Here is a 288,358-nt window from a genome sequence, read left to right on the forward strand (position 1 = left end):
ACCTTATATTGCACGGTGAGTGTGGATGTGACTTGAAATGAAATACTTCTGCACCTTGTTGTTTCAGTAAATGCATATGACCATTGGTCGGAGCATTAATAAATTGATTGATTGATACTTCTGCACCTTTCAGGATGATAAACAATATTTTCTGTATGCCTAAAGTGCATTCGGAAGTACTTATTTCAATGTCCTTCTTATGCAGTTATGATGTTATCCCAATCTAATATTATTAATGACAATATTATAAACTACACTCATCACTCCACATTTGTGGTTTTGCAGATTTTATTATTCATGGATTTGTTTTAAAATGTTCTCTCTAGGAGTTTCTAAGTTCACCAATGTGATTCTATGATCAACTTTTGGCTGGAGACCTAGACATTCCTAGAGAGTTATTTCAGGTAAAAAAAAATCAATTTGCAGTTTTTAACTGGAACCCTGTGCCCCTAACCCTAGCAAATGTGGAGGGCTGACTGTGTTTGGCAAAATGTTACAGTGATTTATGATCTCAGTTTGTAAATGGATCATTCCAGTGTTATATATTGCTAAATATAACATTTCTGTGTTGGAAGATATAATTACAATATGGCATTAAGTATCTCTACTGCCTCCTCTGTAATGTTTGTACGAGCAACTGAATAAATGGGAATATAATAGAGTATGATGCTTAAGTTGCCATGCCATGGGCTTTATGAGCAGCTAACAGGAAAAACAAAAAATAAAGAAAATTTAAAAACAGAGTGAATATAGGGTGGGTAGCCACTCTTATTTAGGACAGACACTTCAATTAAAATCCCATTTTTAGTTTCCTGCTCATTGGTAGTCCTGGAAGCCCATTCCATTTCCCCATCTATAAATGGACATTAAATTTAAATTCAAAGCCACAGGGCTGTAATTATAATCAAATTATAGACTAACAGTGCAATCCTGTGGATCTCTACCCTGTTATAAGTCTCAGTGAATGTGATGAAACACATTCCTGCATCCAGTAGAACCCCTACTAAAGAGTGCCCCAACCTAAGAGCATTTTGAATTAAGAGTTGTTGCTCAGCCTTGGATTTGCTTTGCCATAAGAGCAGCATTTTGAGTTAAGAGCTAGCACCAGAGAGAATGCTAGCACAAGAGTGTAGGGCTTCGGGGCTTCAAGGGAACAGCCTCGGTGCCTCATGGTCTTGTCTGTTTTGGGACATTACTGTCCGCTTTGCTCTTGTCCACTTTGAGGAACTTTGGGCTAGTTCGTTTTGTGTGGTTTTCATTTCTGGTATGTTTGGCTTATGAAGAGAGAGAGGAAGAGATAGTAAGAGAGGGAGGGAGGCTGAAATGAACACAGCAGAAAGAAAAAGATGCTTCTGCCTCTTCACTTTTTGCTTTGTGCTTCCTCGCCACAACTTTGTGCGTCTACCATCTTAAAGCTGATCTTTCCTTTTTATTGTTCCATATGAATGTGCATCTGTACATTATTATTTATTTATAAAGTACATTTTCTTATTTTAAAACACATACAAAAATGGGGGTTGGGGACTGGAACAGATTAATAGCATTTCAGTGCATTCAAGGGGAAATTTGCTTTGAGATAAGAGTGTTTTGAGTTAAGCACTCAGTCATGGAAGAAAATCTCATAAGTCAAGGTATCACTTTACGTGCATACAGGGTTTGATCTATAAAGCCTTATACAGTTTAGGTCCAGGTTTGTTTGTTTTTTCGTGTCAGGAACGACTTGAGAAACTGCAAGTCGCTTCTGGTGTGAGAGAATTGGCCATCTGCAAGGACGTTGCCCAGGGGATGCCCGGATGTTTTGATGTTTTACCATCCTTGTGGGAGGCTTCTCTCATGTCCCCGCATGGAGCTGGAGCTGATAGAGTGTGATGACTCATGGGCCATGTAGTCCCGTTCCTAGCGCTGTTGTGACAGATGAAGAGGAAAACTTAGGTTTCCCACCGTTTCAGCCAGAATTGGAGCTTTCTCAGCCAGAAATGGAGCCCTTGCACCTGCAGGAGATTTGTCTTCCAGAAGTTTGTCAAACAAGCCCTGAGCCGAAATCTCCCCCATTTTCTCGCCATGATTATTGTAAACAACAGAGGGGCGCTCAGGAGGCGTCTCGCAGGAGCGCTAGGATCGCTGCAAAGCATTCAGCTGATTAAGCCTGCTTCCCATGGGAAACTTTAAGGAGTCATGCATCTGGACACAGAGAATAGCTTTCGTTTCTGGTTCTCCAGAGAACTGCTCTTTGGCGGGAAAACGAGACCCTACTTAGGTGTTTTGCCCACGAAGGAATCTTGCGGAGTCAATTCGTCAGCTTCGGGAGTAGGTTGTGTGTGGACTACGCTACTCCCGCATCCAAGTCCTTTGCTCTCGTTTCCAGCCCTGCCTTGCTTCCCAGGACCCTGCCTTGCTTCACGGACCTTGCCTTGCTTCCCGGACCTCGCCACGTAATTACCACGGATCCTGGTTTTGCTCCTCGTTCTTGTTGCCTTGAATCAAGCCTAGTGTTCCAAGAATCAAGTTACTTCCTAGCCTTGCTTAAGTTTCACGGACTAAAGGACCTTGTCATCTCCCCTCACTTTGCTTGGCAAAGTGAGTGTTTCGGTTACTGGATTACAACTTTGGACCTTAATATTTCATATTGGACATTGTTTTCCTGGACTATAATTGACCTTTCCCGAAAGGTCTTCTTCTGAACTTTATTCTGCTCTTATTTTTATTGACCTTACATATTTCCTTAATAAAGATATTAGATAGATTCTGGCCTCTGTGTATGGTTATTGGTGCTCTGCAGCCTGGGTCGTGACATAGAGGGAGCTCATCTGTGCTCTCCCCGGGTGGGATTTGAACATGGCAGCTTTCAGATCAGCAACCCAACCTTCAAGTCACAAGGCTATAATCCACTACGCCACCGGGGCTCCAGGTCCAGCTTATTCGAATGGTCTATGTCAGATATGAGCAAACCTTTTTGCTTTGGGGCCTCATTGCAGGCCCGGTCAGAAGGGCTGGGCTGGGAGAGAGGACAGCTGGGCACACACTTCTCGTAGCCATCCTTATGCCAAGAGAAAGGAGAGACATGCGGCGATTGCCCCGATCTGCCCCCTATCCTCCTCCCCATATCCTCAGGCTGTCCTCTTGACTTTATGCTGGGAGGAAGGCATGACAGGTGGCAGCTGGGATTGCTCCAGAGGGCATTTAACCACTGTGTGCCTTCTTCAAGCCGTCCTCCCAGCATAAGGACAGAGCCACTTGCACCGTCCTTATGCCAGTAGGAAGGTGAGACATGCAATGGTTGAGAGTGCTCTAGAAGGCTCTCAGCTTCTGCACGCATTACTCTTTTTGGCATAAGGACATGTCAGGCCAAAAGGACAGGAAAAATGAGAAGGGCTTGAGGTAAGTGCCCAGGCGACCACATCTGGCCCCCGGGCCTTAGTTTGCCCATGCCTGATCTATGTGATGCAGTGCGTTGAGAGTGGGGACTACAGTTCAAATCTCCACTTGGTCATAAAAACTGGGTATGGTTGCCATATGTCAGAAATGAGTTGAAGGCATAAAACAACAAATTCTCCCTTATGAACTATCCAATACTTGGAGATTTGCCAGGGAGGTCCTTCTCTCTGACCCACCACCTTCCGGGATGCAGCTGATGCAAACTCTGGAGACAACCTTCTCTGTGGCTGCTCCCAGCCTTTGGAAGTCCCTTCCACAGAAGTTAGACTGGAACTCTCCCTGTTTTCTTTCCTCAGACAAGTGAAGACATTTCTGTTTAGACAGGCATTTGATGAGTGACTCTGCAAAGCCAGTCTCATTTAAACATTGACTTAGATCTTGCTAATTTATGTATGTGTACATGCGTGGATGTTTAATGACATATGTTTTAACCTCGTTTTAATTTTGATTGTTTAATTTCAAGTTATATCTTGGGAATTTTCAGCACTGTCTTTTTCTTAATTTTTTCAAGCTACTTTGTGTTCCAAATTGGGAGAAGAAAGACAGAATATAACCTTTCTATGAATTAAGTCCCAAGAGACTTGGCTGCAAATACCCTGCTAACACATAATTTCCAATGAATTTAGTGAAACCTCTTTCTTAGCAGACATCTGGAAATGTCACTGTAACCACTTTAGTACATTTAAAATGTCATAGGTATGATTCATGCTGACAAAATCAGATATTCTTCATTCTACTGTGGCACACTGGGTGCAGGAAGTTAAAATGCAGCTTTTCTTCATTCCCCCAAGTATTTACTGTGTTTCATTTAATATTTTATTAATTACATGTTGATAGTATTGTTTTCTCCAGAGTTAAAAGCAGTACTTTATCCTCACAACAACCTTGAAAGACAGGCTAGACCTAGAGATACATGCTGACCCGGGGGCAGGTGTCTTGTGTTAAGATTAGTCCATATAAAGATGAGAATAGTGAACAAAATCCAACTTCAGTTAATAGTTCCAACTTCAGTTTATTGGGACTAAAATTTATTGGGACTAAATTCCCATTTATTCCAGTTAGTCTACTCTAAGTAGGATTAATGATGGATTATTTCTTTAGTATATTAGTATTCCTGAAGGCCGTGGGCATGGCTCTTTTCTCCCTACTTTATTTTCAAAACAACCCTATAAGGTGGAGCATACTGAGCAAAATTGACAGACATAAGCTCACAGAAAGAGACCATCCACATAGCAGAATTATAGTGGGTTGACACTACTTTAACTGTCATAGCTCCATCCTATAAAATCCTGGAGTTCTGTGGCACTAGAACTCTCATCAAGTACAAATCCCAGAATTACATAGTATTGAGCCATTGCAGTTAATGTGGTGCTAAACTGCTACAATTTTGCAGTGTGGATATAGCCAAAATTTGGTAGTTCAAAGGAAGGCTGAACCCAAATTTCCCAACTCCCAAACACTCCAATCAATATGAAACATTCACAGAACTAAAAACATGTGGACAATTTCAACAGAAAGGAGGAAACCATGAAAATGAATGAAATATGGCTACCAGTATTAAAAAAACAACTCTAAAATCAGAACAGTAATTAAAAAACAACACTCAGAAGACAAAGGGATTCCTGACATGAAACAATCAGGGCCAGCTAACACCTCCCAACTAAGGATTCCCCCAGGCAGGAATGAAGCTTGCAAGGCCATTAATGCTAATATGGGTGATTAATTACAGCATTCATATTTGCCTCCAACAAACAAGAGTTCTTTCTCCCACCCTGGACCTTCCACAGATATATAAACTGCACTTGACTAGTTTCCAACAGACCTCACAACTTCTGAGGATGCCTGCTATATATGGGGGTGAGACGTCAGGAGAAAATGCTTCTGGAACATGGCCATACAACCCAGAAAATGCACAACAACCCACTTTAACAGAACCATTAGAATGACACACACCTTGGAACGGATACTTGTTCAGAATACACTTCCGAATATCCCCCAGTTAGTATTGCCAGTGCCACACATCCAAAAAATAACTCTTCCAAGCTTTGGATTAATAAATGGGTGCAGGAAGTCTCTGGAATTCAAAGCCTATCATGTTTTAGATCAAGGTTTTTTTTCAATCAGGGTGCATACATGTGTATATATGGCCATTAGGCGGCGCTCTCACATAACCAATCCTTATTTACTTTTGTACTACTATGCAGCACAAAAGAAACAGAGAGCAAATAGGAAAGGTTTAATAAACACTTCTGCCACTAACAGTATTACTATTGAAAAATTACTTTGAGTGATTCCCAAGGCCATTTCAAGCATTGTCCGTTTGGCACAACATAGGCAATTTGGAAAGCGCAAGATGTTCCTGGAAAAGGCCGGTGCTTTTTGCTTCTTGGGAAATCCCCACCCTCCAAGTGCAAGTGGGAAGCCAGATGCAATGGTCTGAAGGAGATACTGGTCTGAAGCAAACTTTGTGGAGAGATGCCCTGCTGCCTTAGTTCCCTGAATGTCCTCTGTGCATACTGAAACAACCAGTCTTATACCTCACGTCACCCCTCCACAGTTAATAGTCACCAAAGAGCAGTCCAGGTGAAGGATACAGAGACAACCAGTGTATTTTAAAACTGGACTACATCATACGACAATTACACTTGTGCAAATGCAGCATATCCCTCTAACCAACAGTCCAGGTTGAGCAAGGAGAGTCCCAAATATATCCTCTGTTATCCCACTTTTTAGCTGCTTTACCAGTTTTTCTCTCCTCCTTCCACTTTCTCTCCTTGTCTTCAACCTACTTCAGTTGCTACAAAGTCATTTGCACTCAATTCATTTAACAAGGTGGGAAGGAGGAAGGGCAAAATCTCTCCCTTCCCAGTAGACTCGGGGGGAGGGGGGGGGAGCGAACTGCCACATCCAGTCCATGCTTGCATTTTCTTCCTCATCAATAATGTTTGCCATCTTGACCACATTCTGATATTGGTTGGCCAGACATATTTTCATCTATGAAATGTTGGAGGGTGTGGATACACTATTAAATGAACTGTCCTGATACAGGACCTCACCCTTGCTAAACTTTTCTGAACCTTTTTGTGCCTGTGTGTGAGTGAAACTAAGCTGTGGCATGTATACACAAAGGAAGGCTATTGAGACATGGCTGACAGCTCATTAATAACCCTTCCCATTGTGCCTGGCTCCTTCTTTGCTTACTGCTCCATCAAGCATGTTTTTTCCTATTTCCTAAGACGGTAGTCATGGGACTCTCTTTGAAGACTGTGGGAGTCATGGAGTAAATGCTCCACCCATTCCTTTGAAAATAACTGCATTCCATTCCACTGCTTCTCATAAACATGAAGGTTTTGTCCCTGAATGTTTGCCATGGGCTGAGCCCTAAAGAGCCTTAATCTAATGTTTTCCTCCCCTTAAAAATTACATTTCTAACTGCATTAAAATGGATTCTCACCTTAGGGCCAGAGTTCAGATCCCATCAGCCTGGGTCTGGCTAGAGAATCTCCAAGGACCCATCCTGCCAAAACTGCGCATGACAGAAGAGCAGTGAACAAGCCCATGTAAGTCCGTGGGCTAACAGCACGTGCTGGGGCCACCAGGGCTGCCACTGGATCCCTTTGGCTAAGAATCAAAGACATCTGGCTAGGTGCATGCATTGGTTATGGACATTCCTTCTGTTTTTCTGCTAAATATATTTTTCCCTTGTCTACAACAACTTTGTGCGTGCTCTCCAGGGAAGCATAAACCAACTATCTTTAGTCATGAGCGTGTAACCTGCACAGACAATTCTTTGGGTTTTTTTTAATCAAGATTGATAAACAGCTTTGGGGATTTGTTTATGTTTTTTGCTATCATATATTAGGAAATATCAGAGCAGCTGTAAAGCACAGAAAGCCAGTGGGGTAGTTGGCAGGAGAGAGAGAAAAGTTAGTTGTGTGTTTCACAGATGGAAGTAATACACAGGGATGTCTAAAGCTGCCTTTTCTCCAGGGTATAGCAAATAAGACTTCTGCCTCCCAACAAAATTTTCTTTCAGACTCTTAAAACATTAGTTGATAATTTAAGAAACATGTTTTAAGCATCTAAAAAGGGATAGGCAAGATTCCCAAAGGAATGTGAATACATCAGATATAAGCATATAGGTGGTATGTCTGATTTCCACTGTCTCTCTCTCTCTGCAAGGCTAGAAATTTGGGGGTGAAGAAACATTTCATTAAGGTGGGTAGAGTTCTTATAGTGACAGTGGGCTATATTTCATAGAAAGGCCATATCAAACTACCTCTGAATATTCTTTGCCTTTAAAAAGTTTGGTGAAATTCATGGGTCACCATAAGTCAACAAGGCCCTCATTTTGCCTCCTTCAGTGAATGTACCCCTGCCCTTCTCCTAAAGACATTTAAATGTAGTATCTTGAATTGTCCAGCTGTACCACTAGATATAAAAACCTAGGCTACATGGTTCAAAGCACACTTGTCTAGAAATTTTATTTCCTGAATGTGAACACTGAAAGTATGTGATTCAGTATTCTGAAAAAAAAAACCCCATGGACATTTGGGATCTCTTCCCACAGCCCACATGGGCCATGCTGTTGCGCCAGCAGTCACCGGCAAAAGGGAAGGCACTCGTGTGACTGCACGCACCCTCCCTCCTCCCTCCATCTCATGGTGGGGATGGAACAGGCGTGTTGGGACCCTGTCACTATCAGATGGGAGAAAACGAGCATTGCCCTGCCACCCGTTCCCCCATCATGTGGGGGAAAGGGGAGGGGATGCAGGTAGCTCCATTGGAGCTGCCCAAGAAACACTTTTGTCCCCATGATGGAGGAGAAAGCTCCTTCTGGCACTTCCCCTCCACTTTGGGAGGAATGTGGGCAGGACCTGCCATACGTCCTCTGATGCAAGCCCCATCTAAGCCGCAGATAAAAGCGGCAAAACGGGGCTATTTTGCCCCATATGAAGAGGTCCTTGGTCTCATTCAGCAATGCTACATCTCCATTTTTGTACTCTTCCCACTTCTAGTTTCACTAAAATATATGAACTGCTCTCTTGGACCATAATACAGGCAATAGATATGAAAAGGAGTGAATGTTGTCCTTCTATCTGCATACTACTTATTACTCAAGTAACATTTGGCATGGAAGGGTAATAGTCCCTTCTTACCAGAGAACAGTTCAAGCCACACACTGTTAATATTGTCAGGTGGGATGCTACATGCTTTACGAACTGTCTCTTTTAGCCTGAAAATGGTTCTCCTCAGTTAGCAAATGACCAATGGCGGAACCAAAACTGCAAATATGTTCTTCATCGGCTTTAAACGTCTCATTAGTTTCTTTTGTTGTATTTTTCGGCTCTTGCATGCCATAGCTTTTGTCACAATAACTAGACAGTACCACGTCAGGGAGGGAAATCACCATGAGATGCTTTCCCAAATTCCTGCCCATAGAAACTAGCATGTTGTACCAAAGACCCAGTTTGAACTCTTTCCTTCAGCTGCTAGTATTAAAACTGTGGAGAATCTCAACAGGGCGAGGGGGAGAGGAAAGAAAGAAAGCAAGCCTTCCAGTTAGAATAAGCAGCTTTGCCTCTGTGTGTTGCTTTTGTTCCTGAGGAGACTACTTTACAGCAAGAAGGTATTTGCCTCCCTAACAGGAGTGAAGAGTCCCTTTTGCTATACACAGGGAATTTCAAGCAGATTTGAACCCCTGACAGTTGATAAAGACCTTGAGGGTTTCAACTAAATTAACATTTAGGAAAGCCTTTTCTTTTGCACTATAAATTCTCACAATGGAACTTTCTGCCAGTTCTTCAAAAAACACCTCTTGATTACATTTTGTTTATTATTTATCATTTTAATTATTATTTATCAATTTCTAGGGCATCCTGTATTATGGAATGACTTAATCTAGGGGTATAACAAATGAAATCTGGGCTTCAAAAGCTAGTGTGATCAATTTTATGCCTTTTGGATGGCCAAATAAGTATTATTATGGTAGCCATTGTAGATTTTGAGTTTTGATTTATCAACAATACCAATACTCCTGCATTTAAAAAATAAAATAAAATAATTTATATATTTTCTTCACATGGTATATAAGAACCCAGACTGGCATAGCAAAGGTAAGCATACCTTCTTATGTAATGATTCTCCCTTTAAAATGATTTTTATTATATTTGTATCCAACCTTTCCTTCCAAAAAACTCACAAACACACATGATTGACACATCAGGTTAAATTCACAGGTAAGTGACAAGCCCAGGGTATCATACACAGATTCACTGCTGAATGAGATGTAGTCTGGCCATCTAATCATTATGGCAAACAGAGGTATCACACAGATTAAGAATCACATCTGGGGAAGCCATAGCACAAGACTGGGAATCATGTAGCCCTCCAAATATTTTTGGATTCAACTCCCAGCAGTCCTCACAATTAGGAGTGTTGACTAGGGCTATTGGGAGTTCCAGCTAAACAACATTTGGAGGTCCTCAAAGATCCCACCATGCCCTAAAATGATACTGTGCACAAAAAACACCCTTTTTGTTTTTGCTTTTATCAAGTAGCTATTATGCATTCTGTTTTTGGGGAAAGGCAGACAAGAAATACTATAAAAAGACCAAATAAATTGAATGTAACAGTCCATCTAGTAAATTGAAGGGCATCAATAATTATGCAGACTACATGCCAAAGACATGCCAGAAGTTGATGAGAGGAGCAATTTATATTAAAAGGTCAGAATGAATTAAGTGAAAGAAGCAAGTGATGGAAACAGTAATTACTCATTCAGATTTAACATGATTTAACTACTGTACTCTGTTTTCCAAGATCTCAGTTTGCCATGCGGTCTGCAGAGGATGTTATCCTTCTTCACTATAACCCTTTAATATTTTTGGTGAGGAATAACGGTTCCCACAGCAACAGACATGGGGCCCATTATTGTTTGTTTCCATCTGCTCATGTAATTTCCATTCTGCTTCAGGATGGAAACCTATGTCACCCTGTCTGTCAAGAGACAACTGCGCCTGTGTCTCTGCATCTCAAATGCTGGAGTATAAAAAAAAAAATTCTAGGATGCTAACCTTCTGGGGGTCCTTACCCAGGACAAATGACTGGCAGGACTTAGCTGAAAGCCCAAATATGAATTTGAATTCATTTCATATGAAATGGGAATAAAACTGAAATCAAAGATGCTAAAGCTTATATATACTAAATTTGGAGTGGTAATCAGGTAGTCCTTTGGAGTCCAGAGATTGTTGGAGTGCAGTTCCCAAAATTCTTCCCTATGGGCTGTCGTTGCTGGGAATTAGAGTCCAGCAACATCTGAAGGGCTACACTTTGTCTCCCTCAACTTAGTCCCTCTACCTCATCATATGTCATTGACTTGATGTTTCATTCTTCCCTTAAAGGTAAAGGTTTCCCCTGACGTTAAATCCAGTCATGTCAGACTCTGGGGTTTGGTGCTCATCTCCATTTCTAAGCTGAAGAGCTGGCTTAGTCCGTAGACACCTCCAAGGTCATGTGGTCGGCATGACTGCATGGAGCACCGTTACCTTCCTGCCAGAGCAGTACCTATTGATCTACTCACATTGGCATGTTTTCAAACTGCTAGGTTGGCAGAAGCTGGAGTTAACAGCGGGCGCTCACTCCGCTCCTGGGATTTGAACCTGGGACCTTTCGGTCTGCAAGTTCAGCAGCTCAGTGCTTTAACACACTTTGCCACCGGGGCTCCCTGACTTACCTATGCTTAACAGTAACAGTTGTCTAACAGTGAATTAGATTGCCTTAGAGAGTGGTGGTCTTTCCTTCTTTGGAGGTTGGATGAGCATCTTTCCAGAGTGTTTTAGCTGTGTCTACTGCATAACAGCTGATTATATTAGTTGTCCCTTTTGTACATATCCAATTCTAACATTCAATTATTTTAGGTGTCTATATAAACGGGAGCATACTGAGCCCCTTCATGAAGCCCACTTTAAGAAGTGCTTGGCTAGAGGAAAGAAATCAAAAAGGCATGTATCAGTATATTACCTGCTATTATTCATTATTATACTTCACTTTCAATGGCCAGCACCAGACATGACCTTTTTTAGGCTATACATGATGCAGTCACCTCAAAGTGATGGTACCTTGCTTAATAGTGACATGAAATTATGTATAATTCATGTTTTCCCCATAAAGAAAGGTCATCATTTAAAGTCATGTCTCTAGGAGTTTAGGTGCATTTACAATTCTCTGTTTTTACCAAGTTCCTAATCAGGCATTTGTACATTCTGAGTAATAGTTTTCTCTGGTTCTTGCTATTAATTTTCATTATCCTACTGAAATTGACGATATAATTCCTTGGTTGCAAGTTTGGTTATAGATTCAGTTGTGCATCCATTTACACTGTCAGTTGTACAACATTATCATTCAGTGCAACAGTCATGTGTAGAGTCCCTGTGTAGGATATGATGCCATGTAATGCAGAGCACGGGGATGCTGCTTTTGGGAGGCTATTATCAGAATCCCCCAGATACCACGAGTACTTTTGCTGGCTTTGGGATTCTAGGAATCATTGCTCCAAAAAGGAACGCCCTTAAACATATTAACATAATGTAGATCTTGGAAGATCTGACTCGTCAGGTGAGATTAAACCCAGTGGAGGGCTTTTCTACCTCTTGCTTCCCAGCTTAAATAGCTTCAGGGATAGCTGTTGGATACATCATGCCATGGCATTCCAGGCCATATACCAGGAAAATGTTCCTTGTATTCCAGGGGGAGTTTTCAGAGAGTAATGTTGAAATCTGAGTGGAACCAATGGCAACTGAGGTGGCCCTAGACCATTGCAATCCTATCATCAAGCATGATTATTGAGCACAGCAAAGACATTTAATATGGAAAGTGGCTGGCAGCCAAACAGAAACCATGATCTGTCATAAATGAACTTTCTAGTCCAACAGCATGTTCACATTTTGGGATCTGGGGGATTTCACAAGCTCTGAATCCCTCTGCATTGAAGTCTGCATCTATTCATATAGCTGTCTTCTTGGAGCTGAAGTAATTCAAAACATAATATAACATACACAATCATTGTAAAGTTGACAACTAGAGTCAGGAAATAACAGTCCTTCAGAATGCATGTGCTTCAGTACTTTTCCAATTATGGTTTTGTTGTGAAAAATATGCTGAGGTTAAAAGGTCAGGGTTTGGATGATCTTTTAATGGAGGTGTTATTTTGCTTTTTACTGATATTTTTTTTTACATACAGACAGCTTTTAGACAACTGTGGTAGAGGACGTTCTCCTGAGTCCTCATGACAATATGCCAGATAGCTCAGAGCAGCTGAAATCATATTTTGTGTCTTCATCCCCACACCAAATGAACCAGACTGCCAAAACTGCTAGCAGCAGGCATGTAAGCAGTGTTCCGTCCCCCAGGACGATGGTTTGCCTTACCTATTGGTCGTTTGTTTGTTTTCCCTCCTTTGCATCTTGTTTCAGCCTCTGGCTGCAAAGCCCAGGAAAAGTGGCTTGGAATCTGCAAAAGCTGGCTGCAGTTTTCTTTGCAGTGATTGGTCAAAGAGTGCAACATCTTAGGACCGCCCTTTTTACCAGGGTCTAGTCTCCATTTTGGAGCTTCATTCTAGCTATAGTTTTCCAACGTGCTGGAGCTGTGCAAGGCTAACTGGGACAAATCATCCTCAAAACCAGGCCAATCTAAGCCTATCCAAATTAGATAAGTATTGAATTATATTGATCTGGAATAGGAAATCTAGTTAGAGGAGCAAAGTTATTCCATCGCTTCTAGAACTAATCTTTGCTGTAAAGATAGGGAAGGAAAGAGTTTCTCCTTCTAATATAGACAGCGTGATTAGGGTATAGTGGTTTTATAATCACCTTTGCCTTCTGGAACCAGGGATAATTCTGCAACTAAAACCTATGGAAATTTGTTTCATTTTCTGCAACTTTAAGATCTGTGCCAGGTTTACAACCTTGTATGAATAAACATCCCTTTTTGAAGTTATCCAGACTCAGTCGTTCAATATCTATAGGACAGCTTATAGGGATTTGCAGTTCGCCCGGATAAAGGACAGCACGTTTCAGTTTTATAGCTTTTTATTGTCCGGCGGACGGCACAGTTTTGAGGTAGATCAGCGGTTTTTCCGCTTGAGCTAGCTTGCACAGCCTATAGTTTTTTATAGTTTAGGAAGTTTAGTTTAGGCCGCGGCTTTTCTGCCTGAGCTCAGTCTGCATACCTAAAGACTCTACCAGCGTCTGAGGCAGTGGAGCCCGCTCTCAGACCTGAAGGAGTCAAATAGTGGGGCTCTATTTCCTTGCTATTTGGCTCGCGTGTGCGCACGTGGCCCAGTGGCTTTCTGGGTTTGCACAGGCTGTGCAGTTCCCAGCAACGTCCAGGGCTCCCTCGGCGGTAGACCTCGAGCCGCGGAGCACCAGCGACAGTTCTTTGGCTGGCTCTGAGGCGTGAAGCCCACCAGAACCAGGCTAGAACCTGGACAGGCCTGGCAACGCTGCTGCGAGTTCGGCCGGAGCACTCGGCCGGCTTCGACCTACCTCATCGTCCTGCGGTGGTGACCTGCCTCATCGTCCTGCGGTGGTGACCTGCTTCATCGTCCTGCGGTGGTGACCTCCCTTCACAGCGGGGAGGAGGCGTCTTTTCTCTCCTCCTTTCCAAAGCCAGCCTCGGTGCTCCTTCGGCGGCAGGCCTCGAGCCGCAGAGCACGAGGTGCTTGAAAATTTGGCGAAGTCGCCATTTTGGCAGTTTACGTCACTCGGGCAAGGGAGGTATCAAGTGGCAAGTTGCTGTCAGTTGGCATTTTGCAGCTTGCCCACTAAAATCTGGCGCCAAAGGTCACAATCTTTGTAAAGTATAGTTACTTAGTGATATATATTGCTATGGTTAAGTGTTGTGCATTGTATTATATATTGCATTTGCTTTTATTGTAAATTTACTTGCTGGTATGTTGTATTTGCTTTTGTTGTAAATTTACTTGCTATTAAGAATACATAATGTCTATGCAATTTCAAGATGATACAGATGGTATACCTCCTTCTGAGGCTGAAAGTAGGAATGAAAGGCCCCAAAGGATAAAGCACCCTTCAGCCAAGATGCTAGCCCATCTAATAGATGAAAAGGAGCTCCTCCATGTGAGGTTAGGTTCGGCATGGGAGCGAATTGTAACATTGATGGACAGAATTGAGAGCTTGGGTATTACAAGGGTGCCATCCATATTACAGACAGACCTTGAAGAGACCTTCGGTCTCTGGAGGGGTTTGGTGTCTAAGATAGTCCAGGTCCTCGAGCGCATTAACGCCAAGGATTCAGAGTTAGAAATAGTGAGTGTCTTAGCTGACACTAATGAGAAAGAAAATAAGGTGAGGGCAATTCTAGATGCCTTGGAATTTAGTTCTCCACCTGTTAATCTAAGGTCTGAGCCAAAAGGAAATCAGTCTTCCTTATGCAGCCATGAGACCAATCTTTTGAAATCACCTGCTGTGGCACTTAGTCTTAAGTCCAACCGCTCTAGCCAGGTATCTAAACTAAGGGAGCGTGCATCGTCTAAACACAGCCACTCTAGCAAGTCTTCTGCTGCTGGGAGTGCCATCTCTTCCCTAGCTGCCTTGCACATTAAGGAGGCTGCACGTCTGGAGCTAAAGAGCAAGGTAGCGGGGGCGGAGGCTGATGCTAAGGCAGCTGATCTCACCCTTCCCTTTAAAGAAGAAGAGCAACGACTGCAAATAGAACAGGCCCGTAGACAAAGCGAAATGCAAATGGAACAGGCCCGTAGACAAAGCGAAATGCAAATGGAACAGGCCCAAAGACAAAGCGAAATGCAAATAGAACAGGCCCGTAGACAAAGCGAAATGCAAATAGAACAGGCTCGTATAGAGATGCTTAGAATAAAGATGGATGCCGCAGCCAAAAGGGTAAGGGCTGAGACTTTGGCCAAGGCCCTAATTGAGCCACTCACAGAAGAAAATGTAAGCCAGTTACCAATACAGGACCCTTCTGCCAAAGTGTTTGCGCACCTTGGCAGCATGTACAGCCAGTTTTCGGATGAGGAACAGGGAGACTTCTCTCCTTACCCAGAGCAGGGCCCCAAAGTCACTTTTGAGTTTCCTGCAGAGCAGAGCGTCATAGCGGGGAGCTCACCCTTGCTCGAGCTACCTGTGCCTCCTGCTAAAACCCTAGGTCAGTCAATCAGGGCCTCAAGGCCGAGCGCTAGTTGGCCCCTACAGACAGCTGCACAGGGAACCATCGATTCGTCAGTGGTCGATGTCATCCCTCCAAGAGGCCAAAGGTTGACGCAAGGTACACGGTGGGAGTCCACTCCACAACAGCAAACTCCTCAATTGTTCCCTTCGACGCCGGAGTCCCAGCTTGTCTCCATCATCAGAAGCCCCAGAAGAGATCTTAAGGACAAGGGTGTCGAAAAGTTTTCGGACAAGCCTGAGGAATTTCTTCTCTGGAAGGCCACCTTCCAGAGAGCAATCAGAGACTTAAAGTTATTGCCTGAGGAAGAACTGACTCTTCTGGCTGCATGGTTGGGCCCAGCCTCATCCTCACAAGTTAAGAAGATCTACGCAGCCCACGTAGCCGATCCCGACAAAGCCCTGGAAAAGGCCTGGGCCAGGTTGCAGCAGAGGTATGGGGCCAGCACAGAGATTGAAGCATCTCTTATGGACAAGCTCCAAAGGTTCCCAGCTTTGAAACTCAAAGACTTCAAACTCTTGTGGGACCTCAGCGATCTCCTTACGGAATTAGAGTCGGCCAAGGAGAATCCAGAACTGCCCGGTTTGAAGTGCCTCGATCAGCACCTGTCCCAGAGGCAGATCTTGACCAAGCTGCCCTTCACTTTGCAAGAACGCTGGGGACAGGAGGTCTTCAACTACAAGGAGGCCCACTCCCAGGCATACCCTCCATTTTCTCATTTGGTCCAGTTCATCACCAGGGCGGCCAGAGAAAGGAATGATCCGCAGACGGGCCTCCCCACCTTATACCAAGGGACCCAGCCAGAGAAGGCATCTAAAGTGGAGAAAAAACCATCCAGAGAGGCCAAAAGACCGGTTAGTGTTAAGGCTGTTGAAACTCAGCACAGGGCCAACGAATCCAAGTCAGAGGTGAAGGAGGTGCTCTGCCCCATTCACCAAAAGCCTCACAGTTTGGCCAACTGCCGGGAATTTGGCAAGAAGCCTTATAAAGAAAGACAACAGATTGTACAGAAGCTGGGCATATGTTTTAGGTGCTGTGGAGCAACTCTTCACTTTGCATCCAACTGCAAAGAGGACGTCAAATGCGCAAGGTGTAACAGCCTTAAGCATTGCACCGCGATGCACAACTCTGACGCTGTCTCCCGTGCCAAAGGGGACACGTCTTCCAAAGAAGGGTCATCTACTGAAGCCACCAACATGCAGGCCGCGTCACGGATGCAGGAGGATGCTCCATCGGTCGCCTGTACTGAACTATGCTCTGACGTGCACCAGTTCAGAGTCTGCCATCCCATCTGCCTAGCAGATGTATATCCAGCCAGAAGACCTTGGCTTAAAAAGAGACTTTACGTGGCTTTGGATTCACAAAGCGACGCCTCCCTGGCGACTCCAGAGTTTTTCCAACTGTTTGACATAAAAACCCAGACGGTCGACTACACCATGTCCACCTGTGTAGGGAAGAAGAAGTTGCAGGGTCGCATAGCATCCGGCTTTGTTGTTTCCTCTTGTGACCAGAAGAGACAGTTCAAGTTGCCAGACCTGATTGAGTGTTCCTCCATCCCTCGGAACAAAAAACAAATTGTAACTAGAGAAGTTGTGGAGGCTCATCCACATTTGCGACGATTAAAGAATGCCATACCTGCTTTCCGTCCAGATGTGGACATTGCCCTTCTGCTTGGTGCGGACTGTCCGAACTTGTTCTATGTGAACGACCAAGTTAAGGGACCTCCAGGGGCGCCCATTGCTCAGCTGCTACCACTAGGCTGGACAGTTACAGGCCCAGTGTGCATAAACAAGATGCACCCACCATCGTCGTTGGACTCCAATCAAGCACAGGTGCTTAAAGGTGGACGTCCTACACTTGTGCGCAGTTGCCTAAGTCATATCTCGGTCTACTGCCAAGCAATAACTCCAGAGTATTCCTCCATCTTCAAAGTCTCTGAGAGAGACGAAGCCACAGCGCTCTCGAAAGATAAGCAAAGGTTTTCGGACATTATGAATGCTCAAGTCTTACGAAGTGCAGAGGTGAAAGTTTGCAAGACAACCACAGAAATCAAGATGGGCCAAAGATCTTGTCTGGAACGACACCATTTTGAACGTTTTCCGGAATGGCACAGTCTTCTTAGAGCAGTTGCTAGGCTTATACATCGCTTAGTCTGCAAAGATAGTCAGCCTTTGCAAGTTCAGGACATGTTGAAGGCTAAGGGAGTAATATTCAGGTCAGTTCAGAGGCATGAGTTTAGTCTAGAAATAGCCAGGTTAGAACAAGGGCTTGACACCCCCAGTCGGAGTTTCTTGCGTGAGTTAAACCCATTTCTAGGCAAGGAGGGTATTTTGAGAGTTGGAGGAAGGTTAGCCAAAGCTAAACTCAAGGCGTGCATAAAAAACCCCATCATCATACCCCCTAATAGTCACACTGCATTGCTGCTCGTTCGGCATCACCATGAAAGGATCCATCATCAGGGTAGAACTCTGACTGAGGCGACCCTTAGAAATGAAGGCCTGTGGGTGGTAAATGCTAAAAGTTTGGTCAGCAGTGTTATTTTTAAGTGTGTCAAATGTCGGCGACTCAGACGTAACTGTCAAAGTCAGTTAATGGCAGAACTACCTCAGGATAGGACTTTGACAGACCCACCCCTTTCCCATGTGGGAATCGATGTGTTTGGTCCTTGGGAGGTTGTCACTAGGAAAACCAGGGGTGGTGTTGTAAATAACAAAAGATGTGCGGTTTTGTTTACTTGTTTGTCAGTACGAGCTGTCCATATAGAGGTTGCAGAGGGAATGGACACTTCATCATTCATAAACGCATTGAAAAGGTTCATAGCCCTCAGTGGGCCAATTAAGTCAATTCGATCGGACTGTGGCACCAATTTTGCATGTGCAGACCTTAGCCAACCACTTCTGGAAGAGGTGGAAGGCCGAATACTTAAGCCAGCTTCCAACCAGAAGACTCTGGCAAACCCCAGAGGACAATTTCAAGGTGGGAAACCTTGTGTTGCTAAAGGACAAAGACTTGCCCCGCTATGCCTGGCCTATGGGCATTATACTAAAGACCTTTCCTTGCCCTGACGGTAAGGTTAGAAAAGTTCAGGTAAAGACTCATAGTAAGGACAAAATGTCTGTCCTGGACAGACCAACCAGCAATTTCGTGTTGCCTGTCCAAAGTGTGTAAGTTTTATACTGTTTTATTGTTGTGTATACAAAGGTGTTTGTATGTTTTTGATTGGTAAATTCCCACATCCTGGGAATTTAGCGGGGAGTGTTCCGTCCCCCAGGACGATGGTTTGCCTTACCTATTGGTCGTTTGTTTGTTTTCCCTCCTTTGCATCTTGTTTCAGCCTCTGGCTGCAAAGCCCAGGAAAAGTGGCTTGGAATCTGCAAAAGCTGGCTGCAGTTTTCTTTGCAGTGATTGGTCAAAGAGTGCAACATCTTAGGACCGCCCTTTTTACCAGGGTCTAGTCTCCATTTTGGAGCTTCATTCTAGCTATAGTTTTCCAACGTGCTGGAGCTGTGCAAGGCTAACTGGGACAAATCATCCTCAAAACCAGGCCAATCTAAGCCTATCCAAATTAGATAAGTATTGAATTATATTGATCTGGAATAGGAAATCTAGTTAGAGGAGCAAAGTTATTCCATCGCTTCTAGAACTAATCTTTGCTGTAAAGATAGGGAAGGAAAGAGTTTCTCCTTCTAATATAGACAGCGTGATTAGGGTATAGTGGTTTTATAATCACCTTTGCCTTCTGGAACCAGGGATAATTCTGCAACTAAAACCTATGGAAATTTGTTTCATTTTCTGCAACTTTAAGATCTGTGCCAGGTTTACAACCTTGTATGAATAAACATCCCTTTTTGAAGTTATCCAGACTCAGTCGTTCAATATCTATAGGACAGCTTATAGGGATTTGCAGTTCGCCCGGATAAAGGACAGCACGTTTCAGTTTTATAGCTTTTTATTGTCCGGCGGACGGCACAAGCAGTGCTGTGGTTGTTTCACACAATAATCAGATTTGATCCATGCTAACATCTATTTCTTTCAGACAGCATGTGTTCTAGCATTGTGGCAAGTCAGATGGTTCACATCAGCAAAAATAAACAAGGTAACTTTGCCATTCCCAACCTCATTCCCACGCTTTGCATGTTGGTTCTTCTGCTCTGGCCTTCATTGTGCTGGATACCTGCCATATACATTAGTAACATACGTATATTGTCTGACTCTACAGAATGTATCTTCAGATGGCGGAGCCTTTGTGATGTGCTCACAATCTGTGCTACTAAATTGTTTTAAACAATAAAAAATATCCTAGAACAGTTTACATTTTAAAAAACCCACAAGAACATTTTTTTAAAATGCATCTGGAGAATACAGCCCAGATCCTTTTATTTCTCGGGACAGACACTGAGAGATTGTAACCCCTTCCCCTTGGAAAAGCATTGCTCAAAGGGGGCCATCAACCTGCTCGTAAGTATTGGCCTGCATCTGCAGCAAGGTAAATGCACACAAAATGTACCTACAAGAATTTTGTCACTAGTTCCTGGGTCTACTCCCTCCCCCCTTTCTTTCAATTGCTTTTCTTGTTGTGGTATGTTTTTCAGATGGTCTGCCAGTAGACAGGGACTATCTCATCTATCTAGTCACAAGTGGCCAAAGTGTGATTCTGGGAGGAGGTACACAAAACTCCCTTGCAGTTTGCCTTCTCTAATTCTCTCCAATACCCTAAAATTATTCACCTCATTCATTTCTGAGAGTGCAATTTAATATGTAAATATAACTATCAGTCTGATCACTCCTTTCTAAAAATGTTCTTTCTGCTTTAAACCATGGTGTGTGGGGTCATTACACATCAATGTTCCTAAGTTGTAAATGGTTTTAAAAATCAAAAACAACAGTTTGACTACTGGCAGTTAGTGCAACCAGTACACCTCTGGGCAATTAGGAAGATAATGCTTAATCCCAATTAGCAATCTAGTCACCATATGCAGATCTGTTTTGAAAATATCTTCAAGGCTATAGCAGCCTAACATCAAGGTTACTATAGCATGTTGCATTCAGGGCAGTCTATCTCTGTCTCGATACTAGGGTCTCACAGCTGGTTCATCAACCTAAACTGTACAAATGCATTCTGTGCTGCAGAAATAAACCACACTTTTAATAATTAAGATAAATCAAGAAGCATTCCCAGTTTGTAAACACATTTCTTCAGAGAAAGGGAAAACATTTCTAATAGTCATCCTTACTAGCTCCCAGCTTGAAATAATCAATCAAACTTTCATCTACATTGGATTCTCTTATCCATTAGCTTGTGAGGACATGTTATCTTCATGTCTTTGCATGCTTCGAGAAACCTTTTATGATAATCTGGCCTATCTATTCCATTTATTTGTGTCTTCTTTTTTATTTGCTGGCTCTATTGTCCCTTTTATCTTCCATTCTTATTTTAGCTCATGCTTTGGTCTTGTTATATTTTATGGTCTTAATGCTTTTATTGTTAAGTCACTTTGCTGCTACCCTATGAAAAGCAGCATAACATATGGGATTCACTTGTAAATAAAATACATTTAATTTAAAAAACATGAGGTAATTAAAATTGGTCTCAGTCTTTCATCCCTCACCAAACAGAGGTGTGGGGTATATTTGCATAAAACAGGAATATTCTAATTTTTATAAATAGAAGTACAGTACACTGAGAAAGAAAAATACTGTACTAATATTTCCGTAGAACTACAATACTTCTCACCAGAATAGTAAAGACTCATCTGATGCAGTACATGAAAATAGATTTCTGTGGTTGTTTTAGTAGGATTGTATGTTTTTTGTTTTATGATGTTTAATTCTGTTGCATGGTTTTCCTTTTTGGCAATTGAATGTTTTTCCTTATGTTGGAAACTACCCTGAGTCCTCTTGGGGAGATAGGGCAGTATATAAATAAAGTTTTATTATTATCATCATTATAACCCAAATACCGGTACTTCCTCAGTCAAGGTATTAACTGTGAATGAGACTGTGAATGAGCTAATAATAATAATAATAATAATAATAATAATAATAATAGTAATAGTAATAATAATAATAACTTTATTTTTATACCCCGCCCCATCTCCCCGAAGGGACTCGGGGCGGCTTACATGGGGCCTTGCCCGATAAAACAATCAAATATCAAAACACAGCAATAAAACAGTTATCCAATAAAAACATCAATTACAGTAAAAACAATCGTTAAAATCAACATAAAACATTCAATATTAACACTGGAGACTAATTCATAGAACCCAGGCAAAGTGCAACATGTGCCGAAATGGGCCGAAATGGAGAAGGTAATTTCACAGTTTTTGAGGTCCATCTGCCTCTATTCAGTTGAAAGTCTTTGATATCAAATGCCAGTTGTTCCACTTGAAACGGATGGTCATAATGGCATCCTGCAGACCAGAGGGGAAAGTCCATCCCCAACGAAGTGTTCATTATCTGCTTTGGTGCTCCCGTTTCAAAATCCATACTCTCATCTTTTCCCTGTCCATGTTGTTCACCAGACAGATCTCCTCCTATCTTTTTTCTTACAGTTTCTTATTAAGAGAGAAATCCTTCAAATAGGATTCTTAGAAAGCCCTTCACATAGAAGGTTGTCTTCTAAAAAGTAGAATTCATAGTTACCTTACACCCTTTTACGAAGCAGCCGGATTATTCTTTTCTATTGTGTATGCGTAACATGGGGTGTTGATGTCTTTACATTGTCTCCATTTTCCAGTTGGAACATTCCTGTCATTCTACGTAATTCCCGGATCATGTTTTCCATTAATATAAATTAACACAGCTACACGCTGGCTTCCAAAGTGGCTTGCCCCAGCTGAACATCTGTTTCCTTATGCATGTCTCATTTCATCTCCAGGAACCTGGTAACAGACATGCCACACAGTTATAATCTTAAACAAATCTAAGCAACAGTATATTGAAGCCTTCTAAAACTACACTTTATTTCAGCCCTCTCAACAGTATTGTAAGCATACTCAAGACGTTTCTTTCAGGTTTATTACCTCAGGTTGTATTTAACATTATCTCAGTCCCACCCCCATCTCAAGCCTGGTTGGTGGGAACGAGAGAGAGGGCCTTCTCAGTGGCTGCCCCTCGACTCTGGAATTCCCTTTTTTCCCAGGGAAGTCAGACTGGCTCTCTCCCTGCTATCCTTCTAGCAGTAGGCTAAAACCTTTCTATTCAGGCAGGCTTTTAAAGATGGAGGTGTTTAAGGTCTAGTCAGGGGGGTGCTCTGGTTTTTAGCTTTGAATTTGTTTTGATGGATTTTAACTATTAATGTTTTGCTTCTGTTTGTGTGTTGTTTTGTTTTAATGATAGCATATTTGTATATTTTAAATTGTATACTAATGTTTTTTTTTTATTAAGCCACTTTGAGTCCCCTTTGGGGAGATAAAGTGGAGAATAAATAAATATAATAATAATCATAATCTTAACAACAACAACAACAACAACAAAAACAACAACAACAACATGTGAATCTACAAAGATTGCTTCTTTGCAACAATTGTTTGTGGCTAAAGAGCATCTTTGGTGAATGAAAAGGTGGGGCCACCTTTGACTTTCTTTCTTTTGACTATTGCTGTGCCTTGCCATCTTTTGTCAATGTTTTCAGCTTTGGCCCCACTGCCCTATAATGCAGTTTGAAAATGAAGCCTTCCATACTACACAGGCATGGCACCAAGACACCACTTTAATGGCCATGGCTGAATCCCATAAGTTTATAATTTGGTCAGCAGCATCAGAAGAGCTCTCTGGTGGAGGATTTTAAAGGTCTAATCCCATAAGGTACAAGTTGCATGCAGTAAAGTGGAATGATAGCCCTCTAATTGTGTAGTGTAATAGGGAACCTTGACATTAATGGATTGCTACATAATAACTGAAAAGGCTAGGGAGTTGAAGAGAAGGAAGCCAGACAGGGCCAAAATGCATATTTTAAAACTAAGGCAAAAAATCCTGACACCTAGCAGCAGATCCACATACAGACCTGTCAGTCCTGGAAAATTGTCCTCACTGTAGTCACAAACTTCCTTTGTAGTGAATCAAGATGGGGGGTGGACAGGGGACATCTGGCAGAATTTTTTAAAAAAAAAAATATGCTGTGGAACTCATATGCGCACATGCAAATATCTTAACGTGTACACACAAGCAGATTTCTGATCTCTCTCTTCGCCCAACTCTAAATTCAACCTCTGTTTAATATTATAAGGTTTAAAAGAAAGAGTTTCAGAGAGTTCCAATTGCTTTCCACTTGTGCTTCCCTTGAGCCACCTGTGTGCCTGTGGCTCCATATTTTGACAGCCCAATCAGTTGATCAGCTGTTTTGAACCTTTAAAAAAGTGGAGCAGTCCACACAGGGGGGAGGGAAGGAAAGCATGTGTTTTGCATGACTGCAGAGATATGCAGTCATCTGAAGGTGCACATTTTTCAGCCAGAATCTGGTTTTAAGTGTACCTTTTTAACATGTGCATTTCAGCTGTTAACCCGATTCTGCATGCACTTTGGCTAAATGTCATTTACCCCCCCCCCCTTTTCACTTGGTTACTTCTGCAATTTTAGTCATGTGTAGAAGGATCCTAAGCCAAAGGGAAGTTAGTTTCCTGTACTTTCACTCAGGGTGTATCTACACTATAGAATGAATACAGTATGAAATCACTTTAGCTGCCAATTCAATGCTATAGAATTCTGGGATTTGTCATATCATAAGGTACCAGCACTCATTGACAGAGAAGACAAAAAGCCTTGTACAACTACAACCCCCAGGGTTCTATAGCATTTAGCCACTGTAGTTAAATGGGTGTAAACTGCATTCATTCTCTTGACTTTGCCTAATTATTGTCTTACACCAAATATTTCTTCATTGTAAAATCTTGTTCTCTCTTTGAGACATCTAGCAGATGAGTATCCTAATGTTTGGAACTATGTGTTGAACTAAGGAATAAAATGGATGAAAAGATCTGGGTTGAGAAAAAAAATGAGAGAATAAATATTTTTATTGAATTGTCTGAGGATGTTTAACTTCCCAGTTATAGTTAAACAATAAAATGTTTACACTGAAAAGAAGGGTTCATACAAAATTTGTATTGAGTCTGGAGCCCATTAAGGTAATACTTCATTATCATCTGAGGAGCAGAATCCTAATGACCCATTCCCAAGTGAAGTTCTTGTCCTCCAAGTGCAGAAAAATCCCATTAGCATTCCTGGGAACTTTGCCAGGGCACGGGTATGTGCATGCATGGAATAAACAGTGCTGTTTCCACTTGAAAACAGTGTTGCTTAGAGAGTGCTCTGTAAGCCTTTCAAACAGCTGGAGCACGTGTGCAAATTCAGTTTCCCAAGCACCACAACACCCTTTGTTTATGCAGAACATCAGGGTCTTCTTCTCATGCTGCCAGGATGGGGTTAGACCTCTAACAAACAGATCTTAAATCAGAGTTCGCAAAATTACTTCTTGGACTATATCTCCCAGAATCCCTCAACCAACACCAATTAGCCATGCTGGAGGGGGGAAGTTGGGAGGAATAAAAGTAATGTTTCCAGTCTTCTAAGTGTGGGAGAAATAATGACAAAATACATTTAAATTTCCCCCTTAAAATGTATTTACTCAGAGCAGAGTTAAGGAGAGATACACATTTCATCCAAAACCCAATAGACCTCTTTCAATTGATAAACATAACAAAGCATTTGACCACTATTATTCACTACATTTGTACTTCAAGGTACATCTAAATTTTCCATGCTTTTATTTGTACACTGAAACAAACAGACTAATCTGATAGTCTCTCCTTCAAAGATTTACCAGTGCCTGTTCTAATGAGGATGCACAGTGTAATTTCCACACTGTTAGGTAGAGATGAAAAGACTCATTTCATGGCATGTTCCTGAGACGATATAGTAAATCCAAATATTAAACAAGCACCTTGCTCTCTCTAGTATATTCCTTTCAAGACCAATTTTACCTAGGGTTCATGCTCTACTGCCTTCGAAAGATCTATAAACCATGTAGTAGCCATTGCATTAGCAGTGACAATCTATCTATCTCCCAGAAGGTCCTTTAGCCAGATATTTGCTTGGCACTAATTTTTCTGTAATTCCATCAAATTAATGTTTCTGTGCTTGGTACCTTTGGATTTGACCTAGGAAGCTTTTTATCCTGTTAGAATACTGATAAAGCAAAGATACTGTAGCTGCTTATAATGGGGAGAGGCAAAACTGGCTGTGAAGTACTTTTTAATGGAACAAACATATGCAAGTTTCAAGCCTCAAGGTCATCAACTGTAAAAGCAGTGGGGTGGGGAAGGAATGGCAGCGCATTCAGGCTGTGACCAGGAGTAAAACTCACTGAATACCTTGGAGCGTACTTCTGTGAAGATAAGCACAGAATTTCACTGTCATGAAGGTGCAGACCAATGACTTAATTGATGGATCTGAGTCCAAGCTGTCTAAATACAAAGGAAATGAGCAACTTCTAAAATTATTGGCCCATAGTCTAAACTGCCTACCTAGTTACACTTGCAAAACTAAGTAACTTCTGCCAGCTCGATTCCCCAAACTTACATTACCAGAAAGCAACTGCACTGAGAGTTTATCTCTTCAGCGGGCAATTAGAGCAGAGAAGGGCTGTGGCCCTTCTACAATGCCATATAAAATCCAGATTATCTGCTTTGATAATGGCAGTGTAGACTCATATAATCCAGTTCAAAGCAGATAATGTGGACTATCTGCTTTGATAAACTGGATTATATGGTAGTGTAGAAGGGGCCTGTGAGTACTTCCAACAGTGAGCTAGGCTGTCATGGGGAATTGTATACGGGGTCCTGCTTCTGATTTCCCTAGGGTGCATTTACACTGTAGAATTAATGCAGCTGACACCACTTTAGCTGCCATGGAATCATAAGAGTTGTAGCTTGATGAAGCCTCAACCCTCTGGCAGAGAAGGCTAAGGACCTTGTGAAACTACGACTCCCACAATTTCATAGCCTTGAGCCATGCCAGTAACAATGTTGTCAAACAGCATTAATTCTACAGACTTACGTGCTGTTGGGAAGAGGTGGAAATATCATTATCCCTTACTCTGGCTGCCAGTTGAACAGACCTCCAGTTCCCAGTGCAGCTGCTGACTGGAAAAAAGTCCTGGAGTGCATTTATTATCTCGGCAAGATTGCAACTACATAGTGTTAGTGTATGTGGAGCAGCTTCGAATCCACAACTTTAGTTTATGAATCCACAACAGGACTACAGAACACCAGGCGTTTTTCTTTGTGAATTAAAACTAAAATGGAACTTGTAAAGCAGATCACAAACTATGGGCATAAGATGGGACCCAAATTCAATCCACACAACATTGTTGCAGGAGACATGAATGCTGAGGAAAATGGGAAGATACAGGAAAGATGGTTACTGCATCTGGAACCAAGTTTTGCTTTTTAAGTTTTGTAGTGTTTCATGTTACATATTGAAACAAGTTATTTAGAAAAGCCTTATTCAGGCTAATTGCAAGAATGCCGTATGGAGCACCCTATTCCATCCCTGAGCCTTGAAAATATATTGAACTTTTTGTTATTAATCATTCATTTTGTGTAGCACAACGATGAGTCAGTGGGGAAATTCCTGGACAAGTTTAAATAGGTTTCTGGGGCGCCTCCCACACCAATGTTCTCATTCCCTGAGATCAGAAGCAGAGATCTTGTTCCCATTCCCTAAGAACTTTTCTTGGAAACCCACACACCCACCACAACCACCCATCTTGAGTGGAACACAATCGAGAGCCACAAGACAAAAGCTCTGCCAATATTGCAGAACCCCAACCACCATGTAGGTTGTCCCCTCCCTGGCTGCCTTTTGCTAGCTAGTAAAGATGCTTTCTTTAAGAGCCAACAGTGGTTTGAGCATTGGATTATGAAACTGGAGACCATGGTTCAAATTCCCACCTGACTACTGAGATAGAGTTATGGAGTTCTAGAATCAGATTTGGAAGGGGCCTCGTGGGCTGTTGGGTCAAAAACCCTGCAAAATGCTTGAGGAGGTCTGCATAACCCGTGATCCTTCAGGTGTTCTGGACTTCAGCTCCCAGAATTCCTGACCAGTGGACAAGTTGGCTAGGGCTTCTGGAAGTTGGAGTCCCAAACACCTGGAGAGCCACAGGCTGTGCAGGTCTGAGCTAGATCATCCCCAACAGGAAGCTGTCCCGCCTTTGTTTGAAAAATTTCAGAGAAGTAAACTCCTGAACTCATTATTTGGTCTCAAGTTCCAAACCACTCTTACTGTCAAGGAGTTCTTTCCAGTATTCAATCAAAATCTACTTACTGTAACTTCAAACAATTAGATCTGATTTTACCCTCAAGCTTGCTGCCCTCTCTCTCTGACAGCACTTGCAGTATTTAGAGTGCCGTCATGTCACGCCGCAGTCTTCTCTTCATCAAGTTGAACATGTTCAGCTCCTGCAACCTTTCTTCATACGTTTTGTTCTCCATGCTTCTTATTATCCTTGTTCCCCTTATTCTCTGAATCTACTACAACGTGTTTGTATCCTTCTGAAAATGAAACCCCCAGGACTCAACATGAAAACTGCGGTTGGGCCATAATGCTTAACGACATCCCCAAGGATCATCCATTGGTTTCAGGGGTTATTCTTTCTTACTTGCATTAGGAGGTGGGTTAACTTATTCAAGTTCAAGCATAGGCAAGCTTCAACTCTCCAGGTGTTTTCAACTTCAACTCTCATAATTCCTAACAGCCGGTAAACTAGCTAGGATTTCTGGGAGTTGGAGTCCAAAACACCTGGAGGGCTGAAATTTGCCCATGCCTGCTCTAGCTTGCATCTCACAATTTGCTTTGAGCCAGAAGGTAAATGCAAAGCAAAGCAGAAGGTAAGTTCTGGCACTATGACATAATTTACACAGATCCTAGCCTTTGATGAATATGGGCAGGATTTATATAAATTTTATATATATATATATATATGTATACACACACACACACACACACACACACAGAGGGGCCCCTGGTGGCACAGTGCGTTAAAGTGCTGAGCTGCTGAATTTGTGGACCAAAAGGTGCCAGGTTCAAATCCTGGGAGCGGAATGAGCGCCCGCTGTTAGCCCCAGCTCCTGCCAACCTAGCAGTTCGAAAACAGGCCAATGTGAGTAGATCAATAGGTACCGTTCCAGTGGGAAGGTAACGGCGCTCCATGCAGTCATGCCGGCCACATAACCTTGGAGGTGTCTATGGACAACGTCGGTTCTTCAGCTTAGAAATGGAGATGAGCACCAAACCACAGAGTCGGTCACAACTGGACTTAACATCAGGGGAAAACCTTTACCTTTTATACATACACAAACACACACACACACACACACACATATATTCCTTTCAGGACAAGTTGAAGATGAGTTACTACACTATAAATTGGGTAGGCAATGGTAATAGGCTGGTAGTAACTGACCCCGTAGGAGATCATGGACGCTCACATCATCCTCTAGAGGACATGTCTTCCCCTTGCTCCTTTTCAGGACAAAGAGAGGGCTTTCTTTTTTGTGTGACAATTTATTTAGAAGAAATGCATTCTTCTTTACACAGCCCAGTTAAAATGTCCCTAAAATGCTTCAGAAAAGCTGTGAATGAGAAAAACCAAATGGCAACAACTGAGGAGCACAAGGATATAGAGTATAAAGGCTTTTTTTTTAGTTGAAAAGCTTTGTCCTCAGACTCCAGCCAGACCCAGACCTTTCAAGAATTCAGCATAACACAGGATTCTGTGTGATCATGTGCATCTGAAGAGGGAGAGCCATGGCTATTAACATCCTTGCCAGGTTTCTCGCCCCTATTTTTGCAGTATGATGTTGCATTGAGCCAAAGCTAGTGTTTTGCAATATGATGCCCTCCAGATGTATTGGGCTGCACATCCCATCAGTCAAATCCAGCACAGGAGAGGAAGTTCAGCAGTTCATTTTTATCTGATGAATCAACAGAAGTCTTCTTCTTCTTTTTTTTTTAAAGGAGCAAATCATGTTTTGCTATGAATGAGTGATTGTTACTTTCTAAATGTCAATCATAACTTCTAAGTCAGTGCACTTTAATTTTACCTTTGGAGATGGATAGTTTGGGTATGACAAAAGTAATCATTATCAAACTCTGAAGGCACCCAATTCTGTCTGATCTTGGGAGCAGGGTCAGTCTTACTACTTAAATTGGAGAGTGTTAACAAATGTCTAGTGCTGTAGGCTATATTACAGAGAAACTATTATTCCTTGCCTAAGAAAACCCTATGAAATTCATGGCCTTAGAAAAGCCATAGAAAAGGAGCACTTGTTAGTTTATGGTCAAGGAGGCAGAAGCCAGTTTAGATGACAGCTCCCAAATGTCTTAAAGGTAAAAAAAAAAAACCAGCTTATTTTTGGGAAACATTTGAGAAAGTACAGTGCCAAACCTCCCAGCTGCAGTAACCAGGGAAAAACAGGCTGGGCCAAATGGTCTTCTCTTTGAGCGTTGAGTGGACATGTTTTCTTTAATGCTAGGCTGAAGCAAAACAAATCCAGAAGCCATGTGGGCAGCCCAGGAAAATCTGGAAGAAGGCTTCAGATTTACCTCTGAAAACAAAGAGCAATTTTTTTCTGTGTGACCCTAAATCAACAACAAGGTTTTATAAAATAATTGTACTGAATTGAATTGCATTGTATTGCTTTATTTATACCTCAATGGAGCTTATAAAAAAGATAAAGTATGCACACAAATATTTTCAGGCTTCTTGGCCAAGTCAAACCAGGTGGACCTGACAAAGTCTAGACTAATATGACCATGACTGCTTAATTCTCACAATTATGCAGAGAATATTATGAGAAGAACAGTTCAACAATCTTGTAGTTTTGTTTTAGTTCTTGAAAGTGATAAGCAGCATCATTCCTTTGTCTCTTGGTTTTGCATCCTCAGATCACAAAAGAAAATGACACTAACTCCATGTGTAGCCCATTCTTCGCTTTCCATAATGGTTAGCTAATGGTATTTTTATATGATATAATAATGCCACATGATTTTATATCGCCAGTAGTAGTCAATAATGTGGGTTTTTAGTCAGGTCCCCATTGACCAAAATTCGGGCACTTTGCTCATTATAAATGTGTTTAACCCAACCTTGACCACCCATAAAAATGACCAAGATACATTATCAAAAGCCTTTTATCATCTAAGAAAATTAGAGCCACCTGTTTTTAGGCTTCATAATATTTCAAAATGCCCAGAACACATCTAACATTATCATTTAGATGTCTCTTTGGTAAAAACCATACTTGATATTCAAAAGTCAAGGCTTGTAAAACTCTCTTCAAACTCTTTGCAAAATCACAGCATTAATCTTGTAGTCATTATTTAGCAGAGATATGGGTCTATATCAGTGATTCTCAGCCTGAGGTTCCCAGATGTTTTTTGTCCTCCAACTCCCAGAAATCTTAACAGCTGGTAAACTGGCTGGAATTTCTGGGAATTGTAGGCCAAAAACATCTGGGGACCCCAGGTTGAGAACCACTGGCCTATATCTTTTGGGTCTTCCATATTGTGATTTTCTTTAAGAATTTGAGTTATCGTAGTTTGATGCCAGGAATCAGGGATACTATTATCCAAAACATTGTTCATTGTTTGGAGTAATGGTATGCCGAATTGATCTTGCAGAGTCTTGTAATATAACTCTGGCAGTCCGTCTGGACCTGAGACCTTTCCCATCTTTATCTTGGAAATTGCCTCAGCAAACTCCATCATTGAAATTGGGTCTTCAAGGCATTTTCTTCGTTGTTCATTAAGTGTAAAGAGGATTTTGTTTTTCAGATATTTTCCCAAGGTGACTTTAAACGAATCTGTAGTTTCATAGAGAGAACAGTTGTAGTTGTGGAAAATTGATTTAAGCTTGTCCTATTGGTAACTTCCTCTTTTCTAACTCTAATCTTTAATATTTGTTTCTTTTCTCTTTCTTTCTGTAACCAACAAGCAAGCCATCATGCCAGCTTATTGGCTGAATCAAAATGCTCCTGTCTAATATATTTAAGTTTCTTTTCAATCTCTGAAACTGTAGTCATTGAGAATTGTTTTTGTAGCTGTTTAATCTCATAATTCAAGTTTTTATTGGATTCTTTTGTAACATTTTCTCTTTATCCTTAATTTCATCCTCAACCAGTTTTAATTTCCCTCTCTTTTTCTCTTCATGGTTGCATTTTATTGTATTAAAAAACACTCATGAAGTTTTTATATTATTCCAGACCATTCTAATATCAGTTCCTTTATTCAAATGTTCTTCAAAAATGGTTTTAGCTGTGTCTTAGCTTTCACAGGCACTTTCTCATTATGTGGTAATGCCTCATTAAGCCTCCCATATCTCTTCCTAAAACTAACAAATATTTCAGTTTGAAATGACAAAACAAAATGTGCTTGTATTTTTCAATTAATTTTGGAAGCAGTCAGAAGTAAGTCTCATGGAACTTACTCTTCATTCTCCTCCATTAGAAGACGCTCTTTGGCCTTTCTATCTGAAATGACACCTCTAGTTAGACTGAGAAATCTGAAGAGGTCAGCTAAACCCCCCCAAGCTTTCAAGCAGAATGAGAACGAAGAAAGACAGGCCCAGAGAAGTAGATGACTCAACCATAAAGTAATAATGGCAGTGAGACATGATACTCTGTTGTAATTGCTACAAAGTATTTTAGGAAGCTCATGCAGCATTTACACAGAGCTGAAAGTTCAAAGGTCCACACGCATGAGAGTGCGCCCTACCTCCCACCGGACTAACACATTGCTATAATGTAAACCATTCCAGATGTACAGAAGAACCTATGGCAAACATTCAATAGCGTCTGGGATACATATGGCTGAATGCCCTGATAACTTCAGCCCAATGGTAGTCTAGGAAGACTATTTGCTTTCAAAATAAAGGAAAAAGGGGGCTGGACCTCTGTAGGTCATTTTAAGGCTTTCTTTAGTGGTTTGCATAAGGTTTGCTAGGAAAATAAAGACATTGCACTCCATTGTTTGTACCAGGATGATTTTGATTTAATAAGACCTAAAAATACCACCGTGGTGTAGCAGTGATATGGACATTGGTCTACAACTCTGGAGACCAGGATTTAAATCCCTGCTCAGCCAGGGAAACCCCCTGGGTGACCTTGCATGGGCCACATACTCTCAAGCCCAAGAAAATGTCATGACAGGGTCACCAGATGTCAGAAACAAGTTTTATTTATAGGAAAATAAATAATTATTATTTATAGGAAAATTTCATAATGCAAACACATGAGTGTTCTCTCTTGAATTTGAAACTGGAGAAAAATAAATTCAATAGATAAACTTAAGCAACAAAGGAGTTGAACCAAGGAATTATGTCCATGGTTTCATCTCATCTCTGTATCCTGGCTCTCTTCTGTTTGCTTATCTGTGGTAACAGGTGAAAGAAAATGCCTGCTTTTCATCACCTGAGATGCTTCTCTTAGTAGTAGAGCATCTCAGAAGATAGAGCACTCACCATTTTCCCCCCCCCACTGATACAGCCAGTATTCAAAGCAGTGAACTCAATATTTTCTACAGTTTGATATCTTTTTATTTCATCAATAACTGAGGCTCCCCACCCAGGGAACCCAAATATGTACTGCTGTACTTGAATGGAAATGCTTTCACCATTTGTTTCACTCTTCTAATATTGTTTAAGGACTTCATCAGATTATGCTGGGAAGTGTTCAGAAGAAGAGCATTCAGTCTAACTCCATTTCGTCATGAAATGGAGTTTTCCCTACCTTTTAATCACACTGTTTTATTTCATCAGTTAACTCAGTTGTCTTGCATATTCTTTCAATGAAGAGGTTTCCGCACTGCAGACATTTGGCCCCGTCCACCATCCCTCTCAGTGCTTTTTGGTACTCCCATAATTCCCAACAGCAGGGAGGGAGGGAGGGAAACCCTTTGGAAAAGCAACAGCAGGGGCTCTGGTGGTGTTTTGGACTGCCACTCCCACAATTTCCAGCAGCAGGGGAAGAGAGAGAGAAGGGATGGAGGGAGGGAAACCCTCTGGAAAGGCAACAGCACTGGCCCTCTCAACACAGGACAGAGACAAATCATGGAAGGAAGGAAAAAAGGGTACCCTAAAAGGCTTTTTTTTTTTTTTGCAAAGTAGAAGCGTTATGAGGTAGCTTACCACCAAACCTTCCTACTTGGGAAGCAAAAGTAAATGACGGAAATTGCCCCAAAAGGTTTATTTTGACTCCTCCCCCAATTTCTCCTCCCATAAATTGGGTGATCTTAACCTGAGAGCAACAAGTGCTACTTCATTAGAAAACATCCAGAGTTGTCAAAACTAATGAGGTGAACCCAGTGGATTACCAGATTTTAAGTGTAGAACTCAGTGGAATTTAAGTTATGTAATGAAGTGGTAAGGCATGGGAATGCTACTGCAACATTCCCGATTGGTCTCCTTGGTGGGATCTTACCTGCATTTGGAGTTTGTGGCCAATTAAGGTTCTTGTTGCTACTGTGGGAGATTTCTTTACAGGATCCCAAAGATCCAGCCAGGTGAAGTGGTCTGAATGTTAGACTAGATCTATGGGGGATCAAGGACAGAATGCCAACTTATCAGTGGAAGCTCATTGGAGATCTTGGGGAAGTCACACTTCTTCAGTATCAGAGAAAGTCAATGTCAAACTCCCTTTGAATAAATTTTGCCAAGTAAACCCCTGTGATAGATTCGTCTTAGGATGCACATACATTTGAAATGACTTGAAGGCACATAACAACAAAGGAGTTCCATGTGATTTGGTCATAGGTCACTGCTGCTGAAGTTGGAGAATGTATGAAATACTATACCTGGGTTTGAATGGGAGAAGTGGGAATCCTTAATACTACCATGATTCATATGTGGGCAACCTTTGTCCTCTAAAGGCTGTGTGAAGGATTTACATGCTGGTGGCCATGGTCAAAATCAGTAATGTTTCAGAACAGGGCTAGCAGTGGGCATGCCTAGCCCTGGCAAACTATACTGTGCAGTTGCCACATAGAAAATGGTATTCATACTATGGATCAATACAATTATATGCCCCTGGCCCACCAAATAGTTGTTTTTCAGACTGTGGAAAGCACAAATCAGTGGAACAACAAGGTACATGTGGGTTAACCTTCCTTGACATCATTCTTCCCATGTGTATCACACTTTCCATAGCCCAGTTGGAAAAACATTATTGTGGTGAGGAATAGGAATCCATTGAGAATAAAGAAATGTTTCCTTGCAAATTCCCATCCATTGGCTGCCTCCAGTATCATTTCCTATGCTGTTCTTTAGGATGAAATTTTGTAGAGGGGAATACTGCTTTGGGGGATGGTGGTGTAAGGGAGGAGGATAAGTGGCATCAATCTTCTGTTTTCTCAAGAGTGCACATTTCCACTCTGAGGCATCCTCTGGTTCTGCCTTTTATGTAGCAGGGAAACCAAACTATAGCTATTTCTATAACCACAATTGTTTAAAATGCAAAAGCTCACACTGAACAGTTACAGTTTCAGTGTATCCAGCAAAGTTACTCTAATTTGACAAATAATCTGATCCTTTAAGTAGTTTCCCAGCTGGAAAACTGTATAAAGAGAGAAACAATAAATCCAGCACTTAGAAATTATTAGGGTTTGAAATGGACATTATAACTTGATTGGATCATCATAAATATTTCCTCTCATCTATAACAGTCAGAAAGTAATGCAATATCCATCTTGAAAGAAACAAACTCCTTAAATGGATATATTAAGAAGAGTTAAATTCAAACTCTAACCAGGCCTGTGGTATTGCATGGGCTTCTGTGCCTTGAATATATCACATTCCAGCTGTGATTTAAAACTAGAATGCTATTTACAATTACCAGTAATTTTAGAATCTCAGATTTCTCACCCAGATGCTGCTGAAAATATGTCTTGTGATGGTTAATAATGTCATTAATCACAGCTAGTTATTGGCGGTTTTTGTGTGCACTGTTTACCAGACCACTGCTTCTTAAGCTGTCTGATAAAGAGAAGGCTTAATTTTCCCCCAGTATCTGGGGAATCTGCACATTTTGTGTCCATTGACTAGAATCATAGAATCATAGAGTTGGAAGAGATCTCACAGGCCATCCAGTCCAACCTGTCAAGAAGCAGGAAAATCACATTCAAAGCACCCCCGACAGATGGTCATCCAGCCTCTGCTTAAAAGCCTCCAAAGAAGGAGCCTCCACCACACTCCAGCCGAACAGCTCTCACAGTGAGGAAGTTCTTCCTGATGTTCAGGTGGAATCTCCTTTCCTGTAGTTTGAAGCCATTGTTTTGCGTCCTAGTCTCCAGTTCAGCAGAAAATATGCTTGCTCCCTCCTCCCCATGACTTCCCCTTCGCTATTACTGTTTTGCTTGGAAACATTCCAGAGATCAGCAGCCAGTGCTGTGGTTCAGGGACCATCACTTCAAGTAGCATTGTCCTAGACACCTGTGAGACCTGAGACTGTGAACTGAATGAGGATTTAGGTCAGGAAAAATGCATTTTGGTGGAGCGAGAAAGGAGTAAAAGATAAGACTTGGCAAAAGGGGAAACATGTCCATATCAGAGATCAAAAATCGCTCCACAACAGAGGAGGACAAGACAACAGAAATATCAGCATCTCCAAAACTCCAAGTCAGAGTGAAGCCATAGCAGAGCAATACAACATCGAAACATTTGATAAGAAATGTCATTTGGATACAATGCTATCTCAGGGAGGTGTTGTGAGGGATGGGAATACAAGGACTGAAGCTCTGCTGGGTGCTGCTAAGGAATACATTTCTTTAGAAGAATTTAGGGACTTTCAGTGATATATCAGAGTAGCCCACTTCAGCACAAAGGCTTACACTCAAATACAAAGATCCATCCATGCATGCGCAATCTCCATAGGCATCATGCAATCTCCATAGACATCCATTAGAAAAGAAGTAAAGGAGAATATTAAGGGAGCAGAGGTGAAGAAGCTTCTAGAATTCATCCATTCCTCCAATTTCATGGTAAAGGACGGTAAAACCAGATAATCTGATAGCTGTTAGTACAGCAAAAACAGAATATCACTTGCTGGAGGTGATGACCTTTCATTTAGAGCATGTCTTGTGGATTCTTTCTTTCTTGGGACTAACGTGTGTTATGCTTATGGATTTCATGTAATATAAGCAATATATTAGAGTCCAGTTCATGCTCTGAAAATAGCCTCATTCCATGTTATAATAAAAAACTACCCTTAGAAAAATACCTTGGGATGAATAAACTCAGCAATATCATTACTTTCAAATAATAAAAAAGGAACATTATTCACTCATATTATATATTTGTATTTTCCTCTCTTTTTGTAAGCAGCAAAATTGATTACTGCCAAAGTTATACAATGAAGCTAAGTGTCATTAAGAAATATGATGCTAGTTTATTGGAATGGCCTTTGGATATTCCAGGAGGAGTGCAAGACCCCTTGCAAAAATGGAAAATTGCCAGGTTGTTTGATGTTGCAGCATTTGGATGCCAGTAATGACGAAATAGGTTGCAAACTTTTGATTCTACCAAGAAACATTAAGGCCGATGATTTATTGACATAAGCATTCCTGAAAAGCAGGGGGGTGGGGAATAAAGAATCTTTAGACGAACATTAAAGCTATGTTGAAATATTAATCTTCAAAGCCGGCAAGATGAATTAAATAGCTAACTCATTCGAGCTTGCCATTTTATGAGACACAAAATTACTAGTGTTTGTTTGATCTCTGTAACACCTTTCTTTCTTACCATTTGTAAACCATTATAACTCACAAAGTTTCTTAGTAACTATATGCTGTATTCTATATTTTAATGATTAAAAAATATATTATCCTTTGCTTTGAGCTGCATTAAAATGTCAGTGTAAATGGGACCTTGGTTGCACAACCAAGGTTCATAACTAAGTAGAGATTGTAGTAATCAGGCAGATAACTATAAGCAGCTCTCTGCCCTGCAAAACAAAAATAATTATATAAGCCTCAAACCCAGGTTCTTTCTCAGTGGAGATGATCTGGGCTTCAATTTCCATTTTTGATAACACTTTTAAAAAGTGTTTCAATAGGAACTGCTAAGCACTTCCCCCGTGTGGCAAGCTGTGTCACTACAGTTTCTCCATGCACAATCTTTTTTATGGATTTCTAGATTGTTTTCTAGTTCTTTCTGAGTAGGCAGAATTTGCAAAATAAAATAAAATAAAATATCCTAGGGGAATTCTTCTTGAGAAGCAAAGTCTACCTGAGTCCAAATGTGCCCCTTTGTTTCTGATGACCCTTTGGTCCTGACTCGTGGTTTGCTATGGGTTTCTCCGCATTATTTAATCTTGCTGAGTTGATTTAAATTGTTTTAAAATCTTTCTTGCCTGCACACCATACTGAAATCTCTAGAAATAGGATGGGATATTAAAAAAAACAAAAATAAACAGGCAAATGGTTGCTGAAACAAAAAGCCACTTTGAGTCTCAACTAAGAGAGGAAAGCAGGATTTAAATATTAATAATAATAATAATAATAATAATAATAATAATAATAATAATAATAATAATAATAAATTATTTACTGTACATTCTCATATATACGTAAGTCTAGAAATTTTATTCACAAAATCAGCCCCAAAAATCTGGGTCGACTTGTTCATGGGTAAATGTAAGTTTTGTAAGTTATCCTAAAAAGGAACCAACCCTGTCTCTGAGAAGAGTGATGAAAGGAGAGCTTCAACCATCCTGGGAGAAGCTAAAAGAAGTACCAACCCTCTACTCCCTCTGTCATGTTGCAACTTCTGGCCTTTTTGAAGATCTGGAGGGGGAAATGGCAGCAGTGGTGGCCAGAGACATCTGGCCCCTGGAAGGTGATGCAGGCACTTTCCTCTATGGAATGGTAATCAGTTTATCCATGGGTCATATCAAATTTCATAATTTTCTTCTCCAAACCTGCCCTCAACCTATACACGAGGTTGACTTACAAAGGAGAATACACCTTTTAAAATGTAAGATCTCTCTCTCCTAGCATATCCTCCAATTTGCTAAGGAGAGTCCTTTTTTTAAAAAAAAAAATTATTGGTTTTGGTGAAAGAAATAACATTTAAGGATAACAAACGAGTGGGGGGGGGAACGACATAAAACGAAAATGCAGAGAGTAAAAGCATGAGGGGTGGGGGCAGAGGAACAAAAATTGGGTTATGGGAAATATATCATGTGGACTGTAGGTCTGAGGGTGGGGGAAGAGAAAAACAAACAAACAAAAAACCCAAAAAAAAAACCCAAAAGCATTTAAATATTGTACCCCATGGGGCATTTCCCCAACACCCACAGCTGAACATAAAACATAATACAAGAAACATAATCAAAGAAGAAGAATATGTAGCTATCCACAGAATATACAGAAAAAAAACACACACACAAAAGAGAGAATGAAAAATAAATAAATAAAGAAAAATAAACAAAATGGAATAAAATGACTTCCATCTATTGTAAGGTGTTATAGTAAATATTCTCTAGTTGCATTTCAATCTCCAGTCTTCATCTTTAATATTGTTTCTGTATCTTCTTCCGAGGCAAGAGTCTAGATGTTCTTTCCTAACTTTTATGTTTATCATATCATTCTTTTACAGTTCTCTTTTTTTAAGATAATTTTTAATTTCTTCCCAGTCTGTTTGATTTTTTGGCCTACCTTGGTTTTGTGATAATAGGTATGTTAATTTATCCATATTCATGATCTCTAAGATTTTGCTGTGCCACCTGTTTATTTCTGGTCTGATTTTTCCCCTCCAGCTTTTTGCGTATACCATTCTTGCCGCTGTTATTAAATAATAGAATAGAACTTCTTTGTTTTTGTCTTTTTCTATATCAAATAGTCCTAGCAAGAAGAATTTGGGATCTAGATCAATTTTAATTTGAAGCATCTTTTGGGGTTTTTGCTGTATTTCTTTCCAAACGTTCCTCGCTTTCTCACACGTCCACCAACAGTGGTAGAACGTGCCTTCCTGACCTTCGCACTTCCAGCACTTATTTGATGTTTTTTTGTAATACTTTGATAATTTTTGGGGTGTCAAGTACCATCTGTAAAAAATTTTAATCCAGCTTTCCTTAAGGTCTGCCGAATAAGTAAATTTAAGTCTATAATTCCTTATTATTCATAATTTTTTTAGATGCTTTAAAAGTGTTTCAGTTTTTTCTCTTTTTCCCACCTTCAGCCTTTGCTTGCAGCTTCAATTGCTGCAAGTTGAATTTAGAATACAAAAGCATCTTTCTGTCAGTTTACTTAGCAGGGAGGAGAGGAGAGGAGAGGAGAGGAGAGGAGAGGAGAGGAGAGGAGAGGAGAGGAGAGGAAGGGGGCAAAGTCGTGCCTTTCCCAGTCGGCGCAGGCAAAAGCAAACTGCTGCCGCCTTTCCTCACTTGTGTATCATTCCACATCAGCAACATTTGCCATGTTGGCCAGACACTGGTACCATTTGGCCACATGTCCCATTTACATCTCTGAAATATTAAACATTATGCAACCATCTTATTTTAGTGAAATGATTCTACAGTGCCACAAATGAAATTAACATTTTTCTTGCTTCAGGGATCTAACACATGATTGTATGAAGCCAAAACCAGGCCTGCGCTACAATTAGGCCACCTCAGGCAGCACTTTTTTGTTTTTTGTTTTACTGTAATGAAAAGACAGCAAATTGCTAGTTCAATGTTATTATTGCCTTTTTAATACTGCCAGGGAGACTAAGTATTTATGGGGTTTTGTTTTGTGCCTCAGGTGCCAACATAACTTGGTTAGCCTTGGTATTGCGCATTTTGTCAGAGAAGATGTAATGCTATTTGTTGATCCACCTCAGGCAGCAAATTGTCTAGCCTGGCCTCACTCATTGAGTGGTACCTTAGGAGCCTTTGGAATCCTGGGATTTGTAGTTTGGTCAGAGGTACCAGAAGACCTCCCTGTCTGAAGAGTCTGAGGTCCCTCCTTCTAAATTGCCAGGATTGCAGAGGATGGAACTACAGCTGTTAAACTGGATTAATAAAAATGTAGCCATGTAGGGTAAAAGGGCCGTAGATACGGGAAAACTCATATCTGAAGCAATCATGTATTTATTTATTAAATAGCATATCGACCTCATCCCATGAGTGGGGGGAAAGTGGAGGGAACCATCTTTCTTCATTCCTTGCCATCAAGCCCATCTTCTGAGATGGTCAGTCATCCCACATCCTTTCCCCATCTTTCCCTGTCTTTCAACATTTGGAGTCAGGTAGTTAAATCCATAAATAATACAATTTTAAAGATATATAAACCAATGCATCTATAAATAAAAAAATAAGCTCAATGAATCTATAAACCTATATTCTCACAACATTGAATAAATGTTTAAACTTATTCAAGTCTGCAGGTTTTCAGTCACATAATCGAATCCCCCAAAATGAACCAACCAACAAACAAAATTCATGTTTCCAGGGGGGAAAAATATGGTAGGAAATATGGGAAAAGATTCCCCTCAAACCAGTGGTGGTTTGAGCAGTGGTTCCCAACCTTTTTTGACCAGGGACCACTTTGACTAGAGACCACTTGACCAGGGACCACTCTGATCAGTGGCCACTCTCCAACATTAGTACCAAAAGGGTTATGAACCAGTTTTTGGCCAACTTTAGATTTGGTTTGGTTATTTGGGGTGCTGATTCAGAAAACTGCATTGGCTAGACCACATCAGCTCTAGTTTCTGATACAGAACATATGCCATCCATTAGTCGCCATCTGCTCACCCACAGAAAACCATTTTTAATAATCTAGAGCTGGTGTGGTCTATCCAATGCAATTTTCTGAATCAGCACACAAAATAAGCCCAGAAACAGGCCTAAAAATGAAGACACTTAGAAAAAAATTTTTTTGTTGGTCTGTAGTAATAACAGTGAAGCCATGGACCGTATTTTAGTTCTTTTGGACCACAGGTTGGGAACTACTGAATTACATTATATATTCATGTATATTTCTAGCATTTTAAGTCAAAAAATCCATCCCAAAAATCTGGGTTGACTAGGGAGTTTTCTTATAGATAAATATTTTGTTGCTTAAGTTCTCTCATCTGGAGACTGAAGTGACACACTCAAGACACAGGTTTACCACCTCATTTACCATTTGTGAGAATGAGGCCCAAGTGTTGGTTATTTATGCATTAAAAGAAATTACTTACCTATTGGGGTCCCTGAACATACAGTGCAATGCTGAAACATTATATTTTAACAGTCTCATTTTAGAAAATCTCTATGAACAAAAGCCAAATATAAAATACTTAAAATATTAGATTTATATCAGGCTCCAGGGAATGACATTACAGCTCGATAAACCTAAGACTTTCCTCTTCTGTCTCAACTGAGAAATGATAGAAACCTTGAGAATTCTCCAAGGCATAAGTTGCTGGTTTAATGACAGACAGAACACTTTCTATTCTAGCAGATCTTCTGAAGTATGAACAATTCTCACCTTAAAATATTAAACATGCTGTCATTTTCAGGATTGGCATATGTCTCAAAAGCCCATAATCTGACTTCAAACACAGGAAGGGTAAAAGGGAATGTATACACAAGGAAATGAATGTGTTACAAATTAGATTTCTTTAAATCCATGCCAAAATGGAAAATAGCACTTAATTATACTTTTCCACCCTCTTATTTCATTACTATGAAAGGCTTCCAGACTGAAATCAATGGTAATGATTCAGTCCAAATGCTCATGAACATCAAGTTATCCTACTATCCATTCTGCTTTTTTCACATATCCCGTCTTCCCAAAACCTCAGAACAAAGCACTCAGTGACCACAAAAAACAATTCCCCAAATCCATTTCAATAGGATTTACTTCTGGCGTATTCTTCATGTGGGTGTATTAAGATGCCCATTGAACAGCTATGTCCTACTGGTAACACTAACTACATTAAAGTCATTGAAGCAACAATTAAATCTAATACATAAGTACATCCCATAGAAGCCCCCGGTAGCACAATGGGTTAAAGCCCTAAATGGTTCTGGCCCAATCTACTTGTCCGAACGTATCTCCTCCTATGAGCCAGGAAGATCCCTAAGGTCATCTTGTGAGGCCCTGCTCTCGGTCCCACCTGCCTCGCAAGCGCGGCTGGCGGGAACAAGGGACAGGGCCTTTTTGGTGGTGGCTGTGGAACACCCTCCCCAGAGATGTAGGACAAACACCTACCTTTTGAGCTTTAGAAGAACGCTAAAAACATGGCTGTGTGCTCAGGCCTTCAATGAATAAACGACAAAGATGACCCGGACTGATTTATGGATAAAGCATGAGGATCCTGGATGAACGGATTTAACCATATGTCTTATATTTTATATTGTATTTAATTGTTCTGAATGGATTTTATATATTGTTATGATTTTAACTATGCTGTCGGCATCAAATTGTTGCCAATTGTGTAAGCTGCCCTGAGTCCCTCCGGATGAGAAGGGCGGGATATAAATGCTGGAAATAAATAAATAAACCCTTGTGCCAGCAGGACTGCTAATCAAAAGGTTGGTGGTTTGAATCCAGTGAATGAGGTGAGCTCCCGTCTGTCAGCTCCAGATTCCCATGCGGGGACATGAGAGAAACCTCCCACAGGGATGGTAAAACATCAAACAATCAGAAGTCCCCTGGGAAACATCCTTGCAGACAGCCAATTCTCTCACACCAGAAGCAACATGCAGTTTCTCAAGTTGCTCCTGACATGAAGAAAAAAAAGTATATCCCATTTATTCAATGAGTCTACTCTAGTTGAAATTACCAATATGATACAGACTGAAGCTATAAGGCAGACATGAAAGTGGGATAGTTAGCTTGTACTGGTGGCAGTTTGAAATCTCAAAGCAGGAAAATGCCCTTTGAACTGCTTGGATTAGAAAAGTAGTGAATAGAGAATGATAAAGTGCCAAGGGTGGGAGTGGGAGGGGTCCATTAAACAACTGTCACCGGTGGAATAGAGGGGGCGATGCTTTCCCTTCTTCCCTGCAGGCCCCATGTACCCTGAATGTCTGCTTCAGGACCATGGAAGACACTTCAGAGCAGATCTGGGAAGAGGCATGGGGTGCTTCCACAGAAAAGAGAAGAAATTTCATCCTGCAAATGGAAGACAGCGCTTGATTTTGCCTATTGGCTGTATTCTAATATCCACTTTTCTAGGAGTAAATCTCACTGAATTCAATGGGACTCACATCTGGCCAAACAATGTATTGACTTCTACTGTTGCTGGTCACAACCAATGAATGCATGAATGAGACCCAAAATATATGTATGAGCACACATGTGCATGCATATATGCATGTGTGTTCATGTGTATAGTTCTATGTTTCTTTAATCATAAGGCACAGAAGGACCTTGAAAACATACCTGAAATTGTAAAACAGTGAAATGTCCTAGAGTGGTGTAATTAACCATTGCTTGCATAATATAATTGCATAATAATTATAATAATAATAACTTTATTTTTATATCCTACCACCATCTTCCCAAAGGGACTTGGGGCGGCTTACATGGGGATCAAGCCCAGCATAAACAAAGTTTACAAATGAATACACGATTAAAAACAGAATAACATACAATATAATGTAAAAAATCCAATTAAAACAATTAAAACCAGGAGAATATAAAAACATCATAAAAATGTATCAAACCAACTCAGCAACCAGTAACCAGGAATATAGTGGGTATATCTCTTTCAGCAGGCCTACCCAGACAGTCTTTAAGCATGAATTTTCAATGTGTGTCCTTTGTTTAATCTTTGTTTTGTATATTTTAATATGTATTTAATAGAAATATGTTTTAATATGTATATTTAATAAAATACATTTTAATATTTGTTTTTGTGGTATTTTTACAATGTGTATGTATTGCAATTATTCTGTAACCCACCTCGAGAATTGTTGTTGTTGTTGTTATGATGTCTAGGATGTTGAATTTATTCACCCAACTACTGTTTCTCACAGAACTCAGATCAGTCAAATACCATAATAAGAGTAATTGTTACCAGAAAATCCAGTCACTTGCACAATTACACAATCATCTTTGAAAGAAGACATTTGTTTGGTGGAGGGGAATATTCTTTAGTAGCTGCATAATTTCTTCAAGCAGTGCTCATGCTGTTGTGTGTCTTAAAGTAATTTCTGATTTTTCTGGCAACTCTAAAACAAATGTGTTGCAGAGTTTTCTTGATAGTATTAGTTTACAGAGAGTTTGCTTTTGCCCTCCTTTGCAGCATTCCTGTTTGTCCCAAATGGACTTTCCCATGGTGATTCTTCATCCTGCAATTACATCCATTCGGACTTGTTCAAATCTCTACCAGATTTGTCAATAAAGTATTCTAGGTTGCTGCAACTTGGAGGACGGTGAGTCTGTAAATGGGGGCGAACCATTGGTTCAAAGTCCTTTGCAAAAGATCGTTACACAAACAAAGCAATCACATCCATCATCTTACTGATCTGTTACACATTGAAAAACTGGGGAGAAATATTGTAATTAAGCAGAAGTAAGAGTGGGAATTCTGGCATGGGACCACATCAATTAACCAAGCTTCTTCTAAATTTGTATAGATGTATCACAGAAGTATATTTAAAGTAATGTGAGCTTTCAACAACCTCTTAATATTTTGAAGAGCTATTCAGTTTCTCAGTTCAGCATGAGAAAACAATAAGATCCCTACACAATTGCCTGGGGAATGTGATGGCAGATGTAGTAATACTTATTCTGTTTGTGGGCTTTCTATTGGCGATGAAGTGAAGAGAAAGCTGGACTAGAGAAGTGCTCTTGTATTCTTAAAGTGAAAACATCTGCAAGTTCTGGATCCCTTGCCTTGCCTGGGGCTTCCAGCTGTACCTGTGACATAAAAGGCATGAAAAGTGATGGAAGGGAATATAGAAAGGCAATTTGAACTTCTGTGTTACTGCCATTGACTTCCCTAACTTTAATTGCTAATTTCCTTGCTATGGATTGAGATCATCCCCTGGGAAATAGGTCTGGGAAGCCATTATAACTGCATCTGTGATGAATCTGAGCACTATGGGATGAAACCTTTGCCACTCCCATCAACATTAATACTGAATGAGGACTACAATGTTCATGTTGGTCAGGAACCAAGCTACCCGATTTCTAGAACCTTTCATTGTGCCCTATCAATTTCTATCATTGGCAAGCATTATTACAATTTATAACTCAGTCTAACTTATGAAGCAATTACTGTTTCCAAATCTTCGTCCTCTCTTCCCCTCCCACATACCCTAATGACATAAATAGTCCATCCTGGGGGTTTCATACATCATACTTCTAGCACTACCGTGTTTCCCCGAAAATAAGACAGTGTCTTATATTAATTTTTGCTCCCAAAGATGCTCTAGGTCTTATTTTCAGGGGAAGTCTTATTTTTCCATGAAGAAGAATTCACATTTATTGTTGAACAAAAAAAATGAACATTTATTATATACTGTACAGTAGTTGTCATCATAAACCAGCATAACCAGACAAACTGTGAATCCTATCAAGAATTTCCTGTTACTACCAATATTTCCATATATAACACTTTATGGTACGTACATTTACCGATCCTGCATGCTCTGGTGCTCTGTTTGGCGGTCATGCTTCCAAGCAAAAACTTTGCTAGGTCTTACTTTTGGGGGAGGCCTTATATTTAGCAATTCAGCAAAACCTCTACTAGGTCTTATTTTCTGAGGATGTCTTATTTTAGGGGAAACAGGGTATAATTGTCCTCTGTTCTAGTCAGCAAGTGAACCAGAAATTAGGGTTCTACTGTGTAAGAACTTTCTAGTAGTTAACTCAGTCTGGGTCAGTCACAAGTTATCCAACATGACGAACTAAACTAAAGATGTCATTAGCCAGTCCTGGAGTCATTACAACAAATCAACAATCCAGATAAGAGAAGCATTACAGAGAGTAAAACCTAGGAGTTAATTGTAGCCAGTCCAAAAATTAGGAAAGCATGGATTCTAAAAATTACTCCCGGTTACTAGGAAAGGTTGGTTGCAAGCAACAAAGACACTGAGAAGCTGCTGGGAGATTTATCAGCAGCGGTGTCAAAACACCAATTGTCCAATTGATCAAGGTCTTCTGTTTAACAGCCACTGGGATTGGTATAATCTTTCCCTTTCTCTTCATCATTCAGCAAAGGACAGGAGTGTGTCTTCAGTGTCTGTTATCTTATGTTAGGGAGTAGGGGACCTCATTGCTTCAGTCTCCAACTCCCTGGACTCAGAGAGATTGCTATCATCAGGGACTGGATGTATGACTTCTCCATGTGTGAAACACCTGACTCTAAAGCATGTGTTGTGATGATGATCCCACTTTAACTGTCATCACAACATCTTATATTCTGGGCTTTGTAGTTTGGGGAGGCACCTCTGCATTCTGGACAATAGTTTTAATTGCCCCTTCAACTATCCCAGGCATCCATGGCATATGGTCATGATCATAGAATAAAGTGAATGTGCCTCTTCTCCTTACCTAAACTTCATTCAGTTCAATGTTCTTACCCATCATAAACCATGGAAAAATGGGACTGACCCAGAATCCCCAACCAGGATGAATACTGGCCAATTAAAACCACCATTGTTAGAAAGGTATTATATACAGCATATTTAAAAATAAAGTAAATCAATTCACTTCTGTATAAGTGGTCTCAGTTTAGGGATATTTCGAAAGAACACAAGCTTATACTGAGAATAAGCTTTATTAAAGACAGGGCACTGTAAACTGTTTGAGGTCTCCCCTGACTTTCTACAATTTCTACAGCTAGAGCAGTTGAGGTAGCTGCTGTGCCAAAATCTTGCCTGCTGAGAGGAAGAAGCCCCAACTTGGCCTCTCTGTTACAAAATTTTGGAACTCCATGGATGCCTCTTCCCTGGGGTCGATTATTCATGCACACTCCTTCTTTGAAGACTCTTGGCAATTCTTAATCCCAACTGATGACCACATATTCAAAAGCTTATCTTTTGTAAAGTGTGTCATCTTAATTTCTTTTTGGTCTGTGGAGACCATGGTTTGAATCCCAACTCAGCTATGGGAACTTACTGGGTGACCTTGAAACGTCACATCTCAGTCTTAGAGGAAGGCAGTGGCCAAACTTGGAATAAATCTTGCCAAGAAAATCCTAGGAGAAGCTTGAAGGCCCATAACTGCAAGTAAATATGTGTTCAGTTGCTTCATAAGATTTCATTTGCCAGCCTTGTTGACCTGCCATACTGTTCCTAATTCTGCAATACTGTCAGGGGAATTGTGCTCACAATGAAACCCGCAACTATGTAAAACCTTTACATGCACTCAGGTGACCCTGGTCTTGGATCACAACCAAGGATTAAGGAAAGCATTTAGAGAGGATTTGTTTTTGTCTAATGATATTCAATGGAATTTGCAAAATTTTAAAAGAATTCTTAAGTCTTAAGGGAGATGTTGACAAGCTGGAAAGCGTCCAGAGGAGGGCAACTAAAATGATCAAGGGTCTGGAGAACAAGCCCTATGAGTAGTGGCTTAAAGAACTGGGCATATTTAGCCTGCAGAAGAGAAGGCTGCGAGGAGACATGATAGCCATGTACAAATGCGTGAAGGGAAGTCATAGGGAGGAGGGAGCAAGCTTGTTTTCTGCTGCCCTACAGACTAGGACGCAGAACAATGGCTTCAAACTACAGGAAAGGAGATTCCACCTGAACATCAGGAAGAACTTCCTCACTGTGAGGGCTGTTTGGCAGTGGAACTCTCTGCCCCAGACTTTGAATGCAATTTCCTGCTTCTTGGGAGGGGGTTGGACTGGATGGCCCATGAGGTCTCTTCCAACTCTACTATTCTATGATTCTATGATTTTCTCTACTGCAAGGTGAAAAACGCTGACAACTATATCAGATGTTGAAGCAATTTGTCAGATAATCCCTTAGCAACAACTGTCAAGTGAAGCATATTTACTAGTGTACCACTCTACTTTTTTATTAAAAAGATTAAAATTTTCCAAACAGTTTCACACTTCCCAGGTATTTTATTATTTTTTCAAAGTGGGTGTATAATTCAGTTCAAATATATTTGATCACCTGTGCTATGTTTGTGTTCATTATATTTTGTTTATTTTCAGTTGACTTATGGGTGCACTGTTTAAATGCCTGAGAGCAAAGGCATTTCATAAATTCAAAAACATAAATTATTGCTGTTTGTCAAGTCAAGGCTAGATAGGACCACATATTTTTTCCCTTGAGTTAATTCATTCCCTAATATTTCATTTTCTTGAGGTCTTCAGATGTCAAAGATGGAAAGAAAAATATCTCTTCCTTTATCAAATTTGTGTCCAATATGTTTCTTACAGAACTTGGAAATCATTTGTTAAGGTTACGGGCTGTTACCTGCAACAAATTACTTTGTGGGGCTCTGGAACCTTTTTGATTAAATGTACAACAGAGGGGAGCAGCAGAATGCTTCGTGTTTGTGGTTAATTTTTCAAGCTGGGTTGGAAGCGTTGTGTGCTGTTTTCATGATTCCCAGGGTGGCCTAGAATGTTACTTGCCTTTACTGACAAACAGGATTTTATCACATGAGGCAGGCAAATTGACATTGCAGCTGGGCTGAATAGCTATCACACAATGCCATGGACCAGTTTTTCTTCCCTTCCACCCTGTGATTCTCCTGCTCCGATCTATTATTGGACAAAATACACTAATAGGCCCCATTCCTGTAACAATCCTGTCACCTACCTTGGTACAATGAGTTCCTTCTGTTTCTGGGTCAGTATGTTGGAAAAAGTGATGTCATGGGGCAAGATTCTCCTCCTCTTCCTCTCTTCCCTTTCCCCATCACTATTCCCAAGGTGGCTGTTTTACTTTTATTTCATTCATATATCTACCTTTTTTGGTTTTTAATGTTTAAATTTCACAATTGTACTAACAATAGAAATGATAACAAAATTAAGAAACTGTAGTAGTGCAGGAACATAGAAACATAGAATAGTAGAGTTGGAAGAGACCTCATGGGCCATCCAGTCCAACCCCCCGCTAAGAAGCAGAAAATCGCATTCAAAGCACCCCCGACAGTGTTGTTGGGACCTTCTACACTGATTCAAATGTGAAGAAAACTGACATTTAAAATGCCACTTTTATTCATATTTCTTAGCCACATGGTGGGCCAAATCTCATCCTTTTTATCTGGGGGCAGGGGAAGAGCTATCCTAGTTATGTAACCATTCTGCAAAATCATGTTTCATGTGAAATTACCTGAAGCATTATAAGTTTGGGGTTCTGTTTTGTTTTTTTGTCACAGGAGCAACTTGAGAAACTGCAAGTCGCTTCTGGTGTAAGAGAATTGGCTGTTTGCAAGGATGTTGCCCAGGGGGAAGACTGGATGTTTGATGTTTTTACCATCCTTGTGGGAGGCTTCTCTCATGTCTCCACATGGAGCTGGAGCTGATAGAGGGAGCTCATCTGCACTCTCCCTGGGTTGGATTCGAACTAGCAACCTTCAGGTCAGCAACCCAACCTTCAAGTCTTCAATCCTGCCAGCACAAGGTTTTAACCCCCCGTGCCACCAAGAGCTCCAGCATTATAGGCCACAAAATATTTTTTTCAGGCCCTGTATGTGTCAACCTGTTCTGTTCTGCCATTGCAACCTGTGCTAACACCTGCAAGTGATTATTTACAACATAAAAATTCTTAAGTGGCAGAAAATTGCTTAAAGATATAAAATGTTTTACATTACTGTTTGGCATTTGCTTAATATAAATCTTACATAAATTATGACATTTTAAAAATGCGTTGCTTTGAAAACACAAATCTATATGGTTTGGAATCGTGACTCCCCTCATGTGGGATTGTTCCAAGAACCTTTCAAAAGACAAAATATCTTGAAACTTCTGCAAAAACCAAGTCTATAAATTAAGTGATCTTTTTCATATCCAAAATACATCTTGCCTTAGGATTCAATCTTGCTTGGAAATTGGCCAAACAAGGAGGGTTTTTGCAAACAAAACTATTCCACAAACCCTTTTACAAATGTGCCACAATTTAAAAGAATTATTTTCAGGTTATGGTATTCCTTCAGAATGAATTATTGTCAAGCTGCTATCTTTGGGACTCGATCACTGGTATTTAAGGACAATAGCAAGAAGATTTGGGCAGTAACAGCTGAAGCAATCAAAAGTTATTGTAAGTGCAGGAAACATAATTGGGGAGTAGAATCATAACTGACAAATAAATGAAATGAGAAGGATAGTCCATCTTCCATTCAAAATCAAACTAAGCCAAACTAAAATCCTGGACTTTTGAATAATTGAATACTATCTGCTGATCTGTTCATTAACTTTTGAAAAATGGACTAAAACAGAGTGAATCTTCTTGTCCTCCACATTTCAATTCTCATCAACCATGAGATAAGCAATCATGAAGACTGCTGGGAATTGCCGTCCTCATATGATTGGTTATCCTATGGTTGATTAGAATTGTAGCCGAATAAAATTGGGAGAACTGAACATCCAGTGAAATTGTCACCTAGAAGAGACCCATTGATATCAATCAGGTTTTAATTAGCTGTAACTAAACAGTTCCATTCATCTGATTAGGTGTACTCTGATAAGGACCACTGTTGGATTTAGCACAGTCAGTCTTTCATTGCCCTGGAAGTCCCTGTCTGAGATTGTGCTGCACTATTCTAACTGGGTTTTTTTGTAAACTTGTTATGATGTGCCTTACAAGTCATTTCCTTGTTATGGTGGTCCTAAGGAAACTTATAATGAGGTTTTCTGAGGCTGAAAGTTTGTGACTTACCCAAGGTCACACAGTGGGTTTCTATGGCAAAACAGGGAATCAAATCCTGGTCTTCAGAGTTGTCATCCAATGTTCAAATCATTACACTATCTGCCTAAGGCAGTGGTTCACAACCTGTGGGTCCCCAGATGTTTTGGTCTACAGCTCCCAGAAATCCCAGCCAGTTTATCAGCTGTTAGGATTTCTGGGAAATGATCTATGTTGGGTGAAACAACTTTGGCAGTTTTATGTTCCCATATACAAACTAAGAGGATCTGATACAATTATTACACTAGAGCTGAAAGAGTAGGCAGAGAGTATGCATCCCATCCAAAATACTGTGACTGCGTCCTACAGAATTCTGGGGCTTGTAGATTAATGAGACCTGGGACCTCTCTGGCTGAGCAGTTTAAGGCCCTGCACTAAACTACAAGCCCCAGAATTCTGCAGGAGGCAGCCACAGGATTTCGGATTGGGTGCATACTCTTTGCCTTTCTGTTAAGCTCTAGTGTGATATCGGCCATAGATACATGGTGGCAATTTTCCTGTCCCTTGTGGGCAAGGAGCTGTACTTATTGTGTGTTCATTGTGGAGAGAAAGCTATCTTACTAAAAGAAACCTTCCAGATAAGAATGTTGTCTCACATGAACTTGGCTAGCCATTGTCTTGGAAATTCCCCATCTTTGTGATAAACAGAAGGAGTTCTGTCATGGGTGATATGATGTGGGAGCAACAAACGTAATCACAAAATAGCATTAAAAAGCAAGAGACATGGGGTAAACAGAGAAAAGGTGCATAGAGGAAGAAAATGGGTCATTTTGCTCATCATAATTTTATGGATCTTTACTCCACAGCACAAGCGAGCCTATCCATGGTTGAAAGAAACCCTGGAGAACAGCTGCAGAGAAGAAAGCTGTGAAGAAGAGGAGAAGCTCAAATTAAGGACAATTTGGCAACATCCATGACGTGTTTGTTTTGCATGGCTCATTTAGCAACTTGTTCTGTCACAAATCTGCTTTAACCTATGGTTTTTAAAACAAACACACAAAACACTTTGAAGTGTAGATATAAACATTTCTGAACTATTTTGTCTCAAAATGTACATTATTAACATATGTTTCCCTTTGAAAACATATTTTAAAATGTATTTGGATATACTTCTTGAGGCAAGAATAGCATTGTAACATTTGGATAAATGGGAAATCTTATGGATTGGTGCATTTCAATCACAACATTATTCTGAGATGCATGGATCAGGTTAATTCACAAACTAACTAGTAAGGCACTCTTCAGATCCATTCATCCACACAGTCATTTCAAATATCTGCCTAAAAATTGAAAGAAATGGCCTAAAATAGAGTTGATATGCTCTTTAAAATGTCATGCCCCCCAAAAAAAGAATAATGAGAAAAGTGACAAATCTTAATTTATTACATAAGAGAAGTAGGGATATTATCCTTAACTAGCTGTGCCTGGTGTGGCGAAGTGTGTTAAAGCACTGAGCTGCTGAACTTGCAGACCAAAGGTCCCAGGTTCAAACCCCGGGAGCGGAGTGAGCGCCCACTGTTAGCTCCAGCTTTTGCCAACCTAGCAGTTAGAAAACATGCCAATGTGAGTAGATCAATAGGTACCGCTCTGGTGGGAAGGTAACGGCGCTCCATGCAGTCATGCCGGCCACATGACCTTGGAGGTGTCTATGGACAATGCCGGCTCTTCGGCTTAGAAATGGAGATGAGCACCAACCCCCAGAGTCAGACATGACTGGACTTAATGTCAGGGGAAACCTTTACTACTTAGCTGTGCCTGGCCATGCGTTGCTGTGGCTTATGGGAATCATTTGTTGGCCAGGTGGAATAGCAGTGAATAGCCTTGCAGCCTCAAAGCCTGGCTGTTTTCTTTTTATGGGAATCTTTGTTTGGTGAGCTGGAATACAATAGAATAGGCTTGCTGCTTGGAAGGCTGGGTACTTGCATTCTAGAGGAATGGTTTTTTGGGCTGCTAGAATTGCAACGAATAGCCTCACTACTTCAGAGCCTGACTGCTTTCTACCCAGGGGAATCTTTGGTTAGTCAGCCTCAATAGTACAGAGTGGTATTGCTGCTTCAATGCCTGGCCACCTTCTACCAAGGTTAATCCTTTGTTGGCCTGGTTGAATCATACTGAATCGCCATGCAGCTTCAATGCCTGGCTGTGTTATACCTAGGGGAATCCTTGTTTGGCAAGCTGGAGTAGCACCCTCAGACAGCCACTTTGAAGCCTGGCTACTTGCTTTGTAGGAGAATCATTGTTTGGCCAACTTGAATTTCACTGAACAGTCTTGCTGCTTGCAAGTCTGACCGCTTTCTACCTTGTGGAATCCTTGGTTGACCAGGTTGAATAGCAAGTATGAATGCTGCAGTTAGTCACCTTAATTAGCATTTAATAGCCTTGCAACTTCAAAGCCTGGATACTTCCTGCCTGGGGGAATCCTTTGTTGGGAGGTGTTAGCTGGCCCTGGTTTTTTCCTGTCTGGAATTTCCCTGTTTTCAGAGTGTTGTTCTTTATTTACTGTCCTGATTTTAGAGATTATATTGTTCTGTATTATTATACCACAGTAATTATTATATATTATATTTATAATCTTCTATTATCTGCTTAGAACTGGATTATATGAGGCCCCTTCTACACAGCTGTATAAAATCCACACTGAACTGGGTTATATGGCAGTGTGGACTCAAGATAATCCAGTTCAAAGCAGACACTGTGGATTATGTGCCTTGGCATTCTGGGTTATATAGCTGTGTGGGAGGAACTTGAGTCTACACTGCCATATAATCCAGTTCAAATCAGATAATCTCTATTTTATAAGCAGTGTAGATGAGGCCTAAGTGCACTCTGCCTGTGCCCTGGGCACCATTTTTGCTGAGGGAATTGCTAGGATATGAAGTGGGCAGGACCTAAATGTGGTGGGGCCTACAATTCTGAGCCATTTCTAAAGGGGGAAAACAGTTCTTTCTTGTCCGGTAATTTGGGCTTTATTATTCTAGGTTTTTTTGTTTGAAAGACATAGACTGGATGACTATGTCTTTTGTGGCCAAATTTGGTGTGATTTGGTTCAGTGGTTTTGTTGTTTACTCCATAGTAAAATGGCACATTACATTTATATATAGATAGATAAATTACCTCCAAGTTCTAGTCTTTAAAAAGAATTGTAAAAACATATGACTACATGATCAACATTGGATGGATCCATGCCATACTATCTTACTCTCCAGCAGATATGCAACACAGAAAGAATAAAAAGCAGTAGGGAGAAGAAGCAAATACATTTGCATACTAAAGACTTGGTTGTTAAGTGCCTTTGAGTTGACTTCAGTGTGTGGTGTTCGTATTTTAAGATTTACTCAAAGATTTTCCATGATCTTTCTCTTGAGCTGATGGAATATGACTTTCCCAGCTCACCCATAGTCAAAGCTGAGCACAGATTTGAACATTAGTCTCCCAGTGTCCAAATATTGAGCCATCCCAACCCACCCACCCATTTTCTATTGAAGACTACAAGATGAAACCTATTATGGCAGCTAGTAATTTCCATGACAGTGGAGCAATGAATCTCTTCAGTGTTTTAGGCAACATCTCAAAGGAACCTTATAGTGTGCTGACGTGTAAACAGTACACACAATAAGTCTAGCACCTTGGACAGCTCATTTAACATGCAGAAGGGAATCCATTGTTATGGTAGCCCCTACTTCATCCTGTCCAGGTAAAATAGGTTTTCTTGAAGACTCTTTGCAGAAAGGGGATGGCAAGTAGTAATACTTTACAATCAAGAAGACATAACCCCTGTGTTTCACCTCTTTCTTTTGAGTCAGGTTGAATATACAGTTATGCCTGGCCTTTCAATCATGTGGTCTTTCAGACATCATTGGACTTAATTTCCAGTAAACCTCATGATTGGCCCTGATCTGAAGACTGCATAATTCCTAGCACTGAGCTATACTGTAATGCAGGGTTGGGGAACTGTGGAAGACTAAGGAACACATGAACTTATTGGATTGTATCTGTTTCCACAAAAAGAAATTAGATACAGAAGGAGCCCCCAGTATTGCAATGGGTTAAACCCTTGTGCCAGCAAGACTGCTGACTGGTAGCTCAGCAGTTCAAATCTTGAGAGAACAGGTGAGCTCCCTCTGTCAGCTCCAGCTCCCCATGCGGGGACATGAGAGAAGACTTCCACAAGGGTAGTAAAACATCAGATATCTGGGCATCCCTTGGGCAATATCCTTGCAGACAGCCAATTCTCTCACACCAGAAGCAACTTGCAGTTTCTCAAGGAGCCTCTGACATGAAAAAAAAACGCAAAAATAATGGAGGACATTAAAAATCAACAAGGTTATTGTTTTAATTAGAGCCCAAGTGACAAGGTGTTGTGTTTTAGCTTGCAAATGGTAAGAAACCAGATTTGTTTTTCAAAAAATCCATTCTGTAATATATTGATAATATGCTCAGAAGTAAAATATCAAGCCATTGTTTCATTTTAAGCAGAGATAAGAATGCAAGGGTTTGAAAGCAGGGTTTGAAAGGACTTGTTTTTGATAACACGAATTTCTCTATTAATGTATTTCTATCTTTTGGACAATCTTTCATATATGTATCAGATTCAGTAACTAATGTGTAAATGTATTACTCCTGAATAAAGTCATATTCACAATTTAAGATATCAAATAAATGTCCATGTTTCAGGTTTAATTCTTTTGGTTATTTTTTCACTGAAATCTTTTCAGCTATGAAAATTATACTCTTATTTAAATAATCATTTCTGATTATGTTTGCCACAATAACTGCCAATACTCAAAAGCTACAGTTGTAGTGGAGGAAGAAAAATCACTCTGCTGTGCCAATAGCCCAGCCTAAGGCAGGGGGCTATAAAAACATCTCCCCATTCCCTGTTTCCCTTTGGCTCACGAGCAGAGTGTTTTAACTCTCGAGAGATAAAATTAAATGGTGTTTGGTGTTTAATGTTTGCCACATTACATCTGAGTGCAATAAGAGCTCTTTCAGAAAACTCATTCAGCTGGAACCTCTGAGTAAAACAACTATAGCAAATGCTGGTATACCTCAGAGAGTAAGGTATCACTTTACAAGGAAATGTATGAAATACTAAAGAGAGAGGGGCATATACAACAAAAGTGGGGGAGAAACAATATCTAATAAGCTGATACTAGCCATGTCTATTTTGCCTGTTATTGGCTTGAACTGGATTTGCAACTTCATTGTACAGGGAATCTAATGTGTCTAACATGTGAAATTAGGCCCCAAATTGCAAGTATCCATGAAGTCTCATGTTGCTCATTCATGCCTTTTAGTATACCTCTTACCTTGTAGTATACTTTATTATAAGGCAACCTATCATAAATAAATAATTCCACCAGCCTTGGCTGCTCTGATTTCTGCTTCTTTAAAAATCCTCTAACTTTTCAAAACACAGAAATCTACTTGAGCAATAGCTTTGGTGGAAGAACCAGCAATATCCAGCAAGCTTTGCAAGGTGAGAAGGAAGTTTCCTTTGCTTACCTCTGACCTAATACTCCATAGTTGGGTAGGGACAGATTTATATGATCAAGACTAATGGTACCTGCAAGAGTTGTTTTAATTCCTCATACCACTGGGCTACACTTATGTGTACCAAATGATATAGCAACCATTTCCAAAACATTACAAAATCAGTTAATCTTGATTAATCTCAGAGCTTAGTCTGTTGCCTCACACTTTGTGGCTAACTTCCAAACCTATAAGTCTGATGAATGAACATTGTGAATATATGGAAGTGCCACTGGCAAGGCAATTGGACCTTGTTTTAAGACAACAGCTGTCAGTTTGGAAAAGAAAAAGAAAACCTTTACTTCAACATCTGGGAGGCAAATAGAAACAGTGTGTCTTAAAAATAGACATTGGAGTTTGTTTTGTATTAAACACAAGCCTCAGATGAGCAAAGAAAAGACAATTGTGCTTAAATGAAGGGTGGAATAGCCCATTTAGATAAATAGGTAGAAGTGTTTTAGAAGAAAGCAAAGCAGTCCAGAAAACAAAAAGAAATCAAGGTACTAGTGAAAGTATTGATGAAATACTCCAGGGGTCCCCAAACTTTTTAAGCAGAGGGCCGGTCCACAATCCTTCAGACTGTTGAGGGGCCGAATTATCATTTGAAAAAAAATACAAACGAACTCCTAAGCATACTGCACATGTCTTATTTGTAGTGCAACAACAACAACAACGAAAGAATACAATATTTAAAAATGAAAACAATTTTAACCAACATAAACCTATTAGGATTTCAATGGAAAGTGTGGGCCTGCTACTGGCCAATGATAGTCAAGTTAATTAGAATTGTTGTTATTGTTGTTGTGTGCCTTTAAGTCATGTCAGACTTTGGCCGAGCCTAAGTCTAAAATTAATTATTTATTTACTGCATTTATTTACTATATTTATATCCCACCCTTCTCACCCCGAAGGGGACTCAGAGCAGCTGTATGTACATACAGTATATTGTATTATTAGCATAACACAATATTAGCATTATATTTTACTATATTGAACTATACCACTATACTATTATATAATATGTAATATATAACATATAATTAATATTATTATATGGTATTACTATTAGTATTATATTGTATAACATAAGATTATTATCAATATTATATGTATATGCAATATATTATATTATTAAAACTGATATAAAAATATTATATTATAAAACTGAAGGCGGGGGCCAGGTAAATGACCTTGGAGGGCCGCATCCGGCCCCCGGGCCTTAGTTTGGGGATCCCTGAAATACTCAAATATGAAATGCAAGATAGACAATATTTTACTCACTTTTTATTTTTCCCCTTTAGTGACTAATAAAAACATGTGGTTAAGAAGAAATGTTGTTTGAGGTTTTTACACCCAAACTAATGGGATTAAATTGAAAGCATGCTAATTGCATTTATGTAAAAGAAATCTTTGAAAGCCTGTAATTTCAAATGCTGTGGCCTGTTTCTCAAGAAAGACAAGCATTGTTTTTCAAAGGAGACTCAAGCTTTTTTTATTACTTTTGCATCCTTTTAATGGATTGCATGCCCTTCATAAAGGCTGTTCTGGAGGAGGAAATACTATAATTAAGGAAATGATTCCACCAAACAGACCAGACTAAATGGGAACTGGTTCATCTCCCTGTAACTGCGCCTTTTCTGCTCAATGTTCTCTTGCTGATAATTTACAACATGTGTGCAATATAGAATTACACTAATACATCCCTGTGTTTTATGGTACTGTACCTCTTTCTCCGTGTGTGCCATCACTTGAGGAATTTTTATTGGATCCTCAGAGATATTCCCAAGTACTTCTCTTGGTGTTGCTAAAGGGATCCGCTCTAATATCATGAGGTTAGGTTAGGTGGTACTTGCTGACCTCTATATGTCAAGGACAGAACGCCACAAGATTCAAAGTAACAGAGTTTATTAGATTACAGAACTCAAAAATGCCCGTAAAACACAAGGGCCAGGCAATTTTTGCCTTTAGGAGCAAAAAGGGGCAAAAGTAAATGTTCAAAAGATAAACCGGATTAAACCGGAGTTTAATCCGGGTAAAAACAAACTGCTTTCTTCAGCCTGGGTATAAACAAAACGAAAGCCAAGGAACAAAAGATACAAAGAATGCAACTAATTGGCAGCAGATTCCTCTCTGCTGTCAACACTGTTTTTAGAGTAACTTGCGTCGCTCCCACACACACAGCAGACAGGATTCCAACACGAACAAATCAGCCAGGGGTTTTAGCAGTAGAGTAGACCAGTTCCGTTCCGTAGATCAAAGCCAGAAGCAGACGTTTGTAGTTTTTCCAAGTCCAAGAAGGGGGGAAGACAAGCCGTGGTCAGTTCAGTCCGAGTTCTCAAAGCAGGAGATGGCGTCCGTCAAGAAGACGACGGAAGGTCAAGCTAATAAGAGTAAGCACAGGTTTGCACAAACAAATGCCCACACAATCCCTCCCGCCGTCTGACCCTGGATTCCAATCAACTTACGTCTCAGCACAGGAAAGCACACAAGTCTTCAGGGAAGCGTCCCACACACACACACGAATCCCAAGCGTTTGCCCAGATTACCTTGCCCGACGCAATTTGCAATTGCTCCCAAGCCCCATTTTATGCCAGTTACAAATCCTCATCACTGTCAGCTGTCCTCCTTAACCCGGGCGTTTCCTCATCACTTTCCTCGTCAGAGCTGGAACACCTCTGACTACGCCCAACAGCATCTCCAGCTGTGGATCCCGTCCCATCCCTCCAGCTAAGCCATGGGTCTAATCCTGAAGGTCCCCATTCATCTTCTGTCCCATCATGGCCAGTGGCACCCAATTCCTCCCTTACCCGAGTCCAATCCATCTCATCCTCCTCTGAGCTAACCAGCCCCTCCTCCATTCTTTCCGTAAACCCTTCGAAAGACTCTTCGTCAGATGGTGCTGCAAATATGTCTCGTAGTCTTTTTCTCTCTCGCTCCTCGAGAGTATCTGACTCTCGAGGAGTCTTACGCCCACGTTTGTCAGAAACAGAGCCATGAGGCTCAATCATAACACTATCCCCTCTCACAAAGGCCTCCTCCCCCGATGGCGGAGAAGTGGCAGTGATACCCTCCGCTATAGCACCACGACGACTAGAGGTATCAAGTTTCAACAGCGAACGATGAAAGACTGGATGGACCTTTAAACTAGACGGTAAACGCAAACGAAACGCAACAGAAGAAATCTTTTTAACGATAGGAAAGGGACCCAAATACCGAGGCGCAAACTTTCCCCCAGCCTGTTTAATATGTTTGGAAGATAACCACACCAAATCCCCTTCTTCCAACTCCTCCCCTGCCTGCCTGTGGCGGTCAGCCTGAGTCTTCTGCGTTGCCTTAGCTTCCAGCAGTAAGCGACGGGCAACATCATGCAATGCAGCCATTTCCGTAGAGCGATACACAGGGTCCGAAGAGACCACATTGGTCGACGGCGCCACACCTCCCCGTGGGTGAAAGCCATAAGTTAGCTCAAACGGCGTATGCTGACTAGACGTGTGCACCGCATTGTTGTAAGCAAACTCCGCCACCGGTAGCCACTTCACCCAAGCCGTGGGTTGATCTAAACAAAAACAACGCAGATACTGCTCTAAGAGCCCATTAACCCGTTCCGACTGTCCATCCGTTTGCGGATGGAAGGCGGACGACACGTTTAACTTAGTCCCCAAGCACTCATGGAAATGTTTCCAAAAGCGTGACACAAATTGCGGAGCCCTATCTGAAATAATCACCTCGGGTGCTCCGTGCAAACGATAGATGTGCTTAGTAAATAGTAAGGCCAACGTAGGGGCCGCCGGAATGGTTGAACAAGGAATAAAATGAGCCAGTTTACTAAATAAATCCACCACCACCCAAATACAAGTATAACCCCCAGACTTAGGCAAATCTGAAATAAAATCCATGGAAATGATTTGCCATGGCCTCTCCGGAACAGGTAGAGACGACAACAACCCTCTAGGGCGCCCAACAGGCGTCTTACTCTGCTGGCAAACGGCGCAGCTGTCACAAAAGCGCAGAATGTCTTGCCGCATCTTTGGCCACCAGTAGCTCCTGGTGATAAGCTGTACGGTCTTGAACCTGCCAAAGTGCCCAGCCATGGGCTCGTCATGGTGGGCTCTAATCACCTCCAACCTGAGGGCCCCCACTGGTACGTAAACCTGCCCCCTACGCACCAATACCCCGTCTTGATCTTGGAGATGCGGCAGTATGGTACGGTTACCTGCTGAGAGCAGCATCAGTTGCTCCTGTGTCCACACATCATCTTTCTGAGCCTCAAGGATCTGGTCATGTAACCCGAGCTCATTATCTACAACACACAGCGAGGCAGTAGGCAAGATGGTCTGACATACTACCTGCTCATTGGTCTTAAATTCTGGCTTGCGGGATAAAGCATCGGCCCGCAAGTTTGCCTTCCCCTCCACGAACTGCACCTTGAAATTAAACCTGGAGAAAAACAAAGCCCAGCGGATTTGACGCTGGTTTAACTTCTTTGCTGTTTGCAAGTGCTCTAAGTTCTTATGATCAGACCTGACCACGATCTGGTGCCGTGCCCCTTCAAGCCAGTGCCGCCACACCTCAAACGCCACCTTAATCGCCAACAACTCCTTCTCCCATATGGTATAGTTCTGCTCGAAGGGTGTTAGTTGCCGCGAGTAAAATCCACAGGGACGCAAGGTCCCTGAGGAATTCTTCTGAGACAATACAGCCCCCAACGCGTAGCTAGAAGCGTCCGCTTCTACCACGAACGGTTTGTCAACATCAGGATGGGTTAGTATGTTGTCCGATTGAAAACTAGACTTAAGTTGTAGAAACGCCTCGTGAGCTTCCCGCCCCCACACAAATGGCTGTTTCTTGCGCAGAAGCTGCGTCAAAGGTACCGTGAGCTTTGCAAAATTCGGAATAAACTCCCGGTAGTAATTAGCGAAACCTAAGAACCTTTGTACATCCTTCTTAGTCCTCAGCTCCTGCCATGAGTTGACGGCGTCAACCTTATGTGGGTCCATTTTAAGTTCCCTACCTGACACTACATGACCTAGGAACTCCACTTCAGGCACATGAAAGACGCACTTGGAAGCCTTGGCGAAAAGCCCATTAGCCCGCAGTCGGTGCAGAACCTGCTTGACATGTTGACGATGTTCTTTCTCGTCCTTAGAAAAAATCAAGATATCATCCAAATAAATCACTAAAAATTGGTCAATTAGGTCCCTGAACACATCGTTCATGAACCTCTGGAAGACCGCAGGAGCATTACAAAGCCCAAAAGGCATGACTCGGAACTCGTGGCATCCGAAACACGTGTTAAATGCCGTCTTCCATTCATCCCCTTCCCGTATACGGATTAAGTTATAGGCCCCCCGCAGGTCAAGCTTGGTAAAGACCTTAGCCCCTTGCACCCTTGATAACAGTTCCGAGATTAAAGGGAGCGGGTACCTATCCCGAATGGTGTATTTGTTTAGGATCCGATAGTCGCAGACCAGCCTAAGTTCCCCAGTCTTTTTGGCTACAAAGAATACTGGTGCCGCAGTTGGAGAACTAGAGGGGCGAATAAACCCCTTGGCTAAATTTTCATCTAAAAACTCCCGCAAAGCTTGCCTTTCCGGTACAGTCAAGGCATACAGCCTCCCTGCTGGCAGTTTCGCACCTTCTGCCAACTTGATGGCGCAATCATATGGCCTGTGCGGTGGTAATTTGTCCGCTTCTCTTTTACAAAATACATCAGAGAACTCCCCATACTCAGCAGGCACTCCCTCCATATCAGAATGAGTAACATTTAAAGTGCAACAATCCTGCCTCTTTAAGATCACTTTACGTGTTGCCCAATCTACTTGTGGGTTTACTACAGCTAGCCAATCCATCCCCAGGATCACATCATATCTAGGCAAGCTCGTAATATCCCACACAAACGTTCCCGTTACTCCCTGCACCTCCCACGTTACTGCTGAGGTTTCCTGGTTAACCACCCCAGTCTCCAGCAGTCTCCCATCTGCTCCTTCCACCCACACGTCGCATGCCTTGCGCACTCTAGGAATGCCATGCTTCTTAGCAAACTCCATATCTATATAGGAGACCGTGGCTCCTGAGTCCAGCAGTGCCAAAGTAGAAACAAGTTCCTTTCCCCCAACAGATAATGTAATGGGTACGAAAACATGCTTCCTCCCCTCAGTTGACTGCTTGAGGAGCCCTAGTGCGTTGGACTCACGTCGCACTAGGGCTGGCCTTTTCCCGAAAGCTGGGAAGGTTTCACATTACAATTTTTGGCAAAATGCCCAGCATTCCCACAGTACAAACACAAGCCCAGCTGCCTCCTACGGCTCTTTTCCTCTGTAGACAGCTTTTTAAAGACCCCAAGCTCCATGGGCTCTTCCCCCATCACCACAGGTGCCCTGGTTACATGCATGGGTGGCGCACACATTGCTTTTGAATGTTTACGAGCCTCGAACCTTGCGTCTAAACGCAGCACCTTAGCTACTAAGGCGTCCCAGCTTCCAGCCGGCTCCAAGCGTGCTAATTCATCCTGGAGCATATCACTTAACCCGGCAGTAAATAAAAGCATGAATGCATTTTCCCCCCAATCCAGCTGGTGGCGATACAGGTTAAACTTATTTAAGTAATCCAAAACAGTCCCCTTTCCCTGTTTCAACCGATACAGAGCCCACCCAGCGTTCTCCGTGCGGAGAGGATCCCCAAAAGTATCAGTTAACAACCTTTTGAAATTATTCAAATTGTCCTTGACTGGGTCATTCCCCAAAATTAAATTAGTGGCCCATTGTCCTGCGGGACCGGTCAACAAACTCAAAATAAAGGCCACCTTGCTAGTGTCTGTAGGATAAGCATGAGCACTGAGCTGAGAAAAATAAAGCTCCACTTGTGCCAAAAAGATTGGCAACTTGCACCTGGTTCCGTCAAAGCGTTCAGGAGTCAAAACATGTCCTTTCACGGCATGAGCTGTTTGGCTAACGGTAAAAGCCGTTTGCAATTGGTCTAATTTGACCCTTAACTCATCCATCGTCTTCCTGACGGGTTTATTGCTGCAATAAACCTTTTATGGGCGTCGGGCAATCTGTCAAGGACAGAACGCCACAAGATTCAAAGTAACAGAGTTTATTAGATTACAGAACTCAAAAATGCCCGTAAAACACAAGGGCCAGGCAATTTTTGCCTTTAGGAGCAAAAAGGGGCAAAAGTAAATGTTCAAAAGATAAACCGGATTAAACCGGAGTTTAATCCGGGTAAAAACAAACTGCTTTCTTCAGCCTGGGTATAAACAAAACGAAAGCCAAGGAACAAAAGATACAAAGAATGCAACTAATTGGCAGCAGATTCCTCTCTGCTGTCAACACTGTTTTTAGAGTAACTTGCGTCGCTCCCACACACACAGCAGACAGGATTCCAACACGAACAAATCAGCCAGGGGTTTTAGCAGTAGAGTAGACCAGTTCCGTTCCGTAGATCAAAGCCAGAAGCAGACGTTTGTAGTTTTTCCAAGTCCAAGAAGGGGGGAAGACAAGCCGTGGTCAGTTCAGTCCGAGTTCTCAAAGCAGGAGATGGCGTCCGTCAAGAAGACGACGGAAGGTCAAGCTAATAAGAGTAAGCACAGGTTTGCACAAACAAATGCCCACACAATCCCTCCCGCCGTCTGACCCTGGATTCCAATCAACTTACGTCTCAGCACAGGAAAGCACACAAGTCTTCAGGGAAGCGTCCCACACACACACACGAATCCCAAGCGTTTGCCCAGATTACCTTGCCCGACGCAATTTGCAATTGCTCCCAAGCCCCATTTTATGCCAGTTACAAATCCTCATCACTGTCAGCTGTCCTCCTTAACCCGGGCGTTTCCTCATCACTTTCCTCGTCAGAGCTGGAACACCTCTGACTACGCCCAACAGCATCTCCAGCTGTGGATCCCGTCCCATCCCTCCAGCTAAGCCATGGGTCTAATCCTGAAGGTCCCCATTCATCTTCTGTCCCATCATGGCCAGTGGCACCCAATTCCTCCCTTACCCGAGTCCAATCCATCTCATCCTCCTCTGAGCTAACCAGCCCCTCCTCCATTCTTTCCGTAAACCCTTCGAAAGACTCTTCGTCAGATGGTGCTGCAAATATGTCTCGTAGTCTTTTTCTCTCTCGCTCCTCGAGAGTATCTGACTCTCGAGGAGTCTTACGCCCACGTTTGTCAGAAACAGAGCCATGAGGCTCAATCATAACACTATATGTGTGGGTGACTGAATCCATTCCAGATTTTAACCTACACTTTATAAGAGCTGTCTAAGCAAAACAAAAAACAAAAAAACAAAAAAACGTTTGTAGCACTTTGGATAACTTATTCAAGCTTCAGACTAAAACTCAGAACACCATCTCACTAGCAGAACTCCATGGCTGCCACACAAATTTCATTTTCCTTGAAAGCAAAAGCGAACGTTTATTATCCTCCTGGATTCAAGCAAATAAACAGACTTTTGCCTGTGATAGTAATTACGGTCTCAAAGAAGTCAGTTGGGGAATTGATTATAATTCCACCAAATCCTTCAGATCATAATAACAGCTGAAAGAGATCTTTAATTAAACTGCCTCTTAGCCCAATCTTCACGATCTCGGTTTTGTGTATGGGAGACTTCTAAATTCTTCTTTGCTGTTTTATTCTGAACAGTCTGACAGTTTGCTATATGGTACCCCACGTCAGCAAGTGAGCTACTTTCAAAACCACAGTAATGAAAGGCAGAACGTCTGCCAGTGGAAATAACTGACTCAAAAAAAGCTTCAGACGCTGCACATTTTATATAGCACCATACTCCAAAAACCACAAAACATAGTCACTTCTTTACAAAACTGGCATCTTCCTCCAAACAGGAAAAAATGGATAGAACTGGAAAGTGCAACTGAAACACCACTTTACTAACAAGCTGAAAATATCAAAAGAGGATCTGCTTTTCTTCCATTTCAGTGAAAGGTAAAGGACTACAGCTATCTGAGGTAACTGTCTGCTTATTAATGTTTAAAATAGCTACAGATTGGATCTAGGGATGGAAAAAAATTAGACTCATTTGCTTTCACAGTCATTCAAGAATTATTAGTCTCAAGGTTTTTACATCGAATTCAAGAAGAATGTTTTCCTCTTAGGTGAGTTCTTACTGAAAATAAACAGAACATAGTTCCCAGCCTTTTGCATTGGCCCAATTCAACCGAGAGAGCCATTTCCAATGTGGACAGTACCTGCTTGTCATGCCAATGTTTTAGATGAAATGCCTTTCGGAAAAAAAGATGGTAAGACTAATTCAGTGCCACAATTATGACTGAATGCGGGCATCAAAAAACAAATGTTTAATAATAAAACTCGCACTTAAGCAGCCCTTTCACAGCACACCGTTGTAGTGCTATGATCCCACTTTTAACTGCCATGGCAACATCCTATGGAGGTCCGAGATTGGTGGTTTTAAGGGGAGAGCCTTTTTGGATCCTCAGCCAGAGAGCTCTAGTAGACCCCCAACTACAAACACCAGGATTCTATAGGCTGTGGCCATGGCAATTAGAATGGAACATTGTGCTAAAATGTGCAATGTGAAAGGACCCTGCTTGTCTAGGTTTTTTTTTTCATGCCAGGAGCGACTTGAGAAACTGCAAGTCACTTCTGGTATGAGAGAATTGGCCATCTGCAAGGATGTTGCCTAACGACACCAGGATGTTTGATATTTTACCAACCTTTCCTATCAGCCCTCCTTACCCAAAGGGGTTGAGTGATTTCGAATTGGATGAAATGTGATAGGCCCGTTCCTGATTTAAATACAATTATTTTCAGCTAGGGATTCGTTTTCAGAATCCAGGCCCTTGTGCTTAGTGGACTTTTGCCCATTTCAAGTAACAAGACCATGTTAGGAACGCAGTTCGGCACATTTAGCAGGTCTCTTATAAACCTTGCTTGGACTCTGTCTAAGTTTATGTCCATTTTTTTTCCACCAAATGGCTGCATTGAAGAGTTTTGAAGCAATTTTGGCATTGTCTAGGTGAATATATCAGTTTTGCTTTCTCTCACATTCACATTTTTTAAAATCTCATTTTTTTCAATTTTACGAAGAAATTTGCATGTTTTGGAAAGTTCTTATCAAACATTGAATTATCAATTATCAAGCAAAAAAGTTCACCCACCCCAACCTAAATTAAGGTAGTTGTATTGGAATGAATGGGGGAAATTAATCTTGATTTTAAATCCCTGAGTGCGTTCAGGTGGGGCTTAATTGTGCAGTTGCTTTGCCTTGTCTGTGGAATTTAACACAGTCTTCAAAACTGTGTTTTCTTATCAGTTCCTCCACACGCACATCCTCACTGAAATAAATCCTTTGAGGAGGGAAAGGCTGGATAGCTGCACATGGTTTTGACAGGCAACTGTAGGTAACCTCTGCCTGGAACCATCCCCGCTGACTTCAGAGGAAACTAAGCTTGACTAATGTCTTTTATCTGTGGGATGAAAATGTGAGGAAGTTCAGCTGACATTTCAAAATCGCATGAGTTCCTAAAATGATTCTGAGGCTTCCCAGTGCTTTTGCTGTGTATATTTGGACATTGTCTTACAACTTTATCTGCCAGTTCACATACTACCAAGCTGAAAATATTCAGATGCTATGATAAAAAAAGAACTGGGCAGATAAGAAAACAGACCAGTATTGCTCACCTGTTTTAAACAAGTTTTCAGTGGCAGATTTTTGGTAAATTGATTTCCTTCCTCTCCAACTCTGTTTAAAACAAAGTCTGTTCAGTTTAGACTTCCTTCAAGGGCAACTTTCCTGTCTCTGCCTTTACTGGAAAATGAGGGATTTTCCACCGCACAGGAATGCTAATGGATTTCCTTTTCACCATTTTCAGTGCAGGATACTTCCATGATTGCTGTTAATTACAGCTCAAAGTGCGAGGAGATTGGATGTCTGTATAACGCAGCAGAGCAGTTCAGCAGAAGGCCATCGTGGTCTTTATTTTGAGGTTGGGAATGGTTTCTTACACACATAAATGTACATGACTTTACGATTGTATAACCTCTTTGAACTGCAAAACAGACATGGGAAAGTGCATGCTGCTCACATAAATAGTCTTATGAGCATGTATAAAAGCATATAAAGCACAGCTTGTCAACTGTTGGGCTCATTTCTTCTATTCCCCAGACTTTGACAGGATGTACCATCCCATTGTCACCTGGAAAAATAATCCCTATATTTGTAAATCATACATTGCAGTTTCAGGGATGTATACTTCCCTGTTTAAATACAACTCTCCTCTAACCAATTGTTCAAAACCTCACATCGTACCATGTTATATACAATTTATCTGGTCTAGAAAAGCCAATCTATGAACCAATCAATCCATGTAATTTGACTAAACAACTATTTGTGGAGTATTAATTTACAGCTAAAACTATGAATTTATTGATCTGAACATGAAATTGTTTGTAACATCGTCAGTCTGGTCATTTCATGAAGCAACATGACTTTCTTGGTTCAAGTGGCAGATTTTGGTAAAACTAGGACTCCTTTTTGAGCTACATTATGTCATCCACTACCTGTTCTCCTCCTGGCACTTCTGTTCAAAGCCAGTGTTGGTAACCTCTCCAAAGTGGACTATGCAAGCAGCTAACTGGGAGCTACATAGACTTCAAAAAACTTAATCTGGGTTCCTCTGTCACTATCATTTTATGTATGTAGAGTATTTGTATTCCACTTTCAGGGCCCCTGGTGGCACAGCGGGTTAAACTGCTGAGCTGCTGAACCTGCTGACCAAAAGGTTGGCAGTTCAAACCTGGTGAGCGGAGTAAGCTCCTGCTGTTAGCCCCAGCTTCTGCCAACGTAGCAGTTCGAAAACATGAAATTTGTGAGTAGATCAATAGGTACTGCTCGATGGGAAGGTATCAGTTATCCATGCAGTCAAACCAGCCATATGACCTTGGAGGCATCTACGGACAATGCCGGCTCTTCGGCTTAGAAGTGGAGATGAGCACCACCCTTCAGAGTTGGATGGACACAACTAAACTTAATGTCAGGGGGAAACCTTTACCTATCCCATTTTCTCTTTCTCAGTGAGACTTATATTTTTGCTTACTTGAATAAGCTCCATCTGTGAGTTCATAGCAGTTCAGCTGTACAATTAGACAGAGATGAGATAAAAAGCTGGAGTGGAAGCAAGGGGAGAAAATAGACTTCCCCATGAAGTATCCTACCTTGAGTAAGGGTGCATAGTGCCCAGACAAAAACCTATTGCTCCAGTTGCACCAGCGGTGATGAAAATGAATGAGAGAGAATAAGCAAAAGGTGGGGCATGGGAGCTGTTGCAGTTGGATGTTTATAATACTATTCAGCGGATTCACCATAGATGTGCAGCCACAGTCAAACGAGAGACAAATTCACCAGCATGTGTTGCTGCTTGCACATGAAGCTACACATTCCAGCTCTCATGCCTGTCACAAGAACAGTCTTCATTAATGTGTAACACTGTGCACACAGGCTGATAGAAGAGGAGAGTGAAATAATGATTCTTGATATCAGCATTGAAAGGTTACAACTTACATGTTTATGTTTTCCTCTCCTAAATGTTGGAGAATATGGCTTAGAAATCCAGACAAATTGCAGGCAATGACTAGCATTGCTACCTTTGACTTCTGGATTTAAGTAAACTGTCTATTTTGCCTTTGTTGGAAAGTGATCTAATCTGGAGGGCGCTGGTGTTTCTTGGCCAAATTTATTCAGAGGGGGGTTGCCTTTTTTCTTTTTCTGATGCTGTGAGAGTGTGACTTGCCTATGGTCACTCAATGGGTCTCCATGGCTGAGAAAGGATTAAACCCTGGTTTCCAGAGTCATACTCCAATGCTTTAACTGCTACGCCATGGTGCCTCTATGTGCACCCAATTAATCATGGGAACAAATTACATGGAGAGAAAGAGAGGAGGGGAACCACAATAGAAGGAACAAAGATTTTATATAAATGAACTCAGGAGAAACATTGGAATTCAGAAACACTTTATAGTCAATTATCACAAATAAAACAATACTAGCTAACATCATGATTATCCAAAACAACTAAGAAATAATGGCAAGAGCAAACTGTGTACATAGAAACCAAGTCACCCCCCAAAAAAGAACAAAACAGTACATAGAAATCTATACATTTCACAGAGTGTGCATCCAGAGTTTTAAAGAAGTGCTGCTATGTTAATCCAGTGTTTTGTTTCTCAAAACAAAAGTGTTGAGGTTCAAACATGCCAGTTAGGCCTTATGTTCTAAAATATTTGTGTGCAGGCATGGACTGATAGGAGTTTGAGCAAATGAAAATACAGTCACAAATATTCAAGGATTACTTTCTGATTATTGTTACTTTGGATGAACCCTTGGTATAGAAAACAAATTCACCAGGCAATTAGACAAGAGTAGAGAAAGAGAGCTGATGTTGTGGTTTGAGTGCAGGTTTATGGCTCTAGAGATCAGGATTCAATTCCCTGCTGAACCATTGAAACCAGTTAGGTGACCTTGAGCAAATCACACACTATGATCTGCAGAAAACACTGCAATACTTCAGGGTTGCTATAAATCAGAAATGACTTGGAAGGCACACAATTACAACAGGGAACAATTACCAAGGGCAGGAGGAATAAAATTCTCTTCCTGTTGCCTTTCATGGGCCAAATAAAGGCAGAGATGATGTTCATGTCCGCAGCTAAGTCTGTAGTGGAACATTTCTGTGCAGGGCTTTTTAGCTAGGACCCAACTTTTAACCCCCTCCCCCCCTTCTCCTTGTAGGAAAACACTGATAACATTTCCACAAGTAGCTTCATTCTTCTTTCCTTTCTTCCAAGACCTGAAGGAAAAATCCCTACTATCTCTCATAAATGATCCAAGATAACCAGAATTTCCTTTTGGCTACTTAGAAGAAGATAATTATTGGTATCTCAGTGGGATGAATGGGGAACCTTTAGCAACTGGATTAACCCAGGGGGGCATGTGTGAATTCTGTTGAATAAACAACCACGGTCCTGTTCTGCTATTTTCACATTACCCTGTTGATGATGTGTCCTCATGACCCCTCCCCTTCAATGCACACACATAATTGAGAAGGGGAACTAGTCCTTCATACAGCCCACAAGCCCCTTTTGAAGGTAACAATTTGGGCTAAGAATGGGAAGTGAGTCTGGAGAAGGATACTTGTGGGTTTCATCCAACTACCCATCGCTTTCCCCTTGCAGTCAGAGCATTGCTATGGTGTGGAAAATAGAAAGCTCAGTCGGGACTTCAGTAAACATGTGTCAATACTGCAGGTAATAGGAAAGTGATTACCTATATATCAAGGCTATCAATACATTGGTCTGTAACACTGAGAGTCATTTTTTAAAAAATGCTGTTGTTGTTAACTGCCTTCAGGTTGACTTAAACTTATGCCCACCTTATCAGTATGAGACCTCCAAGTCCCCCGTCACCAAACGCCCTGCTCAGCTCTTGCAGAACCAGAGCCCTGGCTTCCTTGACTGTGCTTCTCAACCTATAGAATATAATAGAATAGAATAAGTTTATTGTCATTGTACATTGTACAATGAAATTAAATGCTTTCCACAGCACACATCACAAAAACAACACACCCATCCCTCCGCACTCCAACCACCACCACACAGCTCCCATTGCCAGATCAATGTGAAACCATGGAGTTTAATATAGTTACAGCTCTAGGATAAAAGCAAAGCTCTTTCTCAGTTTGTTTGCCCTTGTCTTTGTCACCTTGAAGGTAATAATTCAAAAAAAAATGCTGGGTGAGATGGATCCTTAAGAATACTCTGAGCTTTCTTAAGGCTACAGGACTTACAAAGTTCTTCTAAAGAGGGGAGGGGAAAACCAATGACTCTCTGTGCAGAAGTGGTGACCCTTTGGAGCGTCTTCATATCTGACAATGTGCAGTTACCAAACCATGCACAGATGCAGGAGGTTAGGACACTCTCTATAGCACAGTGGTAGAAAGTCACTAGCAGTTTTTCATGCAGTTGTTGTATCCCTAAGAATCTCAGAAATTACAATATCTGTTGGGCTCTCTTAGCCAATGTTGCCATATGAGTGCCCCAGGTCAGATCCTCCTTAGCAGTGACACCCACCTGCTCCACTTGGTTTCCCTTTATGACCAAGGGCTGGATTTATTGGTCTATTTTTTCTGTAGTCCACTATGAACTCCTTGGTCTTATTGTCCCTGCACCACAAGAGCAGCCGATCCACCTCATCTAAACAGGCAGATAAGTCCCACCACTGTTGTGTCATCTGCGAATTTGGTAATGATATTGCTATGGTGGATGGAGATGCAATCATATATGTACAAAGTATAAAGCAGAAGAGAAGGCTGCAAGGAGACACGATGGCTTCCCAGTATTGAGAGTGAGGGCTGAAGAGGTATGATTACCTAATCTAACCCTCTGGGAACAACCAGACAAGAAGTCCATAATCCAGGAACAGATGAATATGGTAATCCCAAATACATAATTTTAGACACCAGTCTATGTGGGAGGATTGTGTTGAACGTGGAACTAAAGTCTGCAAAAAACATCCTGACATAGTTCCCTTGTGGTTCCAGGGGTCTATAATTGGGTCTACTTCTTTTTCTGCTGCTTTATGCTTTACCAAGCATTATTGTCTTTTCTACTGAGTCATGTGTTCTCAAGCCATGTCCAAAGTAAGGTGGTCTCAATGAAGTCACTTTGTCTTTTAGGGAAAGCCCAGGTCTCCTTTGCTCTAGATTGGTCTTAAAAGATTAGAGAGATGGGCCAAAACTAGCAAAATGAAGTTCAACAGGGACAAATGCAAGATACTCCACTCAGGCAGAAAAAAATGGAATGCAACTGGGGGACGCCTGGCTCGACAGCAGTACATGTGAAAAAAATATTGGAATGGACAACAAGTTAAATATGAGCCAACAACGTGATGCAGCAACTAAAAAAGCCAATGGGATTTTGACCTGCATAAATAGGAGTATAGTGTCTCAACCAGTGGTTCTCTACCTGTTGTCCCTCAGGTGTTTTTGCCTACAACTCCCAGAAATCCCAGCTGGTTTACCAGCTGTTAAGGTTTCTGGGAGTTGAAGGCCAAAACATCTGGGGACAACAGGTAGAGAACCACTGGTCTAGATCCAGGGAAGTCATACTACCCCTCTATTCTGCCTTGGTCAGACCACTCTTCGGCTTAGAAATGGAGATGAGCACCAACCCCCAGAGTCGGTCATGACTGGACTTAAGGTCAGGGGAAAACCTTTACCTTTATACATATATATATGTGTATATGTATATACATAAATACCTACACACACACACACACACACACACACATATACACAAAAGAAAAACAACAACAACAAATAGATAAAAAATAATAAAAAATTAAAATAAATAAATAAATATTGTTTAAAAATGGTAGTGACTTCCTTCCAATCCTTTGCGGTTTGGTTCTTTTCTAATTCTGCAAATTCTCCCTCAAATGGGGATATTGTTGTATTACTGTACCTCTCCCAGTAGTTATTTCTTCTAGTTTCCAATACTTTGCAAAGATGATCATGGCTGCTGAAGTCATATAAGTGAATAAAATATTCTCATTTTGCGACATAATAAGATCCTTATCTGTTAATCCTAATAAATAGTATTCTGGGTTTTTTTTAGGGAATTTCCTTTGAAATTTTGAATTTTTTCATGAATTTTAACCCAATAACTCGTGGCCTTACTACATGTCCACCACATATGGAAAAAGCTTCCATCTTGGTCATGACATTTCCAACAATTATTTGGAACATTTTTGTACATCCTAGATAGTTTTGTAGGGGTCATGTACCACCAATGAAACCTCTTCAGCCAGTTTTCCTTAAGATTGGTCAAATATGTATATTTTAGCTTTTTATTCCATATTAGTTCCCATTCATTTAGATTTATAGGTCTTTGTATGCTTTGAGCCCATTTAATCATGCATGCTTTTATACTTTCCTTCTCCGTAGCCCAGTCTAGCAATTTATTATAAATTTTTGTAATCAATTTCTTATCCATTTGGTGCTCATCTCCATTTCTAAGCCGTAGAGCCAGCGTTGTTTGTAGACACTTCCAAGGTCATGCGGCTGGCATGGCTGCATGGTCACCTGGACGACTGAGTCCAATTCTGGGCACCACAATTGAAGGGAGAGGTTGACAAGCTGGAATGTGTCCAGAGGAGGGCAACTAAAATGATCAAGGGTCTGGAGAACAAGCCCTATGAAGATCGGCTTAAAAAGCTGGGCATGTTTAGCCTGCAGAAGAGAAGGCTGCGAGGAGACACGATGGCCATGTATAAATATGTGAGGGAAATCATAGGGAGGAGGGAGCAAGCTTATTTTCTGCTGCCCTGGAGACTCAGTTGCGGAACAATGGGTTTAAACTACAGGAAAGGAGCTTCCACCTGAACATCAGGAAGAACTTCCTCATTGTGAGAGCTGTTCGGCAGTGGAACTCTCTGCCCCGGAGTGTGGTGGAGGCTCCTCCTTTGGAGGCCTTTAAGCAGAGGCTGGATGGCCATCTGTCAGGGGTGCTTTGAATGCAATTGTCCAACTTCTTAGTAGGGGGTTAGACTGGATGGCCAACAAGGTCTCTTCCAACTCTAGGATTCTATGGTCTGTGTCCTCAGTCCAGCATCGACCTCGGATTCAGTCAATCCCATACTTGAGTTGACTTTGTGTGTATGTTGTAAATTGTGCCTGGAAGAAATTAGTGTTGAAATAAGTAATAAGGGCATTCGTGGAAGCACTGTGTGTGGCATTAGAGTTTTATTGCCTTTTCAGCACCCCGAAATATATTAAGAAAAGCTACAGAATTGAAAAGAATGCCTCTCCCCTCCTCCTCCCCCAGTGTAGTTCCTTATGTGCCTTTAAAACCAACCTCCTTCCCGGCCAGGAGGGCCACAGAGGAGTTGCCCGCCCTCCTCCCCTCTTTTCCTCCCGGCTCTGAAGCCCGCCTTTCCCTCCTCCTCCTCTCTCTGCCTCTGAGGGGGAACAGAGAGAGAGAGAGAGAGAGAAAGAGAGAGAGAGAGAGAGAGACGTCAGGCCGGACTGGAGATTAGCAGGCGCTTTAAGTGGATTAGAAAGCGGCAGAGTTGGGGAGACGCGAGCGGAGCGGCGGCCAAGCGAGGAGGAGGCGGCGGAGGAGGCGCAGAGCCCGGCGGCGAAGCCCCTTGGCGACCCCGCTCCAGCCCCTGCCATGCCGCAGACCGTGGCCCTGCGCGGCCCCTCGCCCTGGGGGTTCCGCCTGGTCGGGGGAAAGGACTTCAGCGCCCCGCTCACCATCTCCAGGGTAAGGGCAGCGCGCCCGCCTATCACGCCGCCGCGCCGTGGGCTCCTCTCTGCGGGAGGGAAGGGCGGATGGAGGGGCCGAGGGGGGCCTTGGGGGGCGCCAGGCGAGCCACCCCCTCCCCTTCACCCTCTCGGGATCCCTTTCGCCCTCCTGGGCAGCCTGGGGTCCCTTTGCCCAGCAGCCGAGGAGGAAGAGACTTGTTGCGCGCCTCACGTTCCGTCGCCTGGGCTGCACACTTTGGGAGTTGCTGCAGAGGGAGGGAGGGATGGATGGATGAAAGGCGGGAGGGCTGCTGGCTGAACTGCCTGCCATCCTCAAAGGACAGGGGTCTGGCCAGGGTGGCGGATCTCCTCTCCCTCGCTTTCGCTCTCTCTCAAACACACACAGTCCCAGGAGAGTTCAAACTATAGTTCTGCCTCTCCCTCTCCCTCACTCCCTTCTCGGCTTGGCAGGCACAATGGGAGAAGCACCGGCCCGCTGCTGCCCACAGGGATTGGCCTGAGTTTAACCGGGTGGTTACTGATTTGTTTGGAGCCCGGCCTGGAAACGAGTCTCTTTCAAAAACCGAAGGACGCGTTGCTGCGTGACTGGGAAAGCGCGGGTGATAATTTAACCACGCGCTGGGTTCTTTTATGGGCCCAATGAAATCCGCCCAGGGAGCTGGTGGAGCTGAACAGTTTGCTTCAAAACCCGCAGGAAAACTCGAAGCTGTTTCTCATGAATGCCCTTCCCAGCATCTTTCAGATCTTTCTTAAATTCATGCCAGAGTTTAGGGCCCCTTCCACACGGCTGATCCCACATTTTTTGCTTTGTACTGGAATAGATGTCAGTGTGGACTCAGATAACCCAGTTCAAAGCAGGTATCGTGGATTTTCTGCCTTGATATTCTGGGACATAGAGCTGTGTGGAAGGGCCCTGGGTTTTGGTATTTTGGAGAACTCTGGGAATGAGGCATTTTATGGTCTGCGGTTCTCTCAGGAATGTCTCTCAAGGAACTAATGGGATTATAAAGGGACCACGTTGTACTCTAATAGGTGGATAGGTGTGTCTGTTTATTTGGAAGCAATTTTGATCTATAATGTGATAGATGTGATTGTGGTAAGCATTTGCCAGGAACTGCTGACCACAATGGCAATGAGGCAGCCCCAGTGCTTGTATGACGGGCTGCTATGTTTAAGCCAGGGGTCCCCAAACTAAGGCCCGGGGGCCGGATGCGGCCCTCCAAGGTCATTTACCTGCCCCCGCCCGCATTTATAATATAATATTTTTATATCCGTTCTAATAATATAATATATTGTATATACATATGATATTGATAATAATATTATCATTTTATACAATATAATACTACTAATAATAATACCATATATTAATTAATATAATATAATATTACAATATACTATTACAATATAATACAATATAATATTAATACCATATAATATTAATTATATGTTATATATTACATATAATATTACAGTATAGTGGTATAGTTCAATATAGTAATATATAATGCTAATATTGTGCTATGCTAATAATATAATATACTGTATGTACATACAGCTGCTCTGAGTTCCCTTCAGGGTGAGAAGGGTGGGATATAAATGTAGTAAATAACTATAGTAAATGAATGCATAAATAATTTTGGACTTAAGCTCGCCCAAAGTCTGAAATGACTTGAAGACTCACAACAACAACAATCCTAATTAACCTGACTATCTCATTGGCCAGAAGCAGGCCCACACTTCCTATTGAAATCCTGATAGGTTTATGTTAAAATTATTTTCATTTTTAAATATTGTATTGTTCTTTCATTGTTATTGTTGTTGTTTTGCACTACAAATAAGATATGTGCAGTGTGCATAGGAATTTGTTCATTTTCCCCCCCAAATGATAATTCGGCCCCTCAACAGTCTGAAGGATTGCGGACCAGCCCTCTGCTTTAAAAGTTTGAGGACCCCTGGTTTAAGCAGACCCAACACTGGAGGACTGCTGAGAAATACATTTACAGTCCCACTGGACAGTTATTAATAAAACATATGGCTATATTAATATCAATAACAGGTTAAATGAAATGTCTGTAATGAATGAATAAGTAATGTGTAAATGTCTCGGTGGTGCAGCAGGTTAAACCACTGAACTTGCTGATCGAAAGGTCAGCGATTCGAATCCAGGGAGCGGGGTGAGCTCCCACTGTTGGCCCCAGCTTCTGCCAATCTAGCATTTCAAAAACATGCAAATATGAGTAGATCAATAGGTACTGCTCCAGCAGGAAGGTAATTGCACTCCATGCAGTCATGCCGGCCACATGACCTTGGAGGCGTCTACAGACAATGCCGGCTCATCAGCTTAGAAATTGAGATGAGCACCAACTACCAGAGTCTGACATGACTAAACTTAATGTCAATGGGAAACCTTTATCTTTTTAAATACCCTAAAGGCACCAGATCTGGGATGATCTTAGCAGCTAAGCAGGGTCAGCCCTGGTTAGTGCTTGAATGAGAGACCATCAATGAATACCAGGTGTCATAGGCAATGATTCAAAGGAAGGAACTGGCAAAACCAACTCTGAATATTCTTTGAAATTTATGAGATCATCATAAGAAATTCCACTTAAACATTGGGAAGAACTTCATGATGGTAAGAGCTGGTTGTCAGTGGAACATGCTACCTCATAGTGTGGTGGAGCCTCCTTCTCTGGAGGTTTTTAAGCAGAGACTGGATGGCCATCTGTCGGGAGTGCATTGATTGGGTGTTCCTGCATGACAAAATGAGCTTGGACTGAATGACCCTTGTGGTTTCTTCCTACTCTATGATTCTATAAATCTGCAAGTGTCTTGAAAGCAGATACACTAATGACCGTAATGTTTTATTTCCTGAAAGGTTACAGTGAAAGCATGATTCTGTTGTGGTGAAAGTGAAAATGAATGCAAGTGATAACCTATTTTAATATTAACCATAGCTGATGAAAACTTACCTTCCTCTGTACACTTGACACTAAACAGCCTCTTAGTGAGGCTGATACAGTTGTTGCATACATCTTTCGTATTGTGATGTGCTTTAAAGTTTCTGCTCTGGAAACCTTCTCTATATTTGATAACTAAAGTTTGCTAGGCATGAGAGCTCTGGATTTACTCAGTGAAAATGGTACTAAATTACAGGGAAATCTTCCGTGTATGGCATGCACTCTCTCTCTCTCCAGTTCCTCAGATGTGGATACAGATACACTTGTGTTTCATTAAACAAGCAAGCATGCCATAGGACCATACTTAGCAAAAGAACTGAGCCAGCTGCTTCCAGGAGGAGTCTGACAACTGGCAATATGTCTTTCTCTCGGGGAATTTTTGAAATGCTTACTTCAAAAGATGGAGTTTCCTGTAATGGAGAGCACATATTAGATACTAGAGAACATCTGCGAATGTTTTCATGAAATCACACCATGACCACAGCTTTATACACACTTGAAAGTAGATCCTATTGAGCATTGTTAGACTTACCTCTAAGTAAACATGCTTAGTGTATAAATATAAATGTCAAATCAAAACACTGCAAATATTTTCAAGGTTTCAAATGTAATATGTACAAATAGAGCTGCCTGTAAAAGTGTAGTTTCCCCTTTTCACTTCCAACTTCTCATTCCCATGCATTCTACGCACACACCATCCATTTACCACTTTCTTATATACACAAGATAAGGGTCTAACTAGACTCAATGGGAGCAGCTGTGTTTACTCACCTGCATCACCCTTTGAACTATAAAGCAGGAAACAAATACCATGTCAGGTCTGTATTTTGCATGGAAAGAAAACGATGGATAAGATTAGCAAAAGTCCATTTTATTTTGCAGCAATGCTGCTTAATATTATTCCCCCCTTCTTTTCCTGGCTCTCTGTAGAAGCCGGTTTTGGATGGCATCCTTGGCTCTGCCTGCATGAAAGGGGCAGCCAGTTGAAGCAGAACTTACAGATTTTGATGGGAAATAATTTTTCATGGGAAAAGGGACAAAAGCTGCAGCTATAACCACCAGAAACATCTGACTGCAAATCTCATAAAAGTGTTATATAAATAACAGCAACACCATTTGTGTTGCCAGATCAAAGCATGAGTTCACTATTCTGTTTCCAACAAAGACCAACCAGACACCACTTGAAATTCAATAGCTGATGTAAAGACAATAACTGTCCCCTATTGGTTGGCCTGAGCTCCAGCCTATGAACATAGAATTTCAGTTAAGCTTTCCATTAAGCTGTCACAGTCTTTGGTAGCTGTTTATATCTTGAGCTGGGATATTGCAGGAGCACAGTGACCACCAAGCATAGTTTCATGTATCACAACAACCATGTGTATATTCCTAAACATGCCTGCTTGAGAGAAGCAAGACCAGTGCTGAAATGAAGGAAGAAAAGAGCACAGCACACCATTTTTCTGGATTTACAGTGCTAGGAAGAAATTTATGCAGGAGCCTGTTCAATTAAAAGCATAAAGTACAAGCCAACTCCTGAAAGTATGAAATAAATCCCATTAGCCACCTTTATCACCAAGTTTCTAGATGGTGAGGCGGGGGGGGGGGGGGGGTCCACAGTGCTAGAAGAAAGTCAGTGACACACTAAAAAAACAGCAAAAGCTGATGCCAGTACATTTGGAACAAAGAAGTACAAAGATCAGAAGACGAGTTACATTCCAGGTCACCGTAGTTTAAAAATGGGTGACCTGCTCTATTAATCAGCTGATCATCAAGACCTGGCAGGCCTGTTAATCTCAAATCTTCCATCCTAAATATCTTCTAGCGTGGAGGAAATACTCCTTTGGGAGTTTAGGAAGGTTGCAGCCCTGCATTACTGAGCAGCTAAATAAGCCCCCCGTCCTCCGCTTATAGTGTATGGGCAATATGGACAGACCTTGACATCTGCTGTTAACACTTAATAGTCTAGTTTTATCCATTGCACCCTCAAAACTAATTTTGTTATTTTTATTGGTTTCAATTTGCACGATTCAAAGTAAACTTTATTAGCAAATAATGTTTCAGAGTGCAAAAAAGTATGTTTTAAAGATGAAAGATGAGAAAGAAAATAAGTCAAGATTTCTAACATAACAGAAAAGGGTGTTACCATTTTATTATTCTGGAAACACAAAGAAAGTGACATGTGATAACCTGGATGACAACATTTCAGTGTGAGACTAGATTCTGCCTGTAGCAATACTTTTGAAATCCTTTTTTGTTTTGTCTGTAACTGAAGTTTTAGCGATAGGAACGAGAACAGATCTGAGCACACTGTGTGCTTACACACTTCTTAATACAATACTTGTATCATGGTGTAGTAATTTAACTCCACCACGAAACTACCCTGTGGCTGTAGATATGGGCACACTTTCATGGAAGCAGTATCATTAAAGCCCAAGAGGTTTATGTCTGAGTAGACATATATGTATGAGGACAGTACATGCCTAAAGTTATTATTTTTCTTCTAGGAGGTATTACGAGAGTTGCCCTGTTTGATTTGAAGTTCATGAATAATGATGTTCAACAGGGACAAATGAAAGCTACTCCAGAATGGGGGATGCCTGGCTCAACAGCAGTATGTGTGAAAAAGATCTTGGAGTCCTCATGGACAAGTTAAACATGAGCCAACAATGTGATGCAGTGGCAAAAAAAGCCAATGGGATTTTGGCCTGCATAAATTGGAGTATAGTATTTAGATCCAGGGAAGTCATGCTACCCCTCTATTTTGCCTTGATCAAACCACACCTGGAATACTGTGTCCAATTCTGGGCACCACAATTGAAGGGAGATGTTGAGAGACTGGAATGTGTCCAGAGGAGGGCAACTAAAATGAACAACTGTCTAGAGAACAAGCCCTAAGAGCAGCGGCTTAAAGAGCTGGGCATCTTTAGCCTGCAGAAGAGAAGGCTGAGAGGAGACATGATAGCCATGGATAAATAAATGAGTGGAAGTCATAGGAGCAGGGAGCAAGCTTGTTTTCTGCTGCCCTGGAGACTAGGACATGGAACAATGGCTTCAAGGTACAGGAAAGGAGATTCCACCTGAACATGAGGAAGAACTTCCTCATTGTGAGAGCTGTTCAGCAGTGGAACTCTCTGCCTGAGAGTGTGGTGGAGGCTCCTTCCCTGGAGGCTTTTAAGCAGAGGCTGGATGGCTATCTGTTGGGGGTGCTTTGAATGTGATTTTCCTGCTTCTTGGCAGGAGGTTGGACTGGATGGCCCGTGAGGTCTCTTCCAATTCTATGATTCTATGATTTTTCTTTCAGTATTAAAGTAATAATTTAGAAAGGGCGTTTAAAAACAAAATGTTGTTTATTTTGGCATAAAAATACCAAACTTTGTACACTTAAGGAGCTGTTAATAATGATCCTGTTATACTTAAATAGTTCCATTTTGTTTTGTATTATGAATTCATTTTATTATTTGATGTGTAAGAGAACTGATCTGCTTTGTCTTTTTGATAAGAAAAGTTTGTGAACTTTGGGTAGTTCAATATCTTAAAGACCTGAGCCCCTTTTTCTTCCCCTTTGAAGTTAAATGGACAACATGCTTTGTTTATATTACTTTCATAGCCATTTGTGCTTGAGATAGATATGTTAATGGTTCATAAAGCTGTCACAGGGTTTGCAAGGAGAAACAGCTGTTAAAAGGTGTTTTCTCATATGCAGCCTTACTCTGTAAGTGTGCAGAACAATCCACTGTAGTAAATGGGAACTACAGCTGAAATCATAAAAGAAAATGATAAAAACAGGCAAACTTGCAATTTCTTTGTGGTATTAACATTTAGTGTGAATATATTTAGCTATAAAGCTATTTAATGTAGAGGTTTTTTAAAGTCTTATTGTTTTATGAGGTGGTGAATAATTCAGATACTATGGTAGCATGTAACAAATACAGTAGAGTCTCACTTATCCAACATTCGCTTATCCAACATTCTGGATTATCCAACGCATTTTTGGAGTCAATGTTTTCAATATATCGTGATATTTTGGTGCTAAATTCATAAATACAGTAATTACTACATAGCATTACTGCGTATAGAACTACTTTTTCTGCCAAATTTGTTGTCTAACATGATGTTTTGGTGCTTAATTTGTAACATCATAACCTAATTTGATGTTTAATAGGCTTTTCCTTAATGCCTCCTTATTATCCAACCTATTCGCTTATCCAACATTCTGCCGGCCCGTTTATGTTGGATAAGTGAGACTCTACTGTATGTGGCAATGCACCTAAATATATTAAAGGCACCAGATCCCATCTGATCTTGGAAGCTAAGCAAGGTCAGCCCTGGCTAGTACTTGGACTGGAGACCATCAACAAATGCCAGGTGCTTTCGGCTGAATTTCAAAGGAAGGAACTGACAAAAACTACCTCTGAATATTCCTTACCTTAGAAAACCCTATTAAATTCATAGGGTTTCCATAAGTCAGTACACACACATATACACACAGACTGATGAGGAGTGAGTAAAATAATAAAGACATTGTTAAGTAAGCATATAATAGATGACCCAGTGGAAAGCAACTGGTGTTTGACATCAATGCATTCTGTTTATTTTAGATCCCTTACTCCCCTTGCCACCTTTTGATCTTGGGGGAATTCCTTTGCTCCAGAGAAATATCAGATAGGCTCTTAAATCAGTTCTCTAGCATCTTTCAGTTCAGTCCTGCGAAGAACTTAATCTTGCAATGTACAGTGATCCTTGTTTTCAGGTAGACCTTCATAAGGAGACCTCCCAAGTTTGTGTCATGTTGGTGGAGATTATGAGTCTTCAGCATTCATTTTGCCTTTTCACAGAATTATAGCTGTCTGTGTAATATTCTGATTAATGAAATGTAAAAGTAAAGAGATGAAATGTTTTATTATAATTCAGACTTAGGTTTCAGTTTATATAGACTTGAAAAGTTATACTTCCTTCCATCAACAAATTATGTTTACAGTGTTAGAGGTGTAAAGCTGTGTATGCTATCAAGTCACCTGTCCACCTATAGGTTTTACAGCTTGAAAATAATCAAATTTGTAAAGCAATGTGATTATAAATAATTTACACACAAATCAACCTAACACAGAAAGAAAGAAAGAAAGAAAGAAAGAAAGAAAGAAAGACACAGACACAGACACACATGCCTGTAACTATAGAAACTATAACTGAACAATAACTCTATCACATATGTAGCACTTAAAAAATATGGGAACATGTGCCAAAAGCTTTTAGTATCATACGATGTTACAGTCATATATTCCCATATCAATCTAGTTTGTGAGTGTAAATTAAAACCAGAGAAGGAGATGGTCAAAAATATGAACCTGTGGAAAACAATATGCTTTGAAGGTTGACACAGCATGAAAAATTTCAAATATCAGTATTATACAGATGCATTAACCAATTCATTGCTACAATCTGCATTACAAGAATAACACAGCTGAAAGATATTCTGTATGTGTTATTTAGGGGTATTCATTTATGGTCATGTATTTTAATCATGGTAGAAACCATTTATTTTCACATATTGGGCATTGTCTATTTAAATTCATTTTAAACGTGTTAGCCTTAAATGTGTGCCATTGTGCCTTACAGTGTCTGTGGAAGCAAAATGCTTTTTATTTAGAAATAAAACTATCATATTCCAACCAGAAAGTATTATAAATTAAACATTAAGAAAAAAATAATAGTGTACAATAGCCATCCAGATCCATTGATTGAAAGAGCAATTGAATCTGCTATTTTGATTGGCTGTGGATGGTTAGGTTCTATATCATCACATGGCAGTGACATGAATGCAGATATACTGAAGGCACCACCATTTAATAATGTGGGGCATGTCCATCCTTGCTTTGTCATATTTGAAAGACACAGCAAGACCACTGTATATTCTAGTTCACACATGACACTAAACCATGATTACCAACGACTGTGTGTGTGTGGCCCTTTAATTTGTGTGTTTCTCCCTTCTTGTCTCCCCAGGATGGTCACAAGGATGAGGTCAAAAGTATCAATGTCTGTTTTTAACTAACCACAGTTGATTATGTCAGAATCCTGAATTGTAGTTAGTGTTGTTGGAATTTGGCTCTTATCAATCAAACTGTTGTTAGCACTAAACACAGAGTAACATAATTCAAACATAATGGCATACCATTTATTGTTGAAAACAGAAGCCAATGCTTCCAGTCTCCTCTTTCTGGAGACACAGAGGAGAAGGGAAAGGGATAGGCTTTGCATAAATCTAAGGTTTTTTTTTTACTAGTGCTAGCTCACTCATGTTTAATTATGTGATGCAGCATGAATGGGGTTTCTAACCAAAGAATGTGTATTGGAGGTTGTTGTTTTCTCTGCCTAGCAATCATTGGCTCCTGCTTTTTGGTGAAATACCTCTTATGTGTGAAAAGAAATGACTTCAATGAATTGGATGCCCTGACCATCCAGGGCAGGAAATCAGGTAGAAGAAATTATTTGTGGTGCCCCCTCCATTCAAGATCTGACCTTGATACTTGACAAAGTAAACTCTCACACCCTAAACATTTTCAGTCTTTCTTAGGGTAGATAAACAAACACAAAATCCATCCTAATGGAGGGGATTTACAGCACTTTCACAATGTTGATGTAATGACATCAGTGTTCTTGAAACAATGTTGGAGCTATTGTTCTCCTGACACAGGTGCTCATAGTTACTGTGGAAATACATGTAAACAGCAAGGTGCATACTCTGAACCAGTCTCCTATTAAAAAGCAGACTGTCACTTTACAGAATAAATGAAAACATTTTAGAATAGAAAGCCTGATGAGGCTAATATAATTTCTCTGGAATAAATGAAATGGCAACAGAATCAGGTTGTCAGTTCATAATAGTAGGCTAGAGCAAATTTTTCGTTATTTCGTTAAATTCGTTAAAAATTCGTTTCGTAAGCAATTTTAAATTAATATTGAACCATCTGCTCACTGCCCTTACAAATATTACGAATTTGAATAATAAAAGTACCTTTTTTCGTTTGTTTCTGATGTCTTCGGATGAAGCTGTAGCCCCTCTGAGAGGAGAAGCCATGTTGGCATGCCTCTCAGTCAATCAGAGTGGAAGAGGGAGGGAGGGAGAGGCATGGACATCGATCTGCTAGCATTTTAAAAAAAATGTTGCTTTAAAAATCCCAAAAAATCAGTGGATGGGTCAAACATTATGAAACTTGATAGGCAAAGAGTACTTAATTTTTGCTTCCATTCTGGCAAATTTCATCATAATAGCTTTCATAATGCAGGAGAACGAAGCCTCTGAATATTGACCATTAATGAAGCAATTCGCCATAACGAGAGAAAAAACTCCATTTCCCAGAAGCCTTAGCAAGCCAATCAAAGTGGAAGGAAGAAGGACAAGGAGGCGTGGCTATCGATCTGCTAACATTTTAAAAAAATGTTGCTTCAGAAATCCCCAAAAATCAGTGGATGGGTCAAACATTATGAAACTTGATAGGCAAAGAGTACTTAATTTTTGCTTCCATTCTGGCAAATTTCATCATAATAGCTTTCATAATGCAGGAGAACGAAGCCTCTGAATATTGACCATTAATGAAGCAATTCGCCATAACGAGAGAAAAAACTCCATTTCCCAGAAGCCTTAGCAAGCCAATCAAAGTGGAAGGAAGAAGGACAGGGAGGCGTGGCTATCGATCTGCTAACATTTTAAAAAAATGTTGCTTCAGAAATCCCCAAAAATCAGTGGATGGGTCAAACATTATGAAACTAGATAGGCTAAGAGTACTTAATTTTTGCTTCCATTCTGGCAAATTTCATCATAATAGCTTTCAAAAGGCAGGAGAAGGAAGCCTCTGAATATTGACCATTTATAAAAGCATTGGGCTGAAGCAAACGTTTCTCCAATAGTACAATGCCCACTTGCAAACTACAATTCCCAGGTGTTCCAGGCCCTCTCTCCTCTTAACATTCCCCACCCCCTTTTGTCCTCACTTAGAATCATAGCGTCATTGAACAGTAGAGTTGGAAGAGACCTCGTGGGCCATCCAGCCCAACCCCTTCTGCCAGGCAGGAAGACACCATCCAATCCCTCCCAACAGATGGCCATCCAGCCTCTGCTTAAAAGCCTCCAAAGAAGAAACCTCCACCACAGCCCGGGGAGAGAGTTCCACAGCTGAACAGCTCACAGTGAGGAAGTTCTTCCTAATGTTCAGGTGAAATCTCCTTTCCTGTAGTTTAAAGCCATTGTTCAGTGTCCTAGTCTGCAGGGCAGCAGAAAACAAGCTTGCTCCCTCCTCTCTATGACTTCCCCTCACATATTATACATCATGTCTCCTCTCAGCCTTCTTTTCTGCAGGCTAAACATGCCCAGTTCTTCAAGCCACTCCTTATAGGGCTTGTTCTCCAGACCCTAGATCATTTTAGTTGCCCTCCTCTGACCATCTTGACCAAACTTTCATACAGTATGTGAATTCTTGGAAGGTATGAGAAGTTTAGAGAGAAGGAGGGAGGAAGAGGTTTGAATTTTGGACTCCAATTGTGGCATGATTCCCCACTCTGCCACCCACTTGGGCAAGTCACACACTCTCAGCCCAGAAAAGCCAATGGAACAGGAAATAGCACTTTCAAACCAGGAACTAATTTCCTTATTCAGAGGCTGATGGCCATCTGTCAGGAAGGATTTGATGGTGTACTATGATTTCTGTTCCTGGGTGATAAATGTCATTTCCTAATTGGTTCTGTCATAGAAACATGGCAAAATCTATGACACTGCCTGAACTTTGTGCAAGCGACATGGATGGAACATATTATGGTTTGGTCCACCAATTTAACAAAGTTTCAGCCACAAAAACAAAGTTTCTGAAGTAGAACAATGACTTTCACAGTAAAGACAACCCAATGAAACAGGAAATAAGACTTTCAAACCAGGAACAGATTTCTGCAATTATTAAAAAATTGTTTATTATAAAAGCTATGAAAATTCGCCAAAAATCAGAGGATAAGGGAAACGTTCCAAATTTTGGTGAGCTATCAGTGTTAAATGTGTTCTACCACTGTACCAAGTTTGAAGAAGATCACTCAAAAAATGAGGGCGGGAGAGTCCTGTAAAATCTCCCCTCGTGCTGTTTTTTTTTTTGGCCACTGCGCATGCGCGTCCGCCATTAACGAATTAATTTAGAAAATAACGAATTTTTGTTAATTTCGAATTTTTGGGGGGGCAAAATTTGGAAATGACATCAGAAACGAAACGCTGGCGCCCCCTACTTTTGAAACGAGTTTAGAATCAATTTTTTCATGGATCGCTCAAGCCTACATAATAGCCATATTTGGTAAGACAGAGTTGTGTTTAGAAAAAGTAAATGTAATAACCTGGTAATCAAATCAGTTCAGCTGTTATGCATATAGCTACTTAAAACAAACAATGGTTGAAAAATGGATCACTGCCTGTATTAATTTTTTTGTTGTGCAAGAGAAGTTAATTGTGGAGACTGCACTAATACTAGATTAGCATGACACCTAACTGCCTGATGTAAAATACCTAAGGAATGTCAATATGCTTATTTTGTTCAATGTGTGTGAGAGAGAGATGAAAGTTTCTAGTAATGTAAGGGTTATTTTGTTGATTAAGAAATGAGGTAGAAGATTTATTTAATTAAATTAGGCATAGACATCAGCTTTATTTATTGGACTAGAATGCATATTTTCAGTCTTTTCACATTTAAATGCTATCATTGAATCCAGCAGGATGAAATACAATTAGCAAAAAAAATTAACTCAGTGACATCTAACACTTCACATAGTCATGGCACCTGACTTTGGTTCCTTCTGAAAAATAGCATCAAAGCAGCACTTCAATCAGCATAATTTCCTCACAGAGTGATGTTGCAGTAGGGCTATTGTGAAGCATGACAATGGTGGCTCTAGGCCACCCTGTGCCAAACAAAGTGATGCTGCCACATCCTCAGTCGCCAGGTAAGATCAATGAGATTCACTCATATAGGAGGCAACATGTTGGATTCAGCAATATAGGAAGTGGCTCACTATTAGCAAAGAAGCCACTTTGCTAGTGATTCCTCAACCCAGGGCTGGGCCTCAATCCTGGAAAAGGTTGGTGAGAGATTGGGACTTTTGCTTCTTTGGAGTATAACTCTCAGGATTGCCCAGCCAATGATTACTTTTTCATACTCTCTGCTGGCATTATGAAAATTGTGTAGATGCCATGAACTTGTGTACTTCCTTTCCTCTCTGCCTCCTAATCCCCAACCCCAATTTTGGGCACAAAATGTACATCTTAATTTACTATGATGAGAGTGTCTCAGTCAGTCCATGTTTGATGAGTTTCAAGAGCCTGAAAAACTCACCACAATGTCCCATCACATGCTTTGTACTATTAGGCATTGCTAGAGGAGAAAAGATAAAGGATGTTGCTACTCTTGGAACAGCCTCATAATTCCTATGGTCATCACAAGACTAAGGAACTACCAGTTCCAACTCAGGAAAAGCTCTTTCTTCTGCCAGTCCAAAACTAAAGTGAGCTCACTGACAGGCAGAGAAGCCAAATGAGCTGTTGGAGGAGACACAGTTGGATCATTAGGTGATGATGGGCCTAGCATGATTCACTGGAAATGTTCTTTGCTAGTTCTTGTGTGTTTTATAAATAATATAAAAATATGACAAAATATGATTCTAGGTTACATTCTGGATTTTACAGGGAAACAGTAGAATTCATTTTTTTAAAAACAAAAACAAAAACAAATGAATTAGTATGGAAGCCGGTACCATGGCTAATGAGATTGTATCTGACTCATTTAAGGCTAGTTCCTGGAGAAAGAAGAAAATAAAGTTAGTAAATAAGATGGAATGTTGGAAGGATGCCTCTGTGTGGAAATAGCATTGTATAGGCAAGAAAGAAAAAGGTCCTACGACCTCACCAGATGGGGTGAATTTAGCATTTTAGGTCACTTTCACCCCATCTAATGGACGGAGCCCCATGCTGGACTTCACTCAATGTCATGTGACTTCCAGCAGAGGCTCCATCCCCAACCGGAGGAAAGTATTTCTGGACACTCCCCCCCCCCTCTCCGCCCAACGTGGAGCCAGTACAGGGCCTTGCCAGGAGGGTGACGCTTTCCCCATGTGATGGGGAAAGCATTTCCGAGAGAGGGCTGCACACAAAGTGATAGATTCGCCCAACTGCCCCTATCTTTTCTCCTAGATGTCTTTATGATGAGGCCTCTAGTTGCTGCTGCTGCACAATTAAGTAATTAACATTCTTATATGAACTCACCTTTGTTGGTTGCCAATATTGGTCTATGTGCCACACAATTTGCTTGTCACATGACACTAAGCTTTGTGGTAAATTATCATAAAGATAACTGGATGTGGTAAGTATCCAGATTTCTCTTTCAGTCCCTTACCCCATTGGCCCATTTATAGGCTATTCCATGTCCATTCAGATTACACCTATTTTATCCATTTAAATAGGAGTGGGTGTAGTTGGGTTTGTTTGTTTGCTTGTTTTTGTAATGCTAACAATTCCTGCTACAGTGTGCACTTTGGATAAGTCAGTCGTTCACCATCAGTATTTACTCTCCTTAGAAAACCACATTTTGGAGCATGGTTGAGATGGGGATTAATCATGCCCTTTCTTATTAGCATTGGATCCCTTGTTTTAGTCCCAAGATGGTTTACAAGATCATCACTCTTAAGTCTGTCTAGTGGAAACATAAATCATTAAAGTCACCATTGCTTACCAGACATGCTAGTATTATAAGGCAAAAGCCTTCTGGATTCCCAAACAACCAAAATATTGGGGTTGTGCACTTTGCATATAAAGCAAAAATTCTTTGAATATGTGAAGATAGTGACCACTTAGGCAGCACAGTTGGACAACATACCTTAGAACAGTGGTTCTCAACCTGTGGGACCCTAGATGTTTTGACCTTTTAGTACCAGAAATCCTAACAACTGCTAAACTGGTTGGGATTTCTGGGAGTTGTAGACCAAAACACAGGTTGAGAATCACTCTCTTAAATATTTCTAAATGCAATATGGGGTGAATGGGGGAGCATAAACATAGTAAGTTGATGTCAGATAAGATTACAAGGCACAAGCAACATGCCAGACAAACCCTGGGAGATTTTCAGGGAAACACACAAGGAGGTTTCTGTACTTTAGGTGATGCAATCAACACTGAAAGTCAAGGCCTTTCTGAAGTACAAGAAAAGGATTTAACAGAATGTAGATGCTGGAGTTGGAACTAAACAGACAAAGTGTGGGGACTGGACAGAAGGCTTTGTCCGGCCTGAGTCCTTTGTGGCAGCAACTTATAAGTAACAAACAACTAGTTAGAATACTGAGATACTATATTGAAAGTGAGAGCATCATTGTGTCTTAAACACTGCTGCTTTACTCAGTTCTCTGCAAAAACATAATAGACAGCTTTGAAGTTTGGAAAGTTTTTTAGTCTAGACATAATAAACAACAGGTTGGAGCATCCAAATTGTCCTGTGCTGAGTCACTTCATCCATTTTTGTGTGTGAAGGCCAGCTGAAGTCCTCTGAAAGATTTAGTTTCTCTTTGTTCCCTAAGGGAGTTAACTCGCATGATTGCCAAAGCAGCTCATCTGGTTTTTTCCCCAAAATAACTAGCAATAGGTGGTTGTGGTCAATTTATTAGCCATGAAGCAATTCAGTCCTGTATTGTTTTAATAAAACCCAATTGCTGAATCTTGCTTAAAGGCAATCTTATTTTGATACAATACCTCCACTCTAACAAACTATGGGAGAAATTTTTAACTTAAAACTTTTTATTGAACCATTTGGGATTTATATAGTAGTTTTCTCCAAGTGTTTCTTTACACAACAAGTATATAATTGTGTTAAGCAACACTGAACAGAAGCATACTACATAGCAGTGTTTTGTTGAGGGTCTCTGTTTTCTATTCATATTTCACATCTTCCTCATATGACATCCATCAGGACTATTTTTGTCTTCCTTGAAATCATTTCTGACTTATGGTGAACCTTCCTTGGCAGAATTTGTTCAGAACAAGTTTATTCTTGCTTGCCTTTGAGACTAAGAGAGTATGACTTGTCCAAGGTCACCCAGCGGATTTCCATGACCAAGCAGGCATCTGAACTCTCCCAGTGATCCATTACTGGTATATGAAGTAATCCTATTAGTGTTCCATGGTTTGGAGGACAGAACTGTGATATCCCACCCTCATTTATGAATTTTAGTCAGATTGTTTACTAATCTACTGAACATGGGAAGAGGGAGTTCACTGCATATTTTGTTTTAACATATGATCATCCAGTTTGTTTTTTCTTTAAAAAAAATCAAAGGCCTCAGCCAAGAGCCATGAATGGAAGAAGGCAGTGAAATCCCAACCTCGGTGTGCATAGCAATACATAGTGAGAGCTGTTGGGGCTCCCTTAACACTTTACACAGAAAATATCCTAGGATGCAACTGCGCTTATGACATGTTTCATATACTTGCTGAAGGAATCTAAGATCTCCTGCTAAATTGCTGGCTGAAACAGATGTGAAACAGGAGCTTATCTGCTTGCCCTTAGCAATAGCAGCAGCTATATTAGTTTATATACATCTATGATACTACATTTTACTTAGGGAAGGCAGAGAAATAAGCTGCCCCCCCCCCCCAAAAGGGAAGTATCATGTGAGCTACTTTAGAGCCCCTTCTCAGACAATTCTTTATTATTTAAAATTGTCTAATAATTTCTGTGTATTTACAGAAAGGCAATACATAGATATCATATGGTGATAATAAACACATAGAATGTTGAAAGTTCTGTCATTTCTGATTCATATTAATCAATATGCCCTTATCTGCATGCAAAGAAATATCAGCGGACATAGTGGTTCTTTTAACAAAGCTGCTTGTCCCTTGAGAAATGGAATCATGGTCATTGCAACAAAAAAAATCTCTTAAAGCAACAGATATCACTAACCAAAACATCAGAGAACCCTCTCATTAGATAACTCCATCCTCTTCTGACAGTGAGTGGAAACAAGAACAGATGCTCTCAATAGGTGTTGACAAAACTAGTCAGTAACATTTGGATTAAATTCTGTACACATTTATTGGTCCTTGATCTCCTTCTATTACATCATTATAAACAGACCAGGGGGTGGAAGGGAGGCTGTGATTATAAGGAAACAATTGTTTCATTTTGAAAAGTAACATCTCTCTCTCTCTTTTTTTCTCTTTTAAGTCAAATTACAGATGTTACCAGGATGTGTCATTAGCTTTCCACAAAGGGAGTTACAAGTTTTGCAAGATTTTTGGCATTAATACAAAAGCAGTGGTGGGAGAGTGGAAGCTCCAGGGATTTAATGAACAGTGCGATATTTCATGCATGACTGGGAAGTGACAGGTAATTTGAACATCAGTCAGGGAAAGCTGCTGGGAAAGATAACACCTCTGCAGGAAGCTATTAGAACAGTTGCTACAGTGTTGACTGCTCCTTTTAATTCTATGTAGAAATAATTTCTCATTTGCTTCTTGATTTCAAGGAACTGATCCCAACCTTGTTATGAAACAGTGAAACCTGGAAATCAAACTTGAGGCTTTCCAAGGTCAAAGTGCCTTTACAGCTGAACTTTGATCTAAAACAGTGACTCTCAAACTTTGGTCCTCCAGGTTTTTTTTATTTCAGTTCCCCAAACTGGTCTCTAGCAGCTGAAGTGTAAAATCCTCAATTCCCAAAGTTTGAGAACAACTGAGCTAAAGGACTAGGATTTATTTGATTTTGGAATGAATCTCAGCAGTCATCTGATGTTTCGAATTAACACTACTTTGCAATGACTCAGTGCTATGGAATCGTGGGATTTGTAGTTTGAGGAAGCACCAGGACTCTTTGGCAGAGAAGGTTAAGTTCTCACAGAACTGCAACTCCGGTGATGCCATAGCATTACCAATTAAAGTTGTATCAAACTGCTTTAATTCAACAGTGGAGTTATCAAAGATATCACTGCTAGTCAACAGCCTGCAAACTAATCAGGAAATATAAAAATAATTCTGAACATTTGTACAATCTCCATCTGAATGCTGGGCACACAGGATTTAGGAGGTCAGTTTCTCATCTCCCTGGTAGCACATCCCTGACCCAGTCTAAAGCAATTGGTTGGTTATCAGAATTCTGTGGTGGCTCTTCAGCCAGCCCTGGATTTGTGTGTGGGCAAAAGAGTTCAAATGCTATGCTGTCGGTAGTTTGTCTGCCAAGCACCAGAGACCATAGCCACTGAGGTTTGAGGATGCATTGTATAAATCTTAATCCTTTCAACTCCACTGATGAATAAAGAGAGACACTCACTCCCCACAGTGTTGGGAAGTTTTCTTGTGCATCTGACAGGAAGGGAGAAAAAACTAATGAAAAACATGATAAGCCACTCTGGAAAAAAAGAAATACTTGCATTATCCTACTTGCTTTCTTCTTTCTCCCTCCCATAAACGCATCTCAGATTTATTGAAAGATTGTGAAATGATTATACCATATTTCTTATTATTTCAATAGGCAAGTTCTAAAGCTTAAAATCAAGATTTATGTGGAAACATTGGCCACATAATTGGCCTTATACAGTCAGCCCTCCACATTTACTGGGGTTAGGGCAAAGTGAAACACCATGAATAAAAATGGCTATTTTTGTGTCCCTTGTCTATTGGAATTACAGTAGAGTCTCACTTATCCAACACTTGCTTATCCAACGTTCTGGATTATCCAACACATTTTTGTAGTCAATGTTTTCAATATATCATGATATTTTGGTGCGAAATTCATAAATACAGTAATTACTACATAGCATTACTGCGTATTGAACTACTTTTTCTGCCAGATTTGTTGTATAACATGATGTTTTGGTGCTTAATTTGTAAAATCATAACCTAATTTGATGTTTAATAGGCTTCTCCTTAATCTCTCCTTATTATCCAACATATTCACTTATCCAACGTTCTGCCGGCCTGTTTATGTTGGATAAGTGAGACTCTACTGTACGTAAATCTCAATAAAATATTTTGATTAATTTTTTAAAAAAACTTGAGACAACACATTTCCAACTTTCTACCTTCCAACCTCCACTGTAAGTTGGCCACAGAATCTAATCAAATATATGAATAATCAAATCCACAAATTTAAAAACAGCAAATGCAGAAGGACAACTGTTCTTTACTCCTCCCTTGATCAAGGGCAAACCCTCGCAGTTCCATCCTGCAGTTTTCTGAGTTTCTGGCATCCCTTGCTTTACTCTACTGAAACTTCTACAGGATACTTAGGTTTTGACATCCAGAATGGGTTTGGGGCATCTCCTTAAAATTGGGAAGAGGATAAAAAGAAAACAGAAATAAAATATTTTTATACATGCCAGTTTGGGTTTTTTTTTTTTGGTTTTTTTTTTTACTTGCCCAAGAGCATTATTTCACTAGGGTGAATTTCAGAAAGGGTGCCTTTGGATAATGAGAGTCCTTGCTCTTACTGAACTTTGATGCATGTATTGCAAATATAAAGGGGAAAAAATCACCTCATTTGTCTTATGAAATTCTAAACCTATACCTCCAGAACAATAGTAGTCTGACCTTTTCAATTCTGCTCTGATAAACATGTCCAGTGCAGTGACACCACCAAATACAGCAAAGCATGTTAGTACTTAACTATTTTACACTGAATGTGTCACATTGAGAATCTAGCTTCCAAATAGTTTTATGTAGGACTGTGTACCAAGTTTCAAACCCACAGCTAGGTTTTTAAACCCCCAAAATGAATTGTTTAAAGCCAATACAGTTATGAGAGATGTTCATATTATTGGCTGCACTTTTCAAAGAAAGAGATAAGCCCATGTACCTGAACTCTTACGAACTGGAGAGCAACCTAAATGCGCCAACTGTTTTCTTGGTAAAACATAAATGCTGACCATCTCAATTCCAAGGTCTTGGCTCATAGGATCTTTACTTCATTGTCTCCCACAAACCTGAAAAATATAATAGTCAAGCCACTTCTCCCTGTTGTATTTTTTCCACAAACAGTTCTTGTGAGGAGAAAAAAAAATCCAAGTCTCTCACTGGTAAAATATTATCCAGTTACTTACTTTCTTCTCTCTCTTTCATGCAGATTAATCCTGGAAGTAAAGCTGCTTTTGCCAACCTTTGCGCAGGTGATGTCATTCTGTCAATTAACGGAGAGAGCACAGAAAATATGACACATTTAGAAGCACAAAACAAGATCAAGGCTTGTCTGGATCAGTTAACACTTTCTGTAAACAGGTAACTAATTTATGCTGATAAACTAGATCTGTGCAGAGAACTATGTATATTGAACATGTGCTTGGATACATAATGTATTGGCCATAAGCATGTTTTTCCACACAGGTTACGGACATAAAAACGTAAGAAAAGAGCAGAATCAAACTAGAGGCCTAATTAATCAAGCATTGTGTTTGCATCATGACCAATCATTTGCCCATGGGATGTTCACTGGCAAGACACAAGTGAAACTGCACGTTATGTCACATTCATCAAAAGATAATATATAGAGGCCAGTCTGTCTTTGATCCTGAATTACATACTGGCCTTAATTAACAGCCTTTGGTGGCCTCAGCCACCATTTATTCATGCTGTCCCATTTTAAAGTCAGCCAAGCTTTGTGGCAGTGAATTTTGCAATTTAACATGTACTGTCTAAAAATGTGTACAGTGTTCCCCCACTTATCGCGGGGGTTATGTTCCAGAACTACCCGCAATAAGTGAAAATCTGTGAAGTAGGGACACTATATTTATTTTAATATTTATACATTATTTTAATAATACACTATTTTAAGTCTTTATCAACCAATCGTGTGTTGATAAATCACCTCCTTCTCCTGTTGCCGCTTGGGCTCTTTTTCTCTCCCATGGGCTTCTCCTTCCTCCCTTCCTTAGGCTGTAAATTGTAATTTTTTATGATTTATAGTAGTCTTTTAGAGTTTACTAGCTGTGCCCGGCCACGCGTTGCTGTGGCTTTTTGGATTTGTTAGTTGGCCAGGTGGCTTAGCAGTGAATAGCCTTGCAGCCGCAAAGTATGGCCGTTTTCTTCCTATTGTAATCCTAGTTTGGTGAGCTGGAATACACTGAATATTCTTGGTGTGGCAGGTATACATGCTGTTATTAGTCACCTTGATTAGCATGTAATGGCCTTGCAGCTTCAAAGCCTGGCTGCCTCCTCCCTGGGAGAATCCTTTGTTTGGAGGTGCTAGCTGGCCTGATTGAACCCCCTCCCTTCCTGTCCAGGGAGTTGAAGAAGGACCAGCAGAAGACAGGGCTCAGTGGAAGGCACCTCCCCCAAGCTGCTGTAATCAATAGCAATGATATTTAGTAATAATATGAAGGATGTGGGTGGACTACAATTTCCCAAAAATTTTGGGTTATTTCCCCAAAAACTTCCCCAATATTCACAGTTGGCCGTGTTGGGTCTGTGTGCCAAGTTTGGTCAAGATCCATCACTTGCTGGGTTCAGTGTTCTCTGAATACAGGTGAACTATAATTCCCAGACCCCAAAATCGTGCCAGTATTCACAGTTGGGCATGTTGAGTCTGTGTGCCAAGTTTGGTCCAGATGTAACGTTGGTTATCTTCAGTGCTCTCTGGATACGGGTGAAGTACAACTCCTAGATAGCAAATTCAATGACCTCCAAACACCGCTACTATACCAAGTTGGCCGTGTTGGCTCTTGCACTGCAATTCATTGGGTTGTGTTATATAGGTCTACACTGCCTTATTATTATTGTTATTATTATTATTATTATTATTATTATTATTATTATTATTATTATTATATAGTGCAGTTTGAACGGCCTTGGACTGGTTTACATGGGTCTATGTTGACCATATAATTCAGTTTGAACTGCATTGGTCTTATATTTGCTTTCAATGGCTGCATTTCAGTATTAATGTCTAGTCCATACAGGGTTATGTGATGGCATACTATGGGGCATAGCATTAATACAAACTCTCAAGCAATCAGAGACGACTCTCAGCTATCTGGCATTGACCACTCCCCAAGGGTACCGGTTAAATGAGAGTCAACTGTCATAGCATTAATACAAACTCTCAAGCAACCAGAGACGACTCTCAGTTATCTGGCATCGACCACTCCCCACAGGTGCCGGTTAAATGAGAGTCAACTGTCATAACATTAATACAAACTCTCAAGCAACCAGAGATGACTCTCAGTTATCCAACATCGACCGCTCCCCACAGGTGCCGGTTAAATGAGAGTCGACTGTCATAGCATTAATACAAACTCTCAAGCAACCAGAGATGACTCTGCGTTATCCGACATGGCCCACTCCCCACGGGTGCCGGTTAAATGAGAGTTGACTATCATAGTATTAATACATACTCTCAAGCAATCAGAGATGACTCTGCGTTATCCGGCATCGACCACTCCCCTCAGGTGCCGGTTAAATGAGAGTCGACTGTCATAGCATTAATACAAACTCTCACGCAACCAGAGATGAGTCTATAATGTTCTGACCATTTCTAATTTAAAGTAAACAGCGAAACTGAGGCCCTGGGCTGAGTGGGTTGCTAGGAGACAAGTGGGCGGAGCTTAGCCCTCTAACTGGCAGCTATTGGATAAAAACAATTATTCCTTTCCCTCTAATTAGGACTTTATTTTTCTTTTCTTTTTGTTGTATCAACCTAGAGCCGTGGATGATGGGTTGTGTTGTCAAATTTCGAAGTTGCGGGGCCTGTAGTTTTGCTGTTTTGTCCGGTGCCCTGATTCCATCACTCTTTTATATATATATAGAAGATTGAAAAACCGTGAAACAGCAAATCCGCAAAAAGTGAACTGCGAAGTAGTGAGGGAACACAAGGAAGACAAGACTCTGGAACTCCCTTCTCCCCAGGGAAGCCAGAACAGCCCCCTCTCTGCTGTTCTTCTGGTAGCAGGCTAAAACCTTTTTATTCAGTCTGGCTTTTAAAGATGAAGGTTTTTAAGATCAATTCAGGTGGTGCAGTGGATTTTAACTTTGAATTTGTTTTAATGGTTTTTGACTGGGAATTTTAAAAGATGGTTTATATTTAATCCTGTTTTAATGTTCACATATTTGTATATTTTAAACTGTTATGCTGATGCTTTTATCTTAAGCTGCTTTGAGTCCCCTTCAGGGGAGATAAAGTGGGGTATAAATTATTATTAATATTAATAACAACAACAACAACAAGCCATACTACAGTCACTTCACATATCAGTGAAAAACAAAGTAATTCTTTAGAAATTGCAGCAGAGGAAGGCCTGTAAATAAATCTTAATGACATTTGGTAAATAATGTATAATGCACATATGTCACAATACAGTAATGTGTTTGGAGACCTTAGGGCCAAAGTAAATTTTAAATCTAAGTGAGGTTGACATTGATAGCATTATTAATGTACCAAAATTACTGAATATTCTGGTGGGAATGAGATTTGCAACTTACATCTGTTGTTAACAAAATCATGATGATGTCTTTGTTTCATTTTTTTCAAGAAGATTCCAAATAAAGTAAAATATTCATGTGCTGTAGCTGGTCTTTGCTTGTTCCTTTCTCCTTTGAGAGAACTAATCCTGTTTCAAATTATTTTTATAATCCTGCAAAAATGAGCTATTTTCTTAAGACTAATTTTATCTTTAACAGTTCCAAACCTGCCTATTAAGACTTCCAGTCTAAGCTAAAACTGTGTTTTAATATACAAATAACTACTGATTAATTGCATATTCTCATCTTACAAAAATTTTAGACTTTAAGAAATATTTGATTCAGTGTATTGCTTTAGTTTATTAAAGACTTTGTAATCATGCTCCAGTATATTAAGTCATGCATAGAGAAAATAAAATACAGTAAATTCCAAGATAGGAAATGGCCTGTGCTGATTCAAAGAAACTGTGAGTACTTTAAAGAATATCTTCAGAAGTTGACCTGTAACTTGACATTTCCCAGGTTGCATTATAAAAGGATTTTTGACCAGAGAGTGAAATTCTGGCATAATCCCATTCTGCATATTTAGAGCTATAAAAATTCCACAGAAGTACATCAAATCAAGTGAGAGCGTTTAGTCTTCCATACATGGAGGAGTAACTTACGTGAAATCCAAAAGGGGCCTCACTATATCCATTTATGTCAATCAGAAGCTTTCCATCCACTTTCATGGGAGCTGACCATATACAGACTGTAATAGAAGACTTTGCACAAAAAGATTCTATAATTAGCATTCCAGGCAAAGTTGCTTAATTGGCATAGAAGTGTTTATAAGAATCTGTCTTGGCCTAAATAACAGTTCATAAATCCATAGCAGAAAACACATATCAAATGAAATTTTGTTGCTAAAGCATTTGCAATTATTTATTAGGTAATAGAGTAGCCCCCTCCCCTTATCTGTGGGTAATATATTTCAAGATCTCCCATGGATGATTGAAACCGCGGATAATGCTGAACACTAAACCAGTAATATTTTGGAGCACAACTGGCCACAGGTAACTGAAACTGGAGAAAGTGAACCCATGGAATGGGTACTATTGTATTTCATAGCTTCCCCCAGTAGTTCAGAACAGTTTCTGAAAACAAGTTTGGATCTGTTCCTTGCCACTGTTCTCTGACCTTCATAACCAGCCCCATTGTGCCTGCTGCTCATTTTTGCTTATTTTTGTGTTATCTGAGGCAACTGCCAACATTGTGGTGGTGAAGAAATTCCAGGAAAGGCATCGAAGGCAGGGACAGGGCAAGGGAAGGACAGCAGATACAGTTTACAGTATAGTGCTTGCGTTTGGGCACTAAGGTAGTTGGAATATAGATACGGCCCCTGTTCCCAACACTAGAAACACAATGCATTCAGTTCTTATCTCCTTTAGGACCAAACAGCTCTATGACTCAAGCAGACTATGCTAGAAAAAGGCACCCATTTAATTTTGTGGAACCATTCAGCATATATTTTCCTGAAATATGTACATAATGGAAGAGGGCAGGGGATAAGGGATTCTCTCTGTACTGTGCAGAGTAAGATCAAGGATTTTGGTTCCCACTAATATATATCACTCCCATTTGCCTTTAGGCTTGTTGATGGGGTGGAGGGAATTGTTTGTTCAGAGGGGGAGCCCTCTCAAACAAGAACAAAACCAATCTCTATTGGATTTTAAATATTTTGAGCTTTTTCAGCCCCAAATGAGGGCAAGTGAAAACAGAAGAGCTGTGGGCTCAGAGTGTCAACAGAGACCCAAAGGCCACACTTGAACCTCTCAAAGGACCACATGTGCCCCATAAGTGCACAGACCCATCCCTGAAAATTTATATGTTTTTAATTTACTATTTAATTTTCTATTTGCTGTACTCAGTTTTATATATATATTATTTTAATGTGTTTTATCAGGGTTTTGTGTTTTATGATGTTTTAATTTATTTTTTATTTATTTTTCACTTTAGTCTTATTCTGTTGGTCATTGTTTTGTTTATTAAGTTACAGTTAGTTTGTTTATATTGTCTAATGTGCTTTGTCTTGATGTAAACTGTTTTGTATGGTTTTCTTTGAGCATTGAATGGTCGCCATATGTTTGGAAACGTCCCTGAGTCCCTTCGGGGAGATAGTAAAGGTAAAGGTTTTCCCCTGACATTAAATCTAGTCAAGTCCGACTCTGGGGTGGTGGTGCTTATCTCCATTTCTAAGCCAAAGAGCCAGCGTTGTCCATAGGGGCCTCCAAGGTCATGTGGCTGGCAAACTATTAGGTTGGCAGAAGCTGGGGCTAGCAGCAGGAGCTCACCTCACTCCCCGGATTCGAACTGCTGACCATTCAGTCAGCAGGTTCAGCAGCTCAGTGGTTTAACCTGCTGCACCACCAGGGGCCACCCTCAGGGAGATAGGGTGGTCTATAAATAAAGATTATTATTATTATTATTATTATTATTATTATTATTATTATTATTATTATTTCCTTTTAAGCTGCTAGGAGAAATTTTGTCATGGGAAACCTGTTGGTCATTACATAAATAAGAAAATCAAATGAACCGTTTGCAACCGCAGCCAAATATGAAAGTTTCACAGAAAAAACCTAAATGTATGTAGCATATGGGTCCAGGGGAACCTGTGACAAATGCTGGAGCCAAATGTTCATTTGCCTTAGGGAAAACTTAGTAGACATGTGGCAAAGGCCTAGAGAACAATAGGCTATGAATAGTACAATGAACTTTCTGAGCAATAGAATATAATGTTTTAAAATCATAATTTCTACATCACTGGATTCTAAGATTGCAGTGCTAGGTAGACTGCCCTTGAGGTTCCCTCTCTAACTGTATCATTCTCATGTTCTGAGGCAACCGAGTATGCAGTGCTATTTACACAGAAGTTTTCAGATAGCTGAAATTTGACAGGATCATTTTCTTCAGAGACAACACAATGTCATGCTTTCAACACCACATATGTTTTCATATATCTTTCATGAGCGCATTTCTCCGCCAGAATAAACTATACTGTGGCCAAAGAAGAGTTCTACTCTTTTGATCAGCATTACACTGACCTGAGGGAAGGAGTCAAATATGCCTCCCATTATTTGGGAAGTAATGAATAGCAACTGGGCTCTAGATGGAAAAATGACCCACATATGTGCTTGTATTTCAGAATGTGTATCTCAGTGTAGGTGTCCTCTAGGTGCTCTTTAGACAAATGATATCCACATCACATTATTCTGAGTGGCATCCATAATAAGGATTCACAATGTGAGCTGGATTGAACTATCAGAGTAATAATAATGTACCTTAATGTCACTGTATAACCATATTTGAATAGCTCTTTTGTCTTTAGTATTGATGTGACGATATTTGATTATCTGATCCAGGCATATTGCAGGAGGAAAAATATGGCACAGGATTAGAGGGAAGAGTGCCTGTGAACAGTTTCTCCAAACCTTAAAAGCATTTTAAACTATGTGATGATAAATTTGGTTTGAACTCAGATGTTTTATTCTCTAAAGCTCTAAACATATCTGGAGGAAAGGGACAACAATTGGCCCACTGTCCCCTGCACAGAAGCTGAGCAGATTGGCATCGTTCACTGTAATGTTCACATTTGTTAACGGGAATGTGTTCTTCATTGTATCTGAGAGCAGTGGGGAAGCCTAAGAGGCAAAAAACAGTATCCAGGATACACGGTGCTTTGCTACAGTCTTTCCCTACATTCCCGGATCCCTTGAGGCAACTGCCTCGCTCTGCCTGAGAGTAAAATCAGTCATGCTAATGAACTGGACTATATATCTCCTTGGAATTTTGACTGCTCTCCAGCAACTTCTAACCTAACTAGAAGACACGTGGTATTTTGGCCCATTTAGGTTTCAGTATAAATTTATCAATGCTTACTTTATTAAAATAAACAGTTCTGCACTATTTAAATCTGAAACGTATCAGACTCCAAAATTTAACAACTACCTTAAAAAAAAACCCAAATTGTTTATTTTACTCAGTAAGCAAAGCAACTACAATAATAGTTCTGTTTTTAGCCTGGACCATATTAAACATCTGTGTGACATGGTTTTTTATATCCTCAGCCCTGCCCTAAGCAATCGGTTGAGTTCCAAGTCATTCTGTCTGGCCAAAAAAAATTAGTCACTGCTCAAGCCAGATCCAGACCTATTTTGTGACTGAAAATGAGTCATCTTTCACAGCATTAATTTCTGAAAGAAATGTGAAGCCAATTTAATCAAGAAGTTACTCTTGTGATAATGAATCTAGACCTCCCATATCCAAACCCTTGTATAAACTCAGCATGCTTTACACCATTTCCTTATATAAATTACCCTATTTACTCAAATTATTGCTCACCTTTTTTGGCTAAATTAACTTGTCAAAATTAGGGTGCTCATCAGAGTCACGTAATAGGGTAATTTTAGTGCTGAGCCAAAGCGAAAGGGGAAGCTGCTTCATCAGCTTCTGGAGCTTCTATCTGAGGGACCTCATCTCTAATTTAATAGTCATGGCTCAATGCTTATGATGTCCTAGGATTTGTAGTTTGGTGAGGCATCAGCATTCTTTGGCAGAGAAGGCTCAAGATCTTGTAAAACTATAGCCCCCATGATGCCCATAGCATTGAATCAAGGCAATTAAAGTGGATTCGTTCCACAGCATAGATGCATCCCAAGGTTTTCTTTTCCATTGCTGGGAGGGTTGGTGTTCTAACACTTTTATTTTTAAAGAAATAATTCTAAGCAGACAACAACTGTAATGGACATATTACAAAGAGTGCGCCTTTTGTTGCTGCACATTACATTCGCCAACAAATACCTTTTTTGGTTTTAGGGTTTTAAAAATTGAGGTGCACATTAGATTCAATTGTTCATTAGACTCAAGTAAATGTGGTACTTGTTTAAGTGCTTTAAATTTCAAAAAATGTTGTATGGTGGTATACAACAATCAAATAATTAGGATGCATTAAGTTTAATTGACTGGATTCTTTAAGTATTTGTTCATTATATGTATAACACTGCGATTTTGCATTTTGACTTAGTTGTTATTCAATTGCTATAATTTTATGTGGTATAAGGGTGATATAAGGACCTGCTGTGACTGTTACAATTCAGTAACATTGTTTAAAGTTCTTTAAGGCCCATAGCCATAAACACTGACCAGTTTCAAATGAAAAGTAAAAGTCAGGATCTAGTACTGTCTAATCTGCAAACTTTGAGGATTGGATAAATACATATCCCATGGCCTTTAATGCTCTCTTGTAAGTATTAACTGTCATTTAAATTAAGGCCAATTGGTTATTTTTTTTCCTGTGCTACAGCTTTATAGAACCTAATGGATGTCCTTGATAGATAGTACAAGCACTTACTGTCTCTTAATTTTGAGCATTCTCTTATTTTGTTGGGTGGTTTTTGGAGGCTTTCAGTTAGATTTGAGATATTAAGGACTAGTAAAAGTTGGGAGTATGAGAACACTTCCTTTATCTATTTATAAGTTTACTGACACTTTTAATTTTAATTTTAATGAGTTTCTAGTATTACAGTGTTTAAAATCAAAGGATACAATACAATCAAGAAAAATGCAATGGTAATGCAAAATACTAGTTTGGGTGCCATCTTGATCTCTGTATGGAGATCACTCCACACTGATGAACAGGAAAGCTGAGGAAGGCTTCCTCTGCAGCTCAGCTGAACAAACGTCACAAGGTCACAGTGTGATAAGTAGGGCCTTCCCATTCAAAGTGCTGAAACACTCTATAATATGGAAGAAAATCACCTCTCATATTACTTGGCCATGAACTGTTTAGGGCTCTGTCAACAACTAGTAGCATCTTTATGATGTTTCAAGTTTTTTTATCTTCAGTTCATGCATGCTTTTTAAAGACCAATTCTGTAAATCAGATTCGCAGCTGGCATAGGGCAGGATAGTTTAGTTCATTCTTGGATTTTTATTGTTTACGTACCAAACAGTTTAGTTTGAATAAAAGTAATACTCCTAAAATCTTGCATAGTTGTGAGGAGGGAAATGACAAGTCATTATTCACAGTGGGGACAAGTAGTTCCCGTAATTTTGAGACACTCTGTTTTCACACACATGCATTCCTTTTTTTTCCTATCAACAAATATTGTGTCTGCTTTCCTGTTTGTGTCCTTGACATTTTGTTTTCCCTATGTATTTTCCACCAGTAAGAAGAGGGGGGAAGGAGGTGTGTAACAAAAACCCTTGCATTTAAATAAAGCAGTCCACTTTTACTATTTTCCATTTACTTGGGGTTAAGAAGAAACAAGAGGGGAGGAATATCTTCTGAAGGTCGATTGAAATAGTCAAGTTGTTTATAGTTTTGTTTCTCTGTATGTCTGATGAGTGAATTCCCATGGAATTTTGTGCTGCTCGTTCTTTGCCAAATAAGGTTCTAGGGATGCCCAGCTATGGTAATGTGATTAATGGTCATGACAAAAGAAAAGACACTTCTCAATGAACATCCTTCTTCTTCTGGCAATTGTTTTCCCATCTAATGCTCTTCGTTCAATTAATTATTCACGTTCCATTATGTAAAGTAAGTTTTAGGTTGTGTTTAGCCCATGCCTTTTTTCCCTTGGAAAGTTCAGTTGGAATCATCACAGACTGACAACATTTTTCCATGTCACCATTAAAAGAAGGATTTGGGCATGAAAGGGTTGGATTTGATACTAGAGTGTTATAATTTAAAAAGTTAATATTTTCATAGAGTTCCATGAAATATTGTTTGATTTTATTTATTCATATGTTCTGCTCTTCAACAAAAAATTTCAAAGACTCACTAAAATAAGTTTAAAATATTTAAATTTGACCAATGAAATGATAGAGAACAAAACTATCAATAGTAGCACATGAAACAGAGTGCCAATATAAAATAGCATTAAGAATGACAAATATGAAATGACTGGAGAAATAAAAGGCTCTGGCAGCAAAACATACAGCAGTTATCTCAAAGCAGTATTGTAGGGGGTGGGAAAGTGGGAGAGAGGACCACTTACCTGGGACATAATTTTAAACAGCTCTCTTTCTCATAACAATTTGACTCATATCTAATATGGGTCAGGATGAATGAGAATCTAGAGAATGGTTTCTAAGGACATTTGTAGTATGCAGGCAGCTTTAAGTGGGAAATGGTAACTCAAGCTTCTTGAGCTTCGGGTGGCATATGTCTTGGACATGCTGTTAACTCATGCATGGAATGGGAAACAGATTTAAAAGATACTGCAAAGGTCCAGATCCTACAGAAAAATCCAGACTTTTGCAGGTATGGAGGCAGTAGTAATTATCTCTTGGGATCACCATTTGCGATATCAAGAGGTGGTCCCCACATACTTCCCTCCCGGTCCTATGTTTAGCTCTTAAAAACAAAGGAAAAACCTCTGTAGGAGCCATGAAGCTTGCTACACTTTCCTGGGGCTAGATAATGAAACTACAGAGCTTTGGAGAGTGAAAGGGATCATTCCCCTTCCAAAGCTCTTTAGTTTCATTTTCCAGTCCCAAGGAAGGCAGGACAAGCTTCCTGGTTTTTCCTTTGTTTTAAAGGCTAGTTGGGAGGGAAGGGGAGAGACCTCCATGTTCACCCCTGCCAATTTTCAATGCTGGTTTTCTTTGCATTTGGACCAGTGTAGAAGGTCCTTCAGGTGCATTGGATTTTGGAAGGCAGCACCCCATGAACACCACTCCAAAACCGTATTTACCTTCCAATGACTTCTAGAGTCTCTATGGAGCAATTTCACCCTGTTTTTCAACCTATGAAGGCCATTTCACATTTGGGAGATTGCATTCACTATTTTCAATTTTGATCATTTCCTTTTTGAGGAAAAAGATCTCTCCTGTGCCTAACATTGCAAGCACAAATGCAGATAGACATAAATCCATAATTACCAGCTTCAAAGACTTCAGCCATCTAACCATAAAACAGTTCTGGCGTTCATTGATGTAGTTAACTTAAAATACTTGAGCTGCACACCTCTATTTCTGAAATATGTAAAGTGGTCAAGAACAAAACACCAACTGTCTACAAGGAAGTAAAATTAGCCCACATGAGACACTTCACCAAGTGTGTTTAATGGGAAGAATAAGACAGTTGCCTGTTTGTTCAGATATGAGGTAGTGGAAAATCCTTGGCATCTTCAAATGCAGCCAATTTATGGGAATGAATCATCTGTGGTTATGAGGAATTACTAAGAAGTTCCCCTAAAAAGTAGAAAATGTTAGTTCTTCAGGGCCTTCAGGATCAAGAAAGAACATCAAGGTGGTTCAGTGTACTATACAAAGAGCACATCATTCACATGGGGGACTTTCACAGTACCTATGTTGCCTTAAACTAGGAGCTACAGCAATGAGTGTATAACTCTAGATTACACATGTTCATAACTGCCATAGAGATTTTGCCCAACTTGATTTGAAAAAAATGATGATGTTGGGAAAAATAAAAGGCAGAAGGAAAAAAAAAAAGGAAGATTGCACTACAGAGGATTTAATCAAAGAAGCCACAGCCTTGAGTTTGCAAGATTTGAGCAGAACAATGATGACCTAGGATGTTTGAAGTCTCTCATTCACACTATTGCCATAAGCTAAAGGATACTTGATAGTAAACAACATCAATAACGTATTTTTTAGGACTGCTTCTAATAAAAGTGGTATTGCACTCTTGTCCTGCAAGCGGGCTTCCCAGGGGCAATATGTTGACTGCTATGTAAACTATTGGACTAGAGCAGGGTTTCTCAAACTGTGTTCCTCCAGGTGTTTTGGACTTCAGCTCCCAGAAATCCCAGACAGCTGTTAGGAATTGTGAGAACTGAAGTCCAAAACATCCGGAGGAGCACAGTTTAGGAAACTCTGAAGCAGAGCCTTGGCCTCATCCAGCAAGGAGATTCTTGTGTTCTTGCTACAAAAAAGAAAATGCATTTCCCATTGTGTTAAAGGAGGGAATGATCCCAGCTGCATTACTTTCATTCTTACTTTAACATTAAAGGAACACAACAGACCTAAGAGAAGATAACAATTTGTATAGAAGCTCACATTTTATTGAACAGCTTTGAACTCATCTGAAAAATTTTGCCCACCCTTAAATACTACGTGAAATTGAAAAGTTGGAAACTTAATATGTTGATCATTAAGCTTGCAAGAGTCTGTAGAAGTGTAGAGGATTTCTGATTTTTTTTTTTTACATGCAACACAAATAAAGTGAACAAAGTTTTCCGAACACTGAAACAGAGGTTCCCTTTCAGGCATATTCCAGCTTGATATTCTGATACAGGGAAGCAATCCGGGAAGACAACGGACAAATTTCTATGTGGGGATGCTAACGGGAGTGGAGGCGGGGGGGGGGGGGCAAAGCCTGTTGTCTGTCAGTCCTATTGGACGTAAGAGCTGGTTTTATTCTTCACAACTTCATATGACTGTCTTTCATACTATTTTGTACTGGTCCAATTGGGGCTGCATAGGTTAAAGTCCTTAAATGTGAACAAATAGGATTTCATATTTGCCCATTGTTTTCTTAGACTACTGAAGTGGGCAGAAGCTATTTCTTCCTTTTTTCATTAATTTCATTTCATTCTGCCTTTTTCATTAACAACCAGCAGACCTGGAAGAGTTGATCTGCACTGTAGAATAGAATTCAGCTTAAGTCATGCATTTCTCTAGTGATTCAGATGAGTCTAATTGGAAGAATTGTCATGGTTGTTCTCCAGAGAGTGCTTCTTTGTGTATTTTTTCCATGCTGTTGTGAATTGGGAATAATTTACCCAGAGCTGAACAGTCAAACTGAGATCAGGATTTGGCTCACTGCTGCCTATTCCAGACAGCTGTATAGTAATCCCTCTCGGAAACACTGCACTCTTTCCCTATTGTACCTTTCTTTGTCCCTGCTGAATAGTTTGTTTTTTTTAATGTCTCCAAGCAGAAAGGTTAATAGGGAGAAAGCAAGTCATCTAAATTCCAACAATACCTAAGTTCTCCTGGCTCTAAAACCAAAAGCCTTTGTTTGAACTTTTTCTTGCTCAAAAGTAGAACTGCTTCCAAGCACAGAAAAACCAGGATTGTGGATGACTAAACAGAATAGCGTTTTTCATGCAGCTGTGGAAGGATTTATTAGTTTGTATTATGGCAACCTTTAGAACAAAATTATTTTCCTTTTCTTCGTATTGGCAATTTTTAAAAATATATATTTTTAAAAATCCAAGTATATAGAATAGTGCAGTAACAGTACATAGAATGTAGAAAGAAGAATTATAAATACAAACAGGGGAAAGAAAAGGAGAAAAAGAAAGATAAAAGATAGCTTCCAATCTCACTGGTGATAATTAAACTAGAACAGACTATAAAATCCATTGATACCTTTCATATAATTGCATCCTCACCTCCTTTTCATAAAATACAATAATGGTAATAAAAAACAAATCTTATACCCTTTTAATAAATTGTTGCCGCCTCCACGTGCTTTGCAAAATTCTTGGGCCCTTGTGGACTAGCTTCTTGGTCTCTCCTTATCCAGAGAGATAAATCACCAGTGAGAACTGCCTCCAGAGCAACAGAAGTGCAAGGATTTGTTGGTAATACTTCCAAAGGTGGAATGTGGCCAACTGATATCTCTGTGAAAAAAAACGTGTCAGTTGGCCATATTCCACCCCTGGAAGTCTTACTGGCAAATTTTTGAAAAATTGCTGTTTCTTGGAAGCATTCCTACCCCCATTTCTCTATCTCGTAGTAATAAGCACTTTGCACTGTTTTAAACTTTGTATATTGTATATTATAACTGTTTTAACTGTTAATGTTCAATTTTATTGTATTATGGTGTATTGGCATTAATTGCCAGTTTTGTAAGCCACCCTGAGTCCCCTCGGGTGAGAAGGTCGGAGTAGAAATGATGGAAATAAATAAATAAATAAATAAATAAATTTGATTGCTTTATCTATATCCAATTGCACATTACCATTGTAGTAGACCATTGAATCAAAGGGTTTAACGTAAATGTTAACATTCAGCAAATAATTCAGTAGATGTACTCAGAGACTATAAAATTGATTTCAGCCATTGTCTTTATAATACATGTCAAACTAACATTTTCATACAACACTGAACTATAGTTTAGCATTGCATACATGAGTTTTGGGTTTCTTTGACTTTCCCTCTTCCTCCTCTAGTGCTTGAGGAGATCCAAGCACTTGCTTCCATTTTAAATAAACTTAGTGTGTTGTCACCTGGACGAAATGTGGTTAATCTTACTTGTGGTTGATACATTGGGGGAAGTCCAGTTCAAAGGCTAAATACAGCTCCAGGACCATGCAAAAAGAGTTTGTCTCCCAAATGCTATGGGCTGTGGAGAACAATTTTAATTTCCTGGACTATAAGGCCCAGAAAAGACTATTTTCAAACCAGAAAGGATGTGTGCAACCCCTTATCTCCTGATAGTCACCAATTGTCAGGACCCAGGCTGCAGAGCACCAATAACCATGCGCAGAGACCAGAATCTATCTAATATCTTTATTAAGGAATATATATAAAGTCAATAAAACAAGTGTAGAATATAGTTCAGAAGTAGACCTTTCAGGAAAGGTCAAATATAGTCCAGGAAAATAATGTCCAATATGTGATATTAGAGTCCAAAGTTATAATCCAATAACCGAAACACACACTTTGCCAAGCAAAGTGTGGGGAGAAGACAAGGTCCTTAAGTCCATAGAAACTTGGCAATTAGGCTGGAAGGCAAACTTGATACTTGGCTAGAACAAGACTTGAAACAAGGCAACAAGAGCAAAAACAAGATCCGTGGCAAACGCGGGACAAGGCAAGGCTGGAAACTTGATCTGGGAAACAGGGAACTGGAGTACGAAGTCTACACACGATCTCACTCCTCCAGCTGACGAATTGACTCCGCAAGGTTTCCCTTGTGGCAAACACCTAAATAGGGTCTCGTTTCCCGCCAGAAGAACACTTTCCCTGGAGAACTAGAAGTGAAACTCAACTTAGTCCAGATGCAAGACTCCTTAGAATTTCCCAAGGGAAGCAGACTTAATCAGCTAATTGTTTGGCTGCGATTCTGGCGCTCCGGCGATTCGCCTCCCTATTTCCTCTATCTCTATTATAATTGTCTCTTTGAGAAAACGGGGGAGAATTCTGCCCAAGGCTTGTTTGGCTGACTTCTTGAGGGCAAACATCCTCCAGGTGCAAGGGCTCCGTTTCTGACTGAATCGGTGGGAAACCCAAGTTTTCCTCTTCGTCTGTCACCATAGTACTAGGAATGGGACTACATGGCCCATGAGACATCACACTATCCCCCTCCTCAAGGCCCCTCTCCAAAATGGGCCCTCTTCCCGAGGTGCGGGGCCGTGGCTTGGCAGGGTAGGCCTGATGGAAGCGGCGGACTAAATCGGGGGCATGGACTGTGGAAGCGTCTTCCCAAGAGCGTTCTTCGGGCCCAAAACCCACCCAGTCAATGAGATACTGAAGGCGGCGGCGATGAAAGCGAGAATCCAAAATGTCCTGAACCTCGAATTCCTCCTCCCCGTCCACCAAAACAGGGGTGGGGGCCGGCTGGTCCACATCGGGGCGTACCCCATCCGCCGGAAGGAGCAGGGAACGATGAAACACCGGATGAATGCGCATGGAGCGCGGAAGTTGGAGTTTGAAAGTCACGGGGTTAAGTTGCGCCACCACTGGGTAGGGACCAATGAAACGGGCATCTAACTTCCGGCAAGGACGGCGGGAGGGCAAAAAGCGAGTGGACAATAGAACCCGGTCTCCTACCTTGATCTCGGGGCCCGGCTGGCGATAGCCGTCAGCGTGGCGTTTATAGTCCTCCTTGGCTTGATCCAGTTGTTGGTGCAAGAGTTGTTGCACCGCTGTAAGTTCTTGTAACCAGTCCTCCGCTGCAGGGACTTCTGAGGTTTCAATGACAGAAGGGAAGAAACGTGGGTGGAAGCCGTAGTTTGCAAAGAACGGGGTTTCTTTAGTTGAAGCCTGGACACCATTGTTGTAAGCAAACTCCGATAGAAGTAACAGGGAAGCCCAATTGTCCTGCTGGTAGTTTACATAACAGCGAAGGTATTGTTCCAAAGTGGCATTGGTGCGCTCAGTTTGCCCATCCGTTTGGGGATGGTGAGCTGAAGATAAACGAGAGTCTATGCTCAATAGTTTTTGTAGTGCCTTCCAGAAACGAGAGGTGAATTGAGATCCACGGTCCGTGACTAAACTCTTGGGCAATCCATGTAGTCTGAAAACATGCTGAAGGAATAAATCTGCAGTCTCTTTGGCCGTGGGGAGGCCATCGCAGGGAATGAAATGGGCCAACTTGGTAAAAAGGTCCACCACCACTAGGATCGTGGTGAATCCAAGGGAAGGTGGTAGGTCAGTGATAAAATCCGCGGAAATTATCTCCCATGGGCGAGAAGGAGTGGGGAGAGGATGTAATAGCCCCGAGGGCTTCTCCCTTCGTGTCTTGGAGCGCTGACATACAGGACAGGTATTGACATATTTCTCCACATCCTTGCGGATCTTGGGCCACCAGAAATCTCGTAGAATCAAGTGCATGGTTTTAAAGAGTCCAAAATGCCCTGCTGGCTTACTGTCATGACACAGACGAAGTGCCTTTTCTCTGCCGGGGCCTGGAGGGATGTAAACATGATTCCTGTAGCACAGTAGCCCATCCTTAAGTGAGAAAGGGAAACGTAGTCCTTGGCGAATCTGTTCTTGAGCCCAGGCATCTGCCTACTGGCTGGCTCTAATTTCTTGAGCGCAAAGGGGTTCTGGGTTGGAAGGAGTTAGTTCAATTGGAGTGGATTTGGTGTTTCCCACTGTGAGCGTGGCAAAGTTCTTGGGCTGTAGCAATCGAGATTCGAAGGTCTCTCTGCGCCCTGCAGCATACTCGGGTTTCCGTGATAAAGCATCTGCCTGCTTGGTCTGAGCCGGGGTCACATAATGGATCTGGAAGTCAAAACGTTCAAAGAATAAAGCCCAGCGCTGTTGCCTTTGATTTAGCTTTCTTGCGGTCCTTAGGTGTTCCAAATTTCGATGATCAGTATGAACCTCAATGGGAAATTTGGCACCTTCTAACCAATGTCTCCAATTTTCAAAGGCTGCCTTTATGGCCAAAAGTTCTTTCTCCCAAATAGTGTAATTTCTCTCTGGGGCTGTTAGTTGACGGGAGTAATAGGCACAAGGATGAAGATGCTCTCCCACTGGTTGCATGAGTATAGCCCCAATTGCCACATCAGAGGCGTCAGCCTGCACAACAAAAGGGGTTTTAGGATCAGGGTGCTGAAGAATTGGCTGGGTCGTGAATAGCTTCTTTAGCTGCTGGAACCCTTTCTCTGCTTGCTCCGTCCAGCGGAAAGGCTGTTTCCCACGGATGCAGCTGGTGATTGGGTCAGACCAGCGAGCGAAGTCTGTGATGAATTTGCGGTAGTAGTTTGCGAACCCCAAGAAGCGTTGCACTTCCTTCTTGTTGGTTGGCGCCCGCCATTCCAATACTGCTGAGACCTTTGCCGGGTCCATGGAGAGCCCTAGAGGCGAGACGCGGTACCCCAGGAAGTCTACTTCTTGCAGATCAAAGGCGCATTTTTCTAACTTGGCATATAGTCCATGATCCCGCAATCGTTGTAGCACCATTCTGACGTGTTTCTCGTGCTCCGATTGTGATCTAGAAAACACCAAAAAATCGTCCAAGTATATGATCAAGAACCGATCTAGATAATCCTGGAAGATATCGTTGACAAAATGCTGGAATGTTGCGGGAGCTCCGGATAATCCGTAATTCATGACTAGGGACTCGAATAATCCGAATTTGGTCTGGAAGGCGGTTTTCCATTCATCCCCCTCCCTGATGCGAACTAGATTGTAAGCCCCCCGGAGATCCAGCTTGGTGTAAACCTTGGCCCCTCGAAGCTGGTCTAATAGGTCCGAGATCAAAGGCAGGGGGTAGCGGTTCCGCTTCGTGATATTATTCAATGCTCTATAGTCCACAACCAAGCGTAGGTCCCCTGACTTCTTTTTCACAAACATCACCGGGGAAGCAGCTGGGGATTGAGAGGGTCTGATGAATCCCTTGCGAAGATTTGACTCTATGAACTCCCTGAGAGCTTCTTGCTCTGGCTCCGTCAGGGAGTAGAGGTGTCCTCGCGGGATCGGGGCCCCCTCCACCAAGTCAATGGCACAGTCGTAGGGTCTATGTGGGGGTAGTTTCTCGGCTTCCTTTTCATTGAAAACGTCCCAGAAGTCTGAATATTTCTTGGGCAAGGTAATGATGGGTTCAGCGTCTGTGGCATGGCAGACCTTGGCTACTAGACAATGGTTTTGGCAATACTTTGAAGCAAACTGTAGTTCTCTGTTGGTCCAGGAGATGTTTGGGTCGTGGAGTGTCAGCCATGGAATTCCCAGAATCACAGGGAAGTGGGGCACCTCGGTAACGAAGAAGGAAATCTCTTCCATGTGTTCCCTTATCCACATTCTGGTGGGTTCAGTCCATTGGCTTACTGGACCCGTCTTTAGGGGACGACCATCTATAGCCTGCACCACCCGGGCATTCTTGAAATCATGATATTGTAATCCCAGAGAGTCAGCATACTCTCTATCGATGAAATTGTTTGTTGCTCCTGAGTCTATCATGGCATGGATCATGACGGGTCCTTTTTTCGCTGACCACAACGTGACCACTAGGAGAAATAGGACCCCGGTCTGCGGCTCTTGAGTGGGGTTTTTGACCGGGTTGGCGAGCCTTTCTACGCCCGGTCGCTGGCTTCCCCCGCCGGCTTGGCTCCAGCCGCCTCGGCCGTCTCCGGCTCCACGGAGGACGCCGCTGCCAGGCGGGCGGCGGGCTTCCTTTTGGCTGGACATTCTCTGGCGAGGTGGCCCCCATTCCCGCAGTACCAACACAAATTCAAACGTTGGCGGCGGGCCTTTTCGGCAACATCCAGTCTGGGGCGCACATTGCCCAACTGCATCGGTTCTTCCTCGCTTCCCATGGGGTTTGGGGCTGGCGGTGGGGATTTCCATACTGGTCGTGGCTGGATACTGGTAGAAGCGGGGGGTCTCACCCCGGCTCTTCCACTCTGACCTCGGAGCCACTGTTTTTTGTTGGCAAGCAGGACTTCGGCTCGTAGACAATGATTAATGAGTCTCTCAAGAGTCTCTGGAGGATCCACCTTAGAGATTTCTTCCTGCATCTCGAAGTTAAGGCCCTCACGAAACTGTCCTCTGAGGGCGATATCGTTCCAACCAGTGTTCTGAGCCAGCACCCGGAACTCGGCTATGTACCGGGACAACGGCCTGTCCCCTTGAAGGAGTTGCCGGAGTTTATGGCTGGCCGCCTCCTCGTTGTCCTCGATCCCCCAGGTCTTCCTAAGGTGGTTCAAGAAACTTTGCGCGGAGCTTAGGTGCGTGGAACCCGCATCAAACAGCGCCGTCGCCCAATTGGCCGCAGGCCCATCTAGGAGACTGTAAATCCACACCACTTTGACATCCTCGTGGGGAAATTCGGCTTGGCGGGCTTCTATGTACGCCTGGCACTGGCGACGGAAAACATGAACCTTGGAGGCTTCTCCAGTAAACTTGGTTGGAAGCGCTAGGGCAGGGAGGCGTGCTCCGCGTTCCTTCAAGCCCAGAATTTCACCCTCCTGTGTTCGGAGAGTATCTCGGATCCTGTCGAATGCTTCCTTGGATATGGTGTAGCTGAGTGGTTGGGCTTCCGCCCTGTAGAATGTTCCTGTAGACATTCTGGCCTTAGGTTAATTGGTGCTTAGGGTGGCGGAGTCAAACAGTCAGGACCCAGGCTGCAGAGCACCAATAACCATGCGCAGAGACCAGAATCTATCTAATATCTTTATTAAGGAATATATATAAAGTCAATAAAACAAGTGTAGAATATAGTTCAGAAGTAGACCTTTCAGGAAAGGTCAAATATAGTCCAGGAAAATAATGTCCAATATGTGATATTAGAGTCCAAAGTTATAATCCAATAACCGAAACACACACTTTGCCAAGCAAAGTGTGGGGAGAAGACAAGGTCCTTAAGTCCATAGAAACTTGGCAATTAGGCTGGAAGGCAAACTTGATACTTGGCTAGAACAAGACTTGAAACAAGGCAACAAGAGCAAAAACAAGATCCGTGGCAAACGCGGGACAAGGCAAGGTTGGAAACTTGATCTGGGAAACAGGGAACTGGAGTACGAAGTCTACACACGATCTCACTCCTCCAGCTGACGAATTGACTCCGCAAGGTTTCCCTTGCGGCAAACACCTAAATAGGGTCTCGTTTCCCGCCAGAAGAACACTTTCCCTGGAGAACTAGAAGTGAAACTCAACTTAGTCCAGATGCAAGACTCCTTAGAATTTCCCAAGGGAAGCAGACTTAATCAGCTAATTGTTTGGCTGCGATTCTGGCGCTCCGGCGATTCGCCTCCCTATTTCCTCTATCTCTATTATAATTGTCTCTTTGAGAAAACGGGGGAGAATTCTGCCCAAGGCTTGTTTGGCTGACTTCTTGAGGGCAAACATCCTCCAGGTGCAAGGGCTCCGTTTCTGACTGAATCGGTGGGAAACCCAAGTTTTCCTCTTCGTCTGTCACCATAGTACTAGGAATGGGACTACATGGCCCATGAGACATCACACCAATCTCATGTTTTGGAGAATTTGGAACTCTGGTTTATAATCCTGGTGTGTTTCCTTAACCCACAATTAATATCAATCTTAGCTTCGGGGGGTTATAACTTGATTCAAATGAACACAAGTTTTTTTTTCTAAAAGGAAATATAAACACATATACCATATTTATTTGAATCTAATGCTCATATTTTTTGGCTGAATTACATTTAATGAATTACATTAAAATTGAGATGCACATTAAATTCGATAGTGTGTTAGACTCATGCACCTAAACCCTGCTGTGCTGTTGGGGAAGAGATCTCATAGCATTGAGTCAGGGCAGTTAAAGTAGTGTGTCCAACTATAGTCATTCTTCAGTGTAGATACACCCTCAGACGGTCCAGTGAAAACCAGGAGTTTTTTTGTCTAGACCCAACATTTGACATTTTTACTCATAGGTCATATGCTCACATACTTTCTCTTCCTCCCTCCTCCAGCATGAATTTCTCCTTATCTTTTACCTGTTAGAATAAAAGGTTTGGTATTAGATTTAGAGTTATATTAACTATGGTTAAACAAATGAGCTTCTTTAGTCATGGTTTTCAAACCTATTTCAGACTATCAGTCTAGCACTTGGGAATGTGGACAGAGCCCCACATTCTCATCTCCCCATTAGCCTAGACAGACTCATCATCCTCAGTTTCTGGGCATGGATAGCTCTAGATGAGATGTGCCTGCTCAGGCCCTCCTGGTTTTCAGATGTGCACACATGTAAACACACCTCTCTTCCTCCTTCTTTTAGCAGCAGGTTTATAGGTAGTGTACCCTGAAAAATGTTTTTCCTGGTTGTCCAACTTGGTTGTGTTCCCTCTACTCAAGCAATTAGAAGGCACAATGATTGTAATGATGAAAACAGAGTATATAAAAACAATCATCCCCCCCATGCCAGAATATTGGTGTTGTGGATGCACAGAAGCTCTGCATCTGACCTTTATTTTTTGTACTAGAACTCAATAAATGGAAGGGAGAGTGTAATAAAATGTGCATTTCCATCTTTCTCTAGTTTGTTCTACTGACTCACTTTCCCGTTCTCTGTGCAATGTGGGTTATTAGTGGAACAGAAAAAATGTGGCTCCCAGTGTGATTTGTGTCACTGTGCAGATCTTTTACTGAAAACACAAACTCTGCTTTGCAGACATTTAATTTTCCAATTTCTCATTTTGCAGTGGGCTGCTGCAGTGGAGTGTTTCCCTTTTTTTTTCTTTTTTTCTTTTTGCAACCAAAAAAAAAAAACCAGACCCACTACAACTCTTTTGGGTTACAGGGCAGAAGGCTTTTGAAACTGAGAAAGATGTGTAGAAAACTAGACTTTAGCTGTCTGTGGTGATCTTTTGCCTCTGCCTGCAACAAGTGTGTGGTTTTGCCTACCATGACCCTGACCTCAGCCCCAACAGTAAGCACCAGCTATTCTTGCATGCAGTGATGGAAAAGCAAGGGGAAATAAGCTTATTGTTATTATTTAAAAGATTACCAGCCATGGAACATTCTGTAAGACTTTCAACAACTAAGGAAATGCCAGAGCGTCCATACCTGTATTAGTGTATCAAGTATGGCAGTGTCATACTTGAGAGAGGACAATTGTTACAGAAGTATGAGCACAATTAGTATTATGTAAGTATATAGCCCGACACAAAAGCCTGCTTTGTAAGGCAAACAGATCCCCCCCCCTTCTTTCTCCAGAAAGGAAAGGCTGAAGGTTGTAATTATCTTGTTTGCTGGTTCCTAGTTTTCTGCATTCTGTCCTTAAAATTATTAGAGAAATGTTTTAAGATGCACTTTAGAAAATGAAATCAATTGAAAATAAAGACATATCTCATTGTCATATTACTATACAGTATGAATGTGTTCTGAAATAAATAGTATTTCACTGGTACCCTCATCCCCCCCAACACACACAGACACAGACACACACTTTTTAAAATCATCTTAAATTTGTTTTTATGTGTATATATCCCTCCCAGTGTCAGATTCAAAATTAACTGAGGGCAAGAAACAAGCTCTATTGTTGTATTATTTATATTTACAGCCTTGCATTTCTCATTGCAGGTCTGAAAACAAAGTTTGGTCCCCTAATATTTTAGAAGATGGAAAGGCACAAGCATATCGGGTCAATGTAGAACCAGAATCCCAGGTATGTATCCTTCCTGTATCATACCTTTTTTTGCTATTTTATAAGATTACAAAAGAAAGTCACTTCATTTCACAATATAAAAATATATGATACATAATGCCAGATTTTGAAAAACAGCTACTTTTTACTGTATTTTGAAGTACTTTTCAATGTTCAATGTATATGACATCAATCCATTTGTTAGTTCCATTTAGAGTAAACCAGTTGAATCAATGGGACTTAGATAAGGCTTGACTTAGCAAATTTCCACTGATTTAGTGGCCTACTTTAGCTGAAACTAACAGCTGGGTTTGGGCCTTTATTTTTGCTGTATCTTTGACTTAATGTAGTTTCCAGAAAGTTTCATGCCCAAGAGAAGATTTTCAGAATTCTATATACACTGTTCTAATTTGGTGCTTGCTATTTAATTGGGCTTTTTAATATCTCCATACCATACACATGGACCCTGAGTCCTCTGTTACGTATCTATAGGAATATTTTTAGAATTCTGAAGAAACCAAGCGAAATTGTAGACTTTGAACAACATATTGACCCTCTTGTTTCTCGCACAATGTATATTATTTGGTTTGACAGCTGTGCTTTATTGATGTGCCAAAGGGCTGGTGTAAACATTTCATGGTTGTTGACATCTGAAGGAGCTTCATGTGGATGATTACAAACTCTCCACACAGTGGCAGGAATTTCACAACACAACCCCTTTGAGACATTCTAGGTGCTAGATTACAGGTGTGGCACAATGCACTTGCCATTCAGAGTTAGTTTCATTTGTTTTTGTGCCAAATTCCTGTGACTTAGTTGTATATTTTGGTAGATCAGGAAAAGCAGCACAGCATAAATGCTTCCGCAATGTCAGGAGAATAGCAGGTGAGAGTACTCTAAACCTATCCCCTTGCCTTTTGTTAGGCTGGATCTACACTGCCCTATATCCCAGGATCTGATCCCATATTATCTGCTTTGAACTGGATTATGTGAGGGTCATTCCATAAAGCCATAATAACCCTGAATATCAAGGCAAAAAAAATCCCACAATATCTTCTTTGAATTGGGTTATCTGAGTCCACACTGCCATATATTCCAGTTCAAAGCAGATAATGTGGAATTTTATCCAGATGTGTAGAAGGGGCCTGAGTCTACACTATAAGATAATCTGAGATAAGAAGATAACCTAGCATCAGACCCTGGGTTATAGGGCAGGTTAAATCCAGCCTTAGTTCATACATTGGGAGAATGGGGAGTTTCTTGCAGTTCATCTGCTATGTTCCTCGGGTTGAGGTAACAGTCTTGTTGGGAAAACATGAGAAGCGGTGGACCCAGAAAGGTGAACTGGCTAATATGGAATTGGTGAGCACAGCTATTCTGGATCAGGCTGCACTTCCTCTGAAGGAACAGATTCAGACTTTTGGCTTTGTTTCTGAACTAAACAGTGCTCCTGGATACTCAGGCAGCTGGCTGTTGTGTCCAGGAGTGGCCTGTTTTGACCACTTTGAGTGGCACCACATTATTGGGAAGTGGACATAGCTACAGTGATCCCTGTCTCAATAACCCCTAATTTAGTTTGGGTCAATTCACTCTACATACAAACCTGTCTTTGAGGAGCATTTGGCAATTTCAGTCATTACATTTTTTCCCCAGAAAGCCTGGTTTGTTCTTATAAATAAATTTTCTGGCATCAAACCCTGGGTGGTTTGATGCCAGAATATCTAAATACTTCCTCGTCCAATATTAACCTGCTTGCAATTTATGATCATGTTACATAACCCAGAACTAAGGGAAGTCACGTTGGTAGAAATGTAGAACAGGCTTTTTTCCCTGGCAGCATCCTGATTACACTGTGTAACAAAATGTGAAAAAAATGATGTTCCTGGTTATGTTATTCCTACTTAATTGTGTGATGCTTACTTTGAAAGGGGTTGTTATAGTCCAGAAACTTCATTTTTGTGGCTGCCACAAATTATACTGAAATGGTTGAGGATTGATGAGATATTCATAGAAAAACTATAGCAAAAAGTGCTACAAGATGTCCTGGAAGAAAATAAAGTTTTTGCAGTTTAATCAACTTTTTCCATGTTTTTATGATAGAATCAATTAGAAAATGATATTTATAAACCAGGAATAAAAATCATGTTACATAATGTTATTAAACTCCTTTCTTAAGGAAATTGACTTGATGTTTCTTAAGGAAATTGACTTGACCTGAAGTTTTTCTGAAAAAGAGGATTATTGACTGGAAATGAGACCAAATTAATCCATGCTTTATTTAAATTACAGTTAGGTAATCTTTCCAGCAATAGTCTTCCTCTCCCCAGTGGTTCAGTTAAGCTTTTCAAAGAGTCAGTTGCCACCATCTCAGTGCTGGAATAAGGAAGGAAAACCCTTTAAATTTTTCAAACAAGACCAGAAAAAAGCAAAAGAGGGTATCTCCTCCTCTCCTTAGGTTCACAGGCCTGAGGTTGCCCACATCCCACAACTATCATGAATGGTGTGAAAAAAGCAATTGAGACAAACAAACCTCCAAATTGGGAGAGATGCTACCATTAGAAAAGCCAGGCCTCTGATCACCACGGATCACAAAACAGAGATATGAGGCTTTCTAGTCATCTAACAGACATACAGTGTATTATTCGACCACTCTTCTTATTTAAACACTTTTAAGATTAAAGAATACAACATAAAAGCAATTCAATAATGCAAAATGGATATGACACCAGTACAAAATTGTGGGGTGCTTATTCTGTTTTTTCTCCACTCTTCTAAATTTCTTCTTTAGTAGAGCTTTAGTAGAAGATCAAAGCACACAAACAGCATTTTCACATAGCCTTCTTCTGAATCGAATAAAACTGGAGGGCAAGCAATTAAAAGGGAATAGTTGGAGTTAGTGGATGAATCTTATGGTTGTTAAGGATCAGATTTTACATAATGCTATTGTCATTTGAAAAACAAATTGTGAAAGACACTGAATTACATGCTTATTTATGTTTCAGTTTCCTCTTGGCCTTTTTTCTAATCTGTATTTTTGACTTCATATGGTGGGCTTGCAGTGAATCTGAAGTCTATAAAGAGAAATAAGTAATAGGAACTGGTCTGCATTGAAAAATCCTATCGTTCAAATATTTTCATCACCTGGATTTGAGTCACAGACCTGGAAAAACTGCTCATAACTGGGAGCAGTGTACAGTGAAGAGTGGCCCATATCAGTTTCTTGTGGTTTTGGCCATTTATGCCTTTTTTCTTTCTTTTTTTACATTTTAAAGTAAAATTCTCAGATTTCCTCAATTAAAGAAATCTCTCATTTTGGTCCTAACATTAGTCATATTAACCAAAACATTGTTGGGTAATCTCAATTAAAGTAGAACATTGGAATCAGTTTTTTTGAATGGTGAGTCAATATGGAAGTCAATTTAATTGACTCAATGACTTCACCCTAGTTGAAGCTAACAATGGGATTAAGGCCAGTATGAATAATCTCATATGAGAAGTCATATTATGTTTACCTGAGGATTCTGTCAGACCTATGACAACAACTTCTATAGTTGGATAAAGTGTATCCAAGAATACAGAAGGATTTGCAGATGTAATCTCAGAGCCACTGTTGACCATCTGTGCAAATTCTTGAAGATCTCAAAGGACTGAAGGAGGGGGAATGTTCTTCCCATTTTCAATCCTCATGGCAGATGGGAATAAATTTTATTCCCACATTATGTGTGTTGACTCAGCACATGAAGATGGGAGATTGTGAACACTACCCCATACATCTCTTGTGCTGCCATTCTCCCCATGTGAAGAACAATATGTCTGAATAGGAAAGGTTTCTCCTATGTGTGGATATTCTTCATGTAACTGGGAATCAAAAAAGTATCAGGGTCCTCAATCACGTGGAAAGTGTAGTCATGCAGCAATCTCTCTTATTCAGGTTCATTGCTCTCTATGTGAGGAAAACCAACTGAAGCAGAGGTGGAGATGAATGGGGCCACTGTGTTTATCTTATAATATGTTGATTTAACCTTTGTACATAATGATCAATTAAAGCTATAATGCCAGTTCAGTGCTGTAATGGGCCATTTATAGTCCTGGCAGTATCTTTTAAAAATTAGTTGCAGAATTGACTAGCCAAAATTGTACCATTTGGTCTCAATGTAGAATCATTATTCTTACTATTTTAAGATATATTTCCTCCCTTGGAAATGCTACAAACATCTGTTAGCTTTACTTTAGGAAGCATTTTGAAAAGGTTTGCTTATGTTACACAAAAGTTTCATGAAACTACAGTTACGTATTCAGTAGTATTTCACTAGGTTCAGCAGTGGTACAACCATAAGATCAAAGTCTAAGTGAAAACTAACTGACAGTGATTTTTGAATAATAGCAAGTAAGTAATAAGACATGGCTCATTGAAGTTGTGTAGATTAATCAGTATTGCATAAACAATGAGATCACACACACTGTAACCTAGGTTAATCGGCCAATAAAAGAAGCTGCCCTGGAGTGTAATAAATTTCCTCTAAAGCATCCAGCCAAACTAACATTTTAGGCTAAAATGTGGGTTGTTTGGGGCTGACCAGGGTTTTATTGCATTCGGATGCAATAATGGTATATTAGGAATATACATGAAGACAAAATTACCTGGTTCTGCACCTGGGAACCTCAAATATCCCAAGACCTACTTACTAGTTACTCATGTATTTTTCATTTCTTGTATTTCTGCACCTGAAGCAGCAGATACTGCTCATCGTAATGCTGCCAGATCATAAAATCCTCACATTAGGTTACCGGGGGGGGGGGGGGGGTGATATTTATCATGGTGCCTCTTAGTAATCACTGTATTTCCTTTCAAGTGTCCATACACCAACTTTTTAATTGCATACTGTTGAACCCTTACAGGTGTTATTGACAAGTCGACAAATCAATTATTGTCCAGCTCTCTTTTATCCCCACCTTTCTTTCTTTTTTCCTTCATCTTTTGTGGTTTTAATTGCAAAATGTACAAAGACTACTAAATCAACCAAAGTCTTGTATTAAAAGGTGCAGCTGTGTTAGTCTGGAATATCATGATGCAACGTTTGCTTACCTCCAGTCTTCAGGGACCTCATTTGTTCCCCAAGAGTTGCATATGTCTTCAGTATGGAGATGTAAATTCACTTAAAGTACAATGGGTGTGTCACTAATATGCAATGTCTTTGATTCTCCAGTTTCTGTTTGGGTTTTTTTTTAATAAATAAAAAGCTTTACCTATGAAAAGAGAAGGGATGATCCAGCCACAAGTAAACAGCTCAGTTTGTGTTTATTTGTTATTTTTTTAAACTGCAGAGACATTTTAGGCTGATTTTTCCTCCCTCCCTTCTTTCTCTGAAGGAAAGGCAGTTTAAAGTAAAGGTAAAGGTTTTAACAGTGAGAACAGACCACAGAACAACAGACTGGTTCAAGATTGGGAAAGGAGTATGGCTGGGCTGTATAATTTCACCCTACCTATTCAACTTGTATGCAGAATACATCATGCGACGTGTGGGGCTTGATGAATCCAAGGCTGGAGTTAAAATCGCTGGAAGAAACATTCTTAGATATGTAAATGATACTACTCTGATGGCTGAAATAGAGGAGGAGCTGAGGAGCCTTATAAACAAGGTGAAAGAAGGAAGTGCAAAAGCTGGGTTGCAGTTAAACATCAAGAAAACCAAGATCATGGCAACCAGACAGACTGATAACTGGCAGATTGAGGGAGAAAACGTGGAGGCAGTGACAGACTTGTATTTCTAGGTGCGAAGATCACTGCAGACGCAGACTGCAGCCAGGAAATCAGAAGAAGTTTACTTCTTGGGAGGAGAGCAATGGCCAATCTTGATAAAATAGTGAAGACATCACACTGGCAACAAAGGTCCACATAGTCAAAGCAATGGTATTCCCCATAGTAACCTATGGATGCAAAAGCTGGACCATAAGGAAGGCTGAACGAAGGAAGATAGACGCTTTTGAACTTTGGTGCTGGAGGAAAATCTTGAGAGTGCCTTGGACTGCAAGAAGATCTAACCAGTCCATACTCCAGGAAATAATGCCTGACTCACTGGAGGGAAGGATATTAGAAACAAAGATGAAGTACTTTGGCAACATCATGAGAAGACATGAAAGCTTGGAGAAGATAATGATGCTGGGGGAAAAGGAAGGAAAAAGGAAGAAGAGCCGGCCAAGGGCAAGATGGATGGATGGTATCCTTGGAGTGACTGGCTTGACCTTGAAGGAGCTGGGGGTGGCGAAGGCGTGGACTGGTCCATGAGGTCACGAAGAGTCGAAAGCAACTGAACAAATAAACAACAACAAAAGTTTTCCCCTGACATTAAGTCTAGTTGTGTTCAACTCTGTGGGTTGGTGCTCATCTCTATTTCTAAGCCTAGAGCTAGCGTTGTCCGTAGACGCCTCCTAGGTCATGTGGCCAACATGACTGTATGGAGCTCTGTTACCTTCCTGCTGGAGCGATACCTATTGATCTACTCACATGTTCATGTTTTCGAACTGCTAGGTTGTCAGAAACTGGGGCTAATAGTGGGAGTCACCCTGATCCCCAGATTCGGATCACCAACCTTTCAATCGACAAGTTCAGCATCTCAGCGGTTTAACCCACTGCACCACCAGGGGCAGTTTAGAAACTATAAAATGGAGGTCTTTGAAGCTCCACTCTTCTCTACTTTCCCCTTCCTCTGAGGCAAAGCAGTTTTAAAAACCTGAAATGGAGGTCTCTGTGACTCAGATATTTCTTGCTGTTTCCTTCCTCCAAAGAACTTAATTCCAAGTTTTGTAAACTGCTTCGAAAGAAGGAGGGAGGAGAGAGTGGAGCTTCATAGAGAGGGAAAAAGGGAAAATCAGCCTCAAATGGGAGTGCAACTATTATGCAATGAAAACAAAAATACAATTTTTGCCACCCAAGAAATGGAAGTGCAACTATCATGTGGTGGTGACTATTATGCAATGAAATACACTCAGTACTTGTCAGTTCTTCATTTCTTCATGGCCAGAATCACTGAGTTGCATGTTTCTGGAACATGGCCATACAGCCCGGAAAACTCACAGCAGCCCGAAGAATTTCCTGCTCGCTTGTTCTTTTTATGACATAGCCATTTCCTCCACCCACAACTGTATTATTTTTATCCTTTTCCAAACTTGAGTTCATTAATATTTTTCCAAACCTTAGCAATGTGAATAGTCATGTTGTTAATTATGTGGCATCTATTTTAAGATAACTGTCTCCAAAGATTTCTGAAGTGTTCCTATTTACCTGCTTTGCATTATAACCACCCACCATTTTCATTCATTCTATTTCCATTTGCTCTTGAAGAGCTGCCATTGACTGCTTTTTTGCTTTGTTTAGAGTTTGGCTTCAGTACATCAACATGTGGAATCTGATTACAGCTTGAGAGGGCTGGTGAGGTTGCACAGCAGTTGCTTCAGTTTTCCTATGAGTCCTAAAAGACTAAACTAAGAAGAACAAAGTAGCTTCTCAACTCAGTCTTTTAGGACTCATAGCAAAAGTCACTTAGTCATCCATCCTGTCCTCCTACCTAATATGTAATAATGTAACTTAGGTATTTAGAATTTTTTGAAGCACTATACTACTGTTACAATTAGTTTTCCTATGTGTTTTATATGCTCATTTAAAAAATAAATCTCCATGCCAAAGCCATATCGCTGTAGTATAAATAATGCCACATGCCAATAAAAAGGATATTTGTTATTACAAATTCCTCCATGCTTTGTCTCATATAGAGTTTTAGTCAAAATAATTCCATATGGTGTTAATGAAAGAATGGGATGTTTGGTTTCTTGACCACTTGCATATGGCCAGATTTGACAGCTTGCTGGCACAGCAGATATTGGAAACTCGTGTTTCAGACTGTGAGGTCAGGCTCTGCTCTTGTTAATTGACAGTAGTTGCAGAGTCCTGATTATTAGGGGGGGGGGGGGGAGAGAGAGAGAGAGAGAGAGAGAGAAAGAGAAAGAGAGAGAGAGAAAGGTCTAGTGCAAACCAGGCCTTGGCAGCTTCCCGAAAATCCACAAGGCTGAAACTGTTTGACAATACGCGGCTAAACATTTCACAGTAAAGTAATTAGAATGATAGTAAACAGCGCCTTTTGTTTTTTTGTTTTGATGAATTCAGCCTTAGGCTTTCTGCGGTCAGAGATCCATGATCATACATAGAGAAAGTTCTTGATTACAGCTTTAGCAGGAAGCCCCCCAAAACAGTGTATGGAGCTTAGATGTACTTCCATAAAACCCACATCACTTTGAATTCCTGTTGGAATAACAATGGTCTTTTGTTGACTGGATTAACAACCAGGCCACCCACAAGTGTAGAGTCTTTCATTTGCCCTTTTGAATTTATACATGACAGTAATTATACCATTAGTGTCATTCAAAAGTCTAACATATCATTTAGCCTTGTTTCCTTCGCATTGCACAAAATTCCTTTAATGGAAACGCAACCAAAACATAATTTATTTTTCATCCATATCACACCTGTATTTTAACACAACATCAAGAGGGAATAATTTTTAATTCTGAAATAATATGTTAAATAATGCTTTCAAGCCCAATATTCTTAAGGTAGAAGCTAAGAAATTAACAAGTTGTAAGGGAGCTGTGATGTTCTCTAGGAGATATGGCAAAACTGTTTTAAAAACAAATTCCAGTTTCACTTATAAAAACCTAGCAAGCCCAATTATTCTTGAATTTGAAATGAAAACAAGCACTTACAGTGCTACATCAGGAGGCTTATTTACTCTAACATCTGTTCCATTCTGCTTTGCTAAGCATAATTGGTTACATATGTGGCTAACATTTTTTTAAAAGCAAGGCTTTAAATATATCATTAGTTTTACAATATTCCTCATAAAACCTTGAGGGCTGACTATCTGGAAACTTGTGTGGCCACTTGCAATTGTTGTGCCGATTCAGTTTCTTTCCGGACAACATGATGAGGCTGTTCTGTGAAAACTTCACACAGTTGCGCAATGGGTTAAACCCATGTGCCGGCTGAATTGCTGACCTGAAGGTTGGGTTGCTGACCTGAAGGTAGCTGGATTGAATCCGTAAGATGGGATGAGCTCCCTTCTGTCTGCTCTAGCCTGTGGGGACATGAAAGAAGCCTCCTGGGCGTCCCCTGGACAACATCTCTGTAGACAGCCACTTCTCTCACGCCAGAAGCAACTTGCAGTATGTTCTCAAGTCACTTCTGACATGATAAAAAAAACACATATAATAGAATACACAGACAAATTCTGTCTATGCTGCTGAAAAATCATCCTTAATATGGATAAGTGGTAGTGTAATAAAAGCAGGTTCCTTTGCATGACCTTTTGCAATACAGTTCTCCAATCCAAAAACATATACAGAAATAGGCATATTAGGGGAAGTGAGCAAACCAAAACGCATACTAATGGAAATCCCTTGAAAAAAAGTCATATATTCAGGAACATGGGTACAAGGATATATTAGGAATTATGCACATGAAAACTTGACAGATTTCCTCATCTCTCAGATGACCCTCGGGAAATGTAAGGCTAGATCAGCAACCTACAGAAAAATCTCTCCTTGTTAGTCTGCATGAAATTTCTTTAAAAATTTTATGCCCTTCTTTATATGAAATAATGTTCATTTTCTAAGATTAACCATTTCCTCACCCCTCAAACAACCCAGAAAACAAAGGAAACCCCACAAAGAAATATAAATTAAGGTGAAACTCTAATAACAGTAGCAATAAGCCTTTATCAGAGCTATGAAATATCAAGAAGGCATAAAAGTTCCAACCAAGTAACTGGGGTGTATTGGAAACTGTGAAAGTTGTCATTACGCTTTTGAGAAAATGAAGGATGACACAACACCTTGGAACTATTTTAGATTCCTCATCACACAGGAACAGCAGCTCTGTTTGAAGGCTGATTTTATTGTAGAAACATGCAAAAGCCTAACGGCTACTCTTATGCAAATCAGCTATGAATAGAAGGAATTTGTTCAGTGTTTTTCCCTTCCCACAATTCAGTGGCATTACTATTCTGGAGACATCTAATTTCTGCAGATCAAATTGCTGAGTAAAAAAATGGCATCCTAACGGTGTAACGGCATCAATTGCCACTTGTAAGCCGCCCTGAGTCCCCTTGGGTGAGAAGGGCGGGGTATAAATAATTGAAATAAATAAATAAATAAAACCATGATAGATTAGAAATGCTCCTTAGAAATGATAAAACATGCAAATGATTCTGCTTATTCTAAAAATAAAGAAGAGAGTGTGCTAGTGTGTTATTCATGCTGAAACTAGAAAAAAAACACTATCCAAGCTCCACTAAAGTAGATGAACCCATTGGGATTACTGGAAAATTGTATCTGTTGTTTATGATTCTTGTACCAGAGATTGTATATCATTATTTTACTACATCGAGCATTACATTGTTACTTGCATATACAGGTTGAGTCTCCTTTTGGATTTTAGATTTGGGGGAGGGTGTTTATAGTTGCATATACATAGTGAATGGGGGGTGGGGAGGGGGGCTAGTCACATATTCCAAATCATCTGAGTTTTTATCAAGAGGAGAAAACAGAAGAGGAGAAATTGGCAGAAGACTCTACTAAAACAAGGAATCTGTAAAAAGCAAACTTATCGGACACTTGTCTGGCTCTCAGCATACCATACTTTCTGCCCATTTAGAAAAGTTGCCATGAAGGATGAGTAAAGTTCTCCCACTGCCCTCCCCCCTGAGTCTTTTCATTCTTTCTGGGCTGGATACAGGTGACAGCTAATGAGGCTGCTCCATGTTCATCTTTGTGGGCTATTTCCAGGGTGCTCCCCAAACTGAGTGCTGCTATTGATAGGTCCTGGGTGTGTGACTAAGCCCCTTTCCCCAAAGGCAAAAGGGGTCAGCTGACAGTCTCTAGTTTTGGAGTATTTCATATTTCCAGATAATGGAAAGCCAACCTTTATCATAGATAGATATGTAGTTGAAGTGAAGAGGAAAGTATTCCTAAAACAGATTCTGTTGTCTCCTTTGCAGTTTTGGGACAGAGATCATGATAGTGCTTGGTACACTACAGTAATACCCCAGAAGACTGGAGTATCCCTAAAGGGCATGTCTACATCTTCCAAGAAAGAAGAGAGTAAGCCCTTTCTTTGTGGGCTTGGTGACAGTGACATTACAAGCAGCTTGATTTCCTGATCCCAATGAATCAGATTATTCCCTGACCAACACAATGATATTTGACCATACTTAATTATCAGCTGTTCAGTTCTGTTAAATCAAAAGCTTGGTTTGAAGTGAGAAGCAAAATAAAATAAGGATTGGACAGCTGAATCTCATGGAACTTGGATTTTCAGTTATGCAACTATAATAACTCTGAATTTCCATTATATACCAAATTATGGTTATGTAATAGTTTCCCTTTAGTCAGCCAACTTAATGTCAAATAACCATCACAATTAAGAATAGTTAAACTGGGAAGTGTATACTTTAGAAAGGTTGCATTCTGATTCAGTTTCTTTAACCTGATTAGTCTTGTGTTAATGCAAAAACACACTGTGTATAGACTGAGATGTGTGCATTATAGATTAATTTCAAGAATGTATTGAGTTTGTCTCCTAGCAGGGTATCATGCAGCCCTCCAAATGTTGTTGGACTAATCTGACCATTGCGTATGTTGACTAAGCTGCTGCTATTTGCAGTTTGACAGCACTCGTTCTTATCTCTACCTTATAGGATATTTAAAAGTATCATAAATCAGTTTTTGAACATAGCAGTTATTGGTGTAAATATTGGAGTATGGTATAAATAGCAAAGATACCCCAGTCATGTTTTCTCCTTTGTTCAACTCTCATATTTGAAGAGATCAAATGTATGGATAAATAATCAGCTTTTCATTAAACTGCATAATTAGAAGCTTTTAGTCACTGAATGTGCAATTTCTAAGAGGTGACATGTCTATGATATATCAGGTTCTTTCTTTTACAATATTTCTAGCAACAGAATATGTAGAAGATTCCCATGTTTCTCAGAAAAAAAATAAAGTCAGGATGATATTAACTGTTTTAACTATTATGACATGAGCAAGTAAAGTTCAGAAGAATAAAGTACTCATACAAAAATCATGAGGCCTTTAGTTTTGCCATATTTTCCCTATGTGGGTAATGCTCAAAAGAGACATGATGATGATGACATTGGTTAATAATTTCCCCCTATATAGTCATTCCCTGTGGATAAATCACTCTGCAGTTGGTTTTCCCATTTTAATTTAGTTCCATTTGCAACCAAGCAACCAGTGATAGGCACAATCACAGAGCCTTGCTTCCCCTTCAAGAAAAATGACTGGTCAACGTGACATAAACAATTGTTTATTATGTGGCATTAAATCATTTGGAAAATATAGTCAAGACTGGAGACCTGACTATTAGCAGTTTGTGTGTATGTCTCTTCAAGTCTCCTGGCAACTTATGGTATCTCCATAAAATGTTCCCATAAAATGTTTCATAAGCATGGCCATCAAAATATTGGTTATGCAACTCTAAAATATTAGAAATGTATATATTAAATATGTACATAGTTGCAGGGTTAGGGTTGTAAATACATAGCCTCCACAGTTGCACACAGCAATCTGTTAGGATTTTCAGTAAATACTGTGTACTGTACCTCACAGAGGCAGGAAAAAATTTAAAAAATGTTAAGTGTAAACAGAGATTTTTATGTTTGTAACAAGACAAATAGCAAGTCAGCAAATTACTTCTTAATGTTATTAGTATTTTTGCAGAATAAGATACAGTTGCATGAAACACATAATAAGGCCTTATACTACAATATGAAATTAGATATATGTACATGGTATCAACCTGTACAAAAAGTCCTTACAGAACTGAAGGGCTAGACAAAACTACAGTTAGGTGGATCTGTAATTGGCTAACCGAACGAACCCAAAGGGGTGCTCACTAATGTGTCGTCTTCATCTTGGAAAGGAGTGACAACTGGAGTGCCGCAGGGTTGCATACTGGGCCCGGTTCTGTTCAACATCATTATTAATGACTTAGACAAAGGGTTAGAAGGCACGATCATCAAGTTTGTAGATGACACCAAACCGGGAGAGATAGCCAACACTCCAGAAGACAAGAGCAGACTTCAAAACGATCTTAACAGACTAGAGAGATGGGCCGAAAGTAACAAAATAAAGTTCAACAGGGACAAATGCAAGATCATAGAATCATAGAATAGAAGAGTTGGAAGAGACCTCATGGGCCATCCAGTCCAACCCCCTGCTAAGAAGCAGGAAATCGCATTCAAAGCACCCCCGACAGATGGCCATCCAGCCTCTGTTTAAAAGCCTCCAAAGAAGGAGCCTCCACCACAGTCCGGGGGAGAGAGTTCCACTGTCGAACAGCTCTCACAGTGAGGAAGTTCTTCCTGATGTTCAGGTGGAATCCCCTTTCCACCCACAAAGTGGATACTCCACTTTGGCAGAAAAAAAATGAAATGCAAGGATACAGAATGGGGGACGCCTGGCTCGACAGCAGTACGTGTGAAAAAGATCTTAGAGTCCTTGTGGACAACAAGTTAAACGTGAGCCAACAATGTGATGCGGCTGCTAAAAAAGCCATTGGGATTTTGGCCTTCATCAATAGGAGTATAGTGTCTAGATCCAGGGAAGTCAATCTGCCCCTCTATTCTGCCTTGGTCCGACCACACCTGGAATCACACTGTGTCCAATTCTGGGCATCGCAATTGAAAGGAGATGTTGACAAGCTGGAAAGTGTTCAGAGGAGGGCAACTAGAATGATCAAGGGTCTGGAAAACAATCCCTCTGAGGAGCGGCTTAAAGAGCTGGGCATGTTTAACCTGCAGAAGAGAAGGCTGAGAGGAGACATGATAGCCATGTACAAATATGTGAGGGCAAGTCATAGGGAGGAGGGAGCAAGCTTGTTTTCTGCTGCCCTGCAGACTAGGACGCGAAACAATGGCTTCAAACTACAGGAAAGGAGATTCCACCTGAACATCAGGAAGAACTTCCTCACTGAGAGCTGTTTGGCACTGGAACTCTCTGCCCTGGAGTGCAGTGGAGGCTCCTTCTTTGGAGGCTTTTAAGCAGAGGCTGGATGACCATCTGTCGGGGGTGCTTTGAATGCGATTTCCTGCTTCTTGGCAGGGGGTTGGACTGGATGGCCCATGAGGTCTCTTCCAGCTCTATGATTCTATGATTCTATGAAACTTAAATATACAGAGCTAGATACAAGGGATATAAGGTGCTAAAAGTCTGAAACCAAAACTGAACCCCAGCAAGTATTAGTTGCCATTGAAAAGGTGATGAAAGGAAATAGAATCATCTGTTGAAATAGGACTTTGTGGGAATCCACTTTAGGAAGCGAAAGAGGGATTGCTTTACCACTAGTCTTCATCTACATCTAAAAATGCCTTCTCATGATACTGGTTGCAGCCAACAAGTATAAATGGATGCCACCATTTGAAAGACAGGAAGATTTTGAAGCCTTCAGGTGACATGAAAATTGCCTTGAAGACAAAAAGATCTGTTGGTAAATAGATGTTGAAAGTACAGCCATGAAACAGCTACTGTTTTGCTTTTTGCTATTTGTTTTCAGTATGACTTGGCATGTCATGTTCCTGGAAAGGATAACCAGACAGTGTTTGCAAGGCATGCAGTATTTGGCAGGACACCATGCATTTAGAAGCTAACACACTACAGATTGGCCTGGATTTCATAGTGTTGTTCTGACATTTCCACCTTCTGTTCCAGATGTAAGAGATGCCTGCAAATGGGTAATCAATTGTTGAGGTTATTGTGGAAGAAACAGCCCTATCATTATGTATGAAAATGAACATTTTTCATACATTTTATGTCTGAGGCCAAGAAATGCTTGCCTTTTCAACATAGTTGTGAAAACCAAATCATTTTACTTCTGTGTTCAGTAAAATTGTTAGGATATGGAGAGCTTTATTCTGATGTGGCATTAGGGGTTGTGCAATACCAATCAGAATGTAGAAGGATGGGTGCTTGTTTTGTAATTTGTACATATATAATATGATTGAGGATGGCATTTAATTTCGTCGTATGATGTGCAAAAAGAACAGAGTTATTCTATTCTATTCTATTTAGTCTCTCCCCCAAAGCTTGCTCTGTAGACCTAGTTCCATAAATACATTTTTTGTTATTTTTCTTCTGCATTGGCAAACATGTTGATAAAATAATCTTAATAAACTAAGAGAAACATTAATTCTCTGCCCACATACTTCATCTGCTTGTGGCCCTTCCCTTCTCCCATTTCAGCATGCCACAGCCTAGAAAGCCTCCATTTCACAAGCCAGATTTTCAGGCACAATTTAACCTTGTTAAATCTAGTTTTTTTATGGCAATCAGACTATCCCAATTTGCATATAACAGAAAGCTGTTTAACAAGATGTTTTTTTCAGGGCTACATATATAATATGACAAAGCTTTTAGCACAAAAAGTACATATAAGGTATCTTACAATTTAAATATTTCAACAGAAGTTTGAAAGCAATATCAGAAAAATTCATGTTTGAGAATCAGAGATTATAATATACTAATGTTAAAATACAAGAACAAAAACACCTTAATGGCTAACCTAAACTTAAATTAAGTTTAAGTCTGTCCAACATCCTAAAAAGGATAGTTCCATTTTGGACATCACTCCAGAAAAGGTCATATACTATAATTCAACCAACCAAGTCTCTCTTAATGATGCAATATACATCATAGTCTCTAGTGTAAATCTTAAATTATGGGCAGGTTCACATGAGAGAAAATGGTATTTCAAATATCCTGGGCCTAGCTTGTTTTATTTCAAGCAGGGGGGTGGGAACTAGAAGTCAGGACATCTGATATGTTATATGCTGTATCAGGAAGCAATCCATTCACCACGCTTTGCCGTGATACATCCAGATCACCCAGAAAAATGCCTCTAAGTATAGGATTGCTTAGGAAGTACAATTCAGAGTACATCCCAATAAGTCCAATAAATGTACCAGATTTGCTTAAAGCAAAAGTGAAAAACTGTAACATTCCAGGTGGTAAACTAAATATCTTAGCTCTTCCAACTGAAACCATAGCTACAAACACCTTTACTGTAGTGAAGAATTTGATATACTTTAATTATTAAGACTTCGGAGAAAAGAGAACCACAACTGAAACTATGCCTTTTGATGGATCAAGCACTTGCTTGAAAACTTTGCATATCTTTGACCAATACTGTAGTCACTATTCTTCAGATAGCATGTTCCCAACAGAAATGAATCTAAATATAGTTTGAAAATATGTCAAGCTTAATCTTCAGACACCCAAGATGCCAACAGCTAGACATGAAAGAACCTGTCCCATTTTATTGTATTTCATCTATTTGCCATGAATGTGCACATCTAAGGAAAATCTTTTTAATAACAAACAATTGGAACGCTTTCAAAAATAAAGAGTGTAATAAAATTGTTTGGCAAAAAGTGTTACTATAAGAAACATTACTTTTCTCTTCAACATTCAGGATCTCAGTTCACCTATATATTGCTATGTAGAATGTACCCATTTTCAGGAAGTATTATCTGGTTCAGTTCTACAAACTCATCATAGAAACTTGCTTGTATGATTAAAATTATCCAAGACATATGGGAAGTGACTCCATACAAATGGCTTATTAACTGGAGCTATGTTCATATAGTTGCTTTTCATTGTTCATTGACACATTATATCACTACTTGGACATAAGATGAAATGATTTCTATTAACAAACTTCTGGGTTTAAGGCATCACATTTGGTTTTAAACTAACTACAGTTCTGGATGATACCCAAACTCCAGAGACCAGGGCTAGTTTGAATCATGTTGAAGAAAAGCAAGCCAGAATCAAACTGTGGTTTCAATGGTTGGTTTTTTCTGACTGTAGTGTTAACAAACTACAGTTTCTGAAGTTCAGAAGCAATGAATGGTTGCTTATTGTCTCTAATTTGCAGTTTCCTGTGGCTGAACATGAAGAATCAAACCATTACAGTGATAGAATCAGCAATTTAAGGCTCTTGTAGACTACCCATTAAGGCCGTTTACAACACTATTAGTAATATTTGCATCCAAGTGATATTTTTTAAGAGATAAAAAGTAATTTAGTCTAGCTTTCCTAGCTGTAGCAATGATCCAAATCGGGTTAGGGGTTAGAGGTAGGGTTCTTTGGGGAATTGAATAAACTAGTATCAGTTTTGTTTATCTGCATTATTTTAAGAGTTTGTAGATGTTCCTTTCAAGTATGGTAGCAGTTCTTGCTTATACATTTTTCTTCTCAGAACGTACATTCAAAATATTGCAGATTTATCACATACATGCCTCATATCAGGATATTCCATAAAGGGTTCCACAGAATGCTAGAACTACTGCAAAACTATCTGCAAACTCACAATTACTACAAGTAAGTGTCATCTTGGACAGTCATTGTGCAGTAGTGTACATACATTTGACACGTTGAATTTAGTCCAGGTCAGTTTATGCCACATCACCAGGCACATTCCACTACATTCAGTAATGCTGAATTCAATGCATGGCAGCAGAGTGATGTAACTGATTTGGCAGAACCTGCCGTGGATTAATTCAGCATGGGCTCAGCTGTTCCCATGACCACAGCATATCATGGATAATTAGTTACCAGGAAATGTTTCATGTTTTTTTCTCTACAATAAATTGTGGCTAAAAGAAGAAAAGGCATGATATTTTTAAAAAATCTGGTTTGAAAGGAAAAATTGCTATCAGGTAGTTTCATAATGCTTTCATATTTTGATATATCTTTACCACAAAAATCAGTCTTTTGAAAGAGCAGCCATGATATTGCTTCTTTTCAGATTTTTACCAGGGTTGCTAATATCCTGATTACATGAAACTGAAATTGTGCAGGAACACACTATACTTCTGTTATAACTGAGCTGCTGAACAACACACACAAAGCAGATTTCAAATTTCATTGGTGAAACCATAGATACCTGAAAAACATACTTTATAACTTTCACACCCGCCTAAACAAGGAAATCCCAATACCCCAAATCAAATCTGTCAGCCAAAATATAACTCCCACTGTTTATGAATATATATATATATACTCTCTCTCTCTCTCTCTCTCTCTCTCTCTCTCTCTCTCTCTATATATATATATATATATATATATATATATATATATATATATATGGCATTGTAATTCAGGGTTCTATAAATACACCTTGAGGGTCTTTCAGCTAAAAATGTTTTGATGAGAATATCTATACCATTTTTATTTTCCATGGTTTCTCAGTTGACATAAGCCACAGATGACAAAATGTAATGAATACAGTTATGAAAGCCAACTTTTTCCAATTTGCTGCTCTGGAGACATGCTGAACTGTAGCTGGACATGCTGAAGGGAGTAGAAGTCCAACACATCTGCAGAGCACTGGATTTGAGAGGGCTGTGAACCAAGACAAAAACAAAGACCAACAAAGAAGCCTTAATGACAGAAGACTATAGATGATAGCATACAAACATTGCTTTAATTTGGAGTATTTCATGTGTGCCTGAGGGAAAGCCTATGCGGTTTTAATACATTTCTGCAAAAGTAAATAAAAAGTGTACATAATCCCTGACTCAGCTCACATTATTGTACATTTCTTTCTTGAGTTTTGTCTCTTACAAGGATTTATTTTTTCTGACCAGAAATGTACACATCGAATGCTTTCATGGAAAGTTGAATTGCACCAGACTTTCCTGAACAGGGAGTTTCTTCTTTTATTTAATTTGACAGCTATCCAAAACTACTTAGTAAACGATTGATTCAATTGAGTTTTGTCATTGTGCAATTTTACTAAGATCTAAAATGTGTAATACAGAATGAAAATTATTACCTCTTATATAATGGTGTCCAACATTTCCTCAAGTCTCTCTCTCTGTTTGCCTCTCAGAATAACTTGTTGATCACAGTCATACTGTTTGAAAGCTGTAGTTGATAAGATAGCTAAGTTTCCACAGGCTTGTAGAAGGAGCAGTGAGAGCAACAACTACTGATATACCAGCTATCAGTAGACTTAAGACAGAGGGAAAGAAGTTGATGACCACATAGTGGCCACCAGAATCTCCACACATTGTGGTGAATCTGGCGGTGCCTGTGGGAGGAACCTCTCACCCCACACCCCGCATCACCCGGCTTCCCCCCACCTCATCCCATAGGGGAAGCGTCTGCTGCCTGGCTTCTCCCCATTGATCTTTATGAAGCTTCCTGTGTTGCCGTGGCAGTGGCATAAGCCAGTTCACCTTTCCTTTTGCGATGTAGCCCCACTGGAAGTAGCTTGATGTTGTGGGATGGGAGCCAGCAAACTCCATCACAAAAGGGAAAGTGAACCGTCCTATTCCACTGAAAAGTACCCCATCTGATGAGGTTGTCAGAGAAAACATGGAGCAGCCTACAGCTGTATACCACCCTTTTTGTTCCCCGTGATGCCAACTTTTGGATAGGCTCAGAGGAAAAACATAACATCTGGAAACAATGTTTACAGCTTACTGATCCTGTAGAAGAATAGCTCGGACCATATTTAGATGAGACTGAGAATTAGGAAAGCCATTGTTTGTTAAATACATTCTCCAGATTGCAATCATTTTTCATTTAGCCAAATGGTTTTGTATAGCTCTAGCTTTAGAAGCAGATTCAGTACAAGCAGTCATTAGATTCTAGTGACTATTGCCTCCGAAATAAACAGATAAAGCCCTTTAAAATAGCAACAGGCAAGAAAGCAATTTCAAATGATTATTCCACTTGCTAAAGCTAATGCATTGTATATAAAGGGAGAACAGAAAAAGATGCTACTTATTATTCCAAATAGTTTTAAAAACAGATACTTAGTACTAATCCTTCTGGGCATAGAGAAGGTATAACTGACAACATCAAAAGATTTTAGAAATGTGGTGAGAAAGCAAACACAGACACAATGTTGGCAGCCTTCAAATCTCACTGTTACTAATAAAACTATGAAGTATTTCCAATTGCCAAAAAAGGATTTATATGCAAATCTGTGTCTTAAGATCTTTTGAAATGATGACTCCAGGAGGATTCCCCCTAGACTGACAATCTTCTTTTCCCATCTTTCTGTGTCAAACATTTTTAAACTTTAATGTTATTATGATTATGCTGATTCTGTATTAAATAAGACCATAAGACATGGTAAATCAATCTCTACTTTGCAACATTTTTAAAAAGTACATATTTTCCCTTTATTATGAGACTCAGAATTATTACTAAAACTTCTTTGCAATCCTTTAATTTAAAGATCGGGTTGCATATATTAATTAGGAATTCTAGGGATTATTAAACCAATTTTTACGTCCTTTATCCAAGTGTGTCAGAGTTCATTGTAAAACTCTAAATATTCTAATAAAAAGTGAAACATACATTCCTCTGGGTTATGTTTCACAACATAATAAGAACCAGATTATATTCTTCTTTGGGGACAGTATTTAACCCTGTCCTATCCCTCTTGTTTATTCTGTTTTCATAAACTCTTTTTTCTTCTGTGCCTTCTCATTTTTGTTCTTCCTGCTAAGTAACTATGTCACAGTGTCAGCTAATGTGTACGGTATATTAGCACCCAGCAGAGTGTTGATGATAAATATTTATAAAAGAGTAACTATTAATAGTAAAGCAAAGCTTAAGTCTCTGTCTTATGGCGGTTGCTGTGTCTGAATTATAGGAAACTTTTCATCTTTTTAAAATTCAAGAAAAGGGAGGCAAACGTGAACATCCCCATAGTGGCATTTTTTGTTCCTTGATTTAGGACTTTCCATTTTTTAGGAAATTAACTGTGTAGTAGTAGCGTGCATTCGCAAAAAACACAAAGAAGAAACACAGGTTGTTTACTTGTAACTGTAGTTCTTCAAGTCGGTATTCTGTGAATTCACAACACACACACCTTCTCCACTTGCCATGCCTTACACATTTACACTTATGTTTCAGCCACAGCAGAACTCAAACCGAGTCAATGGTAGCACCCACTCATTATATGCCATTGGAATGGTGGGCAAAGCTACCACCAAAAAGTATCCTTTAGAGCTCTAGAAGGTTCTAAATTGCAATGTACAAGCTCAATTAACCCACTGGTGTGCATTCACAGAAAACTACTCAAAGAACTACAGTTACAGGTAAGCATGTTGTGTATATACAGTATACACCATTGACTACAGTACATTGTTACTCATGATATATTTTTGCAAATGAAAGTTTTAACTAGAGAAGTCCAATCAATTCTCTTCGAGTTAATGAATAAGGAATTCCCATTGAATGTAATGAGACTTGCTTCTAGTAAATGTGCACAAGCTTACAGTAAAAAGTTGAAGAGAGATAAAGGTATCTTCCACACAGAGCCGGCCCTAGGTATTTTTCAAGTGTAGGTGAACAGAATTTTGGCGCCCCCCCCCCCCCCAAAACCAATCACTGAAAAATAAAAGCGTTGGATAAGCGGAAATGTTGGATAATAAGGAGGTATTAAGGGAAAGCCTATTAAACATCAAATTATATTAAGATTTTGCAAACTAAGCACCAAAAATCATGTTTTACAACAAATCAACAGAAAAAGCAGTATCAACTGCGCCCCCGTATGTTTTGCGCCACAGGCGACTGCCTAATTCGCCTCATTGTTGGACTGCCTCTGCTTCCACATACTTATATTTCTGGACGTTCTGAAACATGCCTTTTCTTACTTGACTAATTTGTTGTTTTTACTTCTTTCCTAAAGATTATTATGCTGTAATAAAATGTCAAATGATTTCACTAATACTAATTGCAAAGGAAATTGCATTCATACCCCTAAATCTTTTTTCAATTTAAGCAAAAATAAGGCAAAACAATTGTGTGCCAAGTTTTTTTCTTCCCTCTTGGAAACCAACAGCATTTTTAAGCTAGATGCTTCAGAACACATGTAAAACTTACGGGACATAGAACTTAATGAAACAATTTATTAAAAGGAAATCCAGTAGCTTCCAGTGCAGCAGGCAATATAAAACAAGTCTCCAGATATAGCACTCAGCTTTTTGATGTAATGATTTACTTGTTGCCAGTGTTACTACTGCTATAAGATACATATACTTTTATCTTCCTTTATGAGTTGCCAAAGGAAGAAAGTTTCAATTCTTTTGTAATCTCTACATTCTAGAATTAGAAACAGGAGAAACTCATATTATCTACTGTATAAACTTTTCTGTGATGAAATAGAGAACAATACTGGATGGCCAAGAGATGAACTATCTGCTCACACAAGCCAGGCAACAGGCATCTTTTCTGGGCTTTTGCGTGGCTGTTGTCCCATGCCCAATAATTCCCAATGAAATGAATTGGGAGAGGTGGCAACATCAACTCAGTGGTACTTTGAGTTTTGGATCCCTACTGTGCCATTTAGCTTTACAGGTATACTTGAAGCTGGATAAGTGGGGAGGATAAAGACATGGATGTATCTTTTTCCACCCGCTGCCTGGATAGTGATTATTCCAAGAGTATACCCAAGCCAACTGTCTTCAAAACTAGTTAATCATCTAGGATTGGCTTCTCTTCCAGGCCAGATCCAGTTTGGAAAGGATCAAGATAATCAGTTTCCTCCAACGCTATGTGGATGGTACATGATCCTGCTTAAATTCTGTCTTGTTTTGCAAAGGTTGTCTTTTCTAAGCTCATCAATACTTATTTTATCTGTTTAAGGTATACAAATTAGGTGTGTGGGTGGGGTGTGTAGTTTTACTACATTTTTAAAAACAAGAACATTACATTGAATTCAAAAATAAATAAAGACCCAAGACATAAAATAATCTTAAAAGGACAGTCTTTTTTTTTTTTTTTAGAAAACCTCAGCTGAGATTTTATAGATGTCTGATTAGTTAACCCTCAAGACAGAGGACCTAACTATAGTTTTAAACATTGAAATCTTGGAGACATAATTAAAATAAATATTTCCAAGGACTGGGACCCAGTAATTGAATAGCTAATTAAATATTACAGTAGCTTCATGAAATATTCAGATACAAAAGAATTGCGTGCCAAAAAGATAAAGGAAATTTTCTTAGAAAGTAAGGAAAGAGCAAAATTCAAAGAAGAAAGGGAGAACACCCTCATGGACCAAAGGTTTTCTTGCTAGTCTCATCAGGTTTCCTGGATATGAGGAATACTTTTTGCCCCGATACTGTTTTCAAATAAGTACATAATAAAAGTCTCAGATTCAAAAATATGACACTTTAAACAATGAGTACCAGGAAAATCAACATCAAAATACTGAAGGTGGAATAGAAGGATTCAGGAATTGGGCAGTAGAAGGGCAAAAGCAGGGACTCTAACAGAAGATCCTGGAGGCTAAGGGCGGGATCTGTGGTAATCCTTGATGTTGGTACTAAGTGCCAGGAAAATTCTCTCATGCCATAAATGGCACATAGGCCATTTAGGGCAGACTTTAAACTTCAAAATCTGCTGTTTAGCCTGGGCCAGAGAATACTGTGAAGCCTGCTAATAGGGAAGCTGCATGTATTACAGTAATCTATTCATAAAGTCACCACAACATGAATGATAGTGTTTCTGTCACAATTTGCAAAAATTGATTATAGTTCACTTTTCAACTGGAGTTCTTGTAACCTGGGAATTCAGCAGTAATGACAAGTTCAGTGGTGCCCTAAGATATATCTCTGTTTCTTGCAGTCATATTTAGAATAGGGGTAAAGGCTGAAAATATAAATAAAAAAATACAGGGAGGTAGTTAATGGAAAGCAGTGTCTGATAGTTTAGAACTCTACTCCATTGGAATCCCTCTAGTACTACTGATGCAGTTATGTTCAACTGTTTCAGGGAACAGTCTTTGTTTTTCCTTAGGACCAAGCAGCTGATTTTGGGAGAGGCTGTTGACATTTTGGACTGGAATGTTGACATTTTGTAACCTATCCAGGATTTGGCCAGCTGTCTTATTCTTAAATTTTGGGCAGTTTCAAACACATTGAGCATGAAACAATGGGCACAAGAGATGCTATCTTTTGCTGTCTATGAGAAAATAATATGTAGAAAAGGAGATCAACAGTGTGCTACAGAACAAGAGATCCTTCCTAAAATGTTTTGGAGTTTCACAATTTGGATGGACTCTATCTAGCTACCTAGGTTTGTACTTCATTTCCCAGACATTCCCAAATAATCTCTTCCCTGAGAAGCTGCTCAAAAGATACCAGAGATTTGTTCCCTGATAATAGAATGGCATTCCTTGGAAAATATTGCAACACATAAAGTTACATGAATCTCATTGTCAGGCTTGATTTGCATTAGGATATGATTATACAGTAGAGTCTCACTTATCCAACATAAACGGGCCAGCAGAACGTTGGATAAGCGAATATGTTGGATAATAAGGAGCGATTAAGGAAAAGCTTATTAAACATGAAATTAGGTTATGATTTTACAAATTAAGCACCAAAACATCATATTATATAACAAATTTGACAGAAAAAGTAGTTCAATACACAATAATGCTATGTAGTAATTACTGTATTTATGAATTTAGCACCAAAATATCACGATATACTGAAAACATTGACTACAAAATGTGTTGGATAATCCAGAACGTTGGATAAGCGTGTTGGATAAGTGAGACTCTACTGTACTGTGTCTTTTTGGCAGTCCAAGTTATTCACAAAACTTTTGTCCAGCCGTTGGTTCTCTTCCTATCAGCTTTCTTTACCCCAGTCTTCTGATTTCTTGACTGCAATTCCATTGTGATTAATGATTGCACCAAGTTATAAGAAATCTTTCACTATGTCTAATGTCTTCACTGTGTACTTTAAAATTATGTTAATGATCTGTGAACATTGTTTTTGTTTTCTTGATGTTCAACTGTTAACCTGCCTTTGAACTTCCTTCCTTGACTTTCCAGCTCCCCCCCCCCTTAAATGACATTGCCCTTGCAATACTGTCATTTCTGTGTCATTGGAGATTGGATGCACTACAGAGAAATCCCAAGGACTCAGGATGTTTCTGCTGATGCCTGTTGCAACACATCCAGTGTCTTTACTAATCCAGACACTCTCCAAAGACATGGAAATGCTATGTTGTGTGGGACTGTGTTGCCTAGCTGTTCTCATTTAAGATTGGTATCATAATCCAGGTATCAAGAAAATACTTTACATTTAAACATTACAATATTTCAGCCAAAGTCTAAATTTGAGATCAAATCAAGAGGTGCTGTGGTTTTAGCTTTAAATATGTATTCAATCAGTTTTATGGATTTTAACTGTTAATTTGTAATCATCATAACAAATTAATGCAGCAGGCAGCAGCAATAATTCACTGAAGACATTTCTCTATATCTTAAATATATATTTACATTCTTTCCCACACAACAAATCTTTCTCTGCTGGTTCCTTATCTTCCAGTAGGTAGGATATATGTTATGGAATGAAACAATTTTAACAGTAGACATGATGCACACAAACAGATGCAGGCTTGCCATTCAACATAAGAAGTTGCTTAATATTGGAATTGATCAAACTATGTTACTAAACTTATGTTTCTGTCTCTATTTAGGATAATGGACCTGTTGTAAACCGAAGAACCCCAACCTTTTCACCTGGAGGAAGTCCAACAGACAACAGACCGATGTCAAACATGCAGTATAACAATCCTACACAGCTGTATACAAACAATGCAGATCCCAGTTTACCTTCACAAATGAGTAGCCTCCATGTCACACCTCCTCAAAGGTAGGAGGACCAAGCCAGACATGACAATGGAGGTGCTTTTGCAAATACCTCTTTAGCATGGGGTTGAGGGAAGGAATACATTCTCAAGGAGGGAGTTAAATACCTTTCCCATCTGTGTTTTTGTAGCACTAAACTCATGCATACAGACGCACACACAAATTCCAAAGATGATATACATTTTGAAGAGCCTAAGAACAGAGACTGCTCATGTTCTAGAGACCTATGATGTTATCACTAGTCTTAAACTGGTATCTCAGAAAGGGCCATTTATGCTGATACCTCTCATGCTGGAAAAGGATAGGATATAAATACAGTAGAGTCTCACTTATCCAAGCTAAACGGGCTGGCAGAACCTTGGATACGCGAAAATCTTGGATAATAAGGAGAGATTATGGAAAAGCCTATTAAACATCAAATTAGGTTATGATTTTACAAATTAAGCACCAAAACATCATGTTATACAACAAATTTGACAGAAAAAGTAGTTCAATATGCAGTAATGTTATGTTGTAATTACTGTATTTACGAATTTAGCGCCAAAATATCATGATATTTTGGAGAGCTGTGGCGCAGGCTGGAGAGCAGCTGCAATGAATCACTTCAATGAATCACTCTGACCAGGAGGTCATGAGTTCGAGACCCGCTCAGAGCCATGTTTGTCTTGTCTTTGTTCTATGTTAAAAGGCATTGAATGTTTGCCTATATGTGTAATGTGATCCGCCCTGAGTCCCCTTTGGGGTGAGAAGGGCGGAATATAAATGCTGTAAATAAATAAATAAATAAATAAATAAAACATTGACTGCAAAAATTGCTTGGATAATCCAGAAACTTGGATAAGCAAGGCTTGGATAAGTGAGACTCTACTGCAGGGGTCCTCAAACTTTTAAAGCAGAGGGCCGGTCCACAATCCTTCAGACTGTGGAGGGGCCGAATTATCATTTGGAAAAAAAAACGAACAAATTCCTATGCACACTGCACGTCTTATTTGTAGTGCAAAACAAAAACAACAATGAAAGTACAATATTTAAAAATGGAAACAACTGTAACCAACATAAACCTATCAGGATTTCAATGGGAAGTGTGGGCCTGCTTCTGGCCAATGAGATAGTCAAGTTAATTAGGATTGTTGTTGTTGTGTGCCTTCAAGTCATTTCAGACTTTGGGCGAGCCTGTCTAAAATTATTTATTTATTCATTTATTACATTTATTTATTACATTTATATCCCTCCCTTCTCACCCCAAAGGGGACTCAGAGCAGCTGTATGCACATACAATATATTATATTATTAGCATAGCACAATATTAGCATTATATATTACTATATTGAACTATACCACTATACTGTAATATTATATGTAATATATATCATATAATTAATATTATTATATGGTATTATTAGTATTATATTGTATAACATATTATTATCAATATTATATGTATATACAATATATTATTTAAAATGATATAAAAATATTATATTATAAAACTGAGAGCGGGGCCAGGTAAATGACCTTGGAGGGCCGCATCCGGCCCCCGGGCCTTAGTTTGGGGACGCCTGCTCTACTGTATTGGAAAATTTGGGGGGGGGGGGGAAAGTCTGTGTAACCTGTGAAAAAAATAAAGGAATATATTTTTGTAAAATAGTTTATACAAACTAGCTAAAGTGAATCACCCTAACATTTAAATGTTCATGTATAAATCTACATAAAGAACAACTGAAAACAAGATGCAGAAAACCATGCTGAAAGATCTTTGAAGTAGATTCACATTATGGTTACGGTTGTCTTACATAATTTAAACACTAAAGATTTTGTGGGTCCTTAGACTATTTTTTTACACACATTTCTGTGAATAGTCTGTTTTATCAGATACTTTCTGCTTAGTGCTTACACCCAAAAAAATCTGCTTAATTGTTAAAGTACTGTAATGTTTTTGCTTTTTGCTGCACCAGACTTGGATGGTCTTCAGATGCATTTTTTTAAAAACAGGCCTAGGGAAGGTCTTTCAGATACAACCAACAATGTACATTTTTTGTAATCAGTGATTATTTAGGCTCAAGACAGGAACTGATTCAATCTGCAAACCCATTTCTGTCATTTGTGTCCTCTAACATGCTTTACATGACAGTATATTTAAAACAACTATAATAATGAGTAACTGCAGATGTAGCACCACACAACTTCTTATGTGTAGCAGGGAATTGAAAATGAGAAAAGTGGAAAATCTTGAGTTACATACCAGTTTTCATGACAGTCTATTTATATATTCCCAGTTAGTTAAACAAAGTTATATAGTTAAACTAGCTGTGCCCGGCCACGCATTGCTGTGGCGAAGTATGGTGGTATGGGAAATAAAGAATTGAGGAATTGGTGGTAGTTAAGGTAAAGGGTAAAGGTTTTCCCCTGACATTAAGTCCAGTCGTGTCTGACTCATTGGTGCTCATCTCCATTTCTAAGTCGAAGAGTTGCCATTGTCCGTAGACTCCTCCAAGGTCATGTGACATGACTGCATGGAGCGCCGTTACTTTCCCGCCGGAGCAGTACCTATTCATCTACTCTCATTTGCATGTTTTTGAACTTTAAGGTTGGGAGAAGCTGGGGCTAACAGTGGGGGCTCTCTCCACTCCCCCAATTCAAACCTACGACCTTTCAGTCCAGAAGTTCAGCAGCTCAGCGCTTTAACACGCTGTGCTATCAGGGGATATTATTTCCTAAAGGTTGTGAATATACAATATTTCTGATTTTTTTTGTCTATTGTAGGCAAGTATGAATGCTGCAATTAGGCAAAATGATTAGCATGTAATGGCCTTGCAGCTTTAAAGCCTGGCTGTTTCTTCCCTGAGTGAATTTTTTGTTGGGAGGTGTTAGCTGGCCCTGATTGTTTCCTGTCTGGAATTCCCTTGTTTTCAAAGTGGTGTTGTTTGCGATATTTTATGTGCTTTTACTGTCTGTGGCCCTCAGAAAACAGAGGATTTGCCAGACTTTGGTGATGGGAATAGTTTGTTGGGAGGTGTTAGCTGGCCCTGATTGTTTCCTGTCTGGAATTCCCTTGTTTTCAGAGTGGTGTTCTTTGCGATATTTTATGTGCTTCTACTGTCTGTGGCCCTCAGAAAACAGAGGATTTGCCAGACTTTGGTGATGGGAATAGTTTGTTGGGAGGTGTTAGCTGGCCCTGATTGTTTCCTGTGTGGAATTCCCCTGTTTTTAGAGTGTTGTTCTTTATTTAGTGTTCTGATTTTAGAGATTGTATTGTTCTGTTTTATTATACCACAGTAATTTTTATATATTCTGATTTTAGTGTTTTTGAATACTTGGAGCCAGATTCTATTCATTTTCATGGTTCACAGCAACATAATAATAATAATAATAATAATAATAATAATAATAATAATAATAATAATAATAATGACGACTTTGGTAATACACACTGTTTCACTCCCTTCTCAGCTTTCTTTCTGGAAGAATCCTTTCTTGGGAGGTGTTACCTGGCCCTGATTGTTTCCTTTGTGGAATTCCCAATTTCCCTGCCTTCAGATTGTTGCTCTTTATTTACTGTCCTGGCTTTAGAGATTATATTGTTCTGTATTATTCTACCACAGTAATTATTTCATCTTACAGTAGAATCTCACTTATCTAACATTCGCTTATCCAATGTTCTGGATTATCCAACGCAGTTTTAGTAGTCAATGTTTTTGTATTCAGTGTTTTTAAATCATTATGATATTTTGGTGGTAAATTTGTAAATACAGTAATTACTACATAGGATTACTGCGCATGGAACTACTTTTTCTGTCAAATTTGTTGTATAACATGATGTTTTGGTGGTTAATTTGTATAATGATTACCTAATTTGATGTTTAATCAGCTTTTCCTGAATCCCTTGTTATTATCCAACATATTCACTTATCCAATGTTCTGCCGGCCTGTTTATGTTGGATAAGTGAGACTCAACTGTATATTTATAATCTAATATTATCTGCTTAGAACTGGATTATATGAGGCCCCTTCTACACAGCTGTATAAAATGCACACTGAAGTGGATTATATGGCAGTGTGGAGTCCAGATAATCCCGTTCAAAGCAGATAATATAAGATTATAAATGGTTTATATAACTGTGTGGAAGGGCCTTGAGTCTACACTGCCATATAATCCAGTTAAAATCTGATAATCTGTATTTTATAGGCAGTGTGGAAGAGGCCTAAGTGAGGCCTAACTCTGCCTGTCCCCTGGGTGAGTGGGTTGCTAGGAGACCAAGTGGGCATAACTTAGCCTTCTAACTGGCAGCAATTGGATAAAAACAATTATTCTTCTCCCTCTAATTAGGACTTTATTTTTCTTTTTGTTGTATCAACCTAGAGGCGTGGATGATGGGTTGTGTTGTCAATTTTTGAGGTTGTGGGGTGTTTAGTTTTGTTGTTTTGTCGGTCGCCGGGATTCCATCACTTTTTTATATAGATAGATAGAGAAGTTGCATTTTTTGAATAGACACACGCCTTTGATACTGTTGGCAAATGCTCTACATGCAACTAACAAAAACATATAGGAAGAAAGTAAGTTGATTCCTTGAGGAAAAGTCTTGTAATTATGTTCGTAAAATCTTTGGCCCAAGCATATATGGAGGAATGCATGATTCCTACCCTGATTTAGGTTATAGGGTTTATTTGTGGGAGAACAGCAGTTATCAAACTAAACAAAGAGTACTGGATATTTTATTTAAAAAATTCTCACACTTCATGGGGGGTTTGCTTTTTTTATGAAATCTTGATTTGTTCCTCTGTATTAAGTATTTTTTTTACCTTCCTTTTGCTCTATGCAGTGCTGACCCTTTAAGGTCCCTACCAAGAAGCAAAAATGGAATTGACCTGGACTCTGATGTTTACAAAATGCTGCAAGATTATGAAAGACCAGTTTCAGAACCTAAACAGTCAGGATCTTTCCGATATCTGCAAGGCATGTTGGAAGCTGGAGAGAATGGTAAGGAATATCTAAAAATTACAGTAGAGTTCCAGTTAACCAACTTTTGGTTATCTGACCTACTGCATTATCTGATGTGCCAGACCCTTTGGAGGCGCCCTGTCCGCGTTGCTAGATAGCAACACGCATAGGGTGCTTCCCTAAGCCGAGCGCTCGCTGTAGGGACGAGCCCCATCCCTCCGGCAAGCATTCGCCCCTTTGGAGGTACTCCGTGTGCGTTGCTAGGCAGCAACGCACATGGGGCACTTCCCTAAACCAGCTTGCTGGGTGGAAAACTAGGGCCTCCCTATTATCCATCAATTCCGGTTATTCAATATTATGTTGAATAACCGGAACTCTATTGTATATAAAAATAGTCTTCTTTTTTGAAACTCAAAATTATTTACAATTTTGTATCAAAAATATAAAGTTAAATTCCATCCAGTAATAAATCAAATATATGACACTGGCCAGTAGGGCTGAAACAAAGACAATTTGGATTATCCTCATAGGCCAGGAAAGACAGTTTAGAGCCTGGATTGGATTGAATTGACACTGAATCTAGGGCTAGTGGACAGAAATTCACGGACAGGACACTAACAGACAGCTTTGGCTGAGCTGGTTCACCAAAGACTGAAGTACCTCCTACTCCAGTACAACAGGGTAGAAAGCATGGTCTCAGAAGGGAAGATAAGCCTTTACTTCCAGTCAAAGAGACTGCAAGTCATGCTCTGCAAGCAAGAGTAAAGTTTATGAAGGGGAGAGGATGGACACCTCTGTTCACCACAAACCTTTGTCAGATTAACTTCTTCCTTAGAGCTATCCTTGGTACTTGATAATTACCTGCTTATTACCTAATCTCATAGGTATAGGAATATCAGAACAGGAGCATTGTGTTTATTTCTTAAAATTTACTTAAAGTGCACCCCATTCAGGTTATGAAAATGGTAGCTTGATGACCCGGAGTGAAGCTATGTGCTGCTATTGTTTTAAGATGGAATTGCACAGTGGTCTACCGAATATTTTGCTGTTCTAGTCTCTTCGTTTTAATGCTCAGAAGCACTCTGTGTCTCTAAATATGGTTTCCCTGAAGGAACACTGGATTTGTAAGGAAACATAGATTACCTTTGTTGGTGCCCTTCAGTTGTGAAAGATGACTCTACAAAACCACAAAGCAAAGAATGTTTGGGATTGTTTTGTCTTTTTTACAAAGTTATATTGCTGCTTAGTTGAGGGACATAAATTTAGGATAGAGGCATGCAAAAAAAGAACAGAGAAACACTCATAAAACGCTTGTTTCTGGTTACACTTTTAAAACTCTTGTGTGTGCCTTTACTAAAGTAATAGCTGTAACAGAAGCACATTCGTTAAACCTTCCCTAATATATTGGAAAAATATACCATACTATCTAATTGTAGTGTGGTCTTTGGGGACTTAAAGCCCAGTACAGAAAGAAATATGTAGAGTAGTGTGCAATTTACACATTCATCCATTGATCACATAGTTCATGAAGGCTATTTTGACAGGGCCTAAATCCTTCAGGGAAAGAGTTTTTGAATTTAGTTCCCCTGTCAATACAAGTTGATTAACAGGTATTCAAGCTAGGATGTTATGAAAATAGAATTCCCAGAACAAGTCCTTCACTGAAATGTTTGAAATAGTTTGTGGTATGGATAGCCAACCTGCATTTACAGATCTGGATAAAGGCACTGAAGGGTAAATGTACATGAGTACTTTAAAATATTGTATATAATTTCATTGTTTCCCTTTTCCCCCCAATCTCACTTTTTTCCTAACTGTGCAGAGCTAGCTTCAAACATGCTGCCTACTTATGTTACAGACTATGTGAGGTCTTTCTGAGTCATGACATACAATAAAACAAATTAATCACCTAAGCAGTAAAAAATGCACTTTAGTAATGTTATTGCTGGGCTTTACTTACCTTATGCAGCAAAAGGTTTTAAGCTTTTTTCCACTGAGTATGGCTTTCAAATTTTCTCACCATTCCAATGACACTGAAGGGGGAATTGCCTACCTTTAACTGTCGAATGTAAGAATTTAGTAATTTCTATGTGTTAAATGTTTTGATACAACCGATGGGCTAATCAATAAAACGTTTTGTTGAGATGTAGTAATTTCATCAGATAAAAGTTTTGCATGTTAGGAACATTCCACATCTAAGGTATATAACTTTAAAATATTGCTTTAAAATCTTGGCAGGTGAAAGACATGACAGACTGGCAAGTCCAAGACATGTTAAATCTCCAGTTTCTAAACTGGGTGGAGCTATGTCTGGCTTACAGATGCTCCCTGAGTGCACCAGATGTGTCAATGGAATCGTGTAAGTACATGGAGCTTCTCAAGAGCCTTAAATTTAATATTGTATACCCTTTGGCAAAGCTACATAATGAACACATGATGTTCTACTGTACAATCTGTGTATAAGACAGTATCACATACATTGTAGTATTACAGTGGTAGGAAAGCATTTGTGACTTGTGTTTCACAAGCTTTTGATGTTCATCTATTTTTTTGCCTACCCCCATATAAGAAAGAACTTCCTTGTTATTTAAGTAACATATTGCTTCAGATGTTTAATCCAAGACATTTGGAAAGGCACAGGACTTGTTTGTGTAGCACAGCTCCACAATTTATATAGTTCCTTGCATAAGAAATGAGATCTCTGTACAGGAAATGTATTTGAAAGAATGGGGAGAGGCTTTTGTTGGTTTTCTAAAAAGTATTGAATTCCAGATCACTTTAAATCAGCTTAGATGAGGTAGGTGAGTGGGGAAACCAGGGGGGGAGTGGTGTACCAGACATCATTGTGAACTCATAAAATGCAAGCTAGCCTAACTTTCAATATATGTTAATGCTGTTTCAATATTTACATTCCTAATCTCATTTTCTTTCCTGCATTCTGATAGTGGCACAATAGTGAAGGCTCGTGACAAGCTCTACCACCCAGAATGTTTCATGTGTGATGACTGCGGCCTCAACCTGAAGCAAAGGGGCTACTTCTTCATTGAGGAACAGCTGTACTGTGAAACACATGCCAAGGAAAGGGTTAAGCCACCAGAAGGATATGATGTGGTAGCTGTTTATCCCAATGCTAAAGTTGAACTTGTCTAAATAGATACTCGAATTTCCCAGAGAGGTCAAAAGGTGGCACACCCACCCACAGGCACAGGCTCAGTTTTAAAAGTATGGCTGTAATCAACGCTGATTACTCAAACCTTCGTAAAATGTCTTTCCAGAGATAAAATGGTTTACACTTGGAATCACAAGGGAATAGTGCTGAAAGCCCCTGAAAAGGTTTTTTTTCCCTTTTGACACTTTGCTTTTGGGTTACTGTGTTGTTGTTAGGGGTTTGTTTTTTTTAAACCACAGATATTTCCTTTTGTAGCCCAGTCCAAAACTTCTGTAAATATAGTTTTTAAAACATTGTCTCACATACCACAAGTATTCTTTTTTTTCTCTCCTGTTTTAAAATATAAAAAAGACTGTTGAAATGCTCACAAGAAACAAAGCACTTTAAGAAACAAAATTGACATTTTAAAGCATTGCATTCCCTCCTTCTCAGTAATATAGGTATCCCATATATTGCCTTGTGGCCTCCAGGATGATAAAACTCTGAGGTCATGTTTAGTGACATTTTAATTGTATAGCTGGATATAGCTAGCTAGTTAAACCTGGGGAAATGCCTCATAAGATTATAAGTAAAATCTTTTGAGTGTGTTGTTTTTACAGTCATTGACTTTTTGTTACATTTTGTACCGTACTTTAAGAAAGTCCCTCTTTCAGTTTCCAGGCGCCACTATGTCCTCCACCTAATAATACACATTCATATTCTATCATTTATCAAGCCGCAGAGATATCCATTAGGGCTCATTCCACAAGAGTGATCCAACCATTCATTATTGGGTAAGGAATAGCCATTATTGGATGCCCTATGGGTACTCCCTTCCCACCAACTGATAGTCATGAATAACCTGGAAATCATAACAGTATATGATATTGATCCCTGGTTTCTTTCCAGGTCATGCAATTCAAATATCAAAAGATGTAACCTTCAGTGTTGAACAAAACAAACTATACAAATTCATGCAAGAATTAAAATTGTGCAGCCTTCTAGATGTTGCTAAACAGAAACTTACAGCCTGTATTACCTAAGCTTGCTGAGGATTGCAGTCCCAGAATATCTGGAGGCCTTTACAATTTCCGTCCCCGGTATACTGTAAATATGTAAACCACTGATATGCTCTGAACATACATGTATAACAAAACAAAAAACCAGATATATCACAGAATGCTAATATTTGGATTTTTCTCTCTTTTCTCTGAAATATCTTGACATCTCTTGCTTTGGTACTTAATTATGCAAGCACCTGGATTTCTTTTCTTTCCAAAAAGGTTTTAGACACCAATCATAAATACGTTCAATAAAACAACTTCTAGTTACATTTAAAACTGATTTAGAGTATCAAACTTTGTACAGAACATCTACATTCAGCCTAGGATGAAATGAAAAAATGATTTCTTTTCCTTAGCAAGTTTTAAGACAATTTCCCTTATTGTGTATATTTTATATATGAATTTTTGAGGAAAAAAATCAAATAAAAAAACATGGATCAACTTTTCCATTGGTCAGTGTTAGAAACAGATGGTGATAATGCTGGTTCAATGAGCTGTGTGCTACCCACCAATTTGGGGCACTTGGGGCAATGCAGAGTGGTTGCCAATACAAAGTTTACTGCATAATCCTTGCAAGGATTGGCAGTCTCTCAAGCATCCAAAATGGCAAGCAAGCCACATTCTGTCTCACCATGTCAAGATTTGTTTTTCTTGTGCCTCTTGTCACTGTCTTGGTGGATCCCTAACAGAGGTAGGTTGTTTCTCATGTAAACAGATCCTCTCCTTCTCCTTAAGTATGGTTTCTCTATGCCTTTTTAGGGAGAAGATATTTGTTAGTTGCATGCCCCTAAGTTTTACTCTTGACTTATCTGTGGGTCATATGACAATTCATAATTTTGGCCCCAAAACTTGTCCTCAACTTGAGGTCAGTTTGTACTTGAGTAGATATTGTGGATCACTGAAATGTAAAACATTTCCAAGCAGTCATTCGGTAGCACAATGTTATGCATTTGTCATATGTTTATTTTTCACTGGAAACCACTGCCAATGTTCTGCATTGGCTACTTACATGTAATTAAGTTTCATCTTATGGCCCAACCCTCCAGGTCTACCATACCATTCAGCAGTTGCACCAGGCAAATGAGATCTGCCCAGCTCCCAATTGGGGAATGAGGAGGGTGATGTTTTTGGCCTCCTCTCAACAGTGAGCGACAACGAGGAATTGCAACAAATGTCCTGCTCCTGATTGTCTCAGCCTGACTCACTGGTGGAAAGGGGCTCCTTGTGCCTTGAACATCCTCCTTTGCTTGATGCAGCTGCTGGCAGTTAAGGTGGGCTGCTGTGGAGTGGGAGCATTTACATGGTCTTACAGCAAGACTGTGTAACCTTACTGTCATGGAATTATGAGAGAGCAAGTGCTTTTCAGATCACAAGTGAAAAATATAATATTTTTTAACTTGGGCTGCTTAAATAAGAATTACACACTTGTGCACAGTTGTCAGTCTCTCAGGAAATGACTACATGACCTATTGGCATAAGGTTAATAAATAGATAACAGTAAATAATAAAAGATTCAGCGGAAACAGATGGGATGGCTCAATTTTTTTAGGATTACTCTTAGAACTCATATATATATATATATATATATATATAGAGAGAGAGAGAGAGAGAGAGAGAGAGGGGGGGGGGGGGGAGAGAGAGAGTGTTTACAACCAGTTTACTTATCCAAGTGTCAATGCTAGAAAGATCAAGTGTGAATTCAAATCTGTATGAACAATTATTCCACATAAAATGATTCTCTTTTGCCCAATTATCATACTTTATCAAGTTGTCAGCCAGTGAAACAAATCTTATCCAATTAATGTGTGATTTTTAGTTATTTAGGCCATTAAATATACACCTGTTTGCAAGCAAGAAGTATTTGGGGAAAAAGAATAACTATGTTTAGATAATGCCTTTATCACAGATTCATCTTCAAAGAGGCTATTCCATCTCTCATGACAAATACTCCTTTTAAGATGGCACTCGGTGTATGCACTTGTCATAAATGCATGCATTAAAAACAATTTACAGAGGAATGCAAAGTTTGGCCCAGGAGGAGTGGAGTGACTGAGCAATCCAGGCATCTCTAATCAGGAGATTCTCTATTTTGTTTTGCTGGTGTCATTGAGGGGAACCCTTGGGTAGGCTACAGAGCTTTGGATACAGTGGCTCCAAGCTACTGGCTCTCAAACTCCAAAACATTCTGTGTGGAAGCTTTTTGCCTGTTATGGTCGATCAGACAACTACCAGCAGAGGTGTTCTAATCAATGCCCAGTCATCTCCCTGAGAAGGTCATCAGGATACATTTTCAGTCCGTCACAGCTAATCTAGCCAATGGTCAATTCAATATTGTGGTCCTTATTATTTTCATGTTGTGGTCAGGAGCCTGTATGGCATAGCATAGAGCAAGCATGGGCAAACTTTTTTTGTCATGGGGTCACATTGTGGGCCCGGTCGGGAGGGCCGGGCCAGAAGGGAGGGGGGCCAGGCACATACTGGGTGGGGAGAGCCCAGGAAAATATGGGGCCAGAGGGGGCAGGGCAGGGCCCGGGTCATCCTCAGGTTGTCCTTCCAACATACGGACTGGGCTGCTCATTCCATCCTTATGCTGGGAGGAATGTGAGACACGCGGTGACTTCCCCAGTCCTGCTTACCATTCTCCTCCCCCCAATCCTTGCTGGGAGGAGTATGAGATAAGTGATGGCTGTGTGTGCTCCAGAGGGCTTTCAGCCACCATGTGCCTTCTTCAAGTCGTCTTCCTGGCATAAGGATGGGGTCACTCGCACTGTCCTTATGCTGGGAGGAAGGTTAGACACACGATGGCTGAGTGCTCCAAAGGGCTCTCAGCTGCTACATGCTTTCCTCCCCCATATTTTGGCATAGGAATGCAGACGGCCACTGTGTCCTTACACCAAGAGGACAGGGAAAATGAGAAGGCCTGAGACAAGTGCACAGGGGGCTGCATCTGGCCCCTGGGCCTTAGTTTGCCCATGCCTGTCATAGAGCAGTCATTCCACATACAGAATGAGGCCGCAACTTGCCATTCAGCACCTTCTGGCCATAGTGCTGAGCTGTTGCAATCTGCGTCATGGCCCTTCCGTGGCTTATGGAGAGCAAGTGTGTGGCCTAAAGAAACTTCTGCATCAGATGCACAAGGCTTGCATCACTTTCAAATCCACTGGGGTCCTCCAGAAATATGAGCAGATAATGTAATAGGTCTGTTGCTTTGGTTGTTGTAGAACATGGAAGGGTGTCCACAAAGACATGTGCAGGCTTAAGACGGTATACACCAATGTATGCCATTTACAGGGAGCCAGTTTGAGCCTCTCAGCAAATGTTCTATTGGATGATAAAATGCATTCGTATCTTCTTTTGAAGCTTTTGTCACCACTTCACAATTCTGAAGGAGACATTTTGCCCCTAATTAAAATGTAGCTTTGTTAGCATACTTTGTTCGTGGAGCCATGCCAGTGTGTGTGTGCCTTCAAGTCAACTTACGTGAACTTCATGAATGTCATTTCTTAGCCAAGGAATACTCAGAGAGTTTTATCAAAGGAAGGAACTGGCCAACTGTAAAAATCTGCAAATTCCTACAAATGATTGTGGTTTGCCAATAATATTGTAGAAAATAGTATTGCTATTTTACTTGCTGTCTGCTGACAGAAATATGTTTCTTTTAACAGTCATGCACACCAGTTAAATTTGGTTTTATTAGCCTTTTTCCCCCTAAAAAGACTAGGAATTATTGTACTATTCACTGAAGGTATCTGTTTAATTCACAGTGAAAAATAAGTATTGTGAAAGTGGTTTTTACAAATGGTGGCTACACTTCTCTTCTAAAAAATAGATACATAATAGACTTTTGCTTAAAAACAATTGGTAAATTCACATCTAGAATTACAAACTTGCTTTAATGGCTTGTTAAAACATTCATTCTTGTTCAATAGGCACTAAGTCCAGCTATATTGTGACAGCTATATGTTCTTGTGTAAAACAATTGAAATTAATATCAAAGTGCTCATTATGTGTTATAACTAAGACTTTGCCAGTAGATTAGATTCCTACCATCTGCAGAATGTCTGCCTGTGGTCTTTTGGGCAAATCCCTAAAAACCTCTATCTCTCTCATTTACTGCCAGTATTATAATATGATTTTACAGAACTTGGTGGGAGACCATTTCACTCATATGACTCGCAATAATCTTTTGAAAGCCAATACAGAAATGTCAAATACCATTTTAATCAAATACAAGATTCAATCAAAAGTTTATTTCTCTTTCATCAAAGCTTGATTTTATCTCTCCCTCTTAGAAAAATTCTTTCTTCAGGAATTCACAGCATGGCCTCATGCAATGTAAGGCACAGCCCTAGGTTTTACCATGTTTGCTTGGACCTTGTGCATAATTTTCCTTCTTCTGTTTAGAAACTACATGAATGAATCATTTCTCTTTTTCAATCATATACATTTCTGCATTTCTCAAATAGTTACTACAGACTATTAGAGCAAAAAAGGCCCATATGCATGCACAAGAAGTAACAATTGTCATTGAAGTGTTTGACAGCAAAAATTAAACCCAGTATAAGATTAGCTTGCCTAGTTATGTGTGCATTTGGGCACATATAAGCCTTGTGTAGCCAGCTTTTATCATGTAATGCTGTGAAATGCTCAGCTATATTTCACTCTACAGTGTTTGTATTTCCTATTCAGTTTCATTCCAAAAGTCATTTTTCTCCCTGCAGGTGTTTGCTATCTACCTGAGATATGTTGCAATAATACTAAAACATTTGGTACATCTTGGAAATTCATAATTTTTTTTCATTCCCCCTGAGTTCTGGGTATCATAAATAACATAAAAGTCTTTTGCATATATTCTTTTTTTCAAACTTTGTAAAAAAAAATCATACTAGCAAAGGGACAAACTTTTCTTGCCTCTCATCTGTATTCAAATTTATAGGAACCAAACCTGCCAGCCAGCTACTTATGAGTAGATTTTCCCAAGACGTGTAAAAGAGAGCCATCTTGCCCAACAACATCCAACAGAAAAGTGTTTTTCAGCCAAATGTTTTTATTAAGCATTTCCAAAAAAAATCACACAAAGAGAAAAGAAGAACAAAAAAAGAGGACGGGGGTAGTGGAGCTCTGGTTAGTAGATTAGAACTATATAAATCTTTACCATGTCACCGAGGAAGAAGAATGGGATTGAAGGCAAAGAGAAGCCTTATATTTGTTATAATTATTACATCTCTACCTTCATATCAGGTTTTTTTAATTGATACAATCCTTCACTAACATAGACCTTATTTTGTAACAGAGTATTAAAACTAAGATGTGGTTTACACATTTCTGCTCAAATGGTGAAGAAATATGCTTTTAGTAAAATTACCTTCTTCATAAATGCAGTAAGTCATTTCTGGATATATATATAGTTCACATGGAGCTGAAATATATTACCTGTTCCACTTTATCAGTAAATGCCCAGTTCTGGACACTGTAATTCAAAAAAGATATTGACAACCTGCAACATGTCCAAGAAGCAACCAGATGGTAAAAGGTCTGGAAGTTATGCCCTATGAAGAGCAGCTTATAGAGCTGGGTATGGTTAGCCTGGAGATGAGAAGTTCAAGAGGGATAACTACATTTAAATATTTGAAAAGATGCCATATTGAATGTGGCACCAACTTATTTTCTGCTGCTCTAGACACTAAGACATGGAGCAATGGATTGAAACTACAGGGAAACAGACGCTACCTAAACATTAGGAAGAACTTCCTGATAATAAGAACTGTTTCACAGTGGAATATACTGGCTCGGAGCACAGTGGAGTCTTTTTAAACTGGTTTTTAACCAGATGGCTAACTCTCAGGAATGCTTTGATTTCATAGTTCCTCCATGGCAGGGGGTTGGATGGCCCTTGAGGTCTCTTCCAACTGTATGATTCTAACTGATTTGGCAATCACTTCACCACCACACTAGATTGCAGTTGTGATCTTCGTAAAGAAGCAATGGATAGTATTTGATATATTTTCTCTTTGAGGCAAAACCAATAGCACAAATGATGTATGGAGCCCAGCTCGGCCCCTAATCAAACTTTGCCCCTCTGGAGCAGGTACAATCAAAAATTTTAAGATTGACGACGATGCAAGTCCCCAGATCTTGCCATCCTGCGTTTAGAGACAGGCCTTGTGAGAGTGGAGGCCGAGAGCATGGATAGCCACTCTCAATTACTGGCTGCATCTGTCTCACTCGTCATGTGGCCTTGCCCCGCTAACTCTGAGAGACAAGTTTCAATGTACATGGAACAAGGTAGTGGCAACAAAAATCGCAACTGTAGGCTTCTCTCAAAAACATCTACTAAGCATGGGATGGGACCAAGCTAAGGTCCACATCAGACAACAGAACCATCTGATTTAGCTTGCTCTCCAGTCTTCAACATTAGTGCAGATAACAGATATTCCATCGCTCCTGGAGGTGCCTAATCATCGTAAAGCCTTCACTCTTGCAAGATGCCACGCCCTCCCATCGGCAGTACTGGAGGGGAGGTAAAGGAAGACCGCTGCTCAGGAGAGACTATGCCCTTGTGAATCTGGCCATATTGAAACTATTGAGCACATACTCCTCCGGTGTATGTTTTATAGAGATATTAGAATCAATTTCATCACTCCTTGGCTTTTAAAACATCCAGGCCACACTGAAAGATACTACACTTCCCTGCTGCTCTCAGACTCCTGTTCTGCAATAACCTATAGTGTTGCCAGGTTCTGTGTGGCAGCAATCTCCATCAGACGGACGATGACTGACCCCGCAGGGCTTGTAGCCAGAGCAATTTGTTATAACTGGAATGCTGCAAATGCTCCCTCTATCCCCCCCCCAGAGCCTCTTAGTGGATCAATATTTACTATTAGCCGACCCTGCTAATAGTCTGCTTTTAATTTGTTTTTATTATAACATGTTTATAACTTGTCCTTCTATGTGACCTTGATGGGAACTGTGTTTCCCCTTTTCGGGCCATCTGTGCCCATTTTCATATATGCTGGTCATAGACCGTAATAGATTGCTGATACTAATACTGATACTGATAGTGCTCTCATGATACATAAGCAGTAACAGCTCTGATATAAGTCAAGCAGGAGAGAGACCAAAAAGCCAATGGTCATAAAAGTGAAAGTATCCTTGGCATAGTACATACTTCCTCTGGAAATTGGAACAGAAGTGGTTTTCTTATTGCAAAAAGACATCTACACAATCAACTACAGACATAGGACTCAAAATGTGATCCAATTTAGAGCCTTTCAGTATCTAATGTACTGTCACTTAATATGTAGCTTAATATGAGGATCATTCCAGCATTATCTTCCCCAAATGGTTAACAAAAAGACTGTGGGAAGCCCACAAGCATGTCGTGATTCTGACAGCACTGTCTTGCTAGCATTTCCCAACAACTGGCATTCAAAGGCACATTGATTTGGATATTGAAAGTACCTTAATATAAAATTATGATTACCAGCAGCTACTGATAGACTCATCTTCCTTAGATTTGCCCAATCCCTTTTTAAAAGATGCTCAGATTGACACCCATCATTGTATATTGTGGTGATTAATTCCACAGACTGACTACATTGCTGTTGCAATAAAACAACATAACATCATTCCATATGTTCAGATAGGGAGGAAAACTAGGGAGAAAGGACACAGTCCTTCTTGCAATTTCTACTTCATTTTTATTTTGAACTGTATATGTGTATTCTATTTTGTAACTTTAAGAACAATTATGCTTGCAGCATCTTAAACCAAACAAATTTATTGTGATATAAGCTTTTCTGAATTGTAGCCCCCCCCCCCCCCCCCCGATGGTGCAACACATTAAACTGCTGAGCTGCTGAACTTGCTGACTGAAATTTATTATGATAGAAGCTTTTGTGGATTGTAGCCCCTGATGTCACAGCAGGTTAAACCGCTGAGCTGCTGAGCAATGGGGTGAGTTCCTGATATAAGCCCCAGGTTCTGCTAATCTAACAGTTCGAAAACATGCAAATGTGAATAGATCAATAGGTACAGCTCTAGCGGCAAGGTAATGGCACTCCATGCAGTCATGCCAGCCACATGACCTTGGAGGCATCTATGGAAAATGGCAGCACATCAGCTTAGAGATGATGAGCACCAACCCCTAGAGTCGGACATGACTAGACTTAATGTCCAGGGGAAACCTTTACCTTTAGCCCACTTAATGAAATGCATGATAACGTGATCATTTCAGTGAGTGAGTGGTATATTTGTACTATACATATATGAAGGTTGAATGGAATGAAAATAATAACTTGATTACCCATTTTAGCCCATGGAGGTTTCATAATGACTTTACAGAATGAGGCAGCACCAAAAAAAACAAAAACAAAAAAACCATCAGCCTGTCGTGTGAAAATGTCCCTTGAAATAATGAGCTTCCTCTCTAATATAAAAACCCTCTGTTACAGATGCTGGAACAAGTTAATCAAAACCAGATAGCAGCTGGCAGCGAAAAGAAGACAGGCAAGGCTGGTTGTTTGCCCTTTGTCTCGCGATGCCAAGATGCCCCTTACCCCCACCCCCAAATCTTGGTACAGGCTGGTGACTTGATCTCACAAAAGGCCCAGCCTGTGTCTTACTGTTTGGCTGGGGACCAACATGCCATTCTTTGCTTCAAAGCCATTCTCTGATGCAACTAATAAGCTTTCAAGGGGGATCAGCTACACTTGGCGTGTCATTGTGACTGCTGGGTTGCACCCAAAAACAGTTATATTTTAGACATATTTTTTCCAACATATCACCCCATAAGCACACAGTATGTGACATAATGCCAGAATACTTCTGTTAATGAAGTAGATCGGTTCCTGGGCACTACTTCTTTAACAGAAAATTGGGAACTGGATGCAGAAATAGTATGGAAAGAAAAAGGATCATTTCTCTCTTGTTGTTCTGTGCCTTCAAATTAACTCTAACTTATGCTGACCCTATTGTATGATTTAATAACAACAACAACAACAACAGCAACAACAACAATAATAATACAGGTGGACAACATCAAGCATAAACATGTGAAAACTGTGGTCAGCAAAGAATACACACAAAGGGTTAGAAAAATTCTCAAAAGCAAGCTCAATGGAGGCAACACCATCAAGGCCATAAACACCTGGACCATACCTGTCATAAGATATACTGTAAGAAAGAAGACAAAAATTACTGTTACAAATATTTTCAGAACTGGTGATCATGCAAAGATTTTATGGAGAATATTTGTGGAAGCAAACTAATTTTGGGTTTGTTCTGAAGTTTGTGTCTATGGTCCTGACAAGAGACTGTATGCTTGCTCTGATCTTCTCTTCTGGCATGGCTGCACATCAAAAGATTGCCTACAGTGTTCTATGAACTATCTGCTTCAAACGCTGAGCACATTACTATCCAAAGACATTATTAAAGAGGGTGCTGAGAAGTTGTTGAAATCTTGGTTCTAAATCTGATTGTTAGCCACAATGAGAGGAGACATATTAAATAAACGAGAACTTCAAAAGTTAATACTTGCACCAGTTTAACTGACTCCATGGATATACTGTACTTGGCTCTAACTAGGCCTTGGTTTGACCCAACACAGAGAGTTTCTTTATGCCTAAAGAGGTTGCTTTAGAAATATATTTGCTACATCTGGACCACACAACCAACATTTCTAATTAGAGATGTGGTGATCACATGTAGAGATGGAGAAAAAATAACTCTCTGGTTTTTGTAATACAAAACTGTATGCAATTGACAATTTCTGCACCTATAAATAAACTGAAACATAATTGTCCACTAAAACCTTCATTTTTCAGAATTTTCAGTAGAACAGCTCACAAATGAAATATGTATAAAATGTCTATAGTAAGAAAATAAGCAGAGAAAAATATAGTAGAGGAAATGTTTTTGTGACATGTGTACATTTGGATATTTCTAATATTAAAAATTATTGCTGTAGGGAAGGATATTAGAAGCAAAGATGAAGTACTTTGGCCACATAATGAGAAGACAGGAAAGCCTGGAGAAGATAATGATGCTGGGGAAAATGGAAGGAAAAAGGAAGAGGGGCCGACCAAGGGCAAGATGGATGGATAATAATAATAATAATAATAATAATAATAATAATAATAATAATAATAATAATAATAATAAAAACTTTATTTATACCCTGCCACCATCTCCCCAGCGGGGACTCGGGGCGGCTTACATGGGGCCATGCCCAAGACAATACAATATAACAAAATATAAAAACAACATATCATAATACAATTAAACAATACAAAAATAACAATGTATAGTACAGAACAAAATTAAAAACAACATAACATAACAAGGGCGGGCCGCATGAACACAAAGTTAAAACTCGGGGTAAGAAGAGATAAGAATAAAACCATGGGGAACTGGGACATGAGATAGTGAAACAGTCTAGAGGATAGATGTTGGGGGGAGTAACAAGGAGGTATATGACAGTTACTCTCCGAAAGCACACCGGAAGAGCCATGTTTTTAAATCTTTCCTAAAGGCTAAAAGAGTGGGGGCTTGCCTGATCTCAATGGGCAGTGAGTTACACAAACGGGGGGCCACAGCAGAAAAGGCCCTCTCCCTTGTTCCCACAAGGCGGGTCTGGGATATAGGCAGTGGCGACAGGAGGGCCTCCCCTGACGATCGAAGAGATCGGGCAGGTTTATGGTAGGAGATACGGTCACGAAGGTAGGTGGGTCCCAAACCGTTTAGGGTATCCTTGAAGTGACTGGCTTGACCTTGAAGGAGCTGGGGGCAGCGACGGCTGACAGGGAGCTCTGGCACGGGCTGATCCATGAGGTCACGAAGAGTCGGAAGCGAATGAATGAATAAACAACAACAACATTAAAAATAATATTTTAGGGAAACTAAAACATTTGAGTTCCACCCATGAGACAAACTGATAGCTCAAACTGATTGCAACAATTAATACTTACTAATCAATGACAACCACCCTGATTAAGTTCTAGGCATTCTTTTAAAAAGCTGTGAATGACTATGTCACAATGTTAATAGCAATGTATACAGATGGCACAGATACACATATCTGCATGCAGATAGTCATTAGTATCCCTACCAAATATACAGGCCTAGTTCCAGACTAAAGAAGTAATATCTAAGGGGAACCCTGGTCACATAGGAATATCTCCTTAGTTGGATATGAACAGTAGTTCTTTACCAAAATTGGAGCAGCACTTCTGTGCATGCCTTAAAAGTATGAGTTTCCATTATTCATGGCAATGAAGAAGAAAAGAAGGGCAGATGTGATCAACTAGCTTCCGTTTCTTCCCCATGTTGTCATAAATGAAACAAGCATTCTGAAAACCATAAGCACAATGTGTAAAGAGCAAAGGAGAGGACATTCTGCAGGGAAGCTATTAACAAGATAGGTGGTCCAGAGAGTATAAACAAGTACAAATCATACTAAGTCACGCATAGCAAAGAGCATCTGGAAGCTGGAATTCTTGTTCTCTTTTTTTTAATAGTTTAGACATGTTTCTCCAACAAGTCTTACACACTTGTCAGTCATTTAGCCAGAGTTTAGTTCTAGCAGCACCTTGGAACAGAAGAAGCTGCTTCAACTCCCACCAGGAAACCACTAACATCCAACAGACCCAGCTATGTTTGTAGCGAAAGCCTTTCCTTCATTTTAATTTCAGCAGTCCCTCTTTTCCCCTAACGTTTAATAATGGTTTAAATAATTTGGTGGGTGAGAAAATGCCTTCTGAAGCAACTGAGGTGACTCAAAGTCCTTGTCATACACTTGACAAATATCTACAGATTTACTCTGGATCAGCCAGTTGATCCAATATAAATGTGTTCAATTACCAGTTGATCCAATGGAGTTCAATTACCATAACTGTTGGAGCTTCAGTCTTTCCATTTCCCCTTTTTAGCTGTTCAAGCCAATGTGCAAGGAAAATGGTTAGTAAGTACGCAAGCAAGAGATGACATAATGTCTACTAATGGTGATGCAATCTGCATGTACTCTGGCCAGTCTTATGTGGTCATTGAGTCACTCTTTAGAATAAAGATTTCTAAGCTGCCCAAGGAATTAAGAATGATGATTTCTATATATAACAACTATGTGATTTCAGCCTAGTAGACTTTTAAATGATGACCAACATTTTTTTCATTGGATCGCCAGAACCACACCGTTTTTTTTTTTCAATCTTGGCAAAAATGTTGCATATATGCAAAAAGTCACTCTTCCCGAATTGTCTGTGCATTAGGAAGCAGCAAAACAACCAAAAAATGTTGTTATTGTCACTCATGGGGACTGGCAGTGTACTTTCTGAAAATTAAATGTGCACATTGAATTGATTATCCCTCTTGTGGTGCAAGAGAATGGGAAATTAGTTGCTTCCAAAGTAGTAGCAGATCTCACTACAAGCCACAGAGGAGGTGATAAATCTACATCCAATAATCCCTCAGATGTTTTAGAGTACACTTTTCATTATCACTGGCTGCTGCTAACTGGGGATGATAGGAGTTGAAATGCTAAACATTGGGAGCATGGAATGTGAGGCTGGTCAAGATGAAGGATGGCCGCCTCTGTCAGTCTCTGGATTTGCCTTCTGCAGGGAGTGGAAGCTCTTGGATTATTCTGCAGTAGCAGTGACATCATGAGTGTGCTATCTGCAGATGTTGCTGGTTTTGCAGAAGAATATTTTCTTTTGACCACATCTGTAAAATGTTTCTCAAAAGGCATGAAGTCACTCTCATTTAGTCACTGGAGCACATCACAAATCCCAAACCAATTTTGTATGATAACATGTTCTAAATTTAAACCTGAAACACAGGCATTAAATGAACTGGTTTTTATTATTTGTGTGTGTGTTTTGTGGAGTGTAATCCACTATGAAAACTCAAAGAGAAAGACATGGTGATGGGATGAAGAGATGGGCTAAAGGAAAGAGGGCTTTTAAAATTAAGCAGATTTGTGTTGAGAGACATCCTTCTGCTTTTAGCATAGCAAAGAACTTGAGGTAGTGATGACTTCCATCTGAAAATACTCCATCTTGCTTTGAGTGAACAGGGCCCATCTTCATAAATCAATCCTACTCCCCTCTCCATATCATAGATAACAAAAATTGAAGATAGATTAAGCATGGTGTGGTGTTTGAGTGTTGGACTAGGATTCTAGAAAACCAAAGTTCAGATATCAATTCCACCATTGAAACCCACTGAAATAGCTAACATACACAATTAGCAATTTATACTGCTGCTTACAATAAGATATAGGCTGGGAGCGCATAGGTTAGTCCTATATTGAGTAGACATATTGAGTCAGCTGTCAAGTGGGATTTACCTATATACAAAATCCCAGCAAATTAATGGCTCTACTCTGTTAAGGTGTAACAGTAGGATTTCGGCTATGATTTTTATGTTTTCACGCACAGTTCATGTCCATGTAAAATCTTTAGAATGTACATTGATAATGATGAAACAAATTTCAATGGGTTTTGTTTCAGTGAACTGTCTCTAAGAATACACTTTGGAATTTCAGAGTCATTTTCAGAAATTCCACCTTTACGATGAACCTCTATAGTTTTAACCCCTTCCTGTTAATCGGCCCAATACATACCCTCCAAGTGTCCTGATTTTGTCCTTATTAACTTTGAGATATTCAGTATTTCCAGGTGCTTTTTCTATCAACTGTTTTCCCCCTTCCCCTCTAGTTTACTGTCAATCATACAAACTGAATTCAAAGGGCAAAAGTAGTTTGCACTCAGTTAACCCAGCAGACAGAGGAATAAGGAAGCAAAATCTTGCTTTCCCAAAAATTCGCAACATTAAAAGCAGAAAATCCATGGGTAATAAAATGAGTAAGTAAAAACATTATCAGCTAAAATAATCCACAAACTGCTTCCTTATTTTTATAGCTGCTGCAGAAAGCTTAGCTACTCTATAAGTGATCGATGAGTTCCTACCCTCTATGTTTTAAATAATATTCTTCATTTCTGCCTGGGATCTTCTGTACAATGGGAGTAATAAAAACAGATCAAATATCCTTATAGAAATGACATTGTAAAAGAACATGTCTGGCAGTTTCAGCCAAGATTATCAGCCCAAAGAGAATGTGTGTTTGTATTAGAAATATATATATTACTCAACTTTGGAATATACAGTATAAGTTCTTAGTCATAAATGACAGCATTGCTTTGAAAGGAACATATTGAAAATATGATCAAGCCTAATGTTCATACGGACACTTTTTTGGTTATTCTGATATATTACAGTACTAAATATTTTGCATTAGCTAATACTTTGGAAGATAATCTGAAAGTTCAGTGATCAGTTCAACTTAACATCATTGTAATGGATTTAAGAACCTTACCTGTGAAGAGTCTAGAAAAACCTGAAGCTTCACAGCTAGACACTTGGACAGATGATATAACTGACATACCTGCCAGAGCTAGTCACATATATTATTTTATTTACAAGTACACCCCGGATAATTGTGAGTAAAATATGAATAGGGCAATTGTGTGTCTGTATCGTATGGGGATATGATGAATAACAGAATCTTTTATATATACGTGACTAAAAGAGTACCCAAGTTTTCTTCTGTACAGTGTCAGTGTATGAAGTGGTCTTCAGAGATCTGCATATTCCATATCTGTTTTGCATATTTATGGACAACCTCTTCTATGTATAGTTTGTGGCTAGCAAACTCTGCATCAATCATGGAGAAGCCTCTTGGCATGTACGTACAATCACACAGGGAAAACAGCTACCAGAGACATTAGACAAAGGTGAAAGAGTAGATTTTATAATGTTCTCACTAATACACTTTTCTGACTGCATATGCCAGTTGCCGGTGTAGCCACCATGTGTCAGAGCCTGTGTGATATAGTGATACTGTACTTCAACTCTGGAGACCAGGGTTCATATTCCTGCTCAGCCATGAAAGACCATTTGTTGATCTTGGATAAGTCACACCCTCTCAGCCTCAGAAGAAATCCTCCCTGAACAAATCTTGCCAAGAAAATGCCACAACAGTTTTACCTTGGGGTCACCATACATTGAAAACAATTTGAAGGCATGCAATGACAACAGCATGTTTGTCGCAGTGATGATAATGTAGGGCTTTCCATGTGTTGTTGAGCTGCCACTCTCCTCATCATTTGCAATTGGCGATGCATTAGGGCTAATGAGAACTGCAGCCCAACAACATCTGGGAGGCCATTTATTAATTCCTCCCTTTGATACGGTTCCATATGTACATCCATTGATAATGGGCTAGAAAGAAGAAACATGGACCACAAGATGAATCAAACATAGAAACTTAAGGAGAGAACACAAAATTATCTGAACAGGATCTAGTCCAAAAAGGAGAGAAAATGTGTTCACTGAAGTAAATACCTCAGAGCTGCTTAGATATAGTTAATGGTGTCCTTTGGTGTATCTACACTGTGAAATTAATACAGATTTACAACCACTTTAACTGCCATGGCTCAATGCTAAGGGGTCCTGTATTGTAAAAAGTCCTCAGCTTTCTCTACCAAAGAGTTCTGGTGCCAAACTACAAAACCCAGGATTCCATTGCATAGAGCCATGACAGTTGAAGGAGTGACAAATTCTACAGTGTAGATGCACTAGTACATTTAACTAGATGTACTAGTTTTAAAAAGTTAAAGACTTCTTTTTAAAGAAACACATATTGGTTGAAGTTTTTCTATTTTAAAGAAAGCAGTAGAGGAATAAAGCACATATATAACCTCCAGTTTAAAAATAAAACTCCAAAAGGAAATCAGTATTGTGAATGCTATTATTACTATAATAACACCTCCACCTTCCCTCTTCCTAGATCAGGGGTCCCCAAATTAAGGCCTGCAGGCCGGAGACAACCCTCCAAGGTCATTTACCTGGCCCTCACCCTCAACTTTAGACTTAGGATCACTCTAGGTCTGAAACGACTTGAAGGTACAAACAACAACTATCCTAATTGGAGAGGCAAGGGTGACTGTGTGCATCCTGGACCCATAAAGGAATAAATAAAGGAAGCCAGAGGGGGTTTGGAAGAGTGGGTAATGGTGGTGGTTAATGCCTCCCTTCAGGAAGGCAACATTCCAGCAAGCTTAAAAGAAGCTGTGATAAACCACTGTTGAAAAAACCATTACTGGACCCCACTGATTTGACCAACTTTTGGCCAGTTTCCAATCTCCCCTTTCTGGACAAAGTCTTGGAATGTGTGGTTGCCTCGCAACTCCAGCAGTTCTTGGATGAAACTGACTACCTGGATTTCTCACAGTCTGCTTTCAGACCAGGTCATGGAACTGACACAGCCTTGGTCACCTTAGTGGATGATCTCTGCAGAGAGCTCGACAAGGAAAGTGTGTCCATGTTGGTTCTCCTGGACCTCTCAGTGGCCTTCGATAACATAGACCACGGTATCCTTCTGAGTCATCTTGCAAGGATGGGTCTTGGAGATACTGTTTTGCAGTAGCTCCAGTCCTCCCTGGAGGAACATGCCCAGAAGGTGTTGTTGGGGGACAACTGCTCAGCCCCGCAGCCATTGTTCTGTGGTGTACCACAAGGTTCACTATTGTCCCCCATGGTTTAACATCTACAAGAAACCGCTGGATGAGATCATCCAAAGCAGATGATATCCAACTCTACTACTCCTTTTCACCATATGCTATGGAGGCTGTCCAGGTCGTGAACCGGTGCTTGGCCACTGTGACAGTTTGGATGAGGGTGAGCAAATTGAAGTTGAATCCAGACAACTTTACAGGACACTATTTGTTTTGCTGTATACAAGAACTTCTAACCGGGCTAAGATTCAAAAGAGACATGCACAAGAAGTGGAAAAGGGGAGAAATCACCAAAGAAGAATTCAAATGTATAGCCAACTCCTGCAGGGAAAAAGTTCACAAAGCTAAAGTGCTAAAGCCGGTTCTTGTAAGCCACTCCGAGCCCTAGGGGAGTGGCGGCATATAAGTTTGAAAAATAAATAAATAAATAAATAAAATGAGCTCAGGCTTGCCAGGGACATTAAAAACAACAAAAAAGGCTTTTTTGCTTACGTTGGTAGAAAACGGAAGAAAAAGGAGGCAATAGGGCCTCTGCGAAGAGAAGATGAGGTGATGGCGACAGGGGACAGGGAAAAGGCAGAACTGCTTAATGCCTTCTTTGCCTCGGTCTTCTCACAAAAAGAAAGCCATCTTCAACCTCAGCAACATGAAATGGACGAAGGATTGGGGGAAATCCAACCCCAAATAGGGAAACAAGTTGTCCAGGAACACCTGGCCACTCTAAACGAATTCAAGTCACCAGGGCCAGATCAACTACATCCAAGAGTACTGAAGGAACTAGCTGAAGTTATTTCAGAACCACTGGCAATCATATTTGAGAGTTCTTGGAGAATGGGAGAAGTCCCAGAAGATTGGAGGAGGGCAAATGTGGTCCCTATCTTCAAGAAGGGAAAAAAGAACGACCCAAGCAATTACCGTCCGGTCAGCCTCACGTTGATACCAGGAAAGATTATGGAAAAGATCATTAAGGAAGTGGTCTGCACACACTTAGAAACAAAAGCAGTCATTGCTAATGGTCAACATGGATTTACCAAAAACAAGTCATGCCAGACTAATCTGATCTCTTTTTTCGATAGAGTTACGAGTTGGGTCGATACAGGGAATGCCGTGGATGTAGCGTACCTGGATTTCAGTAAGGCCTTCAACAAAGTCCCCCATGACCTTCTGGCAAACAAACTAGTAAAATGTGGGCTAGACAAAACTACAGTTAGGTGGATCTGTAATTGGCTAAGCAAACGAACCCAAAGGGTGCTCACCAATGCGTCGTCTTCATCTTGTAAAGAAGTCATGAGTGGAGTGCCGCAGGGCTCCGTCCTGGGCCCAGTTCTGTTTAACATCTTTATTAATGATTTAGACGAAGGGTTAGAAGGCACGATCATCAAGTTTGCAGATGACACCAAACTGGGAGGGATAGCTAACACTCCAGAAGAAAGGAGCAGAATTCAAAACAATCTTAACAGACTAGAGAGATGGGCCGAAACTAACAAAATGAAGTTCAACAGGGACAAATGCAAGATACTTCACTTCGGCAGAAAAAATGGAATGCAAAGATACAGAATGGGGGACGCCTGGCTAGACAGCAGTACATGTGAAAAAGATCTTGGAGTCCTTGTGGACAACAAGTTAAACATGAGCCAACAATGTGATAGGGCTGCTAAGAAAGCCAATGGGATTTTGGCCTGCATCAATAGGGATATAGCGTCTAGATCCAGGGAAGTCATGCTACCCCTCTACTCTGCCTTGGTCAGACCACACCTGGAATACTGTGTCCAATTCTGGGCACCGCAGTTGAAGGGAGATATTGACAAGCTGGAATGCGTCCAGAGGAGGGCAACTAAAATGATCAAAGGTCTGGAGAATAAGCCCTATGAGGAGTGGCTTAAAGAACTGGGCATGTTTAGCCTGCAGAAGAGAAGGCTAAGAGGAGACATGATAGCCATGTACAAATATGTGAGGGGAAGTCATAGGGGGGAGGGAGCAAGCTTGTTTTCTGCTGCCCTGCAGACTAGGACGCGGAACAATGGCTTCAAACTACAGGAAAGGAGATTCCACCTGAACATCAGGAAGAACTTCCTCACTGTGAGGGCTGTTCGACAGTGGAACTCTCTCCCCCGGGCTGTGGTGGAGGCTCCTTCTTTGGAGGCTTTTAAACAGAGGCTGGATGGCCATCTGTCGGGGGTGCTTTGAATTCGATTTTCTGCTTCTGGCAGGGGGTTGGACTGGATGGCCCATGAGGTCTCTTCCAGCTCTACCATTCTATGATTCTAAGTACAGGTACTGTACCTCTTTCTCCAGATAAAGAATGAAATCACAGCATGACTAGCATTTATCCACTTACATAAAACATTACCATTTTATATTAACACTCAAACAAGCAAACTGTAACAAAGATTCTTCTTAGTACGTTTCCCTTACTGAAAATATGATTTACATACACAGGGTAACTAATTTTGATGGGGAAGTTCTTTTCTTCCTGATATCCCATCAGGAAGTAAAGAACTTCCCCCGCAAAATTAGTGCAGGGTGAACATGTCATCAGGATGGGTGTGTCCATGTGACCATTCTCCCAAAATACACTATGTAGGGCAATTGCCATAGAGACAATTCAAGTGTGGTTTTATTCAGCCGGCTGCTTATAGCATTACTGAACAGAGCTCACCTGGAGTCAATTGTCACCGTTTTTAAAACGTAACTAAATGGAAGATGTTTGTAGTAAACACAGTTCCTGTGTAAAGGCTGTAACCATGGTATAGAATAGCCCAAATCAAAACTCCAGCTGTGTAAACTATATGAACTCTGGACAAAGCTTTTAGGAAGGACTGCACCACATATTCCTCCTTTTAATGTTTTAGATTTCTAGATTAAGATTTCCTGAGTTGGGTAGATGTGTAATATGCAGATATGCAAAGATCAAAGGCTTTACAAAGTCTACGGTGCATTTTATTCACATGCATATTTATGAAGTCATGTTCATTATGTTTTCTGCCTTCCTGACTGACTCCCCAGTTTCTCTGGTTAGTTTTGCAAGCCAGCAAATTACCTGTTCATCTGGCAGTTTTCACTCCAGGGTTCTTCTAATGCTGGATCTCTACACTTTAAATACAGCTTTCCAAATCCCCTTCCCAGGAGTAAACATTTTTTATTCAGATCCAAGACCAAAAATGACATAATGGGACTGGACAGCTTTCAAGGACTTCCACCGTTAAATTACAGCATGGATCTGCCTAATGTCTGCCTAGAGCACACATGCAGGAAAACAGCAAACCACCTCTCCCAACCCATTAAAAACAGACCTTCAATTTTAAATATAAAGCATTTATTCCAAGGACTGGAGCATGTCATCATTATGTTCAAATTTCCAAATCAAGTTGTAGATTCAGATTTATGGGAAGACTTGGAGTCAAAGTGATTGCACTCCAATTTGTTTACCATTGTTTATTGTTTTTAGTTTCCTACGCAATGATCATGAGGCATGATTTCAATCTCTTTCCTCTCTGTTTCTGATTTCTTGCACTCAGTGCTGTTTCATTTTTCATCAGCTATTGGATAGCTGCCATATCAGGGCCACAAAGAGATCATTATTGTTTAATTCCCATTAAAACAAACAATTGGTGCCATCCTGAACCGACAGATTAATAGGAAAGATAATGGAGGGAGTGGCTCCATGCTGCAACAGAAAACACCCTTGCTCTTTTATTTCTTTTGGAAACTTTTTAAGATAGTGGCCGCCACTATGGACTAACAATATAAGGGGACACAACAGTTATAGCATTTGTATACACACACTCACAAATGGAGTCTTCATACAAGATTACCTTTTTCAGTAGACATAACAAAGTTATGATAATCATTTAGAGAAAGAGACTTTGTAAAGGAGCTTCCACATTAGATGTTTATTCTAGAACTGTTACTCTGTTAACTCATGATATCAGTTACAATTTAGGACTGCCTGACATTGCAATTGAATCTTCCTTTCTGATCAATGCCTGTATATACAAGGATACTTCAATTAATATCTCTAACAAAGAAACTCCTGTTTTACAAAGTTTTTAATGCTTGCCAGCACATTATCCTCTGTTGAGTTGGAAGGCTTTTTTAACAGCATCCACACTTGAAGAATGGCGAAAGATTGGAGAAACACAGACTTTCAATGTCAAATTGCAGCAGTAAGTCTGTAGTAAGCAATAGAGCTTAAGCAAAAAACGGGGAGGGGATTTTCCTTACATAAGCCTACTGTAACTGCACGTGTCTGCCTACAGCAGGCAGGGGAAATAGCAGCTTTCCCCAGAACCCCTTTTTGGGCATTTTTGCGCAGCCTAACAGAAAGAAAATGGAACCAGATTATCCTGACTCACTGGCTACATATCAGCATGTTTTTTTGTTTTTTTTAAAAAAGTATAGATCTACAAATTTGGTCACCAAAATAGAAATCATAAGGAAATGAGACTGGTGAAAGGAAAAATGTCAGTCCTGGATGCATTTTGGAATTTTATTTATTTATGTTTGCAAGTCTTATTTGATTGTTTCTGTTCACACTTGAGTATTGTCAGGTTTGGATAAACAGTTTGCTGAAACATGTTGAACTGTTCTTCTCTTTTTGTGGTGAGGGAACGTACTCCTGATCTTTCCTCCTCTGGTACCAAATTTTCTGTTAAAGAAGTAATGCCTAGGAACACATCTCCTTTGTTAGCTGAGACTTACTTGAACCTGGAGCTTGGGAAACTCCCCATGTTGTTGCAAGGTTCTCTATATTCCCATCTTCTTGTGATCCAGAACACCACACCCTACTTTTCCAAGAAATCGAGATGATGGAAGGGGTAGAAGAAACTGAGAGAAATCTGAGATGGCTGACTGGGCAAAATAGGAAAAAACCTTCAGGTCTGTTAAACTGCTTGTGGATTACCACTGGATGTGTTAGTGAGCTATTCTCCCTACATATTAGTTATACTTTTCTATAAACACTTATTTTTCATCTATGCCTTAAATATTGCCTAGGCTGTTAAATTAGTAGAATTGCATTCACATGTATTTTTCTTTTGTAATTTTATAGAGATGGAAGATTGAAATTAATGGCCCCACTCTTGAATAAATTGATTGATATTTGCTCTGTTAGCAAACACTAATAAACATGTAACAGAAATTGTTGAAGTTTTTCTCTCTGCTTCTAAGATTAATAAATGCATGATTCATCTATATATGTAGCATTGAGATTTCTCTTCCATACTTAATTATACAAAGTCTATTATATTTTTAAATTTTCAAATAATGGCTAGATTGTTATGACTCCCATCTGTTTAGCATTGTTTCTTTTATATAGTGATTTCATATGAAAATTATCTTGTATTTTAATGGGTTTGACAGCATAATAAAGACTGGGCTGAACTGGTTAAATTAAGAGAGGAGTCAGTGTGATGTAGTGGTCTGAGCATTTGACTATGGAGAACAGGATTTGTATCCATGACCATGGGCAACTCACACTTTCTCAGCATCAGAGCAAGGTAGTGACATACTTCTTTTCCTCCTCTTCCTCAACAACAACAACAAGGGGAAAGAACATCCTCCAGGAAAGCTAACACACATCAGAAATGGACAACAGGCATGAATCAGAATATCCATGCAATAGTGCACATGTGATAAAAAGTGCCAGTCAAAAATAAACATGCTCTTAAAATGTGGACATTTTTACATCCTTACCTACACAACATTACATCCATAGGTATGCACAGAACAATGTGAAATGCACACATTTAAGAACCATAAAAGACGATTTTGCATGATTCTGATCCAGAATTTAGACTGGGAGATTTTCCAGAATTGTCATTTCCCCTATAACTTCTCATAGTCTTCATCAACTCTGCTGATTTAATATGGTGCTGTAAGAAAGGTTAATTAATACTCCCAATGCAATGTATGTTTATTCAAAAAATCTGTTTTCTTACATCTGAGATGTAGATTATAGATATGTACATGGCAATAACAAACACAACCATAAATTAGGGAGCTGATGTGAAGCCACATAATTATAGCAACCATGTTTGTTTTCTTGTTTATTAAACCAAGTTTAAACCTGACTTGGATATAAACTATAAACTATACAGATATAGTATAACACAACTAAATAAATAATTAACAGTGCAGGCTCTGTCATAAACACAAAAAGAAGCTGCACCAACTTAAAATACCTTCAGAGCCATTGTTAGGTAATTTTTGAGAGTAGGCAATCAGAATTTTGTTGCCCTCCCCTGAATTTTGGTGCCCCCCCCCCAAGCTGGGGGGGGGCTGAGCAGCAGGGAGGGGAGGAGTCTGCAAAGTGCCGAGGAATGAGAAAGAAGGCGTTCCTTGGCGCTTTGCAGACCAGAGAAGCGGGCACCACTTCTCTGCTCTGCAGAGCACTGAGGAACGCCTTCCTAGCGAGAAGGAAAGCATTCGGCGCTTTACAGACCAGAGAAACAGGCGCTGCTTCTCTGGTCTGCAAAGCACCAAACGCCTTCCCGGCGGAGCCAGGATTTGCCTGTGGCGCCCCCAACAAGATGGCGGCACAGGCAAATGCCTAGTTTGCCTGGCGGGTGAACCGCTCCTGAATGCCTTGTAAATAAGGTTCAATCTGATGAACCCACATATCTAAACATACCGTACTCACAGGAGTACACAGGCCATATCTCACAAATCAATGAAAGACATTCCTAGCCACTCAGGCCACTTTAAGCCCAAGCCACAGTGCTAGACGAAGAGATTTTCTAACTGTCTCACGTTTTCTTTTTAGTGGAATAATAATCAATAAAATAAAAGCATCCTTTATCTACAAACCTGCTTCTCCAGAGGCATTACAACCTCATCTAAGACAATCCACACATTCAATTCCTTTGACTACCTAAACTGTAATTAAAACAGTAAAAACTGACTTTCATTTTCTTAGGATTTGACTTCAATAGGTTGGTTGTCATTTGGTTCATTGCTGATAAAGGACACAAATACAGCATACTGCTCAATGTTAGCAATGTATTCATGGCACCTCTCTCTATATCCCCTAATGGCATCATCCCATCACCTTCAAATGGGTTTTTATAAACATTGTTCTGGATTCCCCTCAGAAAATCAGCTGTCAAGCAAAAACCTCCCAATGCCACTTTCTGAAAGAGACCTTGTAGATACGAGTTCATCTCTTGGGCCACTTTTTCCTAATCCGCAGGTTTGCAGCCAATGTGTCGACAGCAGCTGCCATTATTATCCTAACAAACACTGATATAGGGAAGAGATATCTTAGGCCCCTTCCACACTGTCCCTGTATCCCAGGATCTGATCCCAAATTATCTGTTCATCCCAGATTATCTGGCAGTGAGGATTCATATATCCCAGTTTAAAGCAGATAATCTAGGATCAGATCTTGGGATATAGGGCAGTGTGGAAGGGGCTTTGTATTAGGGTTGAGAGTATAGAGTAGCGTAGCGGAACCAGTATTGTCCAGTTAACACCATGTGCAAAGAACTCACACCAGGCAGAGGAATTGAACAGAACAAAGGAAACTTTACTTGTAGAGTTGAAATACAAATAAAACAGTTCAGCAATCTTACAATGTCCTTGTAGTTGCATAAAGTAAATAACTAATAAATCAGCATTCAAAATATATACAGCATAGCATATTTAAATCAGCCACTTGACCGTAGCTATTTAGAGAGCCAGTCTTCTTGTGTGCTCTCTCTAGCAAGCTCAAATTCCAACTTGACAATTTCAGCCACCTGCTCTCAAAACAATACATTGTTTTAGGCGTGGCTTCTCTCTCTGCAAAGAGCTGAGCTCCCTTTGCAGAGATCTTTCTTTGCAAGAATCTTTCAAGGGATTTCTTTTACACACACACATACACATTAGCAAATTGGCGTAATACTTTGCATGGCCAGTTTCAGGAGTGAAAGTCAAAGTTCTTTCATTTAAAAAAATTAGAATAGCCTCTTAAATAATCAAAGTCGCCTTGTGAATTCAACACTCAGAGCCCTTCCAGACAGGCCCTATATCCCAGGATCTGATCCCAGGTTTTCTGCTTTAAACTGAATTATATGAGACCGCACTGCCAGATAATCGGGGATACACAGAAAACCTGGGATCGGATCCTGGGATATAGGGCCTGTCTGGAAGCGCCCCAAGTAACCTTGTCTCAGTGTCTGTTCAGGCAGCACCAGAGAATTGCTATGATGTTATATAAATGGAATGGGATGAAGTAGTCAAGTTCAATAAAGTTACAAAGGCAGTTAAGCATTTCATTCCACTCTTATCTGAATGTCTTTCATCTGAATTCTTATCAGGATAGAGAAACAGTGCATGATCTGATCTCAGTGCCAAGTGACCTAGCAATTATTTTCAAAAGACCTCAACATTTGCAACTAAGGACTACATTTTCAGAAGAAGCTAATTCTCCTTTTAATCCTCTGTGCTGCCTTTGAGCTCTTTGGGATGTCTGAATCATTGCAAGTTTATGAAAACATAACAAAAGCAGACTAGGCTGAACTCCAGAGGTGTTGAGTCCTCCTAGCAGGAGTTTACGTAACTTGACAAACTCCTGCCTCAATGGCAGTTAGAAGAAAACTCGTGCTCAGCTTGAGTACAACTGCAAGATGTCATTGCTCAAGAGACAGGAAAACCAAACACACTGGCCTTAACTTAACTGACTCAAATGCTTCAGCTGTACCCCACAAAAAGGGACATCAGCCTGTTTAGCAAGCTTTGCAAATGATGACTTATTATCATGAATGCTTGTTTTTTTATACCTAGAATCATAGAGTTGGAAGAGACCACAAGGGCCATTCAGTCCAATCCCCTGCTTTGCAGAAAAACACAATCAAAGCACCCTTGACACCTATTTTATATGTACCTGGAGTCAAGTAAAATATTCTTGGACAGAAAGTGGCCACAAGTGGAAAACGTTTAAGAAGTTTGGATCTAAAAGGATGAAGTGGGTCTCATCTTCTATGGGTGTGTGTGTGTGTGTGTGTGTGTGTCAGAAGTGACTTGAGAAACTGCAAGTCACTTCTGGTGTGAGAATTGTCTGTCTGGAAGAATGATGCCCAGGGGATGGCCAAATGTTTTGATGTTTTACCATCCTTTGTGGGAGGCTTCTCTTATGTCCCGGCAGACAGAGGGAGCTCACCCGCTCCCCAAATTTGAACCGCCAACCTCTTGGTCAACATTCTTGCTGGCACAAGGGTTTAACCCATTATGCTACAGTCAGCTCCATCTTCTATGAAGATAAGAAACTGCTTGACTCCTTTTTCTCCCAGTTGAATTAGTTGTAAATATCAACCTCTGGATGAACTTTAGATTACTGTTATGCTTTTGTAAAGTGTATTTATATGAAAAGCAAATAAAAATGAAACAATCTCCTTGGAAAATAAAGCTGCCTTTTCCTCACAATGAAGGAAGAAAAATGAAGCTGACCTCCTCCAATGAAAGTGGCAGTTCTTTGAACAGTTTTTCATTAAAAGCCATAAGATCACACACAGCTTCTGTGTAGTTGTCAGTTGAACTCAAGCAATTGCACCCCTCTCCTCCCCCCCCCCCCCCCAGAATCTTTTGATCATTGGTTATACAGGCTGGGGCTTTTCTGGGAGCACAAGATTGAGACCCACTGTTCTAGCTAAAGTGCAACATTGTCTGTATGTTGCATATGGTTAATGTTTTAAACTAATGTTTGCTATCATTGCTTTGCAGATTCAAACCTTTACACATCATTTATTTATTATGCCTTATGGTTTTTATGAGTCGGTTTGGTAGCAGTAGGAGCATCAGGAACCCATCCCTCTAAAATTAGCAAGGATTCATCAGGGGAGATTTGATGAGGGGGCATCTGGATACAAGTGGTAGGATGCACATACAACTCTACAGGTAGTGAGTGCAGTTGTTGGTCCAGTCAGCTTTATCTTCAGCTGAAAGCTCTCAGTCACAGACCATCTTCCTTCCAGGGAATTTCCATCTCCTTCCAGACTAAGTCCATCCAGACATTTCCTTCCACAAGCTATCTAAAAATTGCACAGGGCCCTTACAGCATGCTAGATTAACTAGAAGCATATCTCAGATTGAAACAAATTGTTTGTCTGCTATTTGAGGGAAGCGTAGCACTGGTTACTCTTGCTCCAACTCTGACATATCTTTCACTGTGCTTATACCAGAACACTTAGAGCAGTGGTTCTCAACCTGGAGTCCCCAGATGTTTTGACCTTCAACTTCTAGAAATCCTAACAGCTGGAAAACTGGCTGGGATTTCTGGGAGGTATAGGCCAAAAACATCTGGGGACCCCAGGTTGAGAACCACTGACTTAAAGGGTGATGAGGTATTACCTGCAAATAGTTTTTAGGAAGTTCAGTGGACTAAATTTGGTAGTTGTTTCTCAGTACAAAGCAGGTGCTCTATCCCAAGAGAAGGTCCTTTTCATCGTTGTCTAAATTTCTTTGAATAAATTTCAATCAGACTGTGAAAACTGCTTTGATTTATATAGCTGACCAAATACAAATGATAAAAATATACACCAAAATACAAACTGAGCTCCTTTAGGTTCTACAGACTTCATGGTGGCAAACAATACCAGTGACAGCACTTAAATCAGACTGTTAACTCGCTGTAGTCTAAGCATTCAATTGCTTAGGAAAATATTACTGAAGTCAGTAAACAAGGACTGGGATGTCAATGCATATAACACTATGGCACTGAATTCTAAAAACTGAGGAAAAAAGATTCATATTCAAACCTTCCAAAAGATGGTAAGGTATAAAGACCAAGAGTGGGAAAACATCAAATAGAAACAGGTTGGTTGGTTACTGGTTCTGGTGAAGAAAAATATCCAATAAAATATGGTAACATTAGAAGGGAAACACTGCAGTAGCTTTAGCTGAGAGGGATCTCTGGAATATGTGGGCCAGAGTACTAAAGTTCCTGTTTTATTTATTTATTAAATGATCAGAAATCAAGCGTAATTCAGAAAGACACTACTAAAAGGAATGGCTTGAATCTTCACTTTGAGATATACAATGATCATCCAGGCTGTTACCAATCTAATAGAAGCTGGATGCCACCTGGTGGCTCTTACCATTCATTCAATTGAATGTTATCTGTTCCTATACTTGCAACATTTACAGCATTGGGCATAGATTGTTTTTATTTTCCACATATTCATGTGTACAGCCATTCTAATATTTAATTATATATAGTACTATACCAATTTGTGACAGCACAAGCTAATTTGCATTTCAACACCTATTAGAACAGAACAAAAATTATCACAACAGAACATGGAACATGGCCATACAACCCAAAAAACTCACAGCAACCCAATGATTCTAGCCATGAAAGCCTTCAACAATTACAACAGACTCTTGGTATTCACTGGGTTTGGTTCCAGGGCCCCCATAGATACTAAAAATGTGGATGGTCAAGTCCCATCATATGCAGTAGCATAGCAAAATACTATCCCTTACATGACATGGAAAAATCAAGGGTAATTTTTTTTGGAGGGAGACAAATGTTTTCAAGCCTTGAATGGCTGAATTCATGGATATGGAGGGTGAGCTGTATTTTGACTACTGAATCAAGCTGTGCTAGCTGGGTGCATATAATCATTATTAAAATATTTTGTGAAGTATTGCATTGCAATGGAATCTTCTTGGAAGAAGTAGCTTCCTGAATGGATTTGGCATGTTTGGCTGCACTGCCGTGAGAAAACTGTCATCTCTATGTGTAAAACTTTTATTGGAACTTGTTACCTATGTGGGTTGTGCCCATCAGTAACACAAAAAATGCATTGTGTCAAATTGAGTTAAAAGGTATAAATATGTGCATATGCCAATACATATAACAGGAACATGTAAAATAGTTATACATAACAATAGTTGGATGCAGTATGTGTGCGTGTTTCATGTAGTTGTTGAGATTTTTGGGACTTGGGCTGGAAAGAAGGGGGCTAGAAAATACAGAACGGCATCAACAGGTATATTCTTTGTTAGGGTAGATGACCAAAGGAGACAGGGAGATCGCCAAAAGCATACCTGTGTTAACCAGTATATTTCTAAGTAAATACGGACATTGCAAAATGCCATAAGCATCCAGTGAAACAAAGATGGTTGATTAAGTGTGTCGCACTCTTAGGCCCCATCTAATGCTACTAGTAGTAGTAGTGGTGGTAGTAATAGTAGTAATAGTACTAATAGATTTTATTTATTACCTACCTCTCCTGATGGCTCAAGGTGGGGTACAACAAAGTCAAAAACATATGAACATAAAATATATACAATAAATGACATAGATAAAAACACAAAAACATTTTTAAAAACTTGCACCTAATACTGATATTGAACCGACATATAGAAGCAATAGAATGTAAATCAAAACTCATGACTGAAAGTTGACTGGTAGGCCTGCCAAAAAAGACGGGCCTCCAACTGTGTTTTAAATTCTTGTTTAACTGTTGGAGCTCTTCTGGCAGGTCATTCCACGGTTGTGGGGCAGTCGATGAAAAGGTCCTCTGGGTGATGGCCACCAGTCAGGTTCTGACTGACTGGAGTAAGCATCTACCCAAGGACCTGTGTCCTAAAGAGCAAACTGTATGAGAGAAGGCAATCCTATAGGTAACCTGGACCCAAACCATATAGGACTTTAAAGGTCAATACCAATATTTTATAGTTTGTCCAGAAAAATTTTGGTAAACAGTGGAGTTACTTTAATATGGGTATAATATGCTCACTTCTAGATGTCCCTGTAACTAATCTGGCTGCCATGTTTGTTTGTTTTTGTCTCTTTTTATTTATTTATTTTAATTGATACATGTTTTGAACTAATTGGAGTTTTTGAACAGCTGAAATTTACACTGACATATAATGAGTTTCAGAATGCAGTTTAACTGCATTGAACTGCATTATATGAATCTACACTGCCAGTGTAGATGGGGCCTTAGAACATACCACCACTCAAAGATGTAGGATGAGTACAACAATATGCTTCTTTCAAGGATATACCTATGGTAGCATCCTAAAACAAATGACACAAAAGGCAAGTGCGGTTTTACAACTATTCCTATTTCCTGCTGTTTGTATAGGCAGATGACCAACATAAGCCTAAAAGAAATACATGCACAGTGCACATGGACTGCATCTGATTTTCAGATAAATTCTTTCAATGCACCCTCTCAGAATAAATAGAGCCCCCGGTGGAGTAGTGGGTTAAACCCTTGTGACTTGAAGGTTGGGTTGCTGACCTGAAGGCTACCAGGTTCGAATCCCACCTCCCTCTATCAGCTCCAGCTCCATGCGGGGACATGAGAAAAGCCTCCCACAAGGATGGTAAAAACATCAAAAACATCTAGGCGTCCCCTGGGCAACGTCCTTGCAGACGGCCAATTCTCTCACACTAGTAGCAACTTAGGTTGCTCCTGACACGAAAAAAAAGAATAAATAGAATGATGAATCACTTTCCATTACAATAGGAATGGGGAACTGAGGCTATGTCTACATAGGAGGAAAAAACCATACTCACTCCAAATTCGGAATTGACAGTCTTCACAACACATGAGAATTTCTAGAAAGTATTCTGGGTTTGTTGCCTTTAACCCAAATTTGCTCTGTTTTTATGCAAAGCTGGGGAAAACTCTGGATTATCTTCAGGCTTTGTAACCATCTGGACAGCTGGATTGTGCCCGACTCCATGGTCCACATGGATGAATTGCCATCACCTTTTCTCTGTACTCATCAGCGCACCTATGTCACTGCCACTGCTCCCTGTCGGTCATGGAGCTCCCTGTGAGCTCCTGGCCATTGCAGTCACATCTGCTGAATGCAACTCTATACCCTCCTTAGTGATCACACAGATGCTCCGTTATGACCTGAGCACATGCAACCATGAAGACTAGATGCTCTCAGGGAGCTCTATGGCTGGCAGGAAGCAGTGGCAGCAATGCAAAATACAAGATGATGGCTGATGCAGTCATTCCCTACCTCCTGATCATCTGGACAGCACTACAGAGGGTTCAGCTAAGTGTGTGTGGCATCATCTTCGATTCAGGGCCCGAGCGCAATGCACCAGCCTAGGCCAAGATTAAGTGGCTGATGTAAACAAGGCCTGAGCCAAGTTGAAGGTAATTTATTCACATGTATATCACACACCCCTCCCTCCAACAACTACATTAACATGCTGAAAAAAACATGATTTCTGGATCCATTTTTGACAGACTAAGCTTCCTTTTGAGATGTCTTGGGTGACTGTAGGGGCAGGAGAGAGTAAAACTTTTATTTTCACTATGTGGAAACAAATCAAATACACACACATCTTTACAAGTTTAGGATTCTGGAGAAGAGAAAGCTTCAGGGATCACACCTTTCTTATGCTTGCATTAGAGTAGGAAGGGACTTTCATGCTTCACTTTCCACCAGTTTATCTTTTGATAACCTATACTTTTCAGAAGTCCTCTGGAGGAATGGTTCTTTGCCTCCTCCTGGTGGGCTAGGATGGAATCAGCACAGATGTGTGCAACTGCGCACACAAGTAAAGGCATTGTGATATTTGCATAACTTTATTGTCTTGTCTAAACCTACTCAAATCTGTATTCCTACACAAAAACTTCAGGCTGTTGTCAGCTGTAACTACTGACTCACTGTACCAAACGAAGCTTTTTGTGGAAAGAGTAGAAACATTGATCCAGATAGTGTAACAGGATAAATATAATCCCTGTGCTGGGATATATAAACATAACTCACCACAACACAGTTTTGGACTGTAACCCTCATCAGTTCTAACAATCACAGCCAAAAGAAAGGAAATAAGTGAGTTGCAGTTCAACAATATCAGGAGGTGCAAAAGTTCCCCATCGCTGTCTGAAGCAGAACCTGGAACGAAACAGATTGTGATGATTGGAGATCATGAAAGATTTGTACCAGATAACATGAACTTTTGCTGTATTTCTAAGTTTCACTCAAAAGATCTGGACTGCACACAGTGTAATGATGCCAGTTTTTGACTTTATTTAAATAGGCTCACAGAAATTTCTCATCCCCAGAGGCCAAGTATATTTAGAAACACTAACATTTCACTGGGAATTTCCATTCGTTTATGGATTTGTTCTTTCAAATAATACATGAGCAGTTTAAAAGAAAAGATTTTCTTTTGAACATCACTAAACATTTTAAGTAATGGGCATCCTGAGAAAACAGCAATTGAATTTGGAATTCCCTCAAATATTTGTCTTGGCTATATCGCTCTTTCTAGTTAGCTTCAAATATAAATAGCCTTTGGTATTTATAACTGTCCTGTTGGCCTATTACAGTCCAAAACTGCCCATGTGTACTAAGAAATAAGCAGAGATTGATACATATAAAGAAAGGGTGAGTGGAAGGAGAGATAAGAGATGGAGAAAGAGGAATCCAGAAAAGGGAGGTGATGAGAATACTTCACTTCGGCAGAAAAAATGGAAATCAAAGATACAGAATGGGGGACGCCTGGCTTGACAGCAGTGTGTGCGAAAAAGACCTTGGAGTCGTCGCTGACAACAACTTAAACATGAGCCATCAATGTGATGCGGCAGCTAAAAAAGCCAACAGGATTCTGGCCTGCATCAATAGGGGAATAGCGTCTAGATCCAGGGAATTCATGCTACCCGTCTATTCTGCCTTGGTCAGACCACACCTGGAATACTGTGTCCAATTTTGGGTACCGCAATTGAAGGGAGATGTTGACAAGCTGGAAAGCGTCCAGAAGAGGGCGATTAAAATGATTAAGGGTCTGGAGAACAAGCCCTATGAGGAGCGGCTTAAAGAGCTGGGCATGTTTAGCCTGCAGAAGAGAAGGCTGAGAGGAGACATGATAGCCATGTACAAATACGTGAAGGGAAGTCATAGGGAGGAGGGAGCAAGCTTGTTTTCTGCTGCCCTGCAGACTAGGATGCGAAACAATGGCTTCAAACTACAGGAAAGGAGATTCCACCTGAACATCAGGAAGAACTTCCTCACAGTGAGAGCTGTTCGACAGTGGAACTCTCTCCCCCGGGCCATGGTGGAGGCTCCTTCTTTGGAGGCTTTTAAGCAAAGGCTGGATGGCCATCTGTCGGGGGTGCTTTGAATGCGATTTCCTGCTTCTTAGCAGGGGGTTGGACTGGATGGCCCATGAGGTCTCTTCCAACTCTACTATTCTATGATTCTATGATTTTATGAGAAATTAAATTTTCCAGGAATTTATTTGGCTGTTTAATTATATCTCACGATGAAGCAGAGGTGGGGTTGGAGTATAACCACAAGTATTTTTCAGCTTCATCCTGTTATGGCTTTAGTAGAGGCTTTTAAAGTGATCAAAATGGTAATTTGTATTTACTGTAACAGCTATTCCCCTCATAACATAACTGCAATGGAAGTAGTCTTTTTAGCATGTTATTAATTTAAAATGTTTACTTTTTCTCAATAATAGTTGTCCTAATAAGGACAACACCAGGAAGCTGTCCAAGAGGGATTCGAATGAGAGGGAAGTGATGGGGAAGGTATCCAGTATGCCTCTGGATGTTTCTGCCAGGAGTAGGGTCCTCAAAGAGAGCCCCTAGGGTGGAACAAGGTGGAGAGGCCTTGAAGCAATCCATCAGTTTCACTTAAATCCAATGTCCCTGAACCTACACCTGTGTTTTCTCACATTAGAGATGCCAAGGAAATAGTCTTTTCCCTCTCCCATTCCCATCCAATTTCGGATTACTGCGCCCATCTCACTATGTCTGTGTAAGTCTGCATAAGATTTCCGAAAATAATAATAATAATAATAATAATAATAATAATAATAATAATAATTATTATTATTATTATTATTACATGCATTTATACCCTGCCCTTCTCCCCGAGGGGACTCAGAGCGGCTTACATTCTGCCACGAGGGCCAGCAACAAATATACTATAAAACAAAACAATTAAAACATGATAAAAAGTATACAAAAATTAAAACGCTGCAAGGCAGCGATATTGCACCATCCTCAGTCATTCAATACTGCTACAATTACAGATTTGCGACCCGATTACATCAGCCAATGAGCTTATTCACTGAATGCCTGGGTGCAGAGCCAAGTTTTTAGTTTTCTTCTAAATCCCAGGAGGGATGGGGTTTGCCGGATATCACTGGGGAGGGAGTTCCACAGCCGAGGAGCCACCACTGAGAAGGCCCTGTCCCTCGTCCCCACCAGCTGCGCCTGCGAGGCAGGTGGGATCGAGAGCAGGGCCTCCCCGGAAGATCTTAAGGTTCTAACGGGCTCATAGGAGGAGATACGTTCGGATAGATAGGCAGGACCAGAACCGTTTAGGGTTTTGTAGGTCAAAACCAGCATGACTGTCTTGGTTGTTTTGGCCTAAACTAGTACAGTATCTTGAAATAATATTTGATAGGATTTGACAACATAATTTCAATAGCCTATGGTTTTTTGATTAAATGTCCACACTGCTAAGTAGCTGTCACTCACAAAATAATTTTAATTATAAGAACATAAAAAAAATTGCATAAAGCACTTCAAAATCTTAGGTGACCGTATGTCTCTAAAATGTAGACTGGTCATTAGAAAATTGTTTCTGGAAAGAAAAAGGTGACCATAGAAAACCACAGGAAAATCTAGCAAATAATAGCTGAGAGAGAAAAAGCAGAAAAGGCAACTGCTGTAACCATTTTGGGATGCTACCTACCTCTTGAGAGACTTGATGAGGGTAGAAGTAGGATTGGTCTCTATGTTGTCCTGTTAACCTACGCTGCCCGCCTATGCTCAGTCTGCGCATTTGTTCATCAACTGCAGTCTTGCAATGCGAAGCTCTACTAATGACTTCCTATGAAGGAAATTACTCAGGTAAATACTACACAGGAAAGAGGGCACATAACAGTAAGGTTAAACTTTTGTATTATTTACTTAATTAGCCAGACTATAATACTGGAATGTACACTACTAATTGCCTTTCAACTCTATAGCAGTGCTTTGGAGGAGGGGGAAAGAGAGAGAAAGATCCTTCTAAACTTTATATAGGGACATGAGAGAAGCCTCCCAGCAGGATGGTAACATATCTGGACGTCCCCTGGGCAACTTCTCTGCAGACGGCCAATTCTCTCACACCAGAAGTGACTTGCAGAAGTGACTTCTCTAATTGCTTCTGACACGATGAAAAATCTGTTTATATGATCTCAAACCTATCCAAGTTTCCCATTTTAGGCTGAATTACCCAGAATATGAGCCCCCGGTTGGTGCAGCAGATTAAACCCCTGAGCTGCTGAACTTTCTGACCAAAAGGTTGGAGGTTCGAACCTGGGGACCGGAGTGAGCTCTCACTGTTAGCCCCAGCTTCTGCCAACCTAACAGTTTGAAAACATGCAAATGTGAGTAGATCAATACGTAGCATTCTGACAGGAAGGTAACGGCACTCCATGGAGTCATGCTGGCCACATGACCTTGGAGGTGTCTATGGACAATGCTGGCTCTTCAGCTTAGAAATGGAGATGAGCACCAATTGGACATGACCAGACTTAATGTCAGGGGGAAACCTTTACCTTTACTACCCAGAATATACCTACTGTTCAATTTAAAAAAGTCTCCTTGAATCCTGAACTGCTTGATTCTACTCTTCCCTGACATCTAAAAGTTCTAGTAAGTTTTTTTCATGGATTATGTCTCACTTGTAGATTCTAAGAGCTCAAGAAAGCAAAACAATTTAACTGTGCTCCTGAAGGAATATATATAGGAAGGACAGAAAGGCTATTATAGACTTGAAAAATAATGATTTGAGAAAGTATTTGGACTTCAGTATGAGCTTTCCATCCAGATATACTGTTCAGGTACTTTGGCTTCACAGCAATCGTTACATGGACCAGTAAATATGTTGTTCTGTGGGATCACTGTGGTAAGCATGACTAAGCTATCAAATTTTAACATAAATGAGTACAGGTTTATTAATACATAATTACATCAAACATTAAACCCCTAATTAATCATTTGCAGTTCCCTAAAACCCTATTCAACTGTCCTATCTCTTTCACCTCTTTACCTTTTGTCAGAGACGAGTCTTTCGCATCCTTTCTTTCCCATACTTTCCCCTTCACAGCTAGCACAGACTAGGCTTTTCCAGCTCATAAAGCATATTGCATTCTTAAACCAACAAAATATTTTGATTAAAGGATACTTCTGAGATTTTTGCACACCTAAAACTGGTCTGTCTAGTTTCTGGTCCTGTAGAACAGAGTTCTCATTTGTTTTTGTTAACATGAGTGGAAGACTGACTGAATCTACATAATGAAGGTTTAGCAAAGCAAACCTGGTTTGTTATAAAAGTGGGGAAAATGCTGAGAAGAACCAATTTTTTTATAGATCCGTTGCAGTCTGGGACATTGAACAGAAACAGCCTTGGTTGCCTTAGTAGATGATCTATGCAGAAAACTAGACAGGGGGAGTGTGTCCCTGTTGGTTCTCCTGGACCTCTCGCAGCTTTCGATAACTTTGACCACCGTATCCTTTTGTGATACCTCACGGGAATGGACCTTGGAGGCACTGTTTTACAGTGGCTCCAGTCCTTTCTGGGGGGCCATTCTCAGAAGGTGTTGTTGGGGGACATCTGCTCGCCCCCACAAACTTTGTCCTGTGTGGTCTTGCAGGGCTCAGTATTGTCGTCCATGTTGTTTAACATCTACATGAAACCGCTGGGAGATAACATCTGGAATTTCGAAGCCTGATGCCATCTGTACGCAGATGACGTCCAACTCCATCACTCCTTTTCACCTGCTGCTAAGGAGGTTGTTCAGGTCCTGAACCCGTGCTTGGCAGCTGTAACGCTGTGGATGAAAGTGAACAAATTGAAACTGAATCCAGACAAGACAGGGGCATTCCTGGTCAGTCATAAGGCTGAACAGGGTATAAAGTTACAGTCTGTGCTGGATGGGGTTACATTCCCCCTGAAGATGCAGTTTTGCAGCTTGGGAGTAATCCTGGATTTGTCGCTGAGCCTAGAACCCCAGGTTTTGGCAGTGGCCAGGGGAGCTTTTGCACAATTAAAAATTGTGTGCCAGTTGCACTTGTACTTTGGGAAGACAGACTTGGCCACGGTGGTCCACGCTCTTGTTACATCGAGAATAGACTACTGCAACACACTCTATGTGGGGTTGCCTTTGAAGACTGTTCGGAAACTCCAATTAGTTCAACGAGTGGCAGCCAGATTTCTTACAGGAGCAGGGTGCAGGGAGCACACAACCCCCTTGTTGCACCAGCTCTACTGGCTGCCAGTCTGCTACCGAGCACAATTCAAAGTGCTGGCTTTAGCCTCTAAAGCCCTAAACGGTTCTGACCCAGCTTACCTGTCTGAACATATCTCCCTCTATGAACCATCTCGTAGATTAAGATCTTCCGGGGAGGCCCTGCTCTCGGTCCTATCTCCTTCGCAGACGTAGTTGGTGGGGATGATAGAAAGGGCCTTCTCAATGGTGGCCTCTCAGCTATGGAACTCCCTCCCCAGTTAAATTAGATCAGCTCCCTCCCTCCAGTCCTTCAGAAAGAAAGTGAAGACATGGTTGTGGGACCAAGCTTTTTGACAGTAATCTGCAATGCAATTCATGTGATCTACAAAACAAGAGACTCTGGAATAGTGCAATTTATGGAATGGCTCTTGGAAAATGCCCTTGGACTATGTAGTTTTTAATAATCATTTTTAAGATTAAGAAGTCTTCCCCACTCTTATGACCCCTGTTTATATCCAAAGCTCCTTGCATGTGTCATGGACAGTTAATTAGTTCTCCAACCTTTTGTGTGTGTGTGTGTGTGTGTGCGCGCGCGCGCACGCGCACATTTTCTACAAGCTAGTTAGATAGTCCAGGCAGAACACTTAAGTTGCTCCTCCTTTGTGAGATATGAGTTAATTTTATCACTATTCCAAATGTTTCCACATGCAGTTATAAGAATTAATTCGATGTTCATGCCATATGTTTCTTATTACTAATTATCGAACAATTGTCCAAGCTATATATATATTTGTAGCATATTGTTAACAGGAGAACACCCCTCAGGAGTCCATTTTAGGACATCTCTATTATGATTTCTGAATGCTATCCTTATACAGTATAATGACATGTTTTACACTGCAATGCAGGATGTTCATTCCAAGTGCCTCCACTCCAAGTGCTTCCCCACCATATTGAGTACCTACATCTTAACAGGAAATGTTGATTCATCAAGACAGAACGTTTCTGCCCTTAAGGTAGAACTTGCATAGCATGATCATTGAGGCTAATGAACATAAAACCTTACCCCTTGTTTTCTGGGAAATGCAAGTCATGTCTTGCACCATAAGCATTCTCCAAAGGAATACGTAAGTAAAGACTTTGTGGGAATTCCTGTTGTAAAACCAAGGTGTTATCAAACTATTAAACTTTTCCATCTCTTGTGAAATTGGCTTATGCTTGGGTTTATATTTTGTATCTGGGACTTTAGCTCAAATTTTCCTTCCAAATGTTTCTACAAGCCAAATGCTAAAACATTATATTCAAACATTAATTGGAAAATTACCAGGACAGGGCTTATGCCCTTTAAAACATCTATCAGTAATCCAGTGTGTGCGTGTGGGGGGGGGGGGAGGGGGGTGACTGTTAAGATTTATTTCACATTTCCTTTTAAAGGGAAAGCAGTACAGTTCCATTATCTGGGCAGAGGATAAAGGGGGGGGGGGTTGAAGGAGTAAAACTATTTCCCCGTTTTCCTGTTATTTCCCCCACCCATGTCACCATCATGGAAACAACTCTCGTTTATGACATGGGAAGAAGAGGGGAGGGAATAAGCAGCAAAAATGTGGTCTAACCCAGGCGGCCATCTGCATTCAACTTAATCTGACCTGCAGCAGGGAGTTCTGCAGATCAGGAGGAGCCATGCTGAGACCAATCCGGCCATGCCTGCATGCCCCAGCAGCAACTTAAAATGTATCTTTTGCTCCTTCTCTGTGCCTTCCAAACTTTTAACTATGTAGCAAACTTCTAATAAAAGAATCTCCTTACTCTAACCTCTCTCCCTATGGCTATTACGTATCTTTCCTTGCACTGAAAGCCTGAATTCCCTCACGATCTTGGCCGCTCTGCTTTCTCCTCTTTTTTTCTCCCTCGCTGGACAAACTGCGGAACTGCGGGCTACCCTCAGCCTCTATTTCCGGGTATCCCATTTTGACCCCAAGCATGACCATCTTTCATACCCCTAACTCAAAACGCTTCCCCGTCACGAGGAGACCACCCGTTCTCGAATTAATGAAGTTTTTAGAGGCAAATCAGCTGATTGTCAAAATCTGTCAACGGTCAAAAATTGAGTTTCCTCGCACTGCGGCGCGATTTTCTCTGCAAGGATGGACTCGCAAAGGTTCAGACTACGTGCTGGGTGCGGAGGGGGCCACCCAGGGCTCCCTACCTTCCATTCATGAACTGCCCCCATCTCCGGAGTTCCCCCTCCCGCTGACCTTTGAACTAGTGGGGCTGCCTTGCCCCAGATTGTCACAGATTCAACCCATTTTCTGAACTTTTATTTCTTTATGAATTCCATACATTAAAACTTGGGCTTTGGGGTGGATGAAATAAAATGAAATGTGTTCCTACATGTGACCTGAGTATCCTGCATGCCCCCTTTTCCCTTTATCACCATGAAATATATTTTATATTAAAGAATGACCAAAATCTGACCTAGGAATCAAATGGACAAATAGTTGCAACTCTCCGGAGGGGATAATCCCTGTCACCAGGAAACAGTCAGACACCCATCTTGCATGGACAATAGATCTGGTTCCCCCCCCCCCATTAAACGCCGGAGCAGCCCATTTAATGGAAAGATGACTATCTGGTTCTCGGGCCACTTACAATGGGGACAATCAAAGCCTATGATTGCCCCAGCTGTCAAAGTGAACTGGACTTATTTAGAAACAAATACAGCCCATCTGATCACCGGAATCTGACAAAGCCTGCCAGACAAAAATATATATATATATATATATATATATATATATATATATATATATATTTGCACACTAAAAAGCAGTCCAGAAACTACCTTGAGGGCTTGGAAAGGCTCTCGGTACTTCCTTCTTGACATTTACTCAATGACTCAATCATAATCCCTCGCTAATCCCTAGCATCTAATCCATAGTTCTCATTTTAGCCTGCCTCCTCGTCTCTGATTGGTGGAAACACTGAGGCGCCAGAAGCTCCCTGATTGGACTGAGATTCGCGCCGATCCCTCGGGGGCCAATCAGCGCACAGGAGGGCAGGGGAATGAACAGCGCGAAATTCAAATCGCGCCTCTAATTTTCTGTATTATAAAAGCTGTTGATCTGTAATGCATGACATGGCTCCTTGACGAACGATCGCGGGGGTCATCCTTTTCAGCTGAACTGAATAAACAACTCTGTCTTCTTTCTTCGTGTCTGAGGGTGAGATTTTGTAGCAAAACCTTGATCTTAGCGGCTGCCCCCCCTCCTCCCTGCCAGGATTCTCGGACCCGCGGCCGGGGCAGGAGCGGGGATTCCCTTCAGAAGGGGATCCCCCCAAATCATAGCTCGATATCAATAATGGGGAAAATAATTTTTTTCTCTTCAACTCCCCACCCTGCAAAATGGAAGGGAAGAACACCCTCCTTCTAAGTTACTCTTACTGTCTGTTTAAAATCTTTTTATATTAAAATTAACTAAACTGACACACGGTGATATGAATAGGTGGGATGAATCTTGTAACTAACCAAAAACAAGTAGCAGTTTGACAAAAATCCAGGAAAACTGGGCTTTATGTAAAGAACTAGCTGAGAAATGTAAAATTTGGTGGCTCTTTAAGTACTGCCTCTCACTTAATCAGCAGCTTCCTAACTTACGTAATTCTGGGATGCTAAAAATGCAACTTTAATAAAATTTAAAATAAATGTAATTAAGAAGTCCCTGCCATTTGAAGGTGATTTAATTTTCCAGATTTGAGTTTAGATCATAAGGCATGTCTCCTGACTTGTGCAGATAACTGGGTGAGCCTAATTCAGATACCCACCCACCCACCCCCGGACAATTCTGGAATCAACATACCTCCTTCTGAATTGATTACTTTGATTCTGTTCATTTAATTAAGAAAAGGACTGTGTCATATATGATGCCAAGGTACCTTGGGATACATATCTTGGCGTCAACTGATTCTATAATTTCCACCCACCATGAACCACTCTGGCTCCCAACTGGTTCGACCTCTTTCAATGAGGATTGCTTGCTGTGGAATAGGGCACCGAAAGAAGGTTCAGGCTGCACAGGATCTTCAATCTTGGCATAAGGGAGGTGACTCTGGAATAATCTGTTCTTGCAAGTATACAATACCAGGTCCAACCCTCAGGTATGTTGCACTCTCTCCCACCTCATGGTTGGCCCTCTGGTCTCACTGAGGTACCAGGTCCCTTGGACAGATCAGTGGCTGCAGAACCTGAAGCCCAAAGGCAGTAAGGTGTGGCAGAACTGACCCCCTTTTCATGTATGGGACCCAGGCAGGGCTAGGTCCTACCCTGGAACTGGTCCCTGCAATACGATTTCTTGGAAGCCAGGCACAACTGGTCTTGTGACAGTTGTTGTCCTTATCTCCAGTGTCACCTGCCAATACACCCACCTTGGTCCCTGGGGCCAAGTGGGTTGTTTGTTCAGGCCCTGAATGGCCAACCTGCCTCTGGTCCTGTTGTCTCTGAGGTAACTAGCCTAATTTATGCACAAGAAGGACCTGGTCCTGGTTTCCTTATTGTCTTGCTGATGGGGACTTCTCCACCTGGGGTGGAGCCGAATTTGAATAACTCTTCTCTTCCATCGCAGAGGCCCAAAAGTCTTCCCTCTGCTCTGCCAGAGCTTACTCCACTTCCACTTCAGCTGTCCTTGAGGCTTTCATCTTCTTGGGCATCTGTGGCCAAGCAACCAGTCCTCCCTGCAATTGAGGGAGCTGGGGCACCAAGGATGACCTGCGTTACTCTTGTCAATTGCAGTTTGGCTTATGAAGTGTCACTAAGGTAATTGTTGGGCAATTCTAACATACAAATTGAACGGTATGTTTGCCATTTTTTCTGGACTGCAATCTTTTCAACCAGTTCCCCAAAGGTGCAGTTCAGCACTAAAGTGAGCTCTTGGTATCGGCTGTGGTTTGGTGCCAAGATCCCTCCATGAATGCCAAAATGCACGAGAACTCAAGTCTCCAAATATATAATAGCATACTAAAATGGGGTCCCTTTCACAAAATGGCAAAATCAAGGTTTTCTTTCTGGAATTTTACAAAAACATTTTAAAGCAATGGCTGTTTGAATCCATAGATTGCACATATTGGGGTCTATATTGATCATCAACTTTGAGTCTCACTCAGCCCAAGGTCTTGGGAACATTGTTTATTTTCAGAAAGATTTATGATTGTTAAGCACTAATCCAGAGCTTTCCAAACTGTGTGTCATGACATATTCATGTGACAGCTACAGTGTTATTTATTCATGGTGTTAGAAACTAATTGAGAATACAGTGTTCCCTCACAACTTTGTGGTTCACTTTTTGCGGATTTGCTGTTTTGCAGGTTTTCAATAAACTCTAAAAGACTATTATAAATCATAAAAATTACAATTACAACCTAAGAAAGGGAGGAAGGAGAAGCTGAAGGGAGAAAAAAGGAGCCCAAGCAGCAACAGGAGGAGGAGGCGATTTATCAACACACAATTGGCTGATAAAGACTTAAAATAGTGTATAACTACTAAAATAATGTATAAATATTAAAATAAATATAGTGTCCCTACTTCGCGGATTTTCACTTATTGCGGGTGGTCCTGGAACCTAACCCCTGTGATAAGTGAGGGAACACTGTACAGTTATAATGTATAAAAAACCACAAAGTTTAAAACTTGGCATTATACTAAAAAAATTTTTATCAGAAGCTGGCCACTTGGAGTGCCTCTAGTATCGCTGTGATAAGGTCCTCCACTGTGCATTTGGCAGGGCTCAGACTGCATTGTAGTAAGTGGTCTGTGGTTTTCTCTTCTCCACACTCGCACGTCGTGGACTCCACTTTTTAGCCCAATTTCTTAAGGTTGGCTCTGCATCTCATGGTTCTAGAGCGCAGTCTGTTCAGCACCTTCTAAGTCGCCCAGTCTTCTGTGTGCCCAGGAGGGAGTCTCTCATCCAGTATCAGCCACAGATTTAGGTTCCGGGTTTTAGCCTGCCACTTTTGGACTCTTGCTTGCTGAGGTGTTCCTGCGAGTATCTCTGTAGATCTTAAAAAGCTATTCCTTGATTTAAGGTGTTGGCATGCTGGCTGATATCCAAACAGAGGATGGGCCGGAGATGTCAATGGTGTGTCATGCAAACATAACAAGAAACCCCTGAGTCTCTGAAATAAGCAATATAAATTAATAGTTTTCATGAGTTATGTTGCATCCCCATACATTTTGTTATTACAGTTTATGTATGTGACCATCTCTCTTATAAGGGGTAGGTTTAACCTTCAGTTGGTTTAACTAAATTATTGTGTTGAGAAATGATGCATATCTAAAAATGTGTCACCAAAATGTTTGCAAAGCCTTGCACCAACCTATATGAAGAGTTGAGTGGTGATTCACCACAGAAAATCACCATAGCTTCAGTTTATAAAATCTCTTTAGACCTAAAACCATGCTAAATCCAGCAAGAATGGATGTTCCTGCCGTATTTAACACCATTGCACCACTTTTAAAAAAGAAACTATCTGCTTCAACTAAGTACTGTATTGGCTAAGCAGTGCAGATATTACTTTCTTGTAGCATATGATGTGAGCTTGCATGGTGATTATTTTTGTTATATGGCTTACAGTTAGAGATTTGAAAAAAATTAACCCATAAAGCCTTCCAAAGTTTCCTCCCCATCAGAATAATTGAAACTTGAAAAATAATGAAGAAAAAGAATTGATTTATGAAATCATATCTTTTGAATACAGTGTTTAATACAAGGTGTTCATGTATTTACTCTCTCAAAATTATTTCCACAAACTAGATAAGAGCAAGACTTGAATGTATGATAATGAACAGTATGTGATCATTGCAATGAGATGAATATTTTTATTATCATACCAAGATATAAGCAATATGATTTAAGTGCAAGCAGAGCCGGCCCAAGATAATTTTCAAGTGTAGGCGAACAGAATTTTGGCGCCCCCTCCCACAAACCAATCACTAAAAAATAAAAGCGTTGGATAAGCGAAAATGTTGGATAATAAGGAGGGATTAAGGAAAAGCCTAAATAAAGAACAACACTCTGAAAACAGGGGAAATCCAGACAGGAAACAATCAGGGCCAGGTTACACCTCCCAACCAAGGATACCCCCAGGGAGGAAGCAGCCAGCTTTGAATCTGCAAGGCCATTAAATGATAATCAAGCTGGCCAATTGCTTGATTCACACTTGCCTCAGACAGATAAGAGTTCTTTCTCCCACCCTGGACTTTCCAAAGATATATAAACCCCACTTACCTAGCTTCCAACAGACCTCAGAACCTCTGAGGATGCCTGCCATAGATGTGGGTGAAATGTCAGGAGCGAATGCTTCAGGAACATGGCTAGGCAGCCCGGAGACCTGGCCTCGAGGGCGAAGGCCAGAACAGGCCGCAATAGGGGAGGTAGGAAGGCCTCTTACCTGCTGGGGAATCTGGCGACCCGTCCAGAGGCAGGCAGCAGGACTGAGCAGTAAACTGGCGCCAAGATGGGTGGCCGCAATGGCGCCATGCAGCCACTTGGCCCGGCCCCACCTCTGGCAGATGTCTTTGGCCCCGCCCCGCCTCTAGCAGATAGGTGAGACAGGCAGGACACCCTCTCTGACCACTGTGCATGCGCCAAGCGGCAACCCGCCCATCTCGCTGTTTATTTATTTATTTATTTACAGCATTTATATTTTGCCCTTCTCACCCCGAAGGGGACTCAGGGCGGATCACACTACACATATAGGCAAACATTCAATGCCTTTTAACATAGAACAAAGACAGACAAACATAGGCTCCAAGCGGGCCTCAAACTCATGACCTCCTGGTCAGAGTGATTCATTGCAGTGATTCATTGCAGCTGCTCTCCAGCCTGCGCCACAGCCCGGGCCCACCGAGCTGTTCTGACCACCTCTGGCGGATGGGCAAGATAGGCGGGATGCCCTCTCTGACCACTGCGCACGCGCCAAGCTCAGGGCTGGTTTACTGCACGGTCCGGCCGCCTGCCTCGGGATGGGTTGCCAGAGGTCCCGGCAGGTAAGAGGCCTTCCTGCCTCCGCAGCCTGGCCGCCCCTTTAAGGACAGGGAAGCGATCCTGGCCTGCACTTGAGGGCTGTCTCCTCCCCGCCAAGACATCTTCCCAAGCCTCCATGGAGGCAGGCCAGGCTGCGGAGGCAGGAAGGCCATGCCTGGGTGGAGTTGCCTCAACAGCGCCCCCTACAGAATGGTGCCTTTGGCAACCGCCTAGCTCGCCTAACAGTTGAACCACCCCTGAGTGCAAGCCCGCTAAAGGAGAAGAAAGACTAGATCTTATTGTTTTGTAAAAACAATTACATTTAAAATTTTAAAAATGTGGCCTGGGTATATTAAGACTTACTTATGAGCAAACATTCATAAGCATCTTTTTGTAGAATAGTTTCTTTTAAAGAAACAGTTATCAACCAAATGATCAAGAAATTAGTTCCATTAGCCCAGTGTGGTCCAACCTTTAGTTACCCGAGGGCCAATCAAACTTTAGTATAGGAATGTGAGAGCCAGAAACATTCCAGAAAGAAAACTAATTACAGTGTTCCCTCACTTATCACTGAGGCTAGGTTCCAGGACCATCCGCAATAAGTGAAAATCCATGAAGTAGGGACACTATATTTATTTTAATATTTATACATTATTTTAGTAGTTATACACTATTTTAAGTCTTTATCAGCCAATTGTGTGTTGATAAATCGCCGCCTCCTCCTGTTGCCGCTTTGGCTCCTTTTCTCTCCCGATGTAGTGAGGGAATACTGTACATAATTAATATTGAATTACATAATTAAAATATGAATATTTAATTACATAATTAAAATATTTTTCCAGTAAGAAGGGCAAAGGCCATCAAAAATGAATTGATGGGCCGCATGTGGCCTGTGGGCCATGGGTTGGGATACAATGCATTAGCCCAAGGGGCATGTTTAGCAGCAATCCCAATTTCCATCCCTCTGTCTTGGTTGTGAGCCTTCAAGTCTTTTCCGAAGTGTGGCAACCATAAAATGAACCTATCACAGGGTTTTCTTCTCAAGAGTCGACCAGAGAGGGATTTGAACCCTGTGTTGAACTCTCAAAATTGTAGTCCAACACTCAAATCATGATAACATGATGCTCCCAAGTGGCTTAGGATAAGGCAAGGAGAAAAGAAAGTAATTGCTGTAGAGTTTCTTTGACATTCCACTGAAATAGCAGAAACATTTGAATCTATGTTATTCTTTGGATCTTCATCCATGAAAGCAGGAGATCTTGTTATTTCACAACCAACTGCATAGACTGAGCACTCAATTCTGATAATAGCAAGAATGTAAATTTAAAAAACTAGAACACGCAATGGAAAAATTGAATAGTTACTTTCAATTTTTAACCTTCATAGGTTACTACCTTTTTCATTGCAGAAGCCTTGCATGATGGAGACATTAAACAGAGCAGTGTACCAGGCGCTATATTTCCACAGCAGGAAAACACTGCACATTTGGCAACTCCACATATATTTTAACTGGGTGCTGGACACAATACTGGTACTGGCATATTAAAGTGCTTGTCTTGGATGGTACGTACAATCAATAGCACATGAAAATGGCAAATGAAAATTGGAATGTATCTGGCTGCCTGGGTGAAAGGAAAAGAGGGGAATTAAGGAAAATAGAGGAACTAGTGAGAAAACCATGGTGGAATAAGTGAGAGGCAGGAGGAGAAAGATTTGAAGATAAAGGCGAAGAAAGGGGTTAAAATGGGAAGGTAGTTGGAAAGGGCAGAAAGATAAGAGAAGAAGTGTGTGGGAATAAGGTGTTTAAGAAAAACAGGAAGTCCAGGATAGAAATAACAACAACAGTCATCAAGAGATCTCCCTTTCCCAGCCCTAGGTTGGAAAGCAAGATCCCAGCTTTACTGATAGGTACTTTAGGTACCAGCACAAACAACTCCCTCTGCATTCCTGATTGAAAGTAGAAATTGCAGGTGATTAAGATGGCTATCCTTGCTGAATGGGGTTGTTGTCACAAATACTCTACACTAAGAGCATTAATACAAGATTTAGAGCATAAGATATACATTCATTACCAGGCATACTAACAAACATGATCCTATCTCCTTTTATCTGAAAATAAACAAGATGAACTTGCTTATCAAGATGAAATTGCTTATCAACTGCCAAGAAATTGCTGAATACATGAAAGGAAATACCTGCACAATCACTGATCTAACATTTGCAGATTCAATTATTTGCGAGTTTGTTTTTGCCTCACCGCACCCAATCTCTAGGACAGAAGTGGTGCTTTGCCTAGAGTCATTAGCCCATAGAGATGAGAGTACACAGTTAAGGACCGCTCAAAACTTTGGCTAAGTTTGTATTTTTTATCTCTATGGAAAAAGGAATATGAGGATTGGGCACCTCCCCCTTTTTAGGCTGTTGCATGCTGTCGGAGGAGGGGAGGATGAGAGATTGCTTCTGCTCCCCCCCCCCCCCCCCAAAAAAAAAGCCAAGGCCACCACTTGCTGATTCCCTGCTTTTGGAGGACAAGTTAACACTGCCAAATATGATCTCAATCCTACTGACTTATCTGAAACCCAATGCAGTGTTGCAGATATTTCAGCATAGATTCCGTAGATTCAACCAACCATGACTTGAAAATATTAGAAAAAATACCAATTGTAATATATAAATCATATTTTACTTTTGTATTGTTTTTGCACTCATATTTTCATAAAAGATGTCCAGAGTAGCACTTTTTGAGCCACTGAGAATGTTACATCTCCTATCAGTAGCTGGCAAACTTGGGAATACTCAGCTAATTTTCCTCCCACCTAAACCAGCTTACAGGCTCAGAGAGTTTTAATGCCAAAGTACAAGCTTAATTCCATATAAGTGATTAGCTTTCTCCTGAAAATCCCAAAGAAATTATTTTCCCCTCACATTTTGATTTGCACTAAGTAGCCTGGGTAAAGGGGACACTCCTGTTCAAGGTAGCTTAGTAAAGTGCTTCTCAGCCCTATCTGATGCAGGGGAACAGTATTTTTTCCTAATGAGCACAGGACTGGACCCATATTTGTGCTCACTAGCTTACAATGGTTTCTTTAGTTTTATGGAAACCCAGGAAGGACCAATAGCTGATGGCTTATGGACTGGTAAGTCTCCATGGACCACTATTTTGAATAGCACTGCATATAGATGACAGGAAAGCAGCTTGCATTCTGTTTGTTCTTGGATAACTTATTACTGAATGATCAAAGGCAGAAGATGCAGTGAAGAGGCCACAGCTAAAGGGTGCATCTACACTGTAGAATCAATGCAGTTTGATACCGCTTTAACAGTGGTGCTCCAATGCTATGGAATCATTGGAGTTGTGATTTAATAAGGCATTGGAACTATTTGGCAGCAACAGCTAAGGACCATAGCATTGAGCCATGACAGTTGAAGAGGTGTCAAATTGCATTTATTCTGCAGTGAAGATGCACCTAAAGTAACCAGGATTAACAACAACTCTGCAAGATAGAATGCAACCAGATCAGAAGATGCCCATACTTCTGAGCTTCATAACAAGAAAAAGTAAAATCGTGTGTCTTCTACTCTCAACTATTCCAGACAAAACCAATAAGCAGCACTCAGTAAAAATGGCCTAGTAGACCAGATGCTGGCTTTATAGCTATGTCTCTTCCTAATAATATACACACAAAAATCATTTATAAAGAAACAGATCTAAATATAAGGTTAGGGAAGTATGAAAGAATATATAAAATAAACAAAGAAATATACACCAAAAACATGGAACTCTTACTGCCGGACGCTTACAATCAAAGAAGAATATGTTGCGCTGAAGATAAAAAGGCATTGTCAGGATGTGCAAGATAAAGGAACAAAGTAACTTGAGCCAAAATTACAGGAAAGCCTATCTATGACTCTAGTGGGCTCATTTAAGTGATAAACTAAAACGTCTGAGCATCCTAGCATCTCAAGCAAGTTCCTATCAGAACACAGATGAAGTCATTCATTAACTAATGAGCAGCTGGCCCTTTGAGGATCCTTTCAAAACTCTAAACCAGAGGTAATGCAGATGGTTTGAGAACAATAGCTTCAAGAACTTAAAGCAGTCAAAAATGAAATCCATTTTGTTCCCAAGCACAGTACTCTATCTTGATGGATTATTTCCAGTAATGTCACATGGTTAGTTTCATCCTATAAATAATTTCAAGAATATATTTCCAGCATAGAGAAATGCTTTGTGTGTTACAGGATAATGGACTTAAATAAAGACAGTATAGAGCTTAATAGGTGCTCTTTCAGATCAGGCAAAACACTCATCAGCACCAGTATCCTGTTTTTCAAACGGCAGCCAGCCAAATACCTCTATAATATTCACAAACAACGCATGAAGCAAACCCCCCTCCAGGTGCTGGTTTTACCCAGCCCCTGATATTCAGGGGCATTCTACCTATAAACAGAAATATAAATTGAGGTATTGCACTTGCAATAAGTGTCCAGAAATACATACACAAAGAAAGAGAGAAACAGAGAAAGAAAGGCACATTTTTAGAATTATAACTTATTTTAGCCTGTTGAAAATGGAAAGGCACTTAGCACAGGCTGGAGGCAATCCTACCTGGTTGATGAGTAATTGTATATAATGACACATTTACAGAAAACTACAACACATTCAGGTCATGCATTTTTAGGTAAACACTTAAGGATAAGTTCTGTGCCATAACTCCCCAGTGTCCTTTTCAAGCAAGCCTATTTTGTGAGGAGAACAGAAATAAAGTGGGAGGAGGCACTGTTGGGGTGGAGAACTGAATCCCCATAACAGAAGGCTGAGAAAAGATTAAGCAAAGCATCATATTCCTGCTCTCTAGTTTTTCTTTTCCTCCTGTGGTATCTGTTCTTTTTAACAAATAATACAGAGCATTACAGTACCCTGGAATGAAGATATAATTACTGAAAGATTTGCGGTATATGCTTAAAATATATGTGACACAATTTGTTTTTTCAGTTGAGGAAATGGAAATAAACTCAACATTTTGTATGCACCTAGTTCTCTTTCATTAGGTGATTACTTCTTTGAACAAATGAAAGTATACATGCAAGTGAAGCTGCCTATTAGAGCTGAAAATCTTTGCTATTCATTTGTAAACACAATATTGCCTGCAGGATTTTGTTATGCTGTAATTAACTGAGGTCACTCCCTAATGCCATCTGCCATGTCCAGCTGTTCAGTAAAAACTAGTGGGAGGTATATTAGATCCATGCATGTAAGGGCAGATTTCTTGGAGAAACGCACCCTTTACAATGCTTACCTTCAGAAAATTGAATTCAAGCAAGATCTGGAAAAGCACTGGCTTAAAAGAGTTATTTTCAATTTCCATGAAGCATATGGCAGCTGTAAAAAAATACAGGGGTACCATATCAACTTTCTTAACAAGCTAGTTTACACATTACATTAAGAATGAATGGATTTCAGACGTGTGAGACTTATTTTATTCTTTAAACTACAGCTTGGCTATAGCTCGTGCTGTGGAATCAAATGATACCGTTCTTCCCAAATCAGAGCACATACCTGAGAAACTTCAGCAACATAGGTCTCCATCTTAATGGACACCATTTGCATATGTTAACTGGGAAAATAGCAGTGTCAAAAGGGACAGGGACTTATAGAAATTGAAATAGGAAACAATGGGCAATTAGTTATTTGGCATTGCAATGTTAACTGGTTATAAATCGTCCAGCGGTTATTGAAAGTTCTTGTTATTTACAAGGGTTCATTTTTTAAATTATAATTGGATCAAGCTCATGGTCCTTGCATAGGACTTCATCAGATGGTTTTCCTCTTCTGTTTCTAGACACTTCAAAGACGGTTGAAGAGACCTGGTTGAGTGCTGAGAAATACGTATTAACCACATGTAGTTTGAAGATTGCCCACTTCTGTTGAATCATTTGCTCATCCCTAGAAACTATCTAAATCAACCATGTTTACTTAAAAGTCCATGCCCCTGAGGATCAGAACTTTCTAGTAAGTATGCACAGTATAGTATTGTGTGTACATGAGCCTTCAAGTCACCTGCTGATTTATGGTAACTGCATCAATTTCATAGAGTTTTCTTAGGTAAGAATACTCAAAGGTAGTTTTGCTTCTTCTGAAACATAGCCTACAGTACCTGGTATTCCTTGGTGGTCTCCCATCCAAATACTAGCCAGAGCTCCTTATCTTCCAAGATCAGACAGGATCTTGTGTCAAAATTCAACATTGATATTGAAAAACAACACTGTCTGAACTTTGCGGGTGCATCATTTTTTGGAATGAAACAGAGTGTTTGAGAATTGGGATATTCAGTGATACCAAGATGCTTGTTTATAAAGCCATTGTCCTTCATACTCTACTGTAGGCCTGTGAAACATGGACCATCTGCAGATGCCACTCTCGACTTCTGGAAAGCTTCCATCAGCACCGCCTTCAAAAACTCCTGCAGATCTCTTTGGAAGACAGGTGGCAAACATCAACGTTCTGAAAGAATCAAAGACCACCAGCACTGAAGCGATGATCCTTCTTTTGTTACTCCCCCTAACATCTATCCTCTAGACTGTTTTTCTATCTTATGTCCCTGTTCCCCGTGGTTTTTATTCTTATCTTTTTCTCACCCCAAGTTTTAACTGAGTGTTCATGCGGCCCGCCCTGTTATATTGCTTTTTTGATTTTGTGTTGTACTGTACATGATTATTTATTGTATTGTTTAATTGTATTATGATATGTTGTTTTTATATTTTGCTATATTGTATTGTCCTGGGCATGGCCCCATGTAAGCCGCCCCGAGTCCCCGTTGGGGAGATGGTGGCGGGGTATAAATAAAGTTTTATTATTATTATTATTATTATTATTATTATTATTATTATTATTATTATCCTCCACCATCAACTTCACTGGACTGGCCATGTTGTATGAATGCCTAATCACCATCTCCCTAAGCAGTTACTTTACTTTCAGCTCAAAAATGGAAAACAGAATGTCAGTGGACAACAAACAATATTTAAAGATGGGTTTAAACATCAAGAACTGGGAAGCCCTGCCCTCAGATGTTGTGACTGGAGCTGTTACTAAGGGTGCTATATATTTTGGGGAGGCACGAATAGAGGATGAAAGGAATAAATGTGCCTAGAGTAAGGAGCACCATAGTTGTGACTGCCTTCCATCTGGAAATCTATGTTTTGAAAGACCATGCAGATCCAAAATAGGTCTCCACAATCATTTAAAGACCCACTGCCAAGACTCTAAACTTAGAAGACAATCATACTCAGCCACAAGTGATTGCCTATGATGATAGCATTGCATGACATCTTCTGTAAAGATTGGTTTGGTTTCTGAAATTAAGTGCTCTCCACATACACCCAGACCGCCATTATTGCTCTTTCAAAGATTGGTCATATGCAAAGGTAGCCATAGCTCTCCTGTTTGAGAAAATCCTCCACAAAAATAGTGAAACCATTTTAAACAAATCATTAAGCCTGCCTGAAAGGAATTCCCTCCTCCACCTGCCTTTTAGCTCATTCATCAGCCAAGCCCCAAAAAGCCCTTAGGTAAAGACTGAATTGCCAGCCAAATCTCTTTCTACACCCTACTGGCTCTGTTCAGACAGCAGTAGCATTAGCATCATGTTTTTGTAAGCGTGCCTTGCAAACTGATGACCTACTTAATCACCCAACCTTTGGGCTGAATCTGTGTCACCGTATTGCGCACACTGATTTTTAATAGTGTATGCTTTCTTCCAATTTCCTGTTTTTTTGGTAACTATAGATTGTACAGCTGTATTTAAATTTGGGGCTAAAGGTAAAGGTTTTCCCCTGACATTAAGTCTAGCTGTGTCTGACTCTGGTGGTTGGTGCTCATCTCCATTTCTAAGCCGAAGAGCCAGCATGGACCATTGATACCTCCAAGGTCATGTGGCTGGCATGATTGCATGGAGTGCTGTTACCTTCCCACCAGAGTGGTACCTATTGATCTACTCACATTTGCATGTTTTCGAACTGTTAGGTTGGCAGAAGCTGGGGCTAACAGTGGGAGCTCACTCCGCTCCCCCGATTTGAACCACTGACCTTTTGGTCAGCAAGTTCAGCAGCTCGGCTGTTTAACCCCCTGCACCACCAAGGGCTCCGATAATTTGGGACTCCAATAATTTGGGGCTATTTCATAATAAAAAGCAAGTAACAAATGTTATAAAATAAACTGTTTAATGATTTCAGGGTTTTTTTTATACTTTTAGCATCACAATTTCTAGGAATAGCCAAAAAAAAGCAGTAGAAACAATCTGAGCAAGTATTGGATAATTGCTTTACGATTAAAAAAACCCACTGACAATACTCCCAGTAGCCTTTACACCAGATTGTTGAAGGCAAGAACAGCTGTATATTTTTCCCATTCCTAGCAAGTTATTTCCACATGCTTGCATTACCACCTCTTCAGGCTATCATCTGTAATCTGAATATTTGTCATCAAAAAGCAGTGACCTTAACTCATTTGCTCAAAGGCTAGATGAGAAAAAGAATTCTCTTGATCTGTATTATGCAACAAGGCAGCCTATCGGTGTTTCTAAATTCCCCCTGTGGTCACTATGAGTCAAGAAATTGCTGCAAAAGGTTTGTAATAAACTCAGGAAAATGCAGAGGAGTGTTGAAAGCAAAGCTTTCTTTTTCATTTTCCCATTTAATTGATAATTAATTTACTTTCATTCATTATAACTGTCTACCTATTTAAAAAAACCCATAAGAAGCTGTCCTAAGTACATCTAGTCCAGTACTGTCAACATTCACATAGAATTACGTCTTCGAGGTTTCAATTTTTTTCCCCAGCTTTGACATATGAAAGCCCAGGAAAATAAACAATTAAAAATTGAATAATATTTTCCCACTCACATTGGAAAATTTTAAACTTTATAACAGAAAGGGGGAAATTAATGGGATATTTTTAATTCTGCATTTAGTGCAGTGCTTTTAAAGACATGGTTTTCCTCCTCCTCAAGAATCCCAGCAATTAGCTAATATGAAGATTTTGAGACAGTCCAAAGAGTTAGAAAACAATCCCTGTGCTTACAATTAGATTCAAATCCAAGATGCATGAAAAAAGATCACATTTGGAAGACTGATTTTTGTCATTTTTAATGGAATTGAGTATTTTAAATGTTGAATGAAAAATTATATTCAAATATGCTTCTATTCCAAATATTGTGTCTAAATCAGGAATTGGGAGTTATATGGCCCTTCAGATGTTATTGGAGTACAACTCTCAGCAGTTCTAGTCCTCATAGCCAATTGTGAGGAATGCTGGAAGTTGCACCCCAGCTACATATGATGGGTTGCATACCATCCTAGAAACAAATACTACACTTCCTTCTGTTTATAATAAGTGTTGTGGTTTCTTTTTTCCCCATTTTCCAATTTACTTTTGTGATGGTAAAAACTAAGATCCAAGCAGATACCACTGGGTGTGACAATTGGTCTGATTGCCTTCAAAGTATAGGGTCTTGGCGGTGGGTCCATAGATGACTGTAGAGATCTATTTTTTTACAGTGAGCACATTGATTTCCAGATGAAATATGGTCCCAACAAAAGTTGACTTGACGCGCCTTCCTCTTGACACGTTTCTACCTTTCTCCCTTCACTCATGCCTCTTCTAATTCCACAGCACTGCTGGGAACAGCTGATCTCATTACAGCGCTCAAGGGCCAGGGCTTCCCAGTTCTCATTGTCTATGCCAGTTTTTAAGGCTAGCTTTAAGCCCATCTTTAAATCTCTTTTGCTGTCCACCAACATTCCGTTTTCCATTCTTGAGTTGGGAGTACAGTGATTGGGCATTCGGGGAACATGGCCAGTCCAGCAAAGTTGATGGTGGAGGATCTTTGCTTCTTCCAGCACACTGACATCTGTCTGCCTGTCTTCTCAAGAGATTTGCAGGATTTTTCAGAGGCATTGCTAATGGAATTGTTCCAGAAGTTAGCAGGGTATTTTGGTAGCATATAGTCATGGTTTCCTTGTAAATTAAGACTTTATCATTTTAAATTTTATAGATAGATGTGCCTCCAAGTTGCCTGTCAACTTAGCACAATCAAATATGAAAGAGTTTTCTTAGGCCAGGGATACTCTTAGGCGATTTTGCCAGTTTGTTCCTATGAAATACTGTACATCCTACAGTATCTGCTATTTGTTGGCAGTTTCCCATCCAAGTAGTAAGCAGGCCGGCCCTGCTTACTTTCCAAGATCAAATAGGATCATCCTCTAAAATACATCCCACAGTATCCCAGATATCCATTAGTACAATTTTATATGCCAAGTTATGACTAAAGTATTTTATGTTGCAGTAAATAGATTCTGATATACCTGCAACTGTAAACTTTAAGAATTGATATCTGTTACCCAGTTACCACCATCACCTTCCCATCGCTGTTTCCTTCAGTGTTCTATCTACTGCAAAAGCATCAATTGAGGGCAAAATATGTAAGCCTCCATGAAACATTTTCAGCTTAGTAACAGAGTAAAAATGAAGTGGCAAAGATTGTAGTGAACACTGCAGCAGAATGGATTTTATAATAAATGAGAAATAAATCCTTGTTTTTGTAAGATGGAAATTTTTGCTTGTTCTGAGTTCTCTTGCCTCTAGTCATACATGCAGTACCTATCAAAAGTGCTCTGCACTGCTGCCTTCTGCAATGAAACAACTATTTGGCAGTGGAAAGTTTGCTTATGAATGCAAAAACAAGATCAAAGAAGCAATGTGGTTTCTAAAGTAGAGCATTAGGACATGTTTCTTTAGCTACAAGTGCATCCTTTCAGTGTATATATTTTGTATTTCACAAACAGCAATCCATACAGTTAAGGTGGCTCCCCAGTTTGCAATACCGTAATTGCTTTCATCATTAAGGGGCAACAATGTGTGTTTTGTTTATCCATACCTCACAACCTCTGAGGATGCCTGCCATAGATGTGGGCGAAACGTCAGGAGAGAATGCTTCTGGAACATGGCCACACAGCCCGAAAGACATACAACAACCCCAACAATGTGTGTTTTCTAGGCAACAGAACACTCCCTTCCCTCACGAGCAATTCCATTATAATCTGCAACAGAGGAGGCCAATTTCTATTTTTCCAGATGTTATTGGAATGCAATTCCTATTACCAATAGGCATCTTGGCCAAAGTACTATAATTGGAGGCTTGGGAGTCACCCACACCTGATCCACAGTCAGGCAGTAGAAGTAATACATTTTACATGGTCTCCAAGGGATCTCATCTGTAAATACAGTAGAGTCTCACTTATCCAAGCCTCGATTATCCAAGCTTCTGGATTATCCAAGCCATTTTTGTAGACAATGTTTTCAACATATCATGATATTTTGGTGCTAAATTGGTAAATACAGTAATTACAACATAACATTACTGCTTATTGAACTACTTTTTCCATCAAATTTGTTGTATAACATGATGTTTTGGTGCTTAATTTGTAAAATCATAACCTAGTTTGATGTTTAATAGGCTTTTCCTTAATCCCTCATTATCCAAGATATTAGCTTATCCAAGCTTCTTCCGGCCCGTATAGCTTGGATAAGTGAGACTCTACTGTAGCTATATTTTGTGCTACCCACCACCTCTTGATTGGCTAGCCATGCTGTTGAGTCAGAATGAGTAAGACCTCAAACTCATTTTCTGGAGATTCTGATTACGGAACTACACACACTATAATGACAAGAGTCCTAACAGAGAATGCTGGAGAGAAAGACCTTTCCTGAGATATTATAAAGCTGCTACCATCTCCATGAATGTTTTACAAGCTGGTTCCTGACCGGACATTTTCAACCCATGGCTGAAAGAGAGATTAATGGTTATGTCTATACAAACATCCTACTTGGGACAGTAGCATAGCATAGAAGATTGAGTGCCTGGGACATTGGGATACCTGGGTTTGAATCCATCTTGGCCCTGGAAACCCCCAGAGTGACCTTGGGCAGGTCAACCCTCTTAACCTCAGAGGAAAGCTAGGGAAACCCACTTTTGAACCAATTCTATGAAGAAAACCCTGTGATAGACTTGCCACCACAGGAGTGATTGTAGGAAATACTGTTTTCTAATTAAACCCATGTCTGATAAGCGCAGGCCCAGTGGTTGAGACATTCCAGGAATCATCAGATTACAAGGAAATGTTTTTTTGTTCTTGATTTTTTTTTACTATTAGAAGCATCAATCTCTGGAGCAGAACACAGAGGACATGCTTCCAGACCTTGGCCAAAGGGCAGGGTGCCTCAGACCTTCTGGTAATGGTGTTTGAAACCTTGGAGGCTTGGATACTGCTGAAAACTTCTTAAAAACCAAAAGGTGCTGCTTGCATGCTGGTGCCTGGAACAAGAACTGAACCAGCAGGCACCCAAAGGAATGTGCTTCAGTTGCCCATCTTCAACTACAGGGGTTCACAATGGCCAGAGAAATAAAGTAATTTTATTGAAGGCCAGCACATTTTTAATAAGGTCTGGGTAGGGCCCATGTTTTTGTACTGTGGCAGCTCCAGAATGCACCAAGTACATGATTACTCTGGTCCAACTGATCGAGCCAAAGGAAATCTCTGGCATTAGGGCAGTTTGAGTTATATAATTTGGAAAAAATCAAATTAAATCAGGAAGATCTGTTTTTGATTCCATGGAATCTGACTTCTACTTTCTTCCTTCTTTGTATGAGTCTGAGTCATAAATCAAACACAGAGGTCACTATGGTTCAGGACTCATGCTTTGTATGCTGTACGTTAACTATGAAAAGGTTTGTCCATCAGAGGTAACCAGAGACCTATCCTTGTGTATTGCTTACTTAGCTATCTGTAACTTAGACAGCCCTTCCCACTGAAGGTAGGATAAGAGCAATGTGTTGGAGCAATGTGTCAGGACACTCCTGCCTCTTTTCAACCATGGAGGGCTATGCATGACTGTCAGAAGTAGTCGAACTCATGCGATGAGCGCAGTGCCTCTCCATGCTTGAAAAGAGGCTTAAGGGCCCCAGGAGGGGGAAATTTCCCAATGTGGTAAGGTGGTTAGTCATGTCCTGTGAACTTCACTTCATAGAAGGCACGTTTGTCTTTGGAAAGAGCACCAAGTCCTCATTCAGTGAAATAATAGTTGTCTGCAGTGAAGGATTTAGACCACTGAGCAGATTCCTGCTTCCTGCCTGGGGGAATCCTTTGTTGGGAGGTGTGAGTTGATTAATTCCAGACGTGAATCAATCAGGGCCAGCTAACACCTCCCAACAAGGCAGGAAACATTCACAGTTGCCTCAAACAGACAAGAGTCCTTTCCCCCACCTTGGACCTTCCACAGATATATAAACCCCACTTGCTTAGTCTCCTACAGACCTCACAATTTCCGAGCATGCCTGCCATAGATGTGGGCCAAACGTTAGGAGAATGCTTCTGGAACACGGCCAAATACAGCCCGGAAAACTCACAGCAACCCAGTGGTTCCGGCCATGAAAGCCTTCGACAACACAATCCCTTGACATTATTTTTAACTGCCGTGTTTCAATGCTATGCAACAGTGGTGGTTGTCGTTTCCCAAAGTCTTCTCTACCCAAGAGTGCAAAACTACAGCCCCCAGGATTCCATAGTCGTGCGCCACGGCAGTTAAAGCAGCGTCAAACCACATTAATGACGCAGAGATGCACACCAAGCCTCACCCGCGTCGGAATGGGATGCGTTTCCCGCCCAAACCACTCCAGGGTGCGGAGGGAGGCCAAGGCGGAGGGGGCTTTCGGGGCGTGGAGAAGGGGGCGGGGCCAGCTCGGGAGGCCCCGCCCCCAGGGAGGTGACGGAGTCAGCCGGGCGGGAACAAGGAGAGCCGCCGCTAGTTTCTTCTCTTAACGCTGGGACGCAGCGGGTAGCCAGCTAGCCATGCGGGACTACGACGAGATCATCGCCTTCCTGGGCGAGTGGGGCCCCTTCCAGCGGCTGGTCTTCTTCCTGCTCAGCGCCAGCATCATCCCCAACGGCTTCAACGGCATGTCGGCGGTATTCCTGGCCGGCATCCCCGAGCACCGCTGCCGCATCCCGGCGGGGGCCAACCTGAGCGCGGCGTGGCTCAACGCGAGCGTCCCGCTGGAGGAGCGTGGCGGGAAGGTGGTGGCCCAGCGGTGCCGGCGCTACAGCCTCCGCGCCCTCAGCAACCTCTCCGCCCAGGGGCTGCTCCCGGGAGACGTGGACCTGGCCGCCCTCGAGCAGGAGCCCTGCCTCGACGGCTGGGACTACAGCACCGAGCCCTACCTCGCCACCATCGTCAGCCAGGTGAGCGGGGAGAGAACGCAAGAAGGTGCTCGCACGCGCTGTAGCTAAGGGTAGAAACAGGAGGGGCTCGTGCACACTGGTAGCCAATAGGAGTCCTTACCTTGAAGGGGCTCATCGTCACACCTGCCGGCATTCCTGCTCACGCGCTGCTCTTAAAGGGACCCTCGCCATAAGGGAGGGAAGGGCTGCGTCATGGCAGGCAGATGGGGCCCTCGGCGCACATGCCCCCTCCCTACCCCCACCCGCGCAGCTGTCACGCCTCCGCCCTCTCTCCCTCTCTTCTGCTATGGTTGGGTCCAAGGATTGCAACGAGGAGATTACCGCTCTTTGCCCCGAGTGGAGCAAACCAAAGGCAGCCGGGGGGGGGAGGTGGGGAAAGGATGGGCTTTTGTCTCGCGCCTTCCCCAGTCGTATTGTGATAGTATTGTAATGGTGACCCTAACAACAACAACAAGGATATAAAGGCCACTTGAGTATTGTGATAGGTCTCCTCCTAATGCGGACATAAATAACGGGCATTCCCTGGGAGGAAAAGGAGAAGCGGGAGGGATGCGCGCGAGAGCCACGCGCGCGTCAGTCAGTTCGGCCCTCAAGGGACAAGCGCGCCGTACACTCTGGACTTTTCTGTGAACGTCGTTCTGCCGGAAGGACGGGAATGTCTTTGTTGACTGAGCCAGCCAGTGGTATCTTATCTTTCCTCCAGGCACAACACCTCGATGGCACGGCATACTCAGGATATTGACATTTGGCCAGTGCTGCTGAATGCTTTGAACTCTCTCTCCTTTGCATACTCTGTCCCTGCCTTTTAGTCCGACTGTCAGCATAGTACTCAGTCAGTCTCCCATCCAGGTACTCACCAGGGCTAACCCTCCTTAGCTCCCTGGGCCTAGGGATTCTAAAGCAGGCCTGGGCAAATTTGTGCCCTCCTTTTGGACTTCAGCTACCACAATTCCTCACAGTCTACCAGGCAGGAACAACAACAATAATAATAATAATAATAATAATAATAATAATAATAATGTGTTGTTGAAGGCTTTCATGGCAGGAATCACTGGGTTTCTGTGAGTTTTCCGGGCTGTCAGGCCATGTTTCAGAAGCATTCTCCCCTTATGTTTCGCCCACATCTATGGCAGGCATCCTCAGAGCTTGTGAGGTATCATCCTCACAACCTCTGAGGGTGCCCGCCATAGATGTGGGGGAAACATCAGGAGAGCCATACATCCTGGAAAATGCACAACATCCCAGTAATAATAATAATAACTTTTTTATATCCCACCATCATCTCTCCAAAGGGACTAAGGGCGTTTTACAAGCGAGACCAAGCCCAGTAAACAACAGAGTTAACCAACAAAAACATTTGAAAACATAATCAACAATAATAATTAAACAATTCAAAACAGTAGAATATAAAAACACCATTAAAATGAAGCTAAGCAAACCCCAGTGACCAGAAACCAGGAATATGGTGGACAGATCAGCAACTGGAGGGGGCTGGGCATGGGTTTGTGCAAAGCAGATTAGAGGGCCAGGAAGCAGCCAGGCTTTGAAGCTGCAAAGCTATTCAGTGCTAATCAAGATGACCAATTGCAACATTCACACATGCCTCCAACAGACAAGAGTTTTTTCTCCCACCCTGGATATATAAACCCTACTTGCCTAGTTTCCAACAAACCTCACAACCTCTGAGGATGCTTGCCATAGAGGTGGGCGAAATATCAGGAGAGAATGCTTTTGGAACATGGCCATACAGCCCAAAAAGCTCACAGCAACCTAGCCTATCAGCTGTTACGAATTGTGGGAGTTGAAGTCCAAAACACCTGGAGGGTCCAAGTTTGCCCAGGCCTGCTCTAGAGTATTAGTACTGTATGCTAAGTCCGAAGATTAGGCCCAGCTAGAGTAGAGTGAATTGGGATTTGCTGATCCTTTTGTTAACGCCATTGATCTGGTTCTTTTAAAGCATAGTGTAGTGGTTTGCATGTTACTCTACCTATGCCTCTGAAGACCAGGGTTTGATTCACCCCTCAGCCATGGAAGCCCAGTGGGTGATCCTGGGTAAATTGCACACTCTCAGCTCCAGAAAACCTTGTGACAGGATCAACTTAGGGCAGAAACAACTTGAAGGCACATAACAGCAACATACATAGATTTAACTCTTCATATTTGGCGCAACTACTGTTTTCCTGGTTTGTGCTGTTCACATTTTCTCAAGATAGCTGTTGCGATTGCCCACCAGAATGTTGCATTTAAACTTGCCATGCTAGAAATCTGTAGCACTTGAAGTAGGCATAGATAAACCACTTAGAATGCCATGTTAGGCTTATCTAAGGACTCTCAATGTGCATGTTAATGCAGGCAGTCTTCAAGTTACAAACATCTGACTTACAAACAACTCTTAGTTAAGAATGGGGTGTTAGACCTTCCCTATTCTATCCAAAACTATATTTATGGCTAAAGTAAAACTTAAAAATTGTACCTGTTCCAGTTTAGTAATATATTCAGCTTAAGAACAAACCTACAGAACCTATCTTGTTTGTAACTTTGGAACTGCCTGTAGTCCTGAGGCAGATCTGCTGACACTATAAAGGCTGGATAATGAGAGGATTCATTGAAAAGCCATAGCCCCCCCCCCCCCCCCAATTGAGTTTTTGATAGTAATTTAGAAAAAAAGCCACTATTATAAATATTTTAATATGGAACACTTGGTTCAAGGATTTCATGCAAAAATAATTTAAGAGAACCTCTATGGCTGTTCCCAAGCTATGGGCTTTTTGTAGAGAAATCTAGCTTTCTTTTTACTCTGTTGTGGTAGATAAACTTTACCCCTTAGTATCTGGTTGTGCTGTAGCTCCAACAGTGAAGAATACAGTTGGCTATCCATATCCATAACTTGAAAATGTTTTTTTAAAAATAAAAAATCCTCAACTTTGTCATTTTACATAAGAAACCCCACTTTACTCCACCATTGTGTATAATGAGACATGAGCATCTACAAAGGAAGGTTCTAGTATCAAGCCTCAGTGTAAAGCATTATATCACTTTAATTGTAGTTTCAGTGCAACCATACAGTATTTGTTTGGACACTTTATTTGAAAATCAAAGTAAAAATGGGTCAGAGTTATAAAGTACATGTTAATCTTGTTATACATTTAACATTTAAATTATGTGCTTGGTTTTTAAGCTGTGTATGTGAAAGAGGGAATCATGAGGGAATTATATTTTAGCTTATCTGATGATGTATTCATAGAAATCACAATACAAGCACATGCAAGTATGTGTGGTTTTGAATCTGGCAGGGATGATCCAAATGATTTACACAGTTTATTTTCATCAATTGATTGTCTTTAAAATCTGAAGTTGTAATGGACAATTTGAATTCCTCTTTAAAAGAGTCCTATTTATGCATACACATGAATTGTTCCTGTTGTATCAAGTATTTAAAGAATTGAGCTTATTTTAGATAGGTATTTAGATGTTTTGATCTTACAATTAAAAGCTGTATGAACATTATAACCATATCATAGTTTGGCATTTGGGTCCAGCACTCTGTTTTTTGGTTTCCCCCCCTCCCTCATTTGTTCCTTCATGTATGTTGATTGCCTCTCTGATTGCTTATTTGCATTAAATGTCCCCTTGCCATAATATCTAAGCAGGACAAACAGTTGGTACTCTGCAAACTATAATGAGAAATCATGGGCTGTGCAGTTTCTGTGGTTCAAAATGACTACACTATTGAATGTAAGTCTACAGGACATAAAATCTTTGAATATAGAACAGATGCTCTCTTATCCCCATTTTGTTCCTTGGCAACAGTAGTACTCCCTGTTTCAATTCTGCTGTGCTAGTTCAGATAATAGCTGTCTAGGTTTGCTAGCTGGGAGCCGTCTGTTGTCCATCAGGGATTATGACAGAAATTATTACTACAATAGCATCTTCTATCCTTTCATTTGCATTGTTTTGGCATTTGTCAATATTTGAACATGGCAAAGCTACACTATTGTTTTCTATCATTTTGCCACTAGTTTTTTGTTCAGGTTTTGCTTTGATTTAAATGCTTGTGTCAATAGGGATGAATAAAATTTTCAAAAGGAAGATAAAAGATAATGCTAAAAGCTTGGTCAATTTATACATTTGTGTGCATTGTCTACTCCAGGGCATGCTTTCTAAGATTTTCATGGTCTTTCTGGTGTTTTACATTTATCTGTGTGCATGGAACTATTTATAATACCGTAGTTCCTGATTTAGACAAGAATTCTTTTGACTTGTTTTTTTCTGATACCAGATATGGTATTTAAAGCTTCCTGGAGGTTTGGTACTCTAGGCTTAGGAGGAATACAGTATAATCAATGTAGACTATCTACAGTTATCTATATGAATTTATTAAAGGGGTGTTTTACAGGCTAAAATAGTGTTAGTTAATTGGGGATTTTCAGAAATTACTTAGGACAGTTTCTAAATATATGGTAAGAGAAACAGTTGCTGTCACAAGTCCTTTTAATAGCCTCCCAAAGCACAAGCAAAATGTCTCAATTATCCCAACTGTAAGTAATACTTACCCTTTTTTCCTTTCCTTATACATCTGCTGTTTCTTCTGACACTGGTAACCAGCCCATGTGTATATATTTCATTGTGTTTTGTTTGGCAAAAACTACTCTTCTAACTTCTCAACTCAATTCTGACTGAACTCTCTGTCAGCTGTCAAAACAGAAAGTAGCTTTAAAAAACCTGGGCTGAACTTTCAAGACAATTGGATTGTATGTACTAATTTTCCACCTCTAAAGTGAGAAACTTTTTGTTTTCACAGTCTTATCACCAAGCAGGAATTACAACCCACATTTGCAGAATAACAACATGCAAAATAAATACACAATTCTCCATTGCAGCATAGAGAACTGTGGGTTGGTACTGGCTTTCTACTAAATTAAATACACATTGGCTTTTGTTCTTTTCTCTGCCAGCCTCAGAAAGTTGCCAAAATTCTTGTTAGCCTAGTACATATTTTTTGCTTTACAAGGCTGGAAACCGACTCAGCTATCTAACCCCCGCTCCCCAGCAAATCCATATATCTTTTCCTAGGGTAAATACAGTTTGTAAGAAATATATTTGTTTGTATACAGTTAACATGATACAAGTGACAAAATGTTGAAATTTCTAAAGTGGCTTTTAGGTCACACCTTACAAACCTACCTATTCCCCTTTTTATCAAGTTGTATTAAGAGAATAGTTGCTTCTGAGTTGTGAATTGAATGCTACACAGAACAAATATAATGTTGGTGGGAAATTCATTTGATTTAGAGAGTAATGTTCACAGTTTCCTTCTGTCTGTGATCCTATTTAGGAAGTTTAGGTCCTACTTTGGAAGCCCCATGTTTTAAATCACTTTTCACCATTCTAACCTTTCTCTCTTTATGGATCATAGTCCTAACCAACCATAGTTTTATTTATTTTTGTTGTACTCCATTTGTATTGCTGCTGTAATCTTCAAGCAGCCTGTGAAGACCTAGAGCTTGTTAATTGTTCACAAATATGCTGTATTCCCCTTTAACTGCCATGGCAGTGTCCAAAGGAATCGTAGGGGTTGTCATTTATCGAAGCACTAGAGCTCCCCGGCTAAGAATTCTAAATGACTCACCCTAACCTGCTAGTCCCAGAACCATGGCGGTTACAGTGGAATCATAGTCCTATAATGGTACAGTGTGAATATGCACACCCAGAAGCTTCTGTTTCTGCAAAATCTAGTGACTAGATTGCTAATTAAGTAAATGAAACTGCCTTTTGCATTTTTCAGCATTAGGATCCAGAAGAAAAATTAGGGGGGGGGGACTGGTACAAGAAATACCAATACTTTAGAGAGAATTGCCAGACTCTCCTTTGGGGAGATTTTTTTTTTCTTCGTGTCAGGAGCAGCTTGAGTCGCTTCTGGAGTGAGAGAATTGGCCATCTGCAAGGACGTTGCCCAGGGGACGCCCAGATGGTTTTGATGTTTTTACCATCCTTGTGGGAGGCTTCTCTCATGTCCCTGCATGGAGCTGGAGCTGATAGAGGGAGCTCATCCGCACTCTCCCCGGGTGGGATTAGAACCTGGCAGCTTTCAGGTCAGCAACCCAACCTTCAAATCATGAGGCTTTAGTCCACAAAGCGGGGTATAGATAAACATAATAATAATAATAGGATTTATTTATTGTGACTACCTCCAGAGCAATCCCATTCACATAATAGAGAGATATAATTTCTCTTTGATTTGGGGAGTTATTTTTCTCCTCTGATCTTTCTGAATTTTGGGGGGAAAGGGGGTGTTCTTAGACTATATAGCTATAGAGGAATATATGCAAACAGAGGAAAGAGAGAGAACATTCTGCCATAGCATGGCTATACAGAGTTAAAATGGTTCTTAGAAGATTTAGCTTAATTTGTTAGATCAGGAAAAAGAAAATGTAGGATACCATGGAAGTGGTCCTTTGGCTCCGTCCCTGCTTCTTGACTGAGTCAAAAGAGAGATAAAGAAGAACTGCAGTTCTGGTCTTTCTCCCCCTTTCATATCTTTAGCAAAGCAGAGAACAAGCAATGTGTTTGTAAAACTTGCTGACCATGGGTATACACTTGTTTTCCAGTGGAGATAAGAAAGAGAACACATCAGGGGCATGAAAATCTTGTCCCATTTTGTGCAGAAAATACTATACAATTAATAAGATTGCTGTAAGTTAACGTGGAGGTTTCTTTGCAAGGTATATTCAGAAAGGGTCCATCCTATCCCAAGTTATTCTCTCATTGATTGTAGCACTTTAGCTACCAACCTCATGTTTACAACACTCACTCGGTGCACTTTACCCAGTTAATTTTTCTGACCTCTATCCAGGTATTTTAACTCATGTTTTATTATCGTCATTACTTTAATTTCATTATGTTAACGTGTAAAATTTTACTTTTGTCTCTGTATTTCTTTTGATGTGTTTTATCTTGTTTGTTGTTTTTATCTGGGCTTTGCCCCATGTTAGCCGCCCCGAGTCCCTTCGAGGAGAAGGAGGCGGGGTAGAACAATAAAGTTGTTGTTGTTGTTATTATTATTATTAGCTTTCTTCTGAGGCTAAGTGTGACATGTCCAAGGTCACCCAGTGGGTTTGCATGACCAAGCAAGGATTCAAACTCGGGTCTCCCAGTGCTAGTCCAGCATTGAAACCATTATGCCACACTAACTATTAACAATTGTTACAAGGCACTAGCTAGCAGTTTCTTTGAGACTGTCCACTATTTTAAATGCAACTGGACTGAAGTGCTATCATTTATATTTCCAGGACTTTATGACAGCACATGATAGGTGATTAAAATATCATTTACTTCCATCCCTTTTTTTTTACTATTGCAGAACAAATTACCTCTCTCCTGTTGCTTTATTGCAGTACTTTCAGCTTTGTTTTTGGTTTTTTCGGCTTTGCTCAAAGTCTACACATGTTGTGATATTAGTTAAATCATGTTTGTTATTATTGAGTTGTAGCCAAAGCTTATAGTGCTGTAATTGTTTCATGAAGATTGGACTTTGATTTTTAATTAACTATTCCCAGGAGAGGTTAAAAATTGATTCAGTAAACGCTGCTGATGAGCTCTGTCATATTACTTAACTAAGTATGATGAGTTGTAGTTAATACATGTTAATGGTTGGAATGTTAGGAATTGCTTAATGGTCATATTTGGGTTTTCTTGCTTAAATGCTAGGATATTTTTTAACCATTACAAATATACAGTTAATGCCTGATACGATTTTCATACAATATCTAGAGACATCTTTTATTTTCTGGGAACTTCTTTTGTGACACTGAATGTAATGTCTCAGATTCGAAAAAATATTTTTATTATGTTTATTTATAGCCTCCTTGTACTGCCCACAAAGGAGGCTCAAAGCAGCTACCTTAAACTGTTGTAGGCAGGCACAATTCTGTGCAATTCTGTGCTCAAGCAGTAGATGCACACCTCTGACAAAGAAATTCATTTTTATATATGTCAGTTTCCCCTTTCTTTTCATACTCTGCATCGCTGGCAGCTTTTTAGGAGCATCCACACTGGGAAGATGTGGAGGTTCTGCCTCCAGGGGCAAACCAAGAATGGGCAACTTGGAAGTCCCTAAACAGACTGAGAAGCAGAGTGGGCAGATCAAAAGACAACCTGGCAAGATGGCACTACCTGGAGGAATCCTCCACCTTGTGTGACTGTGGAGCAGAACAAACAACTCCTCATATATATGCTTGCCCACAATGCCCTGCCTCATGCACGGAGGAGGAGTTGTTTAAAGCTACGGACAACGCGATTGCTGTTGCCCACTTTTGGTCTAAAACCATTTAGTTGTTTGTGATTCCTTTATTTTATCACTTTTAAACTTATTTATTATACAATGCTTTTGACACAAAATAAATAAATAAACTGGGAAGATGGTAAAGGAGGGCTGAAGAAACACAGATCTTCAATGGCAGGTTGCCACAGCATGCAACACAATAAAAGTTCAGCTGGGAAAGAATGGGATTCTGTTCCAGCTTACCCTACTGTAGTTGTGTATGCCTACAACAGTTTAAAGTAAACAGCAGATACCTCTAGAATACCTTATTCCAGTGGTTCTCTACCTGTGGGTCCCCAGGTGTTTTGGCCTACAACTCCCAGAAATCCCAGCCAACTGTTAGGATTTCTGGGAATTGAAGGCCAAAACATCTGAGGATCCCTACTGGGTAAACAACAAACTGGATAAAAAAGCCAACCTCACCAGTTAGATTCAGCATTTCAAAAAAAATCAATCTAAGTTTGGTGCCAAAATGGAAATCCTAAGGAGTTTGGAGACTGGGGACAGGAAAAATGTAATTCCTGGATGGAGTTTGGAGGAAGCTTTCAAGTACAATCTCTAGAAGGTTTGGAATGTTTTTGTTTATGTATGCAAGGTTTACCTATCTTTTCACATATGCCCATTGTTAATTTTGAATGCAGTGATTGCTGAAACATACTGAATGGCTCTTCTTTTATGGATCAGGAACTTATCCCTATTCTTTTTATGTTGTTTCTGTCACTGGTATAAAGTGCATCGACTTTGCTATCTGAGGCAAACTCGTACATCCATTGGTGTTGGAAAACTAATATTCATTGATATCATTATGCTTTTTTCTAGTGGCGAGATTAATTGCATAGGTAGGACACTTCTCTGTCTCATCCCACCTCCACTTATCTTCTTTCAGAGTTCACTCACTTTGTGTAATTTGATTAAGTACACAGTGCACACTAATCTTGTAACTGTCTAGAATGCCAATGCTTTCCAAAATTAAACCTTTTATGTTTTTTCTTATTTTTTTAGAGTTAGCTTTTGTCTCTGCTTTGTAGTTGAAGGCTAAAACTGGCTAATATGATACATTGGGATGTACTCTAATCCAATTTAAGTCATGGGATACTGACTTCAATGGTATTAGAATAACAGCAACTAATCATGTTTCATAAGACTTTATAAACCAAAGCTTTCCCGTGGAAAAAGGAGAAATAGGTCTAATTGTTTTCAATTTCATGAGACAGATCTTTTTTAAGGCATTTCAGTTGCCTCTCACTTTTAAACTTTATTTTTGCAGTTTTAAACTTTTGAGAAAACAAGCACATACCAGCTCACATCCCTAGAGTCTTGAACCAGAATCCCAGGACTGAGTGCTCAATGCTGACTTGCATTTCTTCGACAGTGGTGTAGGGGATTGTGAAAAGCTATGTTGCTCTCTTTAAAACACTTACCACTTCCTGCTTCCTCTAAGCCCGAGGTTCTTAAAGTGTGCTCCGCAGAGCCCTTGGGGCTCCGCAAGGCAAACTGAGGGGCTCTGTATTTTACTCCTCCTCCTCCACCTGTTCCAAGGGTGTGCAGTACTGCCACCATGCTGCTTTCCTCCTCCTCCTTCCTTGAGGTTCAATCACTCCCCAAGTCTCGGCATATAGCGGGGGCCTGAATGAAGGGTCCCTTGGAGGCAGAAGTGCTCCTGCCACCACCAGGCAGGCGGGTCCTGTGCTATGATGCTACAGAATCCAAGGGGCACATCCCATCCCCCCCGCCCCCCGGCCACCTTCCTTTGCCTCACTCCCTGCCTCCCTCCCTTCAATCCTTCCTTCCTCTAGAACAGTGGTTCCCAACCTTTGGGTGCCCAGGTGTTTTGGACCACAACTTCCGGAAATCCCAGCCAGCTTACCACCTGTCAGGAACTGTGGGAGCTGAAGTCCAAAACACCTGCAGGTGGATGAGAGCATGCTTATCAAGTTTGCAGATAACACCTAATTAGGAGGGATAGCAATACTTCAGAAGACAGGATTAGAATTTAAAATGACCTCAAGAGATTAGAGAACTGAGCCAAAACTGACAAAATGAATTTCAACAAAGACAAAATGTTACTACACTTAGGTGGAAAAAAATGAAATGCAAAGATACAGAATGGGTGATGCCTGGTTCAACAACAGTAAATGTGAAAAAGATCTTGGAGTCTGTGGACAAGTTAAACATGAGCCAACAGTATGATGCAGCAGCTGGAAAATACAGTGGGATTTTGGGCTGCATCAGAAGGAATATAGTGTCTAGACTGAGGAAAGTCATTGTGCTTTTTTATTCAGCTTTGGTTAGACCTCATCTGGAATATTGTGTCTAATTCTGAGCACCACAGTTTAAAAGAGATATTGTCAAGCTGGAAGATGTCCAGAGGAGGGCAACTAAAATGACCAAAGGTCTGGAGATCATGCCCTATGAGGAGCATCTTAAAGAGCTGGGTATGTTTAGCCTGCAGAAGAGAAGGTTGAGAAAAGACATGATGGCCATTTATAAATATGTGAAAGGATGCCATAAGGAAGAGGGAGCAGTCTTGTTTTCTGCTGCTCTGGAAACTAGAACTCAGAGCAATGGGTTCAAATTACAGGAAAGGAGATTCAATCAGAACATTAGGAAGAACTTCCTGAGTATAAGAGCTGTTCAAAAGTGGAACTCTCTGTTTCTGAGTGTGGTGGAAGCTCCTTGGAGGTTTCTAAACAGAGGATGGATGGCCATCTGTCAGGGGTACTTTGTACTTTTCCTTCATGACAGGAGGTTGGGCTAGATGACCAACTCTATTATTCTATGCTTGCATCTACTGATTTATAGAATCACCGAGTTGGAACGAGCCTCATGAGCCATTGAATCCACCCTACTGCCCAATGCAGAATTTCCAGCTAGAGCAGTGATTCTGGCCTTTTTTTTATTGTCTCGGGGTTGCGAGTTACTTTGCCTCTGTAAAATGAGCTTGCGACTTGAAAAGGTTGGGAACTGCTGATTTAGAGCGAACGTGGCTCTTTGGAGGGAAAGGTTGTTCATTTCTCTCAAAAACTGCATGAACCTGTCCTGGTAAGATTGTTTATGAGATGCTACAACAAATATGCATGCATATGCACCCACTTCAGTCTCAGGATTCCAGTACTTGTAAAAATTAAGTACAAATAAAATGTGCTTGTAAAATTAAACACATTTTCTTCACATTTTGCCATTTTCCATTGCCCTTCCACATTTTCCTATCAACTCCGCCAGAGTTTTGAAACTTTCCTATATTTCATAAGCAACATGTTGGTCTCTGTGCTTTTATTTTCTTTTTTAAATCAGCAGTTGGTTTTCTTCATTGGAAAATCCTCAGGAAATTAGAGTTCATGAGTCAGTACTTTATTTTCCCCTGAACCCCAGGGCTTGGTATACTAAAAATAAGACTAGTGGGGCTGGTTTCCCTCTCCACCCTTCCCAATGGTAGTTATTTTTCTGCTTATTGCTATGTTAAGATGTGTACCAGATTTTGATGTAAATATGTCCTGACCAATGCAAGTCTGTCAACCAGCTGGTGGTCCAAAAGTATGGTATGTAAAGACATACAGTACTTGGAAAGCCAAAATATCTTGGTATTGTGTTTATGGGTATAAATTATCCTATTGACCAATAAATATCAGTTGTTCAAAAAAGAGAGACCACAGTTTCCACTCTGCAGCTTTACATAAACAGTAGAGTTCTGATTATTCGACATAAACGGGCGGGCCGAATGTCGAATAACCGGAACTGACGGATAATAGGGAGGCCGTACTATCCCTCCCAGCAAGCCGGTTTAGGGTTGCCTAGCAACGCAAACAGGGCGCCTCCCAAGGGACGAGTGCTCATCAGAAGGATGGGGCTCTTCCCTACTGCTAGCACTAGGTTTAGGGGAACCCCGTGCGCATTGCTGCCGGATAATACAGACGGTCAGATAACCGGAAGTCGGTTAACCGGAACTCTACTGTATATGTTTCTGCTTCACTCTCTATTCTTCACAACAATTCAATCTAAGACACATGTTATTTACTTCTTTAGCCTCATAGAATACACACACACACACACACGGTGTTTAAAAAAGAACTCACACTCAGCAGATTGGCAGACAGTCTCTAACACATTTACAAATATCTGTGGTAGTTTAAAGGAACATCTTGTTACAAAATCATCCCCTAAAGGTCCTTACTTGAGCAGAGCACCCTGGTTTGACAAAGAATGCCAACTTCAGAGAACAAAGCTGAGGTTGGCAATGAGACGTGCGCGGGGACAACATCCCGTACACCTGCAAGTCGAAATGTTAACCCTGAGACAAGACTACAAGAAACTTATAAAAACAAAAAAGAAAAATCGTACAGTCTTGATCTGGTCAGGGCTTGAGTGCTCAGCTAAGAGTCATAACTCGGCTATCTTTTGGCACACTGCTGGAATTTTGAAGGAAAGGAAATTTGCATTTGATATACCTATCCCTGCAGAGGACTGGGAAAATTACTGCTACCACTTGTTTGCCTCCACAGAACCTACAGAGACACAGTCACCAGGTAAAGATTTATCAATAAAAGCTCTACCCCTCTGGCCACCAGTAACAGAAGATGAGATCAGATGTATCATAAACAACTTGAAGACCAATAAAGCCCCAGGGGAAGATTACTTACCTGCTGAGCTGTTTAAAACACATCTGGATTGGTCCCCCCCCCCCCATTAGCAGGCTTATTTACACACATAAATAACATCTGCCAGATTCCAGTTGGATGGAAGATGGCAATAGTTGTCCCTGTTTACAAAAAAGGGAACAAAAAAGACCCTGGTTCCTACAGGCCAATTAGCTTAATTGATATTGTGGCCAAGATATATGCCAGATATCTCCTGAACAGGGCTGAGTGCTGGGAAAAAGACAAACATATCCTCGTTGAAGAACAGGCTGGCTTCAGGCAGAGTAGATCAATCATTGACAATTGCTTTGTTTTAAATCATACAATTGCAAAATATGTCAGCAGAGGGAAACAACTGTATGCTGCCTTTATAAATCTTCGCACAGCATTTGATACTGTAAACAGAGAGATGTTATGTAAGAAATTAACTGATCTCAATATGGAACCCAGACTGCTGGCACTAATCAAAGCACTTTACACAAACACCTTCCTGAAAGTGCAATTTGGGATGCAAGGAGCCATGACAGTGTAGAAACATACAAAGGGGTCAGACAAGGGTGCATATCAGCACCACTGTTATTTAGCTTATACGTAAATGATCTCCCCAAACAGCTGAAGGACCCAGAGGTACATATGCCTAAGGTGTGCAAAATACACTTTAACATCCTACTACATGCTGATGATATGATTTTATTATCATATTCACAAGTTGGGCTACGTAGGCTGCTGAGGAGATTTAATTCTTATTGTCATAACACCCTATTAATAAAGCAAAGTCAAAAATAATGGTATTTGGCAAACGACATAACAGACATAGATGGTCCCTGGATGGTGAACCAATAGAGCAAATTTGCACCTTCACGTATCTGGGAATTGTTTTTTCCGGCTCTCGGCTATCACATCATCGAAGGAGCTCAGTCAGGGCAAGAGCCTGTGCAAATCAACTACTTAAATTAACAAATCACACTGTAGAATAGGAGTGTCCCAGAGTGAAGTTTGTTATATCTTCAACATTCCAGACAGGCCCTATATCCCAGGATCTGATCCTAGGTTTTCTGTTTATCCCAGATTATCTGGCATTATGAACTCATATAATCCAGTTTAAAGCAGAAAACCAGGGATCAGGTCCTGCAATATAGGGTCTGTCTGGAAGGGCCCCTAGAGATGTTTTCAAGTGAGTCTTTTATTGTGCAATTGCTCTGACCTCATTTGCCAAACATGCAAGGAAAGAGGAAGGACTCCAGATGTTGTTGTCTTCCATTTGCTTTTCCTCTGCTTTTCCTGTGGCTTTCCCTTCCCTAGGGGATTTGTTTGATGAAGGAAAGATGAAACAGTTGCATGGTAAATTTTGGTAGCCAGTATTATTAATCGTCTGTTAGGAAGTGCTTGGGACTCTGTTAGGAAGTTCCTGGGACTGGTAGAAAGTACCTGGGACTTCCTAACCATCTGTTAGGAAGTCCTGGGGGACATGAGAGAAGCCTCCTCTCAGGATCATGACACATCTGGGCGTGTGATTCTCTCACAACCAGAAGTAACTTGCAACATGCAAACAAACCAATGCCTTTTCAGGACCAGCTATGACAATAATCTCAATTAACATTGAAGGCATGTCAGCTGCCAAAACACAGCTGCTTTGTGAACTGTGCCGAGATAAGAAATGTGACGTGCTGTGTGTCCAAGAAACACACAAGGATAAACAACAGAAATGACCAAAAGTACCAGGAATGATCTTAGTGACAGAAAGACCACATGCACAGTATGGAAGCACTGTCTTTGTAAAACCAGGCCTTCAAGTAAGCAGTGCCCATAACACTGAAGAAAACAATATGGAGGTTATAACAATAGAGCTTAATAGCATCATGATTACCTCTATGTACAAGCCCCCAAATGAAGAGTTTTGTTTTTCCTCTCCTGAAAATTTTGATGGGCACCAAAGAACAGTAGTAACTGAAAACTTAAACAGCCATAGCCACATATGGGGCTATGCTCAGGAGGAAAAAAATGGAGAGGCTGTCCTTTCCTGGGCTGAACTGCATAAACTATCGCTTATTCATGATAGTAGGCTTTCATCATCCTAGAACAGTGAGAGATGGCACTGAGGATATAACCCAGTCCACCACCAGTGATAGCATTGTGCAGCAGGGGCGGTCCAACGTTGAAGTGGCTGAAGCCGCCGCTTGGGGCGCACGTCGAAGGGGGGCACTGTCGAGGCCTTGACAGTGCCCCTGAGTAATTATAGCGCTGCTGATGTTTTTAGAGGTGCTGCTGCCGCCGTTGGTGCGGGGCTTCAATCGCTCGCACGGACACGCCAGCCACGCGTCTGCACGAGTGATAGAAGCCCCGCAGAAGGAAGAAGGCCTCCAGGAAGGCCTAGCTCTTCTCGTGAGGCCTGGAGAGAACTCACGAGATCTCACCAGGCCTCACAAGAAGAGCTAGGCCTTCTCAGCCGCCGCAGCTGCTGCTGCCGCCACCACTGCCGGTATGTGGGGAGGGGGGCACAATTTCGGGGGGGGGGGGGGCTACTAGGCAAAATTACTTAGGGCCGGGCATGTTGTGCAGCAATCCACTAAATCAGTGGGACCACCAATACCAAACACACAGCATTGGCCAATAGTATGCCAATTGTTCCCAACTATAAGGCATCAGGAAGTTCAGTTTAAATGAAGATTCGACTTCAGAAAAGCAAATTGGTCTAAATTCTCAGATATGTTAGATGACAAGATATTGGTCGCCCCAATCCCTGAGGAATATGAGCGCTTTATCAAAATAGTAAAAACTTGCTCATAGGCTTCGATACTAAGGGGCTGCAGAACAGACTACCTTCAGGGCATTACCCCTGATACAGTTGCCTTGTTGGAAGACTATTACAAGCTCCACAATGAAGACCCATGTAGTGAACAAATGCTTCATGCAGCACAGAGCATTCTGTACTCCATCTCTGAAGCCAAGAAAAAACAGTGGATGAAGCTGATAACAGAAGTCGACACTGACAGGAGCAGTCGGAAGGCATGGAGGCTGTTAAGACGGTTGAGGAATGATCCCTCACAAACTAATACCCATACCAACATAAAGACAGATCAGATAGCACATCAAATTCTGAAGAATAGAAAACACAACCTTTCCACCAAAGTAGGAAGGAAACCAATAGTCAGACAACCAGATAATGAGAACAACAGCTTTCACGAACCTTTTACATCTGCTGAATTGGGCATGGCCCTCAATGAATGTAAAAATGGCAAAGCAGCTGGCCTGGATGACCTACAGATGGAAAAAATTAAGAACTTTAGCCCAAAAGCAAGGTGCTGGCTGCTGAAGCTGATGAACAACTGTATTGCATCCTGTCAGATTCCCAAAATCTGGAGGAAAGCAATTCATAGCCATCTTGAAACCAGGCAAAGACCGTAATGATACAATAGGTCGGCCTGGAGGGGGTATAATGCCTTTGTGGTTTTTTTTTGTAAAATATAAAAGACAGGAATTTTGGGATATTGGTTATGTAAAAAATCCAAAGTCTGTATTGTGATATAGTTCATCGCTAGTCCTTCAGTACATACTATTTTGATCAATGATCTAATTTCATTAGTGGGGTTTGATGGTATTGGTTTATAGAAGGAGCGATCTGTCAAGTGTTTATTGACTTCTGTGATATAGTCTGATAAATTTAATAGTACTATAGCCCCTCCTTTATCTGCAGGCTTCCAAATAAAATCAGGCATAGTAGATAGTCTATTTAGAATATTTAATTCAGATTTAGACATACTTGAGTGTTGTATGATGTTTGCTCTAGATATCTATCAGCGTGCTTGCTCCATCCATGTTTAACATTTACACAAATAATCAGCCACTGCCAGAAGGGACAGAGAGTTTCACCTATGCTGATGATTGTGCCATCACCACCCAAGCAGGGAGCTTTAAAATGTCAGAAGTTCTCGGAAGCTTTAGGTGCTCTTACTGCCTATTACAGGGAAACCCAGCTGATCTCTAATCCATCTAAAATGCAGACATGTGCTTTTCACCTTAAGAACAGACAAGCATTTCGAGCTCTGAGAATTACCTGTTCAGCGCCTTCCAAGTTGCCCAGCCTCACTTTTTGTCCCTGTGATTTTGAAAAAATTGGCTTGTTGTAGAAATAAAGGTTGGTGGTAGAGCTTCAGTTGAGACACCTTTTCCCATGATAATTTTTTGAGAAGTGAATTTTCCCTTCCAAGAGGTAGATTTCTCATTTTCTGTTCTCTGACCTCCATTCTTAACTGTGAGTCATTTGTAAGTAAAGGTTTCCCCTGACGTTAAGTCCAGTCGTGACCGACTCTGGGGGTTGGTGCTCATCTCCATTTCTAAGCCGAAGAGCCAGCGTTGTCCATAGACATCTCCAGGTCATGTAGCCGGCATGACTGCATGGAGCGCTGTTACCTTCCTGCCGGAGTGGTACCTATTGATCTACTCACATTTGCATGTTTTCGAACTGCTAGGTTGGCAGGAGCTGGGGCTAACAGCAGGTGCTTATTCCGCTCCCGGGATTTGAACCTGGGACCTTTCGGTCTGCAAGTTCAGCAGCTCAGTGCTTTAACACAATTTGCCACCGGGGCTCCCAGTCTAATCACTAGATTTAGTCAAAGTCTCTGGTGCAAAAATATGTACTTTGCTTTGTTTCATGACACATTTTGAGTTGTTTTTAAATTAAGGAATGTAAAAAATGCAAAGTCTGATTGATTGTTTAAAATGCTGTGCAGATTGGTGTACATTCTTTGCCCCTAACATGTACAGGGTGTTAGGGGTACAGAATCTCCAGAAAGTGAAAAATTGCAAATAAAAATAATTGCTACTGTTTTAACTTGAGAGAACACCTCTCTATGAATCTCTAGGTTCTTCATAATAACTATGTGATCACCTTCTGCCAGAAGATGAACATAGAATCACACTGGAGGATCTAGAGATTCCATTCTCTATAGGAATCTCTAAGTCCCCAGTGGAAGATTGACTCTAGAGCAGTCAGGGGCAAACATCGGCCCTCCAAGGTATTTTGGACTTCAACTTGGAATTGTGGGAGTTGAAGTTCAAAACACCCGGAGAGCCAAAGTTTGCCTGCGCTTCCTCTCGAGTCACATTGGAGGACCAAGACATTCTCAGAGATAACATTTTAATCAAAATCATAAACAAAATCTGCAGAATCAAAACTTGCAAATGTAGAGGGCCAACTGTAATTGAATCCAGCTTGTGCACAAATTGTAACATTTAAGTTCGCACCCAGAGCAAGTTGATCAAAACAGCTGAATATTCTTTCTTAGTCAGAAGCAATGTTTTTTTTATCATGACTGGCCTAGATTATCCTTTGCCTTTTTATTAAAGAGATAAAAATAACATATAAATGTTATTTTATGGAAAATAAAAGATTTCCAGAAGTATATTTTTTTTAAAAATCAGTTACATTTGGTGACTCAAAGTGGTATAAAATATGCAAAAGATATTGTTTATTTTGCTCTGTTACAACACTGTGTTATATTTTACAGAAAGTTGCATCCCATTGACATTATTTGTGCTAGAGATTCTTTCATCTATCTTGCAGTATTAATTAGATAAATACTTAACGCCAGAATAATCAAATTTCCATTGGACTGTTTAGGTGGATGACTTGAGGCCAGGAGAACTATTTCTCATTTGCCCTCTAATATTACTCAATTTTTGTAGGCAGTGAAATAACAACTTTTACCTCCATTCATGTTTTCTTTTCAAAATTGGCGTGTAAGTAGGTGCTTCACTTCATAATTATTGTAGCTCATGTTTGAAAGTATTTACCACCATCAATATCTTTGTCAAATGTTGCTCTGATCAGAAGAACTAAAATGGCCTAGTTTTATTGTCAGGCTTCTCTTGAGGCACTGTTTATCAAAAAACCCTGCATGCTTACACTTGATAAATATTATTTGTAAATAAGAAACTATATTCATTTTTTGTTTTGTTTTTAACTGCAATGCTGTATGCTTCAGATTCTCACACGCCCATTTCAGACAACACCAGGCATCTCTTCCAACCATCTGGCAAATTTTGGAAATGCTAGTGTCATGTGACACTTAAGGAACACTCTCAGTGTCGGGAAAATTGGGTTGAAAACTAAAGTTTGCTGTGACAAGTCATTTTTGTTCACAATGTGGGATGGCTTAGTTAGCAATGACATTAATAAATTCCACTTTGAGAAATTACAAAGGAACGTAGAAATATATAAAAGTGAAAGAATAAGGAAGTAGAAATGAGCAATCTTTGCCTTTCTGCTGTGGTTTATTTGTGTAGAATAGTAGTGTCAGGTGATGCTCCTGTAGCTATTTTTTGTGAACCATACAATTTAAAATTGTATGAATATTGGACCTGCTGAAAACATATTTATTGAAAATGTTTTTGCTGAAAAAAAGAATACGGTAAGCAAGCAGAAACTTTTATGATATATTGGGAGGCCATTTCCTGGCAGGCCATTTAAAACATCCAGGTCTCTGAATCTTGACCCAAGTTACAGATGGTAGATACAGTAGAGTCTCACTTATCCAACACTCACTTATCCAACGTTCTGGATTATCCAACACATTTTTGTAGTCAATGTTTTCAAAACATCATGATATTTTGGTGCTAAATTTGTAAATACAGTAATTACTGCATAGCATTACTGTGTATTGAACTACTTTTTCTGCCAAATGTGTTGTATAATATGATGTTTTGGTGCTTAATTTGAAAAATCATAACCTAATTTGATGTTTAATAGGCTTTTCCTTAATCTCTCCTTATTATCCAACATATTCGCTTATCCAACGTTCTCCCGGCCCGTTTACGTTGGATAAGCGAGACTCTACTGTATTACTATAATTTTATATTGTAACATGGACAAATAGAGAGCCAGCATGAGGTATGTAGTGGTTTGAGCACTGGAGACCAGAGTTGAAATCCCAGTTTGGACATAGGAGTGTGAGAGGAATGCCATAAGTACTTACAATATTATTGGGGTAGATGTACAGTATTATGAAAACAAGTTGGAGAAAGTCCTTACACCACAAAAAGAAGGGCAGTTTAAAGGTTTCAGTAAATACTTTTTTATTCAGAAACATTGCATTTATATATACAGGCAGCCCCAAGTTACAAACATCCGACTTACAAATGACTCCTAGTTAAGAATGGGGGTGATACATCAGTAAGTGAGAGATATTTACTCCTAAGAATAATAATATAATAATAATACATCTTTATTTATATCCCGTGTTTCTCCCTCATGGGACCCAAAGCAGCTTACAATATATTAAAATCACATAAACAATAATCAGAGTACATCACAATAAAAATATATGCATAATAGAATAAACAGATCAAGAAAAACAACTACAGTATACATTCAAGTTCATGTGGCATATTGAGATATATATTGCACTCTATTCCAGTCCATAACATATGTTCTTTTCAATCCTGATTAATTTTCTTCACTAAATGCCTGTTTAAACAGAAAGGTTTTTAGTTGGTTCTTAATCAAGACAAGGGCGGGAGCTGTTTTAATTTCTTTTGAGAGCATGTTCCATAGGGTAGGAGCAGCCGCCAAAAATGCCCTCTCTCTTTTTGATGTCAGTCACATTTGTGACAGTGGTGGAAGTGAGTGTAGGACCTCCCCTGGTGATCTTAAATAGCAGGCTGGTTGGTATGAGGAGATGCGGTTAGATAAGTAATTTGGACCTGAACCGTTTAGGGATTTAAAAGTCAAACCCAGCACCTTGAATTGGGCTCGGAAATGAATTGGCAACCAGTGCAGGTACTGTAACAGAGGGATTGACCGCTCTCTGGGTCCAGCACCTGTAAGTAACCTGGCTTCAGTTCTTTGAACTAATTGAAGTTTCCGGGCACTCGTCAAGGGCAGCCCCACGTAGAGTCCATTACAGTATTCTATATGAGATGTAACCAAGGCATGGACTACCATGGCCAGGTCCAGCTTCTCAAGGTACGGGCGCAGCTGGCACACAATTTTTAATTGTGCAAAGGCCCTCCTGGCCACCGCCGACATCTGGGCCTCCAGGCTTAGTGATGAGTCCAGAAGGACCCCCAGACTGCGAACTTGTGTCTTCAGGGGGAGTGTGATCCCATCCAACACAGGTTGCCACCCTATAACCTGATCGGCCTTATGACTGACTAGGATGACTTCTGTCTTGTCTGGATTCAATTTCAATTTGTTTGTCCTCATCCAGTCAATTACAGCTGCCAAGCAACGGTTTAGGTCTGAGGGGCTTCCTTGGCTTTTGGTGGAAATGAGTAATAGAGTTGGGTGTCATCTGCATACAGATGAACCTGCATTTGGATTATAGGGGAAACAGAGGATTCCATATTTGTCCTATTACCAGATCTTGGAGTGAAATATCTGCTTGCAATTTGAGCAGAACAAAATAGAAATGAGTGGTTAATTTCTCTCTGCTCAATCACACAGTCGTTTCCAACTCTTCATGACCTCATGGACCAGTCCACACCAGAGCTCCCTGTCGGCTGTCGCTGCCCCCAGTTCCTCCAAGGTCAAGCCAGTCACTTCAAGGATACCGTCCATCCATCTTGCCCTTGGTCGGCCCCTCTTCCTTTTTCCTTCCATTTTCCCCAGCATCATGATCTTTTCCAAGCTTTCCTGTCTTCTCATGATGTGGCCAAAATACTTCATCTTTGCCTCTAGTATCCTTCCCTCCAGTGAGAAACCGGGCATTATTTACTGGAAGATGGACTGGTTGGATCTTCTTGCGGTCCAAGGCACTCTCAGGATTTTCCTCCAGCACCAAAGTTCAGAAGCATCTATCTTCCTTCGCTCAGCCTTCCTTATGGTTCAGGGTTAATTTCTACCTCGCTACAAATATTTTGATCTTTGCTGGTGTTTTTCAGCTGCATGCATTCTCCAGGGCTCATACAAGTTGTAACCAAGTTCTGTGGGAGTAGATCTGGCTGTTGGAATTTCTCTGTTTTGTTTTTTGCTTTTATCTGAAGCCTACTTGGCCTAGAGTTCTGGAGTATTGATTTTATCTTTAGAAGATGCCTATATACTCCGTATGCAGAAGCACATCCACAATGATAAAGGAGCTCAGTTTCTTTTAAACTTGTAGAGCCTCATCATTAAGCTTAATCAGCTTACAAGGTAAATGCGAGACACATGCCAGAGATATAATCAAATTAATTTCTCATATCATTGATTTTCAACCGACGAGTCACAATGAATGATTACATTGCACTAGTAGTAGTGCATCATTACTAAGAAAGATACAGAAAAAATACAAAAGTTCACAAATTTGGACTGTCCTTGTACATGTGTGCACATGTGAGGACTCATGGGCCTTGTAGTCCTGTTCCTAGTACTATTGTGGCAGACGAAGAGGAAAACATGGGGTTTTCGCCGGTTCAGCAAGAGCCGGAGTCTCTTCACCTGCAGGATGTTGATGTTTGCCCTCAAGAATTCAGCCAAACAGGCCTTGGGCAGAACTCCCCACCGTTTCCCAGAAAAGACTCTTATTCCAGAGAAAGGGGAGTCAGAGAGGCCCAACGGAGGAGTTTACGCTTAGCTGCCAAACATCAAGCTGATTAGGCCTGCTTCCCTTGGGAAATTCTAAGGAGTCACACATCTGGACAGAGTTGGGTTTTGCTTCTCGTTCTCTAGGGAAAGAGTTCTGTTGGCGGGAAACGAGACCCAATATAGGTGTTTGGCGCGAGGGTTTCTTTGCGGAGTCAATTGATCAGCTTGAGGAGAGAGATCGTGTGTGGACTTCGTAATCCCAGTCCCTTGCTTCCCGGATCAAACTTCAAGCCTTGCCCTGTCTCACGGTTTTACCACGGACTCTGTTCATGCTTCATGTTCGTCTTGTCTCCAGTCACGAATCTAGCCAAGAATCTAGTCTATTTCCAGCCTTGTTGTCAAGCTTCATTGGACTCTAAGACTCTGTTATTTCCCCACACTATTGCTTGGCAAAGTGTGTGTTTCGGTCAAGTGGATTAAAACTTTGAACTCTAATATCTTATATTGGACAATACATTTCTGGACTATATTTGACCTCATCTGAAAGGTCTGCTTCTGAACTATATTCTTCACTTGTTTTTATTGATTTTATATATTTCTTTAATAAAGATGTTAGATAGAGACTGGCCTCTGTGTAAGGTTATTGGTGCTCTGCAGCCAGGGTCCTGACAGTTTGACTCCGCCACCTTAAGCACCAAACAACCTAAGGCCAGAATGTCTACAGGAACCGGAGCGGAGGCTCAACCACCCAGTTACACCATTTCCCAAGATGAATTCAATCGAATCCGGGACACACTCCGAACGCAGGAGGGAGAAATACTGGGCTTGAAGGAACGCGGAGCCCGTCTCCCTGCCCTAGCGCTACCAACCAAGTTTTCTGGAGAAGCCTCCAAGGTTCATGTTTTCCGTCGCCAGTGCCAGGCGTACTTAGAAGCCCGCCAAGCCGAGTTTCCCCAAGAAGATGTCAAAGTGGCGTGGATCTACAGTCTCCTAGATGGGCCTGCGGCCACTTGGGTGACGGCGCTATATGATGCGGTGTCACGACCCAGGCTGCAGAGCACCAATAACCATACACAGAGGCCAGAATCTATCTAATATCTTTATTGTAGGAATATATAAGGTTAATAAAAACAAGTGTAGAAAATAGTCCAGAATTAGACCTTTCAGGAAAGGTCAGAATTAGTCCAAAAAAGCAATGTCCAATAAGAAATATTAAGGTCCAAAGTTGTAATCCAATAACCGAAACACTCACTTTGCCAAGCAAAGTGAGGGGAGATGACAAGGTCCTTTAGTCCATGAAACTTGAGCGAGGCTAGGAAATAACTTGATACTTAAAACAAGGCTTGAACGTGGAACAAGGTAACTAAGAACAAGAACAAGGTCCGTGGAATAACTTGATAAATCCGTGGAACAAGGCAAGGATTGATCCTGGGAAACAAGGCAAAGTCCGTAGATAAACAAAGGCTGGGAAGCAAGGCGAAGGCTGGATAGCAAGGCAAGGCTTGAGCAGGAGCGAGGCTTGAACCGGAGCGCGCTGTCCAGACACAACTCGCTCCGTAGGCTGACGAATTGACTCCGCGAAGTTACTACGCGGGTAAAACACCTAAATAGAGTCTAGCTTTCCCGCCGAAGCAGTTCTCTGGGAATCAGAACCGAAAGCTAACTCTGAGACCAGATGTGAGACTCCCCAAAGATTCTCACGAGAAGCAGTCTTAATTGGCCACATTCTTAGCTGCAATCCTCGCACTCCTGCGCGAAGCTGAATCCAAACTTCTCTGTTGTTTACAAAACTCCCGGCGCAAGAATACGGGAGAAGTAGGCTCTGGGCTTGTTTGACATACTTCTGGGAGACAACTTTCTTGCAGGTGCAAGGTTCCCAGATCTGCCTGGGAAAGATCTGGCTGAGAGGAATCCAGTTCAGACTGGGAAGGTAAAAAACCCAAGTTTTCATCTTCATCAGGAATTACAATGTCCTGAGCAGGACTACAAGGCCCATGGGTCATCACACTATCCCCCTCCTCAAGGCCCCTCCCAAACTGGGGCCCTCTCCCCGAGGCGCGAGGTCGTGGTTTGGTGGGATAGGTCTGATGAAAGCGACGGGTTAGATCAGGAGCATGGACTGTGGAGGCGTCTTCCCAAGAGCGTTCCTCAGGGCCAAAACCCACCCAGTCAATGAGATATTGTAGGCGGCGGCGGTGAAAGCGAGAATCCAAAATGTCCTCAACCTCGAACTCCTCCTCCCCATTCATCAAAACAGGAGGGGGGGCCGGTTGGTCTGTATCAGGTCGCACACCATCCGCCGGAAGGAGCAGGGAACGGTGAAACACGGGGTGAATGCGCATTGAACGCGGAAGTTGGAGTTTGAAAGTCACGGGGTTTAATTGCGCCACCACTGGATAGGGACCAATGAAACGGGCATCTAACTTCCGGCAAGGGCGGTGGGAGGGCAGAAAGCGAGTGGACAGGAAAACCCGATCTCCTACCTTGATTTCGGGGCCCGGCTGGCGATGTTTGTCAGCGTGGCGTTTATAGTCCTCCTTGGCTTGTTCCAGTTGCTGGAGCAAAAGTTGTTGCACCGCTGTGAGTTCCTGCAGCCAATCCTCTGCTGCGGGAACCTCTGAAGTTTCAATGACAGGGGGGAAGAAACGTGGATGGAAGCCGTAGTTTGCAAAGAACGGCGTTTCTTTTGTAGAAGCTTGAACTCCATTGTTGTAGGCAAACTCAGACAGTGGTAACAGAGAAGCCCAATTGTCCTGTTGATAGTTTACATAACAGCGAAGATACTGCTCCAAAGTGGCATTGGTGCGCTCCGTTTGCCCATCTGTTTGGGGATGATGAGCTGAAGATAAGCGAGAGTCTATGCCCAATAGTTTTTGTAGTGCCTTCCAAAAACGAGAGGTGAATTGAGATCCACGGTCTGTGACTAAACTCTTGGGCAATCCATGTAGTCTGAAAACATGTTGAAGAAATAGATCCGCAGTTTCCTTGGCCGTGGGGAGGCCTTCGCAGGGAATGAAATGGGCTAACTTGGTGAATAGGTCCACCACCACTAAGATCGTGGTGAATCCACAGGAAGGTGGTAGGTCAGTGATGAAATCCGCGGAAATTATTTCCCATGGGCGAGATGGGGTAGGAAGGGGGTGTAAAAGCCCTGAGGGCTTCTCCCTTCGTATCTTGGAGCGCTGGCATACTGGGCAGGTGTTGACATATTTTTCCACATCCTTGCGGATCTTGGGCCACCAAAAATCCCTTAGGATCAAATGCATAGTTTTAAATAGTCCGAAGTGTCCTGCTGGTTTGCAGTCATGACACAGACGAAGCGCTTTTTCCCTGCCCGGTCCGGGTGGGATATAAACATGATTTCTATAGCAGAGCAGCCCATCTTTAAGCGAAAAGGGGAAATGCAGACCTTGGCGAAGTTGGTCCTGCGCCCAGGCATCTGCTTGCTGACTAGCCCTGATTTCTTGAGCACAGATGGGTCCTGGAGTAGGGGAAGTTGAACCAATGGGAATGGATTTGGTGTTCCCCACCGTGAGCGTGGCAAAGTTCTCAGGTTGTAGCAGTTGGGATTCAAAGGTCTCCTTGCGTCCTGCAGCGTATTCCGGTTTACGTGACAGGGCGTCTGCTTGCTTGGTTTGGGCTGGGGTCACATAATGGATCTGAAAGTTGAAACGTTCAAAGAATAAAGCCCAACGTTGCTGCCTCTGATTTAGTTTGCGGGCAGTTCTTAGATGTTCTAGATTACGATGATCAGTGTGGACTTCAATGGGAAATTTGGCCCCTTCTAGCCAATGTCTCCAAGTTTCAAAGGCTGCCTTTATGGCCAGTAGTTCTTTTTCCCAAATGGTGTAATTCCTCTCTGGTGTGGTTAGTTGACGAGAATAAAAGGCACAGGGGTGGAGGTGATCTCCCACCGGTTGTAAGAGTACAGCCCCAATTGCCACATCAGAGGCGTCCGCTTGCACCACAAAAGGGGTTCCAGGATTTGGGTGCTGTAGAATTGGCTGGGAGGTGAATAGTTTCTTTAGTTGCTGGAACCCTTTCTCTGCTTGATCAGTCCAGCGGAAAGGCTGCTTTCCACGGATGCAGCTAGTGATGGGGTCGGACCAGCGGGCAAAATCTGGAATGAACTTGCGGTAGTAGTTCGCGAACCCCAAGAAACGCTGCACCTCTTTCTTGTTAGTTGGCGCCCGCCATTCCAATACTGCTGAAACTTTGGCTGGATCCATGGAAAGCCCTAGAGGCGAGATGCGGTAACCAAGGAAATCTACCTCTTGTAGATCAAAAGCGCATTTTTCCAGCTTGGCATAAAGTCCATGATCCCGCAATCGTTGTAACACCATTTTGACGTGGTTCTCATGTTCTGATTGTGATCTGGAAAACACCAAAAAATCGTCCAGGTAGATTATCAAGAACCTGTCTAGATAGTCCTGAAAAATGTCATTGACAAAATGCTGGAACGTTGCGGGGGCTCCGCATAAACCGAAATTCATAACTCGGGACTCAAATAATCCGAATTTGGTCTGGAAGGCGGTCTTCCACTCGTCCCCTTCCCTGATGCGAACTAAGTTGTAAGCCCCCCGAAGATCCAGCTTGGTGTAAACCTTGGCTCCTCGAAGCCGATCCAGTAGATCCGAGATTAAGGGCAGGGGATAGCTGTTCCGCTTGGTGATATTGTTCAATGCTCTGTAGTCCACCACCAAGCGTAGTTCCCCTGACTTCTTCTTCACAAACATCACTGGGGAGGCGGCTGGGGATTGAGAGGGTCTGATGAATCCCTTGCGAAGGTTTGTCTCTAGGAATTCCCTGAGAGCTTCTTGCTCTGGTTCAGTCAGGGAGTAGAGATGCCCTCGCGGGATCGGGGCCCCCTCCACCAAGTCAATGGCACAGTCATAAGGTCTATGTGGGGGTAATTTTTCGGCTTCTTTCTCATTGAATACATCCCAATACTCGGAGTACTTCTTTGGCAAGGTGATGATGGGCTCGGTGTCTGTGGCATGGCATACCTTGGCTACGAGGCAATGGTTTTGGCAGTACGGTGAAGCAAACTGCAGTTCTCTGTTGGACCAGGAAATGTTAGGGTCGTGGAGAGTCAGCCATGGAATTCCCAAAATCACAGGGAAATGGGGGACCTCGGTAACAAAGAAGGAAATCTCTTCCATATGTTCCCTTATCCACATCCTGGTGGGTTCCGACCACTGACTTACGGGGCCCGTCTTGAGGGGACGGCCGTCTATGGCTTGCACCACACGGGCATTCTTGAAATCATGATATTGTAATCCCAGAGAGTCGGCATACTCTCTATCGATGAAATTGTTGGTAGCTCCAGAGTCTATCATGGCGTGGATCATGACGGGTCCCCTTTTTGCTGACCATAATGTGACCACGAGAAGGAACAGGACCCCGGTTGGCGGCTCTTGGATGGATTTTTTGACCGGGTTGGCGAGCCTCTCTACACCCGGTCGTTGGCTTCCCCCGCCGGCTGTGTGCCAGTCGGCTCAGACGCCTTCGTCTCCGTGGAGGACGCCGCCGCAAGACGGGCGGCAGGCTTCCCTTTGGCTGGGCACTCTCTGGCGAAGTGGCCCCCGTCCCCGCAGTACCAGCAGAGGTTTAAGCGTTGACGACGGGCCTTCTCGGCGGCATCTAGTCTGGGACGCACATTGCCCAACTGCATCGGCACCTCCTCGCCTCCTCTGGGGTATGGGGTTGGCGGTGGGGGTCTCCACACCGGACGTGGTTGAACGCTGGCGGGAGCGGGGGGTTTTGCCCCGGCTCTACTGCCCTGGCCTCGAACCCACTGTTTCCTGTTGGCAATCATGACTTCAGCCCGTAAACATTGATCAATGAGTGCCTCGAGGGTCTGGGGAGGATCCACCTTGGAGATTTCTTCCAGCATTTCAATGTTGAGACCCTCCCGGAATTGTCCCCTGAGGGCTACATCGTTCCAGCCGGTGTTGTGGGCCAGCACTCGGAACTCGGCTATATACTGAGACATAGGTCTGTCTCCTTGGAAAAGGCGACGGAGTTTGTGACCGGCTGCCTCCAAATTGTCCTCGATTCCCCAAGTCTCCTTGAGGTGGTCCAAGAAGTGTTGCGCTGATCTTAGGTGTGGAGAGGCTTGGTCGAACAGTGCCGTCGCCCAGCTGGCCGCTGGCCCGTCTAGAAGACTGTAAACCCATGCCACTTTGATGTCTTCTTGGGGAAACTCGGCAGCACGGGCCTCCAGATAAGCTTGACATTGGCGACGGAAGACATGAACCTTAGAAGCTTCTCCAGTAAACTTGGTTGGCAACGCCATGGCCGGAAGACGAACTCCGCGTTCCTTCAAACCCCTTATTTCTCCATCCTGTGCATTGAGCTTATCACGGATTCGGTCCACCTCTTCCTTGTCGATGGTGTAGGTAATCGGCTGGCCGCTCGGCCCAGGTACGACTCCGGTAGACATTCTGGCCGAGGTTAATTGGTGCTTAGGGTGGCGGAGTCAAACTGTCACGACCCAGGCTGCAGAGCACCAATAACCATACACAGAGGCCAGAATCTATCTAATATCTTTATTGTAGGAATATATAAGGTTAATAAAAACAAGTGTAGAAAATAGTCCAGAATTAGACCTTTCAGGAAAGGTCAGAATTAGTCCAAAAAAGCAATGTCCAATAAGAAATATTAAGGTCCAAAGTTGTAATCCAATAACCGAAACACTCACTTTGCCAAGCAAAGTGAGGGGAGATGACAAGGTCCTTTAGTCCATGAAACTTGAGCGAGGCTAGGAAATAACTTGATACTTAAAACAAGGCTTGAACGTGGAACAAGGTAACTAAGAACAAGAACAAGGTCCGTGGAATAACTTGATAAATCCGTGGAACAAGGCAAGGATTGATCCTGGGAAACAAGGCAAAGTCCGTAGATAAACAAAGGCTGGGAAGCAAGGCGAAGGCTGGATAGCAAGGCAAGGCTTGAGCAGGAGCGAGGCTTGAACCGGAGCGCGCTGTCCAGACACAACTCGCTCCGTAGGCTGACGAATTGACTCCGCGAAGTTACTACGCGGGTAAAACACCTAAATAGAGTCTAGCTTTCCCGCCGAAGCAGTTCTCTGGGAATCAGAACCGAAAGCTAACTCTGAGACCAGATGTGAGACTCCCCAAAGATTCTCACGAGAAGCAGTCTTAATTGGCCACATTCTTAGCTGCAATCCTCGCACTCCTGCGCGAAGCTGAATCCAAACTTCTCTGTTGTTTACAAAACTCCCGGCGCAAGAATACGGGAGAAGTAGGCTCTGGGCTTGTTTGACATACTTCTGGGAGACAACTTTCTTGCAGGTGCAAGGTTCCCAGATCTGCCTGGGAAAGATCTGGCTGAGAGGAATCCAGTTCAGACTGGGAAGGTAAAAAACCCAAGTTTTCATCTTCATCAGGAATTACAATGTCCTGAGCAGGACTACAAGGCCCATGGGTCATCACATGCGGGTTCCTCGCATCTAAGCACCGCGCAAAATTTCTTGAACCACCTTAGAAAGACCTGGGGGATCGAGGACGATGAGGAGGCGGCCGGCCATAAACTCCGGCGTCTCCTCCAAGGGGACAGGCCGTTGTCCCGGTACATAGCCAAGTTCCGGGTGCTGGCTCAAAGCACCGGCTGGAACGATATAGCCCTTAGAGGACAGTTTCGCGAGGGCCTCAACATCGAGATGCAGGAAGAAATCTCTAAGGTGGATCCCCCAGGGACTCTTGAGAGACTCATCAACCAGTGTTTACGAGCCGAAGTCCTGCTTGCCAACAAAAAACAGTGGCTCCGAGGCCAGAGTGGAAGAGCCGGAGTGAAACCTCCTGCTTCTGCCAGTGTTCAGCCACGTCCAGTATGGAGATCCCCACCGCGAGCCCCAAACCCCATGGGAAGCGAGGAGGAGCCGATGCAGTTGGGCAATGTGCGCCCCAGACTAGATGTTGCCGAAAAGGCCCGCCGCCAATGTTTGAATCTGTGTTGGTACTGCGGGAATGGGGGCCACTTCGCCAGAGAATGTCCAGCCAAAAAGAAGCCCGCCGCCCGCCTGGCGGCGGCGTCCTCCGTGGAGCCGGAGGCGGCCGAGGCGGCTGGAGCAAAGCCGGCGGGGGAAGCCAGCGACCGGGCGTAGAGAGGCTAGCCAACCCGGTCAAAAACCCCACTCAAGAGCCGTAAACCGGGGTCCTATTTCTCCTGGTGGTCACGCTGTGGTCAGTGAAAAAAGGACCCGTCATGATCCATGCCATGATAGACTCAGGGGCAACAAACAATTTAATCGATAGAGAGTATGCCGACTCTCTGGGATTACAATATCATGATTTCAAGAATGCCCGGGTGGTGCAGGCCATAGATGGCCGACCCCTAAAGACAGGTCCAGTAAGTCAATGGACTGAACCCACCAGAATGTGGATAAGGGAACACATGGAAGAAATTTCTTTCTTCGTTACCGAGGTTCCCCACTTCCCTGTGATTTTGGGAATTCCATGGCTGACACTCCACGACCCAAACATCTCCTGGTCCAACAGAGAACTGCAGTTCGCCTCAAGATATTGCCAAAACCATTGTCTAGTAGCCAAGGTCTGCCATGCCACAGACGCAGAACCCATCATCACCTTGCCCAAGAAATATTCGGACTTTTGGGATGTTTTCGATGAAAAGGAAGCCGAGAAACTACCCCCACATAGACCCGACGACTGTGCCATTGACCTGGTGGAGGGGGCCCCAATTCCGCGAGGACACCTCTACTCCCTGACTGAACCAGAGCAAGAAGCTCTCAGGGAGTTCATAGAGTCAAACCTCCGCAAGGGGTTCATCAGACCCTCTCAATCCCCAGCAGCTTCCCCAGTGATGTTTGTGAAAAAGAAGTCAGGGGACCTACGCTTGATTGTGGACTATAGAGCATTGAACAATATCACGAAGCGGAATCGCTACCCCCCTGCCTCTGATCTCGGACCTATTAGACCGGCTCCGAGGGGCCAAGGTTTACACCAAGCTGGATCTCCACGGGGCTTACAATCTAGTTCGCATAAGAGAAGGGGACGAATGGAAAACCGCCTTTCAGACCAAATTCGGATTATTTGAGTCCCTAGTCATGAATTACGGATTATCCGGAGCTCCCGCAACATTCCAGCATATTGTCAACGATATCTTCCAGGATTATCTAGATCAGTTCTTGATCATATATTTGGACGATTTTTTGGTGTATTCTAGATCACAATCGGAACACGAGCAACACGTCAGAATGGTGCTACAACGATTGCGGGATCATGGACTATATGCCAAGTTAGAAAAATGCGCCTTTGATCTGCAAGAGGTAGACTTCCTGGGATACCGAGTCTCGTCACTAGGGCTCTCCATGGACCCGGCAAAGGTTTCAGCAGTATTGGAATGGCGGGCGCCAACCAACAAGAAAGAAGTACAGCGCTTCTTGGGGTTTGCAAACTACTACCGCAAATTCATCCCAGACTTCGCTCGCTGGTCTGACCCAATCACCAGCTGCATCCGAGGGAAACAGCCTTTCCGCTGGACGGAGCAAGCAGAGAAAGGGTTCCACCAGCTAAAGCAGTTATTCACGACCCAGCCAATTCTACAGCACCCTGATCCTAAAACCCCTTTTGTTGTGCAGGCTGACGCCTCTGATGTGGCAATTGGGGCTGTACTCATGCAACCAGTGGGAGAACATCTTCATCCTTGTGCCTATTACTCCCGTCAACTAACAGCCCCAGAGAGAAATTACACTATTTGGGAAAAAGAACTTTTGGCCATAAAGGCAGCTTTTGAAAATTGGAGACATTGGTTGGAAGGGGCCAAATTTCCCATTGAAGTTCATACTGATCATCGAAATTTAGAGCACCTAAGGACCGCACGAAAGTTAAATCAAAGGCAGCAGTGCTGGGCTTTGTTCTTTGAACGTTTTGACTTCCAGATCCATTATGTGACCCCGGCTCAGACCAAGCAAGCAGATGCTCTATCACGGAAACCAGAGTATGCTGCAGGACACAGAGAGACCTCAGAATCTCGATTGCTGCAACCCGAAAACTTTGCCACGCTCACAGTGGGAAACACCAAATCCACTCCAATTGAACCAACTCCCTCTAACCCAGAATCCCTTTGCACTCAAGAAATTAGAGCCAGTCAACAGACAGATGCCTGGGCTCAAGAACAGATTCGCCAAGGACTACGTTTCCCATTCTCACTTAAGGATGGGCTACTATGCTACAGGAATCATGTTTACATTCCTCCAGGTCCCGGCAGAGAAAAAGCACTTCATCTGTGTCATGACAGCAAGCCAGCAGGACATTTTGGGCTATTTAAAACCATGCACTTGATCCTACGAGATTTCGGGTGGCCCAAGATCCGCAAGGATGTGGAGAATATGTCAATACCTGTCCTGTATGTCAGCGCTCCAAGACACGAAGGGAGAAACCGTCAGGGCTACTGCATCCCCTTCCCACTCCTTCTCGTCCATGGGAGATAATTTCCGCGGATTTTATCACTGACTTACCACCCTCCCTTGGATTCACCACGATTCTAGTAGTGGTGGACCTTTTTACCAAGTTGGCCCATTTCATCCCATGCAATGGTCTCCCCACGGCCAAAGAGATTGCAGATTTATTCCTTCAACATGTTTTCCGACTACATGGATTGCCCAAGAGTTTAGTCACTGACCGTGGATCTCAATTCACCTCTCGTTTCTGGAAAGCACTACAAAAACTATTGGGCATAGACTCTCGTTTATCTTCAGCTCACCATCCCCAAACGGATGGGCAAACTGAGCGCACCAACGCCACTTTGGAACAATACCTTCGCTGTTATGTAAACTACCAACAGGACAATTGGGCTTCCCTATTACCTCTGTCAGAGTTTGCATACAACAATGGTGTCCAGGCTTCAACTAAAGAAACCCCGTTCTTTGCAAACTACGGTTTTCATCCACGTTTCTTTCCTTCTGTCATTGAAACCTCAGAAGTCCCTGCAGCGGAGGACTGGCTGCAGGAACTCACAGCGGTGTAACAACTCTTGCACCAGCAACTGGATCAAGCCAAGGAGGACTATAAACGCCACGCTGACGGCCATCGCCAGCTGGGCCCCGAGATCAAGGTAGGAGATCGGGTTCTGTTGTCCACTCGCTTTTTGCCCTCCCACCGTCCCTGCCGGAAGTTAGATGCCCGTTTCATTGGTCCCTACCCAGTGGTGGCGCAACTTAACCCCGTGACTTTCAAACTCCAACTTCTGCGTTCCATGCGCATTCATCTGGTGTTCCATCGTTCCCTGCTCCTTCCGGCGGATGGTGTCCGCCCCGATGCGAGCCGGCTGGCCCCCGCCCCTGTTTTGGTGGACGGAGAGGAGGAATTCGAGGTTCAGGACATTTTGGATTCTCGCTTCCATCGCCGCCGCCTTCAGTATCTCATTGACTGGGTGGGTTTTGGCCCCGAAGAACGCTCCTGGGAAGATGCTTCCACAGTCCATGCCCCCGACTTAGTCCGCCGCTTCCATCAGGCCTACCCTACCAAGCCGCGGCCCCGCGACTCTCGGAGAGGGGCCCTGATTGAGGGGGGCCTTGAGGGCGGGGATAGTGTGAGGACTCATGGGCCTTGTAGTCCTGTTCCTAGTACAATTGTGGCAGACGAAGAGGAAAACATGGGGTTTTCGCCGGTTCAGCAAGAGCCGGAGTCTCTTCACCTGCAGGATGTTGATGTTTGCCCTCAAGAATTCAGCCAAACAGGCCTTGGGCAGAACTCCCCACCGTTTCCCAGAAAAGACTCTTATTCCAGAGAAAGGGGAGTCAGAGAGGCCCAACGGAGGAGTTTACGCTTAGCTGCCAAACATCAAGCTGATTAGGCCTGCTTCCCTTGGGAAATTCTAAGGAGTCACACATCTGGACAGAGTTGGGTTTTGCTTCTCGTTCTCTAGGGAAAGAGTTCTGTTGGCGGGAAACGAGACCCAATATAGGTGTTTGGCGCGAGGGTTTCTTTGCGGAGTCAATTGATCAGCTTGAGGAGAGAGATCGTGTGTGGACTTCGTAATCCCAGTTCCTTGCTTCCCGGATCAAGCTTCAAGCCTTGCCCTGTCTCACGGTTTTACCACGGACTCTGTTCATGCTTCATGTTCGTCTTGTCTCCAGTCACGAATCTAGCCAAGAATCTAGTCTATTTCCAGCCTTGTTGTCAAGCTTCATTGGACTCTAAGACTCTGTTATTTCCCCACACTATTGCTTGGCAAAGTGTGTGTTTCGGTCAAGTGGATTAAAACTTTGAACTCTAATATCTTATATTGGACAATACATTTCTGGACTATATTTGACCTCATCTGAAAGGTCTGCTTCTGAACTATATTCTTCACTTGTTTTTATTGATTTTATATATTTCTTTAATAAAGATGTTAGATAGAGACTGGCCTCTGTGTAAGGTTATTGGTTCTCTGCAGCCAGGGTCCTGACAGCACATGCCTATACCTTCATGTTATGCTGATCCCTTGAGTTACACAGACTTTGTAGGCAAGTGCGTTGTCATTGTCTTCCCCTGAAATGTAACCTACTGAACCTGGTATTCCCTGGTCATCTACCACTTGAGTACTGACCCTGCTTAGCCTCCGAGATCATATAAAATCTGGAGTTTTTTTGGTGTTTAAGCTGGTCTTTGTAGCCAGGAGAAAAAATGTGGTTGCTAGCAAAGGTTTTGTCAATGGTCAGACGCCAACTGAGAGCAAAATATAGTTTATTTAATAAACAACTCAAAAACAGCTCAGTAAATTGTCCAGGGGCTTTTAGCACTTAAATTTCAGTGCTAATAAGCAGTCAAAACTGAGGAAACACCAAAAGAACAAACTGACGTATAATCCGGATTATCCAGAGATATAATCCGGATTAAAACTAAAGTGCTTGAACTCAGCTCAAAATCACAAAACGGACTTAAAACGGCAAAACACACAAATGTAAATAGTCCCAAAGACTCAAAACTTCCTCAAAACCCAGAAGTACAGTAAAAATCCCAAAACTAAAGCGAAAGCCCAAACTGGGCTAAAGCTCTTCGCCAAAAGTGGCACAGGCAAGCAAAGCTGGAAGACGCTGAAGAAATAGCAGCAAGCTGCTGCGGAGTCGAAAGCCAAGCCAGGAATCAAAGGAGCATAGCGTTGTAATGAAGTCAAGCCGGTCCGAAGTCGGGATAAGGAAACAGCGTCAGGGTCGAGGGCGAAGCCAGCAGTCAGCAACAGTAGATAGCCACGGAGACGAGAACGATACCAAGCCGAGTTTGGGGGCGAAGAGATATGCCAAGTCGAATTCCAGTCCAAGGTCCAAAGGGTAAAGTCGTCACAACAAGGTCCACGTCACGGGATAGCACAAAGAGCCAAGACAACGGAGGCGAGCAGCAGCTAATGCAAAATAGTAATAACAATGCAGTCCAAAGAAAACCCACACAGTTCCAGCCCTCCGTTGCAGAATAACCCGGATCAAACTTACATCGGTTGCAAAGTCCCAAGCCAGTCTTCAGAATCACGTACAGGAAACCCAATGGCACCCAACAACACCTTGCCACACGCAAGGAATAATGGCCAAAAATCCCCAATTTATTTAGGTTTCCTTGGGCGTCCAAACATCCAACACCCTAGGGTCAGGTGTCCCAAATTCCTCATCAGAATCCGATCTCCAAACAGCCAACGCCCTAGGATCAGGCGTCCCAAATTCCTCATCAGAGTCAAGATCGCCTTGCCCACACCCAATTCTGTCCACACCTGTGGAACTGCCCTCATTCCTCCAGGCAGACCATGTGGGGTCTGCTTCTGAAGGTCCCCAAGCCTCTCCTGCGTCCTCAGCATCCATGGGCCCAGTAGGAACCCCAAGATCCTCCGGAGCCCGTGCCCAGTCTATACCAACTTCCTCCGCCACCACCGGTTCCTCAGCATCCATTTCCCCTTCAGGATCCCCTTCCAAATCCCCAAATGAATCCTCATCTGAAGACTCCTCATCTATCTCCCTGATTCTCTTCCTGTGTAAATCTTTCAGCAAGCCCTCCTCGCGAGGATTCTTCCTTCCCCTCCTGATCCCACCATTATCACTCACAGCCTCGGAAGACCCATTCACAACAGGTTTGCCACAACTCAAGATGAGCTTCTTGATGCCTTCAAAATCTACTAATCTCATCCAGCTCAGTTCCAAGCTAATGAGTGACATCATAGTTTGAGGTAGAAAATCCTATAAATTAATTCACCTTGTGTGAACAAAGATTTTTGTTTGTGTCTGTACTGAATTTACTGCTAATTAATTTCTTCCCCTGTGATTCATAATAATAAAGCTTGGAAAGTAGGGAATTCTTTCAGTGAAAAATCTCTGTTTTCCGCTTGCCTGTACCATACAGTGTATTTCAAATTCCTTACCTGTCTTCTTTTCCAAACTAAGCACTATGTCCTTACTTCTTAGGATATTGATATACACCCACTAATTTTCCTTTGTTGCAGTTCTTCTAGCTTTACAGTAATGTACCTTTTTAAAATGAATACAATAGATTCATAGAATCATAGAATCAGAATAGTAAAGTTGGAAGAGACCTCATGGGCCATCCAGTATAACCCCCTGCCAAGAAGCAGGAAATCGCATTCAAAGCACCCCTGACATATGGCCATCCAGCCTCTGCTTAAAAGCCTCCAAAGAAGGAGCCTCCACCACAGCCCGGAGGAGAGAGTTCCACTGCCGAACAGCTCTCACAGTGAGGAAGTTCTTCCTGATGTTCAGGTGGAATCTCCTTTCCTGTTGTTTGAAGCTGTTGTTCCGCGTCCTAGTCTGCAGGGCAGCAGAAAACAAGCTTGCTCCCTCCAAAGAAGGCTGTATCATATTATACTCTGTTTTATTTTTGGACTCCTTTTTATTAATCGCTGAAGTGGAATATGCCTTTCAACATGGCCTGAATGAGTATTTTTCAGCATTGCATGGGCATTTTCTATAACCTCTTCACCACTTTCCCGAGATTTTTTCTCTAGTCTGTCACCACTCAGAGTCTTATCAATATGATTAATAACCATATTAAGTGTGTTCAATAATTTATGGAAATTTTTTATAAACCAAAAATGGAATTTTCTCTTTTTTTTGTTTTATAGTGGAATCTAGTATGTGATGATGACTGGAAAGTCCCCCTGACGACATCTTTGTTCTTTGTGGGAGTGCTGCTTGGATCTTTTATATCAGGACAACTCTCAGACAGGTAAAGTATATGCAACTAATCTGTTCTCCTAAAGTTTTGTTTTTAATTCTTTATAATTTATTTTAAATCAAGACGGTGTTCAGTATGAGAGAGAATTTCAGCTATGGTGATCTGAACCCAACCCCAAGAATATTCACTTAACAATATGGCTGCAGAATGCAAACAATCAACCATGCTTGGATGAATTTTCCCTTTACTTTTCAGGGTCATGTGACATACCACAGTCTTTAAAGACTGATTACAGACTTTTCTGGCAACTGCATCCTATACTTTCATGAATGTGTACCTACTTACTCTGAGTATAGGTGTGAGTATGAAATGCATATATTTACAGAGGATGAGGGATTGCTTAAAAATACATTAGTGTTAACAGTAAACATGGAAGAAATTGAAGTTAAACATTACTTACAAGGATTTTGCAATCTGCGTTATAAATTGGAGAGCAAAATACAGTTGGGAGGAGTAACATTTTAATCTGAGCAAGCTGCATATGCAAAGTAGTAGATTTACGGCTCAGGAGAATTGTGTTAAGAAGGTGAACACGTAGGAATGTGCTTAATCTTTGTCTTAAATACTATCTTATGTCTTCAGGGTTCTAGAAACATATTTACATGGACCAGTATTATCTGCAACCTGTTTGACTGTCCTGATTTTCATTTAAAATGAATTTGGCACCTGTACTACTATGAGGTGTAGTACTTTGTATGTTTTGGGAAAAGGGCAATCATACCTATGTTTCCATGAAACTTCTGGATTCATACATGTTGGTGATATTACATCTGAGCTGCAATCAGTAACTTAAAATTTGCCTTCCTCAGCTTGTATATAAGAAATATTGGTTGTTCCCTAGCTGCAGATTGCATTTATTATCAATAATAAATTAATAATGTAATAACAAGGATGACATGCTGCCACCATGTGTTCCATCACAAAACATTACTGAGGAACTTACACAGTTTTTGTGGCCTAATCTTCAGAAGATTTGCCTTGTTAATGGTTAATGATACTTCATGACAACACCTTGTAACTACTGTCATTATGGCATGATTGTGATATGGTAGCTGGAGACAGATGTTGCCCTGGGACACAATTTCTTGTAAGCTTTCTAAAAGTAGAGTAGGCTCTCTGTTTCCTACAGCACAAATGGGTAGCAGCCTCTATTTGTAAAAGGAGGAACATCATCTACTTCTTGAACTGGCACCTCTGATGATTATATCATGGATTCATTTTCAGTCTCATTATTTATTTGTATCTTCTTTTCCCTATAAGGTTTGGCAGAAAGGCAATTCTGTTTGCAACCATGGGTGTGCAGACAGGTTTCAGCTTCCTACAGATCTTCTCAACCAGCTGGGAAATGTTCACAGTGCTTTTTCTTATAGTTGGCATGGGGCAGATTTCAAACTACGTTGTGGCCTTCATATTAGGTAAGACCATTTTCATTTGTTTCAGTTATTACCTGATTTCAGTGTGCTGAAGCATTAGTCAGAAATTATTGTTTTGTAGAAAGCATTCTTTGTTTATGTATTGAAGACCACTGAGTAAAGAGAACTGATTGCTTTCTTGCCTGACATAATTGAGAAGAAAATAAAAAGTGCAGTTATTTTGGCTTGATGGTGAAAAGGTTAAACTTGATAATTATAATGCCTTATTTGTATTCCGCCCTATCTCCCCAAGGGGTCTCAGGGTGGATTCCAGCATACACAAACACAAAGGCAAACGTTCAATGTTTAAAAACAATGAAACACAGACAAAGGTAAAGGCTTCCCCTTCTGGCTCTGAGGGGTGGTGCTCATCTCTGTTTCTAAGCAGAAGAGCCTGCATTGTCTGTTGACACCTCCTAAGTCATGTGGTCGGCATAACTGCATGGAGTGCCGTTTACCTCCCCGCTGAGGCGGTACCTATTGATCTACTCACATTTGCATGTTTTCGAAGTCCTAGGTTTGCAGACTCTGGGGCTAACAGTCAGAGCTCTCCCCATCTCACAGATTCGAACCACCAGTCTTCTGATCTGCAAATTCAGCAGCTCAGTGGTTTAACCCATTGCGCCACTGCGGCCCCTTAATATTTTGGACCACTATTTTAATGCTTTGTCCATTATATATACTATTAATTCTAAAGATCAGGGATTTGGGTTTAATACCCAGAGCCAAATTACATGAGATGTCACAAATCTATTTTTTAAACGTGAATGTCAGCAGTAACATAAGGATCTTTTTGAGGTGTTCTGTGAACCATAATTCATTGAGAAATTGATCAAGGAGAGAACAGTTAAGCTGTCTTCAGCCAGAAAAAGTGCTGAACATGTAATACTTAGATGGTTTTCTTTCTCTAAACCAAAAAAAACTTGAATAGAATTTTTTGAAAATTTGCATTCTTTGGAGAATAAACGTCTGCCAAATCCATTGATGAAAAGAGAAACAAAGAAAATCACTTTTATGAAGAACATTCACAAATACAAATAGATATCCCATGTTATCTGTTTGTATTAATATAGTGCTGTCATTGTACATGATGTTATAGAGAAAATCATAGCAAAAAGTCTTTTTTTAAATGAAATTACCCTTGGAGTGGGGAAGATAAACAAGGGATTGAAGGAAGAGAGATTGAAATGTTGGCCAAGCCAACATTTTACTGTGCAAAATTATGCTTCCATATGATAAATTGATTGTTGTTTCCATGCCATTTGCATTGTTGTTTGCTGACTGACTTGATAGTTTTAAAACACTGTCACCCTAGATATTATAAACATTTTCCTTCTATCAATGTTCATTGATATTGATGTATCAATATAGCCCAACATCCTTTGAATGAAGATTCCCACAGAAAGTTCTCATCTGACTATTATTCCATTATATGAAATTATTAATGAGGCGCCCTTTTGTTTGTTCTCTTTCTGTTGTTAAGCAAAATTGTGTTTCTTTAAATTGTTGCATGCTACTTTTTCCCTCCTAGAACAGAAAAAAATGGTGAACATCACCAGAATCAATTTTTTAAAGGTTGAAAGTTATGTTAATACAGCATTTTTAAACTGGTACAGTTCCATTTCTTGCTAGGTTGCAAATATATATGCCATAGTAATTGCATAGCATTTTTCATATCTTGAAGTGTTAAAATACGCTAACGGTATCTCACAATTCCTAAAAAATTATCAGTGAGGTTTAAATAAAATCTTTCTCATTGTCATGCTGTGATGGGCACCATAGACTGAGAAATCATTCATTTCTTTTAATCATTATAAATACTTAGATCTTGTCCACATTCTCCATTTGTACCTGTTTCCCTCTTTTGCTTTACTTTCCTAGAGAACATTCAGATACTGTAGCCTTCAGTCACTGTAATCAAAGTGGACAAGGGAGAGGAACTGGAAAACAGTGTGTACTAATTGTAAATTTGTGAAGCAATGAAATCAACAATAACTGGTTTTGAATTGTTCTATATGATCTCAAAGTGATTTACAAACTAAAAATCACACCATTTTACAAATTAAGCATAAAACCCCTAATTAAAATGCAAGACACTAAAAACCAGAAGTTAATGCTCAGGAAGTGCTTGAGAAAGAGCAACATGCTTAGTGTTCACACATGCATTTTGCAATAAACTGGGCAATAAATTGCTGTTAAAAAGAGCATTTGACCATTACAGGGTTATAAGAAGGTATATTCATTCAGTGTTCACAATGTGCATTTTGATCTTTCTCAATAATCTGTCCTCAAGGCAGATTCTGTTCCTAAGAATTTTGTTCACATACTACTTGGCAAACTGAGTAATCTTGGACTTCGGAAGCATGTTGAAGGCTTCTTGAAGTAGAAATCCATCGTGGCAGAAACCTTCAAAATTTTGGATCTTTTAGCACTTCTTTATTAGAAATCTTCTTTGTTTCTGATAAATTCATTAGCAATAAAGGAGTTTTCTATTAGTTTCATCAACTTCTGAAAGTAGCTTCTGTAGAACACTTTCATCAAATACATCTCTTCACCTAAGGCTCTTAAATTTCAACAATTATGCTGATGATAATGCTGTGTGTATAGCTGCTGCTGTCTGTTAATATCACTAGAATGTAGATGCAGAATTGTTTGTGTTTTGCCCTTTTCAGGTTTCTAATTTGTGTTGATTTCTCCTGTAAAACTAACTTCGATTTGTACAGTGGCTCTTGGGTTATGTTGACAAGTCATACAGTAGTGTTCAGATTGACAGTTTTTCTCACTGGATCCAAACCCAGCCCCCTGACTAGACTGGCAAATTAACTTTATTACTGCAAGTTCCTTATTATTCCACCAAATGAGGAAATAAAACCCTCAATCACTAAATAATAATTTGCTATGTGGACTTCTTTCAAGTTAATAATGTGAAAAAATAAGGTTTTTCATAAAATAATGCAGCTTTTGACAAAATTACAAACCACTGTTAAACATAGGAGGAAATGAAAAATTCTCAATGCCTTTTCCTGGTTGCATGACAGTGGCAGGAGAAGAGTATAAAGTTGAAGTTCTTATTTCCCCCTTTTAGATTGTGCACATGCCAGACTATTATTTAGCGTGCTTGTACAATGTAGTCCTCATATAGGGCTAAGAAAGCTATGGTCTGTAGGCTGTATGGTTATACTAGACCATTTTTGAGATTCCTCAACCACGTGTTTAACTTTTTAAAAAATGTTCTAGACTTCAAGCACCTGTCATCCTATGCACTTTTTTGAGGTTTCCTCTTTCCTTTCCTCATTCCAAAACATACCACACAGCTTCATACTGCAGTTAAGTAGACTGGGGAGAATTGGAATCCTGGAAAAACCTTCAATTAATGTTAATGACGGACGGTTATCTTACATGTGCTAGCACTAATAAGTAAAATTGATTGTCAACGATGTCCATATTGGACCTGGGTAAAGCTGTCATGTCTGATGTGTCAGAAGTCTAGCATTTTCTGTAAGCATATGGCATAGGGCCTGCTGTTCTTAAAAACACACAACCAAATACCTCTTAGAAGAATGTACTGTTCTTTGGATCCTAATTGAAGTCTGTGCCCTTTACTAAATAGAAAGGTAAAAAAGTTTCCCCCTGACATTAAGTCAAGTCGTGTCAGACTCTGTGGATTGGTGCTCATCTCCTTTTCTAAGCCGAAGAGCCGGCTTTGTCTGTAGACACTTCGTAAGTCATGTGGCCAGCATGACTGCATGGAGCATCGTTATTTTCCCGCTAGAATGGTACCTATTGATCTATTCACATTTGCATGTTTTCGTACTGCTGAGTTGGCAGAAGCTGGAACTGCGGAAACTCACTAAATGCTGTAAATAGTGTCATTGAATTTTGCTACTTTTCATAGGCCTAAGAATTATTATTATTATGTTTATTTATATCCCACTTTTTCTCTCCACAAGGAGACTCAGTAGCACTTAACAAATGTTTATTAAATATCTTCACAATTGATTTGATAGTAATTTGCAGTAGCACAGAAACTGAAATTCCAATAAATCATAGCCAGTAAAGCTTTTTATTTGTTTTTAAAGGAAAATAAAGCAACATTAGCATTAATTAAGAAAAGTTAATGAAGTTTTAGTTTTAAAAGCCTTCATCTAGTCATTTGTTTTTTAAATGAGTGACAAGCTGAAAGATTTTATTTCCATTAATTAACTGTTATCATTCTGTAGATTAAATTGAAAATATAAGAATTGGTGTGTATTTGTTTAGTTGGCTTTCTTTCATTAGACAGGTTATAGGATTAGGATGTTCATGAAAAGCAGACAGATACATAGATCCAATAATCACTGGCTTTTTTGATCTGCCACACCACTGACATGTTTGATATTTGAACTTGTTTTGCTTGATGTTAGATTACACAGGGACCAAACAGTTTACAGTAGAGCTTTCCAAACTGTGTTTTGTGACACATTACTGTGTCAGCTATAGTGTGTTGATGTCTTGGAAATGTATGTTATTATCTTACAAATTATATACTTTTAGAAATATAAATGAATGGTTTTCATGAGATATGTAATGTGTCCATACCTTTTATTATTATGATTTATATGTGTGTTTGTATCATTTATAAGATATTCATTTAAGCTCTGATTCACTAGAAAAATTGAATTACCGTGTCGTGAAATGATATATGTCTAAAAAATATGTCACCAACATGAAATGGTTAGAAATCTCTGGTTTATAGTACTGAGTAATGATAAGTTATGCTCCGGGTAAGTTCTGTGGCAAACACAGTGACATTTTAGGTTGCAGACATATTAGGGAGCTTGGGACAAGTGTATTGTCTCCAGTCCTTCTTTCCGTCCACAGTAGAGGAATAATAATGTTGGCCAGCATCGTACTTTGTAAAACTCAGTTTTTAAAATTGCAGGGTTCAAAACAGGTATTTGAGGGGGCTGGGAAAACAACAGCAGTGCTAGATGCTTTCTTTTTTCATAAACTATGCAGACTCAGCAAATGTTGCCAGTTCCTGATCAGTGTTAATTCTGGTATATTTCCACATGCCTTCAATAATTTTTAAACGAATAAAGTAGAAATAGGATATTTGTTACTTTTCTAATAAAACTGTCTTCTGATTTTAAAATAACTTAATTGAATTTTAGTTAACTACTTGACTTAAAATTGCAGAGATGCCTGTGAGTCAAATTGATAATTCTGAACCCAAAAGGCACACATTATTTCATCATAATTATATTTTATATGGCATCATCACTGTGCATGGTGCTTCACAAATAAAAGAACAACAGAACAGTTCTCTGCTCTCAGGTTTACAATCTACAGTAATTGAGAACAGCAAAAGGGGTGGCATTGTGGGAGGGGATTAAGACAGAAGAACCTGTCTTTTCTTATCTCCCTCTGTAGCTGGGGCAGTGGCAGTTGGAGGGATGGTGGTCTTTCATCTGCCTCTGACCCTACTCATAATGGAGCTAGGTCTTCCTCTTCTGTTCCTCTGAGGCTAGATACTAGAGATACTGCCTTTGCTTCTCTCCCCCTGCAGCCAGGGCAGTGGCATTTGGGGTGGAGAGACTTTCATTTTTATGATGGAGCCGTGATGGAACTGGGCCTATCGTTTCTTCTTTGTTTTTTAGGTAATTTACATAAAAGACATCAATATACACTTCCCTGTGTACATGAGAAGAAAGGGGATACTTATTTCCAATGGTGGCCGCCATATATGTTCTTTTCAGTAGTGTTTATATTTAAAATAATATATATATTCTGCTAATCATGGTAACTTTTGAGTACTTCAAAAGAGCTCTATTAAAATAAATGAAAACCAGTTATATTTATAAAAGTATATATTATTTAGAGAGATTGGGATGAAAGGATTTTCCCTAACGAATACTAAAAGTCCAGGCTAACCAGGGAAGAAAATTTGCATTCAGACCAATAAAAGAAACAAATATGTCACACACTGCACCCTGGAATTCACCTTCAGTTTGTTTGGGTTTGGTAGGAGGGAATTAGACAAATTCATGGAAAACAATAAGTCTGTCCTTGATTTTTATCTGTGACAGCCCCATTTCTACAAGCTTGGATATTCATATAATCTGTTGGAAGACAAATGCAATTGCCACCCCCTCCATGCCTGGCTTGTGTGTAATTAAACAAAGGGCAAGGTAACATGTGGCCCTCAACATACTGGATTCTAACTCCCAGCATCCCTACCCAATGTGTTTAGGAATGATGGGAGATGTAGTGGGTAGGTTAGATATATTTGCTTAGATATATATAAGTATAACTGGTTGTTACCGGAAACCTGCAGATTCTTGTTCAGCTCTACTAAAGCCAAGCTTAATTATGTCAAAATACATTCTCAGTAATGGTACAACAGTGTTTGGTAATCACCTCCCAAGTAACTTATTTTTCCTCCTAAAAGTTTTATTGTGAGTTACACAATAAGCAAGAGTTGTGTCTGAAGAATTGCCAGCTAAGCTTCTTTTAGGCATTAGTTTAATTTTAGTCCATGTTATTGGACAAATGACTGCATTTTAAAGACTGTATTTATTTCAAAATGCAATAAAATATTGGGTAACTTTTTAAAAAACAGAGTTAAGATGCTAACCCACACTCCTTGTTTTGAACAGGCTCAGAAATTCTTGGCAAATCAGTTCGTATTATATTCTCTACGTTAGGAGTTTGCATATTTTTTGCAATTGGCTACATGTTGCTGCCACTATTTGCTTACTTCATCAGAGACTGGCGGATGCTGCTACTGGCTCTTACTTTACCTGGGGTGCTCTGCGTTCCACTGTGGTGGTGAGTTTAACTGTTCTGAAAGGTGCTCAGCTTCAGAAATGTCCCCTCTGTAGCTGGTATCCTTCAACTTACATTGTTGTGTAAACAGTTAGAATTTTACAGCTTTTTATTGCTGTGGATATTTTTTTCCCCCAGGCTGTTTTGTAAAACAGAAAAGAGCAGGGGGTTATCTTGGCCATTCAACATGCCCTTCTTAGATAAATTATCTTTTATTTTGAGCCCAACTGACAGCTGCTAATGTGATTGAGCATGTCATGTACTGGCTCTTCAGAACTACATAGAAATTCTTTCTGGGTTATCTTGTTCTTTAACCTTCAACTTTTGTAAAAGTGCCTTTTTTGCATCTTTATTATTGCTCGAAGAGATCACTTGTGAAGCTTTCCCTCTCTTCATCTTCTTCCACCCTACTTTCTCTGTGGATGCAACTTTATACATTATCCTGATAGATTAAAGTGGATAATGCAGGCATGTGGTTTTTTAAAAGGGCAGTTATGCAAAAGTAGTGTGATGAAATCTGCTTGAACCACTTTTTCCTTGTTTGGATCATACAAATTCATTTGAATACCTGCTATATCTTGGTTTGTGTTAGATCTACAGAACCATGTTTTGCATCTCTGGGATCCCTAGTGACCTAAATCACTGTTCATAAGATCACATGCAGTGGTTTCTTTACCAATGGCGGGTCTTAGTTTATGAGTGTTGGTAGCTGGACTAACCAAATGGGATGGGGTCTTCAACATGGTTCTCTCCAGTCTCAACATACAAGTGCCCTGTCCAGGTATAATGCACAAACATTTGTCATCTTCACAAACTCACTGGAGTATATAATGTTCCTTTTGTTGGGATTTCTATTTCTGTTTAATGGCAAATAGTTCAACTATGATGGTTTTCCCCCCATCCATACAGATGGTGTGCTGAAAATACCATTTCTCCCCTCACAACAAGAAATGTATTTTTCTCTGCCTGTACTGAGACATCTGTATTTTAGAAGTCTAAATCAGGGCACACAACTCAAATATTTCTGAAGAAAATTTTTAACCCTTTTATGAACTTGAGACCATATCTTTTTCCTGATAATATATTTTTCTTTCTCCATATTCCATCTCTTTGTTTCTATCCCTGATTTCTATCTTTGCAGTACTATACAGGCAGTCCCTAAGTTATGAACAAGATAGGTTCTGTAGGTTTGTTCTTACATTGAATTTGTATATAAGTTGAAACAGGTACTTCCTAAAATGTTACTCCAGCCATATATATACAGCTTTGAATGACAAATACCCCTGTCGTATTTGTTTTGCTGTCTGTGTCCTGTTCAAAAGATTTTACCTCACTTTCTGTCCCTGTGATAATTGGATTTTGAAAAATTTGGCTTGCTGTGGAAACAAGGATTGGTGATAAAGCTTCAATGGAGTTATATTTTTCCCATGATAACTCTTTTAGGAGTGAATTTATCTTTTTAGGAGTGGATTTCTCTCACTTCCTGTTGTCTCACCCTCGTTCATAACCATAACTCATTTGTAAGTTGGATGTTTGTCATTCGGGGACTGTCTGTAGATGGCAATAGCTTTCTTTGAATCTCATTCTCTCCGTTCACTCCATAGTTAACACTACCATTTCGTTTATCTTTCTATATTCCACAATGCATGCTTCCTGTCCCCCCCCCCCTTTTTTTTTGCACTATATCTGAATTCCCTTCCTTTTTTATTGCCTACCCAGCAGTTTCACATCATACTGAAAGCATGGAGAAACATTTGGCACTCTAGCTATTTTGTGCTATGATCCTGTCCCCAAACTGGAACAGCCAAACTTCTAGAAAACATCCTTCTTTTCTTCACCCCAGGTATCTTGGCCTGCCACCTCTGTTTCTTTGCTCTTACATAAAGCTTGCTTTTTGGTTTGTCTCAACACGCATGCATACACACTGATATAGAATCCCATTCTTTTTGTTGAACATAAGATATGCCTTCACTTTCTGACAAATTCATACAGTGATAGTGCCTTCAGATTTTAAACATGACTGGCTGGTTTGAAGAAATAATTCATATTTTGTCATGTGCCTCTGTCAAATGCAAGGCCCGTGGTCCAAATCCAGCCTGCTACATCATTTTATGTAGCCTGTGATGCTTTCAATGCCAGGGCAACATAGTTACATTTACTGTATACAGTCTTAAAATTACAAATAGCCCTTTGAAGGCAACCATAAGGCTGATGTAGCTCTTGGTGAAAATGCATTTGAAACCCCTATCTTAAGGAAGAGGAGGAAAAAAGCATACCTGCCACATATTAGAGACGTTGTACCACTGTAACCATTCTTTTGATGATTTTCTGTGGGCTTTAGATAGTTCCACAAAATGGTAGAAAGGGGACAGAAATAAGAGTGTTGTAAAATTTCCTTAGTTATCCTCATAAGCCTGTGGTTTTGACGTTGTGCATCATGTATTCTGCATTGGGAAGTTACAGTTTTGTTTTTAAAGTGGTGTCAGTTTAAATTAATGGGTTACAACATGAAGCTAACACCAAATGTGGAATCCCAGTACTACCCTTAAGGTGTCTTTATTTCACTTAAAAATTGAAGGGCTTTCTATTATAAATATTTTTCTTGTAAAGATGTATCTAATATAATATGAATGCACATGGAATCTGTGCCTTTTGAAGATGTGTTTAAGAATCCAATCGTCAATTAAAAATATGAACACTTATTCTTTCTGGCTTAGGTCATTTCATTCTGTGGGAATACATGGCTCAATTGTCCTACAGCGAGTCAGTATGGTGTAGTGATTTGGATGCTAAATTACAATAGAGACCAGGGTTTTAATACCCTCTTTAGCCATGGAAACCATGGGCTGACTTTGGGCAAATCATTCTCTCTCTCTCCCAGCCTTAGAGGAACATAAAAACAACACTCCTCTGAACAAATCTTGCCAAGCAAACTGTCATAACTTCACCTCAGGGTTGCCATAAATTAGAAATGGCATACTACCACAACATTTTCCTCCAACTGCTTCACTCCCACAAAAATCAATCAATTCCCTCCTTTGTCTGATGAAATCAATAGGTGTTTTACCATTGGTTTTCAATCTGTGCTTTCTACTTTTCTAGTCAATTTTTCAGAATAGAATTACAAGACATACATCAGAAATAACAGATATTAGAAATGTGCCTTGAGGCTGACCTGATTTTTTAAACTGCCCCCGTGTTTTAGTTATTAATCTGCATGCATAGACATGCATTCTGTATCCTAGAATTGTGTATTCATGGATTAGTCACCCACAGTTTGAAAATATTTCCCCAAAATTACCAAAATCAAACCTTGATTTTTCCATTTAATGTAAGAGACACTATTTTCCGCACCATTGTATATAGTGTTTAGTATCCATAAGGGGTTCTGAAACCAAACCCTAGCGGATACCAAGAGTCTACTGTACAGGTGTTGTTGAAAGCCTTTGACAACACAGTCTACTGTACTTTCTATCAAAGCCCTACTCAACTCCATGTGTAGTTTTTTCTGTGTAAGTTACACCTTGAAACCTTTCCACTTTCCCTTTACTATCTCTCTTTTCCACTCTTTAAGTTTTCCTTGCGTGTTTCCTGCCCTTTGCTCCTTTACATTCTTTATTTCCTTCTTTATTTCCTTCTTTATTCCTCCTGATTTTCCTCATACCAAACAGATGTTGATATGATCCAGCAGCTATGGGTTAAAGGGTGACCTGTTTTTTGCATAAGTTGTCAGGGAGATTTAGGAAACCACACACAAAAAGGTAAGTGTTGTTATCCCAGAGCTAGGAACATACAATAGTGTAGAAGATTGTATGGTGAAAATCAGCTGGGATCTTTGCTATTAGAGTGTTTCCAACGTCTTAGCCTTGAAGCTTTGTATAGATCACAACAAATGAGGAGTATTTACATCTTTGCAAAGTGATTTCTTCATAGGGAGCCACAGAATGGAGGCCAAAAATGAGAGACAAATGTTCATCAGTATTAAGCAGTCCAGGAGAAAGGAAATTAATGCCTTATTTGGGCTGAATAACAATAGTATTAGAGTAAAAGAGCCTACCCTTTTATTTAGTTTTTTGAGTTCTTCCTACATGTTGTTTCCAGTTAATACATGCAACAATGTTCATACAACTTTTTTCTCCTCCCTTAGCTGCTCTCAATTAGTTTAATTCTGACCTACAGTTGCACTCATTAACTTTATGCCTTTAAAAAAATTAAAACCAATTAAGCAAATACGTCTTTAACTCATGACTGGCTGTTTATATGGTATCACTTACAACAGGGGGAAAAAAGATTCCAGATCAAAAATTGTATTGATATGCCTTTGCCTTAGAACGTGGGGACTGGCCAAAGATTGTCTGCTTTGTAAAATAAACTATTTGATAAATCATTGCTCATCCATGTCCTTATTATATGGTAAAATTGCTTTCTTCGAGAATAATATCCCTTTATAGAGAATATGTAGTTTTTGTAAAGAAACAGAAGGGGCATCCTCTATCTATATGGTAGGATGTCTCACCACACCCAGTGTAACCTGCCTTCTAGAGTGATGGGTGTTGTAATCCAAAACTTTAGCCATATCAATTCTGCTCTTGATAAATGAGCTCTCAACATACCAGGCCATTATAGGAAATAGGCCCATTGTATATGCCTCATATTCCTGCATTGCCTCCTCTCCTTCGTATAGTTAATGAACTAAAATTCATAGTTGGTGAAATAGCAACTGGACAGTCCTGGAAGACAAAGGAGAAGAACAAGAAAAGTTGGGTCTCTATAGTATTCTTTTTGAAGAAAAAATGTAAGGGCCATAAAACCAGATTTTATATTGAGTTATTGAAAAGTTGATACTACTTAAACACCATTGATATCTAAACATAAAATTATTTCAAAATGTATTGGTTACTGTTCACAGCCACTTGTCATCTTTTTCAAGTGAAAATGTCAATATTCTTCTGCAAATGTATGCTCATCTGTTGGGAGTAAAACCCACTGAGCTTAGTGAGATCTGCCTCTTGGTGAACACACATAGTCTTTCAGTTTTCAGTAAATGTTCCTAATACTGTTGCATATGTCTTACTGTTCTCTGCTTTCAATGCTCCTTTGACTGGAAGATAGTATAATCTATAAAAGATGAAGCATGCTGGTTTTCAAATTCTGATAGAAAATATGATTACAATAAGACACTTAACAAAAGCCTCTGGTCTCATTTGAGATCAGAGTGTACTTGGGAAAAAATAGATAACAAAAATAACTTATTTCATGTTTTCTGCACAAGGTGCTCAGATTTCGAAAAAGATTATACAATGCCATCTTCTGCTACCCAGTTTTATACATGGGGTTTTGTGTGAGCTAATGAAACATTTTTTGAACTTGCAAAGGTTCAGTGGTGCAGCATTCTGTCACTGTTATTGGGCTAATTAATAATCCAAAGAGCAGTATGTAAGAAGCAACTCTTCTTTGGTCCAGGTCTAATAAAACCTTACTGTGCCTTGTGTTAGGTTGGCTGCTCTTTTGTACTAATGCCATGGTGCCTATGACCTTAGCAGCTGTAGAGCAGTAGTACTAGTGCTGGAAACAAATACAGCCAATTTAGAAAGAAAGAAAAAACATTCTGTAAACAACATTTATTGTAATAAAAATATTATTTTTGCTGGCAAACTTTGGAATAAATTTGGAAGTCTAAATAAAATCCTGGCATTTTGACATGGGCTTTTTATATTCTTAGTCTCATTCTCTAAAAAAATGAATGTGTATATTTATCTCCTAATCTTATCACCAAATAGACACACAAGTCTTTCAATACACATCCATTTATATAATTCCTGAGATATTTTTTCTGGAAGTAGACATTATTTCCCCATTCAAGAAAAAAATCGAAAGGGAGAATCAATGTTTTTAGATGAATAATACACACAGGGATGTTTGAATTTTGCCTGGGAAACCATCATGTCCACAAGATGGCACTGTAAATATTTCCACTGGATGTTATAAACCAGACTTTTGCTCTATTTAAATGACATTTTTCCAAAACTTGGAAGTGCTGTGTTGCTTGTAATATTTTATCATATATTTTATCTTTTGGGTCCCACATAGCATTTAATGTTTTTATGTTTCATGCTACTTTAAGCGATGCCTTGGAAAGGTTAAAGTAAACTCTTCTTCTAAATTGGAACTGATGAAGGCACAAAATATACCATAGTTGTTTATGAAAGTAAAATTCAGTAAAAATATTTTAGTAGACACTATTAGCAAACATTTTAATTGATACTGTTATTAGTAGATAGTAATATTTTAGTATGTACTATTTACAGACTACACATTCATTTATATGGTACCATGCTATGTACTGATGCTAGATGGAGCCCAACATCATACTAGACGTCTTATATGGATATGGCATTAGTTGTGATTGACTCTACTTCAAAATTGCTACATTCTTCAACATTCTCACTGAAACAAAAGTTTCTTGACCTCATTGTTATTAACACTGAAGCAACTGTGTTTTCAAATTAGACTATATATTGTACTTGAAACTACATGGCTTTACCTACTTAATATGACTACTTTACTTCTAAAGCCCTGATGTGTTCCATCTTGTTGCTGAAGAAGAGCATCAAAATAAACAAGCAACATTTTAATTCTTTATTTTTTAAACTCTGGTGCACTTATCCTAATACACATATGCATTCATAAGGAAATACTTATAGCCCATCTATTCCACTTCAGCAGGCTTACCCACTTGGATAAATGTTGAACATATGTTTCTACATCAAGGCCTAACTAGATGGGACAAGCACACATTTTATTCATGGCTGCCCTGAGCTTACAATAACAGGTTACATGCTTGGAAGCAATGAGGCACAAAGGATAGTTATCTGCAAGTAGTTCCTTTTGGCAGTAAGGGACTGTAATGAAGCTGGATTTCAAAAGTAACACAATGCATAATAATTTACTTCACTAGTATCATAAGTAATAATTTCTGTTTATTTTTGAAGAGCACATTAATAGATTATACAGGCATTTTTCAATTTTTATGCCCCTCTTGATATTCAGCAATGGAAAAAAGCAGGAAAACAGTTAACACCACTACAAGTAATATAATAAGCTATTTTCCTAGCACTTCAACAAACCATGCCAATTAATTATTTCTCAAACACTATAAGAAATAAATGTAACAGATTGAAAATAACTTTCCAAGTTCTGGGATTGAGTAAAACCTTTCCTTTCTTCACTCATTTTTGTTGCTTCAAAGATTTTCGTTACACAAACCACAGAGCACTGGTGCACTGTAAGAACTTTATTTTGGGTGAATTTGTTGTCTGACCACTGCAACTTGGACCTAACCCCAAACTGCCTTAAATGATCAGTGTAGATGAGGCCACAGTCTGACCAACAGGCACAGTGAGCCACTGTGTACTAGAAGGAAAAGAGAGCTTTAAAATAAGGAAAATTAATCTCTTTGTACTCTCATGGTCCTTTTCATTAAAAAAATGAAACTCACTGCAGATGGTGACCTAGAGACCTTCTCTGTGATCAAAGCAGGCCTATGAGTAAAATGTGAGTGGTTTCCCTGATCGCACTTTCAGTGATCTTCAGACAACTAAGCAAGCAATCAACTTGTCTAAAACTATTCAGCCAACATGAAAGCTGCTGTGAAAATATCAAGCTTCATTATTTGAATTTTTTGCAGGATCATTCCTGAGTCTCCCCGTTGGTTGATTTCTCAAGGAAGATTTGAAGAAGCTGAAGTAATTATTCGGAAGGCTGCACAAAAAAATGGGATTCCAGCCCCAGCAGTAATCTTTGATTCCACAGAGGTAAATTTCATATTGAAGTGCTTGTGTGTCTCCGTGCCTTGGGTGTATTTGTCTGATGTTGTATAAAAGGGCTGGGAAAGTTTCTTTCCAAAACTGTCTGCCTTAGTCAGGCCACACCTGGAATACTGTGTCCAGTATTCTGGGCACCGCAGTTGAAGGGAGATGTTGACAAGCTGGAATGTGTCCAGAGGAGGGCGACTAAAATGATCAAGGGTATAGAGAACAAGCCCTATGAGGAGCGGCTTTAAGAGCTGGGCATGTTTAACCTGCAGAAGAGAAGGCTGAGAGGAGACATGATAGCCATGTATAAATATGTGAGGGGAAGTCATAGGGAGGAGGGAGCAAGCTTGTTTTCTGCTGCCCTGGAGATTAGGACGCAGAACAATGGCTTTAAAGTACGGGAAAGGAGATTCCACCTGAACATCAGGAAGAACTTCCTCACTGTGGGAGCTGTTTGGCAGTGGAATTCTCTGCCTCGGACTGTGGTGGAGGCTCCTTCTTTGGAGGCTTTTAAGCAGAGGCTGAATGGCCATCTGTCAGGGGTGCTTTGAATGCTATTTCCTGCTTCTTGGCAGGGGGTTGGACTGGATGGCCCATGAGGTCTCTTCGCTGGATCCCAGGTCGGCAGTTTGCAATAGCTTTTAGCATGTCATTACTTTAATTCTTCTTAAAGTTTATAGTAAACAGACTTCTGACGTAACAAATCACATCTTAGTAAATACAGTACACTCTCAGCACTGGAAACTAACATATGTCCATCTTTGGATCACGTGACTTAGTAGATATATATTACTAATATAGGACTATTAGTTTCCCTAAAGATAGTTTCAGAGTTCAGTTCTTCTGATATCATGGAGAAACCTTTAGATATTTAAACAAGTTAAAAAACAGTGCCTCATTTTTTTCCTTACATCAAGTACAGAATTGCAGTAATATTGTACTTACCTGTACCTCTTCCCCCAGTCTAGTCTACGATTAGCAGAGCACAGGAACAAACCATGTCATGAATAGCAGTCTGAGTTTTATTTAACTAAATTGCCTGCTCAAACTAGTTAGCTCAGATAAGTAAAATTTAGCAGATCATACTTTCTCAGCACCCAATACAATCTTGCTATTTTCAGATTCCCCACATAAGGGGAATCTTGTATCATTTCAGGTGGCATGGGACATGCTTGGAAATGTCAATCTGCTATCTATTTTGAGCTGGATCTATACTGCCATATAATCCAGTTTCAGAATGCAGATGAACTACATTGAACTGGATGATATGGCAGTATAGACTCCTATAATCTAGTTCAGTGCAGTTAATCTGCATTCTGAAACTGGATTATATGACAGTGTAGATCCATCTTTACTCTTTTGGAAAGTAACTTATCCAGCCCTATTATTAAAACACCAGACAAATAAAAACCTGAACTTTCCTTCCATTTCATTTCAATTTGCCAATTGTACAGCACAATTGCTGTGCAGTCTAAGCCTTTCTGTGGCATTATCACATCTTCAGTCTTGAGTGGGCCTACAATAAATCTATAAAGTAATCATACCTGTAGGCTTTACTATTTTGTGCTCTCTTGCTGTGTGTGTGTGTGTGTGTGTGTGTATCCATGCTCGCTGAGCCATTTCCACAATTTTATTGTGGGCTTCTCATCTTTCTGATACGTTTAGCAACTATTCTTAAAAGTTGCAGAACAGCTGTATGAGATTGTCAAATGCTTGGAGGGAGGAGGAGGTTTCTGATTATTTTTTCCTCTTGGTCACATCAGTTTTCTATCATTTGTTTTCAAAAGAGACTTTAGTATCTACTAGAATTATGAGAGTTTTCCATTTGCATAATGTGAGAAATACGATGTTTTCTTAAGTGAACATTCAAGTACCAAATTCCATCAAACTTTTCTATGGCAATCAACACACGTGTACAGTTGCTACAGTACTTTATAATGGCTTGGGGTTTAAATTCATGGCATACTCCAGCTTCTATAACATTGAAACAACCTCATCCCTTTAACACCAAAATAAGCTGATAGAAAAAAATGTGGCCCTTGCATCAAGCCTGCAATTTTTTCTCTCTGCCTCTTTTGGTGTTAAAGAGTTGGGGGGGGGGGTGCTGTGGGAAGCTGTAGAGTACAGATGTATTCATCCTACAAGTGATATGGGGTGTATGTATAGCTGGCACTGTCTGCACCCCTTCCCCCAGTATGTCCAAAGGCTACTGATACATATTCTCAGCTTTTCCCAAGACTAAGTGTTACACTGATTCCCTTTAGGAGTTGTGGTGCAACACATCTGGGAAGCAGGAAGTTGGGAAGGATGCAGTAGGTTGGCCCTAGAGGCTGACGAACTCAATGTGTTTTGGGAGGTCCCAGGGATTTTCTTATGGGTTCCACTGGCAGTCATTCTAAGGCTCCGATGGCTAACAATACAGACCTCAATCTGTACATCCAGTAACAAATGATGTTAGATTGACATTCCTGCACAAGCTTCACAGCTACAGAAAGTTGGAGCGCAAACAGATGATTGGAGGCAAGTTTCAGCTGGTGATGAAAACTCTTTCTGGACAAGCAGAGAATGTGAGATCGCCCATAAGCACTCCAGAACACTCCTTCTCACGAGGGGACTGTGGAAATCTTAGCAATCAAGAGCAGGTTGAGTGTTGAGGTGCTCCAGGATAAACCTCAGGCCCAAGTGGCATTTTTAACATGGAATGGGGCAAATTCTCTTCAAAAGAGAAAAAAAATCATTTGAAAAAAAACGTAAGTTGCAATTTACTTACAGGAAACACATATTAGAAAAAAAGAAAACTGAATACTTTTAAAATAAATGTTTAGACAAAGAGTAATTTTGAATATAAACCCACTACAATATTCAGAATTGATGTTAACTTATGAACCCTACGGATGTACTAGAATGGAGATTACCATGCAGGGAATTAGGACTTCGTTGATGGAAATCTATTCCCAAAATCATAATAAATCAACATTTTATCAGCTTTTTGATTTTTCAAATGAAAAGTCAAGTCTCATAGGAGTTTGGAATTGGATAGTTTCTCACAAAAAAGGCCGAACTTTGAGAACAATATTACAATTTTGTGAGACACGTTATCAGGTTTTTTTATTTATAACTTAATGAACAAGATAGAACTTGTTGATACATTGAGATACAAAAATAATGATTCTATAGACTTTACTTATTTTTCTGAAAGAGATAGATGTGGTTTGGACTTCTAAAGCATTAGCTACTAAAGTCTACAAAGTGGCAGTATTACCAAAGACTTTCTCAAATCATAACCCGGTGATGATTTGAAAGATAAAAAATGTGCTTTTGAATGGAGACTAAGTGACATATTGTTTAAAAAAGGAAAAAGTATTACAAAAATTTTGGGAATAATTTTAATAAAGATACAGAGGGTGAGGGTGTTTCATTCAACATCATTCTGAACATAAAAAGAAGAAGCAAGAGAAAATGAGTTTGATTCTGGATAAGATAAAAAGAAAGGAAGAAGGATGAAATCTCCATAAAACACAATTATTAGGTCCCAAGTTAAGATTTTACAGAGGCAGTTACCTATGCTAATAGTGAGAGAGATGGAAATACAAATAAATTATGTGAAACAAAAAAATTGAATTTGCAAGTAAATTGGGAAATTGGTTGGCATATATCTTGTGAAAATAAAAAAAATATTTAAGTTACAAGAAGGAAGTGCTGTAATAACAGACAATACAAATATACAAAAGGTGTTTCATCAATATTATTCCTTATAGATAGATTTTTTTTGGTGAGAGTGTATAAATATTTACCTAAGCAGATGTTAGCAAATATTATAGGCATATTTTGAATGGTCCTATAGAAGTAAAGGAAGTTTGTGATATCATTAAAAAGACCAAAACATGAAACAGATGGTTTACAGGTTCTTTACATAAATTTTATCCAGGAATTGCATATGTTGGGTAAAGACAAATATCTTCTGAAACAAGAAAAATTGGGTCAATTATTTACAACATATAACTATAAGAAAAAAAAATTGGAGTACTGTTCTGTGTGAATAAAACATTGGAACCGGAAAAAATAAATGGAGACCATGAGGGTAGAATATTAATAAAGTTAAATTTCAATCTAAACAGGTCTTATTAGTGAGGATTAATGCACTGAATGTTAAACATATTTTATAAGAAATTAGCAACTGTCTTGGCAGGATATTTATTTATTTATTTATTTATTTGCAGTATTTATATTCCGCCCTTTTCACCCTGAAGGGAACTCAGTGCAGATCACAATGTACATATACATGGCAGACATTCAGTGCCATTAGACATACGAAGACAGAGACACAGAGGCAATTTAACATTTCCAGCTTCCTGCTTCATAAAACATCATCTAAAATTGATTACATTTTTATAACGAAGAAGCTAGCCATTAATAACAAAAAGGTGGCAATATTACTAAGGATGTTCTCTGATCATAATCTGGTTTTGCTAAAATTAAAGAGGGTACAGTGGGAAAAGAAATTGTGGAGAATAAATGACTATATTTTGAAAGACTCCAAAATCATATAAAAGATTGGGAGAGGGATACAAAATTATTTAAAAGAAAACCTACAGGATGACATAGACAAAAAGATTGTTTGGGATGCAGGGAAAGCGGTTATAAGAGGCCTACTGATTCAACAAAATTCTATTCGGTTCAAAAGGAGAAAACAAAAACAAAATGCAATTAGAGATCCTAACTAAAATTAGAGACAAAGAAAAATAATTAGAAAACAACAAATTAGATAATAAAAAGAATATACAACAAGAGTTGGCCGATTTGAAAAAACAATATAAATTGATAATTTTGAACTAACTGGAAAGGAAAATTATGTATAACAGACACAGATTTTTTTTGAAAATGCTAATAAATCAGGGAAACTATCAAGGTGGCAACTAAAAGCAGCAACTAATTGTAAAATTAAAGAATAAAAAAAGAAATGATTATGGAGATGCAGCATATCTATAAGACATTTGAGGAGTATTATAGACATTTATATAAAGATAGTCAAACTCCAAAAAGACAGATCAATATTTGGAGGAATTTAACCTCACAAAACTTTCAGAGGAAATGAAGGCAGGATTACATAAACAAATTACATTGGAGGAGTTAGGTAAAATAATTGATAAGACTAAAATAAATAAAGCCCCTGGCTCAGATGGGTTTTCTGCTACATACTATAAAATATATACAGAAGAACTTCAGTTATTCTTTCAGTAATGAACCAAGTGCTTCATAAAGGAGAATTCGTGGGCAGATGCTACCATAGTTTTCATCCTTAAACAGGATAGAGACACGGAGCAGGTAAAAAACTAGATCAATGTTGCTATTAAATTGTGATTGTAAATTATTTGGAGAAATTTTTACAAGCAGATTAATTAATTCTAGTGATAATTTTCCATAAAGATCAAGTAGGGTTTCTTCCCGGAAGACAGCTAAATCATAATGTAAGAACAGGTGGCTTAACAAGACCCCAATAGAGATATTACTAATAGAAATAATAATTTATACAAAAATAAAGGTTTTAAAAGACCTGGAAAGATGGTGAAGAATCAAACTAACTTGGATGGGGAGAATAGCTGTGATTTAAATGATAGTATTACAAAAATATTGTTCTTCTTTCAAAATCTACAACTATTTAAGAGAGTGAAGGTCTTTATACAATGGAGATGGGATTTGGTCCAATTCGTATGAAATGGGGAAAAGGATAAAACTGCATACAGGAACTTAATAGATGCTAAAGACTGGGATCTTAGTGCCCCCAGATCTTAGGTATTACCAAGGCTTTAACCAGAGGAGGAATTTAAAATTTTACCACCACCACCACCATCCCAGAAATGTGTCAGGCTAAAAAAAACCAAAAAAAAACAAACAAACCCTGGTTTACTCATAAATTGGTTAACCAGTTAAAATTCATAAGTAAAACAGGTTTGGGGGAGGTTGAACCCTTAATCCCCCCTTGCTATGGCCCTGGGTATTACTGTGAAGTGGCAGGCTTTAACTGGATAAAGAAATGCATCAGAATAGCTAATTGTGCTTTATTTAATTTAGAAGGATACAACTTAAGATTCGGATGGCATGCATATTTATGGTACAAAAAAGAAAAGGTCAATAAATATTTTAATAGACACATTATAAGAGCCAGCCTTCTTTCAATTTGAAAGAGATACAAGGCAAGGATGAAGCAAAAATGACTCTATAGCTGCAACTTCTTGAATAAGTGCTAAATCCAGCATTTAATGAGGAAAAGAGAACCTATAGGGAGTACAAAAGCAAAGAAAAAGGGGAATAGAAAGTAAAAAAGAGAGAAGAATTGGGGATAAATGGCTGGTTTCCTTACTTCCATCTACATGACAGATTTATGAAAGATGATATAGGTTTTCCCCAAGGATAATCAGAACTGGAGAACATTTTGGAAAAGGGGAATGAAGGACTAATTTCCAGACTATACAAATACAATTTAGAAGACAATCGAATAAAAGCAGTCATGGGCTGAAGACCTAAGGAAAAATACTGATTTGGAAAAATTGGAATATTTATGGAAAAGAGGTTTGAAATTTTCGATAGCTGAGTCCATTAGAGAAAATATGTATAAAATATTCTGTAGAAATCATATAACTCCCAAATTGATAAGCAAAATAGATAAATCCAATTGGGAGGATGCTGGAGATGCAAAATACACAGAGGCGGTCCAACCATAAGGCGAAATAGGCATTTGCCTGTGGCGCCATCGTCCTGGGAGGAGGGCACCACTCTCCACCTCCTTCTCTTTCGGGCCTTCCAGCGGCCGCGCTGGGCCTTCCAGCCAGCGCAGACCCACCTTCGCACCACGCAAGCCCACCTTTGGGGCCTTCAGAGATTGTGAGGTCTGTAGGAACTTGGAAGCTAGGTATGTGGGGTTTATATATCTGTAGAAGGTCCAGGGTGGGAGAAAGAACTTTTCTTTGAAGCAGGTGTGAATGTTGTAATTAATCACCTTGATTAGCATTTAATGGCCCTGTGGCTTCAAGGCCTGGCTTCTTCTTGCCTGGGAGAATCTTTTTTTGGGAGGAGTTCGCTGTCCCTGATTGTTTACTGTCTGGATTTCTTCTGTTTTCAGAGTGTTGTTCTTTATTTATTGTCCTGATTTTAGAGGTTTTTTTTTTTTAATACTGAGGGCTATCTGGGTTATCTAAGTCCACACTGCCCTATATCCCTGTTCAATGTTTAGTGCTAAATTTGCAAATATAGTAATCCCTACATAACATTACCATGTATTGAACTGCTTTTTCTATTGATTTGTTGTAAAACATGATGTTTTGATGCTTAATTTTTAAAATCATAATGTAATTTGATGTTTTATAGGCTTTTCCTTTATACTTCCTTATTATCCAACATTTTCGCTTATCCAACGCTTTTATTTTTCAGTGATTGGTTTGGGGGGCGCCAAAATTCTGTTCGCCTACACTTGAAAAATACCTAGGGCCGGCTCTGAAAATACATAAAGGTACCTTCCTCCACACTTGGTGGACCTGTAGGCTGGTACAAACTTTCTGGGAAAAGATAAGCAAGGAAACAAAATAATTACTAAAAAGGTTAAGAAAAACCAAGAAATGTGCCTTTTAGGTTTATTTGGTGAAAAAAAATAGTAAAGAAGGCATAGAAATTTGCCAATACAGTTTTATAGCTGCAAGATTAATAATAGCAAAATCATGGAAGGTGAAAAAAGAGCTGTTTATAAAGGACTGAAGAGGGAAATTGTTAGGCTATATCCAAATGGCCAAACTATCCGGTGGCATTAGAGGAGGAAATAATTAAGACTGTTAGAAAATGGAGGCTTGCATTTAAATATTCAGAAAGAAAGACAAAGGTAGACTTTAAAATAGCAAGGGGAAGTTATTAACATAAAGATAAGAGTAGTTTTTTATGAGATATTAGTTTCACATTGAGTGGTGTCGGAAGTCATGGTGATGGTTCACGGGTGGGGGAGTGAGTGTGGTACAAATGTATTTGTATTATGTGTATCTGATGTATTTCTTTTTTCTTTTACATTTTGTATACCACCTTTACACAATAAAAATTTAACAAAAAATAAATGTTTTGAGGATTAACTTCTGTTACCTTTGGAACAAACTGTGAACACTGTGTCATTGTGAACGACCATGAGGATCCAGATGGACCTACCACTAAGACTTTGTCCTTGGAAGACAATTGAACTCAGCCACGAGGGAGCACCTGTGAAGATGACTATTTTACAAACGATTCCTGGTGGTTGTCAAGAGCCTAATATACCATTAATATACAAGGAGCACCAATAAGAAATTATAGAAAGAAAGGAATCTGTTGTATATTTTGGAGAGAAAAGGACAAATAACTATATATACATATAACCATCAAAAGGAAGATCAAAAGTCACTTTTTTCTTCTTTTTTCTAGTCTTCTAATTTTTCTTTTTTTCTGTGTTTTTTAAATTTTTTGTATTTCAGTTTCCTGTCTTTTCTCTTTTTAAAATATTTGTACTTCTTAAAATATTTCCAAAAGAAATAAAGCAATTTTTAATAAAAATGTTCCTTGATGTACTTCTAATTTCATGCTGGCTATCTAAGGAGCTCAGGGTCATGAAATGACATGGTTGATGATTACAACTGATATCAAGAAAAAACTTGAATGTGGCCAGACACAGGTAAGAATCTATCTTCAGTATTACTCTGTGGTAGTAATGGTGGTGAAGAAATCTTTTCCATTGTGCCCAGCAGAATTTTTCAGGTGATAAACAGTTTTCTTAGTATAAGCTTCAGTGTGCAGGCGATAAACTTTAGTGTATTGTTGTTATCCGTGTGCTGTACATTTGTAGGTAAAGTATTTTTGTCTGTTCAAATTCAGATACTGTAGTTTTGGCATAATAATAAATTATTATTTATGACTGGCCCATTGTCAAATTTCATCTCTTTTCCACTGCATATGAACAGTCCCACTAAAAGCAGAATAAACAGATGGCTATGGTGATATTATTATTATTATTATTATTATTATTATTATTATTTATGTATTTGTGTCAATAATAATAATAATAGTGTAGCCATCTGTTTATTCTGCTTTTAGTGGGACTGTTCATATGCAGTGGAAAAGAGATGAAATTTGACAATGGGTCAGTCAAAAAATGTGACTATATAAAATGGTGAAAAGCCACAGGGAGAAACATTCAAAGCAAAAATATGATTGTGTTTGAGCAGTCTTCTTAGCAGTACATTGGTGAGTTCCTTGGAACAAACAACAGCTTTTTCAGAGCTTCGATTTTCTTGGACTTCCAGTTTAATCAAAATCTTCCCAAACTTTAGTTTTGACATTGGGTATCCAGAAAGTGTAAGTTTTAAAAATATTTTCATGTTGTTTTCTTCCCGCTCCCCGAAAGGTGCAGGATTTGAAGAACAGGCAGCAGAAAGGCATGCTTCTTGACTTGTTCAGGACCCCAAATATTGCCGTTATCACAGTCATGTCACTTTTCTTGTGGTAAGTATATCTGAGACCCTATTGTATCTAAGGAGCAAGGGCATATCTGATATAGGTATAACTGCAGCACACACTAGATAAGCTATAGCCCCTGTTTTACAACATCGTATCAGACTCCAGCAGAACACCCCAATCTATGAATTAAATGGCTCATAAAGTACATAAATAGCAGGCTGTGGATTATTAAGCACATAGTTAAGTTATCTGCATCAGTAGAAACATTTATGTGAAAATTAAATGGAATGGGGGAATTTCATGTATTTGAACGAAAGTATTGCAACAACAAAGACCTCTGGGTCTTTGCTAATAGGTTGAACCAACCTCTTTTAACGGGTTGAAAAAAAGTTTAATTTTAAACAAAAGAAAATGGTGGCAGATAAAATGAGCTTTTAAAATACATTAAAGGGTCAGCCTATAAAAATATTTCCAATCACAAAGGTCGAATGAAATCATCATAATGGGGACAGATGGATTTCAGGTTTTAAATTGTTGATGTTGTTTTTTGCTGTTTTATGTGGTCATAATGTTGTTAACTTTACTGGATCAAGGTTTTAATCTATTGATTGGGCTTGTCCCCATGTGAGCCGCCCCGAGTCCCTTTCAGGATGATGGAGGCAGGATAAAAAATAAAATTATTATTATATTCTTGAGCCAGGAACATCTATCATCTAATAATTTTATCTTCCCTGTGACTGCCTTTTGCTTAAGTGTATAACTTTCCTACTAAACATTACATTTACATGAGTATTATATAGCAACAAAGGATATATTTCTTTGATATCCAGCTATAATTGAGAAATAGATTGTTGCTAAAGCCTTGTTTCCCCCCAGCAATAGGATGCTAGTATCACATCTGTGAAGGCCTCATCCACCAAACTCAGAACATCCATCAGGCAGATATACATGTGAAAATGAAACATACATAATAGTCCTCACATCCCTCCAAACTTATCTTTTAGGAAGCTGTAATAAATGAAAGCATTTCACACCTGCAGTCATAACAAACACTGACACTGCATTGAACATAACAATGAATTATAAGCAGAAGGTTCAGATAAAGGAGTGTCTAGTACACATTACGTATCTTCTTTCTATTAAAGTCATCACAGCAGATCTGGAACAACACAAAGACACCATAGTTGATTATCAGTTCACATCTTTATATATATATAAATGTAATGGACTGGGGGCCTAGAAGTAAGCAACAAAACTAAACGCCCCAGAACCACGAAACTTGGCAAACAACCTACATCCTTGCCCCTAGGTTCCGACAACAAAAAGAAAAGAAAAATAAAGGGAAAAATTAGAGGGAGAGGAATAATTGTTTTTATACAATTGCTGCCAGTTAGAAGGCTAAGCTCTGCCCACTTGGTCTTCTGCCAGTTAGAAGGCTAAGCTCCGCCCACTTGGTCTCCTAGCAACCCTCTCAGCCCAGGGCCTCTTCAACCAGGCTTCTTTCACACTGCCTATAAAATACAGATTATCTGATTTGAACTGGATTATATGGCAGTGTAGACTCAAGGCCCATCCTCACATCTATATAACCCATTTAGAATCTTATATTATCTGCTTGGAACTGGATTATCTTCAAACCACACTGCCATATAATCCACTTCAGTGTGCATTTTATCCAGCTGTGTAGAAGGGGCCTTATATAATCCAGATCTAAGCAGATAATGTAAGATTATAAATATACAGTAGAATCTCACTTATCCAACATAAACAGGCCGGCAGAACGTTGGATAAGTGAATATGTTGGATAATAAGGGATTCAGGAAAAGCCTATTAAACATCAAATTAGGTAATCATTATACAAATTAAGCACCAAAACATCATGTTATACAACAAATTTGACAGAAAAAAATAGTTCAATGTGCAGTAATCCTATGTGGTAATTACTGTATTTACAAATTTACCACCAAAATATCACAATGAATTTAAAACATTGACTACAAAAACATTGACTACTAAAAGGCACACTGCGTTGGATAATCCAGAACATTGGATAAGTGAATGTTGGATAAGTGAGATTCGACTGTAATATGAAATAATTACTGTAGTATAATAATACAGAACAATATAATCTCTAAAACCAGGACAGTAAATAAAGAGCAACACTCTGAAAGCAAGGAAATTGGAAATTCCACAAAGGAAACAATCAGGGCCAGCTAACACCTCCCAAGAAAGGATTCTTCCAGAAAGGAAGCTGAGAAGGGAGTGAAGCAGTGTGTGTTACCAAAGTCATTATTATTACTATCATTACTATTATTATTGTGTTGCTGTGAACCGTGAAAATGAACACAATCTCGCTCCAAGTATTAAAAAACACTAAAATCAGAATATATTAAAATTACTGTAGTATAATAAAACAGAACAATACAATCTCTAAAATCAGAACACACAATAAAGAACAACACTCTGAAAACAGGGGAATTCCAGACAGGAAACAATCAGGACCACCTAACACCTCCCACCAAAAAAAATCCCTCAGGCAGGAAGCAACCAGGCTTTAAAGCTGCAAGGCCATTACATGCTAATCATTTTGCCTAATTGCAGCATTCATACTTGCCTCCAACAGACAAAAAAAAGAATAAACAGAAATATTGTATATTCACAACCTTTAGGAAATCATATCCCCTGATGGCGCAGCGTGTTAAAGCGCTGAGCTGCTGAACTTCTGGACTGAAAAGTCGCAGGTTTGAATTGGGGGAGCCCTCACTGTTAGCCCCAACTTTTGCCAACCCAGAAGTTTGAAAACATGCAAATGTGAGTACATCAATAGGTACTGCTCTGGCAGGGAAGTAACGGCGCTCCATGCAGTCATGCCACATGACCGTGGAGGAGTCTATGGACAATGCCAGCTCTTCGGCTTAGAAATGGAGATAAGCACCAGCCCCCAGAGTCAGACATGACTAGACTTAATGTCAGGGGAAAACCTTTACCCTTTACCTTAACTACCACCAATTCCTCAATACTTTATTCCCATACCACCATACTTTGCCACAGCAATGCATGGCCAGGCACAGCTAGTTATCATATATAACTAATGAACTAATCAAAGTGGAACTAATCAAAGTGAAAATGAACTAATCAAAGTGGAAGGATTCCTATATTTGTATGTGAATAGTTACAATTAAATACAAACAATTTATTTTCCATTACTGAATCCAATAATTCCAAAGAAGGCAGGTTTACAGGGGGAAATTCTAAATTATTAAAATAACTTTAATACAGTATGTAAATAAAGTAAGCTTAGTATTTTATTTAATGATAAGACATGCTTACTGAAAAAGTCAACACCCAAACATGGTTGAACAAAAAGATGTTGTACGTCAGCCCTATGGGCCCTGTGAGCTGAAGTACCCAAGGAGCATGGGGATATCTGATTTAGGTATATGCTTATATTTAATATGCTTATATCAAATGTCTGCAGGCATAATATGCAAATATATTAACTTGATGTGCTGTTCCTAATACTGTTTAAATAAATAGCAACTGAAATCTGTGGCTACACTGGTTATTGTAATATATGTTAGATTAGTTAATTTTATCAGTGTGGCTGCCTTTCATATATGCTAAACTTCCATCTTTTCCCTTTCAGGATGATTACATCTATTGGTTACTTTAGCTTGTCACTCAGCACCCCCAACTTGCATGGGGATGTCTACCTCAACTGCTTCCTGTCTGCATTAACAGAAGTTCCAGCCTGTGTGATTGCTTGGTTACTTCTCCGAACATTACCTCGGCGTTATTCAATATCTGGCACACTCTTCTTGGGAGGAGGAATTATCCTATTTCTTCAGCTAGTACCTCAAAGTATGAGCACACAAATGCTCTAGATTTATTGATGTTTATTGAACCATCAAACTGGTTCTGTTTAAGGACTTCAGTAGCATACTGGAGACTTGAAAAGACAAACGCAGTGTCCAAAAGTAGTGTTCACCTTTTTGCCGTTTATTCTAAACCTGGGTCTGCAAATAGAAAGATGCAGATATATACCATGAAAGCTTTCCTGTGAGAGATAAAGGATCTGTAGTCCAAACATTTGTTGGGTCAAGCCTTCTTAGTGCTTACAATAATATAGAAAAAGAAAAAGTTTATTTTGCTTGTTGGTAGCTCAACTGGGTAGAGACACATATCTTAATTATTTCTTATGTATAATGTATACAGACTTTAATTAGCAGTGAAGAGAAAAGTTATGCCCCTAAACAATTGCCTCATGCCCATACTTATATCAAATGTATGCAGGCAGTATCTAGAAATATATTAACTTGATTTGTTGTTCCTAATACTGTTTACAAATAGTGTATAGAGTAAGAGAAACTCAACTGTTCTTAATAAAAATGCACAGAAACCTTATTACTTGTTTTCAATCTTTCTACAGACCTCCACATTCTCTCTGTCACTTTGGTGATGTTGGGGAAGTTTGGAGTCACATCTGCCTTCTCCATGCTTTACGTTTACACTGCGGAATTGTACCCAACTATAGTGAGAAACATGGCAGTGGGTGCTGCCTCCATGTCGTCCCGGGTGGGCAGCATCATTGCTCCTTACTTTGTTTACCTTGGTAAGAAATACCTTATTATCAGCCTTATATTTACAAAGCATTCAAAAGAAAATCTCCTACCAGGCTTTATTCTGTAGTAGTTTCAAAAAGCTTCCTGAATTGGCTTTTGAGTCATTACTTGCTTCAAAACACACATTTCAAAACTTCCATCATGAAATATCAATATTCTTTAGGTGTTCATGAGTGTCCGTAAAAAATACATCTTAAATGTAGTAATCCAGTTCCATTATTCATCCAGTTAGAAATGAGCATTTATTATTAATGATGCTGAGGAATTATCACGATGTTATCAAGATACTTACATCCTAGTTGTGGGATGGAGAGTACTGAACATTACTGTAAAGACTTGGATATCAGTAGCCATGAAGCTTACAGGATGACTTTGAACTAGTTGCTTTATTATCATCTATCCCAGTGGTTCTCAACCTGTGGGTCCCCAGGTGTTTTGTCCTACAACTCCCAGAAATCCCAGCCAGTTTACCAGCTACAGTAGAGTTCCGGTTATCCGACTTCCGTTTATCCAACACACCGTATTATCCGACGCACTCCGGGGGGCGTGGCAAGGAGGGAAGGGACTTTTGCATCCCATGCATGGATGAGGGTGGAGAGGGGAAGGCCTAACTTGAGAGGCGCCATTTGAGAAACCTTGAAACTGAGGCCGCAGGAAGGTGCCTAGAGGGAGGCAGACTCAGAAGGAAGCTTTAATGGAAAATTTCTCTTCCCCCCCCCCCCCACCTTCCTTGTTTAACTTTGAGGAGCTCGAAGGCTCCCACCAGCTGTTCCTAGGCGGCGGGCGGCGAGGCAGGCTCCATGTGGAACTCCCTTCAGCTGCTCGAGAGAGCTCAAAAGAAGAAGGGGGGGAGGAGAGCTTTTCTCTCCCTTGGCAGGAAGGGAGCTTGAGAGAAGAGCTTTTCTCTCCCTCGGCAGGGAGTTTGAGAGAAGAGGGCGAGGGAGGAGAGCGTTTCTCTCCCTCTTCTTCCAGCTGCCCCAGGAAGATGCGAAGAAGGAGGAAGCGGTGGAGGGGGAGACTGATGCCGCATCAGAGGCAGCCATGTGCATGGTGGCTCCGGGCCCTTTTCCACACGGAGCCCGCCTTGCCCCTCGCCGCCTAGGAACAGCTGGCGGGAGCCTTCGAGCTCCTCAAAGGTAAACAAGGAACGCGCGGGGTGGGGTGGGGGGAGACATTTTCCATTAAAGCTTCCTTCTGAGCCTGCTTCCCTCCAGGCACCTTCCTGCGGCCTCAGTTTCAAAGTTTCTCAAATGGCGCCTCTCAAGTTTGGCCTTCCCCTCTCCACCCTCCTCCATGCATGGGGTACAAAAGTCCCTTCCTTCCTTGCCACGCCCCCGGCTTGAATATGGCCTCCGTATTATCTGTCAATTTCAGTTATCCAACATTGGGCCCACCCGTTTATGTTGGATAAGTGGAACTCTACTGTATTAAGATTTCTGGGAGGTAAAGACCAAAACATCTGGGGATTCACAGGCTGAGAACCACTGAAGTCTAACCCATCTCACAGGATCATGTAGAGTATGAAATGAATAATGCTGTGTATTTGACATTACTCAAATAATTTAACATTAATTGTTCTTTTGTATTACAACTTTTGCCACGTTCTCTGATTTTACCAGGTGCCTATGATAGGTTTCTGCCATATATCCTTATGGGCAGCCTTACTGTGCTGATAGGAATTCTTACCCTCTTCCTACCAGAAAGTTATGGAAATCCTCTTCCAGAAACATTTGAAGAGATGTTACAAATCAAAGGGTAAGCAGATATCATCATCATCATTCCTTTTTCATCAGTTTGGGATTTGGGGAGCTTACAACATTTAAAACTTAATAACATAAAAAAGATAAGCAAATAAGCCATCACAAAAATGATAACAGTTAAATTAAACCAGCAATTACAAATAAAAGTCCAACACATTATACAAGGTCTGTTTCTCCTGGAAAAACCCATCCTCAGAGGTCTTCAGGATTAAAAGGGTTTAAGCTGCTGTAGAAAGATAGTAAAGAGAGTGCCAATCTAGCCAGTCTAGGAAGGGAGATACAGAGCCTGGGAGCAGTTACTGAAAAAGCCCTCTTCTGTTTTTACCTATCAGATGATGGGACAGAGGGCAGGGCTTCCACATAAGATCTGAAAACAGGCAGGTTCATACAACATGGTATGGTCTTTCACATAGCCTGGAAATGAACCATAAAGGGCCTTGTAAGTCATCACTGCAGTTTAAATTCTTCCTGAAAATGGACAATCAGTCTGCAAAACTGTTGTAATAATGAGTTGTGCTAATCTAGCCAGTCTGCTCCCTGTAGCCAACCCTACATAGCAAGCTGTCAGCATACAACAGTTAGGGCCGGGTGAACACTCTTCAAAGGTAGCCCCATGTAGAGCATCTTACAGTAATAAAAACAATGTAACCAAGACATGTGTTACTATAATTCATCTGAGATCCCAAGGAGTGGATGCAGCTGGCACACAAGTTTTAGTGTGCAAATGCACTCACTGACATGTAGCGCTTTACTGATACTGTGTTTTCAGAGGTATAAAATGTCATCAACCAAGAGACAAAACAAAAAAGGACACAGATTTTCTACAAGTATCAACAGGATGCTAGATGTAAATCTAATATTTGCTCTGGTACATTATTTGTATTTTATTTGAAGTTTGTTTAATTGTCAATATTTTGACAGCTGTGATTAAGTTATGTGATGACAAAATGTGGTTGGCATAATGACAAAATTGGCATTTAGCAGCAGTAGGCCAGTGAAGAAGTAAGAATTATTAAGATAATCAGGAACGTCCTTATTAAGGGCATAGCTTTGCTTTTGTTCTTTTGATGATGTTACTCAAGTCAGGAGTATTTCTAGATCCTTGTCTCAGAGATGATGTGATTGAGTCAACTGCAGGATATTACTAGGAGCCCTTCTTGGAGATTTAGTATTACTGGGCAAGGTGATATAGTGCAGTGTCCCTGACTGGAGACATAATTTTAAGTTCTTTGCTGCAGCAGTTCAGTCCTAAAATGCATATTCAAAGAATTTATGCCAGAAGGATTTTGTTTCCTAGTAAGTACTAGGGGGCTAGCCTATAGTGGTTTCAGCACTGAACTACGACTCTGGAAACCAGAGTTTGAATCCCTATTTGATCATATCTCGGTCTCAGATAAAGGCAATTTTGTCCAGAAACCGCTGTGATAGGTTTACAGTAGAGTTGCCATAGATTGGAAACAACTTGAATTTGCACAAGTAATGCTTAGGATTGACTTGCTTAGATTATAAATGTTTCTTGTGTTCAGGTTCGGCAGAAGGATATTTGGACAAAACAGTGTTGGATAGTTTTTATGAATTATATAAAAATAAGTGTTTTATCACTGTTTCTAGCGTACACAATCTCCTATTGTTTCAGATTCAGAAATAGAAAAAACACCTACAAAATAGGGAATTCAACGCAACATGAACTGAACAGCAAGAACCTGCGAACATCATTTTAATCATATATAGCTGACGTTGACAGAATGGACAACCAGGACTTGTTAGCAAATGTTTCTGAAGATAAATGAAAAGTCATTAAATCTACTAGGAAGAGGTTGTCTTACTGCTGACAGTTCACAATACTGCTGTACCAAAATGAGTGGTTTGTGGTTAAGTTTCTGTTGGTATGTATAAAAGTTCCTAGTAGTTCTTTTTGTGCCTTGATTTTAGGACTAGTTGAGATTTTTTTTTAAAGTCTTAAGCACTTTCATCTCCTCAGTTTGGATAAAATGCATTAAAAAATAAGGCCATTAATCATTATTGAGAGAAGGGAGATACGGACTGCATAGAATCTTCGAGCTGAAGTGTCAACACACCAAGTTCTTTTGAGCTCCATGTGCCACTTTTCAAAACCCCTGAGTAGAACTGAATAGCTAAGAGTCTAGTCTGCCAATGTTGATGTGTTGTTTGCTTAGGTGTTTTTGGAAATGAATACTTTTGAGGCAGGGCTATTATAAAAAGAATAAAATAAAATGTAAAAGCCTAATCCTAATAAATATAGGTACAGACATTTACAAACTTTTAAGAAAGTAGAATATATTATTTGGAGATTGATAGTCAGGTGTAAACTTCAATAATATTTATCTCTATGCATCATACCCATTGATAGCTATAAAGGTTCAGCTACATAACATCAATTGGCATTAACCCAGTGGTGTTTCTTTGGGAGCTTGCCAGAGCATAAATCAGGCATACTCAAACTACAGCCTTCCAACTGTTTGGGCCTCCAACCCGCAGAATCCCTGATCATTGAATAAACTGGCTAAGGCTTCTGGGAGTTAGAGGCTGAAACAGCTGGAGGGCTGCAGTTTGAGGATGCTTGGCATAAAGACAGAAAAAAAATCTACAAATTACTACAGCCCCTCAAGCCTCTTTTACTTCTGGGATATACAGAAATGCTATTCACTGGGTTCAAACCCACAGCTGTAAAGAAGCAAAGTTCCTGGGACCAGAATTAATACAAATAAGATCCTGTGGTACACTTGTGTAATCCAGCCAAAGACATATATATTATGACTTCGGAGTGTTTTTCCTTTTTGTGTTTATGCCACAGGTTATACATACCTACTCTTGGTGCAAAATAAAACAAGTATTTTGAAAAAAAGACATGGTATTTCAGCTAAAATACATTTGACAGTTGTATCTTTTGGAGATTTTGAACAAATTTGTAACAGAAAAACAAATACTAGTGAGGTATTGACTTTACATGTCAGGCATTTGTGCCAAGTTCGTATATAAAATATGTATTCAAAGCAAAATTTCCCTCCTTTGTTAACACAAGGAATATACATTTCATAATCCTTTCATTGATGATACACAATCTCCTGAAACAATTCTCGTCAGAAAGAGAGGACTAGTTCATATGTTGTCAGCAGCAGTAGTTAGGATGCTATTGATGTTTGCTGCTGTATCTGCTCCTACGTCAGAGCTGATAACGTGTAATTCAGAACAGCAGTGTACAGGCTTGATAAATTAATGCATTAATCAACGACTAAAATATTAGCTCTTTCTTAATCAGTTCCTAAAGTTCAATGTCAGCAGCACAGGAAATCACATCCTAGCTGTTTATATAATTAATCCATATGATCAGTAGTAAATAGCAAAACTATTGAGAGTTCATGATTCCAAAATCCACTGTTATTTCCCCAAGAATGTAAAGCCTTCTTGATATGTCAGATAATGATGTTTTGCTGTATCTGCTTTGTTTATGATGTCTTTTACATAATATCCATAGCTTAATGTGTATTATGATTCTGTGAATGTCTCAAAAGCTTGGAAGGTTGTGGTTTTGAACCAGAAACTCCAATGTTTGTTTTTCCAGGTTTGAACAATATTTCCCTCTTCACCCATGTTCTCCTGCTTGATCTGTAGTCAGGAAAACTCTTTTATGTTTTCCCCATATCAAATTAAGAACTCTAGTAATCATTCCCAAAGGATTGTGTTTTCTTTTTGTTTTTTTGTCTCAAAACTTTTAAGCAGTAAACACAGTCTTTGGTAAACAGGACCAAGTCATAATTGTTTTCTAAATAAACAGTTCAGCTCTACAACAGAAAAGGTTGTTTACATTGTCTATTGTAAATCTTCAATATGTCAAAATACTCTATATTTATGTAGATATTTTATACAAAAATATTGGATTCTGATCATGTTTCATATTATTGTAATTGTCACTGTTTCTAAAATTTACACTTGATATTATTGTGGTATTTTTGTGGAAGATTCAACTTTACCCAGGTTTCTTTGACATTTAAACTTCTCTGCATTTTGGGGGATTGTGACATTGTAAAATAAAGCCTTCATTTGTGGAGGGATCAATTTTGTAAAGACTTTTCCATGCATGATATAGTGCATATTACAGGGGAGCAATGACTGGAATCAACTACATGGTTATATGATCTAATCTATAAAATATGTTTGAATACTAATGTATTCAAATAATAAAATCCATCATGTTACCTCCATCAACTTGCTCTAAAACTGGAAGCTTAAGGATGGAAATGGATTATGTCTTATTGCAGATTTACAGTATCAAATTTGGAAAAGGTTGCTTCTTGCAGAGAGGGATACTGTATTTGGAAGAAATTGTACATCCTCTGTCAAAGGATTTCTTTCAGGGATTTGCTGTGTAATGTTTGTAGTATTCCAAAGATTACAAATTAAAAGAAGAATTTGGGTGAGAAACTTCTGATGCTGGCACCCAATAATATGTTACTTCTAGCTGTAAATCTTCCAGAAGTCTAGCCAAGCTTTGATTATCTCTTGGGAGACTTTGCTAGTGTTGAGTAGGGACTTGTTTGCATTTCTGCTACAGGCCTCTACAATGTTGATCATTAAGTGAAAATTATAAAGTAGTATTTCATTATTATTATTTCTTTTGCTGTGATCCTTGGGTGACAGAGAAGGCAAAGATGGCTATGCTTGGTGGATCACAGACTTTGCTGTGTGGGCCTGTTCTTTTGCAACCTTCATAAAGTGCCTCTTTGTTAGGCTTGTTGCAGTTTTCAAAAGAATACAAATGGATTCACGAAAGTTTCTAATACTATGTATAAAAGCTGCCCTTTGTGTAGATCTCACCTAGCAGCTCTTTCACTTGTCTCTCCAATATCATATCTGACTATAGTACAATGTTTCTTCAGGATTTTTGAAATGCACTATATACTACCTTGATGCACAGCCTTTTTCTTTTTCTATATTGGAGCTTTTAAAATGCACTGGTCAATTTTCTATTGAAGTGACGGGATAATTGGTTTTATAAGATGCAGAAAAATATATATATGGCGTAAGATACAAGATTGGTACTAGTCGTGTTAAGAGCATAAGAAGTAGCCTTATACCAAGCCAAACCATTAGTTCATCTAGTCCAGTACTGCCAATCCTGACTGGCAGCAGCTCTCCTTTACTACTCCTAGCTGGAAATCCATATTGTGACCTGCTGGTCTCCAGGTATTAACCAGGCCAAACTTTGATGAGCTTCTGAAATCCAAGATCAGTGTACTCAGGGTTATAAGGTGGTGCAAACCTAATGCAATTGCTAAATAGGAAGGCAGTAAATACCATTTTAGGAGATATCTCTTCCTGGAAGTGGAAGAGTAAGGACTGATTTAACACCAAATGATATATGGATGCATTCATCTGTATAGAACAGTACACTTCTTTATAGGGAGAACTCTGTGGTTAATGTTTCATTGTGTTCTCAACCGCTGTTTTTTCATATAATATACACCAAAATAAAGGCCATCTGATTACCAGGTAATTTGTGTGATTTTTTCCCCTCAGAAACTGATCACTAGGATGCATCATGTCCCAATTCTGTGAACTGTAAATAGCTTGGATTCTTTGTAGACATCCTTATAGGAAGTTCATCTTTACAAAGTCCTCTTTGCTAACCCAACCCCTCCGCTTTTCCTCTTCTATCTGTCTGGAAATTTTAAACAGTATTTAGGGGGTGATGGACAGCTAAATAATGAGTTTTTCAGTTCCAACAATAAACCTTGAGCTATAAAAAAAATTGGATTGTCTTCAGCCAATATGTGAACCTGCCTGCAACAGGCAAGGCAAATAGCAGTTGTCTCTGGAGACCTTTACTGAGATTACAAGGGGGGGGGAGGCAGAGGAAAAGGTTGGGTGGATTTCCTTGCCTCACGTGCTACACCAGCATATGAAATATAGATCTTTAAAAAGGACTAACAAAATGAAAATCACAAGGATTTTCCAGATGCATTTTAGAAGAAGCCTTCAAATGGTCTCTAGAAGGTTCAAAATATGTTTTGGGTATGCAAGGTTTACCTAAACCGGTGGTTTCATTTCATATGTGAATACCTTAATTTTTAATACAAAAGATTTTTGCTAACACATGTTGAACTGCTCTCCTTTTTTGTGGTCTAAAAACTTATTCATATTCTTTCACTGTTAATTCAGCGATGGTACAAATTTTTCCAGAAGACATCTGAATCATTAACTGAGGCATATCTGCACTCTTGCTGGAAAAATTCTGTACAGTTGAGTATACCTTTCCAGGTCAGTCATTGTTACCACGCACCATTGCAGCTTG

At 40.4% G+C, this 288,358-nt stretch overlaps 2 protein-coding genes and 3 long non-coding RNA genes across 7 annotated transcripts; 2 read left to right on the forward strand and 3 right to left on the reverse strand.

Moving 5' to 3' along the window:
* Positions 1–19,615: 19,615 nt before the first annotated feature.
* LOC134297109 (uncharacterized) lies at positions 19,616–95,505 on the reverse strand. 3 transcript variants are annotated; one of them, XR_010003855.1, is made up of 4 exons: positions 95,381–95,505; positions 79,046–95,263; positions 71,421–71,516; positions 19,616–22,523 (listed from the first exon to the last, which is right to left on the reverse strand). It is a non-coding gene; the product is annotated as an uncharacterized LOC134297109 (long non-coding RNA). The 3 variants fall into 3 exon arrangements; XR_010003854.1 differs by lacking the exon at positions 19,616–22,523 and having other exon boundaries at positions 69,429–71,516; positions 79,046–94,604; positions 95,137–95,263; XR_010003853.1 differs by lacking the exon at positions 19,616–22,523 and having other exon boundaries at positions 69,429–71,516.
* Positions 74,983–153,879, forward strand: pdlim4 (PDZ and LIM domain 4). The gene is made up of 7 exons (XM_003217391.4): positions 74,983–75,312; positions 95,404–95,555; positions 118,458–118,542; positions 144,112–144,287; positions 149,104–149,261; positions 151,461–151,581; positions 152,168–153,879. Exons 1-7 carry the CDS (start codon positions 75,220–75,222, stop codon positions 152,370–152,372), a joined length of 990 nt encoding a protein of 329 aa, XP_003217439.2. The 5' UTR covers positions 74,983–75,219; the 3' UTR covers positions 152,373–153,879.
* Positions 153,880–177,509: 23,630 nt separating this feature from the next.
* On the reverse strand, positions 177,510–213,076 carry LOC103277872 (uncharacterized). Its single transcript, XR_505728.3, has 3 exons — positions 212,610–213,076; positions 187,676–187,813; positions 177,510–184,861 (listed from the first exon to the last, which is right to left on the reverse strand). It is a non-coding gene; the product is annotated as an uncharacterized LOC103277872 (long non-coding RNA).
* LOC134297110 (uncharacterized) lies at positions 195,361–211,901 on the reverse strand. Its single transcript, XR_010003856.1, has 2 exons — positions 203,512–211,901; positions 195,361–196,361 (listed from the first exon to the last, which is right to left on the reverse strand). It is a non-coding gene; the product is annotated as an uncharacterized LOC134297110 (long non-coding RNA).
* slc22a4 (solute carrier family 22 member 4) lies at positions 211,951–287,560 on the forward strand. Its single transcript, XM_003217390.4, has 10 exons — positions 211,951–212,509; positions 250,053–250,156; positions 251,426–251,580; positions 258,216–258,387; positions 266,072–266,198; positions 275,611–275,708; positions 279,310–279,524; positions 280,093–280,275; positions 281,905–282,040; positions 283,682–287,560. The coding sequence occupies exons 1-10, from the start codon at positions 212,120–212,122 to the stop codon at positions 283,764–283,766; spliced, it is 1,665 nt and encodes a 554-aa protein (XP_003217438.2). The 5' UTR covers positions 211,951–212,119; the 3' UTR covers positions 283,767–287,560.
* The last annotated feature ends 798 nt before the right edge of the window (positions 287,561–288,358 follow it).

Source organism: Anolis carolinensis, chromosome 2 (genome assembly GCF_035594765.1).
Source record: "Anolis carolinensis isolate JA03-04 chromosome 2, rAnoCar3.1.pri, whole genome shotgun sequence".
Lineage (NCBI taxonomy): Eukaryota > Metazoa > Chordata > Lepidosauria > Squamata > Dactyloidae > Anolis > Anolis carolinensis.

What these genes read in the sequence shown, in the direction of transcription:
- slc22a4 (XM_003217390.4), top strand. Translation starts at nt 212,120, where the DNA reads ATGCGGGACTACGACGAGATCATCGCCTTCCTGGGCGAGTGGGGCCCC. An exon ending in CGTTGTGGCCTTCATATTAG is followed by an intron (nt 251,581 to 258,215) that starts GTAAGACCATTT and finishes TGTTTTGAACAG; the next exon opens with GCTCAGAAATTCTTGGCAAA. An exon ending in CTCTGCGTTCCACTGTGGTG is followed by an intron (nt 258,388 to 266,071) that starts GTGAGTTTAACT and finishes AATTTTTTGCAG; the next exon opens with GATCATTCCTGAGTCTCCCC.
- pdlim4 (XM_003217391.4), top strand. Translation starts at nt 75,220, where the DNA reads ATGCCGCAGACCGTGGCCCTGCGCGGCCCCTCGCCCTGGGGGTTCCGC. An exon ending in CCCCGCTCACCATCTCCAGG is followed by an intron (nt 75,313 to 95,403) that starts GTAAGGGCAGCG and finishes TCTTTCATGCAG; the next exon opens with ATTAATCCTGGAAGTAAAGC. An exon ending in CATGTCACACCTCCTCAAAG is followed by an intron (nt 144,288 to 149,103) that starts GTAGGAGGACCA and finishes TGCTCTATGCAG; the next exon opens with TGCTGACCCTTTAAGGTCCC.